The sequence below is a fragment of the Bactrocera dorsalis genome, chromosome 5 (genome assembly GCF_023373825.1).
Source record: "Bactrocera dorsalis isolate Fly_Bdor chromosome 5, ASM2337382v1, whole genome shotgun sequence".
Classification (NCBI taxonomy): domain Eukaryota; kingdom Metazoa; phylum Arthropoda; class Insecta; order Diptera; family Tephritidae; genus Bactrocera; species Bactrocera dorsalis.
This window is the reverse complement of record NC_064307.1, coordinates 72,831,468-73,119,825: the sequence shown is the minus strand read 5'-3', so window position 1 is coordinate 73,119,825 and position 288,358 is coordinate 72,831,468. Positions and strand designations below refer to the sequence as shown.

General features: G+C 39.4%; 2 protein-coding genes and 1 long non-coding RNA gene across 3 annotated transcripts; 1 reads left to right on the top strand and 2 right to left on the bottom strand.

Annotated features, from left to right (window-relative positions):
• Positions 1-63,478: 63,478 nt before the first annotated feature.
• On the top strand, positions 63,479-260,279 carry LOC125778606 (uncharacterized). Its single transcript, XR_007422813.1, has 3 exons — positions 63,479-63,568; positions 115,446-115,671; positions 260,190-260,279. It is a non-coding gene; the product is annotated as an uncharacterized LOC125778606 (long non-coding RNA).
• Positions 106,751-115,447, bottom strand: LOC105229421 (toll-like receptor Tollo). The gene has a single exon (XM_011209703.4). It carries the CDS (start codon positions 114,750-114,752, stop codon positions 110,478-110,480), a length of 4,275 nt encoding a protein of 1,424 aa, XP_011208005.2. The 5' UTR covers positions 114,753-115,447; the 3' UTR covers positions 106,751-110,477.
• Positions 176,514-177,723, bottom strand: LOC105229422 (uncharacterized). The gene has a single exon (XM_011209704.4). It carries the CDS (start codon positions 177,620-177,622, stop codon positions 176,639-176,641), a length of 984 nt encoding a protein of 327 aa, XP_011208006.1. The 5' UTR covers positions 177,623-177,723; the 3' UTR covers positions 176,514-176,638.
• Positions 260,280-288,358: the final 28,079 nt, after the last annotated feature.

The following is a 288,358-nucleotide window of genomic DNA, read 5'->3' as shown; positions in this document are numbered from 1 at the left end:
GCGGCTGAGTGGGCGCAATCGCACTGCGTGGTGTCTAAAGGTGACTGTACGGAGGGGGAGACGGTATGCGTCGTTGGTAATAGAAGAGCGTGCTGTTTACTTAGCAGCAAAGTGTTTTCTCAAAAAGCAGTCAACGCGCGTCTACTTACAAACACATGCATGTGTGTGTGTGTGTGTGTGTATAAATGCGTTGAGGTTAGAATTGCTTGTGACCATAAGTAAAATATTCTTTTCCGAGCTTTTACATGCACTTTTCACTTTTCTTAATCACACAGCTCATATGTGAAACCGTTGTGTTTGTTTTTGTATTTATTTGTTGAAATAACAGTTTGCGTTTGCTGTTAGGCAGCATGTACACATACACATATGTATTTCATAACGTCATTGTTATACCCTGCACAACTAAAAAGAAACGTTGGAGTCCATATTTCTCATATATAAAGGATTAGCCTGAGGAGCTGCGTCGATTTAGACATGTTCGACTGCCTTTTAGTTTTCGAGTTATTGATCTGAAACTTTGCATATGTTCTTTTTTCATCAAAAGGCTGTTCGTTTATCGAAACCGCAGATATCCGACCACAATAACTTATAGCTGTCATACAAACTGAACGATCAAACTCAAGTCCCTGTATGGAAAACTTTTTAATTTGATGAGATATCTTCACGAACTTTGGCTTGAATTATTCCCTCATACAGTAATGCAATCTGTAAAGAAATAGTTCAGATCGGACTACTATAACATATAGCTGTCATACAAACTGAACGATCAGAATCGAGTATTTGTATGAAAAACTTTTTTGTTTGACAAGATATCTTCACGAAATTTGGTACAGTTTATTTTCTGAAATAATGCTATAATCGCTGAATATGATGTTCAGATCGGAGCACTATAGCATACAGCTGCCATACAAACTGACTTACCAAAATCAAGCTAAAACTCTTTTTTACCCTTCTATGCTATAAAAAATGCAGTTGTGTAGGGTATTATAACTGCGCTGCAGGCGAAGTTAGCGTATTCTCTTTTTTTGTAACTGTTTTCGTCTTATTTTCCAAATTTTCCAGTTCTTCCTTACTTCAGACGTAAAAAACTCAATCACAATCCCTTTTCTACTTCATCTGCCTCCACAACAGAGATTTATGAGCCTACTAACAAGTGTAATAAACATTAAAACAACAATAAATGCCAACTAAGTATACACACATATCCACTTGAAAGAGTTGAGTAGATTTTAGAGTCATATATATGTATGAGTGTCTATATGTCTTATATTTATTTATTTATTTAGCAACATTGTTAATCATCTTTCAAATATTTCAAAGCTCATTTCAAATACTCATTAGTGTCGGTATTTTTTTATTATTTTATTGACATTTATTAAATTAGAAAAACACACTCACACATATTTACACACACTTAAACAAATAAGTAACAAAATAGCAGCATTTGGTGGCTCGAAGGTGGTCGTCACAGTCACTACTTTCAACGAGGTGCTAAAAATTATTGAGGCTTTCATTAATTAACATCCATTTTGGTGGCTAATATTTTGAAATTAAATGTTTATTTCTGCTTTTTGATATTTCAAAAACGCTTTTGGAAATTTTGTAACAAAAGAAAGTATTTAGTATAACTTAAAATGGCGCCAGTGATGAGCATATGTTGTCTTTTCGTTTAAACATTAAGCGGGCCATTGCTCTATTTGGTCTGCATCACTTTTATTCTTGAATAATTGAGTTATTCGTGCGTTAAAATTATAATAAAATGTGCTAATCAGCAGCTGGACATGACCTCAGTCGCCTATACATCACTTTTATTTTCGGATCTATGAACGTTGCTTACCGTCAATGACTCGAAGGCTTAAGTTAATGGTGTTCTGACGTTACTAGATTATTTTGGCTTTAGTAAAATTCCTCAAAGTGCTTTATCATAGATTCTTATTGTTAGGTATATGCGAAGGTTAGACCCAATTCTCTATAGCAGTCGGAGAAAGGAGCATCTATCCACGAGTAATACTTTCAATAAGTTTTCAAGTATCCCACACTTCGTTGCATAATTTTATTACATAATATATAACATATATTTACAATAAAACCAGAGAAACTATAATTTCAACAACTACGCTGCGCAGACAGCCAAGCGTTCTGCCACAGCACGACAAGCAATAACTTCCGTCAAACAGAAATGTCGAATAAAATAGGTAATAATCAGCGCTGCTGCACGCCTCAACGTACATTGTGAATATTAACACTTTTACGCTTCCATATATTTTATGCGAGAGCGTAGAATTTGTTGCCATCAACACTCCATAATGCATGTGGCAATTTTCAGCGGTTGTGAAAGCAACACAAGCCACAACAACCAGCCAACTGCCAACTGCCAATAACATGAAAAATAGGCTTTAACCACTTATTTACATTAATACGTGTGAGAAGTGCACACCAAGCGGCAGCGGCAGCAACAGCATCCCCAAACCGACCGCCCACCCAACAAACAGCCAAGCAGCCAACCGCGCAACCAAGTGAACGCTGTGGCACGTTACGTGTATTTCGCTGGCCGCGCAGTAACGACTTTTAAATTCAACAACGACTGCGTGATGCACGACAAATAAATTTACAACCGCAACGCGCAGGCGCACAAAAACATTTTTCTCACCTCATGCATCACCGACGCGGCACGCTGCACTCTCGTTGCTGTGCATGCTGCGGTCGTTGATTTTTGCGGTGCGCTGTAGCTGTTGCAGTTGTGGCACGATATTGACTGAATGCTTTCGACTGCGGTTGCTGTTGTGACTGTGGCTGTGGCTGTGGCATTGGCTGTTGAATATTGCTTGCGGTTAAGCTTTTCCGCATTGCCAATAACTGTCGGACGCTGCGTCTGTCAGACTGACAAAATGCCGCACGTAATGACGAACCGGGATTCGCCCAACTGACTGACGCGGCAATCGCGCTGACAGACGTAATTCGTCTGCAGGTATTCCATCAGCAGTTGCCAACGCTGTTGCAGAGGTTCTGTGCAACTCAGGTATGGATCTCAATATATTTACGAGTATGCCAGTATTTGTCAGCGCGCATGTGCGCGTGTGCCACATCGGTTGCAGTTTCCGCTATCGAGCGCCAAATGTTCTGCTTGCCGCCTAATATTCTACTGTGGCTGTAAAATCTTCCACACGATTTGTCTGCACCTCACCGCAGCCCTGTATGCTGCTGAAGTCGGTGATTGCTTTGTGTGTTCGCTGGAGTTTGCCCAAACGACTGAGTGACTGTCGTTGTCTTGTTGTCGATAAATAGACGAGGCGTGATATTGCACTTTGAATACAGCAACTGCATCATCATCAGCAACCACCACGTCGCCTGCTGGAGCTTACGGCCCGTCTCCGATATTTTTGGGGTATACCGACTTTAGACAGTTTCTGGCAGCGCTCTGGTTTTTTTATGCTATGTTGGGATATTTAATTAATGGGACCTTGAGAGGAATCATAGTTTTGAAAGACTATCATTGAATTCTTTCTCAGCGCAAGTTGGATATCTACTGAGGTTGGAAATTGGTTTTGGGTTTTCGGAAACGAGGCCAATGTTGAGAGTTTTTATATATATCTTAGGCTTATACGAACTTGATTGGGATTATAGCCACAGCGGTATAAAGTTTGCATGGACGATGACAACATCTGATGAGTCGGCGTTACGAGTTACCGAGAGAAAGGTTCTACCGATCATATATGGCTCTTTACGTATTGGCAACCGCGAATACCGCAGTCGATGGAACGATAAGTTGTACGAGATATACGAAGGCATTGACATAGTACAGCGATTAAAGAGCTAGCTGGCAAGGTCAAGCCGTCCGATTGGAATAAAGCACTGCAGCTCTGAGAATATTCGACGCAGTACTCGCAGGGGTAAGCAGATGACGTTCCATTCCGATTTTTCATCTCATCTATACTCTTCACCGCTAAATTTGACTTAAAAGTGCAGAGATGGGAGGAATTTAACTCCAAACTTCGGAGCTGGGAGCGTGACTAACTCCATTTTCGGCATTGTAAAGATTCCCAGGGGATTGTTAGTCTTTAAGCTCACAGAATTATTGAGATTTCTTGCAAGTATTCAAAGAATTTAGCTCCAAAAGAAAGGTTGGAGCTCCGAACTCCAGTCACCAAAGATCCACAAAGACTCACATGAAATGCAAGGTTTTCCAGAGATTATCGGTACAAATTTCTACATACGCACAAAGTATATATTTTTATTCGGCACTTCATTTGGATAAAAGTCCGCCAATACTTTCATACTTTTCTCCACCCGCACAGAGCTCGAGATTATTCATTACGTCGACAGCTTCGTGTCGGTTTTAAATCATAGTCACTAGCTCGCGCACAACCAATCACTACTAAGTAATGCATAACTGTGAAGTAAGCACAAAAACAACAACAAAGCGTTGTCAAAACGTGATCGAAAAATGATTTTTAGCCCAAAACCAGCGGCTATGGGCGACTGCGACTGATGCGACTGCCATACACTAGAGTTTTCGCTGTGTGGGCGAGCGCATTGCGCGGCGACGTGAAAATAAATAAGGTCACGTGCAAAAATATGTGCACTCTTTGCATGCGGAGCACATTTCATCTCATAACCGTTGCCGCGCGTCAACCAACTCGACAGCGCGCAGCTCGCAGCGCCCGCCTTGAGTGTGTTAATGATCTTGTGGCATGCTTGAGCGCCGCCCCCAAAAGCGAGCCGCACTCACCAAACAACCAGCCAGCCAAGCAGTCGACAATGATTTCTTTGCTTCCTCCTCGACTGCCGCAGCTGGCAAATCTGTTGTTATGCATTTCTTTGCTTCGTCACTTTTTGCGCCGGCAATTTTTGCATATTCTCGCGCTTTGATATTTGCTTGCCACAGCAACGGGCAACAGGCAACTGCAATCATGACAGTCATCATTGCAGGGAAACTTGCAGCCAACAGCACGGCTGCCACTGCCGCTGTTGCTGCTGTGGTTAAACGTTGTGGCCGCCGCCGTCGCAGTTGCTGCCGCAGCTATTGTGGCACGACGCAAAGTAAAGCGCAGTGCGACGCGTGTTGTGACGCCGACAAAACCAGGAAGTGATTTTTCATAAAAATGACTTAAAGGTTTTCTTATCGCACAAATGTATCTTGCACTCATTGCTGTGGAATACAGGAAAATATGCCAAAGCAACGGCTTTTAACTGGAACGCCTAACTATGCACCTACATGTCTGACTGCCTCCATGCGCATGTGCCTGTATGTATGTATGTGTGTGTATGTGTTAAAGCACAAGCATTTAGCGTTGCTGACTGTCCATCATAACCTTTTATGCTACGTGCCAAACGTTTGTCATTCACTGCCACAACCCGTCAATAATGTGGCTCTAACAACGTGATCCATGCTAACAACGTGAACGGTGTTTGCTAAAAATGCGGAAATAATTTGGAGGAGAGTAGAAATGGGAAGACTTGTTAATAACTTTGTTATTCTGACCAAATAAAATAATGATGAAACTACAAAGCAGGCACCTTAGGGATGTAAACTGGGTGACCGTATGAAGGAAGATTATTCAGAGGGTTTTTAGGATGAAAGGAGCTGAAATTTTACAGTCCAAAACCTTATTCGAATACCCAGCTAGGTTTAGTAAGATATGAGGGACGAATGTAGGGAGTCAAATATCCAACGAGACTTTGTAAGAAATTTGGGACGGACGGATCGACGGATCGACTGTGCTGCAAAAGTCCAATCATCCAAGTTCAAATTTTCTGAGATGGAGCTCAAAGCGAGTCAAGGAGTGCATAACCTCACCAGCACCCTTATTCACCCCACCCTTGTCAAAGTAACAGGGAAGTTGTGGTGGAAACATCTGGACACTTTCTCTTTTACTGTTCAGTTTTCGCTATACGCATCTTGGTTGCTATAATTTCTACGCGGCGAATTGGCTGGAGTAGATACTGGCCAGCTCAAAAAATGTATGGCTGGTTCTTGGCGCTTTGAAGATATTTCCTATTAAATCCGTATTTTGAAGTTCTGGACATCACAATGGCCAAGCGTCTCCAACGGTTCAAGTGGGATTATTCATAGTCTCGCGAGTAATTCGTCTATTTACCTAAACAATGGAATTTATCTGAATTTTCTAGTAGAGCTTTAGAGAGTTCTGAAGACCTCATAAATAAAAAATTAATTTAACTAAGCGTTCTAGGAGTGCCCCCACCTGAATTTTTTATACTCCCTTTTGGCCCGAAAGAACGCTGACATTAAGTTCAAAAAAGCTGCAATCAAGCGCAGTTATTCGTGATCTACGTGCTCAAAAGTCGTTCAAGCCAGTACTTGCGCGCTTTGCTGGAAAAAATCCATAACTCTGTAAGTGAAATAAATCACGCTTTGGCATATGCGATCATCAATTTAAACCATTTTCATAAGGAGACATGTCAAAAGAATTCCCAAACGCCTTAAACATGCAAATTTTGTATTTTTTATATTTTTTTGGGTGAATTCTTGACCATTTGCAAGACGACAGCTCGCCTAATTGAAAACGCCAAATATATTTGCTATTCTCATTTATTTTGTGCTCTTGCAAATTGCTTGCATGTGCATACATTTCCGAATATTTGCACGCTATTATACTAGAACCTAGGCAATGTATGCGCTCAACGCCACAATTCTAATGTCGTTTTTCATTTCGCCGAACAATTGCAATTAGCCAACATGCAACATAATGAGGTGGAGAATTGTAGAGGCAATTAAATGGCTGCCAACACGCTAGAAGTTGGGAATAACTGAATATATTTGCGGGTAGTATGTACAATGCGGCGCAAGCGTTGCTGATCAGTATATTTAACAGTTTTAGCTTTGGGGTATTCTTACATGGTATGTGCGATTGTTTGTGCTTTGGTTTGCTAGATGGATGGCTAAATAGTTGAACTTGTGAAACAGCATTAGTTGAACTTGTGGAACAGCATTAGTTGAACTTGTGGAACAGCATTACTTGAACTTGTGAAACAGTATGAGTTGAACTTGTGGAACTGCATTGTTAATTTGAAGAAGAACGGACTGAAAGTGAAATTTTGTTACGAAATTACATCCACAATTTCTGCTAATTGAATTCATAAATATCAAGCAGTTTGAACTTGCTGCAAAATGTGGCTTGCGCATGCGCAAAAATATATTACGTGCCTTCAACATTTTTTAATAAAATTTTTTCAAAGAAAATTTCGCATCCCTGGAAATTTAAGTAACAAGAAAATATTATTCTTAGCCGCAAGCGTTGCACGTTAAATATGCACTTATTCATGAACATTATTATGTAATTTAGAACAACATTTTCAAGCGCAAAGTGTGAACAAACTAGTTGCCTGTCTGCAAACAATTTACTTATCTCGTTTTTAAGCCTAACTTACATACAAATCTGTTGAGCACACGATGTGGCTGGAGATATGGTGATTTAGGGTCGAGTGCTTGGCAAATAATTTGAATTTAAAATTTCATGCATTTGCCCATATAGAAGTTCGTCATGCTTTCCGAAGTGCTGGCTGCTTCTGCAGCGGGTGGTAAGCGCGCTCTTAAAGAGTCGCTTGCGGCTTGAGGCCGCTGAAAGCGTGCTAAAATCACACAAATCAAAATTAAAACCGACATATTTTTACTCTTTTTTGGTTAGTACTCACTATTTATATGAAAGGGCTGCATAATAAGCTTAAAATTATGATAGGAGTATTTATGTGTGGTTTTAGTTTAGTTGAAATGGTTAAGTGGAAACAGCCAGATAAAGATCGGTTGCTTGGAGGTAAATAATGCTGGAGAAAATAAATAAATCTTAGCCACGGAACAATATAATTTCAATCTAAATATAATAATTATTTGAAAGTGTAATCGAATCCTGATAGAAAATTTCGAGCCACTGGGATCGGGGTCTGGGAAGCAAGGACTTACTTACATTTTGTTGATACCTTGAAGTTAGTGGAGTCCTAAACCTAGTCTTGAGAACTGGAATACAGTTGCTTCCATTTCGTTGATAACTTGATTTTAGTTGAGTCTGGACTTAGTCCGCAAAACAGGGATTCAGTGATTTGCTTCCATTTTGATAATACCTTGTTGATAGTAGAGTCTGGACTTAGTCTTGAAAGCTGTGATAGAGAAATTGGCTTGCAATTTGTTAATAACTTGATTATACTTGAAACTGGAAGTAACTGGCTTCCATTTGTCTCTATTAAGCACTTCTTCAGATTTATCAATATATGCGAAGTGTTTACCACAAGTCTTTCCCTCGAATCTTTCGTTCAATTGTGCGAGATTGGCCGGTTTGTAAATTTAGCAGATCTTGCGTTGTATTGACAAAGTTCCGTTGTAATTTCTCTTAACGACAGTAATGAGAAGTGTAATTTTTTTCGCTTTTGCCACTAGTTGAACTCAAAGGATGTTTTTCTGATATATTATTTCCCATTTCTACAGCGCTTCTGGAAAATATTTATGGAAGTCAGATGGAGCATGAAAAATTCTTCTACGAATTGATATGAATAGCATTAGTCATTGTTCCAGGGCTAGGCTCATATTGCATACTGATATTTCCATTATAATTGGATCCATTATAATTCGGAACGATTATAGTTTGGATCCTAATTATAATGGATCCATTACAATCATATTCAACATCAAAAATACCACATTCGAACGTGTGAACCTACTATGTACCTAGTATGAACCTGATATATACCTAGTATATACCCATAACGACTTACATACCAGTTATAATATTTCGTGGCATGTGCGACGCTTGACGTTATAATCCCAGCAGACTTTGCATTCCATAATTCCATATCGACTTGTTGTAATAATAATATCTACGACACTTGGTTGATTATATTTTTATTGCTTCGCTTGTCTGAGAAAGAATTTCAACTTTGGCTTTTGTGCAAAGGAAAAACTTGCCACAGAATATTGCACGCTTGCCACAAACGACGGAACGCCGGGAGAGCTCGCAGAAGTTGGACTAATAAAAAAATTGCGCACTAACAACAGCAAAAACAAAAAGAGTACAAGTACAGAAATAAAATTGTAAGGCAATAACAATAATAAAGAAGAAGAAAAAGCACACAGCAACAACAAAAGCAAGCAACTACAACGAACTGTTAGCATTCACGGCTGCAACATACGACATTTGCCATTATGGCTTATTGTTTCGCCGGGTAATTGTTGTAGTTGTTTCTTTCATTTTTGTTGTGTTGTGTATCGACAACTACAACAACGCAGCAACAAGCGCATACAATCAATGTTGGCGGCGGCTTAGTTAGATAGACCCCATTGACTGTCGGCGGCCAAGTTCAAGTGCACGATCGGGCGATCAATGCAGCGCGCAGCGGCAAAACAAATACTTTGCGCAATGGAAAACAACAAAAAAATACAAAAAATAAATTACAAATAAAATAAAATTATTTAAAAAGAGTGGAACAAGTAGGAAATACAATTATACACAAGCGCTCGTACACACACACACACACATGCGCGTCTTAATGAGGACGCGGCGAGGAGACACGGTAGGCCAACCAGCTTGGCATGGCCGCGAGCAAGCGCGCGAGTGAGCAGCAAGCAAATAAGTAGGATATCGGCCGTAACAATGAATGAGCTTTGCGCGGGGACGCAGAGCCAGGCGTCTCGGTGTCGCCAAACAGCGCGCTGTCGTGCGATTTTGGTTTAGAAAACGTACAAAAAAAAGACAGGAAAATAAAATAAATGAAAATAAAAACTGTAAACATCACAGCGACCTGCGCTGTTTTTACAACACGGCGAACACGTTTCGGCTTTTAGCGGTTTTCCTTTGGCGAGCCGTGAACAGCAAACGCGAGTGCAACAAAATGCGGCCACTCAGCACAGCTGCGCTGAGTAACACAGACACACCGATCCACTAATAAATAAAGGGTGATTTTTTAAGAGCTTGATAACTTTTTAAAAAAAAAAAACGCATAAAATTTGCAAAATCTCATCGGTTCTTTATTTGAAACGTTAGATTGGTTCATGACATTTACTTTTTGAAGATAATTTCATTTAAATGTTGACCGCGGCTGCGTCTTAGGTGGTCCATTCGGAAAGTCCAATTTTGGGCAACTTTTTCGAGCATTTCGGCCGGAATAGCCCGAATTTCTTCGGAAATGTTGTCTTCCAAAGCTGGAATAGTTGCTGGCTTATTTCTGTAGACTTTAGACTTGACGTAGCCCCACAAAAAATAGTCTAAAGGCGTTAAATCGCATGATCTTGGTGGCCAACTTACGGGTCCATTTCTTGAGATGAATTGTTGTCCGAAGTTTTCCCTCAAAATGGCCATAGAATCGCGAGCTGTCTGGCATGTAGCGCCATCTTGTTGAAACCACATGTCAACCAAGTTCAGTTCTTCCATTTTTGGCAACAAAAAGTTTGTTAGCATCGAACGATAGCGATCGCCATTCACCGTAACGTTGCGTCCAACAGCATCTTTGAAAAAATACGGTCCAATGATTCCACCAGCGTACAAACCACACCAAACAGTGCATTTTTCGGGATGCATGGGCAGTTCTTGAACGGCTTCTGGTTGCTCTTCACCCCAAATGCGGCAATTTTGCTTATTTACGTAGCCATTCAACCAGAAATGAGCCTCATCGCTGAACAAAATTTGTCGATAAAAACACATTTCGAACCGAACACTGATTTTGGTAATAAAATTCAATGATTTGCAAGCGTTGCTCGTTAGTAAGTCTATTCATGATGAAATGTCAAAGCATACTGAGCATCTTTCTCTTTGACACCATGTCTGAAATCCCACGTGATCTGTCAAATACTAATGCATGAAAATCCTAACCTCAAAAAAATCACCCGTTACAAGATATATATAAATACATATATAGTTCGGGAATTATACAAGTCCATGGGTATGCATGTGTATGTGGCATATATGAACGTAGGGAAATGATTGATCCGTTCGAAGGGCAACGATCGCGGATGACGTTGTCATAATCCTTCGCAGCTTTTCGTTTCATATGCAGCAAGCTTTTTTTGCCTTGTTTAGAAATAGTTATAATTCAAGAAAGCTCTATATAATGAAGTTGGATGTCTGTAAAACAAGGATCGAAAGTTCTATTTCTTAAAAAAAGAAATATTTCCAGGGGAAAAAAATTGGGTTCCACTTCGGATTCACTTTTTAAAAATTCAATAAAAAGCTCATAAAAGTAATGAAACTTTTATGAAAGCTCAGAAAAGCTCATAAATGTAAGAAAAAAATTATGAAAGCTCAGAAAAGCTCATAAGGGTAAGAAGTTCGTAAAATCTCTTTATATAGAATTTCTATAATATACGGATTGAAAGCTTTAGATCTGGCATATCTATAAAGCAGGGATTGACATCTATTTATCGTAATCAATTTTTCCACGGAAAAGTAGCATTAAGAGGCTTATTTATTTCTCGTGAAAAGCTCATTCTGTTATGCAAAATTTTTCCTAATACCTTGAAAAGCTCGTAAAAATAGGGAAATCTTTATAAAAACTTAAAAAAGCTTTTTAGTTATTTCAGTTTTGCATAAAGCTCAATTTTATGGTGAAGGTTCGCCAACCATTTAGGCTTTTTAAGAAAACTTACAAAAGCTTTTCTAGTCTTTTCAGCTTTGCATAAAGCTCTATTTTAGCAAGAAGGCTAGCTAACAATGTTGCCGAAAACTCCAGAAAGAACTTTCAGAAGCTTTTTTAGACTTTCCTTTTTTCTGCATAAAAACCTGAAATTTTATTTAGAAAACATACAAAAGCTGATTAAATTTGCGAAAGCTCAAAAAGGGTATCTAAAGCTGTATTAGGAAGATTTTAATTCTGAAATCACACAAAACTTAATATAAAAAATTTTGCAGGCTTAAAGAACACTTCATAGAACACTATGAGTTTCATAAATAACGATAAATGCTGTCATTGATTCTAAAAAAGGAATTAAGAGTAGGGAGCTTTCATAAAAGCTGTTTATTATATTAAGCTTTAAAGTTTTATAAAATACCTGAGAGCTATATGAAACTTTTAACAGCTATAATAGAGAAAGTAAAAAGCATTTAAAGCCATTTAAGATTTTTCAAAAGCTCTCGTAGTCATCAAAATCCATAAAAATGGCAGTGTGAACTTTCTTCCTCTATCTATCGACAGTCGCGCTTAAAGAAGTCCGAGTTTAACTTGCATTGTAGAAACAAAATCTAGGGAGCTTCAAAGAGATATTTTTTTCGTTGAACTCGTTTGGTCTCACTAACACTGCTTTGGTGATTATATCAGCACATTTTCTGAAAGAAGAATTCAATTGTAAATACTTCGCTATCCATTAAACAAATTGGCTTTCAACGCAAAACTTTCAAATATTCATTAAATGCAACGAATAGTTAATTCCACCAAACACACATGGTAGTGAAGCCGAAGCTTTTGCCCTGGTATTCGACACAATTTTGCTCTTAGCGCAACACAAAGCACTAAAATGTTTCTATGGCAAATATTTAGAAACAAACAATATCGCGTATGAGTGTGTGTACTTGTATGTGTGTATGTAGTTGACGAGCTTTGGAGAACGTTAAGTGAAAGGCCAGAAGTGACCGTTAAATGTTTGGAGTTTTCATGCCACTGAGTGCATGGTGATACCTAAGTATGTAAATATGTATGTACATATATGTGAGTAATTAATACAATTTAGTTTTCTTAAGAATGCCGGAATTGGTTAAACGCTTTCACTTTATCGTGAAGATTGACTGAATATTTTGGAAAGAGAGATATAATTACATCTATAGTTAGATCTCTTTACATTATTGTTTACCACACAAAGTCTGTCAACTCCCTGCGTTCTTCTCTTTTAGACCTATTGAATTTGCGATAGTATTAAAATTTTCCGTTGAAAGCTAATATTGAGCCTTAGACAAACAAGTTTGGAGATGTACAAGTAATTTCCACGCTTTTCTGATTCTTTGAAATGTTTCTTAAAGCGTGCTTTGCAATAAAAGAAGGCAGAAAATCAATAGTTTCCAAAACATTATGGTCCATAGCCAAAGCCTTTGGGTTCGAAAACGAACTTTCATCACAGTTTGACAGCCGGTGTCGTTAACCGATTAGCCAGTTGTACCTAGTACTGTTTTTGCTCCATACAAATTGACAATTTTAGCTGGGAAGTATGGACTGCCAAATTCTGCTAGATCTAGTAACCTAATAATCGGTTATTATATGGTGACATATTTTTTTCAGACCTCACATAAATATAAATCTCAGTCACTCTAGGGTTGCCAATATTTGGAAAATTGTCCATCTAGTGAAATTTATAGGACCATGAAATTCTTTCAGAATTGGCAAGATATTGAAAAAATTCAGATTCAAACAGAGATTTGCCAATTTGTAGGAATATAGTTCTCAAAGGTAACCGATCTGTATGATCTTCGGGAACACACTCTATATGAAAAAGATTTAGATATAAATTAAGGGTTGTCACTTTTTAGAAGTATATATATAAAGTGAAATTTATGTAAGTAGTCAAACCTTAGAAGGTTTTGCAAAATTGACTGGAAGGAAGGAAAAGGGAACTCCGCTACCAGGGTAGCCAACTTTCCTTCATAGGATCGTAAGTAAAATCTATCTGATGAGACTTCAGAAAGTCTTGTAGAACTGATCCGAAAGCGATAAAGCTCAATTTCCACTTTAAGGTTGCCAAGTTTCAGCAATCGAGATCTCAAGTTAGACCTATTTGATCTTGAACGTTCTCCAGAAATAGTATCGATATCAATAAGGTTCAGATTAAAGCTTGGGATAGTCAATTCTTAGAATTGTAGATATATTAAGTGAAATTTAATTGATCAAATTTTATGGATCTCAAACAGGCCTTCTTTGCTCCGATCTTGGATGGTCTCCTCCATATTTGTGAATAAAATTCAAATTCTACTTGTGAGTTGACAATCCTTAGAAGTATAGATATTAAATGAAATTTTAGTGATCAAGCTTAGAGGGTCTTCCAGAACTGACTCGAAGTTGAACTTGTTATTAGGGTTGCCAACTTTCAAAAATATGGATTTAAAGTAAAATGTGCGCAAAAAAACCTGAGAAGGTCTTGCAGAACTGATCTAATATCGATAAAGTCCAACTTAATCTCTAGGGTTGCCAACCTTCGGCGCCTCATTTCATTTGAGATATCAATCGAAGACTCAATTTATGCAGTTCTTAATCGTTCTTGTTGTCTATACACAAGACAAACCAGTAAACACCTACATGCATACTTGCAACGCGCTTGTCTTGCAACAACGCCAAAGGAGTACGCCACAAAAAATGGAAATTAAGAAATAAACAAGCGTTGAATAGAAAAAATAAATAAAATCTAATAGCAACAACACACCAATGCCGGTGAGACTGCTCAACATAACCTGTCAACAAGCACACTTACACACACGCACATGTACGTGGCATAAATATTATTGCAGACGAGAGGATAATACGAGTTGTTAACACATAAATAAGTGGAATAAGTAATTTATACCTTCCGCGATTGAATTGAATTGAATTGGCGCGCAGTGGAGCGCGCAGGCGTGCCAGCCAGCAACATGCTGCAGTTGTTGCAACGACCGCTGCAGCGCTGCTGCTGCTGCCAACAGCCGTGTTGTTGTTAAAGCAGCACTACCTACAACAAACACATATGTATATATACTCGTGCTGGCACACACACATGCTCGTTTGTCTGGTCAACAGGCAAGTGTTGCAGGCACCACAGCATTCTTGCCACACACACAACAACAGTGAGCCAGCCAGCCAGCTGGTTTGTGATCTGCTTTTGTTTTTGTCGCACACTGCTTAATATTATTCTTATGACTACGACTCTTGGCTGTGGATGGACTTGGACGCCGTGCCGCATGTCCGGTTGCCCGCTTGCCACCTCCTGTCGGCCAACTACCGCTAAGCACCAACTGAATTGTTATTTTTCCTGCTGTTATGTTTACTGTTCTATTTGTTTTTGCATTTCATGTTATGTTACATACCACCGTTTGTTGCACGTACGCTGTCTGCTCGAGTGCTCGTCGACTATTTGGTTTTGCTTGACTGCATTTTGTCTCGCCGTTGTCAGTGAGTTGTTGCTATTGTTCCTCTTGTTGTTATTGTGTTTATTGTCAATGACTAAGAGTCAATGTCCATTTTCGCAGCGCTCGTTATGTTGTGGCAAAATTGGTGACAGCTTTTTTTTGCAACTTTGTTTTTGCTTTTGTTGCGTTTTTCGCCAGTCTTTAGTCTAGCTTCGGCTTTGTATAAACAATAGTATTAGCGCAACGTGCAACATATGCTAATGTGCATGCAACAGAAATGGGGCATGACAATTACTAATCCATAGCTAGCTGGTGGCAAGTGTTGAAGCAGGTGCATCACGAATTGTGTTGTGATTGCTGGACTTGAACTGCACGGAAATGATTTATTTTGCTACTTTTTGCAGTGTCGTTGTTGTAAATGAAGTGTTGCGGAATATGGGGAATTGCCAATATTTTAAATTTCACTCAACTGTAGTGTGCTCTTGCTTTGGGAAAAATTATTCAAGCGATGGCGAAAGCCTGCAATTTGAAAGCAAGTCGAGAACTCGAACCTGGAATGGATACTAGCGCAACGACATAGTTATTAAAAGTGTTCCAAGGCCTTCGTAGTACTCAAAGTGGTTCTATGAAATATACGGATATTTTAGAAGCTGATCAAAACTGACAATATCTTTCGAAAGTTCTCAGAGTTATGCAAGAAACGTAGAAGAACACAAACTCGAGATGAATAATAGTCAGTGTTGGCATTGACTTGAGCCAATTGTATACCATGACTCTTTGATGTAAGATCCGTCGCAATATTAGAGCCAACAGAATATTCACCGAGTGATAAAATATGGAACAATGGTTCTTCCAACAGATATGGAGCCCAACAGTTGGGTTGCAGAGACTCTTAACTGTATTAGATGTTCTCTAAATGAGACCAAAAGAGATGTAGGTTTAGCTCGGAGAGCTCCAGAACCACCAAAGACTGACCTAAAGGTTACAGCCTTGAATTAGTCAGTCTCGAAATGTTCGCCGATTGACAAAATATGAATCAATGGGTCTTCCACAAATTCTAGTATTGCAGAGACTGTGAAGTGCATTGAACGTCTTATCAAAGTCACAACAGAGATCTTGGTTTGGCTCGAAGAGCCAAAGAACTGCCAAAAGCTGCCCTAAATGTCCTTGTCTTGAAATAGTCAGGCTCTTTCTGAAATTGTGTTGGAGAGAACAGTCAACACTATCGAATTTGTAAAGACGTAAAGATGACCGTAAATGCAAGGAAATGACCTGCCGGAAGATGGAAACGATCTGTTGCAACCGCAAAATTCAGGTGATGGAATAATTAAAAGCAATAAGAGCAGAGAACAATACCACCAAAAAGAAAAAGCAAAACACTAAACTAGCTCAGACGCAAACCAAGTTGAAGCGCAAAGCGAATAAGTGACCCTTTTAAGTTTAGACTGCGATTATAAAAGCAATAAAAGAAATGGAACAGCAGTACACGGCGTGGAAAGAAATGGCACGAATTTAATGTAAAAGTTGCGGCAACATATTCCAACAACAACAACAGCCAACGAGGAAAACTTTTTTACTACAGCAACAAAAGAACCAAAGAGTAAGAGACGACGACGACGACAACATGGAAAATCGAAACGTGCAACCTACTGACAGCCATTGGAAAATATGAAACACACAAAAGTGGCGCAACAGCAGCCAAGACAACAACAAAAGCGGCAAATTAAGTAGTTGCAGCAACAACAAGCACAGCAACGCACTCTCAGTGGCATAAGCTGCGCGCGCAAAGGTGGTGGCATGCCACCACAAAGCACTAAATGAGCAGCACTTACAGTGCGGCGACCAGCCAGCAGAAAGCAAGCAGCAGCTTAAATGGCAACAACAAATAAGCGCACAATTGTGCTTACGTGTAGCAAGTAGGCAACAATTTGCCGACGACCCAGTGACGTTGCTGCAACAACAGCGCAATTGCATTGAACTTTCGCACACAACGGCGCGTCGGTAGCGCGGCAATATAAGCGCAAAACTCGCCGCTTGCAACATGCCGCACGCTGACTGCAACAATGTGAGTGGCTCGCAGTGAAAGCGGCAAAGTGGCAGCAGGCCAACGAAAGAGTAGAAGAGCACTAGGCACAAACTTGCAACGCGCATGCAATATGTGCCATGCAATATGTGACTTGCGACTCGCTGCAGCATTGACGGCAAATTTGCAGCAAACGAAAAATTGGGAAAATTAAGCGGCGCAGCGTTGTACATTACGCCGCTGCTGCGCGCGGTTCACACACCAACTCACACGATTAGCCGCTTTTGCCTTTGCCTTTCCGTCAACAAATCGCCTTTACTCATTGGCCTGCCAATACTCAAGCGCGTCCACAAGCGCGTCACAACGGCACACACTCTAAATTTGGCTGCACTTGGCGGCGCGTTGCTTTGAAGTGGACAACTACCTAATTTTAGCAGACGAAATTTTGCATTATCATTCTTGCAGCAGCCAGTCGCTAGCGCTGCGCCAAAACTGGCAAAAATAGTGAATGCCACACAGTGGTGCATGCGGTGGACATACAAAAATGCCACAAAGCCAAGCGCGCGCGGCAGCCGCGTCGCGTTGCGCGCCAAACAGGCGCATTCAGGTCAAACGCCATATGCGAAAATCGCCAACAACAACATTTTTGCCGCTCACCAGCAAGCGGCACACAGCGCGCCAGTTGTTGACGTTGCGCGTTTACCATTTTCCTGCTGATTTTTTGAGAAAGTAATTTTCCAAAAATAAATTGGTGTTGAAAGCAATTTGAAGATTTCCAGGCGCCCAGCTGATCGCCAAAGCCACAGCATTGTTGCCCCAGAAACTGCTGCCGCGACTGCATGCATGTGCCTTGTAGTGTCTGTGGCACACAAAGTGGGCGGTGGCATTTGCGCCAAGCAACGACAATAACAACAACAACACTGTTGTTTATATTTTTATCAACGGTGGCGACTTAAAAATCGCTGATTAGGTCAAAAAGGTAAATTGAAAGAAAATGAATTGTTTTCACCGTTGCAGCCCGGCACAATACTGCCACCTGCTGTTGCAAGCCAAAGCAATTAGATAGCGGAGTATAAGATTTAAGTAAAAAATACTAAAAATAAAATGAAAAATATAGAAAAATGAAATTAAGCGAAGAAAAGCGCAATTAAAAGATATTTTGGTCGTGCCCAGTCGAAGTTGTGGCACGTATGCCTAACTGCACACACCCAAATTTTAGGTGAAATAATAGGTCAATTGTAAAGTCCACGGCCAAAATATAAGCTGATTACATTAGCAATACTAACTTATAATTAGCAACTTAACTTGACTTAGCCTGACTTAACTTAACTTAACTTAGGATACTTTACCTTAACTCAGTTTTACGTGACATGACTTAACTTAACCCATATAACCCATAAATATAAGCCAATAACTTTAACATAAATTGGAACTTAAACTAACTTAACTTAACTTAGTTTAACTCGACTTTACTTAACTTAATATGAAATAATCCACGTTAATGTATTAAGGAATGTATGCTTATTACGCTTGCAGAAATTAGCTACTTCACTTGACTTAACTTAACTTAGCTTAATTTAGCTTTACTTAACTTAAGCTTAGTTTAACGCATATTAGCAGCAATATAGGCTTGTTACGCTAGCAGTTATAGTATCTTAAAATTAGCTACTTCACTTGACTTAACTTAACTTAACGTAACATAACTTGACTTTTAACTTAGCCTTTACTTAACCCCTATTAACATAAATATAGGTTTTTATATTTAAAAGTAGCAAATTAACTTAGTAGGACTTAGTTGAACACACCATAACTTAACTTTATGGTACTAGCAGTAATCAGAATTTCACATCAGCAACTTCGCTTGACTTAGCTTGACTTAACTTAACGTCACTAACCCATTTTAGAGGAATAGTAATTGTAACCTGAAATCGTTAACTAAACTCAACTTGACTTAACTTAACGTAACGTAACTTCATGCAACTTAACTTAACTAAACTTCACCTAGCTTAATTTAATTTAACTTAACGTAACTTAATGTAACTTAACTTAACTTAACTTAACGTAACTCAACTTAATTTAACTTAACTTAACTTAACGTAACTTAACTTAACTAACCTTAACTAAAATTAATTGAACTTAACTTGACTGAACATACTTAACTTAACATAAAATTTCCTTAAACTTGCTGTCACACCTTCGTTAAGTGCGGCATTTCATTCACTTTAACTTTAATGAAAGTGTTATGCCCACTTATTAACGCTTTAGGCCCACTGTTCATTACAGTAAGTGAAAGTTTAGCGCATTTGCTACGCTCATATCTATCAGCTACGTACAATTACATTGCACATATCGAAATGCCAATGGAGCAGCAAATGTGGCAATGAATGTACCAGAATGCGCCCAAAATGCAAACACATACACAGGCACTTGGCTTGGCTTGACTTCGGCTGACTGCTGCTCCCCATTTTACTGCGATTACAAGTGAAATTAGAAATAATATAAAAATAAATAATAAAAGCTTAAAAGCGAAGAAATCTATATGTGCACGTATGAAAGTTCAACGGTTGCAAGTCAGTAGTGGCAATAGCGTAAAATAGGTGCAACAGTAAGCCATTGTTGTTGTACCTAGAAACTGCAACTCACTTGAATGCACTTGTTCCCAATTTCGGCTATTTCGTTTCTATTTGCTGGGACTTGGGTTTCGGAAATTGTAGCCAAGCAATGTTTCAGTGTGTGGAGCCGGGGAAGACGTGCAAATGGTGGCATGAAAATCTAGCAGCAAGTGAAATAAAAGTAGGTAACAATTTCTTTTGCTATACTCTGTTCAGCATGCATGTGTGTGTGCGTGCCGTGCGTGTTTCTGTAAAATGTAAAACTTACGTTCACTTGTTGGCCTCCAAGTACTTTCCCACGACGTGCATGTTGCAACATTCGATACCTATGAGCCGCAACTACACTTCTGTGTACATATATAGCCGCTGCTAACTGCAAGTGAATGTGTATTTTATATGCGCATGTGTTTGTGAATACTTGTGTGTGTGATTGCGCCTGTAACTTTGTTGAAATTCAATTTATGGTTATTGGCTTGCAACTCATTCGCCTTAGTTTCCAGCAAACAATTGCTAACTACTGGGAAATGCTGATTGCTTGCTTGTTGTAGTAGTTGTTGTAGTTTTAGTTGTTGCTGCACTTCCTTTTCGCTGCCACCTTCGATGGGCAATCGCTTTCGTATTTTGTTTATTTGCTATTGTTATTGTGTGTTGCGCTTTAACAAGCCCACTGTGGCAATATAACCCAACGCGCCGCTATCTTCCGCCACCTCATCCTCCATATCTGCGCGTATCGCCACTCGCTGCCTCGTTAGACAGTAGCATGCCATAGATGGACTTATAAATGTACTATCTCAAACATACATACATACATATATCATTGAATGTGTGTGTGTATATATTCTGTGGCACGGCACTTAAGTAGCTTTGTACATGTGTTGCATGTGATTGAATTTATTATGCTACAACAACAATGTGTCCATACTTTCGAATCGCTTTCCAAACCCAGGCGAAAATCACTTCTCTTTCATTGAAATGCGGCGAAAGGAAGGTGTTAAGTATCTTCGTTGCTGGAAAGTGGAAATTTGCTTTCGTTTTATGCATTCTTCTGCCGAATAAAACTCGAAGTATATAGATTAATTTGATCGGCAGTGCAATTTGAGCGGCGCATATGCAAATAAATTTCTCTTTATGCAAATAAAGATATGATATACAACCGAGACGCTTCAAACTTAGTCTCGCGAAAGCTGAATAGTAAATAATAAAGTGTCTAGATGTGTCCGGCTCATCTTCATCATTGTATGTAACTTTGACAAGTTGTGTGCTCCCAAATTTGAAGTAAAGCTACGAGAGTGCCAATGGGACAGTAACCACTTACGACGCCAATCATTGCTGCTTGCTAAGAACTAAAAGGTCAAGGGACCTACAAGTGCTGGGTGCTGACCAGGGCTTGCTGAGCTCGCGTGAAGCCCATGAATACAGTGGTCAAATGCAAGAAGAAAGGGGAACACTTGCTCATTCACATTCTGTTGGAATTTAAATTGGGTACTTCGAACGGTATTAATATTGGCAAAATCTCTCGTTCTTCGAACTGCTTTTAACTTAACTGTTAAAAATACAAGTAAGTACATTGTTTGCACAACTTCTGATACAGGTGTAATTGACAGTACCTCATACGGAGGTTTCTCACGCATTTAATGAAATTTGCAAATCTCGTTTTTCAAATATCTTTTTATGATGCCTGATCCCGTTGCTGTAATCCAAAGCGCTTCACTTAGATTTACATAATCCCGGTACAATGTAGCAAACCACGCAGGCGTTGCCACACAATTGCACAAATCCATTCATGGAAATGCAGCGCGGAATAAATCTTAATAAGATCGCTTCCCAGCCACTGTGTGCATACGCGCCGCACCCCGAGGCCGAGCGCTGAATTGCGGTAAGCAGCAAGCTTCCGATATCAATATTTAACCAAACGGAATGAAGCCAGAAACAACGACACATACATATGCGCATGCCTATACATTCATTGTGTAAATATGCGCTGGCAACTGCTATCGGCAGTGCAAGGCGTTGCAGCAACAGCCACAACTCGCTAAATAACGCACCAACATAACACTGCGTTCGCACACACTCACTCACATATGTCGGCAATACAAGTTTTATAGGCTTTTGGCTGCCTCAGCAGCAGCTGGTGTTGCCGGTAACGCCATCAACGTCATTGTTGCAACAACAGAAACTCGTTACGTGCGCTTAGACATGTGTTGCAGTTGCGTTAATGTTGTTGTAGCTGCTATGTTTGTTGCTCTTGCTTTAGCGCAGCTCGTTACCACAGCGCGTGCGCACAAATGCCATACGCAATGGCAACAACAGCAACCAGCTACAAAGCTGGCGCGTCAGCAACACGCGAAAAGTGCTTGTAAATGTGCAACGTCGGCCCCGTGCAAGCGCAACTTGCAATTATGATGATATTTGCGCGTACTCGCCCGCCCTGCGGCAATGGCGGCCAAGCAGCTAGCGCTCGGCTGCAAGTTTTTATGCAATATTTGATTAAAATCACATAGCTACAACATGTTGCATGCATACCTACCCACATTCACACACATGTTGCCACTCTCGTTGCGCGCTGCTTGTTGCGCCGCTGAGCTGTGCTGCTCCACGTACAATTTCTCCAGCCACCATCGTTGCTGTTGTTGCAGCCTTATCTCTCACATATGCACTCACTCAGCGCAGTTCGTCACTCAGCCAACATAATTTCAACCATTGAGACCTAGAGTAAAGATCTGAAAGCTTTAGTCACCTTTTCAGCGAACTTATACAGCCACAAGCAGCTATTAATGAAATAAGATGAATCAGGCAGGTTACACACTCCTTCGAGTGCTTTACTTTCTAACAACGTTTAAGCAACGATCACTTATGATCACATACGATCGCTAGATCAGCGCGAGTTTCTGCGACTGCTAAAGACCGCTCAACGCCGCCAATAAAACATTCACTTGTGCCACTTGCAATGAAGTTATCTACACGGCGAGCAACTGTGCTCAAACCCATGGCGTAAAATTAAGTGCCCGCTGCGCACGGCCGCGGTGATCTTCCTGCCACACTCGCGTGCTTAGAAGGCACCTCATTCCACCTGTGGCTACAACAAAGCAATATTTCTTTGCAGCACATACGCCGCTACACTCGTAAATCATATTTATGCTCGATCAGCAACTAATCCGCCGCTTCAGTGCCGCTCTGCCGGCCGCAGGCATTGCGCGCGACAGCGGCGAAATAAAGCATAAAACCAGTTGGTATACATTTCACTGTCACTTTTATCTAATTTTAATTAATTTGTAGATTTGTAATTTCAGATGAAGAAAAAGCGCAAAAATACTGCGCGAATGTAATTAAAACTGAAAGCCGCACGACGTGCTTTTAATTGGAAATGTGTGAGAAAACCGAAGTGCGCAGCGGTGGCAACCGGCGCAAGGAACGCGGTATGCGCATGCGTCCGCAATTGGCAGAAGGAAATGAATGCGAAATTGGAGCTGAACGGTTTTGCCACATTTTTTTCTTGCGTTTGTGCCAGAGCGCCCATTGTACGCGTCAGCGCCTACAAATCGATTTCAAATTGGAGCGGTCAGTGAAGAAAAAATGAAAACGCATAAAAAATTGGCGCGATTTTTCGTACGAATTCAACACGATCTGTTGATTTCAACGCCAGCTTGAATTATATATTGGCGCTGTGTGCGCGCCCTCAAGCGAATGCCATTTTGATTGTGTGGATTTATGACATAGCTATGCGCGCCTGAATATCTCCCAGCACTTAGCTATACAAATTTTTATTGCCTTTGTGCATTTTATTGGCATTTTCGATACAATAGAGTTGTTTGAGTCATCGTCGATCGTTAAGCACTGCGATCATTGAGCGTGATCGTCATCATTCGTCAGAAGACATCAAATCTACAGCAAGACGCTTGGTCGCTTAGAATGGCAGCGCGGTCATTTCGATGATGGATCTGAAACGAAATGCGCACGGCACTGTTCAAACGGACGGACAGACGGATGAAGGGTTGGACATACCGGCCAGTGGATGGACGGACGGAGGGCCGTAGCGAACGCTGGATGGACAGCACCAACCGCTTGCTGGCTGGCTTGATTGACGTAAAAGAAATTTTTAAACAATCATAAAAATCGGTGTAGAACACAAGTTGGGAACTAGGGGCACAAAGCAAACAATTGCTTGAAATAAAATATATACATATTTACACACAGCGACACAGACAGACATCTACTCGTAACTCAGGTATTTATTGTATAGCCGACAACTACCTAAGAGCATACATTTTACGAGCAGTAAATCAAAAGTGATCATACCTCAACTTCATCATCGACAACGGCGCGGCCGCCACAGCTTGCCACAACGGCTGGCAGACACTACAGAGGGGCGCGAGTGGCGGCTAAGTAGAGCGCAAGCAGCAGTGACGCGTTGCAAGACGATCACTCACTTTGAGTAGAGCACTTTGGAGAAGCTGTAGCCGCGCTGAAGAACTCGTCGCGCAACAAACAGCGATCAACGATCGTCGCCAATCAATGAAGATCACTGTGCTAGACGGCCAATGTAGATGATGAAGACGATCAAGACGAGTATGAGTCCACTGGCACGACAAAGGCGCTGGCGTCGGTGTTTGCTTTGGTCCGCTTATACCTTATGCATTTAATCAATCAAACGGAATAACAACAACAAAAAATGACATTTGTAAGACAAAAAGCTGTAATAATGGCCTGAAATGGACTGAATTGAAAGCGTTGCACACGTTTATGGAACACACAGGCGCGCGCGCTGCGCAAGTGAGTGACTTGACATGACTGACACGATCAATAAACAATGATCACACGCGATGCGCACACACACAACCGCGCGCGCGCAGAGCGGCAGCAAACACCCGCGAATTCTGCAAACAAACACCATGCAATTGAGCAGAGTTGAGATGTGTTGAGGAGCACAAAAGAAAGTAAGCACACAGCAAAGGCTGAAGAAGTACTGCGTAAAGATGAATTTCTATAAAGATCGGTGCGCGTGTAGAGTGCCGCCTTGTACCATATAACATTTATACACTCGCTATTATTTATTCATATTCAAGTGTTGCGCTGCACAACAACACAAACGTTTGTGCGGCCAGCCGCGCACATTCCGCAGTAAATTGTTGATGATCATGATGATCAGCGATCGCTAGTTGGCGATCGTGTGAATACATCACCAAAGTGTGTTATTATATTGTACAAGTTGTTGTTGAGTTGTTCTTCGTTTGCAGCTTGACTGTTCTATATTTCATATTGTTGCTATTATTGATTACTACTGTTATGTTGATGGGAATGTTGTAGACGCTCTTGTCGTGCCGACATATGAATTTCTTATTTATTTACTACACACATGAATAATTATTATTTAAATAGAAGACGCCGGTGTTTTTCGCAAAGGCAACGAACATGTGGGAACTGTGCTGTCATAGCACAAAACAGGTCAATTAGTAATATCACTGACGGTTTCAAGTAGGAAATCGTTGAACCAAGCACAAACAAGGTTAAAGCTGGGAGTACATACAAGTAAAAGACTGGACAGAAGAGTAGCACTGAGAGCAGCTATATACTTTAAGAGGTGATGTCCACTTTCGCGACAGAAAAAATGCGTTTTTTGTATAAGCAAAGAAAATTTATGTACATTTCATTCGTCCCCTTTACTAATTCTCAACAGGTTTTTGTCCAGTTCCTGTTAAATCTCTAAAGCTTTCAAATGAACCTTTTCCTTTTACCACTCTGAAACAAATATCGTAAGTAATAGCTATGAGAACCAAAATTCAAATTGCAAACATTAGTGTCCGCGTGGCAAAGGTTAATTTCACTATTCACCGATCTAACCGCAAGCTTTCTTTGACCTTTTCATTTAACCTCTGATTTACTTGCTACATAAAAATATGATAACTATCTCTCACTGCCATAATTTAACTAGCAAAAAATATAATTAAATCGCAGCACAAAGATTTGAAAAAAAAAAAAAATGTTTGCGAAAATTAAAAGCATGACTCTGGTTTTTAGCAACATTGTTTATATTTCTTTCATTACATTTTTCATTTCGCATACAACGCTTTCGCTTGTTAATTTATTCTTCTGAATTACTCCCACCAAATATTTGTTTTCCAACAATCATTGTGCTACAATTGCAAATGAAAAGATCAAACGGTTTCGTTTGCGGCAACTATGGACCGCACACATGGCGTGCGAAAGTCGCCACACCACAAAGGTGAAGGTGAATAAGTAGTAACAAACCGCAGAAAGTAATGCAAACAAAGAGGTTGAAGAAATATTTTTCCAGCGTAAGCTTAAACAATAGTTTTGGGTTTGAATTGTGAGCTTGAACAAAAATGTCGATATGAAATTTTTACACATAAAGCGAGTACTAATATAGATACTTCGTAGAGACCACGAAGTCTTCATTTTTTACCGGAACTCGCAATCTGCTTTGATATTTTCTTGGGATACTTTTACTAGAAAGTTAGTCGATATGAACTTCAAGGTCAGTGAAAAGCGTGTAGATCGGAGAGGTGAGAATATAAAACGATTTAGAAAATAGTTTTCCGTTTCACAAGTTCATAACTTCACTTGAGTAGGGAAGATTGTTTAATTTGCGACAGGATTGCATATACTGGATATCTCTTAAAAAGTTTCTCAAATATTATATACCATATTATGATAATACCACGAGCTCTGAGCTGGATAAAGTAAAAATTGGGAGAATAAACTATGAAAATTCTTTCATTCAGAATTATAAGCATAACTTCTGAAAGGGCTCCTATTCCTTGCATAGTATCTAGTAATCACACGTAATTTTGTAAATACAACAAGATTTCATTCGACTGCACAAATCGTTGGGAATTCTCAATGGGTTTGAAAAAATGCATGCATATACCGGTAAAAGTCACCCGGAGTTCCTAACTCTCACCAGCACTTCCCAACTTTTGTTTTTACGTCATCCCAACCGTCAGAAATATCCTCACGGTCCAATACGCAGATTATGTCGCTTTTTTGTACTTCCCCCGTACTCCTACCGCCCTCGACTAGATCTAGTTGTGAAAATTCGATTTAAACTCAATAAATTCAAGGGTAATCTACTTTTCCTGGCGCGAAGGCTGCCAAAATATTTATAAATAAGTCCCACATCAACTGGAGTTCTTCCGCGAACTATTTTCGAGTTGTTTTCGAAGGGCGGCTAACCTAGACGAAGCAAATCACGGCAGCTGGAGGCAAAACCAACGGCGCCTTCAGCTCACTGAAACCCTTTTTCGCCAACCCTAAAATTTCTCCAACCACAAAAAATCGGGCTTTTAATGCCACCATCGGAAATATCTGCGCTTACGCCATTTTCATTTGGAGCTCTGCCTCGCCTTGAGAACTGTCGAAGCTTTAAAGCATATACATGCGTCTGCTAAGATCAGCATTGAACTTCCCTCGGTCAGTTGGGAATTCTGCAGATTCTAGCAGAAACTAATATCCCCTGCATCCAATCACCAGCTCTCTCCTGTGCTAGTAATCCCGGCGCGTCAGTAACGTCCCATGCGAATCCCAGCATCAACTGTCTTGCCAATCTTAGGTGCAGGAAAACCGACCGTTTCAGAAGGCCATGCGTTCAGACAAACTCCCCAATATCAATAAAAACTTTTGTTTCGTTTGTCAGTGTCAGCTCTCCTTGGCGGTTATTACCCTCCAAAAAAAAAATGGGTTCTCTCTAATCACCAATTAATTTTGAACCAAAAATAACACGAAATCATAAAAAACCCCTGTAAATCTTTTTTTATTTTTTTTTTTCAAAAACTCGCTTATCACCCAACTCGCTAATTGATTTGCGGTTTCTCGCTATTAATTGCCAATACTCTATACAATTTATTCAATTAAGTAGTTTTCTATGCACAGCGAAACAATACAGTTAACAAGACCTACTTTAAGCGCTTATCGCAGCCATTAATCGGCAAAAGGGTGTATCAAAAGAAACTTGCGAATGAGCACTCAATAATCGAACGAGTGAGTCAAGTGAAATCGGCAAGTTTTTTTTTTTTGACGGCAACAGCGAAGATTTCAGCCGAAAACACAAGTTATTGCAGACTATAAAAATATGATGATGAAAGGTTAACTAGAAAAAAGTAGAAAAAAAATTTATTAAAATTTTTAGAATTAAATAATTTGCCATAAAAACTAATAAAAATGCATATATGTCAACGTGTCAGTGCTTTATTGCTGTAAGATTAGTATTTATGACGACGCCAGCCATTCATTCATACTTTAGCTCTTGTGCCACTAAGAAAACAGGTCTCAGGCTGCGGTCTCAGCGCGTCTAACCCACTAACTAGCTAACGGCTTATTGTTTTTTACTTAAAATTTGTTTGCTCATTTATTTCTACGATTGTTTTATGCACTCAAAAGTGGGTTGCCAACACGCATGCAGCGCACATACACACACACACACTCGAGTGCTCAGCGCGCTAATCATTCATTATTTGTTGTAAGTCAGTGATTCATTGGCTTCAGCGTTGCGGCACAAGTCGCCGAGTTCATTGTAAGCAATTTTTTACAATTTTGTTTTACAATACAACAATAACAATGCGCACATGTGCGTTAGACTGTTGCTTCAAAAATAAAGTAAAGAAACAAATCTCTGCCTTTCTTGTGGTTTTTGTCTTTAACTGGCACTATAGTTGTTGCTGTGTGATGCGTCTGCTGCGACGGCATGTTAAAAAGTGATTTTTTACAATCAGCAACACAAAAGAGTTGTAGAAAAAATATGACATTTTTTAAAGAATTTATTATAATGAAAACAAAAACCAAATTTACGCATGAAAAAGCTTACAACAACAACACCAGCGCATGTATAGCGTAAAAACCCCGCGCGTTGACACCGAAAGTAATATATGCGTGGCAAGTTCGTGTTGTGTAGCATTCATATTTATATTAGTTGGTGTGGCGATGTGCTCACCTGTGCCTTTGTGTGTTTAAGCGCGTGTGTGTGTGTGAGTGATTTCATCATTGACATGTGAAAACCGCACAACTGGCGGTGACATACGAGCATTTGTCAAAGCATTGTGCGCATCTTCGGCGACCACATATAATATTTGTGTCATCGCCCATAAAAATTGGCATATTTCGTTGTTGTAATGCTTTTTTGTTGGTCCTACATTTTTTTTTGGCTTAGTCATACAAAATTAGGCGCTCAAAGCACTAAGCTGTGAGAGAAAATCGAAAAACTGCAGGCTCGAATTAAGTAATCAGTGTAACAGCGTTAACGGCAGTTGGGTTCCAAAGTCCGGTTTATGGCTGACAGTTCCGATAGGGCAATAGTCTATACTAGTTTTATAAAAGAAGTGACTCGCTGCCTTTGATACCGAGATTAGTCTTTCCTGCCTTGAACTCAAGGCTGGTACCGCCGCTCTGCTGTCAAAGTGGATAGTCACTGTTCTGAAAGACCCGCTACCTTAATGACAGCAAAGTTGGCACGAAAATTACTGCAACAGTCAGGAAGTCTGTAGCGGAAGATGATTGAGAGTTCCAGACAATACACCCCTCCACAAACCTTCTCAGCAAGCTGTGACCCATCTGTAAAGCTGCTCACTGCCTCTCTCCTCTACTGGCTTCTACCCACCCACAGCTTCGTTCCCAAAACTATCCAAAAAATCAGATATAATTTTGGAACATAATCGGTTTGATTATGGTGTCGCAGAGCCAGAGGACTACTTTCGGTGAAATACTCTATCTTTTGCCAATATCTCCTCTGCTGCAGTACAAGGCAGTCAATGCCTTCTTTGCTCTATCCTCGATATTATGCTTCCACGAAAACTTCTTATCCGAATTTGCAGGTTACAGCCTGTTGCTTCCCATCCGTGGAAGTTGTTCTTTCGGGGTCTTGTATCTCCTAGTAAATAAAACGTTCTCAGTTTTAGTGGTATTATGGCGAGGCCACTTCCGTCAACCCAATTATTTACGGCCCTGAGATACCTCTGCGTCAACTCGTACAAGGTACTCAAGAATTTTTCCTCGACCATGAATGAAAAGCGTCTCAGCGTCTGCATAGGTAGTCGGGCAGCCACGATTCGTTCATCAAGTCATTCACGGCCATGATCCATTGGCGAGGATAAAGAACTACATCTTTTGGGGTGTCTCTACTCACATTTCGTCGAGTACGTGTGCTGAATCATTCCGGTCCATTACGTGAGTTTTTTTTTCGAATTTTTTTGGCACCCCTAATTCTGGTTGTGTTGTAAAGGTTATGACCACTGATTATCCGATTTGTAACCATGCGGTAATACTAAACATGATATCGTAAGGTAAGTTGTTTAGAAGATGTCAAAGATAGAAGCATCTTTAATTCCACTTTGACGAAACTAAGATAATCTCATCTTGGCTCTCATACCTTCAGCTGCTCAGCCGAACTGTTAAACCAGCAGTACGGACGAATATCCCAAGACTATGAATTTCGATTCCATATCAGGAAACTTCGTCGATACTTCAGTGCTTAATGCCGATTCCACATCAATCGTCCTAGCAAATTTGTTGTAGACACAAGAGACTTTATTGATTCTCTGAAGTTCCATCATCAATAGCTGAAGGTTTCTTGAAAAAATTTGGAGTACTTCCTTCAAGGTATTTCGAAGAGCGACTTTCGATAACTTTACCTTACATTTGCCTTTTATTTTATATTGAGGACGTTTGTACTGCTAAATTATAAACTCGCTAAAAGAAATCTCTTTTCGCTTAAATCACAACGCCAAATTAAGCGTACGCTATCAACACAATCCTGAGAAATGAATAAATGCTTAAACGGTGCTGATTTATAGCTGAAGTAAGAGTTGTGAATGTCATTTTGATAGCCGCTAATAAAATGTCATTAAAGACACAAGCAAACGCTCGCCCACTTTCCATTCTTAATCACGCGAATTCTGTTTAACTCTTTCAGTCGTGGTGGTTAGTGTCAATAACCACCTCTTTCCGATTTTTTATATTTAAATCCACGCCAACTACCGACAATCGCGTGAATTATCATGAATATTTGTACCTTTTTTGACAAGGTGTGACTGGTTAGCGGCATATTCGATTAGTAACAGTTCATTTGTTTTCATTTGAAAATTGCGTCAACGTACATTTTTTCTTGTGTTTGATAAAAAATATCTGTGAGGCGGGTTAGTAACGTTTTTCTTTAATGTTTTGTATTCAACTTATTCTCCTATATCTATTTCTTATGTATGTGTATGAAACTATCATTAATTTTTTTATTTTCAATGTGTATTAACGACGAAAATATAGTGGTTAGTAAACTAACCACCGTGACTGTTGCAGGTTTATAGGTTTATTCTACATATGAGTTAGGCATGTAAGTATTCATGTATTTTTATATTTATTTCAGTATATCGCGCAAGCTAAATAATAGACAAATCGAGGAATACTTGTTTGAAGATATTCCTTCAGATAGCGAGAGTATTTGTAGCAATGAGGAAACAGAAGATCAGCCAAATCCGCTGGTGTTAGGCGATTCGATTGGAGAAGTTCAAATGACTGATTATGACAACTTTGATTCCGATGATGACATCCCTCTGTCTAACTTAGTACTTCGGAATCCTGAATCTACAGAGTCTAACAATGTAAACTCAAACAGACCGGCTACAATGGCTCCAAAATGGAAGAATAATTATAGAATGGACATACCTGGTGAATTTACTGAAAGTGTGGGAATAACCGATCAAATTCTTAGCATGGAGAATGTGCAACCTCTTCTACTATTTCGCCTTTTTTGGACAGAGCATTTACAAGATATTTTATGCTTTCAAACTAATCTTTACGCTACTCAATCAGGAAAGCTTTATACACCCACCACTACAGAAGAGCTTATTGATAGAAAATCCCACAAGTGGTGGCACAGGATTTTCTTTCATTTTCTTGATTGTAGTATTGTCAATGCTTTTTTTAATTTATAAAGAACTACAGTCCTCTTCCCGCAGGGGTCTATGCCCTTTGACTTTGAAAGCATTCAGACGAAGCGTATACCAGGGCCTACTGGCCCCAGCATATGTCAGAGACAAAAGAAGGCCCGAGTCAGTGAACAACAACCGCAATTCTACTGCTTCTTCTACAGGCCCTGCATTTATAAAACGTCACAAGCCAACAGTTCCTTCAGAAATTCGTCTTGAATCCAGTCGCCATCAACCTGAAAGAAGCACATCAAGAAGGTGCTGTCTAGCAGCACTAAAAAATTTCCAGTCCGTACTGTATGGCAGTGTAGTACATGCAAAGTGCCTCTTTATCTACGCAAGGGAAAAGCTTGTTTTCAGATTTTCATAAAAAAAAAAAATTTACCTTAGTTTTGTTCCGGAGAATTACATTATATCATATAATATTAATATACAATATAAGTAACTCATAATTGTTTTGTTTCTATCAATAGTCACGGTGGTTAGTGCCACTAACCACCTCATACCTCGAAAACCTTGATACGTAAATTTTTTTTTCATACTTTCAGTGATATTTCAGCTGTAGATAATGCCAAAACAATAATCGAAACATTCAATATATTCTTAATCTAAAAGCGTGACTGAAAGAGTTAAGAAATCTACAGACAAACCTACGAAAATACTCGAAATATAATGCAAGCCTTCAATAAATGCAAGTGTGCAAGCCAGAGTTAGGCGCAAGTCAAAGCGGGTTCGCGCAAACCACACGCGCCGCTGACTCAGCCTGCGAATCGGCGACACTCATGGCGGTGAGATATAATATGCAACTGTTTTGCTGAAAAAAAAGCAAAAATTAAATGCGAAAATGAGAAATTGCAGAAATATATCTGCCATCAGCGCGGCTGCTGCTGCAACTGTTGTTGAAATTTCACTAATTAAATGCGCGCAATCGCAGAAATCACAAAAATCGCAGCTGACAAATCACAATAACGGATCAGGCAGCGGAATGTCAAGTGTGCGCTGAGTGGCGGTAGCGCCAGCCAACTGTGTGAGTTGCCAAAACTGGCACTCGTGCATTGTCAACGCCAGCATCTGCGTTGTAGCAGCCACCCGCGTCGCGCACATACACGCACGCTAGCTCACAGCCTTCATAACGCGCCTGCAAGCTCTTATGCATTTACCTGCATGAGTTGCTCTTTGCTGCACGCGCCTCATCGCCGCCGCTTGCCTTGCATTTTTCGTTTGTCTCCAAGCGCTTTATAGCCACCGGCGGCGCCAGCTTTTACGATGCGCTCCTCGCGTCTTCACTGGAATTCAGCAGCGAAATTGACGCATAATTTATGAGTTGCCTTCGATTGGTACTGTGGCACTCTGCGCACTTTATTAGCGCTCCACCCAAACGCTTCACAGCTAACCGGCTTAAGTGTCTTGCACGAAGTTTCCAATGGCATAATGCAAACGCCCTACACCGCGCGCGCCGCGCCATCAAGTGCAGCAATGCCACAGCCGAAATTTCAATGAGACGCAGCGCTTTTATTGCTTCATGAACATTTCGTAACCCGCAACTTTTGGATGCGCTTCGTTGCAATTCAACAACGACTGCAACAACAATAACAAACGGCAAATAATGTTAACAACTGTAATCGCCCATATCGAATGGCAGTTGTTGTTTTTATTGTTTTTAGTGCAGATAATCATGTGATTGTTGAGATTCACGTCTTGCATTCGTAATTGGCTTGATTGTCCTATGCACTTGGCGTAAGTTTGCTTGCTTGCTGAGTGTCGCACTTGGTGTTGTTGTTGTTATTGTGGTTTTTGTTGGTTACGCGCTTAAATGCATTTTAATTTTAAACTCGTAAATAAATGAAATATTATGTTTGAATTGCAGTTATGGTTGGCGAAGTGTCAGTGATGCGGTTGCTGTGTCGCAAGAAATCTGAGGCTTCATGGTAGCTTATGTTCGGTATTTGCTTTTAAGAGTGTATGGAACAGATTAATTTTGTTCCCGCTAAGGGTTTCTCCAGATATCTGTACAGCTCGGGGTTTCTACCCGATATTTTTTCATAGTTCCGGCTTCTAAACGATACTTCTTCGACTCCATGTAGGGTTTTTGGGAGATCCCTCTGCTTTAGAAGAAAATTTAGTTTCGGATTTGAAGAAATTTTGATCTCCACAAAATTTGTTCTTTTTGGCGAGAAACGAATCTGCCTTTACGAGCTCAGAAAGAGGTTTCTCCTGCTTTAGAAGAAGAGGCAAATGCGGATTTAGACAAATTTTATTTGCGATGTCTAAAGATTTTGCATCCATCGAGTTTGCCTTTTCGAATTCAGAGACTTTTCCTCCTCGTACATGATATCTGAAAAGATCGTGGCTTCTATATAATCTTTTCTCCTAGCTCTGGTTCCTAAACAAACCTACTTTCCATGTAGCGTTTTTGTGAGATCGCTCTTTCTTTAGAAAAAGAAACAGCTTGCGAATTTCTACGAATCGAACACAATTACTTCTTTAAGTCCTTAAAGGTTTTTCATAAGATTCAAACCCCGTTTTGTTGGAATCAAGTCCCTTAATGACTCTCCTCCGACAATAACTCAGCTCCTTACTCGAGCGTAGATGCGATTTTCTTAGCCGAGCGAGACTAGTGCGCTGTTAGGTTAGTTAAAGAGTGCCGAATCGAACGTACAACTCGCATAAGTAAAAGACATATTGATAGGTAGAGATAGAGTGAAAGAGAGAGAGAGAAATAGCGCAAAAAGAGAGAGAGTGAAGAGTGTATACCTGCCCAGTTCAAATTTTTGAGAAGCAAGCTATGGTCCACCTTAGCGAGCAATGAAATGACGAATCGAAAACGATCATAATTCGAGAGGGAATAAACAAACTCTCAGCAATTTTTCTGCAAACTAGTATTTATTATGTATATAAATCACCTAAAGACATCTACCATGCAGCCAGAAGAAGAAACTCTTCATGTTTTTATGTACATATAAATCACCCAAAGAGGGCTTCCCAGTTAAGAAAAAGTTACTCTTTATAAAACCCTTGAAACTAACTGAGCTGCCTCCAACTGTTCCTTGTAGCGCTCAAATATATTTAACCAAACAAAAAGCTACGCCTTCCTGAGTCACTTCAACTCTGTGTGTAATCACCAATGCGTCTGCCGATTAGCCTCCTCTCCACAGTATATTAAGCGCTTATTTGGTTGTGGACTAATCAACGCATTGTAAACAACGCAATTTTTGTTATTGTAATAGCTGCAATAAATGAACTCGGTTTGTTGCAACAGTGCGGCGTCTTGTTACGCCCCTCCTGAGATGCGCTACAGCAGCGGTGTTCGTGCTTTCTCGAAAAAAGTGAACATTTGAAAGAATTACAACAAAAATAAAAGGAAATAAATCAGCAACAACAAAAGTCTTCCAAAAAGCTGAAAATGTGAGCAATGCTGCTGTCGAATAATGGTGTCATTGTTCCTATTGTAGTTGTAATTCACAAAAGCCGTTATGTGGCTGCTATTACCTACTTAGATATATACATTTCATATGTTGTTGTTGTTACCCAACTCCTATAACTTGTAATATGCCTACTGCCGCCATCACCAAGCACTTACTCATCCAAACCGCTTGTCTGTCCATTCGTCGTACCATTTGTCTGCTCGTCCCGCCGTCCGTCCATCCCCGGCATGTAATCCCGTCTCTGTTGTGCGTGCGCTGAAGTGATGTCTTAATTGGAAGTTTTCATTGTTTCAAATTATTTATTGATTTATGCATAAATTTCGGTTATTTATTTCGCCTCCGACAAGACTCGAACAAGCAGCAACAACAATAATGACAATAGCCACGTTAGTGACACATAAAACTTCAGCGGCTTGTAAGCTGCAGCTTGTGGTGGCTCTCTAAGCCGCTTCGTGCGGTCCGTGCGTCTATTATTAGCCGGCTCGGCGCTGCTCGCCATCATCTTCATAGCTTTCAGCTAGCTGTGTCTGTTTTTATGGCTTCATCTGTGGCCGTCACCACTCGAAGACTTTATTTGCCACTCAATGGTTGTTATATGCTTTTAATGTTGGTTGTTGTTGTTTTTATTTGTACAACTCTCAGTCACTATAATTTGTCTAACGGTTACGCAGACGCCATCAAACCCATATAAATTCCCAGGCAACTAGTAAGTTTTCTCTCTTAGCCAATCTCTTTCGAGAAGCTCCCTAGCCTCCATGGCGGTCAGTCCGTGAAAACTCCCGTGCTCTTGTTCTTCAATGTGCCTTCACATTCACTACTTAACGGTAAAGTGCGCAGCACATGGCGTCTTCACCTCCTTCAATCGCCATCATTGCCGTAACTACATGCATATGTCTGTAAGTATGCCACAATTCACCGCTACTTTTGATTTCTTCCAACACTTACCTACACACTCAACGTACCATGAATTTTCACTACTCGACTCACTTCTCGATTCGCTCCTCATTCAACTTGAGCTGCAAATAAATCAACAATTTCAACGTCCCAATAACGCGCGTTCTCTCCGAGTTGAAGTTGCGGTGAATGGGTTGTAAATGTTTTCAAGATTTATACCCAATTTTGTTGGACTTTATTGCTGTTGCGGTTTTTGTTGTTGATTTTTGTGGTTTCTACGTACTTTTAGGCATTTTTCTTTCTAATTTAGCAAACCGTTTTTCTTTTTATTGTTGCACTCTTTTCTGCTTTTCAATTACCTATTTTATTTTCTTCAAGTTTTGTGTAGATGATTCCTGTTTAGGTGGGAAGCGATTTAAACTATACTATATATCGGTTACACATTCTATAGCTGAAAAGTTCAGCCTAATTGCAGTAACCGCTCTATATCCCAATAAGATGGAGGAGAGTTCTGTTCTGTCCATGCCACGCTCGTTTGAAATCCAGCTTCATCTACATAAAAATACCACTAATACAAAAGCGGGAAGCTTTTATAGTTTCAAGAATAATGCTTTGGGAGCGATAATATTTCAGAACACTCTCACTAAACGGTTCGCCATATAAAGTTTTGCAAGGTTTTATCTGTCCAAATTCTAGAAACATTTCGAGCTCTGAATTGTAGAGAGAGGAACCATATGTTAGGTTAGAGAAAAATCCAGAAGCCACGAATAATCCTTCATGGACTGCTTATCGGTTGTGAAGTTATCGGTTTGGACTGAAAAGATCTTCGCAATAACATCAATTCCAGCCAATTTTTCGATTCGTAAAAAGTATGGCCTTGACGTGACCGGCAAAACTGATCAAACCTTCTGCATTACAGACCCCAAACAGTGCTTTTAAAATACTTATAAGGTATACTCACTGGACATACTCCGTCCTAACTGAAGCTAATGCACATTTGAACAGAGAAAGATCCATTCCGATATCAAGAGTGTCAGTTCTTTTGAGGCAGGTATGAGGTCAAGGACTTCTTCCCTGCCCGCAGTTACAAAAGTGGGATAGTTTCCCCTATTACAAATAATAAGATCCTTGCTATAATAAAATCGAAAAGTGACTGACCTCTAGTATTTATGTTCGAGCTCCCCTAGACCGGATGCTTCGATATTGCATGAAAGCAAATTTTTACATTAGCCCTCTTTTGCCTGGCCTCTGTCAAAGCTCTCCTTAATAATTTTGGAGGTGGTTCCACTTCATCCTCATAATGCATGAAGGCCGATATTAATCTCAGTTTTCTCATATCTAGCCTAGCGATGGAGACATCCTCGTTGCTGAAATGTGGTAAAAGAAAAACATCAAGTTTATTTTTGACCAACAGATAAGCTTTGGTTCTGCCTATATAGTTGATCGTCAGCAGTCTCTGACGCTTTGTGCTTAACCTAGAGATAGCGTTGCTATTCAGCCACGGTTCTTGGATAAAGACAGCAACGGCTCCGTCTCTTCCCAGACGAAAAGTGATTGGCTTGCCTGTATGACATTCCTCCAGACTCGCATTTGATGCCAGTAGGCTGTGACCACTCATTAGAGCGTTATCCTTATCTGTCTGCATTTGTAGACCACCCTAATGTATGTAAATAATATTTTCTATCACCGGAAATATCATTTATTTGATATCCAAAACTTCTTGCTTTAAAATTCGAAAATGTTGAGAAGAAAAAAATATATTGTCTAAGAAATTTATGAGTACTCATGTATATCACATTCCATGCCATAAATATTCCGACAAAAAGGTGTGCTATGTCAATAAAACAGACAGCCAAATTGGCTGCAGCAGCAGGAGCTGAAACGAGTTGAGTTGTTTGACGCGGTGACAGCGCGCTATTATGCTATTATGGTGCATTTATACACTTTGTATGCAGTTATAGATAACTGTATATATGTATAAATATATATACATTTAAATGTGTGTGTCCGTGCATTTAGAGCGCCACCAACTCGTTGCTAAAGTGTTGAATGTTTTAATTGTTTTTATAAGCAGGCAATAAGCTGCGAGCCTCGGTGAGTGCTGGTGGCGCTGAAGTATTGATTTTTAGTGCCAGAGCACATCTACTATTAGTGATGAGTTTTATAGACAAACACTTACATACATGTGTGCTCATGAAAGCGAGTTTGCTATTAAAATATGCCGAGTTCATTTGAATTCTAAAATTAGCAAGCAGCAAATGCGCTGCACGACCTTTGTGGGGCACCCTTTTATATGAGTTTTTAATATATTTTCTTTCGATGGCTTGACACTGAATAAGTGGTGGAATGAATGTCAGGCGTTTTGTTGTTGTAAACGAAAATGAAATCAGTGTACAACAATGTCTATGACACCTCCGCTACTTTCTTAAATGGCACTCAGACAAAACATATTTACACAAATGCAACAACGATGTACAAATATATGGGTGCAAGGGTGTATTTGTGGCTAACACAAACGCCTCCACTCTCCAGTCATATATGCATTCATGCACCCATAGTGTGCAACAAATTTTATTTTTGTACTGCACTTAACACTTTCACGAAAAACAAATGCAACCAACAACCTTTAGACAACATTCCAGCAATGCAGCAGCGATGGAGGCGACAACAATAACAACAAGCGCGATTACAGCAATTTTCTAAAAATACATACTGACGAGCTAGACAAAGTCATCGGCCGTTGGTGGTGTTGTTGTTGTGATTCATATTATTATTGTTGTTTATACTGGCCATGTTCTTGTAATTCATACTCTTGTTGTTGTTATTCCTCATACTGTTGCTGTTGCTTTTGTTGCTGCCGCTGTTGCCTGTGGTGGCTGCGCGGCTCTGCGGCAATGTGGCGTTGGCGGCGCATCCAATATTGATAGCTGTCATAAATCTTTGGCTGCACTGCCGAGAATTATGCGTTGACATATTGAAGAAGGGATTAACTTACCCGATTGTTTATGTAAAAAATATGACGGTAACGACAGCTAACAGATTGAAATATACAGATACAAATAGAGTTGCTTATGCGCTGCCGGTGTAGGCACACTGAGGAAAAAGTTGGAGAATGCTGCGCTTGCATGTGTGATTGTGTTTGGGTTTTATGAAAAGTAGCATACTAGCAGGGGCTTACTGAGAGACCACAGCTCTTGGATAACAAAAAAGACTAAAAGTTGATGAAAAAAAGTACCCGAGTTTATCTTGCGTTTGAGACTTTGCAGTCAAATTCTGTTCTGCACTCAGTTGGACAACGACATTGTAAACATCATCTGGACTCTGACGAGCTGAGGCATTTCAGCCATGTCCGTCTTTCTGTCTGTCCGTCCGTCCGTGCGTCTTACTGTGCGTCGGTCTCTCCGCACATATGTCCGTTCGTCCATATATCCGTCCGTCTTTCTGTCCATCACCACATCTCCCTGTCCGTCCGTCTGTCAATCAGTTTGTATATACGGGAAAACATCACGAGCTGAGTCGATTCAGCCATGTCCGTCTTTGTATCTGACCGTCCGTCTGTCTGTCCGTCCCTCCGTACATATGTCCGTCCGTCCGTCCATCTCTACGTTCGTCTGTGTGCCTGCCCCTACGTCCGTCTGTCAGTCGGTCTGTATATGCAGGCGATCGTAATGAGCTGAGTCCGTATAGCCATGACCGTCAGTATGTCTGCCCGTCCGTCTGTATATACAGTAGATAGTGACGAGCTGAGTCGATTTAGCCAAGTTCGTCAGTCCGTCCATTTGTTCTTCCGACCGTCTATCCTTCCGCCTCTCAGTCAGTCCGTATATACGCGAAAGCTTGACGGGCTGAGTCGATTCGGTCACGTCCATCTGCCTGACATTCCGTCAGTTCGTCTGACCGTCCGTCCGTGCCTCTGCCAGTCAGTCGGTATATACAGGTTTTGAGGTATCGAACTGAAATTTCAGCGACGTCTCTTTCTCTACAAGAAGTTGTTCATATTTCGAAACCGCTGATAACGGATCACTATGACGTACAGCTGCCATACAAAATGAACGATCGGAAGCAAGAGCTTGTATGGAAAGCTTTGATAATTCCACAAACATCATCATTTTGGTTTATTGGGTTACCCACATCATATATTCATACAAAAACACACTTATACAATTTCAAATTCAATTATGGCGTTATATGCAACACCCGTTGTTGATCCCCACGCTGCGCCGACAATGAGACGCGACAGTCTACAGCACTTGCAGCCGATATTGTAGCACTTTAAGTGAAGATGTTCTTGATTATTGTTGCTTTCATTTATTGTTGTAGTGATTGTGGCACACACAGATGATCAGCTTTGATAGTGGTGCTGCTGCTTTGAGTGCACTGTCAACGCCGCTAAAATTGATAAAGAAAGTAAGCGTATTTTGACTCGACTCAACAGCTACTCAGGCCAACGCCAGCGTACACAATCACCTACAAATATATACATGGTTTTATATATAATAATACATACTTATATGATTTTGAAAAACTTTAACGTAAAAGTTCTCTCAACTTCACTTTTGCTGAATTTCCTTTCAATTTTAATTTAAAAGCGCTCTTTGTGTATCTGCGCTCGCATCGCTTAAATAATATCTTATCAGCGTTAAGCGATCGTTGCGCATGCAATAATTTCAGTGGCGAATATTTTGTGAAATTTGCATGCAACTGTGGCATGAGTAAAAAGGGCGGCGGCCAACAGTGCACAGGCTGCAGCAAGGCGCGCGGCGTATCTTCAAAGGGCCGCGCGATAATGGATAATTGTGATTATTTTGTTTGCTCATTGCGTTCAGCGCACACAAGCTGTGCCACAGCGTCGCTTATGACAACAGCTCTCACGCGCGCGCACACCAACACTCCTGCCAACCGGACAGCGCGAAGCCTTTATAAATAAAATTCAAAGCTAATAGCACATGAATACCGCGTATGAAAATATATTCCCGTCGCTGTATTAATGCGCGCGCACCAGCAGTGGACCACGCCGTCAGGCGTCCTAATTAATGTTCATGCAACAAAACATCGCCAAGCGTGCGCTTATCGCTGCGGACATATCTGCGACAGCTGATCAAGTCGCACGATCATCCTGCCATACTCTCGTCGCATGCCCGCTGAGCCTTTCGCATTGTTGTTGCCTTTTATCAGTGATTCAAGTGCTGCGGCTGTTGTTGGCTGACGACGCTGATGAGTGTTGGATGTATGATGTATGCGCTGATGGGTGCTTAGACTGCAGTGTTCTGTTGTTGCCGTTGCTGCTTTTGGGTAACGGTAAATTCTGTGTTGAAGTTGTGGAGGCATTTCTCTAGAACACGGGCTTTCCGGTTAAGTGGTTCAAGGTCCAATTCAATCAGTGAATGTAAACTAAACTGGAAGCTGCACTCCGAAATAATTGTAGTAAAGCCAGCGCCTCAGATTTACCAACTTACTTTTTACTAGAAATTAAGTTAGAAGGGTTTCAATGTTTGAACTTTTTGATTTCTCTTAAGGGTGCCCGCAGAGAACCTGAGAGAATTAAGAACCAGGGAGAATCCAGAAAAAATCCGGGAACCAGGTATAAATACCAAGAACCAATTGAGAAACAGAGTGAGCCACTGAGACCCACTCAAGATCAGGGACAGAAACACTGAGAACCAGAAGAGTCACTCTGAAGCAGTGAGACCGAGTATACACATTTTAAGAAGCAGCTTTTGTTGGCCTAAGACGAAATCTTAGTTTCACGCGCTTTTGTTTGACATACCGACGTCTTCATTACCTAATTCATGCCAGCATACCGTTATTAGAAAACTTCATCCAATAAAATCGTAGGCTTGTATAATTTTGTAAATATTTCGATAATTAGATGAATAGTTTGTTGAGCTTGAGCCGACAGCTGCTATTAGTTAAGCGCGTTATTCCACGAAGGTCTGCCAGCACACAGAAATGTTCGGTCTAATCAGCGGGCAATTGTTTCATAAATAACTGTTTCGAAAGCAACAGCAAACGCTTAGACTAAGAAAAAATGTTTTTAATACAAAAGTGTATTTCTTTGAATTGCCCAAAAGATTTCACGATTTGAAAAGAATTTGTCATGCGCGTCTCTTAAAAAGCGTTTAATGGCGATAACAACAAGCGAACATACAAACAACACATAATTCGAAATCAAATTCGGTGTAAGCTTTTTAACTTAACGATGCGCCATTTGCATAATTTAGTGATTATAAAATCAAACACATATTAATTTTAGTATCTCACTGCGTGCTAGCAGCACTTAAAACAAGTTGTTGCGGCTTGTTGTTGTGCGTGGAGAGCGGGGTGGTAAAAAGCTCAAAAATTGTTAAAAACTAAAATCAAGCGAGACTCGTGCGACAAGCAAAAGGCAAAACGCTGCAGCGCGTCGTAAATTGGAAGTCATGTATAATAAATCTTCATTGTCCACACCTAAAGTTTGAGTGGGTCGCCAGAGCGTTTTTACTTCAGCTCCAGCTACTTTGGTAGTCGTTGGGTGGCATGCGTAGTTTTGGAGTTTTTGAAGAATAATTTTTCACAAAATGATAGTTTATTATGAGTACTAGAAAGCGCTAGTTCAAATTATTAGTACCGTTACTCAAAAGCAGTGAGACCAAGGATAGCGACTGAAAACCAGTAAAAAACATAAGAAATACTGATAACCTGAGAGAATTCAGGAGAGCCATTAAGGACTAAGGAGAATCCAGGAAAGCCCAGTAAACCAAGCAGAATCACCGAAAACCAATGGAGAAACAGGTGGAGTCACTGAAAACCAAGGAAAATAGAAAGAGAACTATGCTGAATCACTGAGAAATATTTAAAAAAGAGAGTGTCATTAAAAAGCGAGGAGTTCTACTGAAAACCAGAGAGAACCATCTCAGGATGGGGACCACTGAGGATCAGCGAAAAACATTGATAAACAGCCAGCCAGAATCAAGGACAGCCACTAAAGCCCAGGGAGGGCCTCTTCAGAAAAGAGTAGCACTATGAACCAGGGAGTACTATTGAAAAACAGGGAGATCCATTGAAAACTCAAGAGAGCAATTAACAAGCAAAGAAAACCGTGGAAACCAGACAGAATCACTGAGACTAAGGGAGAAATATTGAGAAACAGCCACGGAAAACCGGGAAGGCCTCAGAAAGGCAACCAGACAGAATCACTAAAAACCAAGAAGAACCATTTACAAACAGGGCGAGCGAATCAGAATCAAGGAGAGCCACTGAGAACCAGAAAGAATGAGCTCACAAAGTTGGGACCTTACAGAAAAATCTCTTCACTCACGTCTTTTTTTCTTTTTCCCTGACTTCCTGTAAAAGATTTTAGTTAGAAGTACTCTCTTTGAAGAAAAAAACATAAGTAAGTCGAAATACCCATTTTTTCATTCGCTTGCACTTGAAATTCGCACCCGGTTTATGAAATAGTTGGCAGTCATTAAATGTTTTTCTATATGAAAGAGAGAAATAAAACCAGAAGTTACTCTCAATACTAATTAAATTTACGAAACGCACTCTCCGTCTGAGTTCGTCTTGTGACTTTCCAAATAAATGATAAATACGATCTTTCTTTCGAATTTTGATTTGCATTTCGGTTGCTATGTTAACTACCACCGATTTCAGCTTATTCATTGCCATAGCCGGGTCATCACTCTGCCACGAACAAAAACAAACTTGAGCCGGAATCCAAAGCTTTGATACTCCAGTACTTAAATATACAGAGCTACGGCAAATTACACAATGGCCTCAAGCCTATTCTACATATGCGAATCAAAAGGCCAACAAAAACTAATTCCATTAGCGAAAATAAATAGCAATAGATTTGATCAGCACTCAGCCGAAATTATACACGAAGCTTGTTGAATGCCTGTGGAAGCACTAAAACAATTAGAGCGACCTTTCAACGACGATGATTTTGAGTTTCCTTTGAAATAAGTTTGAAATAAACAAATTTCGTCTTACAATGAATAGTCAAAATTTGCATAAAAACAATTTAAATTAATTTACAAATTCTTTTCTTTGCAAGCGCTTGCGCAAATCAATCAAAACTAAAATAGATAGGCTTACAAAGATTGTAAAAATATAAAAAATAAAATAAAAATTGGCTGCTATTTGGGCGTCGTAAAATACTAATGGATTAGCAAGGCCTATCAAAGGTGAATATATTGAATGAAAGCGCAAAACAAAACTAAAATCCGAAAATAAATTTTAATTTGGCACTTACATTCTAGTTAAGAGTTTTACAGTATATATTTTAGCTTAACCTGTGCATTCGCTATTTTTTACGAGCTGTCCACTAAAAAACTCATCATTAATTTCGAAATTTTTATTTTGCGTGTAAAATGTCATAAAAGCCACACTTTGTTTAAATTTTAGTAGACTTGTCTTCAGATATATGCATATTCCACGCCGTGAAAGTTCTTTCTCTAACCTACACGCTTTTCAATTCGCCTTCGCCTGCTCTTTCGCCTATAAATTTTACAGTTTTTTTGGCAGTCAGTCAGTCAGCAGTCTAACGGTAGTTCATTATTGAAGATTTTTTATGGCGACGAAAAAGTGTAAAATGTCGATCTAACGGTTGCTGGCTGACACACTATGACAGTTCAGAAATGACTCTTATGGTGGTACTGGAAGATGTTCGAAAGGAGCTTAAGGCTTGATTCAAGAATATTGTCTAATTGAGTTAAAAATCGGGATTAGTAAAACAAAGCTACTTAGAAAACACTCTAAGCAATACCAGAAACAATTCCAGTCCCGAAATTTCTGGATCACGGAAAAATAATCACGAATTTATTTAATAATTACTGTTTCTTTAGCATAGACATTTTATTTTTTTGAGGTTTTTAAGAAATTTTCGTTTGCAACTATTAAATTTTTTCCCAAAAATATTTCCAGTCCCGAAATTTCGGGATTTGAACTTATTAGTTGAATATTTGCTAATTGGATCATAAAATACCGAAGATAAGTCTAGTCCCGAAATTTCAGGATCATAGAAAATCAATCCCGAATTTTTTTCGGTACTTAATTATTGTTTAGGACTTTGATTTTTTGTATATTTTTAAGAAATTTCGAAATTAGATTTAAGCAAACTACATTTTTTATTTTTAATTTTGTTTACAATTATTGTACAATATAATGAGCATTCATTAGATATGTAAAAAGAATTGAGCCATAGAACTTTCTTTTCAAATTTAACTAACTACAAATATAAATTCTTATTAAGAAGAACTATTTGTTAAAATTTTAGCTAATTGGATCATAAAATCGCGAAAATCGTTAGCCCCGAAATTTCAGGATCTTTGAAAAATAGTTCCGATTTATTTCCTAGTTATTTTTAGTTTATAATAAGTATTTATTTACCGTTTCATAAAATCCCGAAAATTTTCAGCCCCGAAATTTCGGGATTTATAAAAATTTAACACTATTTTTCTGCTACATCATTTTAATTAAGCACATATTTATGTACAAAGTCCATTTTTTTTACACCTTGCCAAGAAACTATTTGTGTTTTGAAGCTTTTTCCTTCACCAAATCTTTTTGAGCGACTAACTATATGCGACCTTACTTGTATTATTAGAAAAAAGTAACAATAACGTTAATTTTTTCCTGCCTTCGCAAGCTTTCACATCACTTGCAGCTGGCACTTTGCTTTCTAAAAAATTGCTGTTCAGCAAATTTGCGCTTTGAACTTCATTGAACGCCTTAGATTAACTGCTTATTAAAAATTCACAGTTGATTGCACAAAGTGAACAATATTTCTTTTAATGTTCAAAGGCTGTGATGGAAAATTAAAAAGCTTAAATTGGATAAACCGACAAATAAGCTTGTACAATTTTCGAAATTAAATACGCACAAAAAATTCCAAAAAATCATAGAAGCGTAAACACCCACCCAGCAGACAATGGTGGCAGGCAACACCCACAAAGGAGAAAGGAAAGCAGGCATATAAAGAGAAAAAGACAAGAAAAACACAAACTCATTAAAAAATATTAAAAAAACGCAGCGAACAGCACAAGTGAGTGCGTAAAATATATATTTATTAGAAAAAAATTTAATGCCATGTTGTTGATTTTGTGTACAACACGCTGCTGCTCCACATGCATAAGTAGTGCCCCAAAATTTTATTGTTATTGTTGTTTGCAAATCTACTCTATTTTAAAATCACACAAAAATGTATGTGTTTGTGTGTGTTGCTTGTATTTTTTGGTCTTTTTGGCAGCTTCTTCACTTTAGCCACCTCCTTTGGCTCACCAGCATGCCACTGCCTTGCAGCCCGTTTGCCTTTCTGCTGAATTTTGATTTATGAATTCGTAAGCCGCCCTCCAATAAATCAGTTCATAAATCGATTTCGCTCGAATGAATTCATTTCTCGGTTGCTGCGTGTACTTTTCTGACTGATTTTTATTGCGTTTGTTTGTTTGGTTTATCGTCGTCTTCTCTTCCCCACGCTGCTTACTTACGCCACTTACGGACTGGACATGCTACTCTGCGGTCTTCAACTTTCCTCAGCTACCAAAAATCGTATTGTTGTTGTTACCTCATGCCTTGGTGGCACAACGTAGTATGCCACATTCAGCTGGCAACATCAACAACAATCCAAACCAATCAGCACACCACTTGATTTTATGTGCTTTTGAGAACCCTTGCTCTGGGTCTTGGTCTCAGTCATTTCTTGGCATATTGCAGGCGCTTATTGTTATTGTTGTCCAGTTGGTCGGGTGACTGCAGGGCTGGCGATCTGCCGCGTTTACAACGAGTTGTCGGGTGGTTGGTCTGTTGGCCTGTTGTGCTGTCGGCCTACCGGTCAACTTGAATCTTCTTGATTTCGTTCCTTATGCCTCGCTTGATAGTTTGCCAGCTTGCCGTGTGTACTAAAAACTTTTGGTTTATCAATAATAATTCATTTTCGAACGCTACGCACATTCCGCAGCGCCCAGTTAGTCTCCTCGGTCAGCTGGTCTGCCACGCACCGCCTCGGCCAAGCTGCTTCTTGGCCAATCGCCACAGCATGCGGCGCACTCGACAGCAAACAAACTTCTCAGCAGCAGTAATGTAGATACTTCTGTGCTCTGTTTTAGCCGCCAACCAACCCACGTTGCCTCATCCCATCCTCTCTCCATATTACTTGGCGCGCCAGTTTATTGGATCTTGCGGTTGCTGGCATATTTTGTCGGTTGTGGTTGTGAACCCTCTTCCAATCGAATTAAAATTAAATTTATTTACTTTTTCTACATTTCAAATTTTGTTGTAGCGCCTGTTGTTGTATTCAATATGCGCGAAGACTCTTCGGCGGCATAATACCTAAACTTCTATTTGCTTAAGCCTGGCTTAGAAGGATGAGCAGACTGCGCCGCTTGCTTGTACAAATACGAGTGCAACAATGCGAATTGCAGCCGAAAGAAAAAGTTTGGGAAAGGTGCAGCCAATTGGTTTCCACACGGCAGGAGTCAAAAGATTTCGCCAGTTAAAACGGTCAAAGTGCATTGAGTTCCATGGCTTGAAGGTCACAGGTAGGGCAGCCGTGAAGTGCATGCAGCGGGGTCTGTGTTTGTATTGAGGAAATAAAATACTAAGTGTTAAAACATATTTTTATGACGGCTGCACTCCGCGATGAACTGAGTCATTGTGAATTCGTCACATTTTGTTACTTATTTGCATTTTGAAGAACAGTCTAGTTAAGCTTTTAATGACGACAGCGAGTTAAGTTTGTAACTTATTGACTGCAATTCATGCGCTTTCAAATCTTCATATTGTCTTAACGAGGTTTTGGAAATAAAGTAGAAAACAGAGAGAACTTGTGAGGTTGTTAGAAAGGCTTTAATGTTGTGGCTTAGTGTCTTAAGACTCGTTCAGAGAACATTAATAACTAATTACGACTTTCATAAGACCTTTTTAACCAAAATGTGAAAGGAGGTCAGTGTAAACAGAAGATCTATGGGCTACAAGAATACAGGAAGCCGGCCTTCTCAGGAAATTTATCAGAAAGAAATCAGGGATACTGTCTTCTAAAAGTATTGATATCGATTCCAGAAAAGTCAGAAAGTAGTTGGAAATAAGCAGGACTGGGTGTAACCAGAAGCCGGAGAGACTATCTTCTCGACGAACTGATATCTAAACAGAATATCTAGGCACAAAAAAAGGGTCGGAGGAACTGTCGAATAAACAAACTGATTTCCCTCCCGGAAAAATGAGAAAGAAGGTGTGTCTAAATAGCATATCTGAAGGCATTGAAAAGTCTGAGAGACTATCAAGTGAAGGAACTGATATAAATTCCAGAAAATCCAGAAGGAAGCTGCATCTAAGAAGAAAATCTAACATCAAAAAAGTCGGAGAGACTATCTACTTAAGGAACTGACCTCGATTCCGGAAAAATCAGAAGGGAACTGCGCTTAAGCAGAAGATCTAGGAACAAAAAGAAGTCGGAAGGGAATGACTAATTTAGGAGCTTATTTCGATGCTGACAAATTAAGAAAATTGGTTCGTCTAAACAAAAGATCAAGGGACAAAATGAAGATTGACAGTCCTTGAGTGAACAGGAAATGATTTCGAATCCGAAAAGCGCAAGAAGAAGGTGTAACCAATCAGAAAATGTACAAGTATTATCAAAAAGAAGTCGGGGACTCTGTTCACTCCAGGAACTGCAATAGAATCCGGCAAAATCAGAAAGGTGGTCCGTCCAAAAAGCAGACCTTGAGGGGAAGTCGGGGTGACTCTGATAGGAGGAAAAAATTCGGTATATCGATTTCGGAAAAATCTGAAAGTAACGAATGTCTACTCAAGATACTAATATCGATTCCGGAAAAATCGGATAAAAGTTATGAATTCAATTTTAAGCTTGGTTCAAGCCTCAGATGTATTATTTTCAAAACGGTGCGATCAGAGATCTTTTCTCAGGCAAATAGTGCCAGGCAATCTCAAAGGTGTGAACTGAAGATACTTCAAATATTTGTTATTAAAGGCTGTGGGTCTAAAAAGCTTAAAAATTATGGCAGTCTTCAGTATTTCAGTAAAAACTGACTGAAGGCAGGCTATGTCTTTTTGAGTCTTGAGTTATGAGTAGGTTGTTTTAGCGGATTAAAGTCCCGCATTCCGGCTTTCGATGCTTTCTTCTACCATAAAAAAGGCTTTGTCGGCTTAACAATTGAAGTCTTGTAATCTTTTTGATTGAAATAGATTGAAGTTGGGATGGTAATGGAAAGAATATAAATTTTCAATGTCCACTATAAAGTAGTTGGGACAATCAACCGACCAAAGTGCTTACTATAAATTGTAGACAGTAAGATTTATTTCTTTTATAATGGCGTAAGAGGCAGAAGTTTTCAATAATTATTTTATTAATGGAATTGTAAATCTTAAATTTAGTAGCATAAGACATTTCCAATTTCCAAATTTTATTTTTATTTTTATTACCCTGAAATCATCGAAAATCAACATGACTAAACCATTAGCACAAAAATACACTCGAGTTTATAGCCGATTAAAAAAATTGATTATTCCCGAAAATCAAGGTAAACAGTTATGCTCGTGTGCTAATGTTATGTCTGCACAGCATAAAACCGTAGCGCCTTGTTAACTCCAATTACCGATTCGTTAACAAATTTTTCGGTGAAAGCCATATATCAAATGGAAGACACACCAACACACAGCGAAATACTATAATAAAATCAGTAAAAATAGGGAAAAACGCAAACGGTGACATTCACTTTGACAACGTCAAACTAACAGGTTCAACTAACGGCCATAAAAACTGTTCGATATCAGGACGAGCAGCCGGACCAGCAGCTGAATGGGCAACTCAAGCACAATCAAATCTATCATATTTCTTTGTAGTTTTTTATTTGATGGAAATACCAGCGAAGACATAATTTTTTCATAATAACAGTAATAAAATACAAACCTTAAAAAATATTAACATTTTTAATGGTTTTATGGCTTTATATTACGACCAAGCCAACGACGCTTCGCCAGCAGCCTTGACTGCCTTGTTACTGGAGCTTCGGTTTCACTCATATTTGGCGCATCATCACTGTCCCGCCGCTCGCCTGTCCGCCAGACGTGGTGATTCTATTACCAAAATCAAGGCTGTTAAAAATCCATCTATCGCCGTGACAAGTCCGCCAAAGCCAAAGCCAATCGTTGCGCAGCGGCCATGCAAAGGCAACTCAATTATAAATTGTCAGCAATTTTTGTCGATATCGAAAAGTACGTGAAATGAAAACAATAAAAATCACTAAAAGCATTCATAAATGATGCGCAGCGAGTGAGCTGGAAAAGACTGCTGGCGCGCCGAGCCATGTGGCAGCTGTTGACGGCGCGGAAGATGCGCAGCCGCCACACAGGCAATAATATTAATGTTTCCATTATCAGCGCACGCTAGACAGCCCCGGTGCTGACGGCGCGCATACCGACAAAGTTGTTGGGTAATACGAGTGCTGTTGTGAATGCGAAAGCTAGACAAACAAGCTTTTTATCAATAAATGTGAGCTAATGAGTGATTTTGTTGCATAGTTGACGGTGGTTAGGGTTGCCAGCTGTTTTTAGATGAAAGAAAGGTTTTATACCCAATCGAATGTTGGAAAGCAGATTTTGTACTCAATCGGATATAAGGATTTAGGTGATTTCAGCTACGAGCTCTTCGACAAAGAGGATTTCCAGTTTTTTGTGTGTTTCCATTAATCCTCAGCCCGAATTAATCCTTTCTATATTTATTAAAAGTGAGAGTTTTGCATAATCCGACTTCCCTTTTATTGCTGGTTTTCTTTTTTTTCTTTACCGAGTTAACAACAGGCTGTTAGTAGTTTCTTCTTTTCTCCATTTATAGCCAATTCAAAATACCAAGTGCAGCCAGGTTCTCATCCCAGTGATCTCTCCAACGGAGTGTTCTTCCTTTATTTTTCAATTGGCTGCTTAGTCCGAAGTAGCACCTATTGCCCAGAGTGATTCTGCGTTGGATTTCAAGGCTGATATTGTTGGTAATGTTAATATTGGGTCCGAGATAGACGAAATTCTATGCATTTCGACTAGTAACTGCGAATAAGACGTGTGGTGTATTGCTCCAAGGTCTGAATCGAAGCAGGATTGTCCACGTATACTTTAGACCTTACATATCCGTACAGAAAAAAGTCCTTTGAGGCCAATAGACTGGCCCAGCTCGTGAAATGATTTTCTCACCAACCGAAGTGTTCTCTCAATAAATTCATTGATTGAAGCGATGTATGGCAAGTGGCGTCTAATCATACCCATTTTATTATAATATTAGTCTGCGCTGGCAACTCTGCCCGCTTGACGACATTGTCTATTGTCACAGCACTGACATTGACTCAGATTAAGAATATCGATTTCAGACTACGCAGCTTGTCATACAACAAAATCCATACTCGTCTGCCAAATAGCCACGCACTTCTTGTCTGCCCGAAGTTTCGCTGGAAATCCATTCAATACAATTTTTATTATTAATTTTTTCTAATTTAAAATAAATGATGCTGCATGGCATTAACTCGTTGGATAAAGCAAAATAAATGAGCCACCAATTTCGTTTGACATTTTGCCCATGAAAAATCATAAAAATCATAAGCCAAATATTTCATAACTTGTGGCGCGTATTGATTTCTCAAATATTTGTTAGCTAATTTATTATTTAATGGCGCGCAAAGCACACACTACTAACTTATAAACAAATAAATATTATTATTAATAATTTTTTTTTTAGCTGAGCACAAAAGCGCAACCTTTAACACAGGTAATCCGTTACAATCTATTGCCACCGCATGTGGCTTGCTAGCATTAGGCGCATATATTTACGTAATAGCAACAACAAGTTGTCATAGTTTTCGATTAAAGCGTTCAGCAGCGATTTAGTAGCAGGCTAATGCTTGTAAAATAAATTAGCATAAATTTTCAACACATAAAAGTCGTATACGTCGCAGCCGCACAGCACCAGCTCAATGACATTTGACTGTTTCAAATTTGCGGCATGAAAAATTAATCCAATAAAAACAATAAATTTACAAAGAAAATAGTATTTCTTATGGCAGCTTGTAAATTTGTTGAAGTTTTCATAAAAACCGCAAGCAAAAATGTGTGAGGAAAATTAATGGCACATAAAAAGTGACCTGAAAGAGATTTAGGTGTTTACATACATATGTATATAGATTAGGGTGGGTCAAAAAAAGCTAATGAGTTTTTCGCTTGGTATCCTGTGATTTACCCTGGCACACAAACACTTTGCGTCTGTGGAGCTGCTGGAAGGCAACCAGCGCTTATTGATTTGATCTGAGGTCTGATAAGTGATTAGACAGCCACAGGAACCCATAGGAGCTCCTACCCGTTCATTTGTGCTTCCGGCTATTTATACTTCCTAGTGATTAACAACAAATCCCGTCATGCTGGGTTTTATGGCGAGGCCATTTTCAGCCCAATTGCTTCCGATACTAAGGCACCCTTGAGTTCACGATATTCCACTGACCACAACCATAAGAGCTACATCGTGCGCATAGGCAATCACCCGGCAGACGATTCTCCGTCTTTTCCAGAAGTTGACAACCACGATCCTGGATGTGAGTGGTGAGAGAACTCCCTTTTGTGGGGTGCCCCTACGCACTGTGTATTTCCTCCAAGATCGTTCTATCGCAGTGAAGTTTGATGATGAGTTGCTTAATGTGCTGTTCAACCTCAAACCTATTCAAAGCTGTAATAACCGCTTTCGACAGAACGTTTTTGAATGCTCATTTGATAACGCGGAAGGTCGCCATAGCAAACTCTTTCATTGTGGTCCTCTCGAGCCAGGGCACAAGAGTATGATACTCTGTGTCCACTAACCCACCTCCGCAATAGTTAGAAAGTTCGTTTTTGGGGTTACTACAACTTATATGCAGATCAATTCATCACTCTAAGTTTTTTAAGAAAGAGGAGAGACTTTTGGGTTTAAAATTCTTGGACGATACATGCGATTTCTTACCAGCCTCTCACATTTAAGTCTCACCCTAGTGTATATAGCCACAACACATGATTTTTTACAGTTCGCCACCTCTTGCCTGCCTACTCCAGTGACTTTGCCCTTTTGTCACGCCAGCCCATCACAAAAACACTTGACGTTTGGAGCATCTGTGTAGCAGTCTTGCGTCATTTCTTGTTCTTGCTAAACCGTTAGTTGCCCTAGCAGACAAAATGTTTCTAATAATACTTCAGAAAAACGAATATATGTATATTCATACGTTTATTTACAAATGTCCAATAAAAATAAACATAATCATCTGTGTGTTTATGATGGCCGCGCTAAGTGTTGAAAGAGTTGAGAACGCTCTTCATTAGCATTCGTCCAGATTGCAACTTCATTGCTCGGCTGAGATTTTCATTCAACGGCAACGGTTCTGTGTAGATCTGTATATCTGTATCTGCATTGTTTTCGGTGGTGTGTCAATGGAAACAATATTTTCAAGACTTTTCTTTATGCATTTGAATAGCTATTGTGTTGCAATAAAGAAGGCAGCGGAGATGCCTCAACAATTCAGCGCTGATGTGTGAATGAAGCGTGTGATATGACTTTTTGCTGGGTGCGCAGTGAGTTGACCTAATTTTTGGAATTTAGAGTGTGACTCAGTTTATTAAGCGAGGGATATTTCAATGGTTGGGAAGTGGTTTATGGAAATCTGAACCAATTGTGGTTGCAGCTACGTTACTTCCAGATTGTCATTACAAAAATATGGCAAATTCATAATGACGAAAAGCGATTTATATAAGAGGGAAAAGGCCTTATGTCCTGTACTCAAAACAACTTGAACTGTATCCACTTGTTTTAAAAAGAATCACGATCCTGGTGTTTTGGAGCGTCTTCCTGAGCAAGATTCAAGCTTCTTTGCAATGTCCATGCCATCTTCTTGGCTGTCGTTATCGAACAGACCCAAATTCGCGGTTACTTTTAAATTGCTTGAAATTTAAGAAAGCTTCAAGAACTTAAAAACTTTACCTCTGCAACTAAAGTCAAAAGCTCTGTAAGCTCAGTTGTCCACCCAAACCACGATGCGTTGCAAGTCTGTAAAATTATGCGCGAATAATATTTTATACCGTTACGCAGCTGTCTGCCTTATTATGCCGTTATGTTTGCATTTCACGGCAAAGTGGTGCCGACAAAGTGCTTTTGTCATTGCATTAAACTTCATTTCCGATACACAATTTTCCAATAAAAATTTACACATTTCTCAATAGCGAAATGCAACCCTGCGCTTTGTTTTTTAAATGAGATTTTCACTTATTTCATATTTTCGTCTTTCGCTGGCAACATTTGGTGTCTGCTTTTGGCGCAACGCCCCGCCGCCACCAATACATTGGAATATGCACATATACGCGCACACATCATTTGTCTCACGCCTCCGCCACACGGGCAACAAAACCGCGCTGCAACAATGTTTCATCAGCCAAAGGAAGCGTATAAGCCGGCGCTTGGGCTGGCGCGGGCGGCGCAGATTACGGAAATAGCAGATCAAATTTAATAAATTACATTTGCATTGCAGACGTTAACAATCGAATCGAGGCGCATTGCTGGCTGACTGGCTGGGCGAGTGTTGGCCGCGGCTCTAGTGGCGGCACAGTCGACGATGGCGGTGGCGCAACTGTCATCATCATCAACGGCGTCGGCGGCGCGGTGTTTGCCATTGCGAAAGTGTCTTTGGCGCGCTACGGTTCGCTGGTTGCACTTCCTTCGCCTGCGCTTACGGTTGGCACCCACCCCGCGCCGTTGGTCGCGCTGCTGCCGTTGTGGCAAGTTATGTGAAATTGTCAACGGAACATGAATTTGCACTTTTCGCCGGTGCATAACTTGTTGACAATAAATTGCAATGTATTTTACTTCAGTAATTTCTTCACTTTTATTTTAATGCCGTTGTTGTTGTTGTTGTGCGCCTTGCCGTTTTGCATTTGACTTCTTTGTCTTTCGTGCCGCGCAGCGCGTTCATTCGATTTTATTTGAAAAGTACGTATTGTTCGCCTGTCGCAATTGTTTATGTTGTTGTTGCTGCCGCTTTTTCGTTGTATAAAATCCGTTTTCATTCGTTTTTCTGTTTTTTTTGGCAAATAAAAGAATCGCTTTGTCGCTGTAATGCAATAAATGCATTTCGGTGAAAGCCGGTGAGAAAGTAGGGAAATCGTAGAAATCACTGACATCAGGGTGTGAAGGAGTGGCGCGAAGACAGCGAATTTCGTGCCAAATAGTTATTGACTATTGCCGAAAGCACTTAACGGTTTGATGTTTTGCAGAAAAAAGGGGTTAAAACCGAAAAAAACGATACTTGATGGAATACTTACAGTTAGCTGGTATTACAGTTACAAAGAGCACCTAGATCGTCGTATCAAATCGACACAATATCGAAGTCGGCAATAAGCCTGTGATTTCTTTGTCTCCAAAGTCCACCTCATTTCGCGCATTCATTGCAAAAGAAGACTATCCCAATGGGCTTCTAATATTCCGCAACTCAACGATGATCTGGAATGAAGTTCCCTTGAACTTAATAGAAATCTGGGTTTGTGGAGTTGTTTATTTTTCAGGAACTATCAATATCAGACTTCCTGACTGTTGCAGTGTTTTTCAAGCCAAGAAAGATTTATTGCTTCGGACGCAGCCTCCTTCAAGAGGTGACTATCCTCTTTGATAGCAAGCCGGCGACACCATCCTTGAGTTCACTAACCAAACTGACTAATCGTACGTTAAAAGCTATTTAAGGAATACTTAACCTAGTTAGCAACGGCAGCGAGTCACTTTTTAATAGAACTAGTTTGGATGCCGGGCCACAGCGGAGTCGCAGACAACTATAAAGTTATGAGCTGGTAAAGAAACGGTACACCAGACACGCTATCAGGGAACAGGATAGCTGAGCTTCGCGGAAACTTAGTCTGCACTGAGCTAAAATTGGTTAATGAGCTGTCGCAAGATACTTTTGGTCCAAGATCCAAGTCGTTTGCGATCCAGTGAGCTCATTTATTTAAGTCAGGCTAGCCTATCCCTGCTTCCAATCGAACCACGGGTTCCATTATATGTAGTAGCTGGATTTTAATTAAAAATAAAATCAATACCGTTCGTACAAAACCATCCATAGATATGATATGAAACGATATGTCCATGATCTTACAGCAAAACCTGATGGAAATGTCAGTTGCTCTTTATTCAATCGTTTTTAAGCCGTTCAAGTATGGTCGCTGTAACCTCTCTGCTCAGGTAAAAGACGAAGAAGCCGTTGGAATGAAAAATCTAATGTTTGAACCTTATCAAATAAAGAGTGAACCAAACTAACTTTTCGATAAAGTGAAATGAGTCTCCTCACTCTTTCGACCAAAAGATCATTAAGAATCTTCAATCCGAAGTGAAGAATTATTCAGAGCTTTGCGAACTCATGAAACATGCATTGCTGCACGCAGCATAAAATTACAACAACAGCGACAGCGACAACACACCTATAAAAGCCACAAACAACCAAAAGCCATCAAGAGCATTTAAAATTGCGTTAGTATTCGAAAACCAAAGCACTACAAAATATTTAAACGCAATAAAAAATTTCAACAATTCATATCAACTGGTGCAAGCATCGAACGCAACACCACAGAAAAATGCACTAAAATGAGCAGCAAATTTTACGAGCGACCAACCGCAATCACATTAAAAAAAAAATTGGAGAAAACTACAATAAAATAACAAAAAACAAACAAGCAATGTAAGAGGCGTGTACCGGCGCGGTGATGTTAACGCAAATGTTTATTTGTTATTGACTTTGTACAAACAACTTTTTCCACTTTAGACGATGTAAGTGATGTGCAGACGTTTGGAGTTTCCTTCACTTCGTCTGCGACAGGGAAGCAATGTAAAATTATAAAGTCTTAAAGACGCTAGTGGTCATAAAATGGGTACGTTATCAACCTGTGAGACTTTTTCCAGTTTACTGAGAGACTATGAGATATCCAGAGTCTTGCTTTACTCTGTTTAAACAGTAGTCTCTTGTAAGGAATACATTTATAGATTCTTAGAGGAGACAAGCTCTCTGAAGAGTCCTACTTGTTTTTAGATCTGTAGAACAATCGATAGGGTCAATATCAAAACATCATCTCAAAATTTAATTTATGATATGACATTAAAGAGCGCTGAAGTCTTGACGACTTTAGATAGCAACTAGTCTGAAAAATTCGCGCTAAGGTCGAGTAATTGGAAGATTATAATAGCAAAAGTAGTCCAACCTTCCTATAAGGAAAAAAGCTGATAAGGTGTCATATGCGTTTAAGGACAGAAGGAGAGAACATCCTCGTTAGTTCAGAGCTTATGAGAAGAAGGGGAGAATACATTTATATCTCAATGTTTGGTTGAGAAAATTGGCAACATTGCATTTATAGTTTTGAACGAGATAACTGCTTTCCATTTGTCAAAATTGAAGAGTAGCGAATCGAACAATCAAACTGGTATAAATCAACAGCAATCTACCTTGTGTTGAGCTTAGAACTCAAATAAAAAAGAAAGATAAGTGTTAAATCTTGCCTGATATTGGAAAGTTTTTGCCCTAGAGTAGAACTTGGGAGCTCTACTGAACTACTGGACTTGAGTAAAGTTCATCTTGCCATAATCGTAGGAGTTCCCACTGGGCACTGTCTGATAGGTTTCCATCGGAAAGGAATCTTAACAGACGCAAGTTGTCCAAGTTCTATGGAGAAGAATGAAACCAGGCAATTCCTGCTCCATTGTCCATCCTTAGCACGACTGAGGCTGAAACAACTCGGTAGTCTTGCTTCCAGCGCATCAAAAGACAAAGCTGAAACTGGTATTAGCCGTCTCAACAAATTTGTGAGAGACTCAAAGCGCTTTCTCGATTTGTAAAGGTTTTACAATACAGTACGTATATAGTAGTTGTTAGATACCTCAACGAACCGGGGTTCTAAGCTGTCCAAGTGTGATCTGTGTTGGGATCGGACTAGTAACTTCGTAAGTCTGAAATAATTTCTTCACTTAGGTAATCTCAAAATTGAAAGCTCATTAATATTCTAAAGTAAATCTCTCGCAATAATAATGCGCACAACTGTCGGTTAGAAGGAAAACGTAAAAAACACCATAAGAAATTTATTGGCAGCAATTAAAATATTAAAAGGAATATGATATTTATGCGTGGGCCAGTATAGGTCAACATATGAACTCCGTTGTTGCTTATAAAAATGGAGGGTGTAGATGCTGTTGTTGAGCAAAACTTCTTTACTAATTTTCACAGATACCGAAATAAAGTCAATCAAAGAAAAATATTTCTTCTAATGATTTTTCCAACATTTGAACTTCAAAAAAGCAGTCTTCTGTAGCAAGAAAGGTCTACTGTATAGGCATAAATATAGCATATGTTTGTCTGTCGGTGTGTATATTTCATTTTCACCATTCGACGCTAATATCAAACCATTTATTTTTCGTGCGGCCCACATTTTCATAGCAGCCCCTGGCGCTGTTAACTTTTTCGCTGTCGAACACACGCCTTTGCGGGTTAGCACGCGGCCAACCTGGGGCAGCGAGTTGCTAAGGTGCTTGGGGCTAATATTTTAATTACTCACATTAAGCGGCAGTCAACGATGGACAACAATGTGTTAGAATTTATTTACAGTATAAATAATAATAACAACAAAAAAACAGGGAAGCAACAACAATGGAGTAAAATCAAAAATTGAAATTCAAGCCAAGCAAAGAATAAATGCATGAAATAACGCTTAATAAAAGCATAAAGAACGTCATAAAAATGGAAAATTACACACACACATGCATGCAGACACATATGCAGCAGTGACTGCGGGCGCCACGCCAGTGCATGCAACAGCTGCAGCAACAATAAACAATTGCAAATAACAACAACTAGAAATATAGTTATGCATAAGCTATTTATACATGCGTGTATGAATATTTATACATGTATGTGTATGTGTGTTAGTATAACGCCGCATTTAGGCAAAGCTTGCGCGCTCATCGCCACACACACACACATGCGCTTTCGGGTGCTCCAGCGCCGCCACATTTTTTTGATTTATCGCAGCAAGTGGCGGTCGCGGTGTGGCTGTCGGCGGCTACATGCCGCGTGCGTGGACGAAATAAAAAATGCATGAAAATTTATATATTTTTTATGGGGAAATTTGTTGGTCTCGTTTTTCAAAATTTCTGCTTCACACACACTCTCCTACAGTTTTGGTGTTTTGATAGTCATACGTTTTAAATTAAAAAAAATTTTTTTTTAATTTTTTTTTTTTTATTTATTTTTATGATTTCGAACTTTATTAATTTTACTTTTAAAGGTTTTCGTTGTCATTTTTGTGTTGGGTGGGCGCGACAACTGCAATGAAAGCGTCAACAGCTAGCAAACTGAAAAAATACCAATAAAAATAAGTAACAGCGCATTGTGGCGTGGCATAAGCTGGCAATAGCCGCCCAATTTAGTAATATTCGTGTATAAATAAATATAGATAGACAATTTAGTGATATTGACATGCTTTCAGATATAAAGCATTTGCTTTTCGAAGAGCTAAAAATGCGCTTGAGCGCGTTTAGACAAATTTGCTTGCTGTTCTCCGGGGGGAAATAACTCAAAATGCTATTTTCGTTGAACTAAAAATTATTGAAAATGCTAAAATACACTCTTCAGCTAGCAAAGCTTTTACACTAGAAGCCATTGAGTATTTAAAAATAGTGTTGTGGGTATTGGTATTGGGGGCCTGAACTATAAAAATCTATAAAAATGGTGTACGAGTTATGCTTGTAGCTCTAAGTTAGATTCGGATATTATTGATCATCTATCAAGAATAACAAGACAGTTATTGTTGCTTCACTAACATAGATATGATGGGAAACATAGAGCAATAATATTTCCGCAATAGCTCAAAACTTGTCTGCACACAGATCGGCTAGAAGAAAAATCAATAAAAAATCACATATTATATACTCGTACATATGTATATGTTATAAGTGTGTATAAACTATAACAATTTAGTCTCTACTTCGCCACAAGTGAAAATATTTCAATGACTACATTCCTTTACAAAGTCATTTCCGACATTTTTTCACTTTGAAATTTGTTGCAAGCGCTGAGAGCACTTATCATACATACATATTAACGGCACATTTAGTGTGGACTCCTGTGACACATGCTGTTTCGCCTACAAAGTCACTTTATGTCAAATATTATTTTATGAGGTGTCAGAAGACAGCAATTGTACGAGAGTGTTTTAAGCATTTGCGAAAAATGGCGGAAATTTATGTTTTAATTATGTAACAGTGTTGCAAGTAAGTAAATTTGTGTCCGTTTGTGCTAGAGTTCTAACTTCTACCGAAATATTTACGACAATATTTCTGCTTTGAAAAATCCGAGGCATATGTTTTAAACCTCTTTCAAGTCACTAATACATATTCTGATTTGATATTGTTTTGTGAGAGAGAATTATATGACCAGCTCAGACGACAGCAGTTGAATATTGAACCTAGGAAGTCGGCAGAACTTGAGAAGTCGATAGAACTTGGGAAGTCGACAGAACTTGGGAAGTCGACAGAACTTGGGAAGTCGACGGAACTTGGGAAGTCGACAGAACTTGGGAAGTCGATAGAACTTGGGAAGTCAATAGAACTTGACAAGGCGACCGAAATTGGCAAGTCGACAGAATTAGAAGTCAATAGAACTTGCGATGACGGCAGAACTTGGGAACGAAGATTAACCTTCAGCTCGAAGAGATAAACACCGATTAGCAGAAGAAGATGATGAAGGAATTATAAAATTTATCAGCAAAAGACATAAAGACTATACATTAAAACAAATGCGTGGAAGTCGATATTCAAGTGTATGAGACTTCTTTTAGGATATCTTGTTTTGTACCTGCGGATTAGATTAGTGTATAGCAATATGACCAACTTTGAGTTTCTTGGTACTACTACTACTACTAAAAATACGCGTTGTTATGGTTGACGAAAGTGCCCTGCGGAACGTTCCCCTACTGGGAATGAATACCTGATTAACCCGTCGAAGCCTGGAACGGAAGGGTAAGAGTTAAGTTGGAAGGAATTATCTAGCCAAGGTATGGCTGCTAAGCAGGAAAGAGATGGAGATGCCAGGAAATGCAGAAGTTTTAAAATCGATGACACTGCTAAAATTTTTGGCTGATCGAAACTTACCAAACTCTCTAACTAGGTAAACTGGGAAAGAATTAGCAGATGCATATGTATAAAGCAATGCGAAAAAGGAAAAATACTCAATCCCACATTTGATGAGAAGAAAAATAAAATGAGTTTTGCGTAAGCCACGGCGTATGATTAACACATGGTCGAATTTGTACCGAAAATTCTAGAAAAAATTAAAAAATTATTTGCTTTTACTTTGAAAATGGAACGAAGATTCAGCAATTTCTTCCAACTAAAAAAAAAATCGGAGAAATATAAAGAAAATAAATAAGGGTAAAAAGAGGCAGAGAAAGGCACTAGAGACGACTGAAATGCGTTCCAACCAGTACACATGACATTTTACAGCTACATACCGTTATTACTAGGCGTGCATTCAGATGTGAGCATCAAACCTTTTTTTTTTAAATCATCCGTATACTATTTGCTTAAAAAATAAATTGTTGTCTCCTGACCATTATTCTTGTAGAACAGCTGTAAGCTCTTCAAATAAAGAAAAAGGCAGAAAAAATAATTTTAGAACAAAAACCGATAAAAAAAGCTAACAAGCAGAAGTGTTAAACAGCCTGCAGCAAGCTTATGTAGCAAAAAAAAAGCCACATACACACACAAATAAGACCGAAAACTTAAGTTTTTCACTTATCTGTCGAAACTTTCAAGGCTATAGTCGTCTTTTAGGCGCTATACCAATAACTGCTGCTCAAAGTTTGACATTAAACTGACTTATAAACCCGCATTTACGCCGACGAGTGCAATTTAACTCAACACCAGCAAACCCACACATGTGTAGCAACAACAGTTATGAGTCTGTGTGTGCGTGCTTGGTTTGTCTCTGTATCGCTTCGCTGCATTTCAGCTGCCGTTTTGGGGCTTATGCAAACCTTTCAAAATTCAATTGAAACTTCTGCTCTCCAACCACACTTTTTCAACGAGTTTTTGAGCGAAATTCACTTTTCTTTGCCTCATTGGTGGCAGCGACGCCGCGTCAGTCACTGATTTGTTCACTCTGCCATTTCAATTTCAAAGAACTTTACATGTGTTTTTGGCGAGTTTTTGCTGTTGTTGTTGTTAACGTTTTTGTATAGTTGCGGGAGCCTTATTTTACTTTGTCGAAAATCCCTTGGGCGCTGCTGAACAAAAGTTTGGCGTCTGCCTGCAAACGCTTTGTAGCAAAGAAATGGATGGAGGCTGGCGAAGCAGCAAAAGCAGCAGCGGGTTTGAGAGCTCACACACACATACTTCTTTACTGTTATTAACAACTGTTGGGGTTTACACCAGTTTAATGCCTTTGACTGACTGCTCTATTGCCCGAGGGCCGGCCATTTCTTGATGGCTTTGCGCGCATACCAGCAGCACAAGCCGTGTTTGACTATTTCCGAAGTTTGTGTTTCATTTGTGTGTGTATTACACATGTGTGTGTGCAATTGTGAAAATTGAAATCTAAAAAGTTTAAAAAGGGTTAAACTTGCGCTTCATTGATTCGCTGAACCGAAAAACTTTTACACATCTCTAAGTGGGATTATTACTGTGAGCGCATTTCTTCTTTTTTTTTCTGGGTGTGTGCACGCATTGAGCCTACAAATCAGTTCAAAGCACGCGCATGTATGCTTTATTACAAAAAACGGTACATCACTAACATTTGAGGGGGTAAGAGTTTAAAAAAAAATTAAGAAAACAGCTACACATAAGTAAATCTGACTATAATTCCTAAAGGCTTGATTTCAATAGTCGCTTTCGATTAAGGGTTCCCTCTAGACGTAAATAAAGAAGAGGGAGGTAAGAGGCAGGAGTTTACTAACTCTCTCTATACAAACGGGATCAAAATGAACTGCTTAGTAAGGGCAGAGGTATACTCCAATGATCTTGACATCTCTATTTCAATCCGTTTACCAAACTCGGCCAGCATCTTCCAACCGGAATTACTAGATATAGAGAAGCCCTGTGAAGTTCTATTGAATAACTGCGAAAAGATACAGAAACCAACCACATTGACGAACAGCCAGGCAACATTTCTGGAGTATATATATATAGTTTATACAAATTATGAAATTATAAACTTGACGTGACCAACTGAATAGATTTAGTTCTTAGCATCTCTCTGTCTGCCTTTTCTCAATCTTTTGAGATGCCGATCTGAAACTTTGCAAACGTTCTCTCTCTTCGTTCTTCTCTTCAAAAAATTTCAAAGTTATCGAAATGGCCAATATCGGACCTTAATACATATAGCATCCAGCTGTCATACAAACATAATGATCAAAATCCAACTGTTGTGTACAAAGTTTTTCATTTTACAAGGCATCTTCAAAAAATGATATAAAAGAATGGGAAAGATGTCTTATAATAAGCAAATAATGCTATATACATATGTACATCCAATAATTATTTTTTTCTAAATGTTTCATGTTTATTTACAGTGCAGTGCTTTGAAAGATAAAGTGACACAACTTTGCTTCGGACATGGCATAATTGGAATTTCTGGGCACGAATCAATTTTACTAAGTGGTAAGTTGAAGGAAATATACCTTTTATGACTGAATTTTATCGATTATTTTTTGAGCTTTGTTATATCAATCTTATATTCGCAACTCCTAACCGAATAAATATTTAAAGTGGGATCTACATAAAGAAAATAGATCTAAATTAATACCAAAACAAAAACAATAACTCGGATAGACCGAACTTAGCTCGAAACACGGATCAGTGCTATATACTTATATTTATATGATCTCTGGCGTTTCCTTTTGGGTGTTACAAGCATTGTGTCAAACTTAATATACCTTGTTCAGAGTATAAAAACTGTACAGCTGGACCTTGCTAGCTAGTGTTGTTTCACAAGTTCACATTGAATCTTGTTTAAATATTCCACAAATCGGCAAACGCCCGCCAACACACTCGTATTGCTTACAAATATGCCAAACATTCAATGGAATATCATTTTATTTCCTCACATTTCATCGCGGCCGAGCGCACTTTTTGCTGCCTCGAAGCCCTCAAAGTGCATAGCAGAGTTGCGCAGCAAAAATTTCTCAATCAGAAGCGCTAAATAACAAAAACGTCGCGAAATATTTGCAAAAAAAATTAAATTTATACAAATAAAGGCTTTTGCGCGAAACAAAAATCGAAAGCAACAACAATTTTGAAAACGAAATTTCATTTACTTATAAAAACGGCACATTGAAAATTTGTGTTTTTGGACGCTGAGCCGCTGAGTCGCTGAGTTCGCAGCGCGCATAACAAACGTCAATTAAAATTCCGCAAACAATTCATTTGAGCTGCCACAAAATACAGCCAATGGGCGCTAAGTGCAAAAACAACAAATACGTATGTAAGTGCACACAAGTGGCATACATCATAACATGCCACAACGAACAGGCCACAAGCCACAAGCGAGCAGCAAAGCAAAGCGCTCAAGCACAGACACAAAAAGCAAAACAGGCGATGGTGTGTTTACCAAATAAGTTGGCAACTTTTCTCCCGCGTTTGGTGATTTCTGTTTTGTTCTTACTGTTGTTGTTGGCGCGCGTTTTCTTTCTTTTGCATTGCATTATTTCGTACCTGAATCACACCTATCAATATAAGACTCTCGTATATTTTCACTTGGTAAGAAATACCTTTTAGCGTTGGCAACCCACAAGCCCCGCACCAACCTCTCTTTCTCACTCTCTCTCCGAGCGCTCACGTTGTCTTTGCGTTCCTGCGTTGCATGATTTTTCGCGTCCATTAAGGCGACATTGCGTACGCATATTTTAACTTGTGGAATTTCATTTTGTTGCCCCACTTTTCCTCCCACTCCCCTAACACCGCAGCAGGCTGCCAGCGTTGTGCTCACCTTCGCGGCTCTCTGCTTGGTGGCCACTTACGGTTTGCCGGCTCCTGTTCGCTCATTCGCTTGTCGTCTTGTTAATGGCATGTAACTGCGTTTGTTGTTGTTGCTTTTGCTGTTGTTGGCGACTACGCATCGTCCACCGGCGTCCATTTGTGCAAATGGTATTGGTTTGTTGCTGCTGTCGCAGTTTGTGCCTCCTGTTGGGTTATCATTACCACCATTCGCTGCCACTTATGTTCAATTCGCACCTTTTTTGGTGCGTACCACTGGCGGTGGTAGGACGGCCACATGATGATTTGTATTGTGAACGCAACGCGAACAGTGCGGAACATACCCTACGATCGGCAGGTTTATGATGGCAGGATATTGTTACGAATTACTTGCTTCACATTCTCTGAACAATTCCAGGAGTTTGCTGTGCGCGACTGAGGTGAAGTAATCCCTGTCCACGTCGGTGGAGTTTCTTTGAAAACCAAAAACTCTGAAGTATAAATTGACCCATATTTCATTACCATAAAAATCTCATGGAAATCGCAAGTCTCTATTGCTCAAAAAACTGGCCCATTCGATTTCTTCATGCTTACCTTGAGATGAACTTTTCAACAGCGAAATCATCCGTCATGGACAGAAACAAGTAATGATCATTTGGTGCCATATCCGGACTACGAGTATAAGATAGATGACCACAATCCCAACCAAGCTCTTGCAGCTTTCGGAAAGTCACTGTCGATGTTAAATCCTAAACACATAACAAGAACCACTAAATTATATCAAAACTTCCTTGACCATCAATCCTGCATTGCCAAACGTTTGCGCCTTAATTCGACCTCGGCCATTTTCGCTTCACCTTGTCATAAGTGATCCACTTTTCGTCACCAGGAAAAAAAATTAATAGCAGAGTTCTCCTTCCATTGATATTTTGTAATTTCCTTCATGCCTCAGCTTTGTAGTTTTAGACAAACTCGTCATATTCGGATTCAATATTCACGATGATATGAAATATCATTTGGTCCACAACAAGAAATATCTATTAGCGATTTACAAAGAGACTATTAAAGAAACTACATACTTCGAAATAAGGCATCCTACGCAGTACGAGTATACTGAAAATATCCGAGTTGGGGCTACAGCTAGCGCAGAGAACTTTGGAGTCATGACCTAATAATTTAAGAACAACTTCGGTCTGCAAGTTCAGATGAAAGATTTTGTAATGATCGGAATAAAACTTCAGAATACTTATTGTTACAGTTAAATAATGGATTTTTAAGCATTGGAGAGCGAAGAGAACCTTGGAGTGTAGACTAAAAGATTTAAGAAGAACCTCGGTCTGAGAGTTGTGACGAAGTTTTGGGTAAAGATCCTAATCAGACTTTAGAGGACTTATTGCTACAGTTGCTTATTTGCTTCTGAAGCATCTGAGAGCGAAGAGAACCGTGGAGTGTCGACCAAATAATTTCGGAAGCACTTCGACCTGAGGGTTCTGTTGATAGTTTCGGTACTAATCAAACTTCAGAGGACTTATCGTTAAATTTTCATACTGGCTTCGGAAGAAACTGAGAGCGAAGAGAACCTTGGAGTGTCGACCAAATAATTTAAGAAGATCTTCGGCGTGGGAGTTCTGATGAAGTTTTGGGTAAAAATCCCAATCAGACCTTAGAGAATTTATCATTATAGTTGCATTGTGACGAAAATTGGGATAGACTTGGCTCGTATGACCTTAAATTTGAACAGCGATCACCTAGTAAAACCCAAATATAGTCGAAGAACCAAGCTTACATCTGTCCAGTAGATACTCTTATAGCTACACATTGCAAGAAAGTTCTAGAATTTTCAATTTTCTGCAGAAATTTCAACAGCTTATTAGCCAAAAATATGCCATACCAACAACAACAAATCACAGTTGAAAAGAAAATGAGTGGAATAATATGGCGAACAATATGTAAGGAAGACCATTTCAAACAAATTATTATCCTGCGAATTGGCTTACAAGTGTGAGTATGTATGTATAAATATGTATCTGTTATGTATGGGATTCTCTGCGTAAGGGTCGATATGCTCCCGCTGTGGCAAGTGGGTTAAACTTTTAATAATATGCGTAAGCAGCGCATATTTCAAGTGACACTGTCAACAACAACAACAATAATAACGGTAATACATCCAATAACGACAGCAACAACAATAACAACACACCAAAAACAGCAACAATAACAACAATAACACCAATACATACATCCAATAACAACAGCAAAAACCACAACCACACCAACAATTCCATTAACAACAGCAACAACAACCATCACCAACAAATAACTGTACACTGTACACTGTACGCTTACACCATCAAAGCGCTAAAACAGTTGGTGGCTGCATTTAAAATGAATTCGGATAATTTGTTGCATGCAACTTGGACATTTCCACTTATGATTTCGTATCATCATAAGTTGAAATGCCAGCGGCTTGCTTGCGACTTCCTTGGTGCGCCCAACGGCAGGCGCTTATCAGCTCAAGTTTCTCGGTGACCAGCGAGCGGTCAAAATATGAAATACAAAAACAAAGTAAAAAAATGAAATCTTGTTTTCACTTTGCCCACTTTTTAGTTGTTGTTCTTCACTTTATTTTATTTTTTTTAGTATTTTCTTGTCAGTTGTTCTTCTGCCGTGTGCTACGCGAACAGCGGGACAGCGTTTACAGTTGGTGCGGTTAGTAGCGCGTTCGCTTTTATTTTCTCTCGTTTGCCATTTGTTGCGCTGGCCGGTCGGCCGCTCGGTTCCGTCTTTGTTGTGCGGCCCCCTACAGTGTCATTTTATTTGAAAGTGTCACTGTCGTTTATCGTAAAAACAAGTGACATTTATTTTTGTGTTTAAGCCTTTGTGTTATTATTATTTTTGTGCTTTTTTTCACATTTTTCCACTTCCATATTTTTTATCGATTTTGACCATAAGCAGTGTGACAAGGGACAGCGCTTAAAATTCTTGCGTTTTTTCGCTTTTTTTTGTTGAAAGTGTGTGTTGTTGGTTTCCCCTCGGTTTTCGTTTCTAGGTCAGCGGTGTGGTTATGAATTTTTAATTCGGGTCCGTTAAGTGTAGTAGCAGCATATTTGGCGCATCGAGGAAGATTTGTGCATGTGAAATGCAAGCAAAACGTACGGTAACTGAGGTGTGTCAATTCCACTTTGATTCCGCGTACAAGCTGTGTTCCTTTGCGGATAATGATTTCGTTGGACATTTGTATTTTTTGCAAGTATCCCTTCTTATACGCACCGCTGCTCCTGAAAGCGGATCTTTGTTTTTTTTTTGTATTTCGCTGAAGAGTGTTCTGACAAGCGAGTTTCCTTAAAAAAACGTTGAATTCGTGGACAGAGGCAAAGCAGAGCTCAAGTTCTACTCGTTCCCTTGCTTTTAGTTTTGCTTTTTGCTCATGCCCGTATAACTTTCGTTTATGTTTCGTTGGTAAACAGTTAAACTCAATATTCGGAAATTCGGTTTAAAAAGTAGTAGCAAGTTTCTTCTTACGAGCAAATGATATGATATCAACTTCTGGAATTTTTTTTAAATATTTACTAAATAAATCTTGATACCTGGCGATTTATTCGAAGTACAACAAAAAATTTGTTTACACCGTAAAAAATTGCACATTAAAATGGAATAAATATTTAGAACTTCAGCTTGCCACTTCAGTTATTTGAGCTATCAATCCACAATAGTAGAGCGCATGTCAGTTATAAATAAAGCAATTCAAGACGGAATTTGTTTATGAGCACTCATTCAACGGTAAAACTATTTATATGCGCAGTTTATATGAAAAGTGGACTACTTCCTCGACATTTCAAGCAACAAATTAAGCCATTAGATATATCTTAAGCCATATAAAGTGGCGGTCATTTGATTCAGCATTGATGAACTTACAAATATTTATAGGTAATTAAATGCAACAACTGTTATCGCTGAGCACTTCCTTTCTCACAGCGAATGACGCATATGACGAGTGATCAGCAGGTAGGCAGTTCGCGGAGCAAAGAAGTACACGAAGCTGAAGTTCAATAAAAATGCATTAAACTTTGAGAAGTCTTTTGAGATTACGAGCATATGTTTGTCAATATGTATTGGAGTAAGAAGAAGCAGAACAACAACAACAGCAGGTATGACGGCTGTTCGTGCAACAACATAGAGTAATCTCTATTTAAACGCTTCATTGGCTCGCATTCAACGCAACGACAAAAACTACATAACAAAAAACACAACAAGAAAAAATACAACAAAAATACAACAACAAGAAAAAATACAACAAAAATATAACAACAACGAGTATTACAACAACTTTCGTTAATCGTCAAGGGATTTCAACGCAGTTGTCATTGACGAGATGCCCAACAACTGCATTTCATCAGCGACCATTTGGTCAAGAGCGCACAAAGCGACGGCCCAGACGCAGCGCTGACTAAGCGGCTGACCGACTGACTGCACACACATACACAAGCTTATATAGGGGTACTTACATAACCTCTACCCACATTTGTATGTGTTTGAATGAATGACTGTGCGACTATTTGCGCTGATTGACTCTATTGTTGTTGTTGGCAAAATATGCAGCAACTTTGCTGCAAGTCTCCAAGTTGATGATGATGACATTATCCACACGTTTGTATGAATTTTTATCCGCTGGTAGCTCTTCCGCTGCTACAGACTGCTACAGATTTGTTGGCGCTGCCGTGTACTTGCCACATGCAACTTGTGTCTGTATGTTTATATTGCTGAGCATTGAAATGAAGTTGTCAGATATTTTTATGATATGCCTATGTCAAGATAAAAATGCTAATAAGTATGCGGCCGTGGACCTTGGCCTGCGCGCTGGCTGCTGCGCGGTAAGCTTTACACGCTGATGGCGGTTCAAGCGCGTAGCTGCTGAGATTATTGTAAGCACATTTGATGTACATACATATGTATTTATGTACCTCTGTACATATAAAATTGTTTGCTGCCGCTTGTCATCGCCTGCTTGAGGGCCGCCGGTACGCGCGCATGCGCAATCAAACGCATTCATTTACGTGCCCCTTTAAGCGCCTTAAGTGCTGCCGCTGCTGCTGTGTCTGTTTTTCCAAACGTGGTCTATATGGTCGTTATAATTAAGCGCACAATAGGTTCTACAAAATTATTATGCATTTCAGCATTTCAGCGTTTAGCGATTTCAAGCATTTTTATTGGCGTATAAAGTTTTGTGGCAGCGCGCAAGTTTAATTGAAATTGTATTGAATTTTAGTGCAGATGACTTTGGCGTTTGTCTATGTGGATGAGGAAATATAAACATATACATACTCGTATACCTTCCTATATGTGTTAGGAATGGTAAGGTAGCGTTAACTTTTGTTGTTTAGTGGCAATAATAAGTCGCCAACAACTCTAAGTCAGACCGTAAATTTCTAAGAAGTGAAAGACTTCTAAGTAACTTCTAATGTGTCTCAGTATATCGATTCAGCTAATTTGAGAGCGAAGGTCGAAAGTTCTCTCCAAGTCAAGGGGTTCCAGAACACGCTTTCCTGTCAAATTGGGTTCATATTGAACCTGGAGTGAATGATTCTAAAAAAGGATTCAATTTCTAACGGTAAAATAATCTTTACTCTTTAATGGCGCTATCCCATAGGTTCTAAGATTCCTTTTTGGGCAATACTCTCTATAAATTATTCTCGAATGAACTTCGCGAAGCCCTAGGTATGAGCGATGTTGAGGCCAAAAACTTTGAAAATTCAATTTAGAACTCTAAGGACGCAAAGCTATATATCACCTACTTCAAGTTTCTCTGTAACACGCTGACTATTTTAGCTCATCTTATACTATCTGTTATTCGGTTTTGGTTCTCAAATAATGATATACGAACCTTTAACATACATTTTTTTTTACAACTGAAAAAGAAAGGTTCCCAGAAAGGCTCGAAACATTCATGTCAAAAATGTGGGTTTCCTCAAACACATTCATACATACATACAAGTACAAATATACATACATACATATCAATCTAGTGTATTGCAACCAATTTTCACCAAGTTTTTCCCAGTTCACTTTCATTTAAGCCGACACATATCTCGGTTGCACCACCTTCTGACCTATATTTCCCACATGTTTAACAAGCTTACATACTACACTACATACCTGCAAACAAAACTCAAAACATTACAGCAAATTAGCCATATTCAAAGTTCAAACTGTTTTGTCTGTATATATATATATATCTGTACGTTTGTGTTCTACTATCATTTCTCAAACGCTATCGAACACAATATCTCGTTATGCACATATAAATACACGCACATTCTTCAACACTCTCTTTGAAGCTCTCCGCCGCTGCGGCAAACATTAGAAATCTATGCTGTGCTCGTCAGTCTATGAAAGCTTTAACGCAATCTTGTTGCCTGCGCTTCAAGTTAGCATTTTCCCAGTATTCGGCTTGCCTCTGCCTCTCTGCTGCTTGCCACAGTTACAACTTCGTACAGACATTGCTTACAAATGGATCTCTGATTTAATTAAAACTTCATAAATGTTTATCATTAATTTTCATGTGCTTTGATTGCCACTTTCATACATTTACAACAACAATAGCAATAGTGAAGAATTTCCAACATTTACAGCAACAACAGTGCTGTGAGGTGAAGTATTTGGCCCGAAATTGTTGCCAACAATTGAAAGTATTTAACGCATCGTCGAAGTTTAACTACACCATTCTGATAATTAGGTATTATATTACTTTTACTGTTATGTTCTTCGTTTGGAGTATACCACTAGAGAGACTTCACAGAAAAGCGTGTGAAGGAAATAGTTTTTTTTATATCATTACGAGATGTGGGTTGATTGTGGCAGTGGACTATTGGCTTACTTCGTATAGAGCTCAAGTATTCTCTCGAATTTAGATGATAATATCATTATTGTCCAGAATAACTACTTGACTGTTTTCAGACCTAAGCTCCATGCCGAGGTAGAAAAGTACCCTGTTAAAGTATCTTATATTCCGAGATAAGGATTGCTGACTATCCACTTCGAAAGCAGGACCGAGATATTAGCCTTGAGTTCGCTGACTGTGCGCTCAAGACTAGCGGAGGGAAGTCTAGAGCCTTTATTTCCAGCATCGAGCTTTTTTTAATGGCTGGCCACAACGGTATTGCAGCAAACTGTAAGGCTGATGAACTTGCTAGGACAGGTACTTAAGTCTCAATAATTGTGGAAAGGAAGGAAAGTAGAAACTATTTTGGTTTCCTGTGGTTTACTTCTGGACTGTTGGGCCTTAGACGCAAGGTCTTTCTGGTTCGAAGTAAATCGGGGTATAGGGAACCTTACTGATAAGGTTCACCTTTCAATGGTTGTAGGAGGTTTAACTGGTAACTATCTGACCGGAATTCACGTAGAGGTTAGGATATCTTGAGAGGCTCAGCACTCACAAAAACTCAAAGGATGTAAAAGTTTAAGTCACCCAACAGTAAAAATTAGGAAGGCATTTATACCATAAAAATGTTATCTTTTACTGCAAGTCTTTCGTTCACCTACTTAATTGCACTTTGAGCTAATTAAAAGCCCTTCGATGAAGCACCCAAAACGCTACATGCATAACTAACAGTACCTTTCAATATCTGAAACAACAACAGTGCGTATAAAATGCAAAGCACTTGCATGAGATACTTTCATAAGATAACCATCGAACTATGGATGTAGTGTACTGGTACCACACATTATCTGCATGAGCTCCAACTCACACATTCCCAAGTCGATTTACGCAGTCATCATCACTGAGACCGTCTGACCGCCCTACGCCCCAAAACATTTTGTACACATGTTACAGTTGCGGCAGTTTCGCAATACTTTGTATGGAACATGGAATCCCACACGGATACACACAGCCAACCGAAGGTGGCTGCCGAGCGCTTAACTTCAGTGCGAGTACGAAAGTACTGCAAGTGTAGTTACACTGTTTGAATGTCTGCAAGCGCTGGATGTGTTCCGTACCAGGTTGAGCAGATATTGACCCACATTGGTAATTATGCATAACTGATTAGCGATTTTGTAAGGTGCAGAGATATGCGCATACCTTATCGGTCGCCGTCATCAGATATCTGCCGTGTACCGTAAATGTATTTATGTTTTAAGTATTACTATGCAACAGCAGTGCAGAATGCAAAATCAGCAATATTGTGTAGCCATGACAAAAGCTTCTGCTGCAATGTTAACATGACCAAGCCCTGTTGGCTGCTTTTATGGAGGTCGCTTGGCTAGAGGTCGGTTAGAGCGATTGAGGAAATGCGGTACAGTGAATAGAAATACAAATTTTGTATTTGGATTAGAGAGAATTATAGAAAATAAGAATTGATGTAGATGTCTTGAGCTATTCAAAATATATCTAGGCTCTCAATATCAAGCTTATAGTGGTCTTTTGACTTAAACTAGGTGAAAGATACTTTCGTTATTCCAACCGTTTAAAAAAATGGAAAATTTCACAGGTCTGATAGTATGTCTGTATAAACGGGTCTGCTGTAACCTCAAACATTATTCTAGAAATAAGAACGGAAGGTCTGTACCGGACACTGTGAGCTTATCAAAAACTTATCACGGTCAACCATCAAGTCTTTATATGAAACAACGTCCCATTTGATTCCTTCTAAGTTCGTTGGTATTGAAATTTTCGGAAAACATTGGCGTCATGAATAACCGGAGGATATTTCAAGTGAGAGCACACTGTGTTCGACATGTGGAAGAAAGAATCATCGGAAAAGTTAATTTACGTCCCACTAGCTGATTTTTGTACGGAAAGGTCCGCGAAACAGCCGGATCGGATATATAAGAGCGATCGAAACCTGCGGTCCAAGCCAACATTGCCCAGTAAGTGATTTCAGATCTCAAGCAGAGGTGCCAAAATGCATGCTTTGCGAACCTTACTGGTGTAATTATATGGAGGACGATGATTTAGAGCATTTAACCTAAGGGAACTCAACAAATAATAATTTGAGGAACACTGCCGCGTTGACAGCCTTTGGCCGTATAAAAATCTAACTCTCCGGCTATCTTCCGGTTATCTAGACCCGACTATCCTGAGAACAAAGCTCTTTCTGTCAACTGTTTTGTCTACCGGATTTCACAGTATATTTAGTTAACCTAAATGATGGTCTGGAAAGATCTGATAGTCCACCGGAACAGAGTCGTGTTTTTATCCGGCAAAAGACTGTAAACGCGGCAACATTCCTAGCATGGCAGATCGTCAGGTTAACTGAATGTAAATCATATTTTAATATACCTGGTTGGAAACAACTGTGGACTCCTCATACACTTCCTTGTTACAAACAATTTTTCTCACGCACCAAAATGTCTCATAAACTGCTTCGTACCGCCACATTACGCAGACCATCATATACACTTGTCAGCAAATCCTATCAACAGTAAATCTCTGCCAGATACAAAACAAAGTGTATGCGTAAACACAACAAAAACAACGACAGCAACAACTAAGGGCAGATAATATTACGCGCTGAAAGCGGCGACGACAACACACGGCAAGATCACTAAACGATAATGGACAACACAGTGGACAGCTACAGCAAAGGGCAAAGCACACACAAACACATGCACATGTCGACGGTATAGCGCCGTTATACGGCAACGGTAAAGGGTAGTACGTCACGGAAGGAAAAAATTAACAAAGGTAGCGATCACTTACCACATATGCCTAGGCTTACTCATCGCTTACGAGACTTCAGCGTATATATAGATATTTATAATACATACATATGTATATATATATTGTATTAGTTTGTAGGACTCTACTTAATGCATGCTTGCGCTTATGCTTGCATACTTGCTAAACTTACTCACGTGTAACCTGATATGTCGGTAATATGCGTGCAATGTGTGCGCCGCCTTCTTCCTGCATTTCGAGGGCGCTGCAAGGGGAAAACGAAGGAAAGACACACAAACTTACATACTTGTAGCAATAACTTAAGCGAAAAAACGTCGTAGATATATTGGCGTAACTTTAAGCGATCACATCGGCACTTGATCTGATCGATACCCAAACGCAATGGGGACTCTTTGGTATTCAGGGATCTTCCTGCACCTTTTTTTCGTTGCGCTTCAGCGTCCAGTGAACTGCTATCAACGGCATTATACTGCTATTGTTATTGTAATCACTGCAATTGTTGTTGTTGTCTTGCTACCTTTTTATGCGTGTTTATATTGCTGATTGCTTAAAATTTAGTAGCAGCAGCTGGTCAACGAAATTTTATACACTCCAATCGTTCCTGCCTGCCTCCCCGTTGTTGTTCACTGCAAGCTACTCATGGGATCTTTGGCAGTGATTAAAAATATTCAAAGGTGGATTCCGCTTGCCTAAAAGAGCGGAAAATTACCAAATTATAAAGTGTAGTGCTCAGCTATGCCCAAAAAAAATAAGTAGAATTATGTGTAAGATTGGCAAGATTACAGTGATCACTTGTCGGCTAGTAGTTTTTATGCACGCCTTGCAAATGCGCTGGGAAGCTGAATAATTTCTGATCTCAAGCGCGATATATATTTTTTTGCAGAATTGGCAGTTTTTCATAATAGTTTTTGCATAACTGAGTTGAGAAGTACAGGATTGGAGCAGCTGTTTGAACGAAATAACACCGTTGTTGCTATAATCACGCATATTCAAACGCGAATTGTTGTAGGGTTATGAATACAAAGCTATACAAATGACAGAGCTGCATTATCCTCTAATAATCTTTTGGATTTTTCGATAAACCTCCGCCGTTATTTAGTCAACCTTGACATATTTTCATACGGAAAGCGATCTGATATTGAAGGCTTTCATTTTCAGTACAGTTTAAGTCCTGGTGTTGGCTGGCTAGCTTAAACTAATGCACTGTGCGATTTATTATAACCATAAAATACTATCATTCTTTCAAATTGTTCTGGAAAAATGCTATCGAAGGAGGTTCTCAAGCTTTATAAATGTTGCACACACACACATCGTTCTCAGACACCGAAGGAGGTTCTTTGGTTTTACAACTTGTCCTCATAGTACCAAGTGCACGACCCCCCTGCCTTCAATAAGCAGTCCGTATAGCGCACATAAATATTTTTCCAATTAATGTACTTAAGTTTAGTAAAATATATTTTAATTTATTTCTGCTTTTTAATTTACCTGTACTTAGTATGTATGTATGTAAGTAGGCATGAATGCCTCGGAATTTTTGTGGGCAGGCAGATTTGCGGCATAATTTTGTGCCTCTCCATTTCGCGCTCGATTTAATCGAACGCGCAATCTGTCGATCGTCTGATCGCCGTTCAATCGTTCCACCCCAATCGCCCTAAATTTACAGCGATCACATCGCACAACAACAATGCTAACAACAACAGCAATAAAAGCAACAAACAAGAGTCAATAAGAGCAGCTTTGGGCTGTTGTTGTGTTTAAATGTGTTTTCTGAGCGCTTAAAAATGTACAATGAGTAGATGGGCTGTTGCGCATGCGCAATTAACAGCGCCCACTTTCATGTGACTGTATGTGTGTGTGTGCCACAAGTAGCTTACGCTGCCATGCTGCTGTGTGTTATCGAGTTTGTCGTTATCTTTACGAGCCCAGTTAGCGAAGGTGCAACATAGTTAAAATCTTAGTATGTACGACTTTTTCCCGCTACTTTGTTGTTGTTGTTTTTTTTATATTTTTTTTGCTTTTGTTGTGCTCTTTAGCGTAGCGCAGCTACTTTCTTTTCAGCAAATTGCGCAAAAGCATGAAAAGGGTTTAACTTTTAATGATTTTTTACCGATATTTGCGCCAGCCCCCTTTTGTAACCGTTATGCGCGCACAGCGCTTGTGGATAGTGTGGCGGGCGCGCAGCTGAGCGGCACTAAGAACAAACTGTTGCAAGAGTGTTTATCCAACGTTAAATGAGGCAAAAATTAAAAACTCAACTCACTCTCACTCAGCCAAAGACGCCGTAGAAAGCGGCGCGAATTACGTGCAACAACAGTGGCCGCCAGCCAAAGCACTTGTTGCTGCTATGCCACTAGCAGTTGCATGCCACAAACATGCTGTGCGACTGCCAACTCCAATGTAGAACGTTTGGCCTTTTCGCTAATTGAATATGCAACGCCATGCAAGCCAGAAATGGCAACAAAACTGTGTTGCGCCGTTCAGCGTAATCAAATACTTTGCATTAGCTTACATGTAATTGTATGACACGCAATAAATAGCTAACAGCGCTGAGCTAGTACGTTGCGCTATTTATTTCTGTAAGCACATACTTGAGTTCGTTCCTCGAAGAGTCGTAAAAAACATTAGGTTTGGCATGTGCACTTGTCGCTCCACATCGGTGGCATGCCACACACGCTGCTGGCGTCGTCGATAGTTATTGCCACACGTTGTGGTTGCCGCAACATATAGTAGTCTTAAGTCTTAATTGGCAGACTACTTTTTATTGGCGTAAATCAACACGTAGCAGACAATTCTGAGAACTAAGCACAATGAATAACACGAGCATGTGAGAAATTCTTTTTGTTTTGAATCGTAAGCTTGTAGCCGAGGTCAAAAGCGAACAAGGTAGTAAAAAAATTATGTCTATATTCAAAGCTTAACATATTTACATATGTCTGTTTGCAAGTTTATTGTAGATTTATAACAAAATTTTTTAAATAATTATTTCAAACAGATGGCAACTCTACATTGTCATATTTTTGAAAAAATAATTATTAAATAAACCGCATTATACATAATTATATTTTTATAAATTTTCTGTTTTTAATTGCAAAAGTCTGGCAACCTTGTTTCTAATTAAATCTAAACTTAAGCCTTGGGGAAAACTTATTAAATCAATATAGACATTTTTATTAATTTTTCCAACAATTTACAAAAAAAAAAACACTATAAAAAGGTGGCAACTCTATAACATATATTTATGCAAGTGAAAAAATAATGAATACGTAAACCGTTTTTTTTTTAATTATATCTTTTTAAATTTACTCTTTATTTTTCATTTGAGCAGTGTGGCAACCTTGTTTCAAATTATATCTAAACCCAAGACTGGGAACACCTATTAAGTCGAATATAATATCAACATTTTATTAATTTTTTTTACTTTTTCTTAATACAATATGTAATTATGTATAGGTGGCAACTCTTTAAAATATAACTTTTTACCAATCTTATTATAAAATTAATTTTTTAATAAAACGCATTATCCATAATTACATTTTTTTTAATCTTTCGTTTTTCTATTTTAATAAGATGGCAACCCTTTTTCAAATTATATTTAGTCCTAAGATTTAGAAAACTTAATATGTAGAATAAGGACCTCTTATTGATTTGTTTTTCAACGTTTTTTCAATAAAACTTTAAATTGTGTAGAGGTGGCAACTCTATAATGTACAACTTCTTACCTTTTTTATAATACTGATGTAAACTGCCAGGCAAGTTATTTCATGGCACGGATACACTGGTGTAGAAAAGCCAAAGGAACGGTTGAAACACTGGACTTTACTGGAAACATGCTCCAAAGACGCCGTAGACTGTCCTAGCTGCCAGAATGGAATGTTAACTGTTCTGTTTCAGGACGTGGTCTACATCGACTACCTGGAGAAAGGGTAAACAGCCACAGGTATCTACTATGTCTATAATTGGTGTCATTCCAAGGCTTAGGTTATAATGGCTTGCTGTCATAACATATTTATCGTTTGTGATGATAGATGGAGGCTAAGCTTCATACGAATCGAAGTTTTCATCATACAGGGCTTCAAAGGTTTTAGCGAGATTTAATAGAGACTCGATTTTCCTATACCTCAACTAGTTCCTTGAACTTCAGAACTTCTAGATAGCTAAAACGAGTTCTAGAAAGGCCGAACAGAGGCAGAGCAGGTGCTCCAGCGTTTGTCTTATGTCTACTTCCTTGCGCTTTCTGAATTTTCTTCGCTAATACTTGTGATGTCCATACGGATCGCATTGGATTCTAATAGGGTTTGAAATTTGACTGGACCTACAGCTATCCTGCAGCCTTGTGGAGGCCGCATGAGTAAAAAGCATACGCGTTTACCTACGGCCCTCTTGAACATGATCTTGGCGCTCCTACATGTCCTTAAGGCATCCCATTTCACACTGGTCCGTCTGCCTTCCGGAAATGTCATTGTGTATCTTATTTAAACGACTTTCGAAGTTCCTATAATGGTTCGGTAGCCAGGCCAGAGGGTGCCTTTGGCAATCTTATCAGCTATGAGTGTTTCCTTTTCCATAATGTCATTGTGCGCTGGTACTCACTATATACGAGTATATTGAACTGCGAAAAAAACGCTCAAAAATACACACATATCACCAAAAGTCATTTCTTAAAAATCATGTAATTTCTCTCTATTGTAAAAAATCGAAATTTCCCAAAAAAACAACCCCTTAATAAATAAAGACCAACTTACATAAGACCAGCAATATTGCGCATGCGCGCAATACATTTTGTGTTATCTTAATAGCTGCAAGCTTGCACAAACATTTGCCCAGACGGCCGGCGCGCATACGAAATGACCATTCGTTTATATCAGAGCCCAATTATCTTGTTAGACGCACAAAAATGCCTAAAAGGCGCGAGCGCGCACACACACCTGCGCACAGCTAAACGCGACGCTTAAGCAGCCACACCACAGCCAACAATTGACCGTAGCATTAGCGTTTTGGGATGAAAATGCGCATGGCGAATTGCGCGATCTAAACAAAAATTGCTTCCTACAAGCGCGCGCACAAAACGTCGCGCGTCCCGCATCATAGTCAGCGCCCTCGTTGTTGGCAGCTGACGGGTTTGCGCTGTAAAAGCTGTCAGCTGATGCTGTGACTGTGCGACTGCCACTGACGACTACACCGTTCGCGTCGTCCACCACGATGATGATGTCGCTGATCTACTAGCTTGATTAGGCAACGCGCAATTGCGCGCATGCGCACCGGCTGCACTCTCTAAGTTACTTACTTGCGCGCGGCGCATGCGCATAACTGTGTCAGGTAGGCAGGCGCGCCGAATGTGGGGAGGCAACCAGGTGTCTATCAAGTGATTGCTGTTATTGTTTCAAATTTGACTGCATGCAAATTTGCGCGCTTGCGTCACAGGCCACTCAGCGCAGCTTGGCGGCGAACGCGCTACACACAAATACATGCAAACATTTTAAGCATCGTTTTTTGCTTTTCTTCTCCATTTTATTGTTGCTTTTTGCACTTTCATCGCAAAACCTCTGCGTTAAGTGGGCAATTTGGCGCGGCAAGTGGCCACACGCGGCGTGTGGCACTATTCCGCGTGCTTTATATGCGTTCGTGTGTGGCGCTTTGTTATGAAAGTTTCGTAATTCGCATTTCGCGCAAAAAAGGCTAAAAAAAACATACACACTCAAAAATTATTGCTAGCGTTTTGTAGACATTTCAGCTGAAAAGTGAAATTTTATTTTTGCATAAAGCAACAACAAGCGCAAAGCAGCAACGCACCCGTATAAGTCTAGCGTTTTGCGGAAAAAGTGCGCGTTTTTGTATAAAACAACAAAAAATTGTTGTAAGTGTTTGCATTGTTTAGTCAAAGTTGAGTTGAGGTTAACTTTGTTGTTATACTTGTAAGCGATATTGTTCGTTAGATATGAAATATGCACAGTTCGGGTAATCATTTGTGCATTATAAGTACACGGTGAGAATAAAATAAGGCTTCTTTTTCTTTACTGGCGTAGAGGCAAAAATTTTTTATGTTTTCAGGTCTACAATTTATTTTTAACCTCAAAAAGGGTTACCACTAACTGATGAAGTGGTTGTTATTTGTAACTCAATGTCTCCTTAAAGCGATTATTGAAAATGCATGAAAGTAAGTCAACATTTTGAGACCCTGTGTTACACTTAGGTACTTTGTGACGGCGAGCTCATACTCTGATTTACTATTTTTCAACTGTAACGTTCCAAGACCTCAAAAATGTAAATTTTCTAAGTGTACTTAATATGAATTATGAGCGCGAGTTTCCCCCATGTACGAATGACTACAGACGCATACAAAAAGCATTATATATCTAACTAGACTAGGCACTTGTACTTAAGTTACAGATTTTGCTTATTTACATTTGACTCGCGGACTAAACTACCATAAATCCATAATTCGCGTGAATGAACTTTATGGGAACTGGATACTTGTGGGGGCGTTAACACATACAATAATACCGCAGATCAGCGCAAAGCCAGCATATGCCAACGGGCACATGCCGCGGCCGGTACGCATGCGTAATTTCATACGCGAAAGCTGCAACAAACTAGCAAAAGGTAAGCATGGCATATGCAAAGCTTGGTTGTGATAAGAGTGACTATATGCGGCGGGTATGAGATGGGCACGATAGGGGCTTGCTTTGTTGCATGAATGAAATGTGGGTATTTGTTTGCAGTTTTCCATTCCGTTTGCATAAACATAGTTTTCCCTCTAGAGATCAAAAAATAAAGAAAAGTTTCTTTCTTACTGTACTGAACTTACTGTTATGGTGTAATTTTTTTCCTACAGGCTCAGTGTTTGAAGTTATGAATGTGAGTAATAAAAAAGTAAACTAAAATTGAAAGTGCAGAGGATATTGACATTTTATGGAAAGACATTCAACCACATACTTACATTCATACTTTTTAAGCTTAGTTGTTTACAACACATACCAGCATACATAGTCATCACTCTGTAGTATATGCAACGCAGGCACTCATTCATGAATTCCGCGAAACCTCGAAGCCGCAAGTACTCGTAATAGGATATGCTTTCGCAAAATGTGCACATTGAATAAATAAATAGTCGATAAATAAATTAAACACGCTGGCTTTTTGAGTGAAGGTAGTTGCTCATAAAAATTTGTTTACACATACCAATCCATATTTACTAAAGCGATGGTAGAAGGTATACTTACTACTCAATCAACGCTTGCGTTTTGCAGTTGTTGTTGTTGGCTTGCGTAGGCGTCTTTATCGTTTGAACAAAGTTGAGTTGTTGACTTTCGCTGACAAGCCAAACAATATTAGCCCCTTTATGCCGGCTGCGGTTGCCTTCATTGTAATCTTGTTTAAAATGAAGTCCTCAAATTGCTCGAACGAAAAGTATTTTCTGCTAATAAATAATAGATTTATGGGTTATGCAAAAATATCCCTCCAATTATGGAAAAGTAAATCGATCTGGTGATTTTGAAAAATTACATTTATAACTTAGCTCTCCATTACTCCTATATGTCCATGTATGAGTTACAGTTTGAGTAAGCTTCAGTGAAGTAGAGGCTGTCTTGGTTTGAGCGCCGAAAAGTAACTATTATGGCACTATGAGCTATTGTAATTATCTTCACAGAGCTCTGATTGTTAAATTTTGCATGACTGTCGTGTATAACTTGACTCCACAACCTCTATGTTTCCAGTTTACCAAAGCCCACCATGTAGTATTTAGAGAAACTCGAAAAAAGCAACTTCCAAGAACAATTCGTTTCGGGTAACTGATAGATAACTAATAGATGTTTTGCCTAGTCATTGCTTGTTGTCGCTGTGGTTGCCTATACCACATTTTTGTGGGACTCACATTAAAGTTCCTTGGTCCTCACTCTCTTAGCTGAACAGTTGAAATAACTGGTATCGAAATGGAAGGCCTTAGCGGCTGTATGATATACTTGTACTTAGGCCAACGCCAGGAGTATTTAGATAATCAATGGTTATAAATGTAGTATCCTCAATTAGATCTGGCCTTCGGATATATGTACGTCACAAAATCTAACTAAGCCGAGTCAGACATATGTATATGAGTCTCTAAGCGTGCTATATGTATGTGTGCTGGTATAAAGTGTCATAAATCAATTCTATTTTCGCTTTCATTAAGCAACTGCTTCATTTTGCCTATTGGACCCCCAAGTTTCTTATGTAATTCTTCAATTAAGCACCAGTCTGCGCTTCTATTTGCTTGAAATTCTTAAATAATTTGTTTTCAACATTCATTACTTGCTATTGTTTCGAAGCCACTCAGACGCTTTAGCAGAAAATGCTAGAAAAAAGCCACGCTCATTATAAAGAAGTAGACAAGGCCACACGCATTTGGTGGAAGGGTAACTGCTGGGCAGGCAAATTTCAATTAGACGCGCAATTTTAATGGATTTTTCCGCTGTGACCGATCACTGTACGGGCATAAATATATACATACGTGTTTATAGATATATTTGAAATATTTTTGAGACATTAGCTTGCACATTCTTCCAACGTCCGATCATCTTCGCAGTTCTAATTAAAAGCGCTGCCAATTAATTTGTACATTTTTTCGGCGCTTAAGCTTAAACTTGCCTACAAAAAATCATAAATGAATGTAGAGTTGTGAAAATTTGTTAAAATTTATTAATATTTGTTGTTTTTCAGAACTAATATTTTTTGTTTAAAAATCAGTTAAATTGAAAATATTTGACATTTTTCAATTTTGTATTTGCATACCACCGGCATGCCGTCATCATTCCCAGCATTACTGGCGCATTTTCAATTAACAGCACGCAAATTAAAAACATTTACATAATCGATTTATTGCCTTTCACATTTTTGTCCATAATTGCAACGCTGCCACTGCCAGTGCTGCCAGCGCTCAGTTCAAAGTTTGACTCGGCGGCAGCGCAAAAGCGAAAAAAGCAAAGCCGCGACTTACAATTTTGTACACATTCTCTTTTCTCTGACGCTTTGCCTCCAATTTCTGGCTGTTTAGAATCTTGCCAAATTAGAATTTACCAATGTTGTTGCAACAACAATGAAAATAGAATTTCGTTTTTGTAATTTTATGGAACTGCCAAATTTTCAATGCATCTTAAACTAGTTTCCGAAAATTCGCTTACCATTTCGACTTTCCAAAGCGCAATTAGCGTCACTGTAGGGTTTTCATTTTGGCGTTAAGTGGCTTTTGTGGAAGCCCACATGTGCCGGTATAACTTTGCCTTTAAACCCAGTAGGAAATATTTTGGAGTAATGCAATGAAAGTTCAAAATGACTACTTACTTTGAAAGATGGCAGAACCGGGAATAATTATTAGTACATCATAAATGAAAAATTCTATAACATTTTCCTAAATTTTCAAGTTCATCCGAGTTTTTGTAGCTTTTAACAGTACCGTTATATGAAGAATGGGCGGTATTATCATTCCATTTCAACTTCTTTCACACTATCAGAGGATATGCACCGAATTCGGTGGAAATCGGTTGAAGAAGTCCCGAAATTAGTTGTCGTAGCTTCGGTGGCATAGGAACAACTTGTACCATATTTCTGGACTCCAAAAAATCTGCTACTGAAAACACTGTGCCCTCTTTTTATGATCTGCGCTTAGTGAAAGCTTCGAAGTAGTTCGAAAACATTCGTTCAATAAAGAAGAGTTCGGCTGTCAAATTTCCTGCAGGGTCGCTTACGAAGTAGTAATAACTGCCTACATCTACACACTCATACACATATTAGCATATTTTCAATGCAGTCTTTGATTTTTCTGCTGCAATTGTTGCTCGTTCTTACCCACCCATACATACATACTTATATACATATGTGTTTTGCCAGAGAACACGGAACACGGAAATTCAGCGCTGCTGCATTGTTGCACTTCGCTGTGATGCACCGTTCAAGCACAACCTGCACCTTTTCACGCTCAAATGCATTCATTTTGGTCTAATCTCACGTAATTTTCAGTTCAAAGAAAATTTTGTAAAAGGGAATGTTAATTGAAAAGAGAAAAGGCAACAGTAAACCGAAATACAAATTTACAAAAATATTTCCCTCGCCCGGCAGTGTTCCGCTGTGCAGCGAATTTTTTCGAAATTGATTTTGAAAGTGCAGTTAATTTTCAGCTTGATTTTCGAACTTTGCACCAGTGCATAATTGAGGAGCGATGCTTTTGAAATTTTGTAACTAGTGTAAATACTTAAATTCTAATTTTTTGTGTTATCGGAGGTAATTTAGTTTGATATTTTGGGACGAGGCACTTCGTTTAGGGTGTTTGGGAAATAAGGCATTGCTGTTAAATTGTGAATAAATGAATTTGCAAAATGTGGGTCAGCGCGGCGTGGAATTTTGGGTATAAGACTATGAATCTAGGTTAGGCTTTAAGAGTGCCCTCCTAGAAAAAAATTTAGAACTATATTATTTAAATTTTTTATGAAAGTTTTGAGTCTCTCATCACGTAATAAAGTCTCCGAGTGTACTGCATAGTATCCCCTAAAAATATGTACTTTAGGTTAGAGACCGGTTAAAAATAGTTATAAATATAAATAGAACTGCTACCGCAAATTGGAGAAGACTTTCAGGCAACCATTTCTCACTGCTATAAGTACTAACAAGATACAGTATACAAGCAGCAAGGAGAGGAATCAGAAAATAGACACTTTAGACCCGTTCGCAAGCACCTTGTTAACTTAGCTGCCCTTCACCACTTATGTCAAACATGTTTATTTACTGTGCCTGCATATATTCACAAGTTTATATTTCTAAGCTCTGTTTGCTCTGTATATGTGTATGTATGTATGAATATAAGCCTGTTTATTTGTTTATATGTCAACACTGTACAGCAAGTGCAAATAATTTCATTAATTTTATTAATTCGCTTGACATTTCCCAAGACTTTACGAGTGCGCTCCCCTAATATGCTGTCATTACGCACACATCCACTCACATAAGCCTCTGTATGAACATATCGAGTGCATATCGACAGCGAGCGCTTCACCAACACCTTCGGACCATCTTGATATGTTATCAAATAAATTTGCAATCTTATGTTTGCGCTCGTGCTCATATGTTGAAATTGCGACAAAGCCTGCAGAAGTTGCTGACAGCTGGAAATGAGCTCCGCTGCGCGTTTGTGTGTGTGTATGTGTTGGTGAGTCCCATTACTTTAAGCAATACTTAATTACTGCATAGTGTTGCGAAGCGCTGCTACAAAGTGGCTTTAAGAAATTGAAATGAGGCAATATTTGGAGTAAATTTATTTGCATATATACTCAACACATATATACACACACTTACACATATTGGTGTTCGTATGTTTGTTTTTAATCGCGCCTGTTTGAGCTGAGTAAACTTACTCGGACGCGCGCCCACTTCATGTCACGCATAACAACAACGCTATAAATACAACAATATTATGGGGAATCATTGAGGAAAAAATAACAACAACACTAAGAAAAGGGGCAGCAAATTTGTACAGATGATTAAACAAATAAATAAATGATTTTGCATGAATGAACTAACAAAGGAATGTAAGGAATGTATTTCGATTCGGTTTCATTTATTTCTTTCGTAATGTCTGAGTTGCAAAAATACGCACGTAGGGGCTTTGAAGCCCTCAAAATTAGGTCTTTGGGGCAGTGTTCGTCATCAAAAGCGGGGTTTTTCATCCGAGGCTGTTGTCTCTGTTTCATTGGGAGTGGTTTCTAGGAGGCGAGTCCAAAACCCAGCGCCCAACCTCACTAGGAGAGTGGCCTTTGCCAATGTCGAGTATAGTTAAATGACCCTACAGCTTTTCCCAAGATCTGCTAATCCATTTCAGGAACGTGTAGCCAATTTGTGTTTCTCAGAAGTGAGAACACTGTTTCTTTCTGTCTCCTAAGTCTGCAGGTAGTAATACCTGCTGCTATTGTCAGACTACGGGTTCCGAGAATACTTACTTTATCAATTTATCTATAATCATTGACGTAGCCAGTTTGTCGGAAAGCGAGTCTGGGACCTCCCTCAACTATTTCACCTGACTAGGCAGTTTACTGGTTCTGATGCCATTTAGTCGTGTTGGCTGGTATGACTCTAAGTTCCAATTTTAGTGTTCTCCTCTGATCAGTCGAATGAGGATCTATCTTCCTTGACCTATACAACTACTGTCTTAGCTGCTTCTTTTACTTTCTTTAACACAGTCGCCCAATCTCATACCCAAAATATGACATTTAAAAATCGAGTTCACAAAACTCCTTATTTATTGCCACTCGCTCTAACTCTCCGCTACAATTGCAGCTCAACAAAAGTGTACTGCATAAAAGTCATCATCAACGTCATTAAATGTTCAGTGAAATTAATAATAATTTCAAAATACTTAAGCACTTGAGATGACACTTGGAAAATGACAGGAAAAGGCCACTTTACTTCCTTCGCGCCGGCACTCAGCGCCAGATTTGAGTTTGCTCGCTTATATCTTCTCGTTAGCGGTCAATACTCGTGCAGCGTGTTGTGGCAACTAATATTGGTGCTGACAGCGGCAACAACAACACACATTTTTGGATACCGCAGTATTGAAGTTGTTGTTTTTAATGAGACATCGGAATATACCCTTCAAGTTGCTATACATTTTCTTAGTATTCTGAAGTGTGAGCTAAAGACGTTGCTGACATTTAGTATAATTTTGTTTTTGTTTCTCATAAGTACATGTGGTTAGTAGCAGCAATAATTTTCCGATAATTATGTTTCGTCTCAAACCTCATTCTCTTATAGATTTTGGTTGCTTCTAACATTATTGTTGTGAGTAGAACTGAAATATTAAAAAGAAATTACATGCACTACTGAGAACTGTGGGATCTACCATAGCGCCACTTACTGTTGGAGAGCTGGTGATAACAGTGGCTTATTTTTAGAAGCATAAGATGAAATGAAAGTTTTGATGCCTGACAGCAAAAAAGTTGTTCTTTAGTAAAATTGTAGTTGAATAGGGCTTGAGGAGAGCGAACGGGTAGATTAGGAAAGCCAATAATTTTCAATAGATTTTCTGTTCTATGTGTCTAAATGTCGAAAACTATATGTAAATACAAACGAGTAGCCTACATAGAGTTCTTAGTTCATTTAGTATGGTTTTTGACAACTCTGTTCTTCACAATTCCCAAAAGAAACTGCAGTAACGTATACGAATGTCACTGTAGTGGTCACCACTCAATACATTTAAATTTTTTGTACTGAAAATACACTTTGGACCACCACCAAGAACAGCAACAACAACAAGTGGCGTTGAAACAATAAATGAGTTGGAGACGTCGCGTCATTTGAAGTGTTACTCGAATCGAGTTTTTTTACTTCAAAATGTTTTTTGTTATTTTTTTTAATTTTTTATGTGTTTATTTTTTAAATTTATTTTAATTTTAATAATTTTCAATTTTTAATTTTTTTCGTTTTTTTTTTAGTTTTTATATGTATTCCTTTTTAATTTTTCTTTAATTTTTGTTAGTTTTTTAATGAAATTTTTTTCTTTAATTTTTTTTTCAATTTTTTTAAATTTTTTTCATTTCATTAATATTTTTTTATTATTGTTAATTTTTAATATTTTTTGAAATCTTCTTTATTTTTTTCATATATTTTCAAAGCACCTGCTGCAGTAGCCACTTCTTGTGCCTCAAATAGCTGCCGTTCACAGTGTGTGGGTAAATAAAAGTATATGATTTTCTTTTTCCTCGAACTTCTTCTATTTATTTTATGCTTGTCTCTACAAATTTTCAGCAAACTAACAAAATCATCGCTTCCTGCAGTGTGCACCGCAAACATCCTTCTGCCGCCACTTAACTCATTTTTCCAATAAATTTCATATTTTTTACTGTTGTTGTAGTCACAAGCCTACGTCACTTGCTTTTTAACCTAAAAACGTAGAAAAATTTATTTTTTTTTGTATTTATTTGAATTTTTGAATTTTTCATGTGCACTGCTTTGAGTGGTTTCCCTGGTTATCTATATATGTTTGTTGTTATATTTTTTACAAAAAATTGTTGTTGTGCGCTTATTTGTTTGCTCACTTGAGTGTTTGAGTTTTTCTTTGCCGCACAAATAGTGTTGAGAGCAGTACATACCTAAATGTAGGCCTTGAAACAAAGGGCAAGTAGACTAAAAAAGTTCAAAAAAAAATAAATAAATAAAAAACAGTAGTTGTTGTTGTAATATGCACTCGGATATCAAACGCTACATGCTACAAATGCAGCGCAGCAACAACAAGAGCGCATATTGTGGTAGTCAAACATATTTTGTGTTTGTTGTTGTTGCTATCTAACTGTATAAAATGCGCGCGCCTCCAGTATCTCACAGATACTCATCACATCTAACTGCTAGCACTCGCAATCGAACTACGCAGCTGTGTGCCTCATTCATAACTTCGCTTTTACATATTTGTGACTGTGTGTGTTTGCAGCTTTATTTGCTTTCGTTTGCTTACAAATGTGCGCGTTAATGTATTTGCTGTGTACTCATGTGTAGCCATAAGTACTTCACCTCCATACACGCACACACACACGTTAAAATGATGATCCTCATGATTGACTCGACAATTTGACTTTCCTTTAGTGTTGTTGCATGCAACACACACAGCCTAGCTAGCGCTCTTGCTTGTGATAGTTAGTGTGCGTCCAAGTGTCAAGTGGGCTTGTTCAGTTGGCATTTTTTGACATGCCGTTGACGTTCGGCGTCGCTTCTGCTGAAAAATGCCTCGCAGCCTGTCGCTGCGCCGGCTCAAGTGGTTGCCCACTATTTATCGAACAATTGGTCGAACGCACCTCCACAAGGCACATACATACATACATAAAGAGTATATGTGCGCCTACTATTTATTGAGTATCGCATAATTTGTTGTTTATTTTGTTGGCCATGCAAATTTTGGCGACTTAGCGGAGGCGAGGGCGAAGGCAAAGGTGGTTCGGCGCTGTGTACTCTGTTGAGGCCGCAAAATTATATTCGTGTTCTCATATTTGCATTTATGCAGATGTCTTCTTTTTCTTATCTGCCCTCATATAAATATACCTGTATGAATTTTTCATGCCATTTTTTTACTCTAGTCCGCTTTCTTGTCTCATTGCGGCTCAGGTTCGACGTGTAATCTTCATTGAAATTTGAGCCTTAAATATGCGCATATATCTGTGAGATACTTTTAGTTTCACAACACACATTATTTATGCGCATGCATACATATTGGCGTTTGTAGGTGTTTTTTATTAAAGTTGACTTGCTTTTGAATGCAAAATTCGCAGCTTAAATTTGCTCATAAACCTGTCCATGAATTTTCTCAGCAGAATTTATATCATTTTTATGTTTCGAATAAAATATTTTTTTTAGTTTTTATAAATTTAGAAATTAATTTAGCATATTACAGCTATATATTGTGCTGATCATATCGAGAGTAGTGTTATCTATCATATTTCTCCCTTCTTTACCCATCTGTAACTTCTACCATGTCCTTTCCTATCCCTTATTAGTCTATCATTTTCCACCCAAACCTATCTTTTCGTGACTACTTCTCTTCGATCCTATCCTATCATATCACTTACTATTCTTTCATAGTCCAACTCATCTTTCCCCATTATTACTAATTCTATCCTAACCTATCCTGTCGTGTCCTCTCCTTTACCACCATATTTCTTACCTTCCTAAGCTATTCTGACTAGTTTTTGCATCTCCACTATCCTATCTCCACCATCCATATATTTAATCCCTTCCTATCATATATTCTTTTATCCTGTCCAACCCAACCCTTATTAACCCATCATTTTCTACCCTAGCCTATCCTATCATGACTGCTTTAATCCTATCCTATCATACACTACTCTATCCTGTCTTAACCTAACCTATCATACACTATCCCAGCCTGTAACGGTCCTAACCTATCGGAATCCTTACTACGATTATTTAATCATATTATAAAATCCTTCAGCAGGTTCTAATATAGCTTTTGGAATCTAGGAGTGTTTTTACTGAGATGACAACCTCACTTTTCTACACAAAAAAAACTTTCTGTTTCGAACTCTTATTTGGAACAACATTTGGTGAATGTGAGCTAATGCTGTATTCTTTGCAAAAATACATTTTGTTTAAATTCACAACTCTTATGGTTCTCAGAAACAGTTCAGTCCAGTTTTTCGTGTTTGTGACTTTTTGCTTTATTTCCAACTATGTCTTGTATAGTATTTCCTTGTGGAACATTTCGAGAGAAACTTTGCAAAAGAAAAAGACTTGGTTAAGCCAGAACTTACTTACTAGAACAAATAATCTTCTAAAAGAACCAAGTCCAGTTTTTACCAGTTAAGATCCTTTACAGGACCCTAGTCTTACTTGACTCCCTCAGTGAAAGCGTCTCATATATAAAACATTTCGAGTTATTCATTGGACACCAATACTTCAATTGAACGATTGCAATTTCAATTTCAGGCGTCTCAAAGCTAGATCTGTCTTCATCGCAAGCTGATCTCAAAACTATGGGATATTAAGGGTCATCTACTTTCTTTCTCTCAAAATTCCAAAAGCATTTCGATACAAAATCCCAAACATTGAAAACGAAAGTATTAACCATTTTTAATCGCTAATGCATTTAGTTTATGGCGCACTGCGGCCCGCTTATAAAGAAAATTTCAACGATTAATCGCGAAGAGCGAGCACCTTGTGCCCCTGCCTCTTCATACTTACAAATTAACCCACTTTGAGCAGGTTCTTCGCGTGAACACCTTTGTAGAGCAAGTAGATCAGTGATGACCTTTACCCAAAATAAAAACAAAAAGCCGGGAAAAGAATAAAATTTAATAAAGCGTATAGTTACAACAACAGCAACAACAAGTTTTTTATGAGCGTTTTCGATTTCAAAATATGTACATAAGTTTATTTTTCATTTAGTTTGTGAGTTTTAGTAAAGTACAATATAAACATATGCATGTGTCTGTGTTTGCACATCTGAAAACGACCGCATGCACTACACACACACACACATAAACCTGGTTGGTGTAGTAATAAAAGCATGAGTTCGCGCACAATAAACACATTCATATGCTTAGTAGCATTTTATGACTTTTTTATTGCGGGCAAAATATATAGACTCACACACACACATACATACATATGTAAATAAATAAAAATGTACAGAAAATTATGAAATACGAGCATCGCTTGCGTTAAATAACAAACAAAAGGTAACAAATTACTAATTTACGGTGTAGCCGTAGCTGATCTGATATTAATGGGATTTTATTTTCGCCTTCCATAAAAAATAATCAAAAGAAAAAAGCTTTTAACTATGCAAATTTGCATGTATTTGTGTGAGTGTGTGTGTTACTGATCGGCTGGTCGCAAAGTTAGTAGCTCAGCATGCTTGATATTGTTGTAGTTGGCTTAGTCATTCACTAGCTCCTTCATTATGCGCTATTTTACGGTTTCAACTGTTTTCCGGCCACTTTTGCATTTTTTTTTGCTTCAATATGCATTCCGTTTTAGTAAACAAAATTAAAAAAAAAAATTAATTAAAAAAAAATTAAAAAAAAAATTAAAAAAAAAATTAAAAAAAAATTAAAAAAAAATTAAAAAATAAAATAAAAAAAAATTAAAAAAAAAAATTTTAAATAAAATTAAAAAAATATTTAAATTAAAAATGAAAAAAAGATATTAAGAAAAATTTATAAATTAAAAAAAATAACATAATATTTAAAATAAAATTAAAAAAAAAATTAAAAAAATATTTAAAATAAAAATCAAAAAAAAAAAAAATATTAAAAAAAAATTAATAAATTAAAAAAAATAACAAAAAAAAATTTAAAAAAAAAATTTAAATACTTTCTTAATTTATAGTATTTAAAGTAATAAATTTTTTATTCATATTTTGGTCGCTACTTTGCACTAACTAGCTCAATAAGCTCTAGATTATTCATACATTTTCATTTGAATAATTTATTTGTTAATAAATACATATTTATGTATGTTAATAGCTAAAAAATTGCTTGAAGCAGTAAAAAATATAATAACAACAGCAGCCAGAAGGCCTAAAACTGTTATTATGCTTATTTTTATTTAGCTAATGTATATGTGCAGAGCATTTTAGTACTTCGACTTATTCAGCATACGATGTGACATATTATCACATGATGCCACATCACATGATTTTTGTAAATAGTACTATTGAGCGAAATTGACAACAGTAAAGCTGATTTTTTTCCCAAAAAATATCAACTTTGTAAATTTTTTTTAGACAGCATAGTAATTCTAAAAATTGCTACAAGTTTATATCATATGATATTTTTATCACCTCACATAAAAACACAATAATATATTTTTTGATGAAACAAACATCACATATCACGCGATCACAGAATCATTTCATATACATTTATAAATTTATAACAGAAAGTCGCATATTTTTCGTATTTTCCATAACAAGACTTAACATCACGTGATATTTTTATGACATCACATCTTCAAATCAATAATTAACAGCCTAATTTTCCAAAATGTTACTGAAATATAAGAAATAATACCCATATTTTTCCAACCCATGACATCACATCAATCATACGTCATTTCTTCACAACATATTATTACCAGTATGATTTTCTAAGACTATTGACATCTCTATATATGCACATAAAACGTTTCGGCAATTTGTTACTTTTTTCGCAGAACGTGACATTTGATCACATGACTTTTAATCACATGATTATCGAAAAACTACAAAATTTGTATTTTATTTTTTATAATATTATTGCTATTCTATTAAACTATTTACGCTCATAATTTATGTGATTGCATACGTACAGCATATTTTAGCCAATAATAAAATTTTTATGGACTCTCACTTAGCCAACATATTTCACAGACCCCATTTTTTATCAATGCAACATTGGTTATTACGTCATTTTACTGCATCGTGATTAACGAGCTTTTTAATTTAGTTTCAAATAACTCGTAAAAATATTTGAAATCTCCATGCCGCGCTACAAAGCCAAGCAACACATGCAACCGAAGCCATGATTGCTGCGCTTTCTGCTACAATAAGCTTACGTAAATGCCACGCATTACACCTTCGTACACATTTGCTGGCACTTCGAGCGCTTGATTGAGCTATTTTTATGAGTTTTTAATACAAACTAGCAACCCACCGCTGTGCCAGTTGTTTGCGTTGTTGCTGCTGCAGACGCTGCTGCATCTTCACGCCAATTGCTGGACAAGCAGCGCTTCACCGCCGATATGCTAAATACGAACGCCGCTAAAATCGGTGATTTAAGGTCGTAAAAAAGTATAGCTCATTACATTATGAGCAAGACAAAGCTGCTCAAAACGAAAGCAAAGATTGCAAGGCAACAACACGAAGGTGTTGTTGGCAGTAAATTGCTCTCTGCTGTGCACGCAGTAATACAATGGCTTTGTGAAGCGCAAAAGGCGCGATATATTCGTAATAAAAATGATTTTGCTAAAAAGTATTAACTAAAGTCTCGGAATTGAAAGCAAAAAATGTGAAAAGAAATTTTGAGCGAAAAAAAGTAAAAAGTGTTTGATAGTAAGGCAGCAGCGCAGCAAAAGCGTGAACGCATAAAATAACGAAATTTATTTCTCCCACGATCGCGCCACAAAGCAGCTGACCAAGCGCGCTTGCTGGCTGGGACGGGCGGTGTGTAAGGGAGTGCGTTATTCACATATAAATTGAGTGTTTTGATGCTCACTAGGGTGGTACTTAAAAATATCTAGGTAGAAATCTTACAGCTGAGTCCAACTCTTGGTAATATCACATCCAAGGATGTGTCATATACTTTCAGTTTTATTACAGAAGAATTAGAAGCGATCGCCTAGATTTCGATGGGTTTAAAGCGCTCCACAACCAGCTTCAGACTTACTGACTTGCAGTGCCTTCCAAGCCGAGATTGCAGCCATTAAGGTAGCAACAGTCTACTGCTCTGGAGTGCAGCCTCCTTCAGAGAAGGAACCATTGAAGAGTGCTTTTCCTCACTTTGTGATAAGACTAGTATGGATGCCAGGCCATAGCGGAATCGCAAGAAATTGCAAAGCTGTTGAACTAGCAAGGAAAGGTAGTCTAGAACCTTGGCCAGCCTTGTGGCCCCAACCGATCGCAAGAGATCTAGTAATCTTTTTACCCTCAATAAGGCTAGCCTCGTCCTAGTTGTGGGTCTCTTAACAGGTCATTGACCTATTGGCGATAACTTTCCAGATCTTCCAGTTCTATGCTGTTAGGTTTGGAATCTTACCAGACGCCATCTGTAGTCTACAGAAGCTGTATCGCATACCACAGAACTGGCAGGTTAAGCGTTTTGCTAATTTATAGGTTCGAACACAGAAGTTCCTCTTTTTTTTTGGCTTCACAAAGCATAGCCATAGCATATAGCATCCTTGATCAGCCATCTAACCTAACCTAACCTAATCAAAAGAAACTTTTCTCATCACTTTTACGAACCACCCTAATATTCATAGTTAAAAATCGCACAAGTGGGCACTCAATACCAATAGCCGTTGTATTCGCATCCGTCGGCACACCGCACATACACTTTAAGTTCCTTGTGCTCGAGCTTTTGTATGCGCTTTTATGTTTACCTACAGGCTTATGTGGAATGCGCCGAACTACATCCGATGCTTTTAATTTAAACGCCGATTTTTTACAACTTTTACGACTCCGCATCACACACTTTTATTGCCGCTTTATGCGGTTTAGTAGTGTTGCTCTCCCACTTTTCGTTGCAGTCACACGCCCTCCTGTCCGATCTTTAGTTTGTTTTCACATTTTTCTCGTAAATTGTTGTTGCTCTTCGCTTTGCTTAATTTTTACTTCATCATTGCGGCGGCGCTGTGCTTTTGTTAGCCACTTGATTGCCTATTTTGTGTTTACGCCAACGAGAGTGGATAAAATTTGGTAATAATGTTATAGGAAATTTCATTTGGTGATTTCGAATTTGCTCGTAAAAAGTGTTTTTCGTTTTTTGTTTTCATTTCCATTTTCACTTACAAGCGCCTATTAACATATGAAAAAGATAATAATAATCATAAAATAAGTTAAAAATTCAATTTTCATTTGGCATTTCATTATTTCATTTTGGCCGAAACCATAAATTCGAATAAAGAAAGTTTGTGAAAAATGCTGGGTTGAAATTGAATTTCTGAAGGAAAGTGAGGAAATCGCTTACAATTATTTATTGTGCATGAAAAAAGAATTGAACATGACTAAGTCGTCATAAATAAAGCTTTGATCGTGATTTCGTCATTTGGTTTACCAGCTCGCCGAGCTTAGCGCGGTTTATGGTTTGTGTGGATCTCAGTCCTTATTGAAGTAATTTCGCCACTCTCGTCAATTTATTATAAATTATTACACTTGTGTTCACATTTTGGCTTAAAAGCTTTAGTACAAACTCCAAATTTATACCTTCTAATATAACTAATTTAATTTTGTTCTTAAAGCGCAGGCTAATTCACAAAACAGCGAGTAAAAATTAAAACTTCTTTCACTGTTAGTTATAAAATTATTTTTTTTTTTAGTTTTCAGTATTTTTTTATAATTTCTATAATTTTTTCGACACGCATTGTTGTTCAAATATTGGCTTAGATCACCGTTAGCGTTTAAGCAGCAAAGGCCAAGCGCCTCATTAACGCATGGCAGCGCGCTGAAACAGTAGCCGCAGACTCCGTTGTGAGCTTAGCTTACTAAGTATAGTGTTTAGAGTGTTTATGTGTATGTATGTGTGTATGTATATATGAATGTGTTTGTGTTCCTTCTTTCACTATATTTTTACACTTGTTTTGCGGTCTTTGCTTGTAGCCAATTTTCTGCTCAACGAGTGGGTATTAACTGCGATTAATCTTTTTCTAATTCGTTATTAAATAAGTATATGGTAACATATATACACATATGTCTGTATGTATGCATGCGTGTTTGAACTTTGTTGCTGCTGTTTTGGCCAATGAACCGCTGTGACCCAAGTGGCTGCGGAAAGGCTGCAGGCAAAACACTTTGCATATGAAAACAAACTAACAAAAACATGTGTGTATGTGTATGTGTGTATGCCAACTAGTATGCCCGTTATTAAGGCCAACTAAAATAACGTAGAACAAAATTTTTACAAGAAATTCCTAACAGCAAAAAACACGTGCTTGCCAGCAGTAGCTGCTTACAACTAACACACATTTGTATAAATGTATGCATGTATGTATATATTTATATATGTATGTGTTTGTGTTTTTTCAACTTCATTTAGGGAAATGCGCACATCCGCTTTTTGTGGCTGCCAATCTCAAATAAATATTCGATATTTGCCTATATATGCACAAACATATGTCTGCCACTACTCACAACACGCCAACCACTCAGCACACACACACTTACACGCACATACATGCACACAAACATGCATATTTATTTGTTTATGCTGCTCATCGAATGACTACCGGCTTTTGATTGACTTCCAGGCTGACTCTTTTTGACTTTTTTTCGCTTGGCAGCTGCCAGCAAGCACCTGTATACACACATTCACACACATACCAACAAATTATTGTACATACAATGTATGTGGGTTTGTAATAATATTTAAATTCTTGTAAACAAACAAATAATCTGTATTTTGTGGAGTGTTGGAGTTTTTTCGGTAGCCGTTTTGTAAATAATTTAAGAACCTTCTTTCCCCGCTCACCGCACACTACGCACCCCTTAGTACTTATACACTTCTCTGTTTTTGTCGACTTCGGTGGCGACCGCACCTACGTTTATTTGTATAATAAATAACAAATTAAAAGTCAATAAATCGTTCGGCATGCATTGGTAAATATTTGTAGTAATTGCATTTTATGACTAGCTGGCTTCAGCGCATGCGCTGCTTGATTGCTTGCATTGGATTCGCTTTGAGTGCGAATACTGCGAAGTTCGAACTCCTCTGCTTTGATTTTGTAACATGGTTCAGCTCTAATTACAATGCTAATTGTTGTTGTTAACACTTTTTTATTGTTTTGTGCTGAAAGCAGTAAGTAAGATTTTTGTAAAAAATAAGTAGATTTTGTTCGTTGAGTTTGTATGGCAGCTATAGGCTATTGTCATCCGATATCGAAAATTTTTTCAAGGAATTTACCGTTGTCTTGAATAATAATCCATGCCGAATTTCATGCAGATACCTCGTCAAATAAAAAAGTTTTTCCTATAAGGACTTGATTTTGAGCGTTCGGCATGTATGGCAGCTATATGCTATAGTAGACCGACCTGAACAATTTCTCCGGAGATTATACTATTACCTTGGAAAATAATGTGCGCTAAATTTCATAAAGATATCTTGTCAAATAAAAAAGTTTTCTGTATAAAAACTTGATTTTTTAAATTCAGTTTGTATGAGAGCTATATGCTATAGTGGGCCGATCTAGGCGGTTTCGACAAGTGAGCAGCTCTTTAGAGAGAAAGTAACGTGTGCCAAATTTCAGATCTGTATCTCAAAAAGTAAGTGACTATTTGGCTATATATGGTACAGACAAATAAAGGGGCATAATATACCCTGTTTGGGGTATAATAGTAAAATAAAAAAAAATTTACTGAACTAAAGAAATCAAAGCAAAGTCTGTGCATGCAAAGCACAGATAAACAAAAAAGCACACAACAACACCAAAAAATAAATAAACAAACGAATTGTGCTGCCAGCTGGCTTAATGAGCTGAGCTGTGAACTGAGCCAAGCTGAGCTGCGCTGAGTTGAGCTTTCTTCAATTTATTTATTTGCCTTTTAAATTAGCGTCTTTTATCTCACTTTATTGCCACTTTAATGAGTAATTTAAATGTTAATTATTATTTTGAAGCGCTTCATAACGAAAGCATACGCTTTTATCGAAATCGCCGTTGATAAGGCGCAATCGAGCTGAACGAACCCTGCAGACTCAGCACAAATGAAGGTCCATACAAATATACCTTATGTTTGTTGTATGTGTATTTATGTCATTATTGCTGTGAGATTTATCTCGCGCTGCATATAATTTAAATAATACAATAATTATGTTATGTGGAATTCAACTTGAGATTTGAATAGTCTCTTATTTAGTTGAAGTGTGCGCCAGCCGATCGCCGCTTGACTGTGACATCAAGCAACACTTGACACAGCATTCCGCATAGATATCAAAATACTGATATATGTAAGTGTGTGTGTGTGAAGATTGTGTTTTGATTTGTGTTACATTTTGGGTGGCCAACCAGATTCATGGAACTGTTGCTAGTCAGTGCTGATTAAGGCAATCAAATGTCCAATTTAAGCGATGGAAAGTGAGAGTGCGTGTCAGAGGGTAATACAATGGATGATGCATAGAATACTCTATTCTAGGGTTATCGAAGTAAAACTTTTTTCCAAACACATCCGTAGAGCTGCAGCATAAATTAGATAGAAAATATTTATCCTAAAAACTATAATATTATTAACTGTGTAAAACTTTTGCCAAAAGCTTTAAGGTCAAAAGCTTATTAAGCTTTTAAATATTGTATGAATTATAGCCCAAGCATTGCAATTCATATATTTAAAAATAACTGCAAGAAAAGCTTTAAAGCCCGATATTATTATTATTATTGTTTTCTATTACAAGAGGTATTTTGCTTAAAACTAAAGCTTCCGAAAAGCTTGTGAAAGCAATTTTCATAAAAAAAGTTATCAAAAAGTCTTTAACTACAGAAAAAATTATTAAATCTCTATGGTACATAAAAATTAAGGATCTTAAAGCTTTTGAAGCTACTTTTAAATAAAGTTCTACAAAAGGTGTGAAAGCTTTAAGCTCATATTACCTACATATGTATATAAAGTTACGAATTTGGAATAAAGCCGAGGTTGCATTGTTTCCACATGAGCTTTTGGTATACTAACATAAACGCTTTCGGAAACTTTTTATTTGCTCATACGAGTACACATAAATGTATTTTAGGCTAAAATTTTTAGCTTAAACATTTTAAGAATTTTTGATGGAAGCTTTTGAAATTTATGATTTAAGTGAAAGCTTCCGAAATTTTTCAGTTACATACAGGTCAAAGCTTTTCATTCTTATTGAACTTTCCGTGTAAAAATATATAAAGGTATGAATTACTGCGCTAACTCGTGAAAGCTTCACAAATTGAAAAGTCCTGTTAAAAGCTTTATGAGTTAAAAACTTTACATATTAAACATTTGAATGCAGATACATACATAAATACATGTTATATAGACTCGAAAAGGTTTTTAATTAAAAATTTGGTGAAAGCTTTCGAAAGCTTTTGATTTACCTGAGAATTTTTACGGGAAGGAACATTTATGTATTTTAGGCACAAAAAAAAAATTTCTAACTAAAAAATTTTAAAATTTTTTGTGAAAGCTTTCGAAAGCTTTTGAGTTACCTCGAAATTTTAATGGAGAGGTACCAAATTGTTGTTCTATGTATATTTCTGTGGAATACGGAATGCTTTTTCCAGCAGAATTTTTTAAATTAAAACCAATTTACTGCAAAGTGTTGTCTGAAGTAAGTGAAAGCTTTTGAAATTTCTTATTTATTTTTTACGAAATGGTATTAGATATTAATTTCAACTTTTTTATTGTTGATTTTTTTTAAATTAAGTAACACTTACTAAACGTATTAAAGCTTTCGAGGGATCTATCAAAATTGACCCGCAGCATACGCACATCTTCAGATTTGGAACTTGGCATCCCTACTCAGTTGTCAAAGAAACGCGTAATCAGAGAACTGTCACTTCTAATTTGACATATTTAATATGTAGATAGCATACATACATATGTAAAGGGTGATTTTTTAAGAGCTTGATAACTTTTTTTAAAAAAAAACGCATAAAATTTGCAAAATCTCATCGGTTCTTTATTTGAAACGTTAGATTGGTTCATGACATTTACTTTTTGAAGATAATTTCATTTAAATGTTGACCGCGGCTGCGTCTTAGGTGGTCCATTCGGAAAGTCCAATTTTGGGCAACTTTTTCGAGCATTTCGGCCGGAATAGCCCGAATTTCTTCGGAAATGTTGTCTTCCAAAGCTGGAATAGTTGCTGGCTTATTTCTGTAGACTTTAGACTTGACGTAGCCCCACAAAAAATAGTCTAAAGGCGTTAAATCGCATGATCTTGGTGGCCAACTTACGGGTCCATTTCTTGAGATGAATTGTTGTCCGAAGTTTTCCCTCAAATGGCCATAGAATCGCGAGCTGTGTGGCATGTAGCGCCATCTTGTTGAAACCACATGTCAACCAAGTTCAGTTCTTCCATTTTTGGCAACAAAAAGTTTGTTAGCATCGAACGATAGCGATCGCCATTCACCGTAACGTTGCGTCCAACAGCATCTTTGAAAAAATACGGTCCAATGATTCCACCAGCGTACAAACCACACCAAACAGTGCATTTTTCGGGATGCATGGGCAGTTCTTGAACGGCTTCTGGTTGCTCTTCACCCCAAATGCGGCAATTTTGCTTATTTACGTAGCCATTCAACCAGAAATGAGCCTCATCGCTGAACAAAATTTGTCGATAAAAAAGCGGATTTTCACATTTCGAACCGAACACTGATTTTGGTAATAAAATTCAATGATTTGCAAGCGTTGCTCGTTAGTAAGTCTATTCATGATGAAATGTCAAAGCATACTGAGCATCTTTCTCTTTGACACCATGTCTGAAATCCCACGTGATCTGTCAAATACTAATGCATGAAAATCCTAACCTCAAAAAAATCACCCGTTATAAAATCGTCGATACATACGTACATACATATACACTCGTCGAGCTTTAGTTCCAAAAATGCAAGTAGCTACTCTCACGTCAACACAATGTCAAGTTGACAATCTAAATTGTGTCAAACAGAGTACGATTAGAGGCGTATGCGCGGTGGCTGCATCGCTCGAGCTTACTGATTAGGCGAAACAAGCATATACACTCTAACAACAACGCACACACTCACTTAACTGAAGAGTATGCATGTGAAATTTGTTTGGCAGCAAGTGAATGGGCGAGCGGATGTGCCTGTCAAAAGCACACTCAAGCATGTACGCATGCCTCTAAGAGTATCTGCGGCGAAGCTTGGGAGGGTCCCCCCATACACACACACGCACTAAAGCAGCTACCAGATGTGCACTCGTGACCTAAGTGACAGTGATTAGCTATAAATCACTGCCAAATGAAGTGTTTCAAAGATATTTTTTTGTTTTTTTTCGGCTTTTGTTGTTGTTGCTTTTTAACTTTTGACATGCTGTTATTCAAAAATTGGCTTTTAATTTATTGGCATATCGTTTAGTCTTTATTTTATTTGACATTTTCGGCTTGCTGCCATCTCAAATCTTGCTAATAGCCAATGTGGCACTTACTTAGAAGCTGCGGTCATTTTAGGGCTTGCGACCTTCAACCCACGTCACTGCAAAAAGGCAGTTTTAGCTGTCAACTAGACCATAATTATCGCCTTGGTATTGTCAAAAAATGAGTAGTCAAACTCTGAGAGAGTAACACAGAGAGATTTGAACCGCAAAATTTTTAGTTAAAACCGCCACAAAACTAACCACGGTCAATGCGTCCTTGGTGGCAAGATTAATTTTCGTATCTTCTTCTTCTTCATTTTTGACATAGACACTGAAGCATACATATAAGGGTCTGCAATCAGCTGACACAGGCTGAATGCGCCACAGGCTCAATAGAAATGTCAATGTTGCAAGGTAATAAATGTCATAGCTAACGTAGAGCCTAACTGTCACGCTGTCACTAAAGTTAATGCGCATTTAACGGCATATTGGTGTGTGTGTCCTCGCACACCGCAGGCATTTAGTTTCAAATTCCTTACGCACTCATATCTACCAAAAGACATTTTTTCGGATAAGCACAGTTAGTCAGCCCGCCGCGCCACAGTTAGTGGTATGCCGCATGGCGCGTTAATAACGCAACACCCTGCTGACACTAACAAGCACGACGCATAAAACAACACAATCCTTGCCATTGCAGCGCTAAGCGTTTACCTGGATCTTCGCAGCTCCGTTATCAGTCCACGTGAAAGTAGCTGCAACAGCAGCGGCAGCGCCCGTAAAAAGCCCGCAGCGCCGACGCACTGGACACTGTCGGGCATGAAGGTCAATTTGCGTTTTGTTGTGGCAGGTTAACTAGTTTGGTTTGACTTTGGCATTACCTGCGCGCTCCTGAGTCGGGTCGCTAGCAATTATCGGTTATTTGGTGTTGCCAGCCATGTCGAATTGTGTGGCGAATATTGGTTGGTAGGAAAGGAAATTCGCGGAAAATTGTTGTCTATTTGGCATGAGAAAATTTCGCCTCATCCAATTCGTCTAAACCAGAAAGTAAGCAGACTTTATGGTTAGGAATTTGGAAATGCTTGCGGCTATTCGAGAGAAATAAGTAATTTGAAGGATTTTCGTTGGAAAATTTTTAAAGATATGGGAGTAGTAGCGGTTTAAGCGCACTACTGTAGCTGATTGTGTTGAAGGCGTGACTGGCACTCGAGCAGATAGTTGGAAATTAGTCACGAATGACAACCATATTTATTGGTAGATAGTACTGGAACAGTTCTGATAAAGCGTCTTGTAATAAGGAGTTGGTACAGATATTTTTCTGCTCCAGAGCAAGCGAAGACAGTTGAGGCGAAGATAGTTGAGGACGAGTTTGTATGAGAACGAAGCCAGTTGAGGAAGAATCCAGTTGAGGATAAAGCCAGTTGATTATAAAACCGGTTGAGGACGAATCCATTTAAGGACAAATCCAGTTGATAATGAAGACAGTTGAGGACGAAGCCAAGTGAGGAGGAAGCCAGTTGAGGATGAAGTCAGTTGAGGACTAAATCAGCTCAGGACGAAGCTAATAGAGGACGAAGCCAATTGAGGATGAAGCCAGTTGAGGATGAACCTGTAGATGACGAAGAAAGTTGACAAAGCCAGTTGAGGACGAAACCAGTAGAGACTTCATTCTGAACATGCTGAACTATGGATGTCTTTCGTAGAAATAACTGAATAACGAATCAATATCATGCAATTTCCTCGATAAAAAATAACTCCTATTCTAACTAAAACGTCTGGCAACCTTCCAAGAGGCACCTTAAAATACTTGACATGAAATATATTGCATACTTTGGCTGATATGAAAATGAGCACTTAAATTAAATGCTCAACCAGTTACGTAAAAACAAAAACATGTGCAGACACGTACGAACCAACTGAGCCGAACAGGTGAAGTTCACAGTTACTTTTTTTATTTTTAGAAACTGCTTGGAGCAAGTGCATAACATTTGATAACCAACAGCTCGTTGGGAGCGAAAAAAAAACCTTAAAACCCCGCAAGCGCGTCCAACTAACCGATTATGCTGTAAGCGAGCGAGTGTGTGTGGCTGTGTGTGAGTGCAAACCATTTAAGCGACTTATCACATGCTGATGCCTTGTTTTAGATAAACTGAAATTTTCGTGGAAAACATTTTTTTCACTAAGAAAGGCAAAAACAAACCTAATGTGTGTGTATGTGTGGCTTTTAGGGTCTGCCACTTACATTTGAGTGTGTGTTAGTATGCCTGCTTATATAGGGCCGGCCGTTCTTGTCTTCGCAAAAGTATGCACTTTCAAATATTAGCGGATGACCGTAACAAATACACTCCGTTATGGTAACTGAGAAATGGTTGAGAAGTCGGCGCTACAGCACCAGAAAGGCTGGCTGTAACGAATCTTAGATGCGGAAAATTGTTTGAGTTTTAATTTTTGGCGAAAAGTCAATATGCATATAAATATGTTTTGTATATATTTTTATTCTAGTTTAAGAAGCGCATATACATTCATACGTTTATTTTGAAGGTACAAATATGAGGAGGGTTCGTGTCCTAGAATGCATAATTTTCTGCGAAAAACCAAACGTCCTCTTGGAACCACCTATTGTTCAAGTTCATATCATCCAATTCGGGCCAAAAATATTTGGTTATCATTGAGCGGTAGAGATTACCATTCACAGTGACGTGAAGGTCTTCATCTAAGGAAGTACGGCCCAATGACGCCGCCGGGGCATAAACGGCACCAAACCGTCAATTTTTTTGCAATGGTGACTCATAGAGTTTGTGTGGATTGCTGTCTGACCAAGAACGCATATTTTGCTTATTGACGAAGCCATTCAGCCAGAAATGAGCCTTATCACTGAAGATGATATTTCGATGAAAATCCGAATAATTTTCTAGTTGTTGCTCAGCTCAATTTACGAATATAGGACGATTCTGGTGGTCAAGTGGCTTCAGTTCTTGCATCAATTTGATATTGTAGACCAAGATTTTTTCGCAAAATTCACCACAACGCCGTTGGAGTGATGCCCAGTGCTTGAGAACGTTGTGTGTGAGACTAATTTGGGTCTTCCTCAATTGATATGTAAGCGGTAGCAAATTTTTCGACACTACGGGCACTTCCATGTCTCACTGGCACGAAAATATTTTGGATTCAAATTTTTCCATTAGACGGCCAATTGTTGATCTGACAGGACGATTATGACGATCATAAAGTGGACGTAGCCAATTTCGACTCATTGTTGGATAGTATATCCTTCCAAGATGAAATGGCAAACCTTAATGAAGAGAAATGTCAAAAGAGCGGAGAAAAATATGGCATCGTTTGCTGTCCCTATCAATCTACTTTTGTAGCGTCCCTATTGAAAAACTCGTTAGATCGGCTTACTGTGCCATATAGCTGTCATACAAACTACACGATCGAAATTAAAGGCTTGTATGGGAAACTTTTTCATTTGAGAAGATATCTTTACAAAATTTTACATAGGCTATTGCCCAAGATAATGGTACAATCTCCGAACAAACTATGTAGATCGGACTACTATAACATATAGCTGCCATACAGAATGAACGATCGAAATTAAGTTCTTGTATGAGAAACTTTTTCACTTTAAGATCTATCTTTATGAAATTTTGCATGACTTATTGTCTCAGACAATACTACAATCCCCGAAGAAATTTTTCAGATCGAATCAATATAGTATATAGTTGCCATACAAACTGCGCGATCCAAATCCAGTTTTAATGAGGAATATTTTGTATTTATGAAGCGTATTGCAGCTTCGTTGCAACTTAAGTTAACTTTTTGTCCTGCTTGTCAATTTTCATAATTTTTCTGCCGAAATATTTTTTCAAAAATTTTTTAATAATTTCTTATCAGCCGAAAAAACTGTTTTCTAAATAATACCTTCCACTAAAATAAAAGAGTTTTATTTTCGTTTCATATTTAGATTTTTTATTTTCAATACTATAAAATGGCTTATGTTTAAAATATTTACAAACGTATTTTTTAATTATATTTTTAAATTATTACAGCCTAGTTTTTAGTTTACAAAGTTAAGGAGCGCTTAACTGTCATTTGCTTTATTATTATCAACTCGTTTTTCTATACAAAAATTGCCGCTTACTAAAGTAATCAGTCAGTCAACATTCGTTTCGGAGGATGCTCGCTTTTTTTCAACGGAAATTTATACTTTACATATACACACATATAATACGTTTCACTTCAAATGCTTAAGGCTGCGTACGCATGCGCGACAGAGGCTAAAGTAACAATTTCTAAGTGGCGCTGCGCACTAAGCAGTAGGCATACAAAGCTTTATTGTCTTATATAACATTATTTTATTGCATCTAACTGTGCGCTGCTTATATTTCTACCTCACAGTCTGTTGGTTGTTGTATTTACTGTTGTGTTTCGTTATTTATTATATAATATGGCATGCAGCGTTGGCTTTTCCAGTACAAAGCACACCATCTCCACACATATAAATATTTATATAAAATATATGTATACTGGTATGTGTGTGTCTATATGTTTTGCTTTGCAGGAAAAGCCTTCGCCACTTAAGTACGCCTAAAATTTTTTATTGCGTTAAAAGAAGGAAGGAAGAAGTTGTAGAGGCGTTGGAATACCTTAGAAATGCCAGAAAATCTTAGCTTTCTGCTTTCTGCTTTTGTTCTTGTTATTTGTTTACAATTTCATTACAACTGTGACTATATAATATTTACAATTTAACAGTACATAGTTTTGGCGCAAATGCAACACTGTGTTTTTCATTTTGGCCACATCCATAAACAGTTTTAGCCGAAGGCGGACGGTTTCACATGCTCAATGCTCGATTACTTCGAATATTTACAGTAGTGCTAATGACTTTTGGTTAACAAAATTTTCTTTTTTCTTTTTCAAATTATTCAAATTAATTTTTACCGTTATTTTTTATAGTTCTGCTTACAATTTTTGTTTTTAAATATTTTCTATACTTTTTCGCTTTAAAATTAAATTAAATTGTAGGACGTAGTATGCTGGTTGGCTTAAGAGCTAAGCGGCTTTTCACCAATGTTTTCTTACATAACTAATAGTAGACGCTGTTTCCTCGTTTGTTGTCGTATTTTACAATTTAAATATGTCTATACAATATTTTTTAATTCTTTACATACATATCACAATGTTTTTGTTGCTACATACTAGGCTTATATAATAAAATATTTAAATTTATTTAACAATTAAAGTTCAATTTTAAATTATTTAGTACAATAAATGCAATGATTTTGCTGTTGATGAGGTGAGTGCGGTGTGTGCAGGGGTAATAATGCTGTTTTACATAAAAACATGGAATGCATTGTGTTTATTCGTATTTGTTTTGTGAAGAAATGATACAAATTATTTGGAAAAGTAAAAAAAAAATATAATTCAGTGCTTAAATCGAGATTTTGACTCAATCCGGCGAGCTTTCATTATTTTTTTGTGCGACATTTTTGCCAACAGACGGCAGTCTGTAATACTCATTTTTGTGGTTAAGTGCTTTCACGAAGTGCATGCAAGCTTTTAGGCGCTTTTCGCAGTAATTTAGAGCTTTCACTGATATTTAAGGAAGATTTCTTTCCATTTTCACTTTATTTTGGAGCTTTCACTCAAAGCTTAATACAAAAATAACAGTTAATACGAAATCTTTAAATATCACTGACGGCAATATTTCTATATTCTTCTCACTTTGCTTCTCATTTTCCCTCAAATTTTCAGCTGCAGTTACTTCTGTCTATCGATTTTTATTTTTTGTTGCGATTTTAGCTAAACCAAACCGACAACTCGGACCTTAAGCCGCAAAAATACAACAACAAATGAAATAATATGAAAATCATGCAACGATCAGTCGTCAATGCGCTTGACAGAGTCCGTCAAAAAGTCGACCGCGCTAGTCGTAATCAACGTAACGATCGGTCGTTCTGGCGCGCTCAGCGTTTGACTTCTTGTCGTTGCGTTGTACCCTGTAGAGTTGTGTATAACTGTTTCTTCACTAAACATGCTCGCATACAGCATTTTTATTACTGTTTGTGTCTTTTTGTCTCTTCCCCTATTTGTTGGCAGTTCAGCCGCCTGTGGCACCTACTTTCGCCTTCTGCACAGCCTTTTGTTCGTCTGCTTCGCTCTTTGCTTCCAACACTTTTTGCCTACCTCATCTCAGGTCGATCTTCAAATAGCACACTATGGTGCGGCATCAAGTGTTGTAGCTGAAGCAACGATTCTTGCTGCTTGTCGCCGTCGATCGACCAAGTGCATGTCTGGCGATCCACTTGGCCGCCTCTTTTTCTACCTAAGCAACGCTGCGTCGCTTTTGGGTCGGCATACGTTTGCAGCTGGCTGTCTGTCCGTTGGAATGTCTACCGTCTAAGCGACTAACTGGCGGTCGGATGGTTTGTTTCTTTGACGAACTCTAGCTCTCTCTCTTTCATTCGCTCTAGCTCTCTCCCTCTCTCTTTCTTGTGCTCTCGAACACTTTATCGATCACTTAACCTGTCTACCTTTTCAGCGCTGTTTCGTAGCTGTTCTGTTTGTGTCTGTTTTGTTACCGTTTTATGTTGTTGTTGTTACTTTATTATGCCATTCTCTGTAACCGGCCACAGTCGTCTGCACGCTTTTTGTGTAGCCAACTTTGTGTTTGCGTCCACTTAATTTCTTGCTCTGGCTTTTGCTCTTATTTCTCTCATTACCTTTAGCCGCAATTTTGCATTGAACTTTTCTGTACGCTGCATAGTTGTTGTTACTGTTTTTTACAATATTTTTGTTCGGTGCCTTTTTATGATTGTTGCATGCAACATCAATTTTCTGTAGCGCTTTGGCGCACAGGAAACTCATAATGGCCAGTGAGTAGGAAAAACAACTTGATATAAAACAACAACAACAACAACAGCAGTAACAAAAGTACGCTGCTTTGCAATGTAAAACGTGCATAATGAACAACAACAACAACAAAATGCCACTAACAACCACTATACATAACATTCGCTGGTGCAGAGTTGTGTGCGGCAACTAGTTTGTGGCAACATTGCCATGGCCAACATAATATTAATGCGGTTAGCTTGTCTCATGCGATTTGTTGTTGCTGTTTGGCAAAATATATGCATAGTTTTGTATGCGTTTCGGTTTTTGTACATTTTTTACTTTTTTTCGATTTTTCTTTACTTTTTGGCCGCTTTTGTAAGCATTTTTGCACTTTTTGCCACACTGCTTTCAATGCAACTTACAACTGTTGCGTTTTTTGGTTAAAGTAAAATGTCCGAAATGCGAATTAACAAGCCGCTCTAAAATACATGTTGCGCTCAAGCGAAAAAGCTTGTAGAGGCGGTCGATTTGTATGCGTTTTTAATTAGGCACCGAAGTTCAAGGCGTCGGTTAACGAAATTAACGCAAATGCGACAAGAAAAAAATTACAAAAATTTCACAAAAAAATTGCAAGAAATGAAAAATCAGAAAGTTTAATTTTATCCAAAAATTGAATTTACAACAATTTAATGAACAAGTTCATGCCACAAAAATCAGGCAACTTTACCCATTAGCCACGTCAATTAATTTCAAAAATTCTGCTCACTCATCAAAAAATAACTTTATTTTAGTCCACAAACTGCCGTTTGATTGAAACGCGCAGTCACTAGCTGCGCTGCGCCGGTCACGCAGCCAGCAAGCCATCCGGCGACAACTTTAACGTGACTAACTGCTTTCATTGCAACATAATGCGCTAAAAATCGCATAACAACAACAACAAAAAGTGGCAGACAACGCTGCACATATACTCTCATACAATGGCACAAAGCATGCCAAAGCAATATGTGCCAATAGGCATGTTGCACGAAGTAAATGTTCAATGCCAAATCGAATTTCGTCTATTGACGCGCCGTGCTTTGTTGTTTTTGCTTTTTTGTTTTTAATTTTAAAGCAAATACGTTTGAGAAATAGTTTTTCAACATGTATTTGTTTGTATTTTTGTGCTTCGTGCCATTGTTGCATGCAGCGCTGCGCTGTTTTTCTTTTATTACTGCCGAAAATACTGCCTGTGAACGCACACACACAGCTGTTGAGTTTTGTTTCGGCGATTTGTTTGACCTGAATTCGGAAAATGCCTACAAATCGCTGTTGAATGGAAATTTCAAAATGTGAAAGGCGAAAATGCAGACAGCAATGAAGTTGCATGTGCCTGGGGATGAGAGCAGCGGCATATTAGTGAATGTTGCGCGCAAGTGAGCGCGTTCGTAATATGTAAATAGCCGATCGTCATATAAGATCTGGCGTCTGGCTGATAATGCCGAAGCTCAACACAAATGACGCTGACCCAGAAATAAAGCTCGAAGTGTAGAAACTGATATTCGATAAAGTATTTGAACTAAGCTCTACACACTGAAACATGCCAAAAGCTAGCAGATAGCTTGCCAGCATTCCATAATACACTTGCCACATCATTAGCATACTACAGCCGCGTCTAGCGCTCTAGAAGAGCTCAGCGCGCACAATTTTGCGTCCACTTTTAGCACATACAACACCTCACCCACTAAACCAACAGTTGCTTATAAACACATACACACACACGCGCGTTCACTTACACATAAGAAACTACTGCTACAGCTGTTGGCGCCTATAGCGCCCAAATCTTAAATATGCACGCCCATTGTGCGGCCGGAACTCTGTGAGCTACCACCCGCCGCTGATGACTGCGTCGTGATGCTCCGCGGACTGGGACATGGCGGTGGCGGCAATTGCTGCTGTTGTATGCTGCTAGGTGGCGCGCCTGCGCTGGCTGCTGTCGGCAGCAGCTGTTGTGACTGTTGTGGCGGCAGCGGCAGTTGTGCGCACTGCACCGGCGCACCCATTAGCATGGCGGCCTGCTGGTGTTGTTGCTGTTGCGCAGCAGCCGCCGCGGCGGCCGAGTTGTTTCGATTGTGATTCTGTCGACTGCCGTTGATGTTGTGATGCATTTGCGAGCGGAAGCTGGCGTGTTGCAGCTGATGATGTTGCAGCGCGGCCTGCGGATGCATGTGGTGCATGTGATGAGCGCCGGCTGACATATTGCCGACAGCGCCGCCACTACCGGCGCCCGCTGACAGCATGTGATGTGCATGGTGATGATGTGTGGGTGGCAGCTGAGCGATGGGCATGTGCACGCCTACACCGGTGCAGCCGCCCACGCCAGCGTTGCGCATGCGGCGCTGATTGTTCGGCACGTCGGGTAAGGCGAAGCGCAGCTTCTCCCAAAACAGCTTGTCGCCCCACTGCAGGTATGTGTTAGTTTTCAAGTAGAGACGCAGCTCGGGATCGATATCCTTTTGTGGCACTTCGCCGAGCACGATCAGTATAAGCCGGCGTCGACGGTCGCGTAGCACAGATTGATGCGCCGATTTGAATTCGAAGCGGCACCATTCGGATTTGATGAAATTCTCGGAGAGCACCATAATGGTGCGTCTTGAGGTGTCAATAGCTTGCACGATGGCGTCAGCCATATAACCACCAACCGGAAAGTCGCGATGATGTAAGCAGAGCTTGTAGCGCGTGTCACCTTGTTCGAGCATAGGCGCTAGATCTTCACAAACGAAAGCTTCATCCTTCGAGCTGTACGAGATGAAGGCATCGAAGAGTTTTTCACGTTCATTCTTATCAACATCGCGATGTGCATTGCAAAAGAGACGTATGCCGAAGCGTGAGTGACACCAGACGCGCATCTCCTGACGGAAGATGAACACGAGCAACGTGCAGATGATCACGAAAACGAAGCTGGTCAATACGGCTACCAGTATCGGCACATATTCATGCATCGGTGGCTGTGAGAGTATCATTTTCGTCGAGGTCATGTTGCCATTGATGATCACATTATCGTTGGGATCCGCCGCGCCCAAGGGTGACTGATGCTGTGGCGCTTGCAAACCACCGTTGCAGGCGACGAAGCGCGTTTGCGCGTCCAGCAGTGGATCGCCACTCAAGTAGATGGCATATTGCTCACCCTCCGCTTGTTGGCCGCTCACTGCGCTGTTGTTGTCACTCGTTGTTGCATTACTGCCGGCGAGTAGTGAGCAACGCAGCTTTACCTTGTCCAGCACCGATTCACGCCGATTAACGTAGTCACGTAACTTATCGATGAATTCACAATTGCAAGACCACGGATTGCCCGCCAGCCGCAGCTCATTCAGGTACGCGGGCAGGAAGTTCCAAACAGCGAACTCGGTGATGGCGTTATAATCCAGACGCAGTATTTTCAGATGATAGAGGTGCGTGAAAGTCAGCGTATCAATGGTGGCGATAGCATTATGTTGCAGGTACAATTCCTGCAGATTGTCCAAACCCTGAAACTCATTACCATTCAGCTGACGCAGATTATTGTGGTTCAGCTGCAGCACTTCGAGCTCGAGCAGCCCGTAGAATGTACGATTGTGCACAATTTCGATGCGCGAATGATTCAAGTGCAGCACCTTTAGACGCTTGCGTCCAATAAATGCGTGGCTGGAGAGTTCGCGGAAGTTATTGCCATCCAAATACAGTTGCGTGGCGTCCATTGGTATATGCGAAGGCAGCGTGCGATCGTAGGCGGAACGCGAGCAGTCCACGACATTCGATGTCCACGATTGATCGTGATAGCAGGCACAACGATCGGGACACTCCATTTTGCAATCGCACGCGTAGAAGTCACAGCAGTGGCACAACGCAAAGCAGTGCGCCTCATACTTGCAGAGGAACTCATTCGATTTAGCCTCGATTAGCGGCACGTGCGTCTTGCCGCGCGCATACGACAACTTACAGTAGATCTGATCGAGATCCATGAGCTGCGGTTGCGTGCGTGACTCGCTGTTGACCTTCTGCAACCAATCTAGATTGCAATCGCACTCGAACGGGTTGTGGCCAATGTAAAATTCGGGTATGTCCTTGTCGTCCGGTATGGGCGATAGGCGTAAAGCATTCGGCTCCAATGTGGTAAGGCGATTCCGTATCAGGTCAACGCGCGTCAGATTGGGTTTCTTAAAGAATGTGTACGGCTGTATTTTGCTGATCAAATTATCGTTCAAGTATAAAACCTCCACGCTATTCGGTATCGAACTCGCCGTAATCTCGCTTAACATATTCGAGCTGGCATCGAATGTGCTCAGGCTAAGCTCATTTTCGATTTCGAAATAGTTGCCCAGCTGCGTGATGCGATTGGCACGCACATCCAGCCACTGCAAACCGGTCGGTATGTGCGAGTAGTCGAACTTCTCCAAGCGATTATCCGAAATGTTAAGCCACACCAAATTTGGCAACTCGGTGAATAAGCCATCGATGCTCTTCAAGTGATTGCCATCCAAACGTATGGCCTGCAGCTGTGTGTTGCGGTGCAGCGCGCCCCCCTCGATGCCTTTGATTTTATTGCCGGACAAATTCAGTATCTGCAGCGATGACATGCGATCGAAGACACCGCGTCGTATGAACTCAATACTATTCTCCGTCAAACGCAAGCCATACAAGTTGGCCATTGCCGAAACGCTGGTATTTTCAATGTTCTTAATTAGATTCTCACCAATGTCGAGCGTTTTCAGCAGCGGCACAGCGCTCAACGCATCCGGTATACTCTTCAGCTTATTGCCATTCAAATGCAGATCCTGTATGCTCGAGCAATTGCGCAATGCTTGCGTGTCTATTTTCGTGATGGCATTGTAGTCGAGACTCAGCACGAGTATGCCGTAGAGACCGCGCAATGTGTGCGGTCCCAGCATCGATATGCGGTTATTGGACAAGATGAGCGTATGCAAGTTGGCAAGATCGGCGAAGGCGCCGTCTGGTATGTGATCGATGTAATTCTCCTCCAGTTTCAATATCTGCAACGAGCTAAGCGAACGGAAGATGCTTGCCTCCAGCTTGCTAATCTTATTCGCTGACAGATCGAGCAAAACCAGACGCTTCAAACCCACGAATGTGGCGGCATTGACCCACTGAGAGTTCAACTCATTCGCTGATAAGTCCAGCACAAGCAAATCAGCCAGATCGCTGAAGAGACCAGGCGCCAACACATTAATACTGTTATTTTTCAAGTAGATCTCCTTAACATATTTTGCCTCAGCAAAAAGTTCTGGCGGCAGCGAGGTCAAACGATTACCGGACAGATTGACAATCGAGAGCGAGACTAAGCCCTCGAAAGCGCGATCGGCTATGAAATTCATGCCGTTACGCGCTAAATTCAAATTACTGAGGCGTCCCAAACCGGAGAAGATCGCCGATGGCAAATTGGCAATCTTGTTGGCGCTCAAATCGATGTGCGTCAGCGACGTGCCGCATATGCGTGACTTGCGTGAGCTCAACGCCGCGCTAAAGTGGAAATTGCCAATATCTTGTATTTCATTATGCGAGATATTGAGCTGAGTCAGCACCTTCAACGGGCACACCATGCCATCCGGTATCAGCCAGATATTATTCAAACTCAAATCCAAACGATCGAGCTGACGAAATTCACTAAAACTGCTGCTCGCTATATCCAGCGACATTGTCGACCAGTCACCGTTATGCGTGCGTATGGTGAGATTGCGCAGATCCTGCAAGCCACGGAATGAACCCTCCGTTATATTGCCGAGTTTGCAGTACTCGATGGTGAGGGCGCGCAGCTCGACCAACGAACGAAAAGAGTCCGGACTAAGACTGCTCTGGAAGAAGAGCGCATCATTGCACTCCAGCCGTAGACGTATCGTATTCTGTGGTTGTATAACGCTGAAGTTGGTGTTCTCCAGCTCCGAGTTGATGGTGCGCAGGTGGCAGACGAGCGTGATGTCCGACTCGCTGGTGCCGGACCAGCGACACTCGTCGGGCGCCTGATAGAGCACTGTTTTGCTAAGCGCCGCGCCGAGCACCGGTATGATGACGGTGATGAGCACGGAGAGTATGGTTTTGGAGATGAGTGTCATTTTGGTGGACATTGTGTTGTTGGAATTTCGTGTTGATTTTGGTTTTTTAATTGAATTTTGTTTGATTTCGTTGATAATTTGTAATATTTTGGGCTGTGCGTCTTTGCTGCGTTGATTTCTTGCTTTAGCGCACAGACACACACACACATTAACCAAATATTTTAACACACGCGCACACTTTACGAGCGTGTTGCTTATGTTTGTGGCGTAAAAAACGTTATTTCTTTAATTTGCGCATTTTAGGCGTCACTTATGCGTTTATTTTGTTGCAAGAAAATATTTTTTTTTTTCAATTTTCTGCACTAATTTTGTGCCACTACACACTTTTGCACTCTGCGCTGCATTATTGTTGTTTTTAATTTTTTCTTTAATTTTTTGTTGAACTTTTATATTTTTGTAGCAAATAGTTTATTTTTTGTGCCGCGCTACCGGAAACCCGTAATCCAAGTGTTGTCTGCGGCGTACGAAACGAACTTGTAAGCGCTTAACTAAATTCGTTGAGTTGGTCGATTTTCATTTTTTGCCTGCGTCAACTTTGTTTTTTTCTTAATACTTTGAGTAGAGCCTATAGCCAGCACTTTGCACTTAAATTTTATTTAAAAAAATTTTATTCTTCGCATTTATGCTTGTGTCAACACTTAACTATTTGTGAATATATACACCGTTGTATATACATATATAATTCTTATATATTTTTCTTTTTAGATATTTTGTAAACCAGCCGACGTGCACAGCGAAATTGTGCGATCGTCACGAACTCTACTCACAAACTGATTACTCAAAGTGCATGCAGTCGATTAACTACTAAAAGTAAATGCCAAATAGCTGGTCGGAGTAGCTAGAGCGCGGCGGAGACCACACATATAAAATGCATTATTAACAAAGTGGCGAGCTGAGTGTGGCAGTGAGCGTGCCCTGGCCAGTCAATAAGGTAAGTGAGTTTGTTTGAGTAAGAAATCAGGCGCTGCAGACTGTCTTGTAGCACTTGCAAGACCAGCGCGAGAGAGCGCGTACGTGTGCAGTGCTCACTTTGGTGGTTGATCAATGATTTTAGTTTTCCAATTTGCTGGGTATGCTCACATTAATGGCATAGCAACTTTGGCTTTGACTTAGGGCGCATATGAGCGCGCTCAGAACCAGTTCGAGTTTGTTGTTTGCTCATCACTATTTGAGCGGCAATCAAAAGTTAAACGGATTGTTGTTTTTATGCGGGTTATGCCGGCCCTAGTAACGATTTCATGTGCTCTTCTGAGCGTAAATATACAAGTTGGTTGTTGTCTGGAGCATCTATGAGACGCGTTTTTCATAGAACTGCATAAGATAACTCTCAGTTTGGTAGATAAACACCAGCTTGCTGGATAAGATAGCTGCTATTTGTAACTGAGGCAACTTCGTTAAGCATTTGTAGTGTTTTTAGATGAAATTGTATATAGCTGGTTTCTAATTTTTACGATTTTCGAGACCACTTCAAGCAAAACCGATGATCTTTCGCTTTCAAAGTCTTCAGATCTTCAAAAGATACGGTTTTGAACAAGTTGTCTTCATTTTGTTCAGCTTTCTGAGAGATCACTGCTTCCACAATTTCTGACTCAGTTAGACCTCTTGAGAGCAAAAATATGAACAGACTAAAGGATATGAGCTTTTGCTTAGGAAACTAACTTATACATATGTTACCTGACTGAGTTTAAGTAGGCATTGGGATCGATCATAGAGAAAATGTTAGATCCATTGAGAGAAAAGAGCTGTTATGAAATAAGGTCTAGGTCTCTACAGTCTAATATCCGAACAGATTTTGATGCAATATTTGATAAATATTAAAAAAAAGAGTGTTTTAGAGCGTTAAGACCAACGTAAAAATGTTTTTGGAGCTACGTAGCTTTGAGGATGCCACCTGAGTCGTTTCATCTACCTAAGATAAATATTACCGCTCTCAAATCGTCTGTTCTTGCAAAATAAAGCAATCCATCTAACGTCCAAGCAAGTCAACTTTAATTACGAATTGATCGCAACGAATCTGCTTAATTGAATAAAATATAGAGCGCTCGCTCATTGCGCACGCAGCCCAAACTCAGCTCCACCATCCATATGCAACAACAAGGTGAGCGCGTTGAGCACACCTTCTAAGCGCAACGGAAATGAGCGATCTTCATACAGCCATGCATTAGAATTACTTACACATTAACAAAGTAACAAACTAAAAGCAAAATCTGAAGAAAACGCCATAAAACATGCCTTAACCAGCAGCGCCAACTGCAATAACAACATATACAACAACAATGATGTGCAGTGCAGCGCAATGCAGTCGACGGTAGAAGGCATTGACACAAGTCCTACCGGTTGGACGAGTTTTTTATGGGTTCAGATGACTGCTTTTTTCGCTCAGCCGCATAGCCAAACGTGTGAGTGTGGTGAGCGGCGCTCAATACTTGGGTTAAAATGATGTGGAGTTCTCATAATTAGAGTAGTGTTGAATAAAAGTAGTTGTAGATACTTGAGGGTAGAGTAAGAAGAATGAGTGTTGTGGCTAGCGCTCAATATTGATGCAGAGTTGATGCGGTGAGGTTTTGGAGTGTAAGTAAGAATGGTGAGCAGTGTAAGCGTCAGAGAATTTGGGTTTGCTTGGTGTTACGACAATTTCAGATATCTGACATTTATCTAGATAATTGAAATTCTTATATGAGTACATTTTTTAATTGAGTGAAAATGTCTTCAGTTAGTATTATTGATATTGAGCCTTTATTAATTTGAGCTATTTATCTTTGAGATAAATGACTAATAAATTATAGATAAACATTAGCGCTCATTTAAGATATTATGCTGCGAGTGACCAACTAACTTTTTATGCTCAAAAATTTCTCAGCTATCTGAAAAACTTTTCAGCTATCTCACTCAATTAAAATGTCAGATCGTCTGAGCACCAAATTAGCGCTCTGATCATTGCGAAATTTTGTAACATCACGGAGCAGTTTTTTCTCCTGCAGACTGTGACTTTATTTTATGTTCTCTGCTGTGATTTATCAATATGTATGAACATCACTGAAGTAAGAATGTATCTACCTCGCAGTATTTCTCGGCACAGCTGTTCTTCGCAAAGAAATACGTTGTAGAATACGCAACACTTTTATTATCTTTCGAAAATGATTTGTTTATGATACATTTTTATGACTTTTTAATATTTCGGCTGTTTGTTGTTGAAGTGCTTGTTGTTCCAAATTTCAGTAATAAACAAATCAAGAGTTTTCTAAGTTGTGTACTTTTCACAACCAAAAATAAATAATCAAAGCAATTTGTTTTTTTTTTTGTTTTTTCGAAAAATTTTCTATTTTTGTTCCTAAAAGCTTCCTGTAAAAAGTAAAATTTTTTTGACTTTCTATTTATTTATCTACCGCCAGTATATTTGATTGATTGCTAATTTGATGCTTTATTGCCATGAAGATTATGTAGCATGGGGCCTTAAAAATTTGAAAATTTTTTAAGTAAATATATGATGTTTTGGATGAAATTTTCCAATCGTGTTAAGTGCGGCATAAATTAATTTTGACTTGTGGCATGCAATGAAAAACTCAACGCTTAAAACAACAAATGAAATTAAGAGCAGTAAAAAATTAGAAAAATATTGTCAACAGTTTTTGTGATACATTTTTCCAATTCAAAATTTAAATAAAAATAATTCAATAAATTTTCGAAATAAAGTTAAAAAAAATTTACAAAAAATTTCCAAATTTACTTTTTCAAAAAAAAAAAAAATATGCATAATATTTTCAGATTAAAATTTTCAAAAAATATTCCAAAAATTTTCATGTTTAATTTTTTCAAAAAATATTTGTGCAATTCACAAGTCTCATAAAGTTGTAAGTTATAACGATTCGAAAACATAGCATTGAAAATTGTAAATGTGTAAACTCATTTTTGTATGAAATCCAACAACAATTTTTTTTAAACAAGTGTAAAAATTTATAATTTTACGATTTTACGATGCTTTACGACAGGTTGTGAGTACCCCAATTGAAAAAGTCTTCAAATTCAAATTTTCAAAAAAATATTCACAAAATTTTCAGAATTAAATTTTCAAAACAATATTGAAAAATTTTTCTATTTCAAATTTTCAAAACAAAAAGGGCTCAAAAAATTCTCAATTACAAATTTTGGCAAAATAAAAATATTATCAAATTCCAATTTTCATACACTTTGGAAAGTGAAAAAAAACTGCATCAGAATCTTTTAGAGCTCTCGTTGAAACAGCACTTATGAAATTTACGTAAAATTTTCGGAAGAACTCGCATACATAACGCGAATAACTCCTCAACACATCAGTTGCTCTGTGGAACCAATACTGCTGTCTTCATTGAGCTCTTCTGTGCGAGTAGCTAACAAAGGCACCAAAATTTACGAAGATAAATATTGAGCGTGAGATACTCTCATCATTTTTATAACAAAAATATAACTCAAATTGAACTCTCTCGCTCTTTTATCTCACTCAATTCCCACTTATTAGTTGAGTCCAAATTTAAGACTGCTGATATTAACAGACCGTTCAGATAAATTAAGTGTTTTCTAAGACAATTTTAAATATCAAATCTACCTTTTTGTGACTTGTTCATATGTTTTTACTTTTTGTTTAATTTAACAAAAAGAAGATACTTATAGGGAAGCTTTGCTCATTTTCCTCGCCTTCAAAGTAATCCCCACCAGTTATAATACACTTATGCCAACGGCTTTTTCCAGTACTCGAAACACTTTTTGGGAAAACCTTCAGCTCCTTCAGCGAATTTTGTTTTATCTTTTCGATCGACTGAAAACAGCATTTACGGAGTGGCAGTTTCAGTTTGGGGAACTAGAATAAATCACATGTAGCCATATCCGGAAGAACACGGTAGTTCACCGATGTTATTCTTTGCGTTTTACGCTTTAAATTCGGGCAAAATCGCGGCTCGATGCGATGGTGCTTTATCCCCGTGTAAAATCTATGAATTGTTCTTCCACAATTCCGTCCGTTTTCGACGACATGTCCAAAGAGACTCTTAAGACTCGATCTGATGTCATTTGAAAGTCATGAGGTGAGCTCAAGGTAGCTGATTGCCAAGAAAGGTCAAATATTAGCTTTCTCTGAAAGTTTATTCGAGGTCATTAATGTGCGTAAGGTATTTCCGCAGACAGTCAACAGACTGAAAACGAACAAAGCACGATCAATGCATACTGGCTGGGTGGCATGCCACAGCAATGGCGGTGGGCCACTTCGCATTGCGTCCATGATGCCGGTAATAGAGAAGCAAGCGATAAGCAAAGCTTGTAGTCTCGTCCTGGTTGATCTCTGGTAAGTGTATGTATGCTTACACAATTGAGGGAATGTCTGACTACTACACACACCGCGTAGATGATGCAACATTTGCTGCCAAACCAACAACTACCAAAAACAACTGCATTTTTCTTAAATCTCACTGCACAGCTAACTCGCTTAAGCAGAGTCTTCTAGTTGGGCGTCATTGTTTGTTGCGCGCATGAAAAATGACATGTCTGGGTCAATGTCATATTCGTGGCATGTACTTTACGAATTGCTTATGGGAGGCACTTAGTGGTCAAATTTGAACAAAAGCAAGTGTGCTCTAGCGTTATGCGAAGCTTTAACTTCAAGTGCCTTAGGTTTCTTGGTTGGAAATACTTTTTTTGATAGTCGCTTAAACATTTTTTCTTAGCATTGACTGCACAGCGTTGTTCTACTTTGCCACAACGTGCATTATAACTTACAGAGTGTACCGTATGGGAGGCAGATCTTCATTTATTATTATTTTCAAGCCATTTGGAGGACTGTATATTCTGATTCATGTTTTTCTATCCTGAATCATGCAATTCGTAATACCAGCTTTGACTAGAGCTTTGATCCTAAAGCCTTGAAAAAATGTGTAGCTATCACTTGAAAATGTTTCAAATCTATTTTATAATTGAAAATACCACTTCTAGTTTAAAGTCCCTCTAATTATATTTCATGGGATCCGGAACCCCTTTCTTTACATTTGGTCTCAATATCCTTTTTTACATTTAGCCGAGTCGACAACCTTTGTTAACATTTGTGGTCACTGACCCTTTTGTTTAATTTTTAGGGGGCAATGACCCTATTGTTTACATTCTATGAGGTCAGTTACCCTTTTGTTTATATTTTGTCAACGTCAATGACCCCCTTGCTTACATTTGGGGTCAATAAACTTTTTGTTTACCTTAGTCAAGCCCACAACCTTTGCTTACATTAAGACGAGTCAACAACCTTTGTTTACATTTGGGGCCACAGACCCTTTTGTTAATATTTCCTGAAGTCGATGACCCTTTTGTTTATATTTTATGCGGTCAATGACACCATTTTTTACATTTGTTGTCGATGAACTTTTAGCTTACATTTAGTCAAGTCCACAACCTTTGTTTACATTTGGGGCCACTGACCCTTTTTATTACATTTAATTACATATTATGGGGTCTATAACCGTTTTGTTTATAGTTTATGAAGTCGATGACCCTTTTGTTTACTGAACTTGAACTTTTTTTTTACATTAAGCCAAGTCAGCCACCTTTTTTTTACATTTGAGGGCACTGACCTTTGGTTGTCTCTTCAAAATAAAATTCACCTAATTTTCGAACACCAAAAAAAGGAGATCGCTGTCTGTTCTCTAGTACTTATATATATCACCGCATATAATCAGTATCAAGGATTCGGTATCCTCAATATGTTGTCTATATAGCTTGTTAGCAAAAGCTGTCGAAAGTTGAAGAGAGATGTCATGTTCTCAACTAAACATGATTTTTCTTCAATTTGACAACCGAAATTAAAGCTGTTTTAAGTTCCCACTAGAGTTTTTAAGCTTGGTTATTTAATAAGTTAATATATAAGTATTCATAGGTCAGGTCATATGCTGCTCACTTGGCAGTTGTGCTGATATAATCATATTTAGTTGGAAGATCTTTGACACCAGTCGCAAGTTTGATCTCTCCAAAAGATCTGGAGATTGTCTTTGCTTACAGGATGTGCCTGCGAAATTCTACGCAATCTATTTCACACCGCACCCAATCACTCCACACAAAGTATGTAAAAAAAACTGGCAGAAATTGCGAGTCCATTCAACATAAAAATGGATTACTAATTACGGCTGTCTTGCAAAATCTCACATTACTAAGTATACAATTTCGATGAACTCGTTTGTTACCCAATAAGCCCCGCAATGATAAGCTGCACGCATACAAAGTGCATATGCGCACAGACAACAATGCGTTTCTTTCATTTTTAGTGTGTGTGTGTGTGTGTGAGTCACGTTGGTTGCGCACGAAATGCAGGTACCCGTACCATAAGAGACGCACATTCGATGACAGGTGCTGTTTAAGTAGAAAATTTCGCCAACGATTGCAACGCATACATAGATTTACATTACAATAACAACAAAGGAGGCTTACTACAACATGTGTTGCAGCAATTGGAGGCAATTGTAAGCAGAGCAAAGGCGCATACAATTTGATAAGAATGCGAATGCAGAAAAGAATTGTAGCAGTAATAAGAAAGGTGTATGCAAAGACAAATAAAAACGCACACATTCTCACATACATATACCTATGCATACATATCTGTACAAAGTTGCGTTGTGTTTGCCAGCAGCGAAGGCAGTGCCTATAAATATTGAGCAAATGTCGAGATTTCTTTTATTTTTTTTTTTTGAGATTTTTGCAAAGCAAAAGGCAGGTAGTTAACTGTTATGTTAGAAAATGTTTGTTTGTATAAGTGTGTGCCTCGCTTGCAAACTACATTCATATGAAATTGGCCTTTGTAGTGCATTGGCAACAATTACTTGCTTAAATAGCATTTACTTGCCGCACTTTTTCAACTCTCGTCTGTGCATTGTTGATGTTGCCACTCAATTTCGGGCCGGCAGCAGCGTTGTGCGTGTGATTGCCTGAATTTTTCTGCCTTACTGCTTTGCTTTCTTCAACAATTCTTCAATTTCTAATCTTATCCCACGAGTAATCCATCAAAAAAACGTAACAGTAGTAGCAGCTAGGGCTACATGCTAGCCATAGCCATCTTTTCTTTTTCAATTACGACACACACAGTTTTTGTTTGGCATTGTTGCAACATGCTGTATTTGTTTGTGTCGTTTTCTTTTTATTACAAAATATCTTTTTGATTTCCTTCCAATTTTTTTCGATTTCAGCACAACAACAAGCATTTTCTATGCAACAGGAAGTAGCTTTATTGTTGCATTCATTCGTTGTTTGCCGCTCTAAGTAGCGCAGCCCACATGTCAAATCTACTCGTGTTGCATAATGCAAAACAATGCAAATGGGAATGCAATGGCAATTAGAAAAATTAAAAAAAATATAAAAAATTATTTAAAAAAGAATATGAAAAAAAGTATTTAAAAAGAATTAGAGAATTACAAAAAAAAACAGGAAAAATCTGTAATACCCTTCACAAATAACGAAGTTTTCATAAAAGAACTTAATTCCGATGGTTCAGCTTGTATGGCAGCTATATGCTATAGTTGTCCGATCTGAAAAATTTCTTCAGAGATTGCATAACTTCCTTAGGTAATAATTTATTCTCAATTTCGTAAGGATAGCTCGTCTAATAAAAGAGTTTTCCATACAAACACTTGTTTCCGATCTTCCATTTTGTATGGCAGCTATATGCTACAGTGATCTGATCTAAACAATTTCTTCGAAGAGGACATGTTTTCCTTTAGAAATAATCCACACAAAATTTTAGTCAGATATCTCGTAAAATGAAAAAGTTTTCCATACAAGCACTTTATTCCGATCTTTCAGTTTGTATGACAGCTATATGCTGTAGTAGTCCGATATCGACGGTTCCGACAAATGAGTAGCTTCTTGGTGAGAAAAGAATATAGTAAAAATTTCAGCTCGATAGCTTAAATACTCAAGGACTAGCTCGCGTTTATACAGACCGATCGACGGACATGACTATGTAAGTCGACTCAGCTCATCATGCTAATCAGTAAATATACATATATTTTTTAAGGTCTCCGACGTTTCCATCTATGTTCTAAGAGCATCGTGACAAACTAAATATACACTGTGCAAGGTATAAAAATTAAAAAAAGAAATAAAAACACCACAACAACAGCAAATCTATAGCATTTACTACAATCAAGCAGACTTCTACTGCAATTTTAGCTGGGAAATTCGATTAGAATAGCTAAATGCTGCCGCACAAATTGCTACTGCTATTCTCCCCGCACATACAATACACAACATTCTGTTGTTATTGTAGATTTTTTGTATTTCTTTGTGCTCTTGAATGGATAAGATACAATTTCATTCAACTTAGCTTAGGCTTAGCAGTAGCTGAGCGGTGGTAAGAGGATCTTTGCATGCGCTATCAGCGCCAATCTCAAATCCAAGTGGGCATGGCTCGAGCATGTGCGCTACGCCCACACTTCCGTATTGCAACGAGCGGTATGCGGCGGCCCCGAAATCGTAAGGCGTATGTGAAAGAGTAACGAAATTGTTGCTTTTGCTCCATTGTTTGTTATCTTCTATGCCAATTTCTATAGCAAGGCAGTTTCCTTGTAATCTTTGCAGGTTTAGTGCAAGTTATAATTAATTTTTAATGCATAGCGGATCTTTCTTAGTTCACCCTTCATATACTTTCTGAAAGAGTGTAAGGCTTAATTGCTTGCAACTGAATAAAGAATTCAAAAAAAGGTCTTGTATTTGCTAAAGAAATTATAAAGAAAGCAGAAAAGCTAAAAAATAAAAAAAACAGAGATTTTCAGAAAATTTCAAAGCAGCGTATTCCGAAAAAAGGTAAATAAAAATTTCAAAGCGACGAAAGAAAATTCTGCAAATAAGCGTTTAAGTGCTCAAATTTCATAATTCGCCCTTGATGTTGACTTTTCTGTGTGATTATGCATGCGAATCAGCAAAACTTGAATGCCGTACGTAAACAAGAATACTAACATACAACATGTGACTAAGTGTGTGTTTCTACATACATGTAATACAATTATGAATCTGCCCTGTAGGAATTATATAGGATTTTTTACGAACTTAGCTGATACACAAACCATTTGCTCTTTTGAAATTAAGTATAATTGAACCAATTTTAATGCTATGCTTATTCTCTTTCCAACTGAAGCGTAGCATAACTTATAAAAATATAAAGGAAGCATTCAGCTGTCTGAATAGGAATTCTTACAATAACATACTTATATCGAGGGTTTGCGACTTGGCTAGACCAATCGCAACATCGCCAGTACATTACAGTTCCAGGGCCTCCAAAAACCTAGATGCTTCGTCAGACTGTCACTCTACCTACCAACCTACCTTCTTATATACTATATTTCCAGTTTATGCGATATCTGAAATACTTTTCATATTTAGAAAGGTTTTCATTATATGATAGGCTTTGCCTCCACTTTCCTACTGGGCAGCTTCGTTTAATTGTGGATTATATGCGCTTCTTCAAATATGAAATTCTTTTGTAGCTTTCTTTGTGAATTTTTCTATGACATTTAGTACGGCATTATTGTTGTTTGTTTTTGTAATTCTTCTTACATTTTATACCCACATCATTTCTCATACATAATCAACATCTAAAAGTGCATAAGTACAATTACGCGAGTAATATGCAATTTACTTTTGCTTTGCCTTGTTTTATTGTCTTCTAAGGTGACTCATGTTGCATGCCAAATAACTGCAACAATGCAACACTACAATTACAAACCGTTCAACTTAGCAATCCGACAAGTTTGTCAGCGCAGTTAGTCATTTGGTGGGTTACACATTTGGGCGAGTGACTGACTGACTGACTGTTGAATGTCTTGCAGCCGAACAGCTGGCTCATCAAGCGTGTGCGCTTACGTCAGTGGCAATCGCAACCTATAGTACATATAAATATGTATATATTTATATATGTACATGTGGGCATGTATGCATCTCATATTGGCACACAACACATATGACAATGACCGCCCGTTGTCATCGTCAAGTTGTTGCAATTTAATGGAAATTAACAAGTGTTTTTCTTTACGTTATTCTTCGTTTTCTGGTCATGACATTTTGTAAGGTTTGACGCTTTCGTTGTTGTTCTACGAAGTAATTGCACTTTTGATAATGCACTGAACAAAAAATATAGGCGAATTTGAACTGTATAAGTGCCTAATTAAGCTCATAAATATAAGAGACGATGAAGTAGTAAAAAAAAACTTGTTATACTGGGCATATGAAGGGCCTTGAAGCTTTTTTCAAGTTTTAGAGTATTTAAGCGTCTATTTTATCGACTTCAACGAATGTAGTATGTTTCAATGGCGCTGAGTCGATGCTTTGAGGGTTCAGTTTGTATGGTAACTATATGCTATTATAGTCCGATCTGATTTTTTTTTGAGATTGTAACGGTATCTCTTATAATAAATCATGCCGAATTTCGTGAAGATATCTTCTAAAATATAAAAGTTTTCCTTACAAAGACTTAATTTTGTGCGCTCAATTTGTATGGGAGCTAACGGGTGATTTTTTTGAGGTTAGGATTTTCATGCATTAGTATTTGACAGATCACGTGGGATTTCAGACATGGTGTCAAAGAGAAAGATGCTCAGTATGCTTTGACATTTCATCATGAATAGACTTACTAACGAGTAACGCTTGCAAATCATTGAATTTTATTACCAAAATCAGTGTTCGGTTCGAAATGTGTTTCGCGCGCGTGTTTTGTTCAGCGATGAGGCTCATTTCTGGTTGAATGGCTACGTAAATAAGCAAAATTGCCGCATTTGGGGTGAAGAGCAACCAGAAGCCGTTCAAGAACTGCCCATGCATCCCGAAAAATGCACTGTTTGGTGTGGTTTGTACGCTGGTGGAATCATTGGACCGTATTTTTTCAAAGATGCTGTTGGACGCAACGTTACGGTGAATGGCGATCGCTATCGTTCGATGCTAACAAACTTTTTGTTGCCAAAAATGGAAGAACTGAACTTGGTTGACATGTGGTTTCAACAAGATGGCGCTACATGCCACACAGCTCGCGATTCTATGGCCATTTTGAGGGAAAACTTCGGACAACAATTCATCTCAAGAAATGGACCCGTAAGTTGGCCACCAAGATCATGCGATTTAACGCCTTTAGACTATTTTTTGTGGGGCTACGTCAAGTCTAAAGTCTACAGAAATAAGCCAGCAACTATTCCAGCTTTGGAAGACAACATTTCCGAAGAAATTCGGGCTATTCCGGCCGAAATGCTCGAAAAAGTTGCCCAAAATTGGACTTTCCGAATGGACCACCTAAGACGCAGCCGCGGTCAACATTTAAATGAAATTATCTTCAAAAAGTAAATGTCATGAACCAATCTAACGTTTCAAATAAAGAACCGATGAGATTTTGCAAATTTTATGCGTTTTTTTTTTTTAAAAAAGTTATCAAGCTCTTAAAAAATCACCCTTTATATGCTATAGTAGTTCCATCTGTATAATTTCTTCGGAGATCGTACCGTTGCCTTGAGCAATTAGCCATGCAAAATTTTGTGAAGATATCTTCTAAAATAAAAAAGTTTCCCATACAAGACTTTAATTCCAATCGGTCAGTTTGTATGGCAGCTATGTGCTATATTCATCCGATATAAGCAATTTCTGTGGATATTGCGCATTTGTCTTAAACAATAACTCGTGCCAAATATCTTAACGATGTCTCTTCAAATGAAAAATTTTTCCATACAAGCACTTATTCCTCTCGCCTTGTATGGCAGTATGGCACTTCCTTTCCCACAGTGCACCCGTAATTTTTCATTCCCCACAATTAAGCGTTTGCAATAAGCAACATGAGTTTATTTCCCTTTGTTTACCGTAATGCAATGAGTTCTATGAAAGCTCAGAAAAAACAACAACAAAAACAATTAAAACCAAACTAAACTAATGATTGTCGCTGATCGCTTTGTGATTACGAGGAAAAAGTTGTCGCAAAAATTGCAGAAAACTGTAAAATAAGTCAAGCGATAAAGCCAGAATTGAACATAAGTATATCTGTATGTGTAGGTAAGTTTGTGCAGCGACATTGCATGTCACAGATTTGACAAGCAATCAATTAAAGCTAATTCGCGCTGAGCGCAATGACAAATTATTGCAAAATTGAAAAAAAATGGAAAGGTAACTGAGAAGAGTTTAGCGCACTAAGTGGTACTGTTAGCTGTAAATGATAATGCGAGAATGCCAGAGAGTTCAATTTCACTTCAAGCGAAATTTTTGTTATACAAATTAAAGGAGGAAACTCACTTCAAATGAAATGTTTTCAATAAAATTGGAGGAGAAAAACAAATTAGAAGGAAATGTCGGAGTCTCTATAAAGTAGGCATAGAAATGATTAGCTTAGTACCGTAGTTTTTGAGTTATACAACTGAAATTTTGCACATGTGCTTTTCTTGCCAAGAAACTGCTTATTTGGCGGAACGGCCGATATCGGACCACTATCATGTATAGCTGTCATACAAACGAACCGGATCAAACCAAGTTCTTATATGTATAGATAACTTTTCCATTTGAAGAGATATCTTCAAGAAATTTTGATACGAGCTATTGTTTAGGGCATTAATGCAATTTCCGAAGAAACTATTCACATCAGATCACTATAAAACATAGCTGCCATACAAGCTGACCCCTCAAAATCAAGTGCTTGTATGGAAAACTTTTTCATTTGACGAGATATTATCACAAAATTTGGTGTGAGTTATTGCTCAAGACAATTCTACAATCTCCGAATAAATTATTGAAATCAAACTATTCTAACATATAGCTGCCATATAAACTCACCTACCAAGCTCAAGTCCTGGTATGAAAAACTCGTTTATTTGAAAAGATATCTTCACAAAATTTGGCACAAATTAATACCCAAAGAACTACTATAATCTCCAAAAAAAATTCACAGATCGGACTACTATAGCATATAGCTGCCATACAAGCTGACCCCTCAAAATCAAGTGCTTGTAAGAAATCTTTTGTCTTTGTAATCGTATTGTAGCTTCGTTGCAACCGAATTAAACTTTTTTCTGCTTTTTCTTTGAAATTTATAGTTTTGTAGCTTGATCTTGCTTTTCTGCAACAGCGGGGTGCAATGACTCATAGCTCTTTTATGCACCCTAATGCAGTAAATATGTGGGGGATCCCTTCAATTATCCATTGCATTTCTAAATTTCGTTCTACTTGCGTATATTCAGACACAAATTTTGTTTGAAATAATTTTAAAACCGTCTTGACACGAAATCGCTCTAATTCGGTCGCTTATCGCACTCTTTAATTAGATGATTTAAGTGCAGTTTGCCGTTAGCACACAGCACGCTTGTGTGAAGCTAAGACTCTTGCTATGTATGTATGTGTGCGTATTTATTAGCATTATCTAAATATTGCCTCAATTTATTGTGTGTAATAAAAAAAAAGTTTCAATTTTCACTTATCGTCACAACACGGCGTTGCAAGCGCAGGCATAGAGAGTGGAGACATACATATATACATACAAGTATAGGCAGACACCCCCCACATGCATGCAGTTCGTACTCGTCTCTCTGCACGCTAGAAAGTTGTGTTCTTGTAAATGTGGCAAGGCATAAATATTTAGAGTAATTGAAAACAACAACAAAATGCACTGGAAAAGCCATCAGCTAGCTAGGGAAAACGGTATCTAAAGCGTTATTGTTGTTGTTTTTTCATTATTTAAGCTTAAAATCGATATCTATTGCTATATCGTATGTTTTTGTTGTTTCACTGCATTTCATAGCTATTGCTTCAATTAGTTGCTGATAAATCCAATTAATCCCTTGTTTAAACAAATTGTATTTGTAGTTGCCGCAACTGTGCTGTCTTAAGCTGTGTTTCTACAAATAAATAAATATGTAATTTGAGACGGGAAAAAATAATATCGAAATTTATTTACTATGAGTTCGGGAGGAATCAATACATTTACCTACATACATATACATATGCCCGCACAGTCAGAGTTGTGAAATTCTCTTTGTATGGCAGCCATATGCTATAGTGACACGATCTCAGTAATTCCTTCAGAGAATGCACCGTTCCCTTGGGTTATAGTTCATGCCAAATTTGGTGAAGATATCTCTTCAAATAAAAAAGTTTTACATACAAGCACTTCTTTCCGATCGTTCCGTTTGTATGGCAGCTATATGCTATAGGGGTCCGATATCTACTGTTCCGACAAATAAGCAGCTTCGTGGTGAGAAAAGAACGTATGCCCAAATTCAGATCGCTATCTATATACCTACCTCGTATGAGGACTAATATTACACCTATAAGCGTCATAAGGCAAGTCTAAAGTATACTTTTGGCTAAATCAAGCATCGAGAGCCTTTGAAAACGCTTTTATTCCCAGTATATATTTGTGTAGCTCGCGTATCGAGAGTCTCTGAGATCACTTTCATTTCAAGTCTATGTTTGGGTAGCTTAAGTATCGAGAGCCTCTGAGGACACCTTCATTCCAATCCTATTTTTTGGGTAGCTCAAGTATCGAAAGCTTCTGAGAACGCGTTCGTTTCAAGTCTATTTATGGGTAGCTCAAGTATGGAGAGTCGCTGAAAACGCTTTCATCTCAAGTCTATGTCCGAATTGGTCAAGCATCGAGAGCCTCTGGGAACACTTTCATTTCAAGTCTGCGTTTGGGTAACTCAAGTATCGAGAGCCTATGGGAACGCTCTCATTTTCAGCTGAGAGTACTTGTACAACATGCATTATGTCTAGTTGTTAATAAGCGAACATTAACCTCACTTCCTGACACTGATTGTGTCTGCCACTGTTTCCACTGTTCCGCTGTCTCTGAAGCCACTGCTACCTCAGCTAGCGACGCGAGACTCACTGTCTTGCTGTTAGTCCACAATTTTTACCAGCAGAGTTCAAGTTTACAATAAGAGCCTGACAACACATGCAGCAAAATCACTGCATTCTGCATTTATTTCGGTTTTACAATGCATCATTATGCATATGCCATGCCGCATAACGGTAATATTTCAACTTTGCTTCAATGCGAGCAATGAAAAATGAGAAATGAGCATTTCGGTGAAGGCCCGGAATTCGGCGTTGTCATTGTGTCTGCCGAGGCACGCACAAGGTCTGCCAGAAATCAGAGCACTCACACACACGCATGTATATACGGTACAAGCGAGTTAGTGCAGAACGGCATCTTCTTCCTGCCACAAGGCAAGCAGAGCGCGGCGAGGTTGAGCCAGCAGCTGTGCTTGTTTGAGGAAATAGCCGAAATGCAGTGATGCACTGCGAATGTGAGCGACAACGACAGCGGCCAAGGGAATCACATGCCACACATGCATATATGAAAACCTTAATGATGCGCCGAACTGTAGCGGATGGGTGGTGGGGAGCCGCGGCGTTGGTATGCAGGCGGCGCGGCTCAAGTGTTGCGCAGATCCTTTGTCGTTTAATGGTTGAGCGCGCGGCGCGGAAATATTAGACGCATTCATATACATTTATGTATATATTACACACACACCCACACCCACATACATGCACACACGCGTTGCAAGAAAATCAAATTTACTTTCGTTTGTCTTTTAATGACTCTGTATGCCCCAAAAATAATTGTTTGTTGTATTGGCATGCCAGTCGTGCATGGCGGCAGCGTCAACAAATACAACAAAAACATATACACTTGATAAGTAGCATGTTGCAAGTAACCAATATGATCTGCTTACATATGTTTCTCAGTACTTTGTTGCACAAGTGACGTGGCAACATTGAAGTGCTGCTTGTGCAACAATATAAAAACATTAGTGCAGCACAATTGATTGAAGTGTATGAAAAACAAAAAAAAAGGAAAAAAAAAACTAAAAACACAACAACAACTTTGAGAGAAAATGATTAATTGCAATTTTGTTTGGGGCATGTGTTTTTCTTAAATGTAGCATCAACTACTCCACTAACTAACAGCGCCAGGCAGTTGTTGTAATTATCGTTGTACTTGTTGTTGTAATTGTTGCACCGTTTTGCTGTTTTGATTAATTGAGTTTCGCGCCGATTGAAAAACGATTTTTTCGACAGCAACTTTTTCTACTAAACGTCAACTCTTCGGCTCACACACACATACACACACATTACCCACACGTGTGTGTCGGTGTCCGCTTGCGCTTGCGATTTCAGTGTCTTAAGCTGGTTGCTGATAAATCTCGACGCATTACTCGCGTAATGGGGTGCCAATTTCAACTCGTTTGACGGCAAATTTCTGGTAATTTATTATAAACTCAAGCAGCCATGTGAAATGTGTGTTGGTTTTTCGATTCTTTTTCAATTTTTCTCCTATTTTTTACTTAAACCTTCTCCATACGCTCATTCTGCAACGCAATTGAATCGAATTGGTGAGCAAACGCAGGCAAGTACTGGTCTATTAAGCGTGGTTTCCTGGCTGCGAGTTGTGCCGCAGTAATGAATTGAAGTTGTAATTGAGTTAATTAAATCGATTTTGACTGATTAAGCGTATGAAAGTAAGTTAGTTTTAATGAATCTTGTTAGTTTATGAAAAATGTGAAAAATTTCTTGCAACTAGTTTTAATGGCTTTCCCGATTGGGAACGATATAACGATAGTGCTTAACATAAAAAGCAAATGAATTAAGGTTTAGCACTATGCGGTGGGGTAACATGGATGGTAAATAGCAATTTACTCGATCTTTAGTGCTAATTTCAAACACCATTAAGAAGCAATTGAATTTCTTGTAAAAATAACTATGACCTGAACCTTGCGGTTTACAGAAATTCTTGAAAATCATTAGTATGCATACAAATTATAGCGCAAACTCGAGTTTATGGCACAAAATACTGTTTGTAAATCTAAAACTTTACTTTGAATCCCAACTAGTAGGTGTTTAAAGATGCCTATTCTTCGGTATACGCCGTCTTTTTCCGAAAGAGTCTTCTCGTTCATGCTACCTTTGCCGTTCGACAGTTTGTTGGGATCCGTCCTGTTCCTAACATCAGTATCTTCTAGCAGCGTCCTTCTGGACCATACATGGCTGCTAAACGGATACTCGATAAACGAGGAATGCATAGCCCTATTGTGCCCTTAAAGGATACTTGCTCAGTCTGTCTGAGCTTCAGAATTTTGATTGCCAAGCGTCGGTCCGACTTCAGCTTCCTAGCCCGTGTGTTATCACATGAATCTAGCATAAGATCCTCTTCGGAAATTGGATTGCCAGGCATCGGCATTGCTGATCTCGTCAAAAAAAGTGACGTTAGTCGCCCAAACTCAATTTTACATGCCACTCACGTACTTCGCACCACTTTAATGATTCTATTGAAGGACCTAACAACGATAATCTATAACAAATCGAAATGTATATGCCAACAACAAACAAAATTATTGGCTTATCAACACGATCACACCTCTAAATTACAATTACAAAGTACCAGAGGCGAAAGTAATTCCAACACACTTTTCAAAGATCACTGATATGAGCGAGCCAAATGTCCTTTTTGTAGCGCAATATCCTTAAGCCGTTTATATCTGACCCAGCCAACAACATGCGTGTAAAGATAGCTGACCCTCGTTGTTGGCCATAAACACTTGAGTCGTTAGGGTCTCAAAATTCTTAGTAATTAAGGCGAAAAATATTTAACATTTTCGTATATTTACTTTTACTGCAACAGTTAACCTGCTTTGGAGAGCCATAATTCATGGCGAAACAAAAAAAAAACAGAAAACAACAAAAAAAATGTATATCAAATAAAAGAATCAGTGCTACACTTGTTCGATACGGCACTTTGTTGCAATGTTGTTTTTATTGCGACCTTTTGTTGTTTTTGTTTTATGTTGCTACTTTTTGTTGTTTTGTCTTATGAGTTTTTTGTTGTTGCTGTTTTTTTCCTTTCATCATTTTCTTGTTGTTGTTTTTTTTTTTCCTCTCTTCATTTGTTTGTTGCTGCTCTCAAGCAAATTCCATTTGCTCGCATTCGTTGCAGTTGACCACTAGGCCAAGCCGTTTAATTTACGACTATCTTGCAACACTCACCCCTCACCTCCGCACCCTTACTTTCTCCACACTTTTACCCTGTCCGAGCGCAGAATGGACGATTGAATTATGTCTTCTGCTCCAACTATTGAAGACTTGTTGTTTTGTCTATCGCACTCTCCGCCGCTGCACCACTTCGCAGCATCAGCGCTGCACTTCTACCTGTGCGCATGCGTACCAGTTATTTTGATTTTAAATTGGATTTTAAAGATACACATAAACGTCGTAGATCGATGTAATAAAACTGGAAGATTTCCCTTTATTAAAACCACTTCAAATCGAACGGGCAAATAAATAAAATCAAAAAAACAAAAAAAGAAACAAAAAAACAACAATAGAGAAAGGTAAAAGTGCCGGGGTCGGGCGGCCGCGCAGAGTTAGAACAACAAAGATTGTGGCGAGAACAAAAACAAAGTATACAGAATTGATACACTCAACAGCTCCAAACAAGCGATCATCTACATAAAGCGTACGATGATAAACAATAACAATGACTCAAATAAATTAGAAGCGACTTGAGCGCAACAATGCAGCAGAAAGAGTTTGGGAAGAAGAAAAAAATATCTATTTTTGGAGAAATACATTTAAATGAAGGCAGTTGTAGCAAAGAGAAGGGCAACCAGCATTGCATTGTTGTTGCGCTGCAAGTGAGTTTCACTTCGGTGCGCTTGTAACTATGTTGCAACACATTTCATCACGTACACGACAGACTTTTCGGACCGAATCATGCATTTCACGTGAATTTTGTAAAGAAAACAAATACTAAATACAAGCGTATAGATATTTTAGAATGAGTTGTAGAACTTGTGATGCTGGAGCAGAGTATTTGGGGCACAGTGGTGTCGTCGTGAAGAAAAAATTGCTGTAATTGAGTAGGTTCCTGTGGATAAAATTTCCAAAAATAGAAGAAAAAGTGTGAGTAGTAGAAAGACACTGATTCCTGGAACTGAGACACCTATCTGGTTCGTCAGTGCATTTGTAGGGGGCGCGTTTCGAAGATTGGGTGGAAGTTGACGCGGAATGGCCGAGGTATTCAGATATTAGGGACCTCGAAAGTAACTGAGAGAGGACTGTTGGATGATTAGATACTAGCGAAGCGATCTCCACTAGTCGGAAATCCAAACAGTTAGGGTACAGAGTACAGCAGAGGTTTTGCTGAGTCTCGAACCCTACCAAGGTGGTTTGGATACACTATCCACACTGATCATTGAGTTAATCCGTTTTGCTTTTGAGCGATGTGGGGTAAACCTGTCGTCAGCTGGTACCCACGTTAATCACATTGGATACCGTCGGGTGGAATCATCTAGTCATTCTCATTTCAACTGTCCAGGTTTTGCCAGTCCGAGGTGGCGAAGTTGCTGGAACTGATATGAGCCGCATTACACATTTTTTTTGCAGGCTCTAAACTCCTCTTTAATATATGAGGGTCTGGTAATCCATACCTTGGAGGATCCAAAGGACCAACGTTCAGAGTTGTTCGAGTGGGATACTGCGTTATCTTTAGTGCAAGGTTTAGCGCCACTATCTCACCTAATATGGAGACGTTATACTTTTTTGTAGTAAAGCATAGGTGAAGGGTAAGAATGGTTATTTGAGAGATTGACTAGATGTTCATGGCGCCAAGATACCGTAAGAAGTTATATGGTGATGCTTCGCTTTCTCACTTTAGGTCGCCTTTAAACGGATGGTTTTTGGCTACCCAGAAGATACTTGGTCGACGACCGGAAGTCGTTAGCTGTTCGAGCCATACGATAAAGTATCGTTTTTGGCCCCTCCCAAGTGAATGGCGCTCAGAGGACTTTCCTCACTTGTGTAAACTTCTTATACATGGCATTACGTTTGATTCAAACGTATATTTTAACCACGTTTTCGTCCACCACAACCTACAGTGCCTACCGTACAAATATTTTGGGCGGTGTTTGTAATATATGACCGATGTACGCGAACGATCGATAGTTTAATCAGTTGAAGAATAAAACTTCAACTTAATGATGCTCACCTTGGCGATAATACGCTGAACGCCAACAACAAAGCAAAGGCCACAAGCAACAACAATACCGGGCAGTAGATAGAAGGGGATAATAATAAAGCAACAATAAGCGCGATATCAACAGACAAATGCGAAGGTGATAAACGAAATCTCAAGCCAGTATGCTTGTGGGGCATTCTGTGGCGCTGATCTGTTACTACAACAACAGCGTGTTGCAACGAGAAAATCTTATTTATATGCGCTGTCAATGAAAATGAACGTTGTCTGATATTTAACTGGAAAATTGTGGCGCGGCCTTCCACTAACTGCTGTTAATTACCAGGCTTATACCAACGTCTTCCTCTTCTTGTTTGTTGTTATTCTAACTTTTTTTTTGTTCTATGTCTACTGAAATTTAAGATGCCACATAAATTTGGCTGTTCTTATCGCTTTTCGTACAACTTTTCGTTTGTATGTTTGTCTAGTTTTTTTCTCTTTTGGGGAAATTAAATTAAATTTGATTTTAAACAGCGAATTTAGTTTGAATTCGCCTATTTATATGGAAATTTCCAACGGCACGATATCGAATTGCATTTTTGGTGCCGGCAATTAAGGCGAATCATTATAAAAATGTAATTTTTATAGTTACTTGTATGAATTTGGGTGAAATTTAAAAGGCATAAATGCGATTTCTCTCTGTGTGGGAAAGTTTTTGAACGGTTTTATGAGTTTTTGTGGAAATCGATGCATTTGGTTTGCGCTGTTAGATTCTGATGAGAATTTGAATGCCAAAAAATTATGTGAGAGTTAGAACCAACGCTTTCTGGCAATGCTTTCGAAAATATTTGAATTTTATTTGCAGTAACTAAGCGTTCACAGTCGTTCCACTTGCGACGGCGATTTCCTTTAGCAATTTTAGTTTAGAGGCAGACAGGTTAAAGATTAAGAGATTGATTACAGGCACCTCCCTTAGAATCTCACTTAGACAGCTAGAACTCCAGTCCGTTGTGGCGATTTCCTTAACCTATTTAAGTTTAATGGCGGCCAGGTGCAGGTTAAGAGATCGATCCTCACAGGGATTTCACTTAGAGAGTTTAGAACTCCAGTCCTCTGTGGTACCTAAAATTCCTATATGGTGGATCGTACGACCCTTACAAATCGTCAATGCGCTTTGAGCCTTCACAAATTTTTGTGAGACAGCTGATGTCAGTCACGATTATGTCTCCCAGTTCGCTGAATGTAAGACTGATGTTTCATCCTCAGTCTGGCAAAGGCTGGAAAATGGATGATAATGTAAGCTGGTTCTTTCCTTCTCACCCACTTCCAAACTGGCTTTAACATCCTTACGGCTGAATGCCTATTGAACAGTGTCTCTGCTAAAGGAAAGTAATTCAGAATTTCTTCTGCGTTTTACTCTAGGCCAATAAGATCAGTCGTACGAAAGCGGGTAGTCGACCAACGTCTGCTAAGCACACGCGAGATCCACTTCTGCTAAAAAAACTATAGTGGTCCGGTAGCCTAAAGCTAAGCTTGACTTTGAGCTTCTTACAGAAAATTCAACCTCCAACCTTTTGCCCAAGCTTCGACCCATCCGTGAAAAGGCACACTGTATTGAAGGCACTTCAAGGGTTGCTTGAAGCAATTAACTTTTGAGGAATACCTCAGATCTCGAAACAAAAGCTACGCAGGGCATACCACAGCGTTGCTTTGGGGTGTTTTTGATGGTCGACAGATCAAAAGGCTCTTACTTTGAGACAAAAGCGAGGCGTATCTTCTATAGCAACTCCTCCCAGCTAGCACTTCTAACAACTTTTTATACTGGTTATGGGATTACCATTCCAGTCGGGTACTTTTTGGCCAATTACTAAATCCAACTGTCTTCACAGCTGTTTATATAAATAACACTCCAAAATATTATTTTCCCATACGTTTGAGTATAACTAATAAATATCAAAACAACTTCAGACAAACTTTCCCACACATAGGCACACGTTGCAAGGTAAATTTATAAAGATATGTATATGTATGTCAACCAACGTGGCTATGAAGATTTTAAGGCGCTGTAAACCTGCTGTTAATCCTTTGCAGGTATGATTTGCTTTAAATTCCCATTATCGTATACATATGTCTTCCACACACACACACTTGCATCACTTGCATTTTATTACCAAAACACATCCTTGCTGCGCTGTTGCATGTAAGGTGAGCGCGTGAGAAACAGAAAATGTGACAGCTTGTGCTTTCGTACGTTTTACATAATCCTTTGCTTAAATCATTACATATGCGCCACAAGTGTGTGGATAAATTAATATTTGCAAAATATTTTTGTCATATGTGGCACGTTTGTTGTAAAAACATATGCAGTATGCTATTGTATATATATTTGTGTAAGCGATAACTCAATTGAGATTTTGCATGTGACTAAGTTTTCGTTTTCGTCTCAAGTCTGCTTCACTGTGTGTGGATTAACCTTTTTTCTCACGTTTTGACTTATCAGTGAGGTTATGCTCTAGAAGTTAGTTGAATGTTATCGTTTTGTAAAAATAAAATTGGAAAATATTGAAAATATTTCTTTAACACCTTTTTCTGTTTGAAAAATGTCTAAATTTTGTTTACTTTGCCTTGGCTTGCATGCTGATAGCTGGGGTTTCCTTGAACAGTTTTTCTGATTACTAAAAGAGCGGCTGTTGTTATTTTGATAAGAATGCATTTCCTTGCACCACCAAAGAGTTCTCACACATACGCTCATAACTCAAAAACTATTTGCCAAATCAACCTCAACTTTTTGAAAAATCTTTTCATATATACATATATACATTCGATTTTTGCTGAGGCTAAACTTACTAACGGAAGCACCAACTAACATTACTCTCAAATAAAGGCTGAATAAAAGCATAATTGAGCACTAACGCCGTGCAACAAATGAAATAAAGCGCTTAGCCCAGCTCAGCCTAGTGCAAGCCCCTTCAGTAGTTGCGCTTAATGTTAGAAATTATAGCTACACTTTAAATTCCATTAAACTGCAAATGTGTTAAAAGCGCTAGAAATTCGTTAAACATAAACTACAACTAAAATAAGGCAAAAACAGCAACAACAAACAATAACTATAGGGTGCAAATACTAACGAATGATTTTATTTTTATTAATGTACTATGCAGCAAACACCTCTCTATAGCTGCATTTGCCTCAAATTGATTTTTGCATAGCTTCCCCGGCCGCCGCCGCCATCGCCGCCTAATAACAGGCAATATTTGGCGAGCAATTTTCACAGCACACACCAGTGCGAGTTCACACGGGGCGCGGTTCAATTATATTTTGTGCATAAATCAGTGGAAAAGTGCAAATACACACACACTGATTCACACACACATACAGATATTTACTTTGCAGCAGCCAGGCAACAGCGAAGTGCAAATAAAAGCGCCGTGTCTCGCAGAAGCAGCATTCGCCAATTGGCGAAAAGTGGTTAGTACATAAAGTACTAAGCAATAATAATAGCAACAACAACAATAACAACAGCGGTGCAGGCATTCTTTCACTGCGCGCCAATTTGGCGTTGAAAAAATTATGACGAAAATAAATTCGAAATGCGAAAGCTTACAAGCGCATGCGCGAAGTGCAGAAATAACGAGAGTGCTGATAAGGCACGGCCACAATCGCTCTCACTGTGTGTGTGTATGTGCGTGTTGTTGCAGGCAAACGTTGCAAAAGCCGCAAACAAGCAACTGACTGCAGTTGGCAGCACTTACCGCTCGAAATTCGATTACAAATTCGATTATTATTCCTGTTGCAGTGTTGCAATATTTTTCTGTTCGCTTTAGTAGGTGTATGTGTGTGTGCCTGCTTGCTCGTTGCATATGCGCTATTTTAGTGCCGGCAATTTTCCGCGCATGCGCAGTGGAATTTCTTCCATTTAACACGTTTGCGCATGCGCAAATCGTTTGCATTAGCATGGTTGGCGGCACAGTGTGTTGTGGCGTAAATATTTGGGTATTTCATTAGATTTTTATTATTATATAAGTTATACAAATAATATTTTAAATAATAAAGTACAATATTTGAGGGTCATAAGAAGTTAGGTTGCTAGAAAACTTCGTGAAAAAAAATTTTTGATGAGAAAAATTCCAAAAATTTGGTTATGTCAATTTTTCGGAAATAATTTGAGGTTATATGAAAAAAGTTTGTAAATAAAAGTTATAGAGCTTTTTATTACCCACAACATTGCCATATAACTTTTTTTTGTAGGTTTCGTAGTTTCGCCAGAAATCGAGGTAAACCATTCCTAACCCTTTCCTTTTCCCGAATACTGATTGCTTATAACATATTTTTCTCTCTGATCTAGAATGAATAATAGTATTTAATTTCACAGTTTTTGCTGCTATAAAGCGCAAGTTCTCAGCACTGTGCGCCTTACTCCAGGTGTAGACATTTACAACATATACTTGGATATTTATACGAATATGTCTGAGCATTTGTATGAATGCCTCCTCACTAGCCATGCGTTCCTGCGCAGTTGACCGCTTTTGTATGAAATTTATTGCGCTGCTTGCCAACAATTTAAACTGTCCAACGGATATTTGGCCAATATTTTCAATAAATTTTGATTTTTCGCAACTAGTCAAAGCGGTGCGGCGCAATTGTCAAAGCTTTCGATTGTATGAGAGCGTGTAAATTTCCAAACATTTGCTGGCACAAAAGGCATTTTGATTTCATTACTGCTGCCTTCCTGCTACACATTTCATTTAAATGTCAATTTGCTTGCCTATTTCAATTCGCTTTTTAAGTTGTTTACTCAACTTAGTTGTTTATTTAACTTGGTTGTTTTCGGTGAAATGCTTGAGTTTGTTTTGCGGTTATGTGGTTAGCCATTTATTGGCTTAGCGAAATTTATGAATGGGCTAACATACATCAATTCACATATGTATATAGTATAGATATTTTGGCAGTGTGTGGAGCAACTAGTTCACAAATCTGAATTGGAAATTTAATTGCTTCACCCAGTCAACAAGATGCTTATGAATCGGAGAAAATATAATTGAAAACTACAAGGAACAAAGCTGAAACTTTTTACCATTAAGCATCCACATTAAATTTGAAGTCAATAACTGCTGGCTTAAGTGGTCCAAAGTTATCTTGGTAGTTTTTATAGTGCCCTGCGACAGCAGAAGCAATCTGCGGATAATATAAAGTTGTTCAAATCAGGTATAATTGCTACGATTGCCCCAAAAAGTATGTCACGTTTTTTTAAACAAACCAAAAACAAAAAGCGCTTACTTAAATTTGTCTTCCAAACGAATTTTAGTTTCCTATAATTATGCAATAATTTTTTTTAATTTAAAAACTAATAAAATATAATTTATATGCTTGGTTATTGCCACTTTAGGCCTTATAAAGGAATTTTAGTTTCCTATAATTTTCCTATAATCCATAATTTATCTAAAAAAATGCGTTTATTGGATCTTTGACTTGAATTTTTGGTTATAGTGGCCCTCTAAGCGAATTTTGGTTTCCTATAATTTTCCTATAACCCATAATTTTTCTTAAAAATTGCCTTATTGGATCTCCTAACTGCATTCTTACTTAAAGTGCTCTTCTAAATAAATTTTAGTGTCCTATAATTTTCCTATAATACATAATTTCTCTTAAAAATGTTCTTTATATCACCTTCGATCTGAGTTTAAACTTTTCGGTTGCATGTAGAATTTATTTTTGGATTCAAATTTAATTTTTTTTCTTCAAAGTTCGCACTCCCTAGCTTAAATTAATTTTCATCCACAAATCTTATTGAAAACTTCCCTCCAACCCTACAATTTTTGCTTGCTGCACATGAAACTTGCTCAAAGTATCTATACGAACGTCCTTTCACTTTTCCGGCAACAATTTCGAGTTTAATAATGAACAACATGGCTCATGCGTGGCACGCTTGGCTCTTTGCCACACACATGCGCTATAAATACATATTTATATATTTTGTGGCATTTTTTCACATGCAGCATGCTTCGTTACGGACCGCGCCGCGTCGAATGCGATAAATCAAACATTAATCAAATTTTAAATTGATAATTATGCTGGGCGATTTATGGCAAACCATTGGCCGTCTGTGCTGCTACAGACAGCTGAATGGACGCTGCTTAAGTATGCAAGCGCATATGGGTTTTGGCAAAATTTAATAAAATCATAACTTTACTTTACCTCAGCGTATCTGCATCGCTTGTATCGCCATGTGTGGTTATATATACTTGTATATATGTATGTATACTAATAAATATATATTCTGTATTTAGTGTATGTGTTGTTATTGTTTTTAGCTGCTCGTTATTGTTTGTTTTCGCTTTTCACATATTTATTGCCAAGTAATGGCTCGTGATTAAGCGCTGATTGAGCGTTGGCCGTGTGAGTAGGCGCAGGCGGTGCGTAACTAATAGCAGAAAAATGCGCTTTTTTACATCAAGGTCCATATCAGATGTATTTTAATTAAAGCGAAATTCAGTGACTAAGGTTTCTAATTTGTAGAGGCTAGATGGTAGAAAAAAATGGACGAAAAATTTAAAGTTTTGATCTTCAAGTGAATTATGTTATTTATATTTTGAAGAAAATTTTACTATAAACTTTTTCGCACATTCGAGTAAACTTTGTTATAATTACTCTCTCACACTATAGTCATAAGCCATTAGTTCCTATAAATGTTCCTATAATACTGAATTATATGACATTTTTGACCACCATGTGGGTATATGTAACAATGGTGGTAGTACTTGTATTTCAGTCGGTCTCAGTTTAAGGATTCCTGCGTGCTCAAATGGGTAGGGTCCATCTTCCATGAAGTAAGCTTGTCGACAGGGGTCGTTTTAAGCATATAGCCATTTTTTTATTTATTGTAAAGTTTCATTCATATTTCATACTATTTTTTATTATTTCCCTAATACTTGTTCCACCAGAATTGCTTGAGTGATCAGTCAAAAGTATTATATTTATAATTGTAACCTAAAAATTGCTCTCAACCATATTTGGAAATTTGCAAAACGACATTCTTGTCCGAAAATATAATTGATTTTATTCTGTTTCGCAATTTTGTTTACAACTTTTTGCAATCTAAAAGTTTTCCCACCGGGAAAATTGCAACTCCACAAATAACTATATTTATATTGGTATGTATGTGTGCGCGCGCTCCTTTTTGTACGCCTACCCGCCATGGTGCGCCATGCCACGACTGTGTCTTAGGCAGCGCGTATGTCTGGAATGCCAATAAACTTTTTTAATTAGACAGTTTTTGAAGTTGTCAAATGACAATTACATATGCGACGAAAGCGCAGAAAAAATTTTAATGCAACGCAGCTTGTACGCGCGCCACACACAAACGCACCCATGCGCCAGCAAAAAAAGACAGAAAGCGAAAAAAATTGTCAAGCAGACACACAACGCACATTTGAGAGGGTAGAAATGGCCACAGCAACGGCACTTAGACGCCAGTGAGCGCCAGGCGCAAGCGCTAGCGGACACAGTTGTAACAAACAAAAGACTTAAGCAACGAACTCGTTGCTGGCATTGTTGGCGCTGTGCTTGTATGCCTTGCCAGTGAGTGCGTGCAGTGCGTTGGCCGCAAATGCAGCGTATATAAGACAACAACAATGCACTATAGGCAGATTAACAAGCTTTTGTTGTCGCTTGCTTGATTTACTGGCTGTTGTTGTTGCATTTGTATGGTACTCGCCGCGTTTGACTGATATTTTTCGCTTTTATTGTCAGCGCGTTGGCCACAACAATCACAGCGCATGCGTACAGCTAAGCAAACCGACAACGCTAATGGTGGCGCTGTGCGTGGTGATAGCGCTGTTTGTCGGCTGCATTGTTGTTGCTGCTGCAGCAGCGCATAAAAAACACCCTTTCTTTTGTTTTTTTGCCTTGTTGCGCGTTTTTGTCATTTAACTTTCAACTTGACCGCTGCATTATGTTGCATGCAACAAATCTGTGTCATGTTGCCATAGTGAACAACGGCGACAACACAGGCCGACAGCACAACAACAATTGCGCCCCGACATCTGCGCTGAAAAAGGCGTTCGCGCGCTGAGCCATGCACGGTCAGGCAGTCAGTCACAGTCGATCACCCAAGTCACCGGCGAATTTTTTGTCGCGGCGCGCTGTGGTGCACTTGTTGGTGCGCACGCACAAATGCGCATTTTTTTTGAAGCAACATTGTTGCTGAAACATTGCTGCTCTCGTATGTCGCGCAATCGCTGATCACAATGTCAATAAAACAGATATTCCATAGGGAGCCGCATTATAAGCACATTTAAGCCACAACAGCTAACTTATCGGGCGTAAGCAACAAACGGACGGGCAGGCAAACACGCAGCCAGCAAGCAACAGCGACAACACAAAAGTAATCAACAATTACCGCAACAACAACAACAAAAAGCTAATTTCAGCAACTACAAATGATGTACGCAGTGCAGCGCGGTGATCGCTCAGCAAAGCGTTCGTCGTTGATCGATGGTGCGCGCTGTTTTTCTGATCGAACGTCAAAATGTTTATGATGCCGCTGATGCGCAGCGCCGTTACTCCGACCACTGTTTTCGTTGTAAGTTGTGCGAAGCTGCCTAAGTTGGTGAAAAACTTGCCGATCGCTGTGTTGATCCTCGCACCGATAATCATTGTGATCAGCGCAAATCTGTCTGCGCTTATTTGCTGTGTGCGCGCTCAGCAGCGGTTCATCAGTCTTAACTTCATAATTTCTTATATACTAAACGCGCCTACTTTTTGCCATTTCCCTTGTATTCTCGTGCTCCTTTTGATATTTAGCTCGCCGCAAATCGATTGCGCCGTAGTGTACGGTGCCGCTCGCTCTTGCCGCCACTTTGTATGCGACGCATGCGCAATCGCCTTTGTGCGTCTGCTAGCGCTGCATGTTGCTTTTGTTTTTGTCCAAATCAATCTATTTTATCTTCATCTAACTATGTCAGTTCTGTAGCTACATAGTTTGCTTATTTCCGCCTTCTTCAAGTAGTTGGTTATATTTACTGTAATTTAGCAAAAATGTTATCTTAACATAACATAGCATAACTTAACATAACTTAATTTAACTTAACTTAACTTAACTTAACTTAACTTATCTTAACTTAACTTGACTTGACATGACTTAACGTAACTTAACTTAGCTTAACTTAACTTATCTTAACTTAACTAAGCTTAACTTAACTTAACTTAACTTAACTTAACTTAACTTCTAATGTCGAATTGTTGTAAAATAAATTAATTATCCTAACTTAACTTAACTCAACTTGATTTAAAGTAACTTAACTTAACTTAGCGTAACTTAACTTAATTTGTCTTGACTTAACTTAACTTAACTGAACTTTAACTAAGTTTAACGTTACGTAAATTAATTTTCCGTAACTTAACTCAACTCAACTCGACTAATCTAAAAAAGAGTTGATTACTTCAAGTTAGTTGCTCAATTGTCTGCCTTCAACTGATTTAGGGGATATCCAATATGACAAACCACGTGTATCACGGGGCTGTATTGCTCCATTGTGATTAAGTATTTATGAATAAAACAACTTTTGTAGGAAGTCGAATGTCTTAGGAGCAATGCGGCATCATTGGTACGGGCGTCGCAATAGAAATATTTTTTCAAATATAATATTTCAACACTGCGAGTTCGTTGCTTAAGTCTTTTGTTACAAATGAGGCAGAACGCCTTCTGACAACACTCTTATCTAATCTCTTCAATCTATCGCCCTTGTCGACACCCACAAGTGCGTTAATTTCGAAGCTATGCAGCATTGCTGCCGCACAAAAGCAACAAACAAGCTAAGAGCTAATTTGCTGGCCGGCAAATAGAAAGCGACTAAACAAAAATTGAGCAACAAACAACAAATTGAAGCCACAATTAGTAGCAGCGCGCGCATAGCCAATAGTTTAAACGAAAAAACAACTTAAATACGAAATAGATGAATAAATATGAATGCATTAATTAAGCGCCGTTTATTAAACCAAATCAACTCCCACAGATTGCTCCAACATAAAGCTGCATCAATATGGCTGCGAAAAAATATTAAATAATATATTTATGTGTATACGAGTATATATGAAAGTATCTTCAACTCAAAATGCCTGCAATTAGCCGCCGCTACAAGTGCTTAGCTGGACGCTGTATAAAGCTCCAGTGCGCGCAGCGACCAGCAGCAGGCCGGGAGCGTGAGATTGGGTCAGTTAAATCAACACAAATCTTTTGTGATTGCCAGCACAGTTATATTTGTATACCCGCATTGTTGTTGTAATAGTATTATTACTATTTTTAGACAAAAAATGCGCATCGATTAGTAAATTTGTACGCATAATGCGGCGTTAATCAAGGCGCTGCGGCAAATGAACGCGCAGTGGAGACCAGAAGGCCGACGCTGGTGAGGCACACTTGAAAGCCAGCAATGTCAGCAGGGGGCGCTGAGCGCACGGAAAATGCAGCAGAACAAGAAATTTGTATGGGCGGAGTATTTAGTAGAGAAATATGTATATGAAGAAGCGCGATTGGCCACTGTGTTGCAGCGGCACCAACGAGAGCAGTGGCGGCTATTTGTGTAAATTATGAAAATCATTCGTTGCACTCGCTACAGTTTGATTGTGGCAATGATAGGCGCGTTTATAGCGCAAACGCCGGTGCGCATGCGCAGTGGGGGACACTTTGCGTGCAGGCGCGCGCGCGCGGTGTAAGCGTTGCTTCGTTAGCGCGTATTTACTTAATTTTCTTAACCGTTCGCTGCTGCATTTCGTATGCATAATTTCGTGTGTTGCAATAGAAAAACTTAATTTGTTGCATTTCTATGCAGAAGAAACAACAACAACGCAGGTTGCTGTGAAAAAGTCAGCGCGTAAGCAACTCATCACAACCAGCGCGGCGGCGCGTCGCGATGCTCGAAAATTAGCCTTTTGCTGTTGGCGGCGTGAAGCGCTGAAAAAGATCTGGCGATAAAAACAATTCATTAAAATACTTCATTAACGCCTTTTTTGTAACAGTTTGCGTTATTTCATTTGTTTTTGTATGTCAGTTTTTGGTTTCAATATTTCCCGCACATCCATAGCGACTCACCTGCAACAAGCCACCGCCATCGCTGCGGCGCGACTTCAAAGCGCTTTATCGTCCACCATTTGCCGCACGTCATTTTATTGACACACACATATACCTATATTTACAAATATTCGTGCAACACTAACTTGCCACATATGTGCACAAATATTTACACCTCTCAAGCTTGCCGCTTCGTGGCCATAAATGTGTTTTGTTCGTATAGTTTTCATGCCTTTCGGCAATCATATCGGCTTTCGGTCGCCGTTGCATCCACATTGCTGCCACACCACATAATTTTTCGTAATTTCGTTGCCATATTTTTCATTATTAATTTGGGTATTGCATTTTATTGTCGACGCAGGAATGTGTAATGCGCGCGCATTTAAGGCTATCAGCTGCCACAATGCAACATACCACACGACAAGCAGCGTTATTGTATGCTTGTTGTTGTTGTCATTTGCCGCGCGCAATTATGTCACATCTTCGCTGATTTCGTTTGAATGGCTGCAGTGTTGCACACGCATTTCTGCAACAAATTGTTGCCTGCCCTTATCTTATTAATATTTGTTGCTGTTGTTGTTGCTGCTCCTTTTGCTCGCCCTTTTAGCGGCTATTGCGTTTTTAATTGAATGGCATTGACGCGCAGAAATATTTCATAAACGTTAAATAATTGCAAATGTAACGACGACGCTCATTCTCATTTATGATTGTGTGTGTGTGTGCTTGTTGCAACACTTTAATGCTGGCGACAATGCGTTGGCTGGAATTTGCTGCGCATTCTGTGTTCTTATGAAATAATGTGCGCGTTGATGGAAAGATGACGTTGGAATGCGCACAGTCGAGCACTGAGAAAAATATTGTAGAAATCAGTAATATTGAATTCACAACTTGCAACAAGCTGCGTAGACAATAAATCTTGCAGTTAGTATTAATTTAAAGATAATGTAAGCAATATTGAAGATCTCTGAAACTATTTCTTAGTTGCTTTAAGGTTGCTTTTCCGGCAGCACAAAATTTTCTAGTCCTGCCTATATGAAATGAAATTATTAAAAAGAGAGATGGCAGCACTGATAGCCATATTTTTACAATAAAGGGGGAGAATTTCCACAAGCAACTGTAAAGAAACAATAAAATCATAGATATCATAGCAAAATGTCTTCGATATGCTTAGTTTGGGTTACACTGGCCGGCTGTCATGCTAGTGACAAGAAATCTGGTCGTTGAACCTTATATTGAATAATGAACAACGAAGTTATCCAACACGATCTAATCCACAGATATCAATTGAAGATGCCAGTATGGAGATCACCAGAATCCTCACAATCAGTTTAATAAAAACGTGATACTCAAAAGTGCAGCCAGGACCTTATCCATCTGATCTCTTTAACGGAGTCGAGGTCTTTCTCAGCTTACCCGCCGGGGGCTGAATCAAAAACCTTCAGAGATGGCGTATTCTCTCTTAGCGTTGGCCTCATACCTACCCAAAAATTTCTCACAGTGTTTAATTGCGTTTCTTAAAATTAAATATCACACCATAAAATATCCTGCAAGTGTCAATATACAGCGGTTATATTTGTTTGGCACCTTAAAAAGGGTGAAAAGAATTTGTTGTCGAGATTCTAAGAAAATTATTGACGAAGAATTATTTTTTGTGCGCAAAGAGCAGGTTTTAAACATATGTATTTGTTAACACAAAATTCACCAAAATAGTTGACGCAATTAGTGATGAAGAAACTGGCGATTTAAGACTGAAAAAAAAAAGATTGTAGTTAAAATTCGAGCGCTTGGCTTTCGTGTCTAGGCTTCAGCAGACTAACGCGCCGAAATGTAACAGTGTAAATAAGCTCTGCTAAGAATCTGTAGCGAATATCTGCTTTGCTATTCTCTTTTCTAATATATTGGCTTTCATAATTATTTCTTTTTTATAGTTGTGTGTGAAAAATAGACGCCGATGTGATAGCTCTTTTCACAAACAAACAGACACTCTACTTCATAGAACCACACCTTTGTTTCACTACTGACTTCTTAAGCTCACATACATAAATATATTTGGTATTTATGTAGAGTATATATACCATCTATATCTACTTTATATAGTACGTGTATGTTGGCATGCCGGTTTAATGGTCTGGTCCTGCATTTTCCAATTAATTCATCAAAACAGCATTGGCAATAATTCTTAGATTTGTCGCCTCAACGCCGGCTGCTTACTCTATCGAACCGCACCTACTCGCGCCATCAACTATATTGCCACTTGACATAAAAATGGAAGCTTTCCCAGTCAATCGTCGAGGCGCACGCAGATAGACAATCATTGTTGCTTGCGCGATCGATCGCATCGTTCGACGATCGTCAAACGTCCTCAGAAATCACAAATGTCGCCAGTTTGCATGACACACAACGCTTTCACATCGTCAATCTGTTCCTATTGTTGGCGATGACAAAATACTTAAGTGCGATTCGTATACGAATGCATAGAAATATCATTGACGATGACGATGACGACGACGTCGACGGGCGCGATCAGTCAGCGCCTCCACCAACGATTGGACGTGTAGCAGGCGAGCGAGCAATGTATGCTGTCGGTACGTTTGTCTGTCTATAAAAGTGCCTATTGCTGCGTCGCATAGAAGTCAGCTTGTTGCTCTAGCTGCTGCCGTTTTATGCTTGGAGCTTGTTGGTGCTCGGCTGATGATTGGCGTGCTCGCTGCAATGACATTTTGGTCGACTTGTTGCCTCGCAAAAACAGCAGGAATTTCAAGCATTGCTGTTTTTGTGTCGCAAACTATTGCTTTTGTTGTTGCTACCACCAATAATATTTTCGTTTAATAGATTTCCTTAAGTAGATTGCAATGGCGTAATTGTGGTAAGGTAGCAGCAGGGCCGGTAAGCTATTAAAAGCAAGCAAGCGCTATACAGAAGTCTTTCCAAACGCGTAGTTATAGTATGTGCTATAAGTATATGTTGGAACTGTTTGTCTTTTCTATCTGTTGACTTGTTGATTGCTCGCATTCGTTTGGTTCCTTGCCTCATCATTGCGCCTTGGCTCAATGCTGTTTGCTTGAGGAGTCCGCTTAGACGCTTATCATGATTATTCATAAAGATTGTTACGTACGTACGTGCTTCGCACAATTTACTACTTTTTTCTTATACTGTACTCACTTAGCACATCTTAGATTGTTTTCCCTTCAATCATACATTGCAGCACTGCTAATTATGTTTGCGCAATGTAGTTTGGCATAGCCAAGTAATGTTAGAGATTTTAGTTGCTAAATAAGGATCTGATCTCCTACTTCAACTAAACATAGTATTAACGCGCTGAGAATTATAAGCAAACAATGTCGTCGAAGGAAAATTGTTAATAAATGGTCTGCTACCCACTTTCGCAGGCGCGGAAAAGATGTTGGATATCCACCATTGATATATTGAGAAAAAATATTTGAATGCTGAAATTGGTAACATTTTCTAAATTGTATATTAGAGAAAAAATCCGAGGCATACTTTTAAGGAACTTTATTTGATGTAAATAAGTATTATTGAATCGCACTTAAAGCTCCATTGATCCGGTAAAAAAATACTTTTTACTATTGTTCTTTAGTAAGATGTTAAAAAATCTATAGAGACACTATCAGGGTCATTGTCAAACGCAGATAGGTACTTATATACCAACCTCTCAATGGTCAATAACCCGCAAGAATTATATATAAAAGTATACAAGCAGCATTCCATACTAAACAGGGCTCGCATATGATACTGGTACGCATGCGCAGTATGGAAAGGCATGCGGATGAGTTGACGTTTATTTTGACTGATTGCATGTCAGTCACAGGCGGTCTGGGAGCATCGAGAGCACGAAAAGTACCCAAAAATGCATAATTCTTTGCATGACGCAATCAATGCAGCAGGAACGCACTTTTCGGCAGATAATATAAAAGCGTAAAATGTGTGTGTGAAAAATAAAAAATAAATTCAAATGATAAAGGTTATACTCGAAGCAAATGTGCATAATAGAACGCTTCAGTGAATCGGAAAAACGAAATGTTTCCACGCTCGCGCGCCCCGAAAGGGCAAATACTCCAACTGGACAATGGCAGTGTGGCTGAAAGCAAACATAATTTTTCGGACGCTTCGATGATGGGACTTTTCTGATGATTAGTTTTTTTTTGTTGATGAAGAGTTGTATTGTTGTCCGTTGAGAAATTAGATAAGGGCGCATCGAACGCACAGGCAGTACGTCAAATGCGCATCAAACTCAAATGTTTTGTATAAATTATGGCATGTACATATGTGTATGCGTGTTGTTGAATGAAAGGCTCAGAACAAAAGCGAAAATTGAATAGAAAGCCTTTTTGAACAAAAAAAATATAAATAAATTGTATGCAATTGTTTTAGTATCAAAGCAAAACGTCGAAAAGGGTAATGCACACTTGTAATTGCGCTTTTGATATAAAAAATTCCGATTTCAGGAAAGAATGTTTGGTTGCATGCAACAATGAATGAAACATTAGGGGTGCATAGCTTATAGACAAGGCATAATTAAATGTTATACAAAGTGATTAGTTGGAAATAAAATGTTGAATAAATTGATCGATTGACTTTTGTGTGGTAAAAATGAGTCATGCAAAGGGTAATCAAAAGGTTTTCTAAATATTTTTTTTTCGATTTTTTGTTATTATTATCCAATTTTTGCCCGAAACTAATTAATTTATTTTTTGTCAATTTTTAAATTGTTTTTATTTTTCAAATTTTTTTTTTTTCAAAAATAATTATTTTTAACCTTTTTTCATTACTTTTTCCAAAGCATTTTTCTTTTTTTCACCAATGTTTTTTTTGTTAATTTTTGTTTGTTTAAATGTTTTTTTATTAATTTTGTTTTTTCATTGTTTAGTTTTTCAGATATATGTTTTTTTGTTTTTTTTTAATTTTATATTTTTTTCTAAATTTTTTATTAAATTTTTTTTATAAAAACATTTATTAGTTAAAAATATTTTTATTTTTATTTATTTATTTATTACTTAAAAATATTTTTATCATGATTAGTTTTTTAAACTTATTTTTAAACAAATTTTGTTTTAATTTTTCTGATTATTTGTTTTTCAAGTTTTTCAATGTTTTTCTTTTTAATATTTTTTGTTATTAATATTATTTAATTTTTTTTTCAACAATAGTTTTCTTTAAATATTTCTTTTTTTTTTTTGTTCTTTCCATTACCTCTCCTTGCTTTTGTCATTCCTCCGCAGGAGTTCAGGTAGGTCTCGCTGGTTGTTCTATTCACTTTTATAATTACCTGTGTCACTGTTGGGGGTTGCACCAACCTGTCAGCTGCTCAATAACTATCTAACAAATATCCAAATTATTTTAAAAAACAATTTATTTCGAAAAAAACGATATTTCCAGGGTAAACGGGTTAAGCGAAGCGGAAGTTGTTAAATTCTCTAATAATAACGCGCTGTAAATGTCATCATCAGCCTGACTGGCGGCGTGCAAGGGTTGACCGCTTAGCTCGGTACGTGTGTGAGAATAATATATATTTTTTATTTTTTTTTGGAAAATGTTTTTTGCTGCACAAGCAAAGCGGCACGATAATTGCCTAAAAGCGCAGTTTATGACACCAACTGGCAATTTATACATTTTTCTTCACTCCACCACGCTGACGGACACGCTGTGCCGCTGCGTAGGCGGGCGTTGCGTGTTTACGCTTTTATACAATTACTTGTTGTTATTGTTGTTGTCATTTTTTGTTATAATCCTTTTGTCAGCGCTGGCTTGTTCGCAGCTTTGTTGTCAACAAGACATGTGCACATGTTTTACGCTTGACACAACAACAACAATAATAACAACAACACACGCTAAAATGAAGTTAATTAATTTTTTGTCACTGCGCTCTGCATACACACACTTTCCGTTGTTGTTTTGCGTGCTTTTGTAAAAGTAGCGTGTAGCGGCAGCAGCGCGCAGGCGCTTTTATATGCTTGAGTAGGCATGCGCGTACATATTTTTGTATTTTGAGTACGGAAATGAAGGTGTATATGCGCTTATTTTCTCCAATTGCTGTTTTTACATTTACATATGTCTGCAATTTATTAAAAATATTTTTTTTTTTTTTTTAATGTACGCGCATATTTCTTGCTGCCCGTGAACCAGTACCAGCTGCGTTACTTTTCGCCGCACGTTTTGGACGCACATCAATTATAATTGTTGTCCGTACTCATCTTCCTACACATTGAAAGTATTTTCACATTTTTGTAAATTTTTTTTTTGGAATTTTTTTGGTACATTTTTTTTTCAAATTTTTTTCAAAAATATTTTTTCCAAGTTTTTTTCTTTCAAATCTTTTCTAAAAATGACCGTGTTTAGACATTAGACAGTTACATAGAAATATCCCATATACATACAATGTACATATCTACTCATGTACTCGCGCTCATTTACTTATTTTGTCAGCTTCGCCTTGTCAACGCCTTGCGCCTGCGCGTTTGACAAATGAAGACAAATTATAGCTATACATTGTACTTAATGCTTTACTATTACTTTGTACTATTTTTTTTTGTCTGCTTTGCTTGTGTTTCGTTGAAATTCAATACTTGCGCGAATTCTTTGCTTTTTGTTGCTTTTTCTCACCCATTTGTTGACATTGTCACCTTTTGTGTACGTTTTGTCCACGCTAATTTTTGTGTAATTCAAAACTCAGCGATTTTGTAGGCGGATTTCTATTAGAGAAGGCGTGGAAAATTAATTGACTTCAGCAAATATCTATTTTTAACTAAGTGAAGCAGAATATTTCATTTTGCGCTCATGAGTAATAATGTTTTTTATCTAACAGAGTTGAAAAATGTTATCTTTTTCAAGAGAGGAGCTTCGACATGATTAATGCTTGATTTCTAGTTTGAAAAACTTAGAAGTGTTCCAGTTCGACTTATTGGTTAAATAACTGGGTATTCTCCTAAGAAGTTAGTTAAATAACTGGGTAGTCTTCAGCTGGTTGGTACAGCTTAGCGAAATTATTAGAATCGGTCATCCAATCAACTCAAAATGGCGTATCAATTAACTTTACTTTACTCGAATCTGCGATATCCAATAGTGAGTTCAAAAGCCCTCAAATGCTATGCGTTGTTTGTTCGATTCGCAACTTTTGAAGTTCCGATGGTTTTAAATTTGATTGAAACCATTGCCGACGAAGGAAGGCATCGGTCGCTTTATATTTTTGTAGAGGAGCAATTGGGAAGAGGCTGAGCCTCTCACAAAAATTGGTACTCTGGCTGTCTTAGACTTAGGGAAGCTGCATATTGAGGGCTCCCTTGCAGGGAAACGCCGAAATGCTCCCATCGCATTCAAGAGGGAGAGAAGGAGATGGTGTCTTCTGTTGAGAGCTCTCCATCAAATCTAGTTGAAGACTACTAGACACTGTAGCGTCTTTCAAGCAGGGGTGGCTGCAACCAAGGTAGTTGTAGAGAGAGAGAGGGAGAGAAGAGAGAGTTCTAAGAGGTGTGTATTCGCTCCAATAGCCGAGCGGCTCTGAGCGCTCAAAACTGGCCAAGGAGTACATGACCTCATTAGCAATAGCTTCAACCTTCTTACACATTAGACTTGTATGGGTGCCCGGTCAAAGCGGAATCGCCGCAAACTGCAAAGCCGATGAGCTTGTTAGAGTATGGATAGAGTAGGTACCCGTTCCCGAATTTATTCAGATTGAAAGGCAAACGGCTTTGCGATGCCTTCTTGGGTTCTCTCGTTGAAACTTTAGGTCTCCAATGAGCTTAGCAACCGCTGGATAACAACCAGAGCTTGTGCGACTACGAGATCCTTCTAGCCCAGAGTGAACAGAAAGAGGTCCTTCGAAATACCAGCTTTTAGTAAAGCCGATCTCGCCTCAATTTATGGTGTTCTCACTGGAGACCATCTGATAGATTTATACGCAGTGTGTCTAAATATACTGTCAAACGCTCTTTGCCAAAGCTGTATGGAAAAGACCAGGTGGAATCATCTTGTCACTTCCTGCTCTATTGCTCGGCTTTTGCTGGATTCTAATTGAAATATCTCGATAGCCACACCTTTGGAGAACCTGGCAAAGTGGCTGGAATTGATATTATTCGCCTTAATAAGTTTGATGTAAGAGACGAGACGCTCTGTTGATCTATGAGGATCTCGTTGTCCGCTTTAAGGAGCTTATGCCTAACACAAAGGACACATATCTGTCGAAGTGAGCTCCATCGATTTAGGATCAACCCTACGACCTGTCTTGACATGATCTGATTCTCACTTCCTTCGAAGAGCTGACAAAGTTCTTCTGAAATACAGAAAACACTAAAAGTATTGGTTCGACTGTCACTGGCTGACAAGAGCTTTTATATTAATAAATTCAGTCTTTGCTGGAATTCGGGCCATGATTTCTCGAGTGTGAATCATCAAGTTCACCCGATAGAATAAAGAAACAGCACAATAATTGTAATTTAGAGATCAAATTTCACAAAAAAAGTAATAACACTCTGTGAAAACTTTTTCATCGATTTCGTTTGCGATTCCAGTTTATAAGGGCCTGTCCGGGTCAAATTTGATCACGACTCTTTATAAAGAAATCATATATTTTCTTTTGTCGCACTAAGACACTACTAGTTTTATTACAAACATCGCGCTTCAAATTAGTTTTGTTGCAACAACCTACCTAAAATATTGCCGCAACAACGTCCGTTGTTAGCTGTCATCAAGAACTTGGGTTTTATTGTAGCCAACGCTACTCGTTACTTGTTTTCGCTGTTGTTCCTATGCTTTATATGTATTTACCAGTGTATGTTCGGCAACAACAACGCGCTAAATATGGCAGCAAGGCATGCACCAAGCAGCATGAGTAGGTTTGGCGCAGCAACAGCAGCAACAAAAGCAATTTTCACATCCTGAAACGGACGGCAAACGTAATAAAGAGCGACTGCCGGAGAAAAAGCGCACAAAACAAAGCGAAAAAATCACGGAAAAAATAAGAAAACGAAATCGACAAGATTGATCAGGTTTGCCACGTACACGATCGGCGATCAGCGATCAGCAAGCGCGGTGATAGCGTTAATGTGATAATGATGATGATAACGATAATGATGTTGGCCGCTCCCTTGCTGCTTGCTATGACTGCGTTGCTGCAGCAACAGAAATTGATTGCAATTATGCGGCGCGATCGCCAACGAACACATGGCGTATCGTTGCGGCCGCTACAATTGTGTGCGCGCACATAGCAGTCTCAATGGAAGACTGCACGAAAGAGGCGAAAATGTGTGTTGCGCTTACTGCTGTTGCGGGCAAAAAAATTAACGCTTCAACTGCGCGCAGCAACAACAATTTGCGACAACGCCAGAGCATTGGCTGCGCGGCGCGGCGGCAAAAGCGATCGTTAAGCGACCAAGCAAATAAACAACGCGGAAAAAATTACACTTGTTGCCAATGTGAGTAATGATGCTGCAAGAAAATAACAATAACAATAGCAACAACACCGGCATTTGCCCATATCTGTTGCACAGGTGCATTCTTGCGGCCATCAACGTAACTTAAATCGTCTTTATGTGCCACACTCTCGCCTTCTATCAACGCGCAGCATAACTTTACCCGCCACAACAATCTGAGCGGCAGCACCTCGTCGTTGCCACAAAACCAGCGCGCTGGCTTACTGCCTGGCTTTCTTCCTCTATCATTTTCGCGCCTGCGTTCTCGAGGGACAAATTATGTTGCAATGCGTAGCAGTGGCAGCGCCCCAATCCATGCTGCAATCATCACGTCCAATGCAACCATAAATACATTCATACATATGTATGTGTGTACAGTGGTTGGTGTTTACAACATTTGGCTCACCCAACACCGGTTGTCGCTACTGGTTGTGTTGTGCGTGTTGCATTCACAATAAGCACACATTTAGTTGTTGTTGCAGCCATCACCTTGTTGTTACAATTCTTAAGCCGCAAACGCGATTTACGATTTATGGCAACGAAATTGTCGCATAATTTGTGTCAACAAGATCAACAATCAGTGATCGATTGGCTGCTATGTTTAGCGCTACTTAACTGATCGCCTGGATCAGACGCTTTAGTTGATTGGCTGCGGCGGTTTTGGGTAAACAGCGCCGTATTACAGGTAGTAAAGTGTGTTGTGGAGTCTTCTCAGCAACTGTATTGTGTGAACTTCCGGTTTAGACATTGCAAACATCAGCAAGGTGGGCGATAGTGTGGATTTATTTTGGAGTCAGTCGCAATGGAGATGTTAAAGAAGTTGCTCCGAAACTAACTAGCAGTATTTTAGTTAGCAGAAGACACACTAATCCCGAATACCCATCACGGAAATGCTGCTTAACACCGAGACAAAAGCGGAGCCTCGAAATAGTCAATTAATCTACTTTCTTATGAGTATAACTCAAGGACAACTGATTTAGTAAATGTTCGGATCTGTTTATTCATTGCGATTTTCTATCGATACATCCACGCAAATCAAGAAAAATTTGAATAGAAATTTGGCTGTCTCAGTCACATGATTTTAGACCCTTAACCTCCACATGATCCTCAGAAGCCGCGTACCCGTGATGAGTGACTTCGTTGACAGTTATTTTTGCCCAATCAGGTCTAGAAATTCGCAACAACAACAACAACAGTCGAATGTACTATGGAACTCAGACTGTATTGGGCTTTGGGGCATAAATAGTTTCATGAAAAATAAGAGGTCGGTTGAAAAGTCCCGGCCTACCATAGTAAAACACAGTTTTTTACTGATTATACACTGATTATAGCGACTCTATAACTTTTTGGTACCATTTGTGTGGTAAGATTTCTCATTTGTTTCAAAATAGGCCTCCGTTTTGGCGATCTCCTCTTCATTCCACGAATAATTTTTCGCAGTGAGCAATCCTTTGAAGTCTGAGAACAGGAAGTAGTGGCTGTGGGCTAGATATGGAGATGCGGAAGCAATTCGAAGCCTGATTAATGGATTTTTGGTTATACAGCATTTTCTTTTTCTTCACTGTAGATGGTCCTTCATTTTCCAAGCTAGCCAGTGAAAATTATTCCATGAGCATTCCATGACCTTGCCAGCCGACTGCTTTGTTTCTTTACGCTTTGAAACGGGCACATCGTGTGCAGTCCACTCGGATGGCTCTAGATTGAACTTCGGAGCTTTTGATTCAGCAAGCACTCTAAGTTATATGTGGCCGCTGCTCTCACTCTCCCTCTAGTTTGTTTTGTCACTTAAACTCTCTTTCACTATTATACAAGTTGGTGAAATAATTTACTTGATTTCTTGTTGATTTATACCTGGCTAGAGGTCACAGTGTTGGACAAAAATAAAAACTCCGACTTAAAGGTTCCAGTCGACATTTCGCCAGTTCCTGCGCTAATTTCAAATGAATGGATTTCACATGTTGTGGTCTCAATTTTTAATATCCTTTCTTATGTTTTATATTCGTAAGATATCGCACCGCTCAATCTGACTACTTTATATTATTCAAGGGAATAACTCAGACACTCAGACTTAACATTAAATTTATAAAGGTACACACATGCCTATGTGCGTAACTTGTGAGCTCCTTTTATTATGCGCGTTGCTGCATTTAATGTGCTCACATGCAAATACTAAAATTCAGTTGTCATAAAAATGTTTCATCCTTCAACGATTCGTGGAAATCTGAAGTGAGGAATTGCCTTACGCCTTAACACACCCGCACTCAACGCTCTAATTTGGCTTTTCGTGCGAGTTTTGTGAGTTTTTATTGCGGCGTAGCCTAAGCGGCAGGCAGGCGTAGAGATAAACCTGCTAACACAACAATAAAATCATAAATGCAGTTAACGAATGACTGGATCTGCGACTAATTTCACAAGGATTTCGGTTTTCGGGGCTCGAGCCCAGTGTGTATGTGTGTTTATACCTATCTCCAGATATATGTGGCATAAAATATTTTTACGACTCAATTGCCGTGCAGAGCTCAGTGCTCAATTCGTGCGCTCGCAAAGCAATTGAGCACTCAACGCACAGTAGCTGCAAGTAATGGCAACAAAGGCGGCAGCGCCCTTTCAACTGCGCCTATCTGTGACTTCCTTGGAACTGACTGAGAGCTAGCTCTTTCGGATATTTCCGTAAAGTAGGCAACACCCAGCGCACGTACGCAAACATATATTATTTGTAGATGGGCTACTCACTCCTTTCATGCGCTTGTGAAAATATTTCCTTTGTGTTTGTACACTTTTGGCTGCGTAATGACGCGCTCCTGTGACTTCTGACTAAACTTCGCTGATAACTCTGTGCGCGCCGTACCCTATTTTTGCTTTTATCCCCCATTTTGTGCCGGGCGCGCAATTAACACCAGCCTGTAAGTTGCATTTAATGGCGGTATGCGTCATCGCTGTGCAACATTTGCTGTCACTGCCAAGTATAATATACACTAACATAAACACACATTAGCACAGTTATTACTTGCTTGATGCGCCAAGGTCATGCGACTTTATGTTGATCCGCCACGTACATACATATATTGAGTGGCTTCCATTTGCGCCTCATAAACACGGCAGTGTTGCATGCCACAAAAATACGCAAGATATAAACGCTGTTTAGTGTGGGAATGCTTGTATAATTGCTCAGCTCTGGTTGTTTTTGGTTTCACCAAGTCTTTTGTACACTTTTGCCTTTCGCCATTCTATCAAGATTCGAGATATTCTCTGCTATTTTATGACTGCAGCTTCATTAAGTCACTTTTGTTCCACTAATCAGTTGTATTACTGTGTTCTTGCCGCATTTTCGGCTACTGCTTGTGGCAAGACGCGGTCGCAAGTGCGGCGAATTCGTGTAGGTTTTGATTACACAACAGATATAGGTAACTTAATCTTTTTTTCGGAGTATAAGAATTATATGGAAATTGGCTTATCAAAGTGAAAGGATTTAAAACCCTTCAGAACACAGTTCTTTTGTGTATATGCTTCTGATTACATTTTTAGGTTAGAGCGCCAGTTTTTCGCTATTTGGCGTCAATTCGAAATACGAAGTGCAGCTAGGTCCTTTTCCACCTGATCTCTGCAACGGAGTGGAGGTCTTCCTCTGGAGAGTCACACACAAGAGAAAGAACCAGTCTCAACTTTTATCAAACCCTCTACAGAGTAGTCAGTACGACGGCCGTTAAAGAAGTTTTTTCAAGCTAACTGAAAGGAAGGACTGGACAACGATTCTCTCCTATATATACTAACCGTATTTAGAGTTTTACTGGAGGCTTCGTCAAACTTTATATTAGAAAAAGTTTAGATCAATCCGAACTGCTATACGATTTATAATTTATAGAATATTTTTTTTTTTATAACAGAAATGTTCTCGTAGATTTATTGTTATTTGTTTGAGAGCGAAAGCCATAAGATGAAATCGTTTGACAGTCTCAATTTTGATTAAGAACTCCCCTATGTAGATCTTTATTATCGAGGACAAACAAACTGACGTAGCTCTATTAGATTTTATTAGTCAGATAAGGGCTTGTATTTGGGTATTCTCTAAGTTTTTGAGATATCGATCTGAAATTTTGCCCAGGAAGCTGCTCATTTGTCGGAACCGTCAACACTAGACCTCTAAGCATAAAGCTGTCCTACAAATTGATTGATCGGAAATAAGTTCTTGTGAGAAATCTTTTGTATTTGTGAAGGGTATTATAGCTTTGCCATTTTCCTGTTATGTATTTAAGTGTCTAATTTTTACTAATTCTTTATGCTGAAAATCTTTCTTGTTACAAAAACATGTTAATGATAGCATCTTCAGCCATATTGGTACTGGTGGCACTGGCATCCTGTCTGATTGCTTCGCAGACTCCTCCTTAGATTTTTTCCACCGATTGTCGGTAAACACTCAAACATTTCCACCTAATTAGTAATACAACTAAGTCATTAACTAAGGATGGGCGGCCACTGATGCGCCGTACGTGTACCATTTGCTGTATGCAACATGATACAGCTGTCTGTTTTGTGGATATTTAGTGGCAACAGGTGTATACCTAAGAAGCATTAAATGAGCGGCATTGTTGATGCAACGATATGCCTGCTGCAGCGCAACAACACCAACTCGGTGCATGACTGCACTACGAGCCTTTGATAGAGTGCTACAACAACAACGTGCAACAACTGATACTGACCGTCTTATTGTGTTGGCAATGGAATCTTGATTTATTTTCGGTTAGCAATCATTTAATGGAAAAAGTTCAGCATGCGACCTCTGCTATAATTAAAGAAAATTTTTCCAATTATAGCGAACTGAAACATAAAACGAAATTAGGAGGAAAATTCCAAAAAACAAATCAAAAAATAAATAAAAAATAAAAGTAGAATTGCCTTAAAATCGTGTAAAAAGTCAGGCTATAAAATATAAAAGTACGCGACCGACGCTCTCGGGTTGCATCTATGTTATGGGTCACTACGCGAACGTGTTGCAATTGCGGCACATGTAGGGAACATGCCACAAACTTACACTGTAAATATATGTACACACATATGTGCGTGCTGTTGCATGTTAGTGGCGAGCAATTCACAAATTAACACATCTATGACGAGGCGCTGGCGGCAGTGTACGGCAATTTTCCTCTCAGTTTTGTTTTGCAGAATGTCTGCGGCGCTGCTGCAAGTTAGCTGCTGGCTGTCAGCAGTCGCCACCTTGCAAGGACGTGCTGAAATGCTTTGGCTGCCTACCGCTTTGCTATTTATGTTGCACGAGCGGCTATTTAAAAGAGTTAGGCGTTGCACGAATTTCATTTATTATATTGAAATTATATAATTCGGACTAAAACTCCAACTTGCAACAAATAGTGTTATGTGATCCATTTTACGCTCATACTTTTCTGCAGAAAATTTCAAGCAAATGGTTTTTGTATATTTCAGCTGTATTTTGCCTAAAGGTGTTAACGCGCGAGCGGCTGATTTTCAACGCTTGCAGCATCTCATTACTGCAATCCATTGGCGGCAGCTGGAAATTTAGACCATTGGCGTTAATTGCGCCAGTCTCACACAAGTCTGCAATAAGAAATACATATTTGGCAGGCGTTTGTTGCTGTTTAATTAGTAGCAGGGTTGAAGGTGTACTCGCTCAGAAGGGAGAACAATCAGTCTGATTTTTTTTTACGTTTTTCTGGAATTATATGGTTTCCGGGAAAAACATTGGCACCTAATATATTTTCGGACAAACGTTTGATAGAAATTTGTGTGATTTTGGAGATCAAAAGTTGTAAACCGCTTTTGATCTTAAAAGAATGACTTTGCAAAGGCTCAGTTAACTAACCTATCGATGAGAATTGGAGAGTTCATTGACATTATTTTGTTTTGCGGCTCTAGAGACTCAAAAGTCAGTTGTTTACCCTAAGAAATCAGGTAAATTAACTTTTAAACCCTTAAAGTTCGAAAATTTGATTTTTTTTGTCGAAATTCTATTTGATTATAAGGATATAAATGTCGGACGTCGAACCTAAATCGGGATTTCAATGTTATATTGATAATTTAGTGTCAGAACGCAAAAGCTGAACTTAAATCTAAATTAAAAGTTATCAATCCCGAAAAACTGGATTTTTAAATTCAACCGGGATTTAAATTTACTTATTCCAAGTTAACGAGAGCTTTCGGGATTCAACGTAACACTAATAATCTAGTATTACTTTACCAAATATTACCTAATAATAAAAAAAACATAATAAAATAGTTTCGGGATCCCGAAATATGTTGTTATTGCAAAATCGGTATTTTTCGGGATTTGTTTCGACAACTTTTAAGGTTCTAAAGACGCAAAATTCAGTTAATAAACTTAAATCACGATTCTAACTACTAATCCCGAAAAAATGGGGTTACAAAACGGGATTTTTCGGGATTAATTTCAATATTAATCGTTTAGTGGCAGTTTGCTTAATAATTACCTTAGTAACAAAAACTAGTAAAACACTTTCGGGATCCCGAAATTTTGTTACTAAAAGAAGCTAGCTTTTTTGTGTATGATAATCTTTGTTCTATATGCATATAGTATGTCTGCATAAACATATAGATACCTGTATTACATACCTCTAGGGTTATTGAAATTTCCACTGCATTACAAGCAATACTGCGCCATTTGCTACGCCTTGATCCTGTTGCGATTAAGACGATTACGACGAGTATACAATTTGTAATGCGAACATGACTTGAATTTTATTAAAAAACCCCACCAAATAACTTAAAAGACGCAGTGCGAAGACAATGCGGCGGCGCAAATAACAATAAGGCAATAGAATGCACGCACACATACATGCAAACTCGCATCGATAAAGTGAAGTAGTAGTTTTTATTAGCAGCCTCGTAAGTGTTTGGCGGTTTATGGCTTTTGAACTGGATTTTATTCAAATTTTATATATGTACGTGTAACATATGTAGTTGTGTGTGTGCATGTTGCAAGAACTGCTGACGTACATGTGTGGTTCTCATGACATATAAAGGCGCTGCCTGCAGCCAAATATGCATGTGCGAGCGCGTAATAATTAGTTTGGAAAATGCGTCAGCGAAATGGAGCGATTTATTATCTGACACGTACACCTTTCAATCAACACGCACACACATACATACATACTTGTATAGCGTTATAAAGTGTTGCTGCCTCAGCTGGTGATTTAAATACCTTAAAGAAATTTTACATCAACTCAATATTCGAGCGCAACAAAAGGTAAACAAACCGCATGCAACGTGCCACATACAAAACATGTTGCCGTCCTATTGTCTGCTTAATAGCAAGTGTTGTTGTGGCATTGATTTTCTTTCTTTTTTTTGTAATTTAGTCTGCTTTATTTTGTTATTCTTCATGCTATTAGAATCAATTAAATGCATTTTATTAATGCTGTCAACAACAAAGCGTTGTGACGCGATTCTAATCGCCTTAATCTGCATACATACACAAAAATACATACCAAGCTATTCGAACACACACACACATACATTTATTGAACGGATTTCATTAGCGCGCTGCACGTCATTCAGCCTGTCACCTAATTTCTTCACCTTCCTTTCGCTCAATATTCACTACGTGACTTTAATTTTGAGGCGCTTGCGGCCGCGGGCTACCAGCCTTCCACGCTGTCACTTTTATCAGCGCCACAGTAAAGGTAAAATCTGGTGCACAAAAATAAAAATAAAAAAATATTTAAATTTTATTTCCAATGTGTATTTTGTGAACGATTTTGCTCTACTGAATTGATGGCAATTAGATATGGTGCTCTTGTCGAAGGCAGGAAATTCGCTTTTAAGAAAGGTCAAATTCACCGGAAGCGCACTCTTTCACTGCGTGCGTTCTTTAAATTTTTTTTCTGCTCAAGGTGACACACTGTCTATAGCAAATTACGAGTTTATAATTAAAAATCAAAAGTTAATACTGCAAAAGTCACTTCCGTTACGGAAAAGGTATTTTTGTTGACTGCCATTTGGGAAAAGAGGTGCGACGAAATTAATTTAGGTCAGGTTTTGCTAGGAAAACATTTATATGTCAGCTAAAATATTTTTTTCTGACTACAAAAATATGCTAAAGCCATAAACTTAATCCCGAAAATTCGCGATTTTAAAATTACCAACCCCGATAAAACGGGATTTTTCGGGATTCATTATCGTACAAGTCGTTTATTGTTGTTTGTAGCCTAAAATTACACGACTGCGAAAAAAACCAACCGTCCCAATAAAACGAAAGTTTTCGGGATTCCTCATCTTACAAGACTGTAAAAATGTACCAAAGCCATAAACTTAATCCCGAAAAAAAGGAATTTAAAAATCACCAATCCCGACAAAACGGGATTTTTTCGGGATTCATCATCGTGAAGGTCTTTTTTTTTTGCTATTTTTAAATTTTAATATTTTTTAATTTAAATATTTTTTTCTGACTGAAACCCGAAAAATCGGGACTTGAAAATAACGGTTCCGATAAATCGCATTTTTTTTTTTTGGAATTCATCGTTGTAAAAGTTGTTTATTGCTATTTGCAAAATAAAATATTTTTTGAGACTGTTTAAAATATTGTAGACAAAGCCATAAACTTAATCCCGAAAAATTGGAGTTTGAAAGCAGTATATAAAACTTGATTCTTTCGGGATTCATCAATGTAGAACACTTTTATTGCTATTATCCCAAAAGAATATTTATATTAAGCAGTTTTTACGTTCGGCTCGCGAATGGAGGACGGAGTTGGTCCAGGGATATAATATCCAAAGTTAGGCATAAGACAGTCTTTTAAGCTGACACCACTGCAGTATAGTTCAAGCGGAGGACTTTGCTATTAGGAAAGCCGCAGAGATAGCCTCTAATGCATCAGCAAACCATTTCAGAATCAACATCTACGTGGACAGCCAAGAAGCAATCAAGGATTTAACCTCGCATATCAGCTGGAAGTGACTTGGAAAGCAGGACAGCAGCGGATAATGTCGCCAGAAGTAAGCGACTTCACTTCTGCTGGGTGCCAGGTCACAAAGGCATCGTGAACAATGAGATAATGAGATTGCCAAGAGTAGTGTGTGGCTGACACCCGAAAACGCGATCAATATTAGAAAACCCATGAATTGTCTACGCGACCTGTCTGGAGAGAAGCGTGGCAAAGAAAATCAAAATGCGATGGAACGATCGTTTGTAACAGTCAGAAATATAGGAAGTGTACAAAATAACTACTTTGATTCAACTTCACTGTAATCTAAGAACATCCAGTACCTTCAGTACTTGCAGTGCTAATGCGACATGCGACTCTTGATCGAGATGCTCTGGTGTCTGTGGCAAAAATGCCCAGCATCTAGACACAATTATTGCATTGGCGCGACGCAACGAATTAGTGGACACATACGCAACACGACACGGCCGGCAGCAACGCTTCAAGTAATGCGCCATGTGGCAGGAATTCGTTGCATGTACGGCGAATGCCACAGTGCAGAACAATGGTCAAAGCGGAGGTAGCCGAACTAAAAGTGCCAATATAAAAAGCGCGCACATAAACAGTGCGACACCGCCATGCTGCAACGTCATTGTACAACACAGCTTTGCTACGCTGACCAAACGTGCGCGCGGGGCAAGCAAAAAGCGTTGCGTCGAGGTCGCGCGCCTGCGTGTGAAATCGCAAGTCAAGCATCAACGAAATCGAAATTCTTCGAAAATCATTGAACACAAAGCGACGGCGAACAGCATTGCCGAAGATAGAGGTAGCACAGAAGACAGTAAGCGCGGTGACGCGGGGAGCGCATGTTGAGATTCTAAGAAGCAGAAAAAAGCCTCCAAATACCGCAGACGAAATTGAAATTGGAATTTCGTTGCAAGCCATGCTGTGTCATTGCGCTTTTTGCTTAGCGCTATTAGCTGGCGGCGGCGACGGTGGCTATGTCGGTGTCGGTAATTTCTGCATTCATGCGATTCACTTTGTGTTGTGCGTCTGGCAACGCCCGGCGCATCATCAGCATTGTTGCTGGCGTCGCACAGGTGGTAGGCATGCGTTCGCTGGTGGCAATGGCAATGGCAATGACAATGAAATTGTCACTCATTGTCGCACCTCTTGCTGTGGCGGCGTACGCAGTGTCGTTCCGTCTCAATGCACGCTTCTTCTCTCTTTAATACATCCAGAGTGAGAAAATCGTTTTAACAATTTAACATTATCGCCAGAAAAATGCATGTACTTAAGCGCGCGGTCTACGAACTACTCTAACTTCATCTAGCCTATCGTTTCCGGCTGCAGATTGCCACCTTTTTTCGTTTCGAATTTTAGCTTCTTAATATATTGTTGCTTAATTCCGCAAGACAGTTGTCTCATTCTAAGCTCTTCCTTCCTGTCTTAAGTTGCGGCGTTGCGTCTTTGCCGAAACTTAAGCTCTGCGACATTACCGCTGTTGACTGTAGCTGCCAGCTGTTGCTGCCGCGACGACAACGGAATCCTTAATGTATTTCGCGCCAGCATTTCTGTTACTTTTTGCTTACTCCTAATATCACCTCCTTACCTCTCCGCTTGCATTCTGCTGCACTGGTAAATGATGGCAACGAAATGTTGTTATGTGTAGTGTTGAGCTCTCTGCCAGCATGTGCCGGTCTAACTCTCCACTGGCATGCAAGTCGTTGTTTTGTGTGAGATTTTTCAGCTTTACCTTGTCTATTTTTCGCTTGGTTTAACTGTATGTTTGGCTACTGGATTTTCAGTGGCTTGTATTGTATCTATTCCGACAATGCTCCTGCAATCCTGCTTGTGTGGATATGCCGCCTTTTGCTATGCGTCTTTAGTTGTTATTGTTTCTGTTAAACGAAATCTTGATTTTTGTAGTTTGATCTTGCGGTTTTCCAGAAAGTTCTCACAAGCTCATTAGATCTCTTACTGTTTGTGCCGCTGGGATCTCTTGACACGATCCGTCATTTCCCTTAAAAACTAGAATAATAGCTGCGGAAACACCCCCTGCTACTCTTTTTCATTATTCACGGCAGACGCCTCCATCTTCACTGTTGCGATCCATCACTCCGAACTCCACTCAGTCGTCGAGTCTTACGATTTCGTTAAACGCCAGTGCCGCACCAACCCGTGACTTCTTGCCAAGAGAGATTTTTCCGCTTGCGACCTTAGCCACTTCACAGAGGATTGGGTCTCATTCGACCATCCGACATTTTTACATCGTCTAGCTTTTTGCCTTTCAAGTGTGCTAGCATGCTGCTCTAATACCTGACGGTCTTTCTTCAGCTCGCTCTCACATGTTTCTTTCCATGAACTCAGCTGAGATCCCTCTACTAGTGCTGGCGATTTCACCTCTCACTTCCCACTTACCTTTTGTTTCTGTTGGCTAATGCATGTCTACCACCCGTCATCACCCTTCTCGGTGAACAGTTGCCGCGCTGGCGTTCTACAAGAGAGACTATTCATTGAGGTCGGTTCCCACGATTATCTCAGTTATGAGGCCAATGCGATGGTTAACGAACGCTTTTTTGAGGTAGTTCGTTTAGCGTCGACCGGCACAAACAGGGAGCCGCTTCGACGTCACCTGTAAGACCAACTTAATGATGACAGGAGGAGACCTACCAGGGTTTTCATGGGACGAGGACGGTCTTGGAAAAAACTCTTCAACCATTTCTGTAGAGTGACACTCCTGCATACTCTGATGGTAGAATATCATGGCCACCAGCCCGATGCATCAGGTCAATGAATGCATCTAAGAGTCCTAATTAAGGTCCGTGTCGCGCAAAGGCTAAAAAAAATCAGTAGAAGTCGAAAGGTCGTAGAGGTCACAATTCATTTAGCGTGACCCACGATGCACTGCGGAGGCGAACCTGCTCTACATCCCCAACCCTTCAGCGATACTTTGATAAAAATTTTGGAATATGCCTCCAAATCAAGCCAGTTCTCGTTAAAAATGTATTTCTACTCCACCTATTTTCGGGAACCCGACTGTCGTGGGAGCAGCTCACACCTTCTCTTTCTTCCTCCCTTTCTCTGTAATTTTCAAGAAAATCTACGTGCTCCAAGTCTTCGGTATTAATTAATTACCAAATAAATATTTATATTCGTGAAAATGTTAAATAGAATTAATGATAATGCAAGCATGTACCTTGCGTCTCCCACCAACGCACACACAACCGCTCTCTCATTGTATGAGTGAGTGTGAGAGTACACCGGCGCATATTTAATTTACACAACAATGCACATTTAGCATATCTTTGCCATTATAAATGCGCATTAAGTTTCGGGAATGCAAAGTATGTTGTTTGTTTGCACATTTCCAGGCACACACACGTATACAGGAGAGTGAGTGTGTGTGTTCGTGTCAGCTTGTAGTGCGAAAACATATATTAAACATTAAAATCAGGTGTTGGGCTAAGCAAATGCGATTTCAACAATGTGACAAAAGTGTAAAATTACCCGCAAAACAACAAACACAAGCAAAGCAAACAACAAAACAAACAAACACACACACAAATGCGAGTATAGTGTGTATGAGTGCGAATGGCAGCGAGTGCTCAGGTGAAAAAATTAACATCACACGGGAACAAACAAGCAAATACAATTTAACCTTGCTGTTGCCTGTCTGCGGATACATAAATACAGGCGCGCACGCACACACGCACACATACATGCAAATGTGGCAAGTATATAAATATTTATGCGTTCGTACGTGTATTTGCTTTTAGCGCGCCCGCGTGAAGGACAAAAAATTACCCAAAACAAAAGTGTTTACTTGCCAAAACTACAACAACAGCAACTAAAGTGAATACGCGCAACACGTATGTAAGTGTGTGAAAGGCAGCGCTTCTACGCGGTATAAAGAATTTTGTCAAAAAGCATTTGCAAGCTCATTAAAATGCCACGCAGCCAAGTGAGTAGCAAAGAAGTCGGGAGAAACGCCAAAGCAAAAAATATACAAATAAATGAGTGGCGAAAAAAATTCGCAAAAAACAAAGAAACCAACAACAAGTGCGCCGTGCAAACATTTGAACGGCAAGCAGGCCCTTACAAGTGGCAAGCCAGCGAGCGCGGCAGGCAGCGCGCCAGTGAGTGAGCGCGCCGCGCCAGTCAGTCACTACGAGGTAATAAAAAAATTCTTAATCAAATATTTAACACGTTGCATTTGCTGCAAATGAAACGAAAATGAGCGAGCAGCAGCGGAGCAAGAAGGTGGCGGACGCAGGCAAACGCAATGGCTGCGCGTTCACGGGCGCAAAAGGGTGAGCGCAGTAATGAAGCAGCATTAAATATTAGCGAGGAACTCAAAGGTGAGGGGGAGGAAGGACAGCGACACAGCTACGCGCACAAAGAAAGCAGTACGAGCTGCAGCGGTTCCCAGCCGTGGCAGCAGTGCAGACAGTTTTCAACACCGCGCGCTCCACCAACCCGGCGCACGCAACCAATTGACGCATACGCGCAGCGAATGTCGCGAATTATTTGGAGCGTAAATGGAAAGCAGGTGCGAAGGCGTGTCAAAGGGCAAAGGGCGCACATATATATTTATAAAAATTTGTGTATATGTTTGTCTCCGAAATAAAAATCGCACTTTAATGCCGCGTCACTGTACGTTTTTATGGGGTTTAAAGGTGCCAAATTGCGGGCTTTATGCGCAAGTTTGTCGTCAATGGTTAATTTTGTTTAATTTCTTTGTTGCAACACTTTTATTTTACTTTTATTATATACTCGTCGTGGTGGCACTTGCCACTTGTAGCTCAATCGCGCGCTTTATTTGTATTATACCCTTATCTTTTATGCGCGCTTTTCAGCATTTGAATGAATTCGTTGTGCAAAAGCGAAATGAATTGAAGCGACATTACATTTTATGGCCGCACATTCAGATAAGCGCGCAGAGAAACGTGCGAAATTATTGAATATAAAGCGATGAAGAGTTCGCAATTGAACGCAATAGTTAAAACAGAGGATTCAGGCGAGAAGGTGGCGCCGACGGAAGATAGTCTCATCCATTCAAATGTACAAGATTTCCTACTGTTAAATATTTGGTTGCGTCAATCGAGCTTTCAAATCAAGATTTACCGAGTTTTAAGCAGTTTGCACTACCCCCATGGCTTCAATAAGGGTCCAAAAACTTCAGATTTGGTGTTGTTAGGTCCAAACATTTCCTTAGAAGTGTTGATGCTTACCTAATTCTTAGGCAATAGTATAGATAGTAAATATTTCTTTTAACTCCGGTGGGAGCGTGGGTTCTTCCTCGGGGACTGTTATCTTGTTGCAATGAGAGGATTCAGCAAGTACAATGATCCGGCGGTAGCTTAGCCACTGGCAGGCCCTCCTCTGTCGGTAAGGTCGAAGGTGTATACCGAGCTAAAGCAATCCACTTAACACAGTTTTTTTTTGTAGCGAGTCTGTTATTAGCCCGGAGCTCACTAATCATTCCTGCGGAACTGAATTATGAATGCCTAAACCCACTATAAATGGTATTTTTCCACTTCGTGATAAGACTAGCAAGCAAGCAAGGCTCGTACCGCAGGAAACTGTAAACTTGACGAGCTGGCAGAAAAATCAACTCATCCCCGCATTCAGTAGAATGGAACGGTTTAAAACTTCACTGTTTTCATGCACTCCGATAGCTGAACTTCGCGCTAGCTTGGTTAACACTATAACAAGATCCATTTGGTCCAGAGTGGATCGCAGAAGGTGTAGTGAGCTCTTCTTTCGCAGTAAGTCTAGCATTTATAATTTTTTTAGTGCAAAGTGGATCGCAAGAGGTGTAGAGAACTCTTACACAGAAATAAGGCTAGCCTTTCCCTAGTTGCGATGGGGTCAATTGGTCATTGTCTCATCGCTGTCCGCAGTATAAGGTTGATAATTTTATAGGATAGGTTGTAGAATATGAGAAATTTGAATATTTCTTACTTTAATGTCCCGCCTTTAGAAGAAAAAGACTTACATGACTGGGTCTCACATTTTCAGACATCCCGCAGAGTCTGAATTAAAACCTATAATTCAAACAGATCTTCAAGACGCTTACCGGTTTGTTAGGTCCGATTACAGGAATCTTAATTTTTGGCCTGGAAAAAGATAGAATATTGTAATCACTTGTATAGATCTCCATCTTGAGGATCAGTCAGCCATAGAATACGTTTGCACTTCAGCAGCTCTTCTCTGCGGACTTTGAGCTATTATTAGTTTTTGGGCTTGTCGCTTATACTTTTGATCCAAAGGAGATCGAAAGAGCTTTCGTAAGTGCATCTTCCGCACAACGGCTAACCTTTCCTTAGTTGTAGGCGTTCCAACTGGACATTGCTCTATCGTTGTCCAGGCTAAAAACCTATCATTTGATTTGGATATCATTGTAGCGCCTGGCGTAAGCTTGGAGCTTACAGGCATTCCTCTGTGCTGATGGAAATAGAAATGCATAAGCAGATTTGTATTGCTCTCAAGGCACTTTATAGACTACTCGAGATCTGTTTACAGGAGTTCTATTTTCTGGTTTGACAAGAGATGAAATATTATAGTTCAAGTGTAGTTCTCATCGTGAAGCTCAGCCTGCCATTGGATACGTTTACACAAACGCAGCGCTTCTCTCGGTCAGAGGCTGAGTCCTAATCTAATTCTAAACATAACGAATTCGCTAAACCGGAAAATTTCTATCTTCCCAGTTCTTTTGAAGACCTCAGTAAAGGTTCTGACTTCTACTTTAGATATCTTGGGATCAACCCAAGTGTCTGAACACCTCCTTGTAACAATTATTTCTAAAAAATACTTCTTTATACTTCTGAGAATGCGTGAAATGGATAGGGCTTTCAGATGCACTCTGCGAATGAAAAACAAATCTTTTTCCAAATTTTCTATTGCAACAAACAAAAATTTACATTTATCGCTGCCACTGTGGCTGCCGCTTGCTTGGCATTACATTCGCACGCCTCTGTGGCATACTAATGAGACAGCAAATGGGCAACACCCACCAACACGACCACATCAGGCGGAGGACATGCGCTGAAAATAACTACAATGCGGCAACATTAGTCACTCAGTAGTTGGCAGTTCGCTGGGCCAAAATTAATGTGACAGTTATTTTGGTTTTACCATAAAAGAGGGCCTCGAGCTAAAAGCCGGCATGTCTGGCGAAACCTTCCATATATAAAATATATTATATAACACTGTCCATATGTGAGCATTCGCAAGGTTGCCAGCAGTTATGTCTATTGCATTTTTATTTGCAATAATAAAGTTGTTTGTTGTTGCTTGCAAATTGTTTAGCGATTCCTTCAGCGTTGCCGTATGGTTTGCTTTCTTAGTATTTCCTTATTTCTTTTAATCACCTTAATTGTTTGTTGCAAATATTTCGCGGTAAATGTTATTTGCGTTGGTGTTCGCGTTGGCTTTGTCGCTGCCGCAGCCCAGCCCACGCTTTAGCATTCATACATCATTGCACAAGCTCGCTAACGCACGCCTGGCTTTCAGCGCTGGCTCGTTACGAAGTTTGTGATTTATTTCCCATTTTCGTTGAGGTATTTTGTTTTTGCCTTAGAATTCTTTGAAATATGCCACAATCTAATTTGTGCATCAGCACTGCTGTCAGTAGTCATAAAATAATTTTAAACAAGTTGTTGTTGCAGAGTAATTTGAGTGATGAGAGGTGTGGCACTATTTAAGACGTTTTACATGCGGTCGGATTTGACCTTTCGCTTTGTCAAAAGTGTGGTAGATGCCTTAAATTCTAGCATAGTTCTCGATATAAGTATTACCTGAATGAAAGTTAACTCCCAGGTGTGGTAATCTTCCTTCAGCAGGTCTAAAAAGACTTCAGAGTAACTGTAGAGTAAAGAGTACCCCCAAGGCACCTCCAGTGACAAGTGAGTATCTAGAAGTAGCTTTAACGACCCCTCGTTGCTTGTGGTATATACAGCATCGCCATTTCTTATACAAGTATAAACCTTCCGACTTCGGGAAAACCTTTACGTTGAATGCTCTCCACGCAGCTTTTTTGGCTTTCTTTTACTCAGACTGAGAAATAGCCAGTCCTACCTCATACAGCGCCTAATTGTCGCTAGAGCTTCTTCTAGAGGTTTTGCTTGAAAAGTTTTCTGCTCGAAGATCAGATCTCCGTAAGCTCCGCTGTCCACCAAAGAGGTTTCCTTTTGACTTTCTGAATTTTGAGAACACTGCGGCTGTCAAAAGCTTTCCTATGTATTTGCAAAGCTGAAAATCTCGATGTACTCGTCAATCATACACGCAGAGATAAACGAGTTCTTACCTGTTGCGACTGGAAGAGCAGATCCAAGATTGCTGCAATGGAAATTCATCTTGTTTTTCCAATCTATTTGTCAAATAACCTCATAAAGTGGAGAGGGGAAGCTTAACACAGTCTGCTAGTCAATTAACCTGAGAAACCGAGGTGGTGGAGGGAACTTAACCATCTTAAGGCACTCACAAATCATAGATTGAGATAAATGAACTAATTTTAAAAGTCGAGTAAGCCTAGACCTCTTAAAACTACAAAAATGGTATATATAAATGATCAGCAAGATCAGCTTAGTCTAGGTAGCCCTGTCCGTCTCTTCGTCCGTCTATACATATATGTATATACGATCGAGGTCCTCAGTTCTTGAGATATCGATATGAAATTTTGCATCCGCTTTTTCTCACAGGGAAGCTGGTTATTCGTTGGAATGGTCGACTTGGACCACTATAGCATATAGCTGTCATACGAACTGAAAGATAGGAATCAAGTGCTTGTATGGAAACCCTTTTCATTTTAAGAGATATCTTCAGGAAATTTTGGAGTGTGTTATTGTATGTATGAGATAACAATGCAATATTCGTAGAAATTGTTCCGATCAGATTGCTATAGCATATAGCTGCCATACAAACTGAACGGTCTCGCATGCTTTTGGAAACTTTTGTATTTAATAAGGTGAGCGCAAATACTAAATGTGAACCAAGCCAAATAGAATTCGTATTTTTTTTATTTGCAATATTATTCTTTTATTTTTGGCTTGCACGACGCTGACAAGTGGGAAGCGCAGCTGCGTCATCACGACTTTTGCACGAAAAACTTATTTTTTTTCAGATATTGCCGCGAACTGCATATTGTTGTTGTTTTCTCGCGAGCCTTGTTGTTGGCTGCATAGTTAGCAGTAATTTTATTGTTGCCGCCGCCGCCACCGTTTCGCCAATCGCTTTTATTTTTCGGTTAAATCAATTCTACACGCGGTTGCATTGAACCAGAAAACAAACTGTTCACTGTTGTTGCTGTTGTTCGCTGCCGCTTCGTTGACAATGAGAAAACCAATAAAAAGTACTCTGCCACAACACAACAATTGTTTAAGTGGCACTGGCAACAGTTAAATTGCATTTACGTTACGTTTACGTTGCTCTGAATTGCTTGTGCGGCACGTTGAATGAATGAAGAATGAATGAAATTATTGCAAACACGTCGCTTTGATTTATTGTTGCAATGCGCATGAGTAATGGCGCAAAATGCGCGGCTTATGCAAATTGACACACACACACACACGCACACATTATATTTTCATGAATATTTATCGGTTTTTACTAAAGTGGAATTGTCAAGGATACTTACATGCCTCATCTTATATACATATATAAAAGTATCTGCATACATACTAATTTTCGTGCTGCAAGTGTTAAGAAGCCGCAGGCTAGGCTGTCGAAAAGTAGGTGACTAACCGAAAGCTGACAGTCGTGGTTTTTTTTGACAGTGTTTAGTTTTTGGAATCACAATTTGATGATCAGGAAGCCTAACAACTTTGTTATAAGAATAGAGATTTCGTTCTTTGAGAATCTAGTTCATAATTCTCCACTAACTTATGAAATCTTCCATCCCAACGGGCAACCAGAACCACAGAGGCTATCAGAGTATATCGTTTTTCTTCCTTTCTCTGTATTCCGAAATGACAAGTCTGTCAGTTTAGTTCGTCTTCTTCCTTTTTTCTTTCTCTCTTTCATCTCATTATTCGAATTGACAATTTCTAAGGGGCTTTACTTGAGCTCAAAAGCATATGAGATGAATTCACATCCTCCTTTTCAATGACGCCGTAGTCGCTTATGCGATTTCGACTGAGTCCATAATAGAGCGCCAATAATTTTCAAATTCATATTTTCTGACAATCGGTACCGATTGGTAATACTAGATGAAGTACAGTTCTATGATCCCTATGGCAACATCTATCAAATGTGCAAATCATTTGCTCAACTTCAGCTCACGAATACGAGACTACACTGTATTTGCTTCAACCTCAACATGACTCTGGTTATTGTGGTTAGTCAAATTCATATTTTCATAGACTGGGTACTTGAAAAGACTTGGTAGCAAGTATCTTCAATATAACAAGTTGTTGCAAGTGAGGTTCCAGTTTGGAAAGTTTTACAGCCAGAATCTACATATGGCTTACCCAGCTTCGTCGAGGAAATGTCAGAGCCAGGCTCCACATATGGCTTATCCGGCTTCGACGAGGAAGCTTTACAGTCACAGTCCACATATGGCTTATCCAGCTTCATCCCGAAAGCTTCAGCAGCTTCATTCGAAAACTCACGTCAAGTCCTTCCACTACTTATACTCTTCTCAGGATTGAAGCTTATGCTGGCTAATCCAATATTTTGATAATAAATTCGTACATAATTTTGTCAAAAATTAATAGCAATTGCTCCACTGTGCAATCAATTGCAAAAATTGCATATGCAAAACGGTTAAATCCCATTATCTGTTTCTATAATGTCACATAATAAAATTGGCGGAGTTTACCGCACCAAAGAAAAAGACACAGAATCAAGGCGTCCATCAATTGCCGGCTGGCCAACTGGCAAAGGTAATGAGTGTGTTTGTTTTCACGTTCGATAATTTATGAGCGCAATTGCACGAAACGGTTTTATTGATTAAGACAATACCGAATTGCAAGACGCTGCAGATGCAAATACAAAATTGCAGTGTATGCATACAGACCCTGTAGGAAATTTTTTATAATAAAAGAAGGTACAAAGAAGAAAAATGCATTTTCAAATCAGTCAGAAGAAGCAACACATATCTCATAGTGAACTTAACCGAACCGTGGTTATGCAAAACATACTGGACACTAGATTCAATTTCAGGCATCAAACGACTCTCCGCGTCCTTCGTGTACTCTCAGCTACGGCTACTATATTTTCTTCACTGCGGCTGGGCGTATTCTATTCGGTGGAATATTATCAAAGAATGAATGCTGGTTCTCAAGATGATGTAGGGGGATTGAATGATAATCGGCCTGAAGCATAGATTTGAGTTCATTGGGTATTCGTAGGGTTTAGGAATGGAATCAGTACCATACTCCGTACTCTCACATATCTAAGCAGCATTATATTTTCTTCATTTTTATTGCGGCTATCACCTTAATGTTGAATTTTCAAATTTTTACATATAATTTACAAAGAGAAAACAAAAACTAATACTATTTGTACAAAGTGAGACACTACGAACCACTAAACCAACAACGCCATATCGCTTATTATGATGCTTTTCGTCAGCTTGCCACTCTTCTTCATGCCAAAGACTTGCATGGAATCCAACACCTTCGTACCACTGCTGACCACACCGAAAGCCACACGTTTTCCATTCAAGACCTGCAACGGCTTCAGACTTATGGAGAACTTCAAGGCGTCTTTATGCAATGCATCCTGATTGTCCAGCGAGAAGGCCAGCGTGCCTGGCCGGTTATGATCCAGTGCACGCATGTCATACTCTATGCGTTTCGGTTTAATTTTCTGCTCTTGCGGTATCAGCAGACAACAATCCAGCCAGAGTCCGGGAAAGAGCCGATTAACCAGTATACGATTTTTGTCTCTATTGCGACAGGCGCGCACAAAAGCCAACACCACCTGCGGGCAGGCCTCCGTGTACAGCTGTATGGTGATGCGTCCAGCCGGCCGCAGGCCCTTCACGTAGAAATCGAAGTAGATAACGGGTCGCAAAAGACGCCGTAACTGTGAGTAGGGCGGCATTTGCAATTGACTGTACTTGGCCAAGATCTGTGCGGGCACGACGAACTCTATGGAGTTCTTACGCACGTGACGCAGCAAATGCGGTGCCACGTGTGTATCCAAAGTGGTGCCGACCGTTTTCAGCATTTGCCCGAACTTCGCATTATCGCGCTCGATATAGCGGTTGCGCAGCACTATTAAGGGTATGCGCGAACGCGGCGTATGACCCATGCGATTTTCACGAAACGTATCCAATTGTCCGCCAACGCGTGAGATCATGTTGACGCTGCGCAACAGTTCGTTGTTCATGCGTCGTATGCGATCGAAAGCATTCAAGTCGTCCCGTAATTTCGATGCGCGTAAAACGTCTCTGATATTGAGTTTCGGCGAAACGTCGTCCACACGCGGCTTCACCATCAATATCATGTTCTTGTAGTTCTCCACCTGCAGGCGACGTTTCTTCTCGGACAATCTCATGCGTTGCATATTGAAAAATTATGAATTTATTTATTCGAAAGCGGTAGAAATTTGAGAAAATAAATTTAGAAAACAAATGAAGTTCGTCTAAAATTTAAAGGGAAATTTGCTATTTGATTGAGTCAAAAGTGAGTTTTTGAAATATTTTTGAAATATTTGTTTGAGTTTGCTGACAGAGTTGCATTTTTAAGGCGCAAAATATTGTCTTACATTCAAAAGTCTTACAAATGTACGCAGGAAGCTGGGCCTCGAATGCGGCCGGATAGAAGTTCATCAGAATATCCAGCTGAATATCAGTATAAGTATAGAGGTACCTCAACTTTTAATAAAAGCTGTAATTTTTGTTGGCTTAGTGAGAAGTTTGGACTTCTGGAGTTTGTTACCTTAAGTTAGTTTTATATTTATAATGAATTCAGTGCAAAAATAAACCATTTTTTCTAAGAGTTGGCTAGCTTCCAACAGACGCTTTAAAAAACTTTTTCCTCTCAAGATGAACTCTCGACTGAATGGGTTTGAGACTGTATATTTCTCTTTAATTTTCATAGAGTTCGAGTAGCTTTCAAAAGACATTTTAAAACTTTTGTCTTCTTAAGCCTTTGTCCTCTTTAGTTAGACTTTCGACTGAGTGGGTTCGAAACCACATATTTCTCATCCTCTTTCAAAGAGTTTGAATGTCTTCCAAAATACGCTTTTAAAACCTTTGCTTTCTTAAATTAGACCCTTTACTGAATGAGTTCGAAAGTATATATTTCTCTTCCGCTTTCAAAGAGTTCGTGTGTCTTCCAAATGACTCTCTACTGAATGAGTTCGGTACTATTTATTCCTTTAGAATTCGTCATACAGCAAGACTCAGTGGGTTCCAATAGCTTACGGATCTCTGAGCTCTGAAGGAAGCCTTCACCCGACAATCTCGCAGTGGTTCAAGGGAGACATTAAGAAGCTCCTTTACATTTTTTTTATTTTATCTGGAAGCTTTCTCTTGCTAAAATTTCCGGAAGACTTCTTTTGTTTGAATTCATATTTATAGCTTAGAGCTCCATCCTCGAGCTGTTCAGAGTTCCGAAAGTCTCCGAAAAGTCAAAATAAAACATTCTTTGCACTTCAGGAAGCCAAAGATACTCTAAAATATTTAGAAACCTCCGAAGGGTTCGTAATTATTCAATAAATACTTAATAGCTTATTTTCAAGCGATTAACACAAATTAATGACTGTGACTTTGTCGCACACCTAAAAGAATTCATTACGTGCGGCGAGTTTTAGCGCTCTGCCCGTCGCATATATCACCGCAAAAGTGGACCCATGTCAACCGTCGCTTTATTGTTTGTTTAGCGCGTTTCTTGGAAGGAAGCGCCGCCAGTTTGGGCCCACATAAAAAGGGGTAAGAATTCATTCGCGCTACGTCAGCGCTAAAGAACGGCGACGTGAGGCGCGCTTCTGTGCTAAGCATGCTTAGCATGATAAATGCGAAGATATCGCTGATTGGAAGATAGCATCAAATCGCTGCAGCTCGCCAAGCTACAGCGCGATACAATTGAGCAATTCGCGCCCGGCTTTTGTGCAGGCACTTTATCATCTTGTCGCGACGTGCGAATTTGAATAGCATAACTAGATTGCGAACTTTTTTCGGCGATTGGCTTCTTAATATTTGAACTCTGTTTGTGGGTTTGTGTGCCTTTTTATTTGCGTTTGTTCTCAACTTTATGCCGTAACCGCCAGCATTTTTCGGCGAACTCACCAAACATTTTTTTGCTAGCCACAAATGTGCCAATAAATTTTATTTTATTGGCGCAAAAAGCAAACAACAAAGAGCAGCAGAAGGTTAAGTAAAGCAAACATGTGAGAGAAGCAGCGTGAAGAGCGTATGTAGCAAAGGGTTTAAGAATGAGCGCGAACTTATGGCATGTAGAAGGTGGGAAAATATGGCTGATGAAGGTGCTGCAGTGCGCATATGTGTGTAGTATAGGGTGGTCCACACGATGTGCGAATATAACTTGTTTCCTTTGAACCATGTGTGAACCTATTGGACAGTGTCCCGTCACACAGTTGCAGCGAGATTGAATTCGCTGAGAGCCAGTGGTTCGAAGCCAGATGACTCTCACATTCACATAAGTTCTGGTTGTTGAACAGCGTTTACTCAGCTCACTGGAGGTCCAAGAGACATCACAGGAAGACAACGCAAATTCGACTCGCTTCCAATTGGATTGAGAAACGGATGACCTTTCTAAAAAGTTTACCGGCTTTGCAAGTTTCCTGCGATTCCTGTGACTAGACAAGTTTACTATGGAAGAAGCTTGAAGCTATTCCTAATATCAGCAGTCAGTCAGCTCAAAGCCATTATAGCCGCTCAGTTATTGCAGTGAATGCACCCACTCTGCACATCTGTTAGCAGCCTTCTTTGCTGAACACCTGATTCTAGACCGCAAAGATTAATAGAAGCAGATTAGATGCCTTGGATATATATGTATCCGAGACCTTTGGGTGCATATGTGTGTTCGCTAGAGGTTAAGTCTTCTATTTCGAATCCACTCTGAATTTTTCAAACTACTTTTTCGGGAGACCAAACCAGAGTATCAAGTCTTCTCTTATACCATCTTGGTATTCTCGTTCGGCTAGATTTTTATTATCTCTGAGTAGAGTCTGAAATGCCGACTTACTTCTCGTCATAATCAAAAGTTGCTGATATAGAATCTCAACTTTATTTGATCTCTGATTTTTTTTTTTGGGCCACCCTAGTATGAACACTGAGAAATAAATACAACAGCGTCGCCACGCGGAACTACCAATAAATGAAATGGGATTTTATTTGTTTATTGTCTGGCAAATGATTTATACTTTTCGAAATACGTTCGTGTTTGTTGAGGGTTTTAACGGTTTCTGCTCATTTGTTTATTTCTTCATGGCAATACTCCATTTTTGCATTCACTTAAATTCTACGCTAGTTGAGTGTTAAATCGGTACGTACGACAGGACGGCAGCAAGCGTGTAGCCAGCTTCACAATACAGCCAATAATAAATAAATAAAATTACATTTTTTGACAAAAAAAAGGTTGCCACAACAGCCAGCCAGCCAGCTGTAAAGAGCAAAGGCTTAATAAAACTGAATTCAACGATAAATTGCAAAATAAATTGGATTTAAAAAAGGTGCGCGCACGCGCAATTCTCAGGCACAAAGCGCCAGCGGTGAATTGCTAAGGAGCGCACAGTTTCTCCAGCCACTCAGCTGGCAAGGCTGCAGAGGTGCGTGCGTATTTTTTATTTACTTGAAATTAAATTTTGTTGCACTTATTTCTGGCATTTCCCTTCATGCTTTGGATGCACATCTTCCAGCGCAGCAGTCTTCGCATCATCTTCCGCTATGAAGCGCTGTCTGCTACTAGACGCAGGCAGCGCGGGTTGCGGCCACGCCAAGTCAATAATATGTACACACAATTCACTTTTGAACATTTCACACTTTTATTGGCAACATGCGTGGCCGTGGCGCTGCAAGCTATTCATTGCGCGCTCCAACTCCAACTCCAGCTCTGGCTGTGGTGGCTATGGTGGCAATTGTTGTCATTGACGTCGTTGGCGACGTTTCGTTGTTTAAATCAAATATTGGTGACAGCAGCGCGGCCTTATGGTGGCTGGCTGTTGGGTTTGGTGCGGCAGCTGGACGCGCGACCGCAGAGGCTTGCTGCTAGAGCGTCGCTTCGACGATTTGTGCCATGTGCCACCAGGTTTCATTTATATATATTTGTATAGTAGATATGTATATGCATTCACAGATTTATTTGCACTTTCGTATTGGCAATGTAAATCGTTTTGATTGAAGTTTAAATTGTGCTAGACCCATACACAGTCCTGCCCGATTGATGAAATATGTTGTGAAAATATGCGCGGACATTTCTCGCATTGCATTCGCCCATTTACTTTTTTATTGCCAGAAAGGTAATGAACATGTAATTTCTTTGGAAATACTGCCTCGACGATGGCAGCAAGAAAATCGATAGACTAGAACGTCTTCTGGGCGTTGACAAACGGCGCTGGGTGTTTACAGTGTGTCGAAAAGGTGGAATAGATCTTTCGAAGTTGCATGGCGGACTTGGTCCATAAGGTGAGGCGTGCTGGATGACTGAGGTTCGATGGGCATGTAAATAGGTGGTTAGAGTCATCTGGGAACTCATTGCATTTGTTATATCGGGCTCTGTTTTGTATAGCTAGGCGTTTAATCTGCAGAACGAAGTTGCGGAAGGGTTACTTTAATTTCGTGATAACTCAAGCTCTCCTTCTGCAATATTTAGTGATTTGAGTTCAAGTACGGCATTCACTGAGAGGCAGTGGGTTAATGACTCCCCTGCGAAGTGAGCTGTGTGCGAAGTCTGGTCGCCGTACTGTCCGAAGTCGTCGACGTAGTCAAGGAAAGACGTTCTCAAGTTCCTATAACGCGGCTCGTCTTCAAGCAGGCGGCAGACATCCCCGCAAAATCTGCTTGAAGAAAAGTTCGTTATGTTCCTTAAGCAGAAGCATACGGCCTTCAATATCCTATTATGGCTCAGAGTGCAATGTTCTGACATGTCTGAAGCTTCTTCGTCTGCATTTTACTGCATCCAGGCTACCATATCAGTGCTGGGGAGCTTAGGACCGGACGGCCGATTTCCTTGTACCAATATGTTGCCAGTAACATTTCCTATTCTTTCCCTCATGAGCTGTCGCCTTGTGATATGAGGATTTTGTTACGTCTCTATGTTTTGATTCTCTGCAGTTCCTTTGAGCACATGAGTAATGCAAAAGATTCCACAAATTTTCCGAGGGGAGCGGGACTCCAGGACGTTTCTTGGTTTCTACCTAACCCTGGACTCTCAATTCGGTAGTTTTTCTCAAAATATTTAGGTAATGGGCTTACAAAAATGGTACCGAAGGCTGCGGCGGTACCGAATTTTTTTTCTGACAGAAAATTTCTTCAAGTTTCTTGAAGCTTAATTCGAATGACAGGTTAAACTCTGGAACCAGTGAAGCTTGACTTGAGTAGATTTGCCTGCTCTTGAATCGAGTTATTTTTACCATTTCAAAGTTCCCGTCTTCTTCACTGTAGTTTCGCGAAATGCGTATGCGTTATTCCACTCCTGCCTCTCTCACCAACCGCTGCCCAAATAGTCGCCTAGACTACCTCACGCATAGCTTGTTAAGTGCCAAAGCTAGCATTACGCGCGTACATCGAAACACACACATACCGGCACTCACGAAGAGCCCATACAAGCGCCAATTGAATAGCACTAGTCAAGACGTTAGCGGCGCGCAGACGCAGTTACTGCCAATTTCAAAATTGCACTTCGGCAGGAGCAACAAGGCGCGTCGTCATGGCGTTTAAGGCGTCAGCGTGCACGACTCGTCGCCAAGTTGTTAGCACAACGCAACGCATAGTTGGCAACACGCGGCCACCTGCATACATACATAAACATACATAGCGACTGTGTCTACGCGGTATGCCAGTGCGCCGTGTGTTGGCCCACGCGACCCCTCAGCCAATATGTTCATCTTTCATTGCATTTTGCCACTGGCATTGAGCTGTTGTTTGCAGATTGGATTCGTTTGTTTTATTTTATTGCCGGGTTTATTATTATTTCTGTTTGCTTTTGCCTGTTTCTTTTGTGTGCTTTCTGTTGGCGCGAAAGCCTAGCTTGGCTTGGGCTTAGCTGGTCGTTTGGCTGATTGGTGCGTGGCGTTGGCTGTCGCTGTCGTTGCGCAGGCGCGAATGTGTCTATTTTAATTTAAATAAAAACGCCTTGAAAATGTCTGTGGCGACGAGAAGAAATATTGTTTTCAGTTACTTTGCTCTTCGCTCCTCCACTTGCCATGCAAATTTCGTTTGCTAATTTTATTTTTAAATGAATTCTTCGCTTTTGTTGTAGACTTTTTAGACGTAGTGACAGCGTTCAACGCCATATCCTGTCTTTTGACTGGCTGTCAATATGTTCCTCTGCCTATTTGGCTGAAATATTGCTTATTGTTTAAGGCACACACACACACATATTTTAAGTGTGAAATCATTGGAATTCTTCCGTGTGACCGTCCAAATTGTATTTGCTAGACTTTTGAAGGAGCTCAAAATCACCTGGATAACATCATTCGATTCTAGAGAGATCTCTCTAATAAGACCCGTAACTCGAAGATTTTTGAAGGAGCTCAAAATCACCTGGAGAACATCATTCGATTCTAGGGAGATCTCTCTAATAAGACCCGTAACTCGAAGGACAATCTTTCATTTTCATGCTTAATATCGAAGGTCCCTCAATATACATAAATTTTCCAATCACTTCAGGACTGTTACGGCTATTGAGGACCAATCCTTGTTGTGAGATGTGATATATTTGGGAAACCAAGTCCAAAAGTCACAGCTTTTAACGAAGCAGCAGATATATTTCAACAAAGTGCAGCTCCTTTTAGGAAGGTATGCATCTACTCTGATAGCAGACCTGCTGTGCAGGCCTTGAGATTGCTGACAGTGAGCTTGGAGCTAGTCAAGGAGTGCATGACCTCACTAGCTGTGGCATCCAGCTACTTCCATATTACACTTTTCTGGGTGCCTGGCCATACTGAAATCTTCGGAAACTGTAAAGCCGATGAACTCGCTAGAAATAGCTCCATTGATCAAATGCCAGTGGAATGGGAATGCTCGCGTTCCTCTGTCGTCGTTCACTCAGACACTGGATATACGCGCCTCGCACGAGCTCAACAAGCGTTGGTCAGCAATCAGCCACTGTGGGGTTACCTTCTGGTCCGGAGTTGAACGTAAAATGGAACTACTAGCTCTTAACAAGCTTCACATGGCCCCAATGATAGTGTACAGTCTCAATGGAACTCACGAGGTGAGACTAAAGATTTTGAAGTTTAGCTTTCGACGAATTGATTGGAGTAAATATTAGTTAACTCAATAAATTTGTGCTGGCTCTAGGCGCTTTGTGGATTTATAACGCTAGTTAGATCATAGTTAGGAGTTTTGAGAATTACAATGGACAAGTGTCTCTAGCAGTCCAAGTAGGATTACAACATAGATATTTTGGAAGCAATAATTAATTTTTCGCCTCCCGGTCCCTCCGAACTCATACACTATACTCTAAACTGAATCCTTTTCTTTATAGAATTACTCCACATTTTCAATTACCGTTACTCCCCTCTCCACACTAGACTGATAAGGAAGCCAACAGTTTTCCCAGCAATGTCTCCCCGATGATCTTATGCTAACAATAGCGGCAACAGATTCGCTGAGGGCTCTGCTAGCAACTCATTTAAGATTTCCAATCTCACGCCAACCTCACTTTGTTACTCCCAATTCGAACACGCACACGTTTGAGTCAATTGCTAACTGTTAACTTACATAAGTGTTTCCCAGCGCCCAAGAAACAAGAAGAAAAAAATGCGCCGAAAACTCATTCAAGATTTTCGTTAAACACTTCCCGACGTGCATGCCTGCCCAAATATAAATAAAATCGCGGAAAATAAATGCGTTTCGAGGCGCTGTGTAATTTCGCACATAATCACGCCAGCCCCGCTGTCCGCCCACCAACACAATCAACAGTCGCAACAACAATAACAACCACAGCGTAGAGCAAGAGTTGCGCTGGCCTCGGGGTCATTGGTGCGACGAGCAGTGCGAGATTAATTTTATGTCTTGGTGACGCCGCCGCCGCCGCCATCGAAGAGCACGTTGACGTTGTCGGCACGGTGGCTTGCAATGGCGGCGATGATGCAACAACACCCAACGAAAGCAAAGAAGCCAACAAGCCAACAAGCCGGCCAACAACTGGGTGAAACGAAGTCAGCGATCGAACGAATAAATGGACGACTAACTCTAATCGATCGAATGGCCCGCTGGCGGATATCAATAAAATTTATAGTAGCCGCACAGCAGACTAGTCGGCGGTTGGTGGTTGGCGGCTGCCGATTGGTGCGACCAAAAGTGGCAAGGAAATTGTGTGTACGCGGCAAGCTGTGATCGCGTCAATCGGTTTTCCCAATTTTCCTTCTTTTTCTCTTTTAAGGAAAAAATAATGAAAAATCGCTCAACAAGCGACACGACAGCCGAAAACAAATTACTGTAATTTATTTTGCACAAAAGTGGGAACGATTGAATGGCGCAGCGAAAATATCGATGTAATCAAGCAATTTCGGACAAAAAAAAAATCAAAATTCCGAAACCAAATAAATATTTTTGGTTTTAGTTGCGAAATTTGCGACGTTATTTACTTATTGTAGGAATATAACGGATTTGAGATTATAGTACCACTATATATACATAAGTCAATGTACTATATACATATAGTAGTGTGGGTCAAGCATATTTCCTATGATTTCCTTACACAAATGTAAAGTTTTGCAATTTGGAAAATGATGTCTCATACCCTTTGTTAAAGCCCTGTTGGGACAGAAAACATCGAATGTTATATACATATATTCTTTCGTAGCCTGCTCAAAGCTAAAAACTAGAAATATTAGAAAAAATATGTTCCACTAACATTGTAGATCATAAATGAGTTATATTTGGAAATCTGGATAAAACGGATAAAATTCGGATAACGCGGATAACTTTTAAATGACAACATTTAAGTTTTTTGTACTTAACTGTAAACATTGTCTACAGTAAATGAGTTTTATTTGCAAATCTGGACAAATGGGATAAAATTTGGATAACACGGATAAACTTAAAAACGACAGCATTTAAGTTTTTTGTACTAAACATTAAACATTGTCGACCGTAAATGAGTTATATTTGGAAATCTGCACAAAACGGATAAAAATCGGATAACACGGATAAACTTAATAATATTATCATTTAAGTTTTTTGTTCTTATCCACGAACATTGTGGACCGTACCTGAGTTATATTTGGAAATCTGAACAAAACGGATAACACGGATAAACTTTAAAAGCACATAATTGCACAGTGCTCATTTACATTGCGTTCTCATACAACATATCTGTATCAGCTGATCTACGGTTTTGCGTCGTTCACGATCTGAAACATAAGTTTGCTTCAGGCCCTGTAAACCAACTGAAAACGTTACGCCGCAATCGCGGATGACCAACACGGTTGGTTGGTGGTGACGCAGTGCTGCAATTGGTTGTCTATTTATTAGTTGCATGTCAATAACAGTAACAACAAAAATATGTGTAATGCTGGCATTTCGTGCAACATTGTAGCTAAAATTGTAGGGGCAGAGCTCATGGGAAGAGAGGAAGCGTGCAATCAAATCGGTAGTAAGCAAATATTTATACATAAACAGTTATATTTGTATGTGTGTATGTGTGAATGTGTATACTTGCAACGACCCATCGACCGACTGACTATTGGTCGCAGTTATAAATTTTATGAGCCGCCATATTGCTCAGCTTTGCAGCTCAGCGTTTCCATTTGCATTTCGCCCTTCGGCGGCGTTTTGCTGCTTCAACGCTGCATTCGTGTTTGCGTTTATACAAAATATTTGCTTTTTAATTTTACTTTAATTTCTACGGTTTTTATTTTATATGTAGTAGTTGTTGTTGTTTATTTTTGTTTGGATTATGTGGCAACATTGCGGTCGGTGCGTGTCACATGGCCATCAATTGTGCGGCATTAACGGTTTCTCGGTTTGTTGTCGCAACAGCATTGTCAGCAGCAAATTACAATAACAAATTACAACAACAACTATGTTGGTTAAACACTGTGCGCCATTTTCAAAATGCATGCGCCAAAGAAAGCAAACAACGCCGTCGCTTAGTTTGAGTTTTTACTGAAAAACGCTGTTTGTTGGCTTGCTGTTTTCGTGTTGTTGTTGTTTTTTCTTGCTGTTGCCCACAGGACGCCGCAAAACATACAACAAACAACGAAATTCCAGCGATTATTTTTATGCTGTTTCACTATTATTACTGTTGTTGTTGTTGTTGTGGTTTGTATTGCTGTTGTTTGGACAATGTCCTGCCGCCGGCCGCTAGTCAAGCGGCCACGCAAGCGCTGCAACCAGCCGCGCGGCGCGTGTGTCTGTGCACGCGCATGCGCACATGTTTACGTCAAGCGTTTACCGTTTGGCATTTCGCGTTTTTGGGCGGCGCATACTTGTGCACGTTGCATGCAACGGGGCGAGTACATGCATGCATACACACGTTTGTTGCACGAAATACGGAAGAATGCATTTTTTGCATTTTTTCGTCGCCTTTCATTTGGCTGCATTATTTGATTTCTCGCTCACCAAATTCACATTGTTGTTGTTGCTGCTGTTTTCTGTGAACAACAGTACAATCACGGTTGCATTTCGCCTGCTTTTACTCTGCCACTTTTTCCTTTTACTCATGTGCTTAAACTTTCCTGTTGTTGTTACTCCCATTGTCGCTGTTGTTGTTGCGTTCAATAAAATCCGAAATTGGCAAAAATCAATGCATTTAATGCGTTGCCGCTGACCGCGCCACATGTCAATTGTAATTGTGAAATTGAGAAATTGACGGCAAGCGGCGCGCAACGCACTCGGCCGCGGTACGGCAGCGCGCCAAGCGAGCATGAGGGCGCAGACAGTGAAAAAATTAAAGAGCTTCATCGCTCCTAATAAGGTTATTTGGAGCGCCCAAGCATGTCAACGCCAGCCAATTGACAGTTAAGCGAATGACAAAAGGTAAGCGCGTTCGCAAGCCGATCACGCACGCACGCACACACACACGCGCACAGGCTGGTCGGCGTTAGGACGTGGCGGACAATAAAACTTGGCAGTTGAGTGAGGTTCGTGCAGCGCGCTTTGGCATCGTGCACTTAACTGTAATATCTGCCAGACTTAGAATTATTGAAGCTTGGTCAGCTCAGTCGGAACGCAGGTAGCTACTGGTAGTGCTATGGGAATGCAGCGGTTTCTTAATGTATTTAGGTACATAGGTATCAATTCTACAGATTGAGAAGACTAGAGGAAATGTCTAGAACAAGGCACCAGGGAAGCAATAAAGCATCTCTTGTGCACTTGTCCCGCATTGGCAAGCCTACTCTGTAAGCATCTGGGATCTCAACGTGATACACTGGTGGAGGTATCGACAGAGTCTATTAAAATTCACGTCAAGCGCAGGCATCCTAAAGAATGAGTACTCCTCTTGGCCCTGGAAACTGAAATTCTATCTGGTCTCAGAAAGAGCTTAAACTGGTCTAACTAACCTATCAATTTTCATCAATAATATATATTTGAGCGACATTCTTCAACTCTTCCTGCAAGTAAATTTCGAAGAATCTTCGAAAATCCAGTCGAACACTCCCTTCGATTAGATTTTTGTTCATAGCTTTAACCTTTTTTTTTTGATTTTTGAGATATTTGTGGACCCAGTTTTACCAACTTTTACGAAGATTCCTGCGAATGAACGTATGCAACCGCTCGCTTTTCGCACAACTACAGCAGCTTGAAGTCATATTCAATATAACGCGCCGCTAGTCTGAACCGCAGTGGCACTGTCTGCTCTACAAGTATATGCAATGCTATCGGGATTCGTAGATAATATTGACATCCTAGGTCTTAACAACAGAGTAGTCAGCGCAGCGTTTTCTCTCCTAGGAGAAAAAAAATCGGTTGGTCTTGTATGGAACGAGAGCAGGACAAAGTTCCCATATACACTACATATTAGAAATCCTCGTGTCTTGGGAACCACAGCACTTTCGGTAGCAACAAATTTGAAAAAGGAAGGGACATTGCATATCTCGGAAGCAGTATAAATTCCACCAATAATCTAAGCCTGGAGATCAAGCGCAGAGAAGGTGCTACTTTGAGAGCGATAGACCGTCGTCTCTGGACGAACAAAAATGACACTGCAGAGAGGAGAGAACTCTTGGAGCATTTCACCGATCATTTGATCCTACTATACGCCTCAAAAACATGGACAATGACGAAACGAGTTCAGAAAACTCCCGAAGTATACGACCAAACTGTTCTCCATCAGATCTTTGGCACCGTGCGCGTTTGCGATGAATGTCAAAGGAGCTGGAACCACAAACTGAATGAGCTCTACATGCTGATATGCGTTGAATCGCCTGAAGCTTGTAGTAATTCGCGAACCTTCAAGCTTGGTGGATACCATGTAGATGGGACTGGACCAGCTGTAGGCTTGGATTACCCCAAGCTCTAGAAGCGAGTTGACGTCAGCGGTCTAGTTCAAGCACCGGACGCCTGCTGTGCTATGAGAGGCAGAGGCGATGCCTTGCTTAGTGGTATCAATGAAACGATGAAGACGCTCTATGTACATGTTATAAGTATGGATATCGGAGAAGGCCTGCTGATCCAATGTTCAACAGGCATTCCTACCAACTCGAAGAAGCTGAAGGGTGTTGTGACCGCTTTATTCTCGATGTCTTCTGGAATCACTGGAATCTGATGATCTTATACCCCGAAACTCGCAAAAAGCTCCAAAGCTTTCAAAAAAAAGCTTGCTATATTTTTTTTCCTAATTAATTTCTCTTCGCTTATGTTCTGAAGCTTACGCCAAGCGCCAGTAGTTTCAAGGTTATGTCGAAACTTTTATGAAAATTCAATTTGTGAGCCAAGACTACAGTCAATAAATTGTGCGAAGACCAACTCTGAGCAACCTTGTCTTTATGAACACTAAAGCTGCCACCAATGAGCTCCCATCAGCACTTTGAACTCTGATTAAAAGTGGAGAAAATACCACAAATTTACTGCCTTTTAATGAAAGCAAGAGTAATAAAAAGCGAGAAAAAAATTAAGTCAATAAAGTGACAGCCGAATGTTCACGCTATTAATACACTGGCATTTATATAATTTCTCAAAAATTATTATCGCGCCTTACGCAGCATATTAACTCACCCTCGAGCAATAAGTAGAAGCTGATGCCAGTAAACGGTCATTAATCCGCAGGCATGCCGCAACGAAAGTTCACACGCAACACACGTAAGCGTTGCGTACATAACGCAGGGTCACAGAAGTAAAGAAGAATACAGTCAGCCTGTCTTCCTACACGTCGCGCTTTTAATATGTAATTTTATGACGATTTCATAAACTACTTACATAACTGCTTTGTATCTAAGTAGCAGGTACTTACACATAAAATATTTTCCACTGCGTCAAAGTCGCGTAACATTTGAAGTGCATACAGCATTGTTGCGTTTGAAAGCGTAAAGAAAGTACGCAGCTCAAGGAAGGTCGCTGCGCATGCGCACTGTGCCTGCACGTTGAATTCAATGCTGCTGCACTTGCTGTGTGTGTGTGTGCAGCGCATTTATTGCCGCCGCATCACACACGCCTTGCATTTCAATTATTTTAATTTAGCATTTTTTATGTTTATTAACTTCTAACCACCAAATTCTCCACACAATTACCAACTTATTTACACATTGTCTGACGGTTGTGGCAACACAAGCACCCAACTGCGGTCGTTAGTCACTCATTTAAATGTGTTTCTTATGAGTTTTTATGTGTATTTGATTTTATGGTCGCGACGCCATTTTCCGCGCAGCATTATTGCGGTCAATGTTTGGCAGCGTTCGACACACCCGCTTGTTTGGCCATTAATTTGTTAATAAATATCAAACATTTTCATTGCGCTCTGAAGCGTGTCGCCATCAGCTACCTCTTCTCCATCCTTTTGAGCTTCTTATTATTATAACCTCTCCTTCTTCCGCTGCTTCTCCATCTTCTGCTTCCTCTATTTCATCTTTAATGTCTCGTCGCTTTGTGGCAAACCTCCAATCAACTGTAACGTTCATGCCTTATCAGCGTCAACAATTTGCTACTGTCCTCAGCGTTTGTGTTTGTCATCTTCGCTGCCACCACTACTCAGCGCTTATATATTTACCGCTATTGCAGCAGGTGCATTTAAGCGTGACATTTTACTGCTTATTTCACCTTCTTCGGTTTAATTTCATTTAAATTTATCTTTTATGCATTCCTAAGTATAAATGTCAGCACCAATCGTCACTTATTTACAGTTAACCTTCAGTTGTTGCAAGTTTCCCAACGCTACTTACTGCGCTGATGGATTTGTTGAGAAGTCGTTTTTATTTGGCCTTCAATTTAGTAGCTTCTCAGGTGGGGTTGCATTGATAACCAAAAAATTTTCTCATAGTTAAATTGATTTCCTGGAAACTGATGAGGAATTTTTGTATTTGTGGTTTAAGTCTTAGTGTTGTGCTACCAGAATTTAAGTACCGGACCACTGTAGTGGTTTTCTGGCAGAAGTGGTGGTGGTGGACATACTGCTATGAGACAGCAGTCGAAGACGAACATCTGCGTGACTGCTAGATCCTTATGGCCTAGAATAGAACGCAAGAGATCTACTGAACTGCTTGCCTTGAGCAAAGTTCATCTCGCCGCAATCGTAGGAGTCATTACTGGACACAGTCCAATAGATATGCAGGCGGTAGCTAAGAACCTTGGTGCACGCTAGTTGCAAAGGTTTAATGGAGAAAGGCGTGGGGGAAACATTTAGTCATTTTCTTTGGACAATTAGGGCATTCGAGCAAACTGGCCTCCGCAAGGTCTTTGGAACCATCTGAGTCAGCTATGAATATCGAAGAAGGCGGAATCTAGAACAGTATGAACTCTACATGGCGACGTGGTTATAGTTAATCGTTTAAGTGCCCAACGAATGCGCTGATTAGGTCATTTGCATGTATCCAACGCAAGGAACAAGTGTTTAGAGACCAGTTTGCACATGGGATGTATCACTGGCGTGAACTCTCAGAGGATAGAGGTGACAAGCTGCTTCAATTCGAGATAAATGGGTGGACAAAGGAAGCAAAGGTGCCCACTTATCGAATGAAAGGGATGGAACTGGGAGGAGGAAACTGGAGAAGTTTTATGTTCTCGACCCTGACCGACCTACAGTTGTAGTTTAGAAAAAGAAGTAAGTCCGAAACGACTGTAGCTAAGATCTTATTTCGAGCTATTAGGTCTGATAGAGTTTTTTTATTATGATAAGTTAAACGCCCTGCTGACGGGAAGATGTCAAAATGAAGTCAAGTACATCGCTTATTATTAATGAAACATTCACATTAATATCTGTTGGATACCTTGGACTCTGTACATACCAGTCTGTGGACTCACTCCGATTTTGGCTCCTTATCAGCTAGTTATAGGTAACATAAGAGTCCTCAATCATATGAACTTTTTGTCGTTAAATTTGCTTTGCCAGCCGCCGACCAATTAGAAACCAATCGACGAATTTTTCCTACAAAGGGATCTGTTGATCATTTTATTTGCTTGTCTATTAATAACTGTAATTAAAAGTTGCCTTCTTCGAGCAGCCAGTGGGCACGGAAACCCTAGTAGAATGATTTCCCAAGGCTATACCATACAGAAAACGCATATGTGTTTATGTATAGAAAATCACATTACAACTCGAATGTTGCAACATGCCGCCGAGGCGCATTAAAATCTCGCACAACACGGCCAGCTGTTGCATTTATTGCTTGGCCACACCATAAGTGGGCGCCCGAGGCAACCATAAATGGTGACAAACGCAAAGAATTTATGTGTGGAAATGCGTGCGGACACATAACCACACATACATACATATTTATATGGTTTGTCATGTGAGTTGATTGCTGTTGTCTTGTTGTTGCTGTTAGATGCTGCAAAGGTGGACAAGCAAATTAAAATCGTACGAAGCCTAATAAAAATGCCGCAATTTTATTGCCATTGCAAAAACTATGATGACACTTGAACCTAAGTGTGTGTGCGTCTGCGTGGTAAACAAGTGCTGTGACTGTGAAAAAAAGTAGAGGAAGCATATGAAATAAAGTCGGCTGAAGATACAGAGATTTTCGATGCACATTTGTATATATGTTTAAATGAACATTAGGGAGATCCTTCATAAAATAGAATACAGCAGAAAATCTTACAAGCGCGATGCTTTAGTTTTTTCCCAAAACTGCATGCGGAAATTATTTACCGAAATAGAAAATCCATATAGGGTGGTCCTTAATCGTGTATTAACAGTTTATATTGATTTACCGATTCGTTAACTTGTTTTATTTTTAATAACATAATCATCTATTGTAGTATCGATTCGAAAATTCAAGTAAAAATTTACTTGTAATATTTTAGAACCGTCCTAATATATATGTACTTACATATGTACATGCAGGTACACTCAAACATTAACAAAGGCAAAATTTTATCGGTAATAACCACTAAAGTTGTTGTAAAGTAAAAAATTCAACTAAATATATGTTTATATGCTATTTAGACTCACCCTAATATGTATATAAATGTACATTCGAATATCAAAAGGACAAAATTTTTGTTAAAATAACCACCAGGTTGTTGTAAAGTAAAAATTAGAAGGAAACTCTATTTGTCACATCTTAGAACCACCCTAATATGTACACAAATGTACACTCAAGCAAAAAAGAACTCAAAATTTCAGCAAAAATAACCAATAGTGGCAAAATTTGAATAAAAATCTGTATCTAATATTTTAGAACCACCCCAATATGTGCAAAAATATATATTCGAAGAACAGCGAACACAAAACTGTGGCGAAAAAAATCACTAAAGTTGTTGTAACGTAAAAAATTCGTAAAGAAAATAGTGAAAAATTCGAATAAAATGTACGTCCAGCATTGTAGAACCACCCTAATATGCAAACAAATGTACAAACAAACTACAAAAAATCAATTTTGTAGCGAAAATAAGCAATAAAATTGCAAACTGCTGACGCATTGAAGGCGTCACCATATAAATAGTGCTCAGAAGACGACAGCAACTCCGAGAAATTGCCAAGATTTCCAAAACTCACAAGCTTTTCAAGTTGAATAGCTGAAATACCTAAATTTTTAAGTGGAATTCTTGCTTTTATTGCCAACACAAATTTTTATGCGTTGAATGAATCAACTGTCAGACGCCAGCGTCGAAGACGCAATGAATTTCTCACGAATTTTTTGGTAAACATAGAAACTTTGTTGTTGCCAGCAATTTGCCATATTTTTAATTAAAATATTCAAGCAATAAAAAGGCACAATTATTAATTTGAAACAAAAACCAAATCACTTCAAAATCAAAGCAACGAAATCAGCAGAGTGAAAAGACCTTCAACGGGCTGCAACAAAAGAGGTGTGGCAGCAGCGCGGACAGCTGATGAGGGTCAATAGTAAAATGTGCTTGGTAAGACCAAGCCATGATAGCAGCGACTGCGCAGTGATCAGGCGCTGATGCGGCTAATATGGATTTCGGCGACTGGCTAACCAGACAACCGCCACTAATTCGCATTGCCACTTTAGCCAAATTCAAACTGGGCGTAACCAAATGCAAACATAAAGCCGACATCGCCAGCAGTGGGAAATCAATTAACCCACAATATGAATGGCTAAACGAAAGCACTATTTCATTGTATGCATTGCGCATGCGTAAATGGCGCAGATAAATTAACTCCATCTATTAAAAATTGTGAAATGGCGCCGGTCTTCACTGGAATAGAAAAAGTTCTTTAAAACAGCTCGCTAAATGCTCCCTTGGGTTTAAGAAGAAGAAGGAAGAACTTTCAAAGGTCTTGATTCGTCGGGAGCTCTCGAAATTTTTGAAATTTTTGTTGAAATTAACTTGAAGAGCCATACGAGTAATGAAGTTCTTAGTGGTGGTTCTTTAAGAAAACCTTTTAGGCGACAGAAGCTCATGCTGAGACTCTAAATATCTATCATTTAATGATTTTTTCTAGAAAATACTTCTAGGACCTTATAGTTTAGTTTGTTTCCTTAATTTTTACTGTCAAGGGTCTTGGAATGAAGTTTCAACGGAATTTATCTGGTACTGCTGAGTTAGAACAACCACAGATCTGTCCAGTCAAGAAGTAACCATACATTTAAGAGCAAGTTTCTTACCTAATAAGTTGTCAGGGAAGTATACCACGATAAGTCGAGAAAGGAGGTGATATTAGCAACGACCCGCAGGGTAGTCTCTTAAGGACTTTTGTGACTCAACACGGAAGAAATACGTATTGGAAATACCGGACCTTTCAAATGGTATTTATAAACCCAAACCCAAATCCCACGCCGACCCTTGTCGAAACAAATGTGAATATGTTTTATTATTCAAATGCTTACCTCGGAAAAAATTGTACAATTTATTTTCAAACTGCCAAGTCATGTCTTCGCATGAATGCGAATTCCCAGCGCACAAACAAAGCGCACCGCCAAAGCGACACGCCGCTCCAACTGCCAGCCAAACATCACTCATACGCCTGACTATCAATCCATTTGAATCTTAATAGCTACGAAGCGTAGGGCCCATGCGTGTAACTAATAAAAAAGAATCATAAAAAATATTTCTAAAAACTGCCAACATTTTTGCCAACTTTCAATTTAACAAACAAATAAAGACTCTTCATGTTAGACGAGTACACAATTCTCCCTGCCCATTTGATGTCGGTTTCTTCGCTCAATATTTGCTTTTTCGTGTTTCTTCGGTCTCTTTGTGTGGTTTTTAGATTTGCCGACGCTGATAATCACACTGAAATTGGCCATATTAGATATCATTAAAGCCATTGAAGCCATTAATGGTCAGGTGGCTTGATGGGTTTACAATACCACGCCATCTAATGCATGCATATGTATGTTTGTATGTGTGTTGCTGTTGCTATTTTTCTATATCTTATTTGTTTTGCTGGCCACACGAAAGTTCACATCTGTTCATGCATTGATTGACTGACATTAATTTTACATTAAAATGTGACTAAATCGATTTGTAATTTTTATTTCTTTCAAAGCGGAAATTGGCGATGTTTTAATTATTTGAAACGTTGTAATCGAAAGGAAGTGGCATTGATGTTATCTGTGGTTGTATGAGAATAAAAGTAAATAGTAAAATAAATATTATATTTTTCTTCTAAGCGTATTACTAAAATTTAGTGGTCAAAAGAGTGCTAACGTCTGCTTAAAATATCATGGAGGGCTTAGCTTTGAGCCTTGTCATGCAGCAGAAACACTTTTTTGTGTTTGTCTTACTATTGAGTTCATAGGGAAACCAAGTTCCTTGTTTCAGAATCATTCTCAAAGCATACAGTCGCTTCTAAATGGCTTAGCGGTTGACTCCCAATACTAAAGCAAGTTCTTCTTGCGTTTGCCACGGTTTCTCATAAAGCATTTTTTTGTCCTTTTTTTCTTATCTTAATCGCTCTTGTTATATTAATTCTTTGTCACCTCCAATTGAGTATCGCGCTTTTCCCACATTAATTGCTATAAACAGCAACAATAAAGCAACAGGTGGCAACAGAAATGTGTAAAAGAGCAACGAAGTGCTGATCTAGCAGAAATTTATAGCCGCGCCTGCGTACAAGCTGTGCGAGCGCTAATTTGGTGACACCCTGTCATTGCTGTTGACCTGCTGCTGCCGCAGATACCTGTAGCAACGACATTTACTCATTCGACAATGTTGACAAATTAATAGATTATGGCTGACACAAGTAACGGATGCGTAATTGCAATTTTTCAGCGCCCTCCGTGTGCTTATAGTACCGCTATGCCATGGCGGGCCATGAACAAAAAGCAAGCTCACCTCTTATCGTACTGCTGCCAAAGCTTACTTGTGCTTATTACTGCGGCAGAAATGATATGTGCGTCTTTATATTGTTGTTGCTTTTTTATACCCTGGACAGTATACATTAACTCACTCTGCCTGTTTGTAACACCCAGAAGGGAACGGTGGAGATCCTATGAACTCTGTATATGTGTGAACCTAGTGGCTTAGTTTTTGAGATATCGTTCTGAAATTTTGCACACATCCTTTTCTTCTCAAGCAGTTTTTAATTTGTCGGAGCCGTCGATATCGAAACACTATAGCATATAGCTGCCATACAAACTGAACGTTTGGAAATTAATTTCTTAGGGAAAACTTTTTTATGTAAAGAGATATCTTCACGAAATTTAAGAGGTATTATTATCCAACCCAACGGTAAATTTACTGAAGAAATTATTGAGATCGGTTCACTATAGCATATAGTTGCCATATAAACTGATCGATCAAAATTCAATCCTTTCAAGAAAAACTTCTTCATTTAACGAGATATCTACACGAAATGTGGCATAGATCATTGTCGAAGACTCTTCTGCAATCTCCGTAAAAATTTTATAGATCGGTTCACTATAGCATATAGTTGCCATACAAACTGACCAATCAAAATTAAGTTCTTTTTTTACCCCTTTAAGCTATAAAAAATGCACCCGTGAAAGGTATTATATCAGCCATTGTTAAGGTTTCCTTGTTTTTGCCACAATTTTATTGGCCGCCATTATCAGCCGCAGCCGAAGTGAAAAGCCACCGTTCACTTAATTCGCCGGCTGAGTTATTGGCTGCGGCAATTGTTATCCCGCATGTTGTTGTTATCATACTTTATGTGTAATTGTTATTGTTGTTATACGACGCTTACAAGCAACACTTATTTGCCGCGCTGATAATTCGCGCTGCCAACATTTTATTTTCAGCTGCTTAACAGCTCATCTCGCCGCGCGCGTTTACTTCAAGCGACCGCCAACTCTGTACCTCCGCTCCTCTGCGCACATCTTCCCTAGATTCGCCACTTAATATTACCTTTATTGTTTAACCTTTCTGTACAATACACATACATACATACATACTTATATATGCGCTGCAACATTTTTGCGCGTTGTTGCAATTTGTCTTCTTGCGCGCTGCAATTTTCTCGTTCAATACAATTGTGCTGTTTCACTTGTACTTGTTGTTGCTTAAAATTGGATTATTACAATACATTTGTAATCATTGTACGCGGTACTTGTCTTGCTGGCCATACTCAGGCCGTCGGGTTGTGCGCCTGATTAAATGTATAAATGCTTACATTCGCTAGTAAGTCTTTAAGCATGTATGTGTGTGTGTGTGTATGTGCAACGCGTTGAATGAATGAATCAATGAATGCACGAGTGAATGCTTAAATGGGTGAATGTTTTGCGCGCGCTGCTGCCAGCAAACGTTTACTAAAATTGAACGATTTATTGTTGGCAGGTGGAAATTTCCGCCATAGATTACCCCTCTTGTGTCTATTATGCTGGTAAGTGGTGTGCCTTCACCGGGTATACTAAAAAACAAGATGTATTGAGGTGTTCAGTATGTTGTTGAAAGCCTTGTATTAGGGTGCAGAGGATTAGTGTTGGAAATATAGGAGGCAGCGCGAATTTTTTCGAAAAAGAAAGGGTTTGTATGCCTTCTTCAACATTTGGGTCGTGGTAGAAGTAAAAATTAATGAAAGTAGCCAGTTGTAACTGTATGTACTAGCAGGTTTCGAATATTTTCTTTTATCTATTATTTTTAACGGTACTTACCGCAATGTGATCAAAAGGCTACTTCATGAGAAATATTGAATTGAAAGTGTGCAGTTTCTTTTCGGCTTAGTCCTTACTTGGATTACGTGGTCGCCGAACTTAGATCTGGCGGTCGTTTTTCAGCTCATATAGCTCACATATCTTCGAGGGCTCGCTGGAGAAGAAGGGTAGTAAGTTTTTTCTATGAATGGATCAAAGCTGGCGGGTAGAAGATCATATTCTCTGGAACTTTCCATCAGCTCCACTTTTAGGCTTCCTGACCATTTCTGCGTCTCTCCAGCGGAGGTAGCTACCATGAAAGTTGCAGTGAACCCGCTGCTTCGGAGAGCAGCCTTCTTCAGATTGCTGAGTATCCACTCTAATAGTAGGGGAGATAGAAGTGACTGTGCGCTCAAGTGTAGTGAATGAATATCTAGACTTCTTGTCTTTAGCAACGAGTTATTTTATGCTTAGACTGGTTTGGGTACTTAACCACAGCGGTACTGTAAGGCCGATGATGAAACCAGAACAGATACTTTAGTCTCAATAACTGCGGAAGTGAAATGAGTAGGATTTCCATTAACTTCTTGTGATTCCCTACTGAGCTCCTGGACCTTAAACCAAATCAGAAAAGGTCCTTCTGACCCAGTGTAGATCGTAAGAGGTCTACAGACCTCTGCGGTCTCAGCCAAGTCCACCTTTAAATGGTTTAGGACTTCTAACTAGACACAATCCGATCGGGATTCATGTAGTAAGATTGAAAAGATTGAGCTTCTTATCGGATGCCAGCTGCATAACCTATTTGGAAAAACAATTTTCCACTTTTGCCAGATCTAGGAAAAAAATTGGGAATATCATACCTTTAGACATCAAAGTGAAAACGTAGAAATCCATTAAAAACACTAAGAAGATTTGTGAGAGGTTCAGAGCACTTTTGCCGATAGATAGCTGATATCCAACTACAGCTGTTTTTCGTATGGCTTCACAAAGCTCTACATTACAGTCTAAGTGTGATCCATTGCCTTGCTGAGAAGTCAGCCATGTAACTTCACCTAAACTAACCTAACATCACCAAAAAACGAGCTGCGAATCTTAAAGGAGATCACCAAAAACTTTCATAGCTATGCGGTCAGTTATCCGATTACAACAAGAGTACAAGAGTCGAACTTGCTGAGATTCCAGCCTGATGAGGTGGGAATGTGTGTATGTAATATAAAATATATTAATATCTAAAATAACTCAAGTTCTTATGAAAAAACATAATTTGCAATTTAATTTGAAACAATTGTGCAATTATCGCAATATTACCCAGCACAAGCAGTCACAAATTCATAAACCTCGTTAACACCCAACACATAAAATTTTTTACCAAGCGGAACATGTAATTATCAAGCGATTAGTGGCCACTACTTCTGCGCAGCTCATGCAAACTCGCACACAAATGGCTTGACATGGCTTTGATGGCTTGCATACGGTGGCTAAATTACGAAGCAAATTAATTTGTTAAGAATCTGAAAATACCAAAAGCTTTGCCAGCCACTGCACTGGAAACAATGAACGATGCAGGTCAAGTAGTGGACCAACAGCACGCTATGTGCTTAGCCTTATGTGGCTGTACATTTACGACGGAGTGCGAGTATGTGCCCGCTTGTGGCAGTATTTACTGTCGCACGGACGGACGGCAGTTGTTGACTGAGTTGTGAATTGTTGTCAGCAATTATTTGGCCAATCAAATTGTATGAAATTATTTGAACCAAAATAAATTTGCAAGGGATATTATTATTGATATTTGCATGTGCATATGTATATGCTTACAGATTTTACTGTTTATTGCGAAAAATATATGCCACAAGGCAAAATGTTAGTAAGAAATGATGGTCGAATCTCAATGACCCAACACACACCCATTGTCGGCGAATTGTATTGTATGAGCTGATTTCCTAAGGTCGAACTCTTAACTCGAATAAGTACTGTCAACTATTGGTCCATCTGAAGGCAGAAATAGCTTTCAAAATTGACCAGCTTTGCTCAGAGAAAGTAATTGTGTTTCAACAGGTCAAAGTCAGGGCACTCATGGTGATAGTGGCCCGCCAGTAATTCCGGGATCTTGGTTCAAAGGTTCTTATACAAACATCCTATAGTCCCGACCAGTTACCAAGGGATTACTACCGGCTCTGAAGGTAGGACCAGCGCAGAAGGAAGCAGCTTTGGCCAATACGTAAGAATTGTGTTGCAACTGGACAACGCCAGACCACACATATCGATAGTGTTTCGTCAGTGATTTCTGGGACTTAGTTTGGAGGTTATTCTTCTTGATTTCTACCTGGTCTGAAGGAAACAATAGTTCAGAAATACCCAGCTGTGACTAATATAAGAGGAATTGTTTTCCATCAGGACAACACCAGACCACACATATTAATAATGCCTCACCAGCAACTGCGGGATCTCGGTTTTGAGGTTCTTATAACGGGTGATTGTTTTGAGGTTAGGATTTTCATGCATTAGTATTTGACAGATCACGTGGGATTTCAGACATGGTGTCAAAGAGAAAGATGCTCAGTATGCTTTGACATTTCATCATGAATAGACTTACTAACGAGCAACGCTTGCAAATCATTGAATTTTATTACCAAAATCAGTGTTCCGTAATCCGCTTTTTTATCGACAAATTTTGTTCAGCGATGAGGCTCATTTCTGGTTGAATGGCTACGTAAATAAGCAAAATTGTCGCATTTGGGGTGAAGAGCAACCAGAAGCCGTTCAAGAACTGCCCATGCATCCCGAAAAATGCACTGTTTGGTGTGGTTTGTACGCTGGTGGAATCATTGGACCGTATTTTTTCAAAGATGCTGTTGGACGCAACGTTACGGTGAATGGCGATCGCTATCGTTCGATGCTAACAAACTTTTTGTTGCCAAAAATGGAAGAACTGAACTTGGTTGACATGTGGTTTCAACAAGATGGCGCTACATGCCACACAGCTCGCGATTCTATGGCCATTTTGAGGGAAAACTTCGGACAACAATTCATCTCAAGAAATGGACCCGTAAGTTGGCCACCAAGATCATGCGATTTAACGCCTTTAGACTATTTTTTGTGGGGCTACGTCAAGTCTAAAGTCTACAGAAATAAGCCAGCAACTATTCCAGCTTTGGAAGACAACATTTCCGAAGAAATTCGGGCTATTCCGGCCGAAATGCTCGAAAAAGTTGCCCAAAATTGGACTTTCCGAATGGACCACCTAAGACGCAGCCGCGGTCAACATTTAAATGAAATTATCTTCAAAAAGTAAATGTCATGAACCAATCTAACGTTTCAAATAAAGAACCGATGAGATTTTGCAAATTTTATGCGTTTTTTTTTTAAAAAAAGTTATCAAGCTCTTAAAAAATCACCCTTTACATCCATCTTATAGTCTAAACTTGTTGTCAAGTGAATGGCATTACTGGAGCTATTAGTCTTATGAAATCAGAGAAGAATGCAACTGAAAGTAATGACATAAGGCCAAGTAAATGAAACACAGTGAATGGGAACAAAAGAAGAACCAGCCAATCTTGTCGAAGTATCACATTTTCTTGGTCCAGATGACGAAGATGGCTTCGATGACAACCAACAAAACCTTACCACCCAATCGGGCACTAAATAACTGCTACAAGAACAACAGCATAACATTTATACCAGAAAGTCAGAAGATCTGTGCGGAGTCGGCTGGAAGGTCCGAAATAGAGAACAAATAAAACTAAATGAGATTCGAAATAGCTAATATAAAATTAAATTGATTGAAATGCGTCAAAAATTGTTCAACTAAACTGCCTACTTCGGAATTAATCGTAAAGTGAAGAAGTGGAACACTTTATTCCAGCGAAATAATTGAATTCATATCCCCAGCGTCCATTTTAGCTTGAGTGTAGCACATTTTAGGAAAATTCACACGTACACATGTATGTGTACGCGTGTAAAAAATCAGCGCAGCATTGCCGCCGAAAGCTGCACAGCTTGTGGCAGCTGCAACAACTTTGTCAGGAAGCAATTAACGGCGCAAAATGCTTGGGCAGTCCAGACAGCTCAACTATTTCAAATACACACACTCAATTTAGTGGTAAAAACATACATACATACATACATACATACATACGACTGCTAAATAAATATGCGCGTTCTAATAGAGTCTGTGTGGCCGCCGAATTTTCAACAAAAAAAAAAGAATAATAATTCACTAACAATTCATCTTATGCCACTTTGGAGCCGGGTTATGAGTTCTGTGTTGAATATTTGAAAATTATGGTCCACTTTGGGGCGGCTCCAAGAAAAATAATCACGTCCGTTGCAACTAACAGCCAGCAACGTACACCGCCGCCACCGCTAACTACGACAACAATGCCGCTGCCTGCAACAGCAAAGCTGTGTGTGTGCGCGCCAGCAGTTAGCAGCCAGCAGCAATCAAACAAACGATCCAAATTTACGTAACAAGCCGCTAATAACACAGCAGCGCCAATAAACATGCATAACAACATATGTGTGTGTGTGTGTAACATATGCGCACGCACACATGCACGCCAAAGCAGCCGAGAACGAGCCAAACGATTTGGAGCGACAATGGCGCATGCGCATTAGACATGCGAGCACTCTTAGCGCAAGACTTGGCTGCGGCAGTTAGTCAGCGCGGCAGTGGCTTGGCTGCTTTGGAGGGCGTAGCAGCGGGCGGACAGGCGAAATGTGTACTGCACGAACGGACGTTCGGAAACTTGGTGAACAAATGGCTGGACGCCGTCGATAATTGATTGATTGCAGCCAGCCAGGCATTCAACCGGCCAAGCAGTCAACCGAGCGCAATGTGCACCACTCCAGACAGCCAGCGCGCAAAAGTGAGAGGCGAGCAGCAGGCAGGCAGGCGCTTACTGCGCACGCCGTCTAACTAACTTTGGCGTTGGGTTCTGGCTTTCTGGCAGCCTGCAGACCATTTCACGCCGCCGCGCCGACTCACCGTCCGACCGGCCGCAGTCTGGCAGGCGGGTCGGCAGGAAATTGCTGGTTTCAACAGCCTCTCGAAAGTTGATTTCCAGGCAGTCAGCACACACACTCACGCACAGTCGAGCGCATGTGACCATAAATGAATTATGTAGGTACAATGAGGAACCTACATACATAGGTGTACACCGTTGTAGTCTCCTACTTGCGCCGGCGTTTTTAAGTATGGGAATGCACGACATCCGTGATTATTAATGGCTCGAGTGAGGTAAACGTTTTATTAATAAAGACATGTGCGTACATACATATATGTAACAAATTGTGTACGTGTGTATATTTTACGTGCACGTTTGTATGTGTGTTTGTATCTATGTCGAAATTGACGTGTATTTTTATGAGTTTGGAATTTCTTAAATTGAGCGCTAATTGTAAATGTTAGTATTAAATTGTATGTGGCAAGTTGAGCTACACGCAAACTTTTTTGGACTTTATTGGAATTGCCAATATGCTGTGTTCGCTACCCATAAGCCTTGAAGTGTTCTAAATGTTCGGAAAAGCTAGTATTAAAAACCGTGTTAGTTGCATCCTCTTCGCGGCTGCTGACAGGGCTCAGCATAGAGAAAAATATGAGGAAAAGCGGGCTGAGTTATTAGCCCAAAAGGCGGTAGGAATGTGGGCTGCTACCACTGATGGGGACAGAGAGCCTACTCGCGGCTATACCTCTGCTGTGAAGCGATCAGTTCGTAGTGGTTATATTGTTAGTGGCAAACAAGCTTTACAACGCAAAGACAGCATTCTCGGTTCGAAAAGGAAGCTTTGCTATGCTCCCCGCGGATGCCAAGGGCGCAGGTTCGGTAATAAAGACTAGGCTCAGGGCAAAATATCGGGAAGGAATTGTTGAAGGCGAAAGTTACTTTGCTGTAAGTCTAACCGAAGGAAGAGAGAAGAGAAAAGACTGGCTCGAGCTAAAGAAAAAATGGAAGCAGATTGAGGGTTCTCGAAGGACGTTCGCAAACCGAGTCGAGAAGACGATTACGACCAAAAAGCAGCTGAGAGCTAAAAACGATGCCAAATAACCGACGCGAAAAAAGAAGCTGTAAAGCTTAAGTCAGACTCCACTAGAAAAAATCATGAATGCCAACAACAGTCAGCGAGACAACTAAGAGGAACCTAATCGTACCGCTCAATAGGCCTCAGTTTCAGCAACCAACTCTTCATTCGACGCAAATTTCTTCCAACGAGCGATCTGAGAACAGAAAATAGTCATTAAAGGTTAAATCTGGGGAATACGATGAATAAGGAAGCATTTTGAACCCTAATTCATGGATTTTGCCATCGTTTTCACTGACCTGTGACTCGGTGAATTGTCTCGTGGTGAAACAGCTCTTCATATTCGGCCGTTCTTTGGCGATTTCGTCCTTCAAACGATTCTGTCGGTGCCTAGTACTTCTAGGTCGGATCAAAGAAAGCATTAACCATCTGGTCTTACGAATCAAAAATTCATTTTCAGGTTCTGCTTGAGGAGTCTTAAAGTAAAGGAAGTTTATTCCACGATTTTCTTTTATATAGTCTCTAATTAATTTTGAAATTAGTATTCACAATGTGCTCCATAGGCAATAAAAGCTTAGCCCTTCCAAAGTAAACTACCTGCAGTAGTAATAAGAATCATAATCCCACACAGTTACTCTGAGTAATACAGAAGAACAAGAAGAAGAAGAAAATAATTACAAATGAGGAGTCATAAGAAAAATATGAATTTGTGATTGACAAATTTTGCGGCGGAGCGGCGTTGCTGAAGAGAAATCAAAGCGCAAGCGGCTGCCGAGCAAATGGACACCCACTCGCACGAATGACATGACAGTTGCATGCCAGCGATATTGACGTTTGGCATAAATCTGCAGCCCTACTAGGACAGGCCAAAGTGAAGTTGCAATGGCCATTACCCACGGGTGCCGCAGTGATGATGTAGCGTGTGCCGCAGTGTGTGTATGGGTGTGTGTGTATGAGATGACGGCGGCGCATTCGAGTGCACTCATGTTGTACGCCCAATAAACTGTCAGCAAATGGCGGCATGTCACTTTGACTCACATTCGGATTTTCGGGTCGAACGATGAAATCTTATTGTCAGCGGACATGCGGCGCGCCATTGAGCAACGCAAAAGAGCGAAAAAATGATTGGCTATTATAAAGCTTTTATTTTCTTTTTCATTTTTTTTGGTGACTCCGCCATTTCTTGAAGCATTTCATTCTTAATTTTAATTTTGCGACCCACAAAGCATTGAAGGCGACTGAATCACCATTATGTTGGCATAACGGTGCTTGGTGGCAGACTTATCGCAAGCGCAATAAATTTTGCGCCAATGAACGGGAGCACGCGCAAGCGCATTAACATGTTGAACGAAATTGGCGAGTGGACGCTTGGCTGGGTAGCGCTTAAGCTTTCTAGGCTGGCGCGACGGATTGGTAGCAGAAGAAGGTCAGCAAAACATAAAAGACATTGCGGGCACGTGTTGTAGAGGACACGTAAGGCACGACTTGATGGTGTCAAATGCAGGGTTTGATATAGAATTAATTCGTGCAAAATTTAGAAGTGTTGAGTGCCAAAGAATTGGTGGACAATTGGTGATTAAGTGATACGATGTGAAAAAGTTTTGAAACTGATTAAAAACTTTAATTGTATAATTATAAATTGTTACTTTCGTGTAGATGTCTCGTTAAATAAAAAAGTTTGCCATACAAGGGCTTGAGTTTGATCATTCAGTTTGTATGACAACTATATGCTATAGTGGGCCGATCTCAACAATTTCTTCTTATATAGTTGTCTTAGATAATCATCCATGACAAATTTCGTGCAGATATCTCCTAAATTACAAAAGTTGTTCATACAAGGACATGATTTTTTTCGGTCAGTTTTTATGGTAGCTATAAGCTATAGTTATTCGATCTAAACTATTTTTTCACAGGTGGTATCAATACTTTAGATAATAATGTCTGCAAAATTTCATGTTGATATCTCATAAAATGAAGAAGTTTTCCATACAAAGACACGGTTTCGATCGGTCAGTTTGTATGGTAGCTATATGGTATAGTGGCCCGATATCGGCTGTTCCGACAAATGATCAGCTTAGTGCAGTGGAAAGGACGTTTGCAAAGTTTCAGATCGATATCTCGAAAACTGAGGGAGATTGTGGCCAACTTAGTGTACCCCGTACAGGGTAATTTACTTAAATTAAAAAAGAAATTAATTAATTTTTCCAATTATTATTAACTTTAATTAGCAAAATAATTCTATATACAATTTCACACATTTAACTTACCTACATTCTTCCAACCGCCGCCAATTCACTACTTTTTTCAAGCAACAACACAGACATCAGCTTGTTGTTGCATGCCACGCACGACACATGCATTTTTCTACATGATATGCGCATAAAAACATTGCAGCAACAAGCTACACCAACGCATAAACAGCAATTTCATTTGCAACATTGCACATTTAAAACAATTAGAACAACAACAGACATGTGTTTGGCTTGCAAAAACAATCACGTGGCATGACATGCATATTAGTGTTGTTGCTGCTGCCGCTACCATCACCAGCAACTGCCAACCCGCTGCAAACTACAACAACCACAAACATAGCAAATGCTTATGCTAATGTCATACGGACGGACATACAGCTGTGTTGCAATCACCGCCACAGACAACGGCAGACGTTGACTGACTCGTCAAGTGTTGGACTTGGCGGTGTTGCAACAACAAGTGTGTATGTAGATAAGTAGCTGCTTAAAATTCTCATGTTTAACAGCATAACACACCGCAACGTGCCACTGTGGCAGCAATAGTAACGAATATAAAATGCAACGAATGCGCTGCTGTTTCAGGGGGAAAGGTGGCGAGACGAAGGAAGTGAAGAAGATGGTCGGTGGCAACGTCACTTACCACATGCACATGCTTGGTGTTGCGATCACGTGCATTTTCTTATATACCCATAAATGTAGTTGGCGTTGTTGCACATTATGGTATTTGTATGCCACAGCGGTAATGGTGCAAGTAGCTTGGCAATTTTTCGCTCATTAACAAGCATATTATTTCTTAGCGCATTTTTATGGTTGTTATAAGCAAAAAATTAGTTTGGTCCATAATTATTTCCCCCCAAGCTTTTTTTATAGACGAAACTTGGTAGAAATGCAGCATTCTTTCTCCTAATTGTAGTTAATCTTCTGCCAATCTTTTTATCCAATAAAATTAAGAAAGTTTTGTCTCGAAGTACTGCCACTTTAACGATCTTCTTTAAACTACTCACCAAAATAATAATTTCCTGAAATCTCTTCGTTATAACCTATGAATAGGTTAGCAAGGTCAAAGTCTTTGATTCACATGACTGAAACGCCTTTAAAGGTAATAACGATTACCATAGGGAAGATCAGAAACCCGCTTCCGTTTTAGTACTAAAGGAATTCAATTCCAAAACTCTGGCATCCAGCCGTCAAGTGTTTGTAGTAAGCTCAGAAATGGGCTGCGACCGTTATATATACGACCAAAAAAGCAAATGTTTGCTGGAAAAAAGTAGAACTCGACAGTCATATATACTGCTTGGTGCCATAAAGGCGATGAAATCCCTTTTCAAGAACATAAATCCAAGAGCCTTAGTCCTGCGTCTGCAGACTGCAGTTCAGTCCATCAACAGCTGTTCTGGAGTTTCCGGCTTCATGTCATAAGTTGGCGGCAGTTTGCAAAAGAGGCTTTGCTCATATTAAATAAAAAACTGTCAACTTCCTAGTATAGTTTAACCTTTTGGTAATGCTGTCTCTTGGTAGAAGAGCCGGTGGTATAATATTTCAACACTTATGGCTATCATTTGCTGGGACAACATTACTCAAACTGCAGACACCATAACCTTGCCAGCATTTTTCCACGCTTTGGAGCGGGCTTGTCTTGTGCAGTTCACTTGGTTGACTGTAGATGAGACTTCGGAGTGAAATAATGGAACCATGTTTCAACCATTGTCATATATGGATCAAAAAGTCGGGTTAATTACTTACGTTCGACCATCGCCAAACACTGCTTCGAATCATCAGTTCGTCGTTGTTTTTGATCAAAAGTGAGCTCGCTCGGCTCACACTTTACACAGAGCTTTTTTATAATCAAATCTGCCTAAATGATATGACGTACGCTTTCAGTTGATATCTTTAGAATGCCTGCTATCTCGAACAAGTTCTTTCTACAGTCATCCAAAATTATTTGTGGATTTTTTTGATGTTTTCGTCGGTATCAACCTCTTTTGGGCATCCACTGCGTTCATCGTCCTCTGTGCTAATTTCGCCTCGTTCCAACTTAGCATGGCAATTCTGAATGGTTGATTTTCCTAGTACAGTGCTCGGCAACTGGTTATCAGGCTAAGTTTTTGTTTCAACTGTGTTTGTTCCCTTCAAGAAGAAGTATTTTTTCAACACCCGAAATTTCTTCTCATCCATTTTTTTCACAATAACAAAAGTTGTTTCACTCAAAAGGACATAACTCAGAAACAAATGATCCGTTGTCAAATTTATACACGCGTCTTCTGAAGCTTAGTGCTAACTAGAAGTCATATGGATTTAATTCTAGTAGCGCCATCTGTGTGTCAAGACTTTTCAATTGACCTGCTATGATTACTCGCCTTCTTTGTGCGCCTAATTGATAAAGAGACCAAACCAGATTTGCAGCCATGAAAATAATGCCACAGCACTTCAGCGCGCTTTATTGGTTTAACATTGTTATTTGTAACCGTGTAAGGTATTCTACTACACAATTGTTGTTGTTGTTGCTGCTGTTGTTGCAGTTTCAACTGCCTGTATTTATATATTGTTTGGAGGTCTTGTTTTGGTTTGCTTTATCAAGATAACTGCTTATCTGCGGCACTGTATCTTGTGCGCTTACGCGTGTGCGCAACTTTTGAACTTGCCACACAGGCCACAATATAAATAAATATTAATGTGTATACAAATAAAGCCACGGCAGAAGTAAGATCGACAAATTTACACTTGTAAAGTGTAATCAAATAAAAACAAATTTATACACACACACATACTCGTACAAGGAAAGCGGCCTGCACGCGTGTGAAGTAGAGTAGCGCGCTTAGCAGCCAGCCTTGCCGCGCGGCACTTGCTTTTGTTGTAGGTTGTTTGGCAGATATATATCTGCACATAAATGCATACAAATGTACATATGTATGTATGTCGGGAAACATGTTTTTACCGGTGTTTTTGTTTTTGTGCCACAAGTACATGCGTCAGATGCGCGCACGTTGATAACAGCGCGCTTTTGCAGCGGCGCATTATCGCCAGCGTAATCGCAATCGCGACAATCGCATCGCCACTTGCATAGCATGGCATGCCACAGCATAGCTTGGCAGCGGCGCGGACGGCAGCGAGCACGTAAGGCAGCGTACATTAAAATAACAAGCGGCAAGAACAAGAAATACGTGCAACTACAATGTTATGCACTTGGCAATGCAGGCGCGCGGCTCTCATTATTGTTGCTGTTATTGTTGTTACTGCTTTGTGTGTTTTTGACCCAACAGACGCGTTCTAATGTTGTTAATGTTCAACTTGCAACACAAACGCACCGGCGAAAAACAATATATTCAATCAATACAGGCGACAAGCGTCATATGGCTGCGTGTGTGTGTGTTTGCTGCTGTTGTTGCAGCGAAAAAATTGCTTGCAACCACGCTTATCTTGCGCTGCCATCTGCAACTTCCAAAGCAAGCGCCGAAAAGCCGTCACCTTTAGCGCAAATGCTGGCTGCAACAGCGGCGAGCAGCAGCCAGTGTTGCAACAACAGCACAAACAACAAAAGGCGCAGTGTAGCGCCAGACGGCAATTTGTGGTAATGTGTTGCTGAGGTGGTAATTGCAATGAATTGCCTGATTTGATTGTAATTTAGTGCGCCTGTTGCATGCGGCAGACTGCCACGACGAAATAGCGGCAGCGGCGACGCGCTAAACCACATATCTATGCTGGTATGTGTATGCAAATGGCATTTCGTTGTTGCAACGCGCGCAACATCACGCTGCCTGCTGCTGGTTTTTCTTCGCACCTTTTGCTTTGGACGCGCTGTGGCACGTTAATGCCGCTTGTTGCATGCTACATGTGCTATGTTGTTTCATTAAAAACAACAACGTTAACAACTATTAGAAGTGTTGCTGATAATCGATGAGATTTTTTGTTGAAACCCGAGATAATACTCACATGCAAACGCCAATAGGTGTATACGAGTGTGTATCTGTACATTAGAGCGGGTCTACTGTTTCCATAAAATGCGGGAAATATGTATGGGTCATTCTGAACAACTTTGCCTGAGAGCATGTAGGTCTAAAATCAACTTCGAGCCAGCCTATAGTCTCTCAGGCAAATTGTATAGAACGATATCAATAATATCTTACACACACCTGTAAGCGATTTTTCCGTTTTTTTTTTTGGCTTCCTAAAAAATGAACCCGCTCTAGTGCACACATACACAAAATTATACTTACATACATATACTCGTATAGTACCCAGTTAGCTTAGTGCAAGTCGAACCGTTAGCTGATTGCGCGAGATATGGCATTAGGTTATAGGCAACCCTCTCTCTTCGCATTGCAGCCCGAACAAGTTTGAAATACCTTTGATTGGAAGTCGATAATTATCGTAGACATCGGCAATTCGTTTTTTGTTTTTTGCTTCAAGTCCCGGTAGCTAATTGCAAATGCGATGAAATATAATTTCGTGCTTGATTGGAAAGTGTGGGATTCTTAAGTGATTGTGATTCTTAAGCCATTGTGGGATCTGTGGCTGTACCAGTTCGGATGACAATTGAAAGGCGGTCGCTCTGCTGGAAATCCAACTAAATAATAATAGGTTCTGAGTTGCTTAAGTTAGTTTTATAACGAAAGAATATAACCGACCTCGAATTGTCAAAGCGTTCACAGCTGTCCAAGTCGAAGCCTTTTAACTTAACGTAACCTAACTTAATACTGACCGCTATTGCCAAACGGGTCTTATGACGACAGGAGCGGCGAAAAACGATGGTAGTGCTAAACTATTCCTATTCTAGCTTTACTAGTTTAAAAGGGAGTATTTTTTGTTCTGGAATACAACCTACTTCACAGTCCTTAGCCTCATGAAAATCTAGGTTTTTGCGGATCCGTTTCCTCATATAATGTTAAGCACAGGAAACGCGCAGTTTGGAAAGGGTCGGACCATGGAGAAAGCAGAGTTAGGTGAGAGGGGTTAACTGAGCAAGCAAAGAGATGGTTAGAGACATGCAGGCACTTGTTGTATGCTGAATTTGGTATGTCGGTATGTCCAGAAACTGCTTGGAAAGAGATCGTTATGTTATTTAACCGGAAGCAACCGGACCTCGTTATATAAATGTTCGATCGCAGACATCAAGGAGCATCCCATTAAAGCCCGAGGTATCCTGACTTGTCTGTAGTTTCTTCGTCTCCGTTTTAATGTATCCAGGCGACCATATTAGGGCTGTGTAGTTATGACCGGCCAGCCTATTACCTTATATGTTGCCAACAACGTTTATTTGCTCTTTCCTTCCAAGCTGTTCGCTAGCAACTTGATGAATTTCTTGCGGCTCTGTACTTTGGCAGTTATCGCGGTCGTATGAGGATTGGAGAAGCATAGAAGCATAGACTGTCTAGCATTACACCAAGGATTATTGGCAGTCGAAATTTCAGCGTTATCGACTGCTATTTTAAGACCTTAAAAGTCAGTACTCCCTCGTTCAGCTCGGGAATATGGTCGCTGGGGATTTTGTGGAGAAGAGTAGGTTCTTTGCAGAGAAAAAACAGGAGAGGGTGTCATATATTGTTATCAGGTACCACTGTTGATACGTTCAGTACATATCAGTGGATTTAAACATTTTGAGGCCATTGAGTGCCCAAAGTATTTTGTCCTTTATTATGATATCGGAGGTGGCGTACACTACTCTATTTCCTACAGGTTGGAAGTTAGTAGCGTCTGTATACGCTTTAGACCGTACTTTCACAAATCTCTCATATTTACTAAACCAAAAGGCTCAAAATAGTAAGTCAGTGGCTTTTTCAAAGGCTTGTGAAAGAGCGCAACGGTTTAAGCTTGGGAAAACGTCACTGAAAAATCGATTTTGAACTTATTTATTTAACATTTCTGTAAAGTATTTATTAGCCATGCCGCTATAAGAACAATAATTAAAACATTAAGCCAACAACAAACTATCTCGCCAACAACTCCCACAACACCAGCTGCCATTAAGCCAAGCAAAGCTTTGTTTCATGCACAACACGATTTTCGGGTAATTTCGTGAATTTATGCGACGCATGTACCCACTAATGCGCATATTTAGAGTAGAAATTTAAGCGACCAAATGGCTGCTAGCTACAACAAAAACAGCACGTGATTGCGGCAATAAATGACGCCTCACAGAACAACAAGCCAAAATATACAGGCATTTAGGTATGTTTCAGTTATGTATTTACCACAAGACTTTTAAGTCGCTGCAGCCGTGTTGTTGCCACAATTAATGACCGCCCTACTACTACACATACACTACGTGCATACAAACAATAACAACTTTTGGTGGCAACTAAGTGGATTGAATGTCAATGCTTTAGTGCTTCGTAATATTTATGGTTATTGCGGTCACTCGAGCGGCTATCCGAAACAGAATTGCGGCAATAAAAACAGTGAGCGGGTGAAAAACTGAGAAAATAATAAAAATAAAATAAAAACTACGCTGTTTCCACTTTTTTAACTTTTGTTCGAATTTTATTTTATTTTTAAAACAAACTTTGATTCTTTAACTATAAGTTCTGGATATATGTATATATTTTTTTTCGTTGATTAACTGATTTTTAATTCGGTTGAAGGTGTTACGTGAGTGGGGCGCAAATGGCTAGACAATTTTATGCTTGGGTATAAATATATATATTTGTGTGTATATACTCATGTTTCTTTGAGTGCGTGTGCCTTGTGCGTAAGTTGCTTAGAAAGAGTGATGGCTTTGCTATTTGAGCAGACAGTTTTATCGCTGAAAAAGTAGTACAAGTTCGCGCCATAAGTAAGCTCAAGTAATTAATCTTGTAACATGTACAAACAGGCATATAAAAATTTTATTTACACAACATTATTCGCCTTAAATTAGGTTAGCTTTGAAAAAATACTACTAACATAACAGTACATCGTCATCTAAAATAAAAAAAAACAACGTATCATCAACAAAATCGAAATTTATTTTTTTATTGCTTACGATTCGGTACATCATGTTACATACATATATGTAGCATAAAATTTCCTGCTGTCGCTGTCACAAATAACCAATACATAACCTATACATAACCAATATCATAACCAACATATAACCAAAATTATAACCACTTTATAACCAAAACTCAAATTTTGTTTCAATATGAGTAGTTTTTAATCGTAAGTTACGATACGAGTTGGGTTCGATTCAGGTACAGTTATTATAAACAGGTACTGGAGGCAGCATAGAAAGACGGTTTCTCTATTGTCCTCACAACCGGTTTTAAATCCGAAAAAGGATAACAAAAATTATGACTTTTGCGCTTCCGAAAGATGATATGTAGAGAAACTTTCTTGTGCAGCTAAAGAGCTGACTGTACTCTGCCAGATGAGCCTATCGTCAGCTGTGATGGAGAACTGACGTTGTTGGCATTAAGATACCGTAGCCTTTTTGGAAGAACAAGGTTACAATACAAGAAGAAAGTTTTTAAAAATGAAACTCGTAGTCTATGACTCTCCCTTATCAGCTGAATTAACAACTATCATCCAACTACCGACTCCTCATTCTTTCTCAGCACTTATTAGCAAGCGGAGACTTGCAATAGTCGAAAATTTACGATCACAACTTCTAAGAAATCCACAATTTTTGAACAGAATATTCAATTTTTCTACAACAAAGTGAGTGCTACCGAGCCAACACACGTTGCAAACGTGCTGGCACGTTGCACATAACGTAATATCTACGAAATGCTTGTCGGCTTCCTCTTACAGCCATTTAGCTGCTGACTGAGGTTGGTAAGAAATCCTTTAGAAAATTACTAACATCCATTACCACAGCGAAGGATGTACACACAGCTACAAGGACGCGAAAAAAATTCAGAATTTTTATGCAGCAGCCATACACCACACCACCAGGTAAGCGGCGTGCACCCTTTCACACTTACTACAAGCACGTACGGCATGCCGCAACACCGTCTGCCATGCTTGTGGCTGACTGCTAAGTAGTTGGCGGCCAAAAAAAAACAAGGAAGATCGTAAAAATTGTGCAACTGAAGACATCAAATAGCCACTTTCGCATATTCGACGCGACTTCAGCTTCCACTCTGCAATCAGGCAGCGACGCTGCTGACTCGTTTAGCTCATTGCGCGCAGGTGAAATATGGTAAAATGTCTTTGATGAAGTTGCTGTTGTTTTTGTGGCAGACAACTAGTGCACAACCACGAGTCAAGCAGCTGAGCGGGAGGCGAGCTCCGAGTCAAGCTCCACACCATACTCCATAAAGAACAGCGCGTATAGTGAGAAATTGAAAATATGTTATGTGGTAGGTTAATGGCAATATCACGGAGGAAATGCTCTAAAACGCAACAAGGAAATTGTCTTAAAGCAAATCTTAAGTTAGCAAATAAATGACAATGTGCGCCCGGCGGATGTGTACGTGAGCGGCATGCCAATGTGGCAAGTGTTGGAAGGAGCAACACGTGTGCATGCGAGTGCTAGTTTTAAGAGTAGATGCCTGCGAACTAGTGCGGTTAATGTTGTATTGGTGTAAGGCATGCCGGCCGCCGTGGTCCTTGGTTCGTTGCCCACACTCTTTTAGAAACTATACTCACCATAATCACGATAAATTTTAACGGTTTGCAGTGAAACACGGCCTGTTCATTTGCCAAGACCTGATGCCTCATGCTGCCAGTGTCTATATAGATATACATATGTATGTGTATGACTATGTGTAGATTTCTTCTCACATATTGCACTTTTCTTCAATTGACAGCTCTTGTGCGCCGTTCTACATATTAAAAACTCAGAGACGCACACACTACGAATACTTACTAGTAAATTTAAAAGAAGGATATCCGATAGACAAGTCGTATGCTGCTTGCTCAACTTGCACTAATCAATTATGCAAGTAAGTTATGCAATGCCGTGGTGTGATAAAATGGTTAAGAACGTCACAGGCTGCGAGCGCGCAGGAAGTTTAAAAACGAATGAGATATAAGTAATTTTTAATAATTTGACTATCATCATTTTGTTATTGTAAGCCATTACCATGCCTAGTATACATTTAACTACTATTACGGTTACCATTACCAATATTAACATTATTTCAGATATTAAAAGTTAGTTATATTATTCGTCTAATCACTACTTTTCCAGCATTACTATTCCAAGTACAACTACTTTACCATTACCATTACAATTACCAATATTTTCTATTACCATTACCAATACAAATATTATTCCAAATATGAAAAATTAGTATGTCTTCCGTCCAATCACTACTTTTTCAAGTACACTTTATCATTACTGTTACTGTTAGCAATACTGGTATGATAACAAATCTAGAAAATAAAAAATATTTTTTGCTTAATCATTACTTTTATTAGCAATACTGTTTCAAGTAAAATTACTAATTATATTCGTTGAGGGGTATAAAAAACACTTCCTTTTTGCGCCTCAAGGACTCTATTCAATTGAATTGAGTTAGCTATAACCGTTAGCTAACTGCGCTATAAATCACACTGGCGCTGAAGAGATGCAAGCAATTGATTTGGCTAATGGGTTTTTTCTTCAGATTATCAGCATATTTCTAGGAGTTTTCTATGTGGCGGTTATCAATCAGCTTATTAGGTTATTGATAGCGGAAGTGGTGAAATAAATTGCTCACCCAAATGGGTATATTAGTTGTGATTAATGGTGGCCGAAATGAGTGTGCTTGAATTTTAAAGTAGGTTTGGAAAAATTCTCAGGACACTTTCTTGAATTGTAATGTTTTTTTGGAAATAGAGTAAATTCGTATGCAGGATTTTGTTTCAAATGCGAATAAAATGCAGTGAACCAAAGGACCTGTAATGGAGGAAATATTGGTTAACTATTAAAATATGATTTCGGCATAGATATCTGTTTTCTCAGCTAAAACTAGGCATATATGTATAAATGATAAATAACTAAATTCATTTTCCTTTCATTTAATGATATTTTAAATTACATAATATAAAATGATTAGAACTCTAATTTCTAGTCCTTATGTATACATCACTCTTAACTACTCTACAATTTTGATCTTTTAACATTTCTTCCCAAAATGCATACTAAATACACTCTCTCACCAAAGCTTCCAACATCATTTCATTCACATAGGTTCATTTTTACTTTCAGAGCTCTCTTCATCAGCTATGCGCTCTTACATCAATCAGTGTTACACCTGCAAATGAATGCTGCGCTAAGAGCTCGCAAATACACACTCATGTGTTCCCATATGCGTAACAGAAGCTGTGTGCTTAGCAAAGGTATTAGCTGTGTGCTCATTATTGAGAAATGGTAATGAGTGACGTTGCATTGTTTTTGCGAATTTTTTAATGTTCGAACTTCGAAGTTGACCTTGAAATATTATGCATGTAATAATAGTTAATGAAGATTTATGACATACTCATATTTTAGAAGAGTTTCGAATTTTCGACAGTCGTGGAATATGAAATTAGGGGAAATCGAACGAATTATTCCAATTGAGGAATGTAACATAACAGTAACAATATTAGTTGCAAGTGGTAATGAAACTGAGCACACGTAACTCTTGGCTGATTTCGCAAAAATTCGTTAAAATTAGTAAAAAGTATTTCTTAAATTGTGTTTTTAGTTAATTTAAAGTTTAAATCGTTAATAAATGCTAAAAGAAGTGTCGTGAAAGTCGTAAAGTGTTAAATTCGTTGAAATTACGAGTATCGAAATATATTGTGCAGATTCCTAAAGTGCGTGTTCGGGTTTGTTCGTGGGTGTAGTTATGAATGTAACAAGTCCGTTGGTATTTTATGCGGTTCTCGGTTCGGTTCGCTTACGTCGCGTGTGTCGGGTATTAAAAGCGATAGTGTTGTTTAAAAAAAAGCGCGTCGTGTAATACATATGTACATATAGCCAAAGGCATGTTTAAAAAGGGTGAGTTTGTAATCAAATTATTAGAAATTTATATAAGTATATAATTTATATTTGCTTATAATCCTTTTATGTCTGTATGTAAATTAGAGCGGATTTATCTTTCTTACTAAAAATCTGCCAATGCTGGAGACAATCTACGGATCATACTGAACAACTTCGCCTAGGAGACTATGATTCTAAGACGGTGTTTAAAAATCTGAAAAATGATATGGCTGATATGTGATGTGGTTGTCCGATCTTGATGATTCCTACAAATAATCTATATAATATCAAAACGCATCTAAATATTTCCTACAAAACTACGCTTTAAATATCGCTGCTCGAAACCAGTTTTCGACCCATAGTCTCTAAGGCAAAATTGTTCAGAATCAGCCGCAAAAAATCTTTTCCCTTTCCCTGCTTTTTCCTCTACAATGAAAACTCGTTCTGTTTAAGTAGTCCGGGAATACATTCAAAAGCATTTCCTTCCTATCACATAGTTGTAAAGGGTGATTTTTTTGAGGTTAGGATTTTCATGCATTAGTATTTGACAGATCACGTGGGATTTCAGACATGGTGTCAAAGAGAAAGATGCTCAGTATGCTTTGACATTTCATGAGGAATAGACTTACTAACGAGCAACGCTTGCAAATCATTGAATTTTATTACCAAAATCAGTGTTCGGTTCGAAATGTGTTATTATCGACAAATTTTGTTCAGCGATGAGGCTCATTTCTGGTTGAATGGCTACGTAAATAAGCAAAATTGCCGCATTTGGGGTGAAGAGCAACCAGAAGCCGTTCAAGAACTGCCCATGCATCCCGAAAAATGCACTGTTTGGTGTGGTTTGTACGCTGGTGGAATCATTGGACCGTATTTTTTCAAAGATGCTGTTGGACGCAACGTTACGGTGAATGGCGATCGCTATCGTTCGATGCTAACAAACTTTTTGTTGCCAAAAATGGAAGAACTGAACTTGGTTGACATGTGGTTTCAACAAGATGGCGCTACATGCCACACAGCTCGCGATTCTATGGCCATTTTGAGGGAAAACTTCGGACAACAATTCATCTCAAGAAATGGACCCGTAAGTTGGCCACCAAGATCATGCGATTTAACGCCTTTAGACTATTTTTTGTGGGGCTACGTCAAGTCTAAAGTCTACAGAAATAAGCCAGCAACTATTCCAGCTTTGGAAGACAACATTTCCGAAGAAATTCGGGCTATTCCGGCCGAAATGCTCGAAAAAGTTGCCCAAAATTGGACTTTCCGAATGGACCACCTAAGACGCAGCCGCGGTCAACATTTAAATGAAATTATCTTCAAAAAGTAAATGTCATGAACCAATCTAACGTTTCAAATAAAGAACCGATGAGATTTTGCAAATTTTATGCGTTTTTTTTTAAAAAAAAGTTATCAAGCTCTTAAAAAATCACCCTTTACAACCAGTTCACTCCACAAACTAAGCATAATTTGTTTATCTTTATTATTTTAAACTGTTTGCTATACAAAGAATAATTTTTAATTTGAATTTACACACAAATGACTGGTTATTTCCGAAGCGACTAACATTTCTTTTCCGACCAAACAAATTTATGCATTCGATAATTTAGTGTAATGTGGCCATAAGACTACGTAACATGTACGTAAACGTATGGGTATGTAAGTGCATTATCTAAATCTTAATGTCGGAATTGTAGCGCATAAAGGATAAACTGGAGATAGGGCAGCGCATGTGACTCCAACGCGTCTGCGCAGACGCACAGCGCTTAAGAGAGCTATTTATAAAGCAAAAGAGGTAGGTGGTTGGACGCATATCCCAGTGGTTGCATATGAGTAAATATACATATATGTATATATTTTGATGTTGTATATATGGCCGACATGCAGTCTGCATGTGTCGCACGCTGCAAACTTGCAACAAAAAAATTGTACACCAGTTTGTTGCATGTGTGTGAGGCGTAATGAAATGATTTTCCATATGCGTCGCTTTCATTGGATTTGTAAAACCCTTTGCTAGCCGCCACACTTGCCACATAAATATTTTTGTATGCATGTTCGTATGTGTGTGTTTGTGTGTATAGCATATGCGCACCCTTTTGCTGTCGGAGCCCACATGCTCATTCCGTTTGACATTTTAGTGTGTCAGGCTTTTAAAATTCCACATAAATTCCTTGAAATGTTTTCTCCCCCCGCACATTGTTTTTGTTGCCTGTTTTGTGCTTGCCCGCCAACAATGCGTGTGTAATGCTCGTCTCCTCATCTCCTTTACATTGATTTCGTTTTATTCCTTGCGGCAGTTTTATATACGAAATATAGTCAATTTGAATTCAATTAAAATGCAACCCAACTGTGCCGAGTGTCGCCGTCGCCACGCATAAACAACAACAGCAACTTGGCGGCAGCCAGCAGCGACATTCAAATGTGTGCCGCCTCTGTAGCGCTCAGCTTTGCTGGACCACCAGAAGTGTTGCGGGTTTATTGCGTTTTTGCGCCGCTGTCTGATAGGCGTTCTCAACTCACGCCTCGCGCGTCTGCTCACCAATTGCTCAGCTGGTCGGACGCGCATATCGACATCTTTTTAATTTTGTCGTTTCGATACTTCATCGCCAGATCCTTATCTTTTGATGATATGAGTGTGGTGTTGATGGCTTTGGTGACCAAAGTAAGAACGCAACGATCCACGAAAAATTTATAACTGCCGCTTGTGCCTTATGTTGCCGATGCCATTGCAGCGTTGTTGGCCGATAATTGCGCTGGTGTTGCGGCAAACAGCGGTTGAGTTGATTGTGGCATATTGGTTTGATTGAATTTTTGTGTTTGTCTTCAATTATAATTCTTCTCTTTTTTTTAGGGAATTTCGTTTTTAGTAGCACTCTAAAGTGCTTCTGGTGGCGGGACACACGCTGTTTTCGCCGATTTTTATGACTTTGGGCTTAGGTGTTTGGGATTTTTAATGTACCGTTAATACGCACCTAGTCTAAATGTATAGCTATCAATTTGGGCTTAGACAAAATGGTGCGATTTTTTCTATAAACATAAATCGGGTTTTTATAGCGTCTGCTAGGCATTTATGAATTATAAAATTTTGAGTTGAGGAAAAGTGTCGCCAGAATTTCGAGCTCTTTAGATTGCTTTTGATTACAGCATAGAAGCAGTCAATGTAATCGATAAGTAAAGATGGGAGAAAAGGACAGATGTGGCTACCATGAGGTTTTTTATCAATTCTGTAATCGAGAACTCGAATTCAAACCCGAACAGATTTCTTGGAGCTTTATGAAATCAGGATGTTAGCAAGTTCTGTTAGTTCCGGTGGTTGGGTTAGGTTAAGTTATATTAAGAGGTGAACCAGATCAGTGATTCGACAGCTTAGATCGAGGGTCCATTGTATTATCATAAACTCCTTTTTATCAGATCCTAAGACCTTTACAAATCGACAAAGCGCTTTGAGCCAATGAAAACCTTGTTGAGGCGGCTAATATCAGTTTCTGTTACGTCTCCTGGTTCGCCGAAGGTAAAACTGCTTCAGTCATGCAACGGCTGGACGATGTAGGAGAAAGTTTCTGGATGTTTTCACGATTGTGGCAAGCTGAACTTGGCTAAAGACAAGTAACTCAGAAGATCTTCAGCGTTTATTTTTAGAGTTTGACCGTTCAGTTAGCCTTTCTGGAGTCGTTTTTTTTTCATAACAGAATATACATATCTACCTGATGCTCTTATGCATCAAGATTGTTACTATATCACAACTAAAACATATTTATACATATAACCCACCTTAAAGCTTTAACCTGCCTCCCTTCCCTTAGCTTCTGTCATAAACTTCTGCCATACATCTTTCAATTTCCTTTATCCTTTGCGTTCGCAAACCAATTTGTATTTGTAATTTCAATAGCAGTTATTTACCATTCCACCTTTTCACAATTACATAACTTACCTATTTCCTTTTGGCGCTCCGTTCAAGCGTAAAAACTTAATTTCCATAAACAATAGTGAACGCATATTGATTGCAACACATAAATTACAAGCAATAAAATAAATTGAGATCTCATTTCAAGCGCGCATATACAGCCAACATGTGGCTGTGTGCAACACGTTGCAAATGAGGTAATGAGAGATGTGGCGAGTATAGAAAAAATGGCGCGGAAATCAAATATTGCATTCGTGAAGCTATGAACACATGCCACCGCATGTTGCAACATCCGCCGACCTTCAATGTGGCGTGAACTTTGTAGCATGCAGCGCTAGGTGAGTATACCTGACGCTGTTTTGTTTGTTTTTTCAGTGCTACATACACGTATGTACAGTTGGACTTGCATTTCCAATTATGCCCTTCACCACCAATGAATGATAGGAAATTACTTGTTTTATTGCTAAATGCAGTCTGCTGATCAATGAAATCTGGTTGTATACATAGAGCGCAGCGATTTGTATTCACTATTTTGATACTGTGTAAGTTAACGCTAATAATGCTCGTACCGGGTTTCGGAATCCCGAAATTTAGTTACTACAACAACGAAATTTTTAAAATAATTTTTTTTAATTAACTGGTATTGAGTGAAATAAATTAAAATTACGAAATAATTTCGGGATCCCGAAATTTGGTAACCACAATCCCGAAAATTTTCAACTTAATTTATTTTAAATTGTTTTATATTGTAAAGAAAAGGAGATATTAAGAATTATTAATGTCCGCACAGGATTTCGGGATCCCGAAAAATTTCTACTTATACTTTTTTTTCGTAATCAGAACGTAAAAAATAGCTAAAATAAAAAAAATATATATTTTCGGGATCCCGAAATAAAAAATCATAATCTCGAAAATTCTTAACAACTATTTTTTTCTAGTTAACGCAAAATTACTTACGAGTATAATTAAAATACATATATACATACATTTATTGGTGAGCTTTCTTTTGCCGCTCCTTTCACATTTCCGCATTTTTCACGAATTAACTTCCAGTTCAGTTTCCACGCGGCTCCCAATCAATAAAAAATAGAAATATAAAGTTATAAAAATGCAGGTTAAATGCAAAGCGGCACTTAGGTTTACATTTTTTTTCAACTCAGCAATGCGACGCCATGAATAGCAGCATTAGCCGGCAAAAGCCGACCAAGTAGCTTACACTAACTAACTCCGTCACGGCGGGCACACTCATATAACCGGGCTTATTGGCTTTGGCATTAGCTGGAGGTCAATGGTGGCAGTCAAAGGAAGCCAGCAATGAAGTAAGCGCAAAAATAAGTACGCAAATTTAAATGTGTATGTGTGTGTGTCAGGCGGTCGGTTACAAAAGCGTTCACATGAATTACGAGCGCACTGCGACCAATAGATTTTGTGCGAAATTTGTTAGAATTAATTATGTTGACACGACTGCGAAGGCATGATGGCGTTTGTGATGGCGATGGTGGCGCGCGCGGTGGCGATGACGATGGTGGTGGCGGCAGCAATAGTTGAAAAGCGTTAAACCAATAAAAATAAATTTTTCAAATGCGACAATAGCAACAGCAAACATGTGGCATGTACCTAGTTAGTTGTTGTTGCAAAAAAAACAACAATAAAAATAAAAATCTGAGCATGCAAAATGCCCGCATAGCAAAAAGCCTTACATGCAGCTTCCGCCAACAGGCAACAACAACAACACAGCTAGAGCAACTTGCAACACACGCCACGCCAACACAAATGCGGCGGTAGCAACAACACAAGCGGCGTCCGAAAGTTCGGCATGTCGTCCGAAACTGCGCCTTCACCGCATTGAACGCTCGCACGATCAGCGCTAATGCGAATTGGTGTGCGAAAAGATTTCCGTGGACGGCCATATTATTTGGTGAGCGTTTGGCGAGTGCCCGCGTCAGACACGAGCGCCATTTATCAGGATTCAAATCACGATGACAATGTGAACGGACAACAGCAACAACGCAAGTGGGCTCTGGCGGCTGTGAACACATGAAGGCTATATTTAGCAATGCTGGCCACTCTATTTGCAGCGCGCTACAAATTCATAGAAATAAAATTGAAAAGAGTAGCACAAATCCGAAACTGCAATAAAATTAGAGAATCCCCGAAGATATACGGGCGATTTTATTGGAGCGCATGTATGATATTCCAAGTCGATTTGTGGCATTACTATATTTGAATATGATTGTTATTGTTGTTGCGCTGCAAATGTATTAATTTGTATACGACGCTTCGTTAGCCGCACTTACGCTGCGCTACAAGCAGCTTTGACACATTCAAATCCTTTCGGAAACGTTGCATTGTTGCAAGCGCTGGAATGAGCCAAATGTCACAATAATAAGTTCAAGTGCCAAAATCTTACAACCACACTTGGTATAGCAGAAAAAATAGTTGAACATGTGGAACACAAACAGTTATTGCGAAAATTTTGTATGCGAGCGCTTCCAACACATTCTTCTGTTACGTTTAGAGGCAATGATTTTTATTTTTTTTGTAAAAGTGTGAGCTTCAAAGTCGCCTGATGTCAAATATTATTAGTTGACAATACCGAAACCAGGAACAATGCTATACAACGTTCCATAACAATGCTAGTCATTAACTATGCAGCTCCAATATGGCCGCCTGGATGCAGCAGGACGCGGATAGAGGAGATACAGAACTGCTAGCATTGCATTCCCAACTATAACAGAATCTTTTGTAATATCTCCCATATAATATTTACATAGTGAGGTCCGCGTGCTTCCTGTTAAGCAACACAATACAGTCCTCTACAGACAGTTTCTGCTAGTTTGTTTCAGGCAAAAACTATCCCTGTTTCCTGATATCTCCCATCGAATATATACATAGTGAAGCCCGCATGCTCTCTATAACAGTTCTCTCTAGGCACTTTTCTCCAGGCAGTTTCTACTCGGGTGTTTTCGCAGAAACTATTCACCAAACCCTGCAGGAACCTGCTCGAAACAGAGCCACTTCCTAGGAACATCAGTAGAACATTACTCCAATATGTCAAGGATGTCGAACTAGAGCAATATACCAGCCAAATAATCTTATCAAATCAGTTCACTGAATTCCAGCTTTCATACAATACTCACCGAAATGCAACCCAGCGTATATCCTGTTTATTAATTTTCGCCAGCAACACTGCGTTCCAATGCGCTCTTAGTGGATTGTGGTGGCATAAGGTGAAACTTCGGTTGACACACGCAAGACATTGAAATATTACGCTTACAATGTGTGGCAAGTTGTTGCAGGATGATGACACAATTACATTGCGGTCTCGGCCAACACTGACACGTACACACACACACACACACACACGGCCATATCATATTTTGCAACATGGTTGGAGTGGTAATAGCATTAGGCCCAACATGACCGCAACAACAAGAGCAACAGCGACAGCGGCAGTTGTAATGCCAAAGGCTGAAACAACAATGGCGACAATTCAGCCGAACGCAATCAATACGGTACAAATATGATTATGGACATTTAAGATAGTCAAACGTTCAGTGGAGGTGGGCGGAAGTGGCAGGTGTGTGTGCTTGTGTGTGTGCCCTTAATTGTGGATGTGCTCAAACAATCAGCCACACTTCAGCAACCACATCATCGTGCCACATTCACTCCATAATGCATAAAACACATATTATTTGTATGTATATATATGTGTATATTCGTATGTGAGTGTGTTAATATGTACGTAGTTTGATAATTATCTGCGCATTAAGTGTAGCATTGAGTCGCCATTTAATAGCTAGCCGCTGCTGGCTGCTACGACCTCCGCTTCATTGCATGGCATGGGCAGTCAAGTTGTCCGCAAATCCGCAAAATTCATTTTGCTTAGCGTTTTGTGGCAAATGAACATTCAATACACTGATTATCATGCCACAAACTCTGTGCGTATAATGTATGTGGCAGCCAATGCCTGCTTAGTATAATCACATGTTTGTATCTTCATGCCTGTGTCACTGTTGACCACAAGTCAATTTGTTGCGCGTGCGGCACATAATCGAATTGAATAGCACACATGCAACCGCCTTGGCCAACGCCATCGCCACCGCTACCGCCAGCACTCGATATTCAATATGCTTAAATGAGTGTTGATAGTGACGGTTAGTGTTTGCTCAGATGTTGCACATTAGCGGCAAAATGCTCGTGATTATGTAAATGTATGTTTTTATGTATGAGTGCAGAATTATGTCTATGAATATGACATGCCATTGAACCATAACAAACTATAGCAACAGTTATAGAATTCGGTAATAATTTTCAGGGATATCATTGAGTATTTATACAAAAGCCTAATGTTCTTAGAAGCAAGGAGGCAGTAGAAGTAGCGGCTGCCGAAAAGCGGCTGCATATATACTGGGCCCAGGCCACAAAGGAATTCCCGGAAACGAAATAGCTGATGGGGCAACGTCTGTCTACAGAACAAATACAGGAGATATGGAGGTCACTAGAAATGATTCACAATGCAATTTTCGCAAAAGCAGACAGGTGGATCAGAGCTAGATGGAATGTCTTAACGACAAGCAGGATCGCCAAGACCATGTGCCGAATGTTTGCTAACCAGACATTGAGAAAGCGGTCTTTTGATTATGAAACGAGTGTCTTACAAGGAATAAAACTTCTGTTTTGCAGTGAATGATGGACTGGATGTCGTACAATCCCTTAGCAGACCAAGGCCTCGAATAGTCTCACTTGCCGCGCTGAATCTTTAGTTACATAGTTTTAGTCTGTATGCTTCTCTTCAACATACTACCTAGCACATGTCCGGCATGCAATGAGCCATCGGTCCATCTTTGTCGAAACTGCACTGTTTTTATACATGTCGTTTTATGACAGCCATTTGTTTTACCACTAAATAGGGTCAGACTGCGGTTCCAACCTCTTTAAAGCAGCCGAAACTTTTGCACTATGGGAAAACGAATACTTTCAGACCGTAGCGAGTGAAATTCCAGGTTGGGTGCAGTGGTCGAACTGTACAAAATAACCCTAGAACTTATGGATGAAACTGACTCAAATTTGGTTCAACTTAGGATCCAACTTTCCCTTCCAACCATTGCTTGCCATAAATCTGGCTGCTCCAGATTCCTGTTATTATTACAGATAGTGTTAAAAAGTGCTCGCTTCATAAATTAGCTCTTCGTCTTGAGTAAAACTGCGTTTGTGAGCTGAGAAAAATCTAAAATTCCCAACTTTGAAATATTTTCCTTTCATATTTCTCTAATGAAATATAGAAGTTCTGTTAAGTAATTATTTGATAATAATTTATTATTTCGCACATTAAAATCGCGGAGTACAAACTGCATGCCATCGTGAGCGAAACAAAGTAGCCACTCGCCTTTAATCATATTTCACTCTTTACTTAATCTCCTGAGATTTAAAAATAGGCCGAAGCGCAGCGCATTAAATAAGCTCAGGAACACTTAATGAAGATAAGTATAGCATTTTTACGAGCCTTCGAATGGAAAATATTTGCATAAAATTAATTTCATAACAACCTTTCGCAATTTTATTCGCTACGCGCTCACCTTTTTTTCTCAGCGCCTGTGACCCTAACGCTTAGCGGCTACAAAGACTCAGCTTTGCAGGTTTTTTTCCAGATCCTGCCAAATAAAACAGTTTATTACTAATGGCTACGCAGCACAAATTGTTGGGCTATGGGAGCGGAAGGGATGTAAAAGACGGAAATTTAATTAAAGCATATCTTGATGCATTTTATGAGCGCTAAGCCGCGTGTTGAGCTTCTAAACGCTTTCCATAAATTCACATGGCCGGCAACTTGTCTGCAGCCCGCACTACTCCAAATTACTTGCACGGCGCGGCGGTATGGCGTTGCGGCAAGTACCTAAACTTACGGCAAGGGCCGACGGATTGGGTTTTAGATGAGAGAATTTCCAACTAGCCGCTTCGGTTGTAGTCGGACCTGTTGTCCTAACGTAAATTCAATAACTTCTGACATTTTATTGCATTTTTATTTCAACTGTGACATCATTAAATGCCTTTTTGCTCTTCCATTTCATCTTCGGCTGCTTCGTTGTTGTACTGTTATTATAGTTGTTTATTTGGCCTTACCTTTTGTCCAAGCGGATGTCGTTGGGCCAAACAGTCAGCCAGTGTGGCAGCGTGGACTGCGCCTATGACTGTAAACTCGATCTATGAATATTTATCGCCGTGTGTGTATGTGTGTGTGAGTTTCTATAATAAAAATTTGACCCTTAAAAATGTCAGTCAATAACAACAATTACAACAATGGCATGTTGTAAAATGGAATAACATTGAAGATGTATTCTTTTGCTGGCTTCAAGCAAATAAAAAAGGCGCCTCGAGACTTATAGGCGCAGTGCTGTAGCCTTTCGGTCGCCTTAGCGGGTCCGGTTGCTTGCTACATATGTATTTTTAATAGCCATGAAATGAGTGCAGATGAGCGTTCCGCCATGCCGTGGCAGATGTGATGGCCCGGCCTGAACGCGTTGTTTAATGACGCATAGCGCGCAGCGAAAGAGTTTACCATACGTTGTTTGTGTAGATAAGGGGAGGGAAGTAATAAACTATCCGACGTCTGCAATAGCTGTTAAAAAGAAGGTCAGTGTGGCTCTAGAAGCGGTACTAACATATAAAGATTTATAGAAAGAATGCGGCACTGCATACTTCATATGTAGACACCCTGTATTTGATGTCAAAGCATTGGAAGATGGATTGCATTATAGTCAGATTAGCCAAGGACACAAACTCTGAAAGAATAAAGTGGACTTTAGTGGCTTCCAAGGCTCTGTAAGGGATCATACTACATTTCCTCGAGAAAAGCAATGGAAAGGGTCTTTTATTACAAGAATCCATATTTGAAAATTGAGAAGCAGATCACTCTTTAAACGAACAAAAACTACGCTCTATAAGTTTCTTGTGGCTACCGTCCTATAAACAGCGCAAAAACATGGATGATGACGATTAGGAATGAGAAAGCAGTTAACACTTAGAGCATTCGAGGGAACTGTTCCAAAGAGAAAGAGGAAGAAGTAATATAGTAGTATAACTTATTTCTGTCTCCCGTGTAGTGCTCTCTGAAACCCATAAGATCTCGAATTAGAGATGAAGAGGTCACCTTGCCTAATGAATTCAATTCCATTTCTGTAGTGCCCTTAGAGACTCACAAGATTTCGGATAGGATATGAAGAGCTCGCCTAGTCTGATGAATTTCAGATGATCAAGGAACTCTCTCTCTCTCGTGCTGCTCTAGAATTAAATACAGTCTAAGAGTTAGTGAGAGGGTTGAATAGATATATATATATATATAGAGAAGCAATAGATATACGAAAAGGGATAACGAAAGAAAGATAGAAATGTCAGAAAGCTCTGATTTATACACTTCCTTCTCCTCTGGCTCTAAGAGTCTTCATTAATAATGTATAGTACTCTCTTTAATAAATTGATCAGAGATATTTGAGCACTACATAACATTAAATGAAACTCATTTGTATCTCCTTACAATACAAAAACCATACACTAGCTCTAGCTGTCATGCAAATAATGCCTCGCTTTTTCGACCATATATAGTATAGTAACACCACCGCTACACACATACATTTGTGCCGTGTGTCATATCGAATCCATTGTCATTTATTACTGTGTTATTACTCACAACAATCATAAATAATCTGCCACAAATTTAATAAAATCACGCGCCCTACACCGTAGAGCTCCAACAACTCCTTGCTTGCCACCAGTGACAGGCCTCACCCCATTCGACGTCGTAGACACAATCAGTTCGCGAAGTGTTAGATATGCAAAAGTGTGAATAATAATTCCCCAAACTCATAAACATGCGAGTGTTCAAATCACACATTCGTAAGAGTCTGCAGGGAAAAATAGATTCAATTGTGTTCATTATATAACATGCCTCATATACATACGTACAGTTGAACATATGAAACGCTTTCGTAATACACGCTTCCATGCGCTCGCCATTGTCGCTTGCCACTCAGTGTGTCCAAAAAGTGTCAAAAATAGCGAATTGTTGTGTTAATCAAAGTGACATTTCGGGCCCGAAAGCACGATGACGACAACGACTTGGTAGCAACTCTATGCAGTATCTAGTAGATACATAAATATTTACATAAGCATATAAATTTCATTATAAAAAGCGCTGGAGTCGAACGTTAACGCAGTAAACTGTAGCAAAAAGGAAAGCCACAACAAAGGAGTCGGTGTCAGTGCCACTATTAACACCCAGAATAATTCCATTAGCGCTTTTTGTTGCTGGTCGAAAACTACAAAAGACATAAAGCTGCTATTTGCCTGCCAGAGAAATATAACAATTGTCAAAATGCGCTGGGTCTCTGAGTCTATGCATTTGCGCTGATTGAATATATGACCTAAGAACACAATGGCTGACGCGCCACGCATGAAATATGAATCATCGTCTAAGACAGCCAATTCCTTGGGGTGAATGGGTGACAAAAGCACTAATATATTATATTTTTATGGAATTTATGCGAAATTTTTCGCGTTGAGTTAGGAAGGAAATAATTTGTGTTTGAGAGAGAGAGGATGAAACTAGGCTCCATCATTTCACACCAAAGTTCAATAGATTATCATCCGAGAAGACTGCACACGATGAACCCGCATCAAAGCATAGGTAAACGCAATAGTCGGCTAGCAGGGTTATGGTGTCTAAATTTTGGGATACGCATAGTAGACTAGCTTGAAAAGGAAGGATCACTAACATTATTATTGGACCATTTGAAGGACGAAACCACCGAAAATCTGCCGCAAGTGGAGAAAAAGAAAGTGCTATCTCACCAAAACAATGCACCATACAACAAGTCAGTGAAAACGATAGCAATGATTTGGGCTTCGAATGACTTCCGCATCCATCGTTTTTTTCATATTTGGCCCCCAGTGATATTGATATTTATTCGTGGAATGGTGCCGTGCTAACAGTCCTTGGTCGGATATAAATCCTGTCCATGCGGGTTGCTTAGATTCGACTGTCATGGGAACAGTTTCTACAGACTCTCAGAATCAACGATTATTAACATCGGTTTAAAAAATGAAATGAATGAAGAGGTAATAGTCGAAACTGAGGCCTGTTGTCAAAGGCAGACATTTTTCTACCTCATGCTGAAAAATTCCCAATTTCGATGCAATCTCTGTCTGTATATCTATCTCCGCCTTTCCATCTACCCTTTGGATCCTCAGTTTTCATCTTTATCGCTCTCTAATTCGATATCCATATCTGCATACTGTTCTCTCTATCTCTCTTTGTCACTGTTTCTATACCATTTTAATCTATGTATGTATCTCTCTCTGTCTTCAAGTTAAAATCTATATCTTTGTACACTTTTCTATTTATCGTTGAATTTGCTCTTTTTATATCTCTATCTCTCTCAATCTCGGTCGTTCTCTCCGTATGCCGGCCTTTCTATCTCTCTTTGTGTCTATCTTTTCCTATTTTCATCTCTCTATCTCTCTCTCTGTCTCTAAGTCAACTTCTATCTTTTCCTATCTCTGTGTTTCCACATCAATATCTGATACTCTCTAAATTTTTGACTCTATCTGTATATCTTACTCTCGCTCTCTTTCTCGCTTCTTTATCTCTCTCTCTCTCTCTCTCTCTCTCTCAAACTCTAATATTCTTTTTCTTCTATCAATTTCAATTAACGTTTGATGAAATTCACCTAATCGATAACAAATCTATCATTGTAACTCATCGACAGATAGAAAACTCCATTAGTTCATGAAATAAACTTTGTTAGCAAAATTAATTAATTAAATTCAATTAATTTCATTTAGAGCGCGCCCTAATTGAAAACTCAACGCAAATGCAGACAGCTGAAAATTTCAATCATTCAGTAATCAGCTGTAAATGCCGCAAAACAATTGAGTATTTATTAAATTGTGGTGCCACATGTGGCACAGCTTAGCATGCAACATGCAATTTCATCAACAACGCACAGACACACATGCACAGATACATTGGCTCGGATCGAAAAAATTGGCCATAAGTAAATTATGCCACCGCATATCCTGCCACAGGTCCCATGCCACATATGTACCTTGTGCTTTGAGCTGTCATTCAACCAGCGCACGTTTAGCCGCAAAAGCGCTAGCCACGCCCACTTTTTTCTCGCGCATTTGATGCGACCAACTGCAAATACCGCACGAAATTAAACATAATTTCCTAAAATATTTTATTATTGTGTGTAATTGTTGTGGCATGGTCGTTGTATTTGTTTTATTTGCGCATTAGCCACATGTGGCATTGCATTTAACGGTTTTTACAGTTGATTGATAAGCATCAAATAATGCCAACCACATTAATTTAATGCGAAATTCACTACGGTTTTTGGCCGCAGCGCCTGCTCGCCTGCATAGCGGATTATGTAGCAGCAACACATGCATGTGTACGGTAATAAATACTTGCATATGTACATATATGAATATATATATTATATATAGTTAGCTATTGCACAAACGATGCAAATTACCAATGGCACATAATTAGTTTTGGCCGTTGCAATGAGCTTTGTAGTATTTTAATTGCATGTTGCATGTGGCATGCTACGCTCAAATGCTAACTGACGTGACAATGTTTTGTTGGTTTATCACATACATATTGTATGCTTGTTGTATTTATTGTTGGTGCTTTTATTTTTATTGTTCTTGCTGTTGTTGTAGTTATTTTTGTTGTTGCCGTGCCACAGCAGGATCTATTGCAATTAAATTTGAGCCTTTTTTGCGCTCGCGCTGTGTTTTTTCACCCGCTTGCTGCCCTTCTGCTGACTTTTATGTGGCATTTTTATGTTGCATGCAACATACACAGCATATGTTTGTGCCGCACTGTGCCACTTAAGCACGTCTAAAAATATAGACATATGTATTGTTTTTCAGCAATTCAAGCAAAGTATTTAATTGAGTTGTTTTGGCGCGGACACGCAATACAATTTTTATGGCGACGAGTGTAAAATTTTATTAGATTTGTTATATATAGTAAATACAATATGGCAACAGTGTATGCAGGCAGTTATTTTTAACTATTTAAAATAATTGCACAGGCACAGCAAAAACTTTCGAAAATTAGAGAAAATAATTTGAAAGCAGCAGGCTTTTGTTAGGCGACAAAAAATTTAAGTGTCTCTCAGGTCATTATTAGGTTATTGCTTCAGGTTATTTAATGTACTCAACTCCACTTGACTCGAAGCATTTGGCTACCTTTTTATGCCGTTTGTAATTAATCCATTCTAAAGTTTCAGTTTTATGCTCCTAAAAGAAGGCATCCTTATGTATATTGAGGTGCAGCGCAAAGATTGCTATATCTATCTCAATATCAGTGCTAACATCGGTAGCAATGCCAATATCAGTATCGATTCCCTTTCCAGTACTATTATCAGTACAAATACCATACCAATACCTTGTGCATCTATAGCCTTTAAATACCAATATCAGTATCCATGCTAATATCAATATAAATACCATTACCATTACCATTACCAATGCCAATATCTTCATCAATACGAATATGCATAGCAATACCAATAGCAATACCAGTTCCATTACGAAGATCAATATCAATACCAATATAAATATCCATACCCATATCAATACCAGTACCAATATCCATACCAGTGCCATTACGAATATGAATGGCAATACAGATATCAATACCGATCTCACTACCAATACCATTATCAGTACAAATATCAGTATCTAATACCCTTACCAATACTAGTACAAATAGAAATGTCAATATGGACATCAATACCAATACCGATAATCACTATCCATAACAATACCAATACCAGTACCAATAGCAATACTAAAAGCACTGTCAATATGGGTATCAATACCTCAAGACCTCAAAAAACTGGAATTTTTCGTGATTTAAGTGGATTTTACTACTATATGTTTTTTCTCAATACAATTTCAAAATAATTAATTTATCTACATAAGACAATGAAAACAAAATTCCGACTAGTTTAAAAATATTTTCAAAATTCTCGAAGCCTCAAAGCACAACTCATCCTGGCTCTCACTTTCGCAAATTTCCAATCTGCTACTCTTTATTCTCTATCCTGTATCTGTTTCTGTTGCCTTTTCTTGGCAAAAAGTAAACACGGAATAGTCATACTCAATGCCTTAGTTCATCCGGAAGGTCTGGAGATAGTTTCTATAGGTTGTTTTCTGAAAAGCATGGAAACTCGGAAGCCTACATTTATTAGACACCCTTACGTCGTGTTTTTGTTCAAATTTGGCCAGCGAGTTTATTCGATTTAGAACTTCCAGTCATATCATTTAGATTATTGTCATAAATCTTACAGTTTTGAAGCTTATTTTTGCTACATTCTCAGTATATTTTGCTACGCTCAAAGTAAGCAGCAGAAGAAGATAGTAGATACTTCCAAATTAGTTCTTCTACCTCTCAATATGCCTTTAAGAGGCGAATACTAAATAGGAAGTAAAATAATGGATACCAAAAACGCGTCGCCTAAATGTATACTTTGATAACGTACATTTAAGCCTGTTAGGACCCAAAAAGTATGCTAAAAATTGTTGAATAAACGCATCGCCTAAAGGTATGCTATTATAAAGTGCATATAAGTATGTTAGGCTCCGAAAAGTATGCTAACAATTCTTGAAATGGGAATCAAACTGATTCTGGCAAGTTTAATTAGCGCTATATTTGCTGACTAATTTAAAGAAAAAGTACTTTCTTATGAAGATAGAACACTGCTAAAATCGTTTGAAAGCAATGCTTTACAGGAATGATATCTAAAATAAAGCTAAAATTATAATTTCACTCAAAAATAAATAAATATGCGTTGCTATTGTGCTCATTTCAGCGCAAAACTCATGCTTTAAGTCTTATTTGTCAGAAAAAGCGTTAGGTTAGGTTAGGTAAGGTTAAGTTAGATGACTGATCGAAAATCGCACGTGAAAAAGCGTTGCGGTATAGATTTTTATTGAAAATATTTGTTATTAAATCATAAAATTGCTTTTGACACCAGCACACCTCTCAATAGAAATCTATAACGCAACGCAGAAAAATGATAGAAGAACTGTGAAGCATTAGCTGTTTCATATCTATATGTTTCCAAAGAACTTGGCTTTCTCAGAACTGCTTAGTAGGTGTATGTATGCATTTTTCGGACAGTTTTGAAAAATTGTTCTCACCAAACTTTGTGGAATTTGCTGTGGCAAATGCTAAGCAATGCGATGACCACCTTGAATGCGCGCATAATTGAAACGAATTCTGAGGCACATTTTTCAGCAGAGAACTACGCACGTTTAAAATTTAATTAATAATTCATATGCATGTAGAAGCCTTATATTTGTATCAGTGTGTGTGTGAAGCTTCTTATTTGTGTGTGTGTGTGCTGCATGCCTTGTTTTCTGCTTGCTTGCGTCAGTCCCTTCTAATGATTCTGCATTTCTTTTGTTTTGGAGGCGCTACACTTTAATCAAATGCAACAAGGCCACTTGCAACGCCACTCCAAATTATTTTTGTTTTTGTATTACTTTACAACTTTTCGTTTTTTTCATTAGAATATTTGCTGTGTTGTTTTTGTTGCCTCGCTGGTGTGTCCGCCCTCATTACTACAGCGTTTGTTCTACGAGTTATTTTTCTATTTTTTCTGCTTTTTTGTTGTTGTTAAAATTGTTGTTGCTCTTAAGATTGCCAGCGTCTGCTCATTAAGGTTTTAATAATTTAATTTGCTATTATTTTTGTGGGTTCTTCTGCTATGGCTTTGCTTCCAGCTCGTCTTCGGTCGGCGTTTGATGAGTCGTTCGCATTGTTGTTGTGGTTCTAATTAATTTTCAACGCCGAATGAATTTATTTAGGAAACGTTTAAGCAACGAGCTGGCAATGGCGGCAAAAGAACAAAAAAAAAATTAATAAAAAAAAATAACAAGAAAAAAATATTAAAAAAAACAACAATAGAAAAAACCAAAAAAAAATATATATATAAAATCATCGCGCAGCAGACACAGCGAGTTGCAGCATTAGATTTGAAATAAATTAATAAGCATATAAAAACTTGTGGCTGCTTGACAGGCGCGCTGCAGTGACGCCTTGCCAGCTTGAGTGTGTGGCAGGAAGCAACCGATCATTTTTTGACGAAAGACTCACAGAACTCCCAAAGAAAAAATTTCAATTTCCAAAACGCCAAGTCACCATTTTGCTAGCTTCAGAAAACAACAACAACAATATTAAAACCTAACAATAGCCAACTTGCCACACCGGCGCATATACACGCTGTATAATTTAATTAGGCTCAAATCAAACGGGTGACCGCCTAGCAAAGCTGACGAGCTGACAGCGTGGGTTCACGGTCTCGGCCAAGCTAGGCCTTATCATGTTCGATGTTGGTATGTAAATCATAGAATACATATCAGCAACATATGCGCTTACATAACAACTGCTGATATGACTGCCCCAGTACGCTGGTACCTTTACTGGTGCCGCGCGGTAAAGCGCAAAAAAGGCTAACAATGTGCGTTTATCTGCTAAATGCATCTTGAAAATTGTTTCGTGTTTTTTCCTTTATTTTCCGCGTTGTGTGACTGGCAATAATTATAATAAAATTGTTACGAATGGTTGCACTTGTCTTTGCACGGTGCGAGCACGCACTCTTTTAGTGCACTTGCCGCAACACTGAGTGGGTGATTGCATGCGTAGAGTCACTGTGTTGTGCGGTAGTACAGGGTGATTCGTGGAATGTTCAAAATTTTCTAATTTTTGCTTTAGATTTACTTGCATACCGGAAAAAACACCTGCCTGAGGTCTTTTATGGCAAAAAATGGAGTAACCAATAGCATCTCCATGATTCCCAAAGCGTCTGGGAACCCGAAAAAGTCCCAAAATATTCATTTTGAAGTAACATAGCTCATAAGGAAAGCACTTATAATACAAATTAACAAAAAAAGATTTCTGAAAAATTCTATTATTATTCGATTGCTAAAGGCTGAAACTGCAGCTTTATCCAGAAACCGCAGTTTTCTCTAGAAAAGATCTTAAAGTAGTAAGGTTCGGATTCATAAAGGTTGAATCGCCATATACTGGCCGTAATTGACTAGCGCCCTTTGTCTTATCGCAGAACTTGTTCCCCACTTCCTGAGTTTAGAACTCCATAGAGGTTCTAGCTCGACACGACAGCTTAAACCACCCTGTAATGCCATCATCGCTGCAATACCAACAACAACGAGCCCACCAACAAAGGAAATGAGCGGGCTATTCGACCAACCAGCGTTCGGGCCACAATCTTATCTAAGAAATTATATGTACTATGGCTAAAACGCATGCTTGTTAACGCGCCGCGCATTGCAACGCAGCACCCTCAACCTGCGCGGCCGCTTACTACACACATCAGAAAGCATAATATGCGAGAATAAGTGCGAATACGCCCCTTTTACAGCCATTTTTTCTACAAGTCACATAGTTGTTGTTGTTGCTTTACGAAAATTCTCCGCTTATCGCGCGCATGCGGAAATTCAAATTACACAAAATAAAGAAAACTAAACTCAACAACAACATTAAAACGAAACGGACATTAAGAGAAATGTGCGCACGCATGCGCGTTAATAAATTCACCTGTAAATTATGTGGCACTCGGTAAGCGGGTGGACGCTCGCTGTCGCTGTGTGTGTGTGTGTGCGTATGTGTTGTTGCTTGCGCGGCTGTAGGCAGGCACGAATATGTGGCATTTTTCCCATAGAAAAATAGTAAAGCATTTGTTAGTGTGCTGGTTGTTATTGTTGTAAAATGAAACTACAACAATGCGAACAATAGCCGTACATTAATAACAATAACAGCAGCAATAACAATAACAAAAACAATAATGGCAGTGTTAAACATTGTGTGAGCTCAGCGCATCCATTTACCTTTCAACTCGGCCACACCAGGCCGAACGCTTGGAAATGGACACCCACCCTCGCCGCCGGCACAGCCGCTCGCAATTGCAACGCTGCATGTGCGCAATACTTCATTGTCACAGTCACTTGCCGTTACGTATGTGTTGTTGTTGAGTTTTTGTTGTCTTTTTTCGTGCACCACTTTTTTATTGTTGTAATTTTTCTGACAGCTCGCTTGATTTTTATATTTATTTATTCTTAAATGTTTATTTAATTTATTAGCGCTTTCAAAATGTAAATTCTAACAACAACAACAACACGGCCGACACTTCCTGCCCCGCGTTTGGTCTAAAAATAGGGTAAATTCGGTCGCTGCCAAAAAAATATTTGAAAAATTAATTATAAATATCTATAAATTTTAATTACATAATTGCTGTATAGGGAGCACAAAAACAATAACAACAACAAAACATATAATATCAATACAAGCCTTAGCGTTTGCGTCGTAAATTTGTCAATTTGTCTGGCCAATGATTTATTTGTGCGCACACACATGCCACACTGCATGCATATGTATGTGTGTTGCTACTACAAGTGACCGCATTATAATTCATCTGCACAAAGGTCCTGTAGACGCAGTGTCGCACCGCAAACTCACTGATAATAATATATAAATTGCATTTCAATGCTTGTACTTGCCACAGCCAGTTGTAAGCTTGTTGTTGCACAAGTAATTAATCAAAATTTTGTTGTTGCATTCTCATTAGCAGTTAATTAATTGAAATTTATTTCAAAATCGTAACTGAAATTGTGCATACGGGACAAGTCTAGCCTAGCTTTAATATTTCTAAATAAAAAACATAATATTAAGACGTCTATAAATGAAAATTGAAGAGCAGTCATGAGGCAAGGGACTAGATAGTAGCGATAACTCGGCATATCTATGACACTGCTATCATTTCAGTATGTTCAACTCGACATTTCATGAAATATTTGGATTAAAAAGGCCTGCAGTTTGACGTATGTCAGCAAGTATAAGTCTTCTCCTGTATATATCTTCTTCTTCTATGGCACGTGGGCCGGTGTGGGCAGAGAACACAAAACTTCGCCACTTGGCTCTATACTTTGCAAGGTAAGGCCAGTTGTACATCTCGAAAGGGGACAGGTCAATATGTACTTGACCCTTCCGTTGAATTCGTGGGCTCCTTTGCTCCGGTTGTCTACCCACGGATCTTGAAACGAAAGAGACTTTCGCTAAATTGTTAGATGCCAAAGACATGGCTCATTGATTGAGTTTCATGTGCTTAACTAGACAAGATCCCCTTAATCTTTGTATGTTGCCTCCAAGCACTTCATCTTACCATCGTTATCGTTATCCTCAAGACAAACGGCTTTCGCTTCTTTTTTAAACTGGTAAAGGCCGACAATATCAATATCATCTCCGTGCACCAGTAGCATAGTACTTTTAGGGTAGAAAGTGCCTCTGCGGTTCAGATTAGCGGCACGTATCACTTTTTTTGCAGGAATCTCAAAAATGACATGGTATCGTATAGGCTGATGCTGTCGAAAGCAGCTGTAGAATAGACAAAAAGGTGTTGGGTGTCGATCTGTTGGGTTGGCATATTGTGAAAAAATTGTCTAGACGAGATTTGACAGCTATAAAATCACACCGATAAGGTGCTAAGACGTCTCCCACAGCATGTTTAGTTCTAAACTTTCAGGTCCAGCTTGCTAACTGCAATATCATCATGGTTAGAGATCTCTTTTCATCTCCTTTTTTGGAAGTACTGAAGTCTGTTTATTATTTAAGTTGATGTCCTTCCCGAAAGTCTCAAGATTATCCTACTATCCTAAAATTGATATTCTGAGGCAAAATAGCAACTCTGCCTAGAAAATGTGTTATCTTACAGTTCAGTACTTGTATAATCCGTTTAGCCTGCTGCGTGCTAGTTACTAAATTCAAACTTCGGTCGGTTCATCAAAGGAAGAGGTCGTTATTATTTGACACTCTGAGTGACTAATAAATAGTTGGAGCTATTGACGTATATCTTGAAATAAGTTCAGCATTTTCGCTTTACTGAGGCCAAAGAGCTTCGTACACGACAGTGATCGCAAAAACTGAAATGCAGCTCAACCATACTTGCTAAACAATAGTCTAATTTACATGTGAATGTCCTCTGTAAAGCACGAGAACTCGACAAATAAGTCGAACGTTAAAAAAGTGCCTCCACAAAATGAACTTTCGTGAGTTGAGAAATGGGACAAAATAGCGCAGACTTTTTTCTAGCATTTCAATCACATATAAACCTGTATTAACCCTAACCTGTCAGGGTTTAACCCTTCTATTCATTACCTCAAGTGTTTGTGACCCTACAAGTGCTTCAAACTAAAAACTAACTGTTAGTTTAGACACTTCAACTTCAATTAAAAATTATTCAAATTCTTATTAGGTTTCGGGTTTAGATAAACTATAGTCACATACGCATAATAAATGCCGTTTGCCCCCTAATTTGCAAAATATGTAAGCAATCGTAAATCTAAAAATGAAATAATTAATTCAATGAGACAATGACGAAGCGGACCGAAAACAAGATGCTTCTTAATGAGTTGCGCGTCAAATATATTTATGCAAATGTGTGCGACGGCATAAATTAACACCTGACAGCTTACATTTCGAATTAAATAAATTCCAAACACACACACGCACGCACACAAATACAGCTTTTAACGCAACAACGCCAAGCCAATTGCCCAACGGCGGCCAAGCGACCCAATAACACACACTTGCGCCAGATATTGAGTACGTCCGAAACTGACCCGGCCGTTAATGAGTTAGCCATTGCTGTGCGCCTTTCTGCCCCAAACATTTTCCTACCTTTTGCCGGCTTTTTATGGCAGCGCGAGCGAGGTTGCCGCTGACCGTGAGGTGGCCCGAGCGGCAGGAGTGAGTTGCGCACAAAATTAAATCGTCAAAAGATCAAAGTTCCTGCCTGCCGGAATGTGTTGAAAAACCCTCGGCGCTGTGGCTAAGCGACTGCCATAACAACAACAGCAACAGCAATCGACTAAAACGTTAAACGACTGGCAGCGCAATGAAACGGTTGAACCCTTTCAGCTTTTTTTATTGCGTCCATACAATTTTTGTAATTCTCATTCCCTACTTTATTGCTATTGTAAATGCAGTTGTTGTTTTTGTTTTTGTTTTGAGACTATTCTTACAATTTTATGGCATACAAACGAATGCATGGGTCGCCAGCTTGACTAAAACGCGCAGCTCAACTTGAAACCTGTGCACTGGACAGTGTACAAGACCAGAGGTAGAGGCGGGTTAGCGAGCGGGAGCGGGGGTACGAGCAAATGGCACTGCACAACTAATTTATGAACTATTTCAATTGCTACGCATTGTGGCCGTGGCAAAAGTAGGGAGCGCGACTACGCAGCTAACCCTTTGACCAGGCGCACCGCACCAACTGGCCGAGCTGTGAGCCTAAGGATGACAGCGTTGAGCTGAGAATTTCCGAACTTTACTCATTCATTTGCATTTGAATGGCAGCCGGCGAGCGCTACTTTTTGTTGTTTTTTCTTGCTGCTTTCCATTTTCTACTGTTGGGCATTAAGCGCTAGTAAAGGCACAAAAAAGAAAGGTCGGGAAAGAATATATTTGTACTTTTGTGCAGCTCCAGGCGTTAGCGTGGCTGAAGAGCCACTAAAGCGCTGCACACCTGCGACGCTTAACTATTTAATTATACAATTTCTCCACTTACGAGTTGTCCAACTGCCGCGAGGCACTCAGTTGTTGACAGTCAACTCAGAGGATTAAGCGGCATAATGGCGCAAATAAAGGTGAGAATGAATTGAGGCAGAGGAATAATGTGTAGAATAGAAATACACGTAGCGATGGAGGCGAAAAAAGCATAATTCTCAAGCGTACAAGTATAATGGATGACTTCAAAAGGCAACTGTCCAATTCATTTGGATTAAGTCCCGCACTACAAGCAGCCAACAAAAGAGAAGGTGTAAATATTTTCGATAATAAATTCAAGAATCACAAAAAACGAAAAGAAAAAAGAAATAAAATTAAAATACAAGTATTGTTGGGCACAGATAGTTGTTGGGAGGAAGAATGTTAAAAAAGTAAAAAAAAGATATTGAAAAACAAAAAATAAAAAAATATTACAAAAAAAAAAAAATAAAAAAATAAAAAAAATATATTTAAAAAAATTTAAAAAATTAAAAAAATAAAAATAAAAAAATTAAAAAAAAAATAAATTAATTAAAAAAAAAAATTTTAATTAAATAACAAATTAAAATAAATTAAAAATAAAATTATATATGAAAAAAGAGTAAATAACCGAAATTATGCCTAAAAAGCACTAGTTAGTAAAGCGCTATAATAAGCCAGCTCCCATAAGCAACAGCAGCATTGAAAAAAATTACAAAAAATCTCTCACCAAACACACAAAGCTTAACGGTATTTAAGCGGTGAGAAAAAATTCTTGTCGGCCCTATACTACATGTAAATTTATACATAATACCCGCTATTGACCACATAAATATTTATCTGTGTCTTTCTCTGAACCCAGCCATGCCGTTAATATGTTCGTTTCACATTTAATTTCGCTTCCCAAAGCGATTATAATTCTGTATGAATAAGCTTCCTTAACAAGTCTCATTGACGCCGAAATTTATTGGCACTTAGCTTCCAATATTGGTTAATTTTATTTCATATTTATATACGCTTTAGTCGCGTCTCATCTTCGATTTTTAATTCTCACCATTTTTGGCTGAAGTGTGCTGCTGCTAAACGCGCTGAATTATGGTGGGCGTGTTCATTGCTGAATGAGTTGATTTGGTTTGCTAATTAAAGCGGGACGAGCGTATTTGCAGTGAGCTCTCGAATGCTATAAAAAGACGTGATATTAATTACAGGGTGTTTCTTGAGTGATAAGGATTTTAGCTATACTAGTTTGAAAAGTAAATGTTATTTGGAGTCTTTATTGGTTTTCAGGCCTATAACGGTCGCCAGGATGGCTAAGAACTCAATTTTAAATATATATATACTTCTTTAATAATAGTTGGCCTCCAGTGGGTCATTCGCAGTGGGACAACTACCAGCTTATACCATTAACTTAACGTTCCACCAATAAATTCTGATCTGCCGGAGTCGAATTCCATCGTAAAAAGGGTAAATTACCACCAATAAAAAGTAAACTGACGAAGTGAAATCAGGTGGTGAAATGAGTAATTTGCAACTCCATATTTTCCTGAGATTCGTTCACCGAGAGTCCCTCAAATTGCCAAAATATACCCAATATACGTGTTAAATGCCATGTGCGTAACAATATCTGGTTAGGTAATGAGTTAAGAAGTTCTGTACATTTAAAGAAGCACCCTATAACTAGTAAAAAGATTTTTTTACGGTTCTATGAAATCTAAAATGACGTCATTTTGGAACAGCTGTGCAAGCTCTGACGATTTTGCCACTAATTTCACCGAATGATTAATATTTCATAAATCGCGTTGATTCTGTGTGGAACAAAAAACTCGTTTAAAGTTATAAAGCGCAAACTGGTAGGAGTGTAAACTCGCTCATATCAATAAATTATTAGTTTGATACACAAAGCGCTCAGAACCATACTGATATATATGTTAAATTTACTATAAGCTAGGTGCGAACTGCAGGCAACATATATAAGCGAATGAAATAGTGAAGGATATTGCAGGACGTGGAAAGAAAATGTCACTAAAGCTGATATAAATTTCAAATCGGAGCAAACAATGTTGATTATGATTATTAGACTATGATTCTTTGAAGGATCGCCTTAAGATCCCGTACGAACTAAGCTCCTTCTGCTGGGTGAAAGACCAATTAGATTTTGATTTGTCGAGAACACATAGAACATAAATATGCGAACCTTAGCTTAAAGTGTTTCAATAGAGGGTTCGTGAATATGTACTGGGTTCCAATCCTCGAAGGAATTGCAGGAAATGAAATAGTTGATGAAATTGCCAAAAGTGCCATCTTTCTTGCTACTGAACCGTTACAGAAAATAGTAAAGTAACTAAAAATTATATACAATGAAGTATCCGAAAGGTCTCACAGGTGAATCGGGGATGAGGTGGAATGTCTTGAGGAAAAGCAGGATCGTCAAGATCGAATAATAGTGAGTGCGACAGAGAGTGTGAGATAGCTTTTTGAAGTATACTCCGAATGCAGCTTAAAATCCTAGCCGCCTGTGTTGTGGTGATTATTTACCTCCACCTGCAAGAGTTGTCGTGCAGCCTCTGCTAATGTTTATTGCTTCTGTGCTCTGCTATATCATCCAACATGAAAATTGATACTAAACCAACTAATAAACCAATGAGTTTCATTAGCGACGCATGTTGCATGCAATAAATAACGTAGCGAAAATGTGTGCTTGCGTATAAAATTGAGAATGTTGCAAGCTATCTGTGTTGCAAGCTAGGTGCATGTGTGGCACAGTAACTGCATTGCTAGTGCGGCTCTTTAACTCATTCGCTGCTACTTTATTTTTATAGCATTCATTTGAAAATTGAAAAACTAATTCACTTTAATGATAAACAATTTGTTGCATGAATGAATGCGTGTTGCATGGCCTTGAGTGGAAATTAGCTGCAAATGTTGCTTTGAATGACTCGAATCGATGGTGGAAACACATACGAGTATAAGCATAACCTCGCCATACTTGCCACCTTGCCGTTGCATGTATTCGCCGCAACGCACTCACACGCACACTCACTTTATGGGCGCTAATTTTGCTTGGTTGCACAACTGACAAGTGGCAATTGGCCATCATTACTTTTGCATTGCTCTTCGCGTAGTTGCATGCAACATGCGTGGCATCTGCACATGCGCAACTTGCATTGGTGTTGTAAATTTTTTATTTTGCCACAAAAGTTGATAATTGCTTGCAATTGACTTTCAAATGATTGCGTATATTGGCGAAGAGCGCAGAATTGGCCATCATGCGGTCATCAATGCGTTGTGTATGTATGCATGCCTTGGTATTACATAGCCAAGTGGCGTCACTTTTACGAGCCTCATCGTTTGGAGCTGCCATTATTGAAATTAAGATAGTCAAACTTTCATCATTACTCAGACTAAAGACGTTTGGTAGGAGCAGCTCTTGTTGGAATATGAGAAATTGCAGGGTTCTGACTTAAGACCTTCTGAGAAAAGTACGCTTTGCACTCTCAATATTTCTAAGGTGAACTCTCTGCTATCTTGACGAAATAATCTCTGCCTTTACACGATAGTTTGGGCAGATTTCTATCAGCCTATTTCCCTGAGAGTTTTATAGTTTAGCTTCACTACATGATCTTGCCAGCGAAGCCATTAGAGTCTCGCGAGAGCGACGACTGTTTGTTTGATTTTAGGAGATATTTCACTACCAGACCCATTTCCTTCACTTCTTTATCCATTATGGAGATAGCAGAACTAACGGCTCGGCTGTTGAGGTTCGGAGAGATCCTTTCCGATCCTGGCGGAGCTTTTGGTGTTGCTGGCATTAGTTTTGCGAGGATACCAAATTTAGACATCGCGGCATAAAGCTGCTTTACAACACGAAAAAGTAGCTTTAAAATCGTCGAAGAGGTGGTTCTCTTTTCATGGGTCTTTTCCAAGATTTGGCGCATGGTCAATATCTGGTCAGTTGTTGATTTTCCAGACCTAAAGCCACACTGATGTGATCCAATCAGTTTTTTTACGGCGGGATTTAATATTTCACTCAATACGCTCAATAGAACGATATATGCGATGTTGAGTAGGCTTATCCCATGGTAGTTGCCGCAGATTGTGGGGTCTCCCTTTTTGTGGATTGAGCAGTGCACACTTAAATTCCAATCGTCGGCCGTGTTTTCTTCCGATCATATTCTACAAAGAAGCTGATGCATGCTCCGTATTTGTTCTTCGCCGCCGTGTTTGAATAGCTCGGCCTGTAATCCATCGGCTCCCGCCGCTTTGTTGTTCTTCAGGAGGGTAATTGCTATTCGAACTCATTGATGGTCGGGTAATGGAACGTTTGCTTCATCGTCTTCTATTAGGGAATCGGGAGAGACAGTTCGTGGCCAACTTATTTGACCCCATCAGAATATAAAGATGTCTGTTTCCTCGTGTATGGCGTCCCGAAGTCTCCTTCAGTCCCAACAATATCATGGTCTCTCTTTCTAACGCTCTTTGCATACAATTTTTGTTGGTAAACATCGGCATTTGAAGGAAACTCGACGCAATATAGATATATTTGAATCCGAAATTGTATGAAGTTTTTTGGTCACTCTGCGAACCAACCAAATTTCAAAGAGCCTTTGGCTCATTTGACACTAGATGTTTGAAAGAATATGCTATTACTTTAATTACTCTCTCTAACTGCTTTCTTTCTTCTTTGTTGTCATTAAAACTGTTGCTGTACTTCACAACTTTATTGTCGATCAAGTAAAAATCATTCATTTGGAAAATTGGGAATTCGCGAAACTAATTATAATTAAAATAGAGTGTCACAAAATGACATTAATTACAATGACTCATTTTCTCTGCATAAATGAAATTAAATTTATGTTGAAAGTAACAATTTAATAGGCCAGTGTGTCCTCATTGAAAGGCCGATTGACACATTGAGAGTTGAATTGTTGGCTGACAACGGTAAAGGCAACAACAAAACAAGCGAGAGCGGCAAGCGGAGAGTGAAAAATGTCACAGCAAAGCAACAAAGTGTCACAGCGCTAAAGTGACGAGACTTATTTATGACTTAGGATATGTGGAGAGTGGAGTAGGATTTGTTTTACGGAGATAAATTTATTAAATTTGCTTACACCTTGTTTCTTGCTGACAATCACTGTCGATCTTAACTCAGCTTAGGCTTGAACTCCTACAGCTGGTATTTGAGACCCCACCCAGTGCTAAAAATGACTAGTGGTACATATGTACTCCCATGTAGCTATCAAGAGAGCGCCCCCACAACAATCAATGTCACAAAACGGCAATTTATTTGCTATGCTTTGGCATAAATGTGGCAAGCAATCGTGCAAGTTTATTCAACTTTATTTGCGAGAATTTCATACAAGTGCATTCTCATAGTTGCCAGTTTTTCTTTGATACCCTGAACAGGCTAATTTGAGATTGTCACGAATTTTCTAACACTAAAAAGAAGATGTTGGAGACCCTATAAAATGTATATACTATAAATTATTAGCCTGACGAGTTGAGTCCATAGCTTGTCGTTAGTCTCTCAATATATAGGCGAACTAGTCTCTCAGTTTTGGGGATATCGTTCTGAAATGTTGCACACGTAATTTTTATTTCTAAAAGCTGATCATTTGTCGGAGTCGCCGAAATCAGATCACTATAGCATATAGCTGTCATACAAACTGACCTATCCCAAACAAGTTCTGTATAGAAAGCTTTTTTAGTTGACGAGATATATTAACGAAATTTGGCCTCGATAATTATCTGAAGCATTAGTACGATCTCCGAAGAATCTGTTCAGATCGGACCACTATGGCATATAGCTGTCATACAAACCGACAAATCAAAATCAATTCCCTGTATGGAAAACTTTTTCATTCGTAAGGGGTATTCGGTTTAACTAAAGTTGTTTTTACTATTTTTGTTTTTATTGTTTTTGTTTTGCATGTTTTGATTTTCAAGCTGCAAGTGTTGTCATTTTCGTTGCTACTCTCTAGCTAGCACTCATATGCCACTAGACATTCATGGCGTTGTTGTTTGTGTGATTTTTGCAGTCAATAAAAAGCGAGTAGCCAACAATGCTATGGAATGCAAAATGCAAATGTTGTTCATTTCGTCTACTACTAGCTTTCAAACTATTTTTTTCTCTGCTGCAACACACTTCAATTCACACCAAATGCTTTGCAGCCTCTTCTAGGCATTGCATTTACAACTTGCTGCCATATATTGCCCTGGTTGTTGTTCTTGTGTAAGCTGTCAATGCAGCATTGTATGTAGCATGTACATATGTATACATATACTCGTAGCAATTTTGTTGCAAACATTTGTAGCTGCCATTGGCCAACATTATTTCCCATTTCACGGTAATCGACAGTGCAACAAAAAACAAAAACAAAGTGTGGCGTAGCGTATAGTAGCTAGCTCTCGGCAGCAAAAATCGTGGCAACACCATGCATTAAGTGCAATTGCAACAAAATTGGCAGCATTTGGCTGTGCAGCTGAAGTTTGCTATTGCAACAGCCAAGCGGCGGCATCGATTGCTGCCAATTTTCTGTGCGCCTGGCTGTGCGACGCCGCTGTAGGCCTCTATTTGCCTCTTCTTTGGCAGCAAATTAATTCGGTTTCTTTTATGTTTGTATTTGTTATTGTTGTTTTTATGCGATTTGTCTGCCTGTTTGTGCTTTTCTTCACTTTACCGTTTTTTCTTGCCGCTATTTGGTATGATTTTTTGTTTTCTTCCCGTTCGGTTGGCTTGTGTCTGGCCATGTGCAACTCGTCAACGTTGAAGCTTTGGTATGCAGCTTTGAAGGCATAAGTAATGTACACTGTGAAAAAGCTTTTGTCAGAGTCTAGAAGCTTTTCAGAGTCAGTTTTTATTTGTAGTTTTCGGGAGATCCTAATGTAGTTGGAGGTGCTTTTTCCGAAAGATTCCATTAAGTTAGGATAGACTACACTGGCTGTCTGTCACGCCAGGTCTTAGGACCTATTTCATTGCCCGGAATTCCTTTGTGGATAATGGGTTCAGTATATATGCAGTCGCTTTCCGGCAGCGGTTACATCTACCGACTTTCTGCTTTTAAGGGCATTCTCTGACGTAATGCGATGCGAGACTTTCGTCTTAATTTACGGCTGAGATCCAGCTCCGAGCGTTAGATCCCGGCTACCACTCCATTAGCCATTTTTCATCGTTGTAAATTCCGCTAGCAAGTCACAGTCTTTGGAGTAGTTCTTAGCGTTCCCGCCCCAACGGTTTTCTGTATGACATTTGGCTGACTGTGTATCGTCACCAACCCAAGCACTGTCAAACAAGATGGACTTGACTACCGTTGTGTCACACCTATTTCAGTTTAGGGAATTCGGTAAAATTATAAAGCATTATGAGGTTAATGGGATCTGTGTAGAACCTAGCATATTTTTAAATGTATGTATATAACTAGGGCACCATTCGCTTTCATCCGCTCCATTGTAAGTTTTCTCATCAGTTTGCCACATCACTAAAATCACATCCACTTGATATGCTATTTAAATGCTAACTCAACCCCGTTGAGCCTCGGTTTACATGTTGGGATTTCTTACCTCCTAGTAAATAGTACCATATACATCAGTTACCTCTGGTTAGCCGATATCACGCATCGGTGTATGACCCTTAGAGTGTTGTTCATTGATTGATCTGATTGAGTCTAGCAACTTCCTCGTCACTAGTCGTCCACATAGACTATTAGTTTGACTGCTTTCCTTTCAAAAGTTCATTTCAGACCTTCATTACCAACAAGTGACGGTAGTAGTGGTGACAGCACGTCCTCCTGAGTAGTTCCTCTTCGCGCTCTTCTGAGCAATCTGATTTCGTTTCCACACCGTATTGATTCCACTTCCGTTAGTTGAAATTAGTTTTGCATACATTTTCGGAAAACATAACCGGGCTTCGCCAAATTTTTTCACTGTAAAAACGCGCTTACGCCTCAAAAGAGCATCATCAACAACATTTGAGGCATGCAGCAACTTGGCAAAAAACTGCAACGCATGTTAGAGCGCAAGAAAAAACTGCATAAAGAAACATGAAGATGCTTTTAACGAACTGTTATTGTTTCCAACCAACCGGTGCGCTAAATGTCAGACCAAATCAGAAGCTAACAGCAAGCACAACAATAACAGAAAAGCGCACAAAGCAAAAACGCAAAATAACTAACAAAATCTACAAAGTGGCATAGCCAAGCGGCCGTGCGGACGATCGATCGCTCAGCTGGCCTTGGCATTGGATGAATGTTTGGTGGTTGACTAGCTGTTGTTGTTATTATTGCTTTTGTTTTTGTGCAGCGACGTCCAACATGACTGCTTGCCAGTAAAATTGAACGCTTTACAGCTGCTGAAGCAACGAGCCTTGAAGTCCATCAGCCTGGCTGCGCTGCGCGCTTTACCATGCGGCATTCAAAGCAGTTTTTAGGCTGGTCAGCAATGAAGCTTTGACAGCAGCAACACAAAGTGCAGCAAAGACAGCAAATCAACAGCCAACTAGCTTTGGCACTTGTGGCAGGCAGTGACGTATATATGCCACAGCGCGTTGCACATGTGCAAATGTGTATTGGTGAGGTTTTTAACTGCGTGTTGCATGCGACACACACACACTCACCGTTAATCATACATATGTATGTATTTAAATTTCAAATTGGTTCGTTAACATGAAAGTTAACATTGCTGCTAATTGCTGCCAACAAGCATTGCTCAGGCCATTGTAACGATTACAAATACCAGCAACAACAAGAACAACAATGCGCAGTTGTGTGCTAAAACCAAGCGCAGACACACACGACGTGGCAGCAAGAACAATCAACACAGTAGCATTTACGCATATTGATGAGCCTGCGTCGCCTTCAGCGCCTTCGGCAATGCTTCACTTGCAATTCGACTTTGGTTTTTCTTGCTGCTGCTGCTGCTCCTATTGCTGTTGCTGGCTACATTTGTGCTTCTTCACTTGCGCACGTCAACAACGCCTCGACTCTTGCCACATAATTTTATGCAAAATCAATTCTTTGCCAATATGTGGCGCACACAAACACACGGACAAGCAGATGCACAGCAATTGAAACTCACATATACAAATGCACGTGAATACCAACACACACGCATAGCCATACATAAATAAATAAATTTGTCGAGTTCATTCGGCAGCACAAACATTTACAAGATTTGCTTTTATTGTTGTTTTCATACAGCTCTGTGTGTGTGGCCTTTTTTCGGTACTGACATGTGTGTGGCATATGCCATGCTAAGCCATGTTGCACAACTTTCCGTTAAAAAAGATGATAACATGTGTTTGTACAGCATTTTTCTTCCTGAGCTTCTTCCTAGGCGGCTTCATAGACACTCATGCATTAATTGAACAATGAATTGCAAATAACAGATCAATGGGGAAAGTCTTCGGTCTTATAACGGGTGATTTTTTTGAGGTTAGGATTTTCATGCATTAGTATTTGACAGATCACGTGGGATTTCAGACATGGTGTCAAAGAGAAAGATGCTCAGTATGCTTTGACATTTCATCATGAATAGACTTACTAACGAGCAACGCTTGCAAATCATTGAATTTTATTACCAAAATCAGTGTTCGGTTCGAAATGTGTTTCGCGCGCGTGTTTTGTTCAGCGATGAGGCTCATTTCTGGTTGAATGGCTACGTAAATAAGCAAAATTGCCGCATTTGGGGTGAAGAGCAACCAGAAGCCGTTCAAGAACTGCCCATGCATCCCGAAAAATGCACTGTTTGGTGTGGTTTGTACGCTGGTGGAATCATTGGACCGTATTTTTTCAAAGATGCTGTTGGACGCAACGTTACGGTGAATGGCGATCGCTATCGTTCGATGCTAACAAACTTTTTGTTGCCAAAAATGGAAGAACTGAACTTGGTTGACATGTGGTTTCAACAAGATGGCGCTACATGCCACACAGCTCGCGATTCTATGGCCATTTTGAGGGAAAACTTCGGACAACAATTCATCTCAAGAAATGGACCCGTAAGTTGGCCACCAAGATCATGCGATTTAACGCCTTTAGACTATTTTTTGTGGGGCTACGTCAAGTCTAAAGTCTACAGAAATAAGCCAGCAACTATTCCAGCTTTGGAAGACAACATTTCCGAAGAAATTCGGGCTATTCCGGCCGAAATGCTCGAAAAAGTTGCCCAAAATTGGACTTTCCGAATGGACCACCTAAGACGCAGCCGCGGTCAACATTTAAATGAAATTATCTTCAAAAAGTAAATGTCATGAACCAATCTAACGTTTCAAATAAAGAACCGATGAGATTTTGCAAATTTTATGCGTTTTTTTTTAAAAAAAAGTTATCAAGCTCTTAAAAAATCACCCTTTAGTATAGGAAACATATTTTTAGGCAAAATTCATTTTTTTATTCGACATAGTTCCCTTCAAGGATGAAACATTGATTATAGCGACCCTCAACCTTTTCGATAACATATTTGTAGTACAATTTGTCCCTTGCTTCAAGATGAACCTCAGTTTCGGTGTTCATCTGTTGATTCCACGAAAATTTCTTCCCGATCTACGATCTGAGTACAGAAAATAGTTGGTGAGAGCCAGATCTGAAGAATACGGTGGATGCGGAAGCAATTCTAAGCTCAATTTATGGATTTTTGATGTTCGAGGAATCAATCAAGCCTTCATGGTCTTACTAACTACTGGACTGGACTATAGCTTTGACTTAAACTAGAAACTAACTTTTGGTCGGCAGTGCTCGGCAGTGCTCTGAGTACGTTCCCCCATTATTATTTGTTTGGGGTGGTAGTTGTTGATTGAAAAAAGTCCATCTTTACCCTGGGCGGCTCTATACGCATTGCCCCATACTACGTCAACCATCGCCTTGGCCTCGTGAGAGATCAAATTGTGATCATTAAAGGTGATTATTTTCTGTAAGGTATAGAGGCTCTGATCGGGGAAAATTTAGCAACGATTTTTTCGTACAAAATTGACAAGGATAAGATGAAATCTGGTGGTGAAGACAGGTCGGAACCGACACCCAGATCTATCTCTGGATTTGAGTGACGGAACCCTAACTCTCCGGAACTAGCATAGTGGTCGGTGCAACCTCTATCTTGAGCACATCAAGACGCATTTGGAAAAGAAAGACGGTGCAAGTCGTCGTTCCTACGGCAGTCGGGTCTACATAACCGGAGCGAACTTCGACTTTGATCCGGCCAAAGACTGTCAACTTACCATAATTCTGCCGCTACAAAACATCAGCGCCACAAGTTGATAGGAATCTACCAAATACTGTCAACGCTAGGGCAACGTAACGAGGCGGAATCGCCAGTACCAGCAGGAGAACATCGGCTCGAGTCAAGGGAAGCACTACCAATACGAGGTAACACAAGAAACTAATATATATCCAAGTGAGATCTGTCGATTGCGCACCAACCCTAAAGCCTAACCTAACTAACCTAACAATACGAAAGGCGCAAATAGGAAGCGCAAGACTTCGATCACGAAAGAGAAGTCGTACCAACTTCTAGCAGGCAAAATTCAGGAAGACTATGATAACAGGCAGGCTGAGCAGGTATCTGTTCAGCATATCAGTACGCTTAAGTCGGCCAGAAGGTCGCTGAGGGAAAGTAGTGCGCAGGTAGTGTTGGAAGGGCAATCGAGCAGGACGTCCCTCAAATGACAGTCAAGCAGTACAGGTTAGATAAGAAAGAAGTCCACGCACGGTAAAAGTCCAACGTCTTACAAAATCGTTCCGTAATAATGTATTCTATGACAAGCTTATCGTAAAAGCTGCCCAGTACCTCATTAATCTTACATTCCATTTGTTTATAAGTTCAAGTTCAATGTTGGAGCCGATTATCTGAAGCAAATTTTCATTTAAGAGCTTCTTCTATATATAAATATCTAACACTCCTTATGGGCTGCGGAACTAAGCTTCCATACTTCATGTCAATCAACACCCTTGAAAGCTCAGAATCCATAACTAATGTGCAACAAACTTTGGCCACACCAACGAAACAGTTGCACTTCGCGGTTCGATAAACTTGTCTAGCCAAGTTGAAGATGTTTGTCGTGTTTGCAAATGACTACAAGTTTCGCAAATCACATGCAATGTCAACAAACACAGTTCAACCAAGCAGTCAGCTGTAAACGACGTAAACGGCTAACGACCACAAATATGTTGCAACAACAAAATTGAACAAATAACAAGTGCTACTGCAATGCCGCATACAAACAAACGATGGCGTTGGTGATGACGATCGCGATGGCGATGATCTACAGCATAAGGTTGGGCAATTGTTGAACTTGAAGATGCCACAAGCATACTTGCAACAGATACACTTAGAGTGCAGCATACAAACGATCAGCGCTGAGCGATTGCAACACCGATCAGCGATCGTGTAAAATAGCGAATAAAGAAAAAGGGTAGATCGGTTGGGTGTAAGTGGCAAGTAGCCGAGTCCAAGCAGATGCGCAATCAGCGACACTAGCAACAACTTCAACGCCATCGTCAACGCGATCGCCAGCGCCAACACATGCATATATAACTGTATATATAGTAGCTGCTAAGTAACAGGTGATTTTTTTGAGGTTAGGATTTTCATGCATTAGTATTTGACAGATCACGTGGGATTTCAGACATGGTGTCAAAGAGAAAGATGCTCAGTATGCTTTGACATTTCATCATGAATAGACTTACTAACGAGCAACGCTTGCAAATCATTGAATTTTATTACCAAAATCAGTGTTCGGTTCGAAATGTGTTTCGCGCTTTAATTTTGTTCAGCGATGAGGCTCATTTCTGGTTGAATGGCTACGTAAATAAGCAAAATTGCCGCATTTGGGGTGAAGAGCAACCAGAAGCCGTTCAAGAACTGCCCATGCATCCCGAAAAATGCACTGTTTGGTGTGGTTTGTACGCTGGTGGAATCATTGGACCGTATTTTTTCAAAGATGCTGTTGGACGCAACGTTACGGTGAATGGCGATCGCTATCGTTCGATGCTAACAAACTTTTTGTTGCCAAAAATGGAAGAACTGAACTTGGTTGACATGTGGTTTCAACAAGATGGCGCTACATGCCACACAGCTCGCGATTCTATGGCCATTTTGAGGGAAAACTTCGGACAACAATTCATCTCAAGAAATGGACCCGTAAGTTGGCCACCAAGATCATGCGATTTAACGCCTTTAGACTATTTTTTGTGGGGCTACGTCAAGTCTAAAGTCTACAGAAATAAGCCAGCAACTATTCCAGCTTTGGAAGACAACATTTCCGAAGAAATTCGGGCTATTCCGGCCGAAATGCTCGAAAAAGTTGCCCAAAATTGGACTTTCCGAATGGACCACCTAAGACGCAGCCGCGGTCAACATTTAAATGAAATTATCTTCAAAAAGTAAATGTCATGAACCAATCTAACGTTTCAAATAAAGAACCGATGAGATTTTGCAAATTTTATGCGTTTTTTTTTTTAAAAAGTTATCAAGCTCTTAAAAAATCACCCTATAGGAGTCAGCGCGCTTATGCATGGAGGCGCGGCAGCGCTTGTGGCACGGTGGCAAGTAGACAGCCAATATTAACAGCGTTAATGGGCGGTGCATAATCGCTGCAACACATGAATGTACATATGAAAAATCACCTTATATACATTTGTATATATGCATATATAATATCGCAACCACGTGATAGCGTGGTTTGTTTGCCTTTGCGCCGCTCATTATTGCCCGCAAACGATCGATGGCTGGCGCGTTGCTACGCTTGCATGGCACTCATCTTCACATGCCTGCCGTGCTTGCCACAACTTCGTCGCCGTCTTGCGGCGGCAAATGCTACTTGCCACAATATTCTATCAGTTGACAGCAATCTTGTCGCTACAATGATTCCAGATGCATATCTGTGATTTATTTAATGCCAAAGCAGTCAACAACGATCGACAGTCGATCGTAAATAGCAAGGCAGCAAGTTGCAGAAATAAATACAAATGTGCAACATATGTGCCCGTGTGGTGGTGTGGCGGCAAAAGTGCAGGTTCGATGTCTGAATGTGAAGGCAACTAGCTGGCAATGCTGCCGGCACGCCGCCATTCATTGCCAATGTCATTAGCCAAGTTGCTGTTATTGTTGGTGTTGTTGCTATTGTTGTGTTGTAAGCACATTTCCCGCATGCTGCACTTTGTTCCTTCTGGTTCGCTCGCTGTCGCTGCTATTGTCGCATGTAAAACAGCTACTGTTGCCACAAATGTTGGCGGCGACGCCGTCAACGCTTATTGCCACCATTTGGCCGCCGCTTACGGCCTGCCATTTATTTGCGTTTTTGTCATTAAAACAATTGGCCGGATTTTATGTCATTGTCAATAAGCGCTTTAATTTTATTTATTTATGCTTGTTTGTGTGTGCCACTCGGTAACGGTAAATTGATTTCTATGCACGCAGATGTGTGTGGCTGGGTTTGTGTGGCACTTAATTGTTGCAACTCCGCTATTTGCTATTATTTGGGGCACATATACATATCTGTTGCAAGCCCATATTATTTAGAATTCTCGCGAAAGGTGGTCCAACTCTGTTCAACAATTCTAAAATATTGTAAGAATGGCATATGTTAGAGCAGGTTTTTGAGATTAGACTGACTTTAGTGAGGTTAAATGGCCTTTTGTGAGGTTAAGTTACCTAAATTAACAAATTTTGTTTTATTACTTCACATTTAGGTTAAATTATGTCTCGGTTAAAATAACTTTTGATATGAATGTTGACACAAATTTCCAAGATCGATATAAAACAATTTAATCGATTTAATCGAAAAGTTCTTGACACTAGAGACATCTATTGGAAAACGGCGGAAGCAAAGTCGTAGTAATATATGTCCTTGCCAGATTGTAGTATTTTTCCATAGTCTTGCATATAACTGCAAAGTTTTGTCCACAATAGACTAATACACATTTCAAAATATATTTCTCTCTAGCTACTCTCACCTTCGGCCGAAATTTGTTTCATTCTGCGCTGTAATGAAATCACGTACAGCAAATGCACCACACCAGCAACAATGCGAGAACACCAATTTCGTTTGTATGGCAGTTATTACTATTGTTTTTTCCAAGTTTTTTTCGCTCTAACTGCCACCCGCTTTACTGAGAGTGAGAGCCGAACCTACTTGTTATTATTACTATCACATTTAGTGCGACTAACTTCGAGGCACTCGCACACACGCACAGCGAGACACGTGCGAAATCGATGCAAACGTGTTGTGGCATGCAAGTTGCCGCAAAAAGCTATAAAATGTCGCAGGCGGTTGCCGCCACAGGATAATATGTTTTGTTATGCACATACACACATACAAATGTTACATACACACATATGTACATATGTGTAACCTCCACACACATTCGTGCAATTTGCGTGCGCACCCGCGTACGTGGCGCGTGGAACACAGCACGCAACATATTGCAGTTGGCGGACAATCGCGTCACGGCTTGCCATCGTTGCGTCTATTGGGGGCCGTGGCGCTCTGCTTGTGTTCGCTCTTGTTTGCGCTATTCCATTTGCTGTTATTTGCACATTTCGCATTTATTTCCTTATTTTGTATTGCGCGAGTATTTCCAAACCCTTCATGTCGGCTGCACCATTTGCGCCAAAAAATATTGTTGCCTTGCTGCTGCCGTTGCTGCAACCGGCTGTTACTGTCACTATTTGCGGCAACAATGTTTGGGCTGTCGCAAGTAATAAAATTTTTACGCCACTTTGGTAACGCCTGCAACGCCCTCGACGCATCAGCGCACAGCTTATTGCTGCCAGCATTGTGGCAACAAATTGGTAATGCACTATGTTGCAACAATACACAACAACTCGCCCCGTACAGATGTATGTATTGGTTTTGGTGTTTATTTTGTGCCAGTTGTTGCCTTAGCTATTAAAATGCTTGTAGCTGTTGTTGTTTTTGTTGCAGCAAGTAAATGGAGTTCACATAAAATGGTGCGCTGCAACCGGTTGCCAGTGTGTGCGTGTGTGTGTGGGAATACAAGCTATCAGGCTGAAAATTAAATTACCAAATACGTGTGTTGCAACAATGAGCTGCAGCAGTTTGGCGGGAGAAGTGAGGAGAGAAAAGTATGGAGGGTAGCACTTTCGGTTATTTCGCTGTCGGTGTGTGCAACAGTTGTTGTGTTGAAGTGTTGCTCTAAAGCAATTATATAGGAGATCGCCTTGTCTTACTTTGGCGAAGTTGTTATTGATACGTGAAATATTGGTTGGGAAAGATAAGCGAACTTTCATAAGCTTCCCATAGTATCAGTTAGTATCTACAAACTAGCTGGCAAGAGAAGACACCCGCTATCAGTATAATGAGAATGGATCAGTGCTCGCTTCTTCTCGTGTGTTCTACTACCTGGAAACATCGGTTCATGCGCTGTCGCAAAATCTTTTTGCCCTTAGATTGTTCCTAAAAAATCCATTGAGCTCTAGCCTCTTTCTAATTGTGGCGGCTCCAATAGGCCAGTGACCTATCGGCGTCCTTAAAGTCTAGAATCTTAGCTAGAAATCTAGCGATTTTCTCAACTAAAGCCGTTGTTTCTTCTTTACTGCCGCGGTTATAGTCGAGTTAACAACTGTGCGCCATTCGTTTCTTCTTTTTTCTATTTGGCGCAAACTCGAGATACCAAGTACAGCCAGCTCCTTTTCCAGCTGAAGTTTCCAATGGAGTTGAGGTCTTCCGCTGCTTCCACCGGCAGGAGCTAAATCGAATACCTTCGAAACTGTTTCTCATCCATCCGGACAACCCTACATAACCAGCCGGCCGGGGTCTCTTAATTAGCTGACGGATCTTTTGGTGTTGCTGAACGTTAGCCGTATTAGCTTTGCAGTGATCCGAGGCTGTTGTGTCTTATTCATTGCGAAGAAGAGAATTCTACGAATTTCTACGTGGCGGGTCCAAAACCCAGCGCGCAACCTCGCTAAGCGAGTAGTTTACAGTTTTGTACACATTTATGTAGCGAGCCGCTTGATTCAAGACCGATGCTTGCTCGCACCGGCAATTAGGCTTCAGAGATTATTTAATCCGATTATGTCGTATTGGCTCCGCTGAAGCTTCCTCCCGTTGTGTTCTGACTCCAGGCTCGCGGGGGTCAGCTACCGCATATTGCACAAGGGTTGCTCAGGTTGACAGGGTGCATGGTGAGGACGCAAGAGTTGGAATTGATTATAGTCCTACTAATGTGTTAATGGGGTGGGCCCCGAAGAAATTTACTTATGCCATAAGTCGTGGAATTCCGAAAGTTAAGTTGCCAAAGTTCGAGGAAATTATAGTGTAATTCAATATATTTTCTTGTTTAGCATTCATCCGGGTTCTAGCTATCTCTGCGACTCTGTGCGACTCTTCAAAATATTTTCCTAGACTTAAATTTGTAATGAAAACTGTACGTACGCAGTAAGGTTCATGCCACTATAAAATTCCAGCATTAAAGCGCTTCTTTACAGCTTAAATCCCATAGATAATGCTGCACATTTGCAGAAATTCCATTATGCTTTAATTAATTTGTGTGCAACATCAATGTAATTATGAAGAAAAAGCCTCTTCTAAAAATAATTAAACCGACCAACATTGAATGCATTCATTCATGGGGATTATGAAGATTTGTGGCAATAAAAAATGTACCAGCAAAACTCAGAAACTGCGCAATAGAGACAAAAAGCCTGGCAAAGCAATGCCAAAGAGATAGAAAAATATAGAAAGAGCGGGAAGCAAGGAGAGTGCAAAAAATCAAAGTTGAAAAAGCCACGCGGTTGGAAAAAATCTTGGTTAACCAGGAAAACTAATTAATTTAAATGAGGTTTCCGGCCGAGCCTGCGGTTATGGACTAGCCTGGCCCCCTAACTGGCCGGCCGGACAAGCCAACTGCCGCACACAAAACCACTGCAGCAGCAACGGCAAAGCGCACGCTAAATAATACAACGCAGCATGCAACACGCGGCTGTCGCAATGAAACTCAGAATTTTTTAATTGCAATGAAATGAAAAATAAAATTATTTTATTTATAACCATTTTAATTGATGCTTAAATAAGTAAGTGTGCAACAAAACATAAAAAATAGACAAAAATGAAATGCAGCAAGAGATGTTGCAAATGAAATTGTAATAGAAATGCAAAAGCAAAAGCAACAAAAACATGTGTAAAAAGTGGCAGCAGAGTGGCCGCATCCGTTGCCGAGCTACGCAAGGACACAGGCGAGGCGACAAAGAGCACACAAGTGGCTCGAGCGCAGGAATTAGAGCAACAAAGAGTAGATGGGGGAGCGCGCCGGTAGTGATAAGGTTTTGTTGTTGTTGTTTATATATATTTTTATATGAACGTATTTTTTATATATTTTTTTTGTATTTTTTAAGTTTTTATTTATTACTCTTTACTTTTATTTGCCTACTATTCGCGCCACACTTTTATGTTGCACATAAAATTTGCTATATTTTTCATATACCATACATACATACATATATAGTATATCCAGTTTGCCTAGGGAGCAGCGGGGCAGCGTTAGACCAGCTCAAACTTTAAATGGGCGCCAGCGCCATAAAATCGCTCAAAAGTGCTATAAAAAGATAACGCCATAAAATACGCAGCCCCTCAGCTTTCTTTGCCAAAACCTGCATTCATTTGTTGTTGCTTTTCATACATTGTTCTCTGCTTTCATTTCATGTTTGTCTAATTATGCGCTTTCTATTTTTAGTTAACTTCGCGTGCTCGAACGCCACCGTTGTTCGCCTTGCCGCCGCCCGCCATTGAGTGCGCGCCTTTTGACGTTACGCCATTTCCGTTATTCGGTGAGTACTAAATGAAAGTAAATTAAATTTATTTACCGCTATACACATACATACATACACTTCAATATATACATAAGTGGGTGGTTGAATGACTGAGTATCCTCGAGCGCTCTAACTACGCTTGAGCCCTTTTGTTTATCCGTGGTTAGCCGGTCTTTGGGCGGCGCTGTGGCTTTTCACGTCGCCATCCTAGCCACTTAGGCCGTTAGCTCGCCTCGGCGTGTTGTTAGTCATCAAAGCGGGTTGGCAATAAAAAGGATTTTTGGCATTAAATAGGCTTTTATTGTGCTCCAATTCTGATTTTTTTATGCTTTGTTTATTTGTGCGCTTTTTTGTTATTGTTTCCTCGTAAATGAGCGCTTTTATGGATTTCCTGGACAATAAGTAAGTGCTGAGGCCGAAGCTTCGTGTTGCTAACGAAAGGGAAATGAAGCAAATTTTTTCGGCCAACAAGTCTTTTTACATCCGTCTAAGCCAATGAGCTGAAATTAAATATTAATTTGAAGAAAATCTTATCAGATTTAAAGTATTAGGAGTAAAGCAAGCTATAGGATGCATTTTTAGATGCTTTAAAAGTGAAAGAGATTCTTTGTTGATGCTAAGCTGAGACACAAACCCTAAATATTTGAGGAATATATCTGAAAAATCGACACTTCAATCATTTTGACGAACTACTCTTACTTCGTACCGGTAATTTATATTTAGAAGGTATTATATGCTATCGGATAATAATAAAACTTCAGACAGAAGTTTAGAAGTAAAGAAAATTACATCAATAACTCAAACCTTAAACAAAAACCTTTAATATTAAACAACAATCCTCTGAAAAACCTGTGCTTTCATCATTTTGACCCACTCTTCCTACTCGGTACTGCCAATTAATCTTTATTAGACCCGCAATAATATATATATTTTCCCGTAGTTCCTAGGTGGAACATAGGTCCTCAATAAACTAATTATAATTAATTTTATTTAAAGATATGAATTTAATTTCTCTCCAAGAATAAACACTTCTCTGTGCTTCTTCTTCGAATAGTACTCAAACTTAACATAGAAAATTGGGAGTAGGGAAAACATTATTAGTCATTTTAATCTTAGACACAAACCTTAAACATTTAAGAATAAAGTTAGGAAGAAAAGCCTATATTTTCATCATTTTGAGCAGCTACTAGGTACTTGCAATTCATATTTAGTAGGTCGTATATGATTTCGGAGAGTATAAAAATTGCATAGAGAAATCTGGGGGAGGAAAAGGTGGCTTTAGTAATTCTCATCTTGGACACAAACCTTAAGTACTTAAGAAAATGTTAAAGCAAATACTATTAGTAACTCTAACCATTATGTGAGAAGAAACTAGTCTTTGCCTTACTCACAGCCGGCTACTCGACCAATTATAGGCTCAGCTGTTAAACTTTCTCCTCTTCTTCATTTTGTATTTGTTTTAATGACCCAAATTCATCAGCTAATTGCTACTTTATCAAGGAACATAACCAAATTTATAGCCGGGGCAACAACCAGCAGGGTTAAACACAGCCAAATTTGCAGTGTGGATAATAACCCGCAGAGTGGTATTCCAGTTTCAAATCGATTTCAATTCGATTAAGAATTAATGTATTAAAATAAGATTTTTGGTTTGTCTGATAAATCGATTTATCCTTAATCGTGCAAAGACTGGTTAATTGTTCAATTAACTCCTGTGAGAGAAGGCTACAAGAGCAAGTTCTGTTAATGAAGTGAAGCTACTAATTGCCACAATTTGCTGATCACTTCCAAAAAGTTCGTACTCATTCACATATTTCAAGTGCAATCTGCATATTTTAACCTTCCTCTCAGCAATCTTCAAGATGTATAAATTAAATCAGTTACTGCAGCGCAATTCGCCGACACCTCGTTAACTTTTATAACTGTAATGACGCACATGTACTTGTATGGTTATAAAAAGTAATTGAGGTCAACTATATTTACAATAAATATCGCACCTTCGAACAGACCGCGGCTTGTCGGCCGTCGACGGCCAAGCTGATAAAGATATAATAAATGCCAATGGTAATGTTCAATTTAATAGCTTACACTAAACCAAAAAAATACAACTACACTAAAAGAACAAAAACAATAATTGAGAACCAACAACAACAACATATATTTCACAGCGCATGAATGACAGCTGCAACAAGGCAACAAGACCAAGACCAACAACGAGTGCTCAGAAGAAACTTCAGAGCACTAGCTGGGAAACCGCACCCACAGCGGCAGAACCTAGAGTCGAAAAAGAATGAAAATGAATGAGTACGAGCAAAAAAAAGCAGGTTGACATTCATGCTGAAATAAATACCGGCAAAAATTGCATATTGAATAGCTGCGCTTGCTTATAACCTTCTGACCGTAAACTTGCAGATAGACGCAAATCGCCGCGGTAGCGTTGCCAACAGAATCGAAAAAAATCTATTTTTTGCTTAATATTTTGAAGCTAAAATCAATTGAGGTGCTCGTTTGTAAAGAACAAGTGGTGGAGGCGTTGGAATTACAGTTGCATGTGTTATTGTTGTTCTTGCTTTTTGCAATTTAACCGCAGAATTGCACAAAAATTAGCCTTGAATTTAACAGCAATATATATTTATATACATACTCGTACACTCGTATGCCGGTGTGGTTGCTCAGAGTTTTAGCGACTTTTTTATTCCCCTTTATGTTTAAATTGTTATTGTTGTGGGATTTTAGTATCATATGGAGTTGTAAAATACAAGCTTAGCTTGTTAAATTTGTACATTTATACTTTGTAGTACCTTTTCGTAGTTTTCCGTAGGCGTAGCTAAAATATTTTCGAAGCAGAGTCAAAAAGAATAAAGCTTCTCTTAGAAATCAGTCGAGTCTAAAGGTAATTTGATAAAAAGTCTAAGTCACGAGTCACGTGTTCGATGTTATGTTCCCAAAAGTGTGATTGGACTGAGAGAATGGTACTCTACTCTGCTGTAAGGGTCAAAACTGGAAGAATGGCGAATCGAACACACTACTCGCTAGTTAGACTGAGAGAATGGTACTCTACTTTACTCTAATCAGAAGATCCTCGGCTGTCTCATTGATCTGGATAATATAGTTCTGGCCTCCATCTTCATTGATGGATTTCGTCACGCTTAACACCCTCCAGTCGCTAGTTGGCACGTCCGGATTCTGCCTTTGTTGCAGCCACAGAGCATGTTTCGGTTCCACAACGCGTGGTATGGTTACCTTCGCATTGGGCACCGATGGAATGCTGCCGCGGTCTACCACCTACTCCAAATTCGCTCTATCCTACAGGTTTGGAAGCGTTTTGACTGCTTCCCTTACTCATGTGAGAATCGGGTCGTCGTTGCATTTTAAGATTTTGGTACCGCTAAGCCATAAAATGACGAAATGTGTGCGCTCGGTTCGACGTCCATTCTCGAGAAGGCAGTCCCACTGGCCACCGCCGCTGCCTTGGACGTAGTCGGTTTGCCGTCCGCGTGCTTGACGTCTAGTTTCTTGGCTACGTTTTTGCACTAGCTCTTTTTCGATGGCGCCTTACCTCTTCTTCCTTCAGGCTGGACTTGCCTTCGTGGCTGCTACATATTCCGAATGCCGCCTTCTATCTTATTTTTGCCTTTAACGCCTCCTTACTTCGCTTCTTCCGGGGCCCTTTCTTGTTTCCAGAGTGGGAACCTTCGGCCTGCACAGGAGAGCGAAAAAGTTCGTTTTCCTTAAGAAGCTGATCATTTCTGGGAGCCGCCAATATCAGACAACTATAGACCGAACAGAATCAATGTATGTATGCAAAACTTTTTGTTCGGCAAGATAGCTTGACAAATTTCGAAATGATGATTCTTTGGACCATACCTGAAAACACTGACTTATCATCTAACTGTACTTTCTTTCATTATTGTACATATGTATATGGGTTTTGAACCAAATATTTGTTTTAATCTATTTTTTTGCCCCAGAAAGTCTACGAATTTATCAAAAAAATCGAAGCTTGCTCATTGACTCTTCGATTTACTGGAGATCCACGTCTTCGTACGGTACCTTTCCGCATAGTACATCCATACCTACATACACTTGCACTGACCACACTGCCGTTCGCGCTTGTCCGCCCAGTTGGCTCGCTGCGCTACTTAACCGCAGTTTGTCTGTGCGGCGCGTCGCTCACCCGTTGCCGCCTTGCATGAAGGTGCGAAAATATCGATTTTATATTTTCTGTAATGCCTTACTGTTGATACTTGATGGCTTAACCAGTGCCACAGTATTTTCAGCTTTTGCTGTTGCGGTGATTATTTTACTTGCATGCTTTTTTCCGCATCGGTTGCAATATTTGCAGCTTTGGTGGATTTCCAGCCGGCGCTGAGTGCACACATAAACCGCAATGATGCCATTACTGCTGGCAATTCGCGCTGGTGAGGAGCTTTTTGTTCATTTTGGTTTTTGTTGTTTTTGTTATTTCTGTTGTACTGGCCGTCGCTGGTGTGCCATGATTTTTTGCATATCGCATAAAATTTAATTCGCATAGTATTGACCTTTTGCTGTATATCATTTTAAATTAAAGAAGAAATATGCCACACTTGATGCGGTGCGGCTCGCCAAAATGCATTTATGGCAAGCAAATTCCACAAAAATGATTTTTGCTGTTGTTGTCATTGCATGCGCCGTCCGTCGTTGTTGCCTTCGTCATGCGGGCAGTTAATTTTCATTTTATGATTACTTCGGTTTAGCGCGTTTGTTGGTGTTGTTACCTTTGCGCGCTGCCTGCTGCCCCCTAACCTGCACTTAAATATTTTTCAATAAAAAATGTTTCTCAATTAACTTGCAGCCATTTTTCACCTCGCTTTCGGCTACTTTTTTGCGCGTGTTATTGGCAGTTGTCGCCTTCTGCTCGCCTTGGCGTCGGCCATGCTCCATTGTTGTGTGTGACTGTTGGCTGCCGCTGCTGCTAGGCTTTTGTGTTGCACCTACGGCGCATGCAAATTTGTTGCGGCTGTTGGTCGGTCTGCAATCTTCATTATTGCTGGCACATCACCGTTTGTGTGGAGGTCCGTTGGTGGAGTTGGTTCAAAGTGTTAACCAACAAATTGGTCGTCTTTTTCGACACTTTTTTGCCGGTTTTTTATTATAACCTTCTTTTTTTGCAAAATCTTCTGATCGCTCTTCTTTTTACACTAGTATTTTATGCATTTTTTCCGTTGACTCGTTTGCGGTTGCATTTTCGGTTGATAATCAAATATTGACACTACAACGGTGCGGTAGTGTAAATGGGCGCCTTGCGGGTTGTATTGAATAAAGGGTGAATAACTGTATGTAGCAGTAATTGCTGAGGGTAAAAAAATTACAGAAATCAAAGGTCATCATATATGACTTGCAATTTAATTAAAATTTTGAGATTTTTGAGTGAAAACAGGAATAAAGGGATGCCCAATTTATTCCAGCGTGAGAGCGCTTCAAAATTTTCGTTTTGGTACTGGATATCTATATACACCGGCAGTTTATTTCCGTTTCCTATACGCTCTTCTATTCCATTTAATTTTCTCCTACTTTTGTTAGAATAACTACACTCTAGAAAGTATATTTCTCTCACTGGAAATTTATATACACTTGCAGCTCATTTCCGTTTCTTATAAGCTCTTATTTCCTGTATGCCCTTCTTACCATCTATTTTTCTCCTATTTTTCTCATAAATAACTACTCAATCAAGTAATTATCAATCTCTCACTGGAAGTATATATTTGCAGTTCATTTCCGCTTCCTATACGCTCTCTTACCTCAATAAATCTCATTCAAATCTAACTAACTACCCCTTTAACCTCACATACGTTTACTTATGTGTAGGTATGTATTTCATATATGCAAGCAAACTAAGAGCATTGCGCAGTATGCTTAACAATGCGTACAGTACAAAGAGAGATATGCATTAAAAGCGTCGCAAGGCTTAAAAGGTTGAGAGTGTACGAGTATAACTCTTTAATGTTGCGAATTTCAAGAGACCAGGTGTGTACCTATAATTTTATTTGCGAATCTGCTTTAACAGTATCTGTCAAAAGAGTATATCTAGTAAGCGGAAATGAACTCCAACCGCTGGAAATAGCATCTAATGGGGAAATCTGAGTTTTTTTTGCTATGATGCAGAGATCAAATGAATAAAAGATGCATTAAAAGAGCCTTTGAGGCTCAGTTTGTGGTATTCGCGGAAGTGTACGGTCGGAAATTGAAACACGGGCGTCGAAATGTATAACTTAGAGCAAATGTATTATGTAAAATTAGTTAATGTGTTAATTTGTGTAAAATATGTGTTAAGTGCTAATAATGTGTTAGATGTTTTAGTGAAAAGTGTTTCAAAAAAGTTAGTAATAAGTTTTTATAGGAAAAAATCTAAATGTTACATTGTGTTAGACATTTGCTCATGTGTTCGGTTCGGTTCGGTTACGTTCGTGTGTGCTCTGTAAGTAATTTGAAGCTCATAGCTCTGATATAGAGGAAGAGAGAGTGGGGAAGCGGATGTAAATTGAATGCGCACAAATCTTTTTGAATTGCAAGAAGTTGCTCTCCTGGTTCTGTTGCGATTATGAAGAGATCAGGTCTGTATCTGTTTTTATATGTTCTTTTCAGGTAACGCTCTTCTCATACATCTATAGGTATGTATGCAAGCAAACTAAGAGCGTTTTGCAGTATGTTTAGCGACGCTTAGAATACAAAGAAACGGAAATGCAATAAAAGCATCCCAAGGCTTATTGGATTGAGATAGTATAACTCTTTATTGCTTGTGAATTTTATGAAATCAGGTGTGTATCTAAAATTTGAATTGTGAATCTTGCTTAATCTAACTGGGGAAATTAAATTTTTTCTAAATATAAGCAATATGATGGTCAACCAATAAAAAGTGAGAGAGGAGAAGCCGAAGTGAATTGAACGCGCAGAAATCTTTTCGAATTGAAAAGAGTTGGGCTCCTGGTTTTGTTCGCGAATATGAAGATATCAGGTGTGTATCTATTTTTATTTACCGTATTCTTGTTTCGCAAACTATTTTTGATTTTCCTTTGTGAGTGAAGAACAATAGAGTAGAGAGTGAGAATACATACATATTAGGGTGGGTCAAGACAATGAATGTTTTTATCGTTCGGTACTCTGAAAAATTGGTTGATTGACACCTTTAAGAATAATAATAAAATTATAGTAAAAAATTGATAAATAAAAAATATGTGCCCATTTCAGTAGAACAGTAAATTTCTTACAAAACTAGGAGTTTTTCGATTTATAAAGTTTTTTTTTATCGCTGAGTTATAAAATGCATAAGAATTTTTTCTTTATAATAAACGATGAGTTTTACGAAAAATTCGTTATAGACCCTTTTTTAAGAGCATTCAATTTCCTATGACATCCAAGAAATTAAAAATTTTTTCAAATAGTTGGAATTGAGATAGAAATGTTCCTATTTGACAATAAGAAAAAATAGAAAACTGTTAGATGAATGACCTTCCCGTTACAATAAAAAACTCATAGATGGAGGGACTTTCGTAGAAGTGTTGGTGTACGAAGCAAAAACCATCATTTTTTTGACCCACCCTAATACATATTTATATTACATACGTATGTATATCTATATGATCTCTCTATTACCAGTTTAAATACCCTAAACAGGGTATATATGTAAACAATCAGCGTGACTTGAAATTTTTCAAATATGTACATATATGTATAACAACTGTTCCGACAAATGAATGTCTTCTTGGTGAGAAAAGGACAGCTGAACATTTTCAAATCGATTTCTCAAAAACTAAGGTCCTGGTTCCTATATATACATACAAACATACAGACAGACAGACGGACATGCTTCAAACGACCATTTTTGTAACAATTTGGAGTGCAATGTCGAGTCGATATTCCAAAGTAGATTCCGCCTGTCACTTTTGTCAAATCTCAATGCACAAAAATGCCAATTTTTCTCACAAATTACATGCATGCCACAACATGAAAAGCGGTGTCTTCCATTCTTTTAAATACCATTGGCAATATATTTTATACTTACAGCTAATGTGCGGCAATAATGAAATGCATTTTTCACAATCGCCACCAAAAATGGTGGTGCCAATAAATCAAGTGTGCTGCACCAACTCCTTGCAGTTACAGGGTGTGTAGTGCAGCGACTGTGCGGCTTGCTTTCAACTTTCTAAACGCGCGACTTTCGCTGCAACCTGCAAGTATTTTGCAACACTATATGTGTATGTTTGTATGTCTGAACATGTTTCTAACTCATGTATTTGCCATATAAGTATGCACCTTGATGTGTATACACATTTATATGCAAATAAATAAGCTTACAAGCGACATTTTTTTATAATTAGCTATTTTATGGCTATAAATTGCTGTTAATTGACAAAAAACAGCCGCTACTGCAAGACATGGCCGCCTAAATGTTCAAGCAAAGCTGGCAGCAAGGTGTCAATTAAATTACCAAATTTGTTGCAAGTCCGCTTTTAGTGGCGTGTGAATGAACATAGTCAAATCGGAGTTCAAATTCGCACACATGATCTGCACACACACGTTATTATTATTGAAAAAAATAAGTTAAAGTTTGATTAGAATTACGAAAAGACTTTTTCGACTAACGAATATGAAAAATTGCCAAGGAAAGTTTTGTTTGCAACACACTCAATATTGTAACAGTAAAGCCTAAATAGGCTTTTATGGTTAGATATGAAAGCAAGTGTAGGGAGTAGAATTATATATTTGATTATTAAAAGCACCAAATAGCATTTTTACACATAAATATATACATATATATTATATTATTAAGTACAGTAGCTACTTAAATAGAGCGCGCTTGGTTACTCACTGCAGCTTGGCCACCTCACATATATATGTACTTAGTTGGAAAATTAAAAAAATTTCTTAATTTTATTGGTCATGAGACAGGCAAAAACTACAACAACTACAAAAAATGTGCTAGCAGCACACACTTATGGCCGCCAAGTCAACAAAAGCTGCTACTAGTGACGCACATAAACGCATGAACCAATGCCAAGCAACTTGCAACGTGCAACATGCGACGACAAGTAGTGCATATCCTTACGAGTAGTTATATATCACACAACATACAAGCGTTTGTTTGAAATGTCCGTGCACTTGTTTGTCTGCAAGCTGCAGACGTGTAAATTGCGCCTCAGTTAAAAGCACGAACAACCGGAGGCTTGTCCACAAAAAAAAACGAAGAAAGAGCATATCACAGTGTTGTACGCTCAACAGCATGAGTGTGTTTAGGCCTTCATTTGCTAACTGGCTGGGCAAACGTTTTAACGCTATGATGTGGCATGCCACTTGGTCGGTCTAATCCAACAGTTTATATGAAAATTTTGTTACTTGACGCTGACGGTGGCGGCTTCTCTTTTAGCCAACAACAACAACAGCTACAAAACATGCGGCGGCACTTGTCGCACTGTACGTGGCACTTGCCACTTGCAGCGGTGTCGCGCTGGCTGTTGATTTGTATATTCGTGGCGAATAGTTGCGTAGTAGATGCATGTCCAGCGAAATGGCGAGTTACATACGTACTCCACTCAATGGTAGACGTCCGCATGTCGCATGCTGTATACTCTGCATTTTTTCACTTTGTTGACCAACGAAAAACTTGGCCTTTGTAATCCAGCGCAGTTTATACAGTCTCCTTTTCACTACTGTAGCTGGCGCTCATTACCTCCGCCATACTTACGGCTTTATTAATAATCCATAATTATTCCTGCCGCATACATTGTGGCACGTAAGCGCTTGTCTACTCTGCGGGCGAGTTTGTCATAAGTACGTGTCGGCGTTCGCAAGCGCATTTTAAGCGTTGCATTTTCGTAAAGGATACCACTGTTGGTCCGTTGTTGGGGTTGTTGGCCGCCAGATGGGTGTGGGAATTTTTCGGTTGTTGTGAATGTGTTGATTGTAATTGCTTAAAGCAGTTGTCTTGTAAATTATGGCACTGTGTGGAGTGCACTCTTTAAGAATACTAATTACGAAAATTAATTTGTTATTTGTGTGACAAATTAGCGCTGGAATTTACTTACAAGTTAGGTCTGACTTAACTGCCTTTGTTTCAGCCACAACTGTTCAGTATCAGATTTTCGATTCATTCCTGTTTTCTACAAATTGCAGACCACCTTGGTGTGAAAATCTTTTCAAGTTCTATCAACCGTCCGAAGGGGTTTTCCAACTTCGCTGAACTCAATTTGCCGCGATTTGACATTATTTGTTTAATCTTTCTATTATATTCAGTGATACAACAAAATTTCTGACAGATGATTGAGTATTGTGAATACCCAAAACTGTCTTCCTAGTTTCAACTTTTAATATAGTTAACTTTATATAGCCGATAATAGTCGTTTGAAGTCCTGCTGGATCCTTTTAGTATTTGGAAGATAATATATTGACTTTAGAAACCAAAATATCGCTAGTTGTTGCCTAAAAGCCACAAGAATGGATAAACGACATCTTCGTTATACAAGCTTGATCTTGGATGCAACTTTAACTGAATGCCTGGATATTCACAAGAGTCTAATAAAGGCAAGGGAAACTAAAAAATGGTTATTCGTTGCATGAAAGCCTCATGTATGGATAAATGACGCCTTCTTTGTACAAGTCTGGACACTTATGTAACTTTATCGAGAGCCCTGGAGACTCCCGTGGGTGTAATGAAGACTTGGGAAACCAAACTATCGCCAGTCATTGTCTGGAAGCCACGAGTATGATTAAATAGCACTTTCATTCTTCCAGCCTGTTCTCTGATGTAATTTTATCTGGATGCCAGTAAATTCCTGAGAGTCAAATGATGGAGTAGTTGCTTGGTTCTTCTAAAATGATTTGGAGAAAACTTGATGTACCAAATCCCACAACTAACAACTTTAGACGTTTTCTCCCTTCTTAACCTCCCTTATCCAACCTTCGCCCAAAAGTTTTGTTTCCAGTAACAGTCTTCATGTTCCATTAGTTTAACAGCCGCTGTCAAAAAATAGACTGCGATTACTAAAGCTTACGCTGCTAATATTGTATAATACTTTCAATTAAGATCAGAGAATAATTTCCGTTTTTAAATTCCTTGCGCGTGAGAATCTCTAGCTTCACAAAATGTTTTCTTTAGAAATCGTCGGAAATACTGAAAAATAAATTGTAACAATACGTGCCGCTGTTAATCAGTGGGTCACAGGCAAACGAAGGCAGTGAAGCAATTTCGCTTGATTAGTATGTTGCTGCTGTGGCAAGGAGAGTTGCGTTCGCACCGCGAAGTGTTGACGATGCATCCATCATTGTGATGTGACACCAACACATCTCAATTAGTCAACCCAAAATTATTTAATTAACCGTTTGTGTCACTGCACAGCCAGCCCCTTCACTACCAACACACACACATCCAAAAGCAAAATGCCGTGGGCTTAACAACAATTAGTTGTATTTTTGTGCGCTCGTGCAGCAGCGCTTGTAGGCGTTTGTTGCAACACCAGCATTGTCAAAGCATGGAATTTCGTCAGCGCAGCAAATAGTAAAATAGCAAAAGTAAAAAGTCGCGGCAGGCGGAGAAGCTGCTACACTCATGCGCTGGCTGATGATCTGCCTTCAGCGCACGCATGCGCGACCTCATACGGTCATGTGTGTGCCATATAAATGCTGCCTGTTGGCGTTGCAGCTCCCTGTTACAATGCGTTGACGGCTTAATGAGCGAATCAGTCAAAGTGTCAGTCACTTAGACATTCAGTTGGCTTGATGCTAGCAAACTGATTGCTTTTACTGTCTTCTTTACAGAGCGACATTAATATTTATGCAATATTTTCGTATATTTTTTAGCTGCGTTGATGATTTAGAATATTTGAGGGGTTATGTGGCGATGATTGATTGCCTGCCACAGCAACTGCATTCAATGAAGTGGCAATGCTAGGCTGAAGTGGATGCTGATGTGTTGTGACAGTGAATTAGGGTGGTAGCTATGATCGCGTAGTACTCAGAGCAAATGCAGATGCATTTTGTAAAGATAGCTTAAAGCTGGGCTATGAAAGAGTCATATGTCATTTATTTTGTCAAATCAAACGGGTAATCTAGTCTAGAAATTTGAAAAAATTAAATTTGTGGTTCATACATCGTAGACTTTTATTTTTAGTTAGCTACAATTTTTGAAAAATAAATGTTTTTTTAGTTTTGCAGCATCTGGCAACTACAATCTAAAATATATTCCACCCATACCCTTTTAAAACCTCTCCATTTTGAAATCTACATTGAAATATTAACTTATTCATGAATTTTAGTGAATCAATATGAACAGGTGGCAACCATACACAAGAAATATGTGAAATTTCAAGTTTTTATTTTTATGCTTTGGTAGTCTTATTTGTTTTTGGAATTATTTTGACTTATAATTTTTTAACGGGTGGCAACGCTGTTAGTTTTCAATCGATTAAAGTTTAAAGCCGTTTAAAGTGAAGACATTTATCTTAATAAATGGTTTTGAACAGATAGCAGTCATTCTTAAATCGACTTTCGATCCGCAGCCTCTTTTTGATGCTCATATTGCCACATAAATAGTTTTTAATAATAATTTTAACAGGTGGCAACCACAATCAAAAGTATATTTCACCCATACTCTCCTAAAACCTTTCTTTCTTGAAAGCTATATTGAAATTTAAACTTCGCTTATGAATTTAATAGCATTAATATTAACAAGTGGCAACCCTACGCAAGTAATATATGAAATTTAAAGTGTTTTTAACTATTTTTTGATAGTTTGTCTACTTCTTTGAAATTTTTTTGACATATATTATTTCCAAACAGGTGGCAACCCTGTTCATTTTCTGAAAATTAAAACTTAATTGCCAGATCGTGGCAATAATAGTCCTTGAGAGAGTACATACAACATGCGCTAAATCTATATGGCAACTTTTTTGTTCATTAAAAAACTATATAAACCACCCTTACCTCGCCAAATTTCGCAGATAAGAAATACCGCCGACCATATCTGTATACTTTTCCTTCTTTTATATAAACTTGGTCGACACCTAAGGCATGACTTATGGCAAATATTAAAGAAACAATGGATATACTTTTCAAATTAGAACTCAATTAGTTGCAACATGTTTTGACGTAGAATTATTAAAACGATAATTTGAGTGACTGCATAGTACTTCATAAAAGCATAAAAGCATTTAGAATTTATGGCAAACACGCACAGAGCTATGCAATTTAATTTACAGCAAGGGTGTGGCTGTCAGTTGCACTAATAAATTCATTAAAATGCGCCAAGAGCTTTGCTCTGCAAATTGAGCAGCATGAGAGGCCACGTAAGTCTAGCATACATACATGTATTTGCATGTCATGTGTAAGTATGTGTTGGTGTTACCTTAAATAGCCGCACATATATGGCGTTGGTAATACTGCTGGACCGCCCGCCCACGCAGCACCTCTGGAAGCTAGCGCACTGGCTGGCTGGCTGACTGACTTGTGCTTGTATATACTTGTAGTTGAACCCTTGCCACAAACTGCTAAGCTCACCTACAACATTGCAGCAATTTTAATGAAGTTGTATTGTTGGGCCAGTGCAACAACAACAGCAACAGCAAACAAAAGAAAATATTGCCAGCTATTTAGCAACACAATAGCGCCTGAGTAGCAGCAGTGGTAGCTGTTGTTGTTGTGTTGGCATTTATTTAAATTATCTTGCCAATACACATACACACCACACACACATACTATTACAGCGCCGCACCGCTTAATTGATTTATTAGCGCTGAACTTGTGTCGAAGTTGTTGAGACATAAAATGACAATGGAATTGCCGCATTTAAGGCGTGTTAGCGGTATAACAGCGCGCACTGAGAAAGAGGTCAGCGCTGGCTGGCTAAAATATGCCTGGCATCCAAGTAAATATACCTCCATAAAGGTAATAGAGCGAAATTTTTAGTGTTGAATGCCACATACAGGCACCCAGCAGCGCAGCAATCGAACGCTCGTCTGGCGTGGATAATAGCAAAGTCGCTTTTGGCCTGCGCTGTACTTGGTTAGGGAATACAGGTATGGTTAAGCGCCAAGCTGGCATACCGTAAAGTCCATAAAGTTGCGTCTAAGTTGCACAGTAGCGGTAGCAAACTGCCGTGCCAGTTGTTCAATTGAAGTTGCAAGCTATAGCTACTTGTCATACACACGTGGCGGGATGGCTGCCTCGCTGCCTTGCTGGAAGTTAACCAAAACTACAACAGCAAGAAAGCAGTTAATATCAATGAAAACAAAAGCAGCGCACATCTGCCACACATACACGCCATGCTTAATAGCAGCGCGCCTTGCCGCACCGAAGCATTGTTGTTCGGGCACTGTGTGGCAAACAAAAGGAATTTTTGCCTTTAAGCCCATTTAAGGATAAGGATGATGTCTATTGTTACATAAGCTGCACGTAAGCTTACTAATGTAATTGTCTGGTGTGTTGCAACAATTGTTGCAATTGTTTGCCACACGCATACACTCACGCGCACACGTTCCAGGAAGCTCGGGAGAACAGTAAAGGAGAGGGTTGTTGCAGCCAGACACAAACTTCATATATTAAGCGCAGTGTAGCGCACTGCAAACGGCTTTTTTGGCGAAAGTTTGCGGCGCAGACAATTTTTGGCTGCTCTTTGTAGTCGCTGCAGACAGCACAGCCAAGCGCTGCTCCTTTGCTGGCCAATTGCTGGCTCGTTGTTGGCTTGTTGGCGTATTGTACGCACCTGAAAGCCTTCGCCGGCCTGCTTTCTCCACGCAAAATTGCAACAAAGCGTGCAAAGCAAAGCAAGGCTCGAAGCTCAGTACAAGTTTAGCTAATAAATTCACCTATGATCGCACACGTTTCCGTTCGGCAGCCAAAAATTCACTTATCCGCCCATCGACGCATGTTTTCCATTCACTAAATACACGGCTTACGCTTCCGCACGCTCTCTCCCAACTCGAGTTAGCTGCCAAAAATCCACACAGTGCCGCTTTGTGCGCCAAATTCAAGTATTTTTGTACTTTTTTGAAGTTTTTGTGCACTTTTTTTGGCAGTTTTTCCCCAACTTCCAGTAGTTTTACCTTTGTGAAAGAAGTTCGAAAATTTGCAACCCACAACAAGGCGCAAAAAACTCTTCATCGTAGTAGCCAATTGTTCAATGCCTTGCCTGCGCCGGTCGGAAGCGTAGCCGCTACTCGAAATTGCCTTTGTTTACTCCGTTTTTTAACGCTTTTTGCATTACTGCGTCGTACCTAATGAATTAAATTGCAAATCAGGCTACTGCGTGTCGTTTCCAGGTATGGCAGCTTCGCATGTGTATTCTACTTCATTACTACATTACTCATTGGCTGTGAACAATGGAGTTTCTCCTTTGCTTGTGGGTTTCGTTGGGTGCAGTGAAGTTGAGTGCAGGATTTTTTTCTCATAAAAAATATAAATTAAAAGATTACTCGTGGTATATAAAACTGTTAAACTGATGTGTGTTGAGGTATCTAGGATACTCTGTGACTAAGCAAATTAATAAGACAGAGAGAGTAGAGTGAAGGTAAAGGTTTAAACCGATAGAGAAAGTGGATTTGTGAGTTTTATCGGATGTCAGAGTAATCCAAAATATTCCAAGACCGCTTAGAATATAAGAAATCTGCATAAGAAAGGAATAAATGGAAGGAATAACTAATTCTAGAGGATATCGTCTATAGCTACCTAGTTGATCCATATTGTAACGCTGAATTTGTATGAATATATTTAATCGTCCGTGGGAACCATAGCTAGGCTCAAAGCTTTCGAGGAGATCGGCAGGTCGCCGGACGGCCTGTAGTAGCAGATAACTTTTGAAATAAGTTTAAGTGAATCAGCAACTCTTGACTATGAGTGACAGGAGCGGAGGAAGCGATATAACAGCCCGCAAGCCCCTCATATTTCTAAGGCAGTGGCAAACTCCAGACGCGAGGACCTATAATTGGTTTCTTGGTGCACGTCTGTTCAACAAGTTAGGTGCGGCTGATATAACAGCCTGACCGGAAGTTGCTGGAAGTCTTGATAGCGATTTCCTGCTGGTTAGCTGGAAATGGAAATGAGAGTGGTGTCTTAGTACACAGCCACTTCGGGAAGTATGCATTGGACGCAGTGTTTGCTCCGGACGACTGCCAGTCCGTTCGTGTGTTCCGGGACTAGTAAAGTGCCTCAGAGAACAGGGGTGGGAGCATTGGTACCGAGAATACATCCTACTGGTAAAGCGAAGGACAGGCTTCAGAGAACTGGGGTACGAGCATTGCCTCCAGCCGTTCCTGTCCAAAATAGAAATATATATCTCGGATCTAAACACCAATATTAAGGAAAAAAGACAATTTCATAGAGAGTCCTCCATTCCGTTTTTTTGTAAAAGAATGACCAATGAAAAAAAGACGCTTGGCGATATTTCTTTTGGGCTCTATAGTATTCTTAGAACAACCGAAACCATTCCTATAATCCTCTGCAATCAATACGTACATATCACCGACTTAATTAGTTCACAGAGTTTAATTAGAACCACCTCTAGACACTTCCAACTCCACGCTCTGCAAGCGTAAACCCGCGCTTCCCGTGCAGGCAACAAGAGCCGGAAACCACCCACAGTGGGTCGTGCAGCAGGTTTCTAATAGCAAGTAAACCATATGAGCTTACAGACGTTCCGGCAGGCAATTAGACAAATAAATTTATATGCAACGGCAGCAACAGTAACGAATATTGCCGTGCCGCAGCCAGCGCTTTTGCCGTTGCACTCGTTTCGGCTGCAAGAAGCGTGAAAAACTTGTAATAAATTTATTTATGAGCAACCACCCACCAGGCTAGTTGTAAATGGAGAAGCGCTGCCAACTGCGGCACTGTACAGCAAATGCAAGTGCATCGCGACAACAACAACATTGTGTGGCAACATTAAAATATATACATTATACAGCGCGCGACTTTCGGACGTTCAATGTTTGCATAAGCGGCTATTGCTTTTTAGCCACTAATACCGGCCATGTTGCCGGCGTTGTTACTGATATGTTGCAGCAGCAGCGCGAACAACGTCAAACGGCCACGCGCAAATGCGACAATTTTTCAAATGTTCGTGTACCGCGCCGACAGCAAACAGCGTGCATACATATAAGGCGCGTCTAATTGTTGTACGCGCGCTCGTTGTTGCTGTTACTAAAACGCCGCTGTTGTTTGTCATGGTGCGCGCTTGTTGCGAAATTGTCAAGCAATGTGCGGCAAATCGAAGAGAAAATATCGAACATGTTGTTGAGTAAAATTTATGATCACAAGCGCTGCAATAGCAACAATGTAGACGGTGACAACGGCAACATTTTGACGATGACGATGAGGTTGAGGATGACTTCAATGGAAATGGCGGCGCGCTGACTGAAACGTACATGCGCGCGGCTTAGTGACGACTGCCTGTGGTTGACGACTAGCGGCTGGAAAGGAGTGCGCGTGAATGCGCGTTACATGATGCCACAATCACGATCCCTCTTGTCACCAAAGCACAGAGACGCGCGCAATTGGTTGCTACCTCGGACAACGCCTGAGGCGTCAACTCCATTTACAGCGCGCGGAAGACAGTGTGAGTCCACCGTCACAACGCTGTGTGTGAACTGTTGAACGATTAATAAATGCGCTCGGACATGTGTGGAGCGGCGCAACAAATGGACTATGTCCGCAGCACTGCGCGCTAGTTCACTGCCACTATCATTGAATAAGCGCGTGAGCATGTGTGCGCCGCAACAGCTTGTATGTAACGTGCAACATGCGTGCTGGAGCAATGCAAATTCATATGAGTGTGCACAATTGTACGTGTTCACTGGACAGATGCAGTCTGACGTGCGGAAACATATGCCTGCATAATAAAGAAGTGACAAAGACAGCCATCGTTGGCATCAACGACGTCGCCGCGTCGTCATCCGACATCGCAACGTCGCTGAGCTGGAATGGATTGGTATGCCGTGCCATGGCAGTTATTGGCGTGAATTCATGTGGGCACCAACTGCCACGCCAATAGGCGATGTACCGTCGTTGCGCTGTGCCATGCAGCAACGTCTAGTAATGCCAAGTACCCTAAACTTGCAGCTTGCCGCGTGAAAACTTGACCACAAACTCCCTTGGCTGTGGCATTTTACACCGTGCGTCTGGTCGTCAATAACTACTACTCATTACGAGGCTGTGCGGCAGTGGCGAGGAAGGAATTATTGCCAGCGTAGCCCACTCACACATGCCACATACTCACATCGACGTGAATACACGCTTTTTCTGTTCGACGCTACATATTTCCTTTGTAGATATGTATGTTTTTGCCGCTGTTCCCACCTCCTTGTTCACTGGAGCTGTCTGCTTGTGCAAATGCAAATGCAATGCGACATTCAACGTGTAAAATTAGCATTGAATTAATTAGTGCGACACTTGAACGAGTGTTCACTCCATGCGATTGATCGCTTAGCTAACTCATTGCATTTGTCGTTGCCACACGTAAAGGCCATCGACACCTCGTTGTGACAGTGAGCGCGCGAATGAACTTTGATTGTGTGTTAGATGTTGAACTCTGTGGTTGGGTTTTCGATAATTTAAACTTCTTTGAAATTCAAACGAGAATGATATGACTCTTTTACTGAAAAGTAATGCAACTGAAGAATTTGTATGTAAGGCAGCCATTTAAATTTACTGAACCTGATAAAGCACCGCCCTCAACAATGTGAAACGAAGTCTGGACAATCGCGCAGAACCTTTCTAGCTGTTTCTTTGAGCTTCGAGCCGTTGCCAGTTTCATGATTTTAGAGAGAAGGTGTTCTTCAGTAGAAGTTAATGCGTTTTCCAAATTCTAAGTAATCCTTCTATGGGTTAACAGAACTTCATTCAATGTAATAGCTTTGGTTTAAGAATATGTTAAAAAATCTCTCAGATTATGTTAGCTTTAGCAACAAAAGTTGTTTTGACATGTTGTCATCTCACCTAGACCAAGGTTCCATATAACGTTGTATTATGTAGTATGGAACAGGAATCGGAAATCTCAAGATCCTTCGCTCTAAAGCGATTTAATGATGGTTGTCTACATTTCCTGACAATTTCTGCTCTTTTCTGAACTGAAGGTATGGGTTTTTAAGAAAATGGAGCTTTTTAAAATTATGGGTACTGCCACTGTAGATTGATTTTAGGATTTTTTATGATTTTACACCCAGAATACTTTTTGAGCATTATTAAGTCAATATATTCTAGTAAAAATATCGAAGTATAACCGGTTAAAATAACTTATTATGATAGTAAAGTTGGCAATACCAGTCTTTGGGAGGCTGATCAACTTGTATTGAAACATAATCGGTTACTTTACCGGTTACCCGATATTTGACAGTACTAATTCTTAAGAAAGCAATCAATCTCTAGCTTTTGCGGGCTTTCAAGCGTGCTTTCTATTCACAGTTATGAAGTCTAAAATACATCGAGTGCTGAATAAAACTAGCGACCGACTGTTGACGTTTTACTGAAAAAATAAAGCTCAGTTGCACAACTTTTCCTTATGAATTCTGAATTCTTTAGGCGGATTACGTGTATAGCAAACTCTTCAATACAGTTGATTAATTTCATATTATGCTCTGGCATACTAGAGTACTCAGCTCTACTTTGAAATGAACTCATTCATTAACCATTCCTGCGCTGCATGCCTTAGTTATCGTCGTTTACAAATCGATTCGTTTCACAAGTGAAGCGAATGTCACTCAAGTTTAATTTTCTTAAAGATTTATTGAGCTACAAATGACACAACAGCAACAAGCAGAGAAGCCAATATGAAACAGTTCACAGAAATCCACAACAAATGCGAACGGAAAAGGACAATTTCGGTAACCGTAAGCAACGGCAACGGCGCAGGGATGCAGGCTTTGCGTTAAGCTCGAGCCTAAAAATACGCAGAGCGAAGGTGAGAAAAAGAAAAAATAGCTTGCTGCCAAAAGGCTGACAAGGCAACCAAGTCATCAACTTCATAGGTGAGCACGCTGTATGAGCTGAGTTGCTCAAGCGCTGACATACCGCACGTTACTGTGTATGCGTGTACAAACATGTGTGTGTGTGTGAGCAGTAAAATGAATTTATAACCTGCCAACACGATGCGTTGACACTGGCAACGACGACGGCGACGAGGGCTATTGGGACGCGATAAAACGACTGAGCTCTAGAACACACCAATGCCCCACAGCGCTGACAGCATAAGCTGCGGCCACACACACACGCACATACATATGTATGAATGGGCGCTGTGTTGCCACTTGGCACTTGGCATTTGGCAATACGCAGTTCAATGCTCGCGGCCATAAGCGACTGTGGTGACAGTTAAATTGCACTCGCTGATACCTGCGTACGGCACAACAAACACACACATTGTTGCTACTATTGTTGTAGTATTTTATTTCATTTCGACGCCGTTGTGTGCTTTGATTTTATAGAAAAACAGTTAACGGCAACATTTTAACGTTTTAGCCTTGGGGTGTTGGCTGTTTGACGAGCTGCCGTCGGTTTGGCTGCCAACACCGCGTGAGTGAATGGCTCAGCCGTCGACTGACAGACAGTTATCAGCAGCGCACGGCTGCTGTTTCACTGCGTTTGTTGCCACACCAATTGCCTTTCGTTGCTTGTCTATTTCATTTTATTGTTGTTTTTTTGGAGTCCGCATCGCTTCCTCACTTTTCCTTGTGTGCGTGTAGATTTAAGATTTCCGATTTCTCAATCGCGATAGCTTCCCTCGATTTCATTCAATTTTATTGTGACATTGCTGTCTATGAAATTGCCACAGTTAGCTAGCACACACACACAAACGCACAGCTCTTGTGTTACATATCTATGTATGTGTGTGTGTCTACTTCGAAACAGCGCCTCAAAATGAAATTCGTTAAAATGTCTTTTGCTGAAGGACACAAACGTATTGCCTGTGTGCGTGTTGTCATTCTGTTGCTGGCGTTCCATCCATCCTCGCTGTGTTAGCCACCATCTCGCACACTTGACTCTCGTCTATGGAGAATTGCAATCGTTCGCCTGTGCTTGTCAAATTGTTGTCCATAAAGTTGCTATGTGTTGCTCTTGTGTCGATCCGCTGACATTGATAGGAAATTAAGTACTTTAATTTGATGGCCGAGATTTATGGCCTATTTATATGTTCTCTGCTTAACCTAAAGGGAGTCGCTTTTCGTTGCTGTCACTTAAAATAATCAGCATCAGCACCAGACGATTCATGTTTGAGTGGCCTTTCGATTTTTCATTGCACGATTTTTGAATTTGTTCGTACAGTTTTAATTTATTGATATCTGGAGAAGAAGAAGGTATGCCCTTGAAGTTTTTATAACCTCAGTGCTGCTTTTCAACCTCTAATATTGGGTAGTCGAAAAAGTCTTTTCGTATTTCTAATCAAACTTCAACTTTTTTTTTTTTATTTATAATGAACTTTAGTGAATCAAATATGTATCATTTTGGTCTATATGTTCTGATTTCTCGGCGAAAAACTGTGACAAGTAGTTTTCACAGGCTTCTCTTGATACCAACTTTACTTCATTAAGGGAATTCTGCATTGTCCGAAACAAATAATAGACCGATGGTGCAATGTCAGGGCTATATGGTGGATGCGTCAACACTTCCCAGCCAAGCTCTTCCAGTTTTTGCTGAGTCATCAGATATGTGTGTGATCTAGCGTTGTCCTGATGGAAGACGAAGCCCTTTCTGTTGATCAGTTCTGGCCGTTTTTTTCGATAGCTTGCTTCAATCTCATCAGTTGTTGACCGTAAATGTAGTATCAATCGTTCGACCAGGCTGGAGCAGCTCATACATTGTAGATGATTCCTTTCCAATCTCACCAAACACTCAGCATAACCTTTCGAGCCGTCAATCCAGGCTTTGCGAACATTTGTTGAGCTTTACCACGCTTGAATCATGATCTTTTTCGCATATTAGTGTCGTATTTGATCCATTTATCGCGGAAATGGTTCGGTTTCATTTCGTTTGAGCAAGGAATCACAGTCGGTCCATTTAACTTTTCACAGACAGTTCACTGAGTAGCCAAACATCGAGTTTCTTTTTGTAGCCAGCCTTTTTTAAATGGTTCAAAACCGTTTGATGATGAATGTTAAGTTCCTTAGCGATGTCATGACTGCTTATGTGACGGTCCTAGTCAATCTTTTCCATAATTTTATCGACTTTTTCAACGAAAGGTCGATCAGAGCGAGGTGCATCTTTCACATCGAAATTTCGAGCACGAAAACGAGCGAACCATTGTTCTGCTGCACGAACTGATACGTATACGTAAACTTCACAAATTTCATTGATGGCTTGCATGGCATATATGGTATGGAACAATGGGATTCGTAGCATTGGAGATATACGAATGCAATGACATCTGTTGACAATACACGAAAAAACTTTTCCTGAGACGTCTGTTAAAGTATAAAGTATTCGATTTGATGAAAACATGATGTTGTGATGTCATGATATCGTGATGTGACCTTAGTAAGATCACATGATATGGAATATAATTACAGAGTAAGAAAAAGAAGATGTGATATGAATTATAAGTTAACGGTAGATCTGAAATTTATAATGTTATACAACATAAGAGGGAAAAATGTCAAGATGTGATGTAATGCGATATATTGGGTACACAAATATGATGCGACCTAAAAGCTAAAGGTAGCTTAACTTGAAATTTTATTACATAATTTATAATAATTCTGAGACGTCTGATCAAATGTCTTTTCTGATATGATAATTACGTGATGATGTGATGTCACGATGATGTTATGTGACCTAAATAACATCACATGATCTGAAATATAATGCTTTTATGTAAAAAACTGGCATTAAGTATAAAATCTTATTAGTCCATATGTTTGTTCTAATGTATTTTACAACTATAAATGTTGAGTTGATGTGATGTCATATGATATCTATCTGTTACCTAGCTAAACACAATCGAAAGGAAACTTTTATATTACAATTAATACAGATTTGAATACACAAGTTTTGCGTTCTAATGCAAATATATATGTACACACAATTATCTGCAAGTTTATCTATCTAACTAGTCCATCGACTACGGAGCAAGCACTGTGCAGCATTACTGCGCTGCTTCACAGCATTGGCGTTTGAAAGACTTGCTGGCAGATTTGTCCACCTAAGCGCATGTTTGGCAGTCAGTCTGTGTGTGTCGCATGCCTGTCTGTCTGTCTGTGTGTCTATCTTTAACCGGCAGCCTGCCAGTTCGCAGTGTGGCTGAGTGGCAGGGCACATGCGCCACAGCTTGTTAGCCTCCCACACGCATGACACACAATATGTTAGTTGTTAACTACATAAATATACAAACATATATATCTGTATGCAGCACAATTGCTGCTTGCAACATAAACTGCAATTTCTGGACTTGCAATGCAGCTAAGTTGAAGATGTACAGCCGTAGGCTATTGACTTGTTTCATTTCGTTAGCGAATTTCTGCGAAATGTTTTCCTGTACACACACATATGCATTTATGTGTGTGTGTGTGAGGAGTGTCTGTCGCAATGAGTGTCTCCACATGCCAGTGTTTGTGATGACTTTGCTGCCGCTGCTGTGGCTTTAAAGCCGCGCGTTGGTGTGGCACTGGTGCGGCAAGAAGACGGCTGCGCTGAGCCGACGAAACGGTCGAATATTTATGAGCAAACAAGGATTCGGGCACGACACCTTCAAATTCATTTCATTTCACTTCATTTCATTTGGCACCCGCGGCCAGAGAATTCGTGTGCGGAGTATTGAACATTTGCGCATGCGCGCGACTCAATTTAAGCGCAGCGATAAATTCGCACAACAACAAAACCAAACATGAATTTAGGCAGAAAATACTAAAAGTGCAGAGGATGGCAAATGACAGAGGTACGGCTACAAGCCGAGCAACTTTTGAGCATGTGGAAAACAGCAACAAATGTGAAGACAACAACGCAACTAACAATTCAGTCTAATATCAGTTGGACAACGTAATAACAACAACAATGCAGTATGCAGTATGCAAACAATTGCCAAAGGAGTTGAAAAATTGCCCAAACGCAGCAGCAAAAACAACAATACATGTGGCATACACTGAAAGGCGATTGCTGGCAAATGTCAACTGATATTTGGGCGCATGTGAAATGCTTCTTGTGGCAAGTTGATTGCATTGTAGTGGACGCGTAAATATAGCGCCTGGACGGACCTAGTTATATATAAATACACATACTACAGGAAGCTTGCCGCAGTCTCAATTGTTGCCGAACCCTACAACAGATTTATATGCCACCAAGCGTATGCCCCGAAAAGCATCAAAACTATAAAGCTTCGCAAGGCATTCAATGCACTTACACATGCTTGCCATGCAACAGCGTGTGACTGAAACGCAGCTCTTCAACCACACTCTCAAAGCACACCAGTTCGTGCGCAAACTACGACGCCAAAGTCCTCCACACAACCAGCCGAACCTCCGCAGCTCTCCTCGCGCTTCCTTTACGCTTTGTGTAACAACACTTGGCCGCGTCATTAAATGCGACCATAATTTATGGCATGCAATCAAATAAAAAACATACAAGTGTCAATGTTTGGCAGCACTATTGAATTTTGCTTTTAAAACTGTGTTCTTTTTCTCAACTTTTTCGGCGCAGCAAACCTTCTGCTCCTTTGTTAATGAAGTGGACACTGCAGCTCGCGTTGTATTTATTGCATTCGGCAGCACTGCGCGCGTTCGTGTGTAGTTCGCTTTTTCGTTGCGAAATTCTTGTTGTTGAGAAATATTGTAATTAATTGTTTTTGAGTGCAACACGCAGCGCTAATTTGTAAGCGTACTTAACCGTTGGTATTGTTGGTATCCTCAATGCTTTATTTGCCGTTGTTGGTTATCGAAGTCTTGAAAAAAGCGCGATATTGAGTCGTGATGACACTAAAGGTGGTAAATGACACGATTAATAACAATTTGAAAGGAAGATTTTGAATAAGTCGAAAGGAAGCTGGACAAATAAGGCTTGGGCTTTAAGGCAGTTAAAATTTTTCAAATTGATTGGGGTTTCGCCTTCATAATTGTAGGCATAACTTTTTGTATTCGTTTCAAATTCTTTAAAATTTGTTAATAAAAAACTAGTATTTTATAAAAGCTTTTCAAAACCATCAAATCAGCATACAAAAAATATATATATATATTTTTAACTAATTCATTGCTTACTATTCACGTGAAATGGCTACAGCTTATAGAGCTTTCACAAAAGTCATTAAACCCAAACTTAACAAAGACTGAACTTTGGCTACCATTACGCCCATAGTGCTCGAAACGTATTAAGGATATCAAATCGATTACTGTGGACCTAAAAATTATTTCACAGAGCTTCCACTGATTTTTTGCTTATTCTACTTAGCTATTATATACTTCCCTGCTTATAAAGCTTTCATTACGCTTCTAACAACATTGTAATTCCGCTCCCTTTTCGTCTCATCTCTCATTAGTGCATAGCTCCATGTAAGCCACAAAATCACTTCACCACTTGAATTTTACCAGAGTTTTGTTTGAGCTGTACTTGAAGCTTTCTCCTTACTCAAACCTTTTTGGTTGATTTTAACAATTGATCGACTTTTATTCCAAAAAAATTGTCGATTTAACTTATTCGAGGCCAAAAGCTAAACTTATTGAGCTTTCGCAAAGCTTTAAAACTGGCACTCTATAAAAGCTTTTCAGAAGCTTTGATTTCAAAAGTACTGTTGAGATGTACATATGAATTCAGAGTAATCAATTAGCTCACTTTTTAAATACACTAGGCTTTCATGATAAAGAACTTTCACTGCAGTTTTCCCTTTCAGCTTTCGAAAGCTTTCATGTAATCTTATAAAACCTTAAATATATCACAAAACATTTTAAATTACTATTAAGTTTTACATATTAATTCAGTGCGATTTTTATTTTTATTTTTAATTTTTAGCTACACTAAGCTTTCACTATGATCAGCTTTCACCATAAAATTAAAGCTTTCATACAACAGTTACGGGTTATCACAGAAATCAGAATTAGAAGGATTATTTTATGCTGTGCTGATGAAACATACGTGAAGCTTTCTCTGTTAGCTTTAAAAAGCTTTCACTAAATACTAGATGTGGAACTGTTACTTATAAAAATATTGTTAATATATCCATAGGTATACAGTGCAATTAATAACCTATCTCTTTGCACTGCACTAAGGTATATTACAGAGAGCTTTCACCAAAAAAATTAAAACTTTCACTCAAAAATTATTGGTTTTCACATAGATCAGTGTTAGAATAATGATTTTATAATTCACTAATGGAACATACATTTACTTTCACTGTTAGCTTTAGAAAGTTTTCATGAAAGCTTACAAGACTTTTAGCTATTAACATGATTTCATAACAAAATTCCTTAAGATGTACTTATCACTTTAGCAGATTAATTTATTGGCTTTTTGCGCCATTCTAAGCTTTTATAATCGGGAGCTTTCACCGAAAATTCGGGAGCTTTCAGACGAAATTGATTAGGTATCACACAGATCTGTGTTAAAAGGTTCAATTTAGGATTTACTGATAACCCATATGTACGTGGAGCTTCCGAGCTTTCTGAAATTTGTGGAGGAAACTACTTTTTATGGACAACGAAAGCTTATCTTACCTAAATATACTTACATACTTCCGCGATCCATTTGTGGAGGAAAATACTTCGAAAGCTTATCTGATCTAAACTTAAACATAGTCTAACTTAAGCACGGCGAGAACCGATAAATATTCAACTTTGTTACTAAATCTACTTAACCGTGTGACCTTCATTGTTGTTTTATACAAATTTAATCAAATTTATAACTAAACAAAATTAAATTTTTATTGCGTTTGGACGTGCGCGCTTGATATAGAAAATAAGCTCCAAAGGATATACAAAAACTGAAATAAAGAAGAAAACTTTAGTGAAGCGCGCATGCAACAACACGCAATACAACAACTAAAATACGACTAAAAAGCTTTAGAAAATACAGCAAACAACAACGCATAATATTCAAGTTTGTACTGTGTCTGTATGAATGCATAAATATGTATGAGTGTCTGTAAGTTTAGTACAGCCAACCATTTCACTTTCGGGCGCATGCCGTTTTGTTATTGGTTATTTTTTTCTCTTTTTTCTATAGCCAGCATTATCCTTGACAGCATTGTAGTACGTATAAAATAATTAAAATGTAATTTCAAACATAATGTTGCAACGTGTTGCCATTATTTCCGTTTCCGCGCAGGAAACAACAGCAACACAAGCAAAAAAATACATTTTCAGCTGAAATAAAATTGCAAAAAAGTAGAGGAAGAAGCGAGAGAGCACGCACAAAACTAACTACACACTACAATTTTATGTTAGCAGCAACAACAACAACAAAAACAGCGAGTAGAAAATATACTATTGTCATACATAAGCAAACGTGCCACATTAAAATTGAATGTCCATGGAATGTGGCAGCTAAGAGTCAGTGAGTCGGTGATCTGCATGCGGGCCGTGGCGCGTTGGCAAAAAGAATGATGCTGCAAAGTGCACAGGTTAATGAAATTTTTCGCTTGGCGCACAGCAGACCCTACCATTTCCCATATATACTGCAATATACATATATATTGAGTTGAGCTGGTGTTTGCCACACAGTGTTGCCAGCGCACGCACTTACAGCCGCACTTTGTCAACGCTTGGCAGTAAGCATTTTAAATAGAGGATTACAAATGCTAAGACCTTAAATTCAAATAAAATTTTAATGCAGCGTTGTAAGCGCGTTGCAAGTAAGTATGTGTGTGTGTTTGTGCTTGTATATGCGTGTTTGTGCCGCCACCAAGCACTGTAAGCGACCCTTTTGCATATTCCATAACTACAAATACACTTTGAAATTTATATAATACCTGCAACATACAACTCTATAGTGCTTGCCACAACGCTGTGGCAACACACCAGCAGCAGCACCAAGAGGCTAGTAAATAATTTAGCCAATTTGACATTTCCGTTTGGCCTTTTACTTTTGCAGCTTTGCAGCTTCTTCTTTAGCCTACACTGCCATTCCGCCACCATATTTGCCAATGAAGAAGCCTCCGGCAAAC

What these genes read in the sequence shown, in the direction of transcription:
- LOC105229421 (XM_011209703.4), bottom strand. Translation starts at nt 114,752, where the DNA reads ATGTCCACCAAAATGACACTCATCTCCAAAACCATACTCTCCGTGCTC.
- LOC105229422 (XM_011209704.4), bottom strand. Translation starts at nt 177,622, where the DNA reads ATGCAACGCATGAGATTGTCCGAGAAGAAACGTCGCCTGCAGGTGGAG.